Source organism: Rutilus rutilus, assembly GCF_951802725.1.
Source record: "Rutilus rutilus genome assembly, chromosome: 15".
Taxonomy (NCBI): Eukaryota; Metazoa; Chordata; class Actinopteri; order Cypriniformes; family Leuciscidae; genus Rutilus; species Rutilus rutilus.
This window is the reverse complement of record NC_140220.1, coordinates 7,232,390-7,436,287: the sequence shown is the minus strand read 5'-3', so window position 1 is coordinate 7,436,287 and position 203,898 is coordinate 7,232,390. Positions and strand designations below refer to the sequence as shown.

The 203,898-nt window shown below is 38.0% G+C and overlaps 4 protein-coding genes across 14 annotated transcripts; 1 reads left to right on the top strand and 3 right to left on the bottom strand.

Annotated features, from left to right (window-relative positions):
* Positions 1-18,869: 18,869 nt before the first annotated feature.
* Positions 18,870-138,304, top strand: afdna (afadin, adherens junction formation factor a). Of its 11 annotated transcripts, none has more exons than XM_084433021.1 (35): positions 18,870-19,247; positions 73,636-73,831; positions 74,529-74,641; positions 76,399-76,559; positions 76,796-76,953; positions 78,645-78,802; positions 80,855-80,948; positions 81,163-81,297; positions 82,028-82,069; positions 84,259-84,353; positions 84,453-84,706; positions 88,539-88,608; positions 88,696-88,802; positions 90,283-90,338; positions 91,341-91,546; positions 93,597-93,617; positions 94,436-94,581; positions 95,079-95,173; positions 99,120-99,385; positions 101,959-102,102; positions 102,494-102,692; positions 103,002-103,105; positions 104,628-104,708; positions 115,049-115,114; positions 115,348-115,421; positions 116,798-116,916; positions 117,670-117,861; positions 117,944-118,032; positions 120,522-120,707; positions 121,785-122,924; positions 125,282-125,317; positions 128,051-128,185; positions 130,580-130,649; positions 136,026-136,107; positions 137,579-138,304. In XM_084433021.1, exons 1-35 carry the CDS (start codon positions 19,146-19,148, stop codon positions 137,736-137,738), a joined length of 5,352 nt encoding a protein of 1,783 aa, XP_084289147.1. In that variant the 5' UTR covers positions 18,870-19,145; the 3' UTR covers positions 137,739-138,304. The 11 variants fall into 11 exon arrangements, with proteins under 11 accessions (XP_084289147.1, XP_084289145.1, XP_084289138.1 ...); XM_084433019.1 differs by having other exon boundaries at positions 130,580-130,892; XM_084433012.1 differs by having other exon boundaries at positions 130,580-131,123.
* Positions 138,305-138,452: 148 nt separating this feature from the next.
* Positions 138,453-142,621, bottom strand: dusp23a (dual specificity phosphatase 23a). Its single transcript, XM_084433024.1, has 2 exons — positions 142,108-142,621; positions 138,453-140,268 (listed from the first exon to the last, which is right to left on the bottom strand). The coding sequence occupies exons 1-2, from the start codon at positions 142,381-142,383 to the stop codon at positions 140,065-140,067; spliced, it is 480 nt and encodes a 159-aa protein (XP_084289150.1). The 5' UTR covers positions 142,384-142,621; the 3' UTR covers positions 138,453-140,064.
* A 705-nt stretch (positions 142,622-143,326) lies between these two features.
* On the bottom strand, positions 143,327-151,752 carry LOC311305282 (DBH-like monooxygenase protein 2 homolog). Its single transcript, XM_084432886.1, has 13 exons — positions 151,404-151,752; positions 150,727-150,873; positions 149,421-149,573; positions 148,685-148,768; positions 148,443-148,598; positions 146,879-146,981; positions 146,616-146,782; positions 146,439-146,527; positions 145,557-145,653; positions 144,680-144,739; positions 144,446-144,576; positions 144,244-144,352; positions 143,327-144,158 (listed from the first exon to the last, which is right to left on the bottom strand). The coding sequence occupies exons 1-13, from the start codon at positions 151,668-151,670 to the stop codon at positions 144,024-144,026; spliced, it is 1,698 nt and encodes a 565-aa protein (XP_084289012.1). The 5' UTR covers positions 151,671-151,752; the 3' UTR covers positions 143,327-144,023.
* Positions 151,753-158,929: 7,177 nt separating this feature from the next.
* Positions 158,930-162,551, bottom strand: LOC311304371 (uncharacterized protein; the record flags this gene model as incomplete). Its single annotated transcript, XM_084431329.1, has 13 exons — positions 162,493-162,551; positions 162,256-162,366; positions 162,088-162,176; positions 161,502-161,618; positions 161,090-161,173; positions 160,935-161,000; positions 160,705-160,793; positions 159,933-159,984; positions 159,788-159,823; positions 159,608-159,652; positions 159,453-159,523; positions 159,303-159,364; positions 158,930-159,144 (listed from the first exon to the last, which is right to left on the bottom strand). The coding sequence occupies exons 1-13, from the start codon at positions 162,545-162,547 to the stop codon at positions 158,930-158,932; spliced, it is 1,092 nt and encodes a 363-aa protein (XP_084287455.1). The 5' UTR covers positions 162,548-162,551.
* Between the last annotated feature and the right edge of the window lie 41,347 nt (positions 162,552-203,898).

Genomic DNA, 203,898 nt, shown 5'->3' with positions numbered 1-203,898 from the left:
ACAGTCTTTCACGCTGTTGTCAAATAGAATGTTTTTATGATGTCAGTGCCGATTGCTTTATTGTGCTACATTTCACATGTATTTTGATATGCTTGTAGTCACGTCAGCCAAGACATGTGCAGCAGATTTTACCAGTAATATAATTTAATGACAATTTTTACTGCATAGTTTGTCCTCTCTGAATCTGCAAACATGAGACTGTTTAACAGGAAACGGTTCTCCTTCTGTGGCAGTTAAAAATTCGTTTTTTTAATTTATTTCAATGGAATGATTGTACTATATTTTAGTTTGATGTTTTTTATTTAATATTTAAATAGATTTTATGGTACTAAATTTTATTTATTTATATGCAGTAGCCTAGTTATAATATATTTATTACCTGTTAAAGGGGTCCTATATGCCCTTTTATGAAGCCTTGATTTTGTTTTTGGGGTGTACTAGTAGAATATGTTTTCATGCTTAAATGTAAAAAAAAAACACGCATAATTTTTTCACATATTTTACATTAACACAGCTCCTCTCTCCCCAGTCTGGTTGTTGAACGTGTCGTTTTCGATGAAGCCTCTCTTTCCAAAATACAAAATGTGCTGTGATTGGTTAGCTGGCCCAGTGTGTTGTGATTGGCAGCGCTTAGCGCGTGTTCGAGAAATGTCACGCCCTTTATAACCACGAGCTCTACCCAGATGTAAATATTAACGATGGCGTCAATTTCAAAACATTCCGAGCCTGATTCAGACCCTGACAATGTTAAAGGTATAGCGGAGGATTTTCCCGAATTTTAGAAAAGAACCACCCTCTCCACCTGCTCCCGATAGGGAACGCTTATTAAACGTGTGCACGAGAGAGCATGCACGAGCTAATCATAGCTTACATTAACTTTTACTAGCAGTGATTTTAAACGGATTTCTCCAAATAGCATGCCAAACTTTACCTGTCAAGTAGAAACTTCACGACTGAGGCATCAGTGGGAAGCCCAACCTGTGTTTTGAGCGCACGCCATCGTGTGAATCGTGTGCAAGAGCACGTACGACGGCCTTATGTAAACATATCACCAGAATGATTGACACTTAGGAGGACCAATAGTCTTGATGATCCACCCGGAAAAAGAAAATCCTCCGCTATACCTTTAACAAACAAGAGGATTGTGCTGAATGGATTTCTAGCACAGACTTTGCAAGCACGGATTTCACAGGGTGTTTCAGAGTGGTATGGTTTTTTTTTTTTTTTTTTTTTTTTAGCCTATAGATACGATGTTATCCACCATTTAATCATATTTGTCTGAAAACTATGGTAATACAAACAGTAATTGATCACAAAATCATGGATAATTTTCCTAAGGGGCGGTGAACAGTCTTACAAAAGCAAGGGCTTACAAAAGCTAAAGTAATCACTACATCAATACTGTTATGTTAGTTAGCAGGCTAGCGGAGGCAAAGCTTTGCCCTTCATTTACATCATAGCTATCATAGCAACTACATAAAGCTTATGATTGGAACTGTTAATAGAAAACACAGCTACAAATAATAAGACATACTTAAAAGTCCATAAACAACAAATTGTCCCAACAAAATGGGAATGGCTCCGTCTTTCAGGAGAAGCTTTTGTGCGAGCCTGCATCATCTTTATGATGTTCTCCGTAAAATGTGCAGCACACAGACAAACGTTGAGGTTATAATGTTCAGGAACAGTGTTAAAAATGCATTTTAACCTCTCTAAGTTCGTCAGCCGTTGGACAAACTTTAAAAAACAGCGACACCAACTCTTCCTTTTTTCTAAAGCAGCCCAACATGGCCTTACCCCATTGTGTTCCCGGGGGGCAGGGTTTACTTCAAATTTTAGGGTTTGTGATGTCACCAACCCGGGAAGAAGCTTGTTGTAGACCAGGGCTGGGGAACGTTGATCCTGGAGGGCTCAAGACGCTGTCCTGCAGAGTTTAGCTCCAACCCTGAAAAAAATATCAGAATCAGAATCAGAATCAGAATCAGAAAGAGCTTTATTGCCAAGTATGCTGCGCATACGAGGAATTTGTCTTGGTGACAGTAGCTTCCAGTACACATACAATATAAAGTGACAAGACAAGTAACATAGGTATAAATAAAAAATAGAAAAAATAAAAATAAAATAAAAATAAAAAGATTATAAATTATTTGGCAGCCTGCAACTTCAGTAATCTTGAAGACATTGATTAGCTTCAAGTGTGTTTGATTAGGGTTGGAGCTAAACTCTGCAGGACAATGGCCTTCCAGGATCAACATTCCCCACCCCTGTTGTAGACCCTACCAGCCGTTTCACGAGTCCTTAAAAACGATTTCTGTAAAAGAAAATATCTTCCTTTGTATTGAACTTTGAGCGTAGTAACTTTGCAGATGTTGTTTATGCTCAAACAGCAACATTACACTCTAACTAAAGTTTAAAAAAGTGAAATCATAATCAAGGACCTAAAGGACATAAATCTTGAATGCCTTGGAGCACAGACTTAAGTTTGGTCATAACAATAATAAATGGCACCACTTCCTTATGCACTTGGAAGCTCAGTTACCATGATAACACGATGAAAAACAAAAATAATATAAAACGGAACCATTTTCTTGGTGTGGACTGCTACAGCCTTTAATTGCAGAGTTCACTTCATGTGCACCCTTATGTATTGTGCAATGAAATCCAATTCCTTTATATATGAGGTTGTATTCTTTACCATATAGCTACAAACCTTGAACTTTTGTTGCTATCATAAAAAATTATGTCGGACTATTTACTCTCAGTCACTGAGGCAGTACCTTTCAAAAGGTACATCTTTGTACCTTGTTTACCCCTAAAGGGTGCACATAAGTACCTTAAAGAAACACATTAGCATTTAAATGGTACATATTAGTACCTTTTGAAAAGGTATTGATCCAGTGAAGGCTTTTGTACCATTTTTCTGATAGTGTTGAGGTCACTAGAGGTCATGCTATATTGTGAATGTCGTTAGACACGATACGTGGTGTACGGCTTTATTTTTCTCTACAAAAAAAGGAAAAAAATGTTCAGGGTTCTATATAGAACCATCTTGGCTTAGTTTTAAAGAACCCATTATGCCAAAAAGGTTCTATAATATAAGGGAAATGTCTTAAATGATTGCATATTTTCATGTTTAATTTTCATTTTTGTTCTAGTGTTAAAGTATGTTTACAAGCTGTTTAACTCTTAAAATGTTATTAAAACTGAAAATGAATTAAAACAAAATCAATCAAATGATCCCATGATGGGAACCCCTAAAAGGTTCTATATGAAGCGCCTGACAGAACCCTTTATGGTTCCATATAGAACCTTTTATTCTAAGATTATACAATATAGCACTGCTTCACATGTCTTATTCGTTTTATTCAAGGGTTACTATGTAATAAAATATTAAAGACATTTTATTAAGCTAATTCATTAAGTGTCTTCCTGCTAAAACAAAATGCAGTCCATTTTGTGATAAAAAAAAATATATATATATATATATTTAGAAATACAATGAATTCAACCAGAGCTTCAAACATTTAGCTTACAGTATGTCTAATTTTCCTTCCGCATTGAATTGTATTAAAATCAAAATGCAATGCACACGTATATAAATAATTGTTATTTTGATTACTTAATTTTTATCATGTCCAATTAGAATAAAGGCCATTTACCATGACCTATATTATTACAAATAGAGCAAGTCTGATGCTTTATCAGGAATATATGCCGGATGTGATAATCACTCTATATCTTTATTCAGTTATCTTAGTTATTAATCATCTTTGCACAAGTAGAATATCAAGATGTAATTTGCATGTTTAGAGTTATTAGCAAGAACGTATCATAACCAAACATTAAAGCATCATGAAGCTACATCAAATGTATCCTTTCAGAGTTACTTTTGTAAATTTTCATCATAACAACACATGCTATTCTTAGTTGACACAAGACTTGGTGTAATGATTAGATTTATTGACTCTGATAGCCAGAAGGATTTGTATTATATTTTATTGTGACTTGCCTTTGCAGACTCACCTTTTACAGTCAACACTCTCAGATAATGTTTTACCAGCTGGATTAGGTTTTGTGATGCATATATGTGATAAACAGATGAACTCACTTCTGACAGCTGGGCGGGGACAGTCAGTAATTACACATCTGTGATTCCACCCAGGTTTATCTGTGTGCTTCACTCCTTACCTCACACTTTATTTGAGGCCATATTGTTTACAGTAAGTGTTCACTTTATCTGACGTTACTGGTTACTGTAAGTATGTGTCTTGCTCAGGAGCACAAAGGTTCATTTGCTCACTCTTTGTGAGAATCGAACCAGCAACCTCTTGTTTACCAGCCTTGTTGTTCAATTGGTGTTCAACGCACCACCGTTTCCGTTTAGAAAACGTTTAGCAACATTTTGTCAGGGCTGAACGCAGCCCTGGAATGAGTGAGTGGAGGCAGGGCTAATTTGCACATTGGTAGAACTGCTCATACTAAATGAGAATAAATATATATATAGTTCCCTCAACATACGATGACTTCGAGACCACAACTTGACACCGCGTGGCCACGACATAAGGATGTCGTTAGCTCGAAAAAAATTTCTTGTGGCCACGACTTATCACGTTCCCACGAGTTATGACATTCCCAACTTTGACGTTCCCCACGACAAAACTTAGTGAACCGAACATGTCCCTTCCTGGTCACCGTACCTGCCATCTCTTACATTGCTTTATTAAAATAGCCTGATATAACACAATATGCGTACTATATTCTACAGAATAATAAAAGTAGTAGCCTATGTTAGTATACTACTGTAACATCCAAAGACGTTCTGGATGTTGCGTCTACCGGTTCTACCACTAGAGGTCAGTGTTTAACAAATAATGGCTAGAGGATGTTTTATGGTGTTTTGGGTGATTTTTAGTGGCTGTCCTAAGTCAGTTCTCCTAAGGTTCACACAGGTGCCCTAGCAGAGTAACTACATTTATGACATTAACTACTGTATGAATATGTTCCATTAACAGTTGACACCTAGAAAGTGTCCAAATAATTGTGTCCGTATATGTATTGTTTTATTATTTCATCCCTAATTAAACGGCATTAAACGTTATGTAGGGTAGAGTGGGGGAAAACGCCCCCCTTAAGGAAAATGTGACATTACAGTGAAACAAAACATAAATGTGACTAGAATTGCCATCCCGGTTTTGAGTGACTATGGCAGGAGTTATTCACCAAATATTAAAATTGCTCAGCCTTCATAATTAATTAGTATTTTCACTGAAAATATTTTTGTACAAAGGGGGCGTTTTGCCCCAGCGGTGGGGTAAAACGCCCCCCAAGGTGGGGTAAAATGCCCCCTTTCTTACCAACCAGTTTGCTTCATAGATCAACAGCAAAATTAACAGACAATAGTTTTGAATCTCTAAAGGTAAAAAGCAAGTAATGTATCAACATGTATATATATTAATATTTATTTCAGCAATGTTCAAAATAGGCAAAATTAACTACCTTCCATCAGTGAGCTAACTGTGCTAGCAAGCTAGCTAGTTAATGCTCACTTGAGGTAATTTTTTCATGTTTTGTTCAAATATTTTGATTTTACCACCTAGTTATACTGCATTAAGTGTAAAACAAAGGATTTGATAGACAGAAATATTTTATTATAGTAATTATGATAGAGAAACTATGCCCAGGGGGGGGCGTTTTACCCCTCAGCGTAGGGGGCGTTTTACCCCACAAGCTATGAGTTTTTAAAAAAAAAAAATAATTTTTAAAATATAATTATATTCCTTATAAATAATATATGATCTCAAACTACAGACTTCACTATTCATCTATCATACATCACTGCGATATCCTGCAGAACAATATTCTCTTAAACACTTATTTACTAATATCTGAAAATTATAGCATTTACCCTGTAATCCTCTTCTCTTCAAATGTGTCGCTGGTGTCAGCTTCTCCATAGAGATTTCTATCCCCGTTATCAACGTAGTGCATAGCAACAGTAAAAATGTATCTTGACTACTTTTAGTGGTTATTTTGGGAAAAACAGGTGGGGGGCGTTTTACCCCAGGGGGGCGTTTTCCCCCACTCTACCCTACTTTTTTTTTTTTTTTGCATGTTATCTAATGAAATTACATTTATATATTTAGATAATAATAAAGCCGCTGTCATAGGTATGATTCCAAGGAATTGCATGAACTGGAAAAATGTGTGCAATATTGGATAAAATTGTCTGCCAATGCATAAATGTAAATGTATGCTCAAGTTCTCAGACCAGGTTCAAATACCCGAGGGAGATATTGTCTACACACTCACTAACTTTGCAGTGCCTCTGTGGGAGTTTGTCTAGTTTCCCCCCTTTCTCAAGCCTCCTGTTCTTGTGCAAATCCTTTAAGGAATGCCAGACATTCATGCAGCAGTGTATCCGTCTTATCCTCGGGGCAGTTAAAACACTCTCCATGGGACGACCAACTGAGAGACTTAAATATAAATATATAAATACACTTGCTTACCTGGAGGAATTTTTATTGCTCCCAAGTTGCTCATTCACAGCTCGTCAAACTTAATGGAGTTACAGTCTATTTAATATACGCATCAAGTTATCTCAGATGTTTCTTCCAAAATTCCTTTGGAGAAATAAAAATGGGTACACTATTATTGACAGTATAGAGTTAAAATTATTTTTACTGAGATATCAGACAGCTGAGACAACTTAGATAATAGACAAGTGAGATATTAAAGTCAATGTGCAAATCATTTTACATTTGTAAAGCGATGTATTTCTAGTGAATCAGGATGTTTAATGAGGGGAAAATGTGATTTTATCAATTGTGAATTAAAAACTGGTTTAAAGACATTTTTAAAATTTGGAGAAAACATTCAGGATTCTGTTTTATTCAGAATGAAACATTGCAACCGGAAATTGCAATAAGAATGTACTGTAAATAGACTCATGTTGACTTTAAAAAGATCTTGTACTGATTCAGGAACTTCCTACTGGAGTCATTGTGACTGGAGACATTGAACAGAAAGCATGAACTGTAAATAGACTAGATTGATGAGTGCATGGTGTCTTTTCTAATGCTAGGAGGCGCTGGTGCTTGTTACACTTAGGCATTTGCCACCAGATTTCCATGACCCACACAACCTCATTTGTTTTCTTTGTGATTCAGCAGGCCAGACGGGTTTTTCCTGCTGATAGCTACCGATGACAGGCGTGAGTCATTCGCAGTGCCCATTGTTTGCTGTTTGCTGATGTGGATGTAGATCTGGAGGGCATTTTCTGTTGCTGGTCCCAGCACAATGCACAATGGCACAGAGATGCTGACACCCTACAAAAATGTCTTTATTTAGCAAAATTGAAACGGCTCACGATGACATGTGTGTGCTTCACCACCACCAGTCCTCCCTGTTTCCCCCTAACCTCATCTTCCCAAAAGAGAGAAAGACAGGAAGGGAGAGGATGAGGGTTTTCCATTTGTTGGGCTAAATTGGACTTCAAGCCTCAAAATGATTTTGTTTTGTAAAGTTTTGACGGGGCTAAATTTGTTTCGTCTGTCCACAAGTCAAGCACACACACAAAAAAATACTACTGGTTATATTTAATACTTGTTTCTTATATGATGTAGCATTCGGCATCGCTATAAAGGCACAGTCACATTAGCAAAACTTTTACGAAATTTCGCGGGCAAAGTAGGGTCATTTTTCATAGTGTAGCAATGTTACTTTTAAAAGTAATGAGTTACAAGTTTGCGTTACTCATTGTTTAAATGAATTGTTTTACATGCGAATTCATGCCTGTACAGTAGAGGGCGCATCTTAAACAACCTTTCATCTGTTCTGCCATTCTGTATTGGATGCAGGAGAAGAAAGTTCAACACTGACTGCATCGGGAATCGCATTTACTCTCTTGAGTAGGTACCGCTAAAAAAGTAGGTACTATATAGTATGAGTGTGTGTAGTATGAATGTAATCTAGACGTACTACATCTGCCATGTTGTCATTATCATGTGACCCGCAAAGTGTTTGATTGCATCGCTTCACTGACATTCACAAATCATCTCCCGTGGCCTCATGGGATGGTAAAGTGTCCATCATATACACACTTCAGAATCTCACCGGAAGTAATAGGTCATCCGGGTACTTTTTGCCTGCTCTTTTATACTTCTTCTGTCATATTGCCTACACTGTAAAAAAATTCTAACCTCCCCAACTCAAAATTTTCTAGTGACTGACTGGTCACATCTAAATTTTTCAATTGGCCCAAGTGAAAATCTGTACATTTTATTTTATCATTTACCGAATTTCACTTAGGCCAATTGCAAAATTTAGATGTGACCAGTCACTAGAAAATTTTGAGTTGGGGAGGTTGGAATTTTTTTTTGCCTACTATATAGTAGGGAAGTATGCGATTTTGAATGCAGCCTCTTCAGTCATTTTTCTCAGTATGATTGAATTGGGTCATCGAAGGTACCACCAAAGACACTTGTTAATAAAATGAGATTAAATACATAAAGTAAATTTGTGTAATTTGACATATTGCAGGTTTGCGTTAAATTCTGATTTTGCTTTTTATTTTGAGTAATTCTGAATCTGTTTTTGTGCAAGTGAGTTGAGTAAATGCATGTTCACATTTAGTCTAGAACAACAATATGCATCATGTTCACACAGTGCACACAACGCCTCTGCACTTACAATTTATCTCAACATGGAGATAGGACAGCTGTCAGTCAATACATGGGGGGAAAAATTACCTACATAAGGAGGGTTAATGTGGGCTAACCCTAACCCTTATTTTGAAAAAGTAACTAGATATTTTATTGTTAATTTAAAAGTAATGGGTTACTTTATAGTTCGGCTACTTGAATAAATGAATCGGTTTATGGAACTCGCGTTACTTGTAATGCGTTACTGCCAACAACCACATTTTGATAGCACATTATGCAAATAATGATTAAACGTTTAAACAGAATCTTCCAATTGGTAGTGTCAAACGTGTTCTACAGTGTGTGAGATGGAACAAAATGGACTACAAAAGCTGTCTGTATCCATAGAGACTTATAGGTAAGTTCAAATGTAGGTTTACCCCTACCTTTATTCCTAAAGGAAAATAATGCACTCCAAATAAAATTTCCTCAGAATTTGGAACGTATCAAAAGCTCTCAATCATGAATAAAACACATGTGTAATATAATTCTGATGTAATTCTATAATTCAGTGTAATATAATTCTAATGTAATTCTTTATACCATTTGGTTCTAAATTAAGAATAACATTTTATAAGCATTCATTCAGAATTTTTTTAAAGAGCGAATACCGCTCATCTGCATATATTTCAAACAAAACCCATTGTCTCAAACACCTTATCATAACTGTGATAGATAGTGATGATAAGACAAACTTACAATGGCTTTTTCTGTTCATGTGTGATTCAGAATTGAGTCAGATAGGGGCCTGCGTGAATGACACAGACAGAAGACATATTAGCGATCATGTGTGAGGCGTTAAATACCGGATTTTCTGCTGAATGAGTGGTGTCAAGGTCAGGCTGAAAGAAATAAGACAGAAAAGGAGTTTAACTGTGACAAAAAACTATCATGAATTATTCATTTCCCCCTTTTTCGTACGCTCCTCTTCACAGCACACAGTCTCGACAGCTTTATTTCAGCTCGGTCTAGAGAAAAGAGGTTGGCTTTCTGCACCTTCTTACTTCCCAAAATGGCCTTTTAATTGGTCTGACAAATTACAGTCGACGCTCGCAGCAGCTATTGGGAAAAGGAACTGTGGGAAATTTGTGTTCCTCAAGCTTTCTTTTGTCTGCTGACTGTAAAGAGAAGTAACAGCCAGTGGGAACCTATTATTGAGGCAAAAATTCAAAGCACTACCATTAGCATCTTCTAAAAGTATCAGTCTCTCTTTTACCCTGCATATTTTATCACACACAGAATTTATATTCACAGCGTGTGTAATGTGTTCGTTCTAATCACACAGATAAAAATAATTCAAAATTTGTCCATAAAAGTTGCCTATAGATTACTTCCTTTTGCTTTGTATATCTTTGTCCATGTATGATCATTTTCAGAATTCAGAATTGTTCAGCAGTGCCAGGGCAGCATTTGTGGACCATGAGACCATGAATACAAAATACAAACGCTACATTCCAGGGCAGCACAGTGACAGAGGACTTTAGTTTTTAGAGATTTAGTTAATCTGCCAACCATCGACCTCTAATGGAGAAAATGAAGAGTTGTGAATAATTGCATAGACTTGTCAGTGGGATGCCTCATTACAGTTATAAATATAACACACTTTCTCTTAAAGTGATAGTTCACCCAAAAATGAAAATTCTGTCATTATTGATGTAAGACTCGCATTGACAGAGGAATATCTGATTTGTCCGCTTACATTGCAGACACAAATCCATGTATCCGATTCATATCAGATTTATTTCCACATGAATGAGGCCTGAAACCAATCTGGGAATATCGGAATCCATGTGCTTTTTTCCTGCTTACACGTTCATGGGTCATATGTGATCTGTGCCATGTGGGAGGAAAAAATCTGAATGAATCATGTAATGTAAATGCGGCCTTTGAGAGTTTATGAAAGAAGTAGCAAACTCTGATTTGTGAATGAATCATTTATTTGAATCAAATGAATTGGTTCATCCACAGTTCAAAAAAACAGTCTGAATGATTCATTTATGAATTGGACTCATTTGATGCTTAAGTTCAACTCGCTGATTCAATAATTCAGTTGCTAAATGGTCAGTTAATAATAAAATCTGGTGTGTTCACACAAATCAGTCACATCACATAACTGCATTAGTCATGCTGACCACTTTACTGATATGGTGCTTTTGCATAATTTTTTGAAGCTTGAAAGCATCAATCCCTGGTTTGGCTGAACTCTTTAATCATACATTCTGAATGAGAGATCCCCCAATGTATCTGAACACTGTCTAGACAGCCGTTTCTGCATTATCAGACCTTCAGCGAGAAACTAATTCTTTGATATGCAACACACTGTGACTGCACATTTTCTACTTCAGACAAATCAGCTCAAAATTAGCTTGTCTCAGATGGAAAAGTCTGAAATAGCAATTCAGTGTGCCAAATAAGTGAAACCTTAATGTCTGTGGCTGTTACAGTAAACTAATAAACTGTAAACCCTCTGCGAGTTGGTGGTTTTCTAGATGAATTTCTTTCAGCTCTGCTTGAGTGTGTGCGTGTGGGTGGAAACTCTCTCTTATAGCCTACACCACAGATGCAGAAGTTGCACCGGTTGCTATGGTAAATGCAATTAACAGGTGCAACTTCAAGGCATCTCTTATTCACTTAATGCTCGTGAATCGTCCCCTCATCATGTTTTATGGTTTACACTGGTGGTCCTCTTCAGACCCGTTCAAAAGACATCAGTTGAATGCAAGAGAAAGGAACTTATTGTTTGTCGCATGTAAACTGAATTATATCAGCGTGGAGCAGCCTCTCATAAAAGCGCACTAGCAGGGTTCTCTGTTTTTGTGTAGACGGCTAAGCAGATGCGGAGACGTCTGCCACTTGACAAGCACCGAGGCTCAATGAGGTGAAGCTTTCCCCATTGCCAAGCCATCGCCACGGAAACGGCATTCCGTGCCAGAGCTCATCCTCAGGGACTGGAGGCGACTGCCCACCGCTTCTATCTGCACTGAATAAGTGGGTTGAAAAGGAGCTGTAGAGAGCAGACTCTTCCCCTGAAGACTTCCTCTGGCTCTGTGGGCGCCGAGGCCTCTGCTGTCTCACTGTAAAGCCGCAGTAATATCAAACACAGCTGTGCCGGCAGAACGCTATCTCGCAGGCCAAGAGCTGGCAATCTGTGTCAGTTACTGGAGTGCTGCTCTAATTTGGCGACCATTTGGTTGTTAGCTTAGCAAGTCTGCACAACTGAAGGTTTTTACATTCAATCAGCCTTGAAAATTTGATCGGGTACTACTATGGAACTGACAAATGAGTCCATGGCTTTTAAATCAGCAGCATTTACACAGCATTTTGAGCTTTTATTGACTTAAAGAGTTTATATGTCATGAATATGAGCTTCTTTATTCCAACTTCAAGATTTCAGGTAAAAATGATTTATGTATAAAGAAAAATGTATTTGTTGTGGTGGTCACTAAAGTTTTTCATCATTTTTAATCACATTTTTGCTCCTTTGTTTTATTTAAAAAAAAAAAAAAAAAACATATTCCATGCAATAACATATAATACCTGTTGAATTATATTTGGCCTTAAAATGATTTATAAAAATCCGGTGAACACAAACAAATGGCAGAGTCTTGGAAAGTCACTGGTTCAAAAGGGGTTGGAAAAATGTTGTTTAAACATATCAACCACGCAAAAGTAGAAACCTGTGATCTTACTGTATATGGAAATTAAAAAGCCTATAGTAATAGGTTAGCCTACTGAATTCTGGAAAAAAAACGCCTTAAAATGCATATAATAATAATAATTAAAATTACAAACAACTATGCATTAAATATATATATTCCAGCATTGTGTTATTTGTGATAACCTTATATTTTTTTTATTGAATATTCTCCCATGCTAAATTTGCCTGAAACAGCTTTACAATTAGTTTTAGTTCTTATCATTGTCTTTGTGTTCATGTATTTGGAAAATAAAGAAAATTGAAACATAGAAAATGATCAGTGAACTGCAACATTCTAGCTGTAATTTTTCCCCTCATAATGTATTCCAGACATTAGTGTATTGCTAAAGTTGGATTTGCCCCTAAACAGCACTAAAGGAAGAACTGAAGGCAGTTTCCAGTGCGATGGAAATATTCATCATGATTAGGATGTGTGGGACAGCTGTGCAAACTGCATGTTTTCCCAACAGGCCTTGAGGGCCACTCCTAAAAATGAAGGCGAATTCTGTGTTAGAAACTAAACAGTATTGTGGCGTTGCGGGTTACTCAGAATTCATTGGTCTAAAAGTTTGAAACTGGTTTTTGGTATTTAAAGTTGATTGTAGGTTTATATTTCGCTGTAAATTTGGATGTTGTGTATTTGTGTTCCCCGCTAACAAATATAAGAACAATTTGCTAACACTCCCATTAGGTTATGAAAACGTTATTTCTGAATGTTCTCTGAACATTATGTTACTTTTGAATTCTGTGATCTGATGAGGTTTGGGTTCCTTACCTCTGGTGCCTCTGACATGCTTATTTGGGGACACTTAATAATCACCAATATTACTGATTTGACTGCACTGACACTATTTGGATGAGAATTGAACTGAGCTGGTCAATGACATCACTGTTTTCTGCAGAACTGCTTTCAGAGATCCCGGTTCGAATCCCACCCAGAGCGAGTAGGACCGGTTAAATCTGGTGCCGTGACCCGGATGGGAGTGATGTTTAGGTGGCTGAGTGTGGACATAGGCCAGTAAGAGCTGTGCGTGAACCTAACTCCCCTGGCCTCAAGAGGCGCGCTAGCAACTGATGCTAGCAGCTGCGGTCTTTAGCGTCCTTGTTAGCACGCCCGCATCCCACACCGGAGACCCCGGTTCGAAACAGCTCGAGTAGGACCAGTTACATTGACTTGACTTGACTGTCCTCTTATATTTCCAAAACATTATATAACCATCCAACTAATACGTTTCAAAATAAAACATTTCATGATCTACTATGTATAAGTAACATTTTGAGAACATTTTAAAAACCAGATAACACATAACCAGATAACTTGAACATTAAATGAACACAAAGAATTTGCTCATAACTTTGAGAGAACCTTGTCAGAACGTTCCCTGTTAGCTAGGTTATTATAGTTCAGTTGTATAGTCCAGAAAGTGCATTGTTATTTTCAATCTGACTTTGCATGTGCTGTTGTGTGCTATTGGCTGTATTGTTTGTGCACTTTGGTAACATGATAGCAATCAAATTATCTTGTAAAAATGGGTGGTTTTCATATTGTTATGTTAAGGCATATCACAGTATATGTTAAATGACAAAATGTAGAGCAGTACAAAGCTTAAGTACAATAGCAAAATCATTTGACATAAAACTACACAAATATTGCACTCTGCCAACTAAAGCCGGATGAACATATAATTAAAGTTCTGCAGAATATGCTGACTATGTCAAATTCTTTTTACACATTCCTCCATACTGTTAAATACAACATAAGCTTAGACTCCACTGCATTGACACCAAGTATGAATTAAGTTTCCTTTCAGATCTGTCTTTTTTTAGGCCTCGAAATAGAGCTTGATTTCTGTCACTTTAAGATTCAGCCTTGGTTTCTCTCAGTGAAAATGTGATGTACGTGCAAGATGGTGGGTAATTGGTCTCATTGGGTTTGAGTTCAATGACTTACAGATGGGCTGGGTGGATCAGTGAGACAAAGCAGAGATGTTTCTTATTGTGTTGTCCATTTAGACATTTTTGGCTCTGGGTAAGGCATGTATATCTTGAAGCACCTGGAGGTAAAATACAAATGTCTGGTGTTATTGTAAATGAGTCATTATGATTTAAAAATCTAATTTTTCTCACAGGATAGTCTGTTTCCCTCATAAATATGTCACATTATGGATGTAAAATTGATTGACAACATTTCACATTGACTGTATTAATGGCCATGTGCATGTCCTGTGTTCTTTAGCATGGGCTGTTCTGTGCAAATGTCAGAACTTCCACATGCAGTTCATCTCCTATGATATGAAGAAAGTGGCAATCTGGCCATATGGGCTATACAGTATGACATGTCAGTGGAAACAGACTGTTCTATGTCAATACAGATTTTGCTGAGCAACACAAGTTGAGGTGGTGCTCAGCAAAGACAGTTCAAGGTTTGATGATTATCAGATCAACTTTTGAGTGTTCAAATGCCTATTAACCTTAATAATGATCTGGAACACTTCTGCGAACTACTTCTACTACACAGTTTTATCTTTAAGATTTCTGTTTTGCACAATACAAAAGCATAAAATTACAAGGGATTTTTTTTAAAGCAGATGAATGCATTTATGCTTGTACTATTTTTACTTGAAATGCACAATATGTTTATCTGGTTCCATGAAATATTTAATGTGGAAGTGATGCATTACCGTTGTGTGCAAGCGCGGATATAAAAAGAGTTTATTAAATCATGGATGATACTCCAGAGAAGCTCAGGGTGTGTCATTTTTAGTTGCAGCTGCTTCATTTTTTTTGTCCCTAAAGAGTAACTTTTCTCAAGACGCTGAGTTCCTAACTTCATATTCACCACTTTGTATTTTGCCTGGATTTACAAGTAAGAAAAGCACCACACATTTGCAGTAATATCAACATGTAACAGCATTCACAACCAGTTTTACTTCCAGTGAAATATTCAGTAAGATTTCTTTTTTAGAGAAAATTTCCATTGAGCAAAACTCTTTTACTGTTTATAAATATAGTATATTAAAGTTTTGGAATAGTTTTGCTCAATATATAAATTGTAATATATACAGCAGTGGCCAAAAGTGATGTCCAAGAGAGGAGACACTGTATAAAAAAAGTTGCTGCCTTACATTTTTTAGTACAATCAACTTAGATATTTAAGTATTTTCTACTTAAATTACATTAAACTGACTCAAATGATTTAAATATTGTATAACTTATTAAAAGAGTTACAGCAATTTAAAAACATGTTGTTTGTTATAACTTATTGCTCATACAATACAAGTTCGATTAAAAAATCTAATATTATATATTATATATAAATATTTATATATTTCCTTATATATTTATATGTATATAGGAAAAACAAAACATTAAACTTGGTTAAGATATTTATTTGACAAAATAATTTTGCAAACTACAACGCAGGTTTTATTTTACAATGTGAAACAAAATGCAAATATAGCATACATTTTGCAAAAAGCATACATTTACTAACATAATCAGTTATTAATATCTCGTTGGTTCTCTCTTGCTTTTGCATGTGAACATAATTTCTTTGTATGATAGCCTGGCCAAAAATGATGTCCGCACAATTTGGCATGTTTCATTGCATTATCACAAAGAACTTTTTTTTTACTCTGACCACAATTACATAATATGATTAACAAATGTTTAATAATATTTTAATAATAAAAAAAAATGTAAAAAAAAAGGGTAAAGATGTTATTTTTCCTAGGCCGGACATCACTTTTGGCCAATATTATATTATATTATATTATATTATATTATATTATATTATATTATATTATATTATATTATATTATATTATATTATATTATATTATTTGTATAAAAAATATATATTACAATTTCTTATCCCTTGTGCAATATATCCTTATGAATATACACACCCCAGACAAAAAAAAAGTCACTGTTTGGATTTAAATATGCAAATACTTATTGGAGTCATTTTTGGTCAAGAACTCCATCAATTAGGGTTAGAAGAACTGTTGCCAATAACATGCTAGAAATATAATAATCACAGCAATAATGATCCAATCATAGACTCGTAAGCGTTTAAATCCAAACAGCGACTTTTTTGTTTAGGCCGGGCAGTGTATAACATCCAATCATAAGACCTGGCATGACAACATGTCTTTCTGATGTCAGTGATGCTTAATTGCCTACATGGATGTAATGAGATAATATATGAGATTCAGCAGGAGGGATCAGGATGCAGGATGTTTCCATGTTGCCCTCGTTGCACCTTCCTTCCCCCTCCACCCTGCAGCGTGAACATTCCGCTGCTTTTACTGCAACTCTCTCAGTGTGCGTTTCTGAACAGTATTATATTCTTATCACAGAAGAAGGTTGCAGATATAAAGATCCTCTAAGTGCTTTCAGATGTCTGTACAAAAACATTTCTAAGGTCAAAGTTCAGTCTTAAACTTCAGCTTTAAAGTGAGTGTGTGTGTATGTAGGGAGAGAAAATGAAAGCGGTGTTAAAAAGAGACCGCTGCAGGAAACTATATTGCTTTGGCTCTCACAAGCTTCCTGTTTCTACCACAGATATTGCAGCTTGAGACACTGTGATTTACTTATTGTTACCCATGACCTCACCACTATATATCACCGCGTGTAAAATAGAGGCAGGGAAATTATTTACAGGTTGTAAGATCATGATAAAGCAACAGAGGAAGTAAAAACAAAAAAATAACTTCTTACGAAATTAATCATTAGTGTAACAGTTGCTTGGGCATATGAATCGTAAATATTACATTATAGATATTTTGCCAAGGCAAATAGTTTTCTGATTAGTTTCTGATTATTTACACAGTCTAGCTGTGATATTAGTCAGGTATATATTTCATGTATGATATTCAAAAGTATCACTTACAGCACTTTAATAAGATCTTTCCATTTGTGCTTTGTCAGTTTCTGCCCCAGGATCTACGTCAATATGAAATAAGATTGAGGTGAAGAAAGCTGACTCATAAAGCACATATCAGTTAGATAGCAAATGATGATTTATTTGCCAATCTATCTTCTCTTTAATTTGCCCTTCAAATGGACAATTGATGTCTGGCTCTCCAGACCACCAAAGTGCAGCGCTAGACAGAATCTTCCAGCGGTGGAAAACTGAGAGCAGACAAAATGTAAATGAGAGATGCTTTTTGTTTTTGTTTTGTCTGCCTTTTTTTTTTTTTTTTTTTTGGGTCATTGTGCTGTGTTAACATGTTCCCCATTTCATTTATTAACCAAAGTATTTCACATTATCTGAAGAATGTGAGTATAGGTAACTCAGATGAGCCACAAAATTTCAGGTCTCATTCATAGTACAAATGGTTCAGGACGAGTTACATAATGTTTAATACTTATTGCCAAGGGGTTTGAAAAACCGAAAGCCCCACTAATTTAAAAAGGTCTTTGCAAACTTCAGAATTGCAGTGCATTGTATTGAAATGAGTACTTTTTGGGTGCACAAAGGAACAGGGCTCTGATGATGTAACAGGCTCATATTGAATTAGTTTTATGGTGGATCATCCTGCTTCATTGAGCTGATTGCTTTGCAGATGTGCACAGCTGGTCATGTCAGGTCTATAATGATGCTGTTTGACTGAGCAGCCTTGTGGCCACCAAATGCATCTCTCTCTCTCTCTGTCTGTCTGTCATTCTATCTATCTATCTATCTATCTATCTATCTATCTATCTATCTATCTATCTATCTATCTATCTATCTATCTATCTATCTATCTATCTATCTATCTATCTATCTATCTATCTATCTCTGTCTGTCTGTCTGTCTGTCTGTCTGACATGCAATCTATCTATGTCTGTCTGTCAATTGTCTGTCTGACATTCTATATCGTCTGTATGACATTCTATCTATCTATCTATCTATCTATCTATCTATCTATCTATCTATCTATCTATCTATCTATCTATCTCTGTCTGTCTGTCTGACATTCAATCTATCTATATCTGTCTGTCTGTCTATTGTCTGTCTGACATTCTATATCGTCTGTCTGACATTCAATCTACCTACCTATCTATCTATCTATCTATCTATCTGTCTATTGTCTGTCTGACATTCTATCTATCTATCTATCTATCTATCTATCTATCTATCTATCTATCTATCTGTCTATCTATCTATCTATCTATCTATCTATCTATCTATCTATCTATCTATCTATCTATCTATCTATCTATCTATCTATCTATCTATCTATCTATCTATCTATCTATTTTTATTTTATCACGTCGGAAAATCTTAAATATGCCTATACAATTTAATCAAACGACATCCGCGAACACAATAAAGTATTTTGAATAAGTGCCTGGCACGTGATGTGTCTTTCATTATTTGTTGCTATGCGCGTATCCGTAAGCGTCCTTCATGAATTTTGTGTGGAGTATAGGGGGCGCGCGCACAGCTCCAGTCAGTCCCACTGCTTTGCCATAGGGAGCGCGCACGGAGCGCGATAAGACAAACGAAACGAGAGCAGGGAACGCGGAAACAGTAGAAGCGGTTGACGATAGAGCTGAGGTGCATTAACCGGCGACTGCGGGAAAGAGCGACACTCACCACAGAAACCGCGTTTGAAAGCCCAGATTCTGGGTGTAACAGATTCACTTTTATTTCAGGTCGTCGGATTAGAAGCCAGTTTGAGTGGATAAAACCGAATCGACGAGGGGAAAAGGCAGATTCTTTCTTTCTCCGGCTTGACTAGAATTAGTCGGGATTTGAGAATGTCGGGGAGCCGAGAGGAGGAGCGGCGGAAACTCGCCGACATCATCAACCACTGGAACGCCAACCGGCTCGACCTGTTCGAGATCAGCCAACCGACTGAGGTGAGTCCCCGGAGCCGCGAGCGAGCACAGGCCGCACGAGCTCCTGGCTGTCCGTGCCGCGAGATTCATTCCCCCAACACGCGAGATTGTTATAGTGAAAAAACGTGCGCTTGATCTGTCATACATTTTTTTTTTTTTTTTCTTTTTTTTCTTTTTTTATCACTAAGTGGCTCTGGAACGACTGAATCTCGACATTAGGTTTATTATTACTTATTTCGTGTATTTCTGACTGAGTCAGTTAATTACAGGTTATGCCTAGTATTATAAAGGTGAAGTAAACACAAATATTTTGGTATGAATGAGATGCGAGCACTTTTAGCTGGGTCCCTGTTGCTGTTTAGCATTGCATTGGCCATTTCGCTGTACGTTAAAACGTTTCTTATCGTGCACGAGCCGGTCATTTACAGGGAAAAAATCGGTGCTTGCAGTTTGTAGCAGAGCTGCATGCAAAACTGTCAGATTAGATCAGACCAGCTGCATAATAGTGCGGGGTGATGATGTTGCATGAGGTTGTAGATGGTACGTTAATGTAATAAACAAAAATGTTTTTTAGGATGTCTGTGGATGTGTCGGTGGCCAACATAGCGACCACAAACTAGATAAATGATGTAACTTGAAATGCACCGATGGTTGTGCATTTATTTGCACGGTGTATGCTTTCAGATATTTAAAACGCAGGCGTCATTGAATGTCATGCATGTTGTCATTCTGGTGCATGAGCATGCATGACTATTTTTGCTTAAATATTAGATCAGCGTGTTTTCGATGCAAACAATCGCGCGATCAATGGGGTGTTTAACAAGCATTGGTTTTCTTGAGTACATGCATGTACTTCGGCACCTGCAGATGCATTGGATTGCAAGCCACTTTTGGTAGGGATTTAGTGTTTTTAGGCGGGCAGTGCATGAATGCTTTGAATGAAGGGGGTTGGGGGTAAAGCATCAGGTCGGGGGTCTCTCCTGCTGATTTACTGGAAACCCCCATAGGCTCTGAGAATATTCTCTGGCCCTTAATAATTCATGCATAAGTGATATTGAGCCCCCGAAGCACCTGCTGATGTGACACAATAAAAGCCTAGATTAGGGTTGTTTTGGTCTTTAGAGGGTGATTAGGAAGAAGTGGACAGTGCATAAGGAGAACCCCTACAAGCACCCCCTTTAGGAGCACAAACTCCTAAGATCAGCGGGAGTGTCGAAGAGCCAGTGATGACGTAATCGTCTAGTCGTCCAACCAATTGTGACAGCCGATTTGCAAGCCTGCTTCTATTGTCACATTTTATTCACTGGCGTACTGTATAGTAACTAGATCACCTAATATTTTTATTGTTTTACATCCATACTTTTTTTTTAAATCACCAATGTGCAGATCCACTATCGAGAATTTCTATTGTAGTCATTAGATTGCAAATCATTTATCTTTTTGTTTTGGGCTGTGGCTTGCTAGGGATGTTAAGTTTAAAATGCTTGGCATTTCTCACTTGATAATGAGTTATGTAAGGAGTAATTTATGTAAACACTAAACAGCTCATTAGATAAGCTGGTTACTTTACCTGTGAAACACTGTTGTTTACAGTAGAATGTGCAGTGGGATAATTGAAGGGTTCTGCTGGTGCTACTGTATATTTTTGGAGACGCAGATGATGTCGTAAATCAGTAGACCAGACGTTAAAATGGACAGATTCTGATTATCAGTCTATCTCTCTTAAACGTCACCTCATTAGCTCATAGATGCATGCATGAAAATATGCATGCATGAAAAGAGAAGAAGCGTAATTGTATGCGTTTGGATTCATGTAAGGATTTGTTTTGTGCCTCTATCCTGAGTAGTAGTGCAAGGATGGACTCTGCTGTTCTTTCATTGTCAGTTTTAATATCACAGTCATTTGGGACTGAGGTGTGTTTACAGTTCAAATTTGGAGATTTTGGGCAGACTTAAAAAGTGCCTTGTTATACATTTAATAAATAAGCAAGTGTGTTTAATTAGCTTAGTCATTTATAACATGCATAATTTATCATCTTGGTTTTCTGGGATTGTAGTAGGGATGGTTTTGCATGTGGCATCTTCCTGTTACATACAACTTTTCATTATGGATAGTGTTTATGAAGTCTTCTTACTTCCTGTAGCTCCCTCTGTTTATTAAACATTGCGATGTTGCTCGTTTGTAATTTGCTTTTTAATGAAGCACCTACTAAGATATTAAATGGAAATGGATAATATGATTAAAACTAAAAAGTTACAAGATAAGATGATTAAAAGATGACATTTTTCACAGTCTTTCAGAAGATTATTTGAGCTTTAAGAGAAGATGCATAAGGCAACTGAATGGTTTAATGTAACACATTTGATTCCGAAATACAAAAACCAAGAGTTTCACCCATCAGCGCAGTGTTTTTAAGAGAATGAAGGAACAAAATGAGGCATGCCATCATTTCCTGTATTTGCATCTGTCATGTCCACCAGAAACAGTTGCATGGCCCTCACTGTCCCCTCCCTACTAAAGCCTTGTGATTCCATTCCCATGTGTCTCACACTGGCTAAGATTGGCTCTGTGACAACCGTTTTGGCAAGTGTTGGATGCCCATTCCATGGCTGAAAAGGCAAAAAACAAAACAAAACAAAAGATTATGGAAATGATTATCTAGCAAAGCAAACGTCTCTGGCTTTAGATTCCAGAATACTTCATTTTCGTCACTAGTATAATACGCTCTCTGCCCGAGTTTTGTAGCTGCACGTATTTTGCGCAATGAATTTGTTTCGCACTAATCAGTTGATCCAAAAGGTGGCAGGCTGTTGTTTCACAGGAGAAAATTAAACTAAAGAGATGGAACAACAACAAAATACCAAAGACTGTGTAACGAAGTTAAAGGATCAGGGGAAAAAGGAGGCGGGAACTGGCGAACATTTGACAACTTTAATCATATAAAATAAAAAGACACACATATAAACAAAACACAACTTAAATAGTCCAGGCCTGGTCCTCTCTCTTCCTTTACTGTCATCGCTCTTCCTTTTATGCTTCCGAAGCTCCTCCGTGAGAAACCCGAGAACGGTGCGGTGCGCAGGTGACGCTCATTTATTAATCACGCGACCGGCTTCGCCCCGTTCTCACGGGCCTCGTCCTCACGGCCCTCGGCCTCGTCCTCGTCCTGCTTCCCGCAGACCTCAAAAACAACAGACGCCCGCATTGACAAGATAGCCGTAAGACACCACTGCCAAATGATATGTATGGTGAAAAGCACCATACAAATAAATGTGAACTAAATTGAAACACTGGACGAAGATGAACATTTCTAAGAGCGCATGTGTCAACCGCCTCCGTTTGCACACACTATCAAGTGGAGTATACTTTGAAAGGTTACATGTTCAACTGTATTGCATAAAAAACAGTATACATGGGCTTTAGTCAGAATCTGCTAAAAACGCAAAATGTTTTGTTTTGTCCAATGCGAGTCGCACGCTAGTAAATCCTTTCATTATAACCAACAAAGTGTAAACATGATGTAAGTAAGAGATTCATTGTACAATTTAGACACCTTTTTTTGTATAACGGGAGTTTTCACAGGATTGCAGAGTTCAATAAGCTTGTGCTTTATTGAGAGGTTCTTCTTTTGCTTTCTGTTTATTAGGCCTTGCCCACACTAGTAGGGGTGTAACAATATATCGTGTCACAATATATCGCAATACAAAACTGCAACAATATGTATCGTGGATGGTGACAATATGTATTGTGTATAGTTCACCCAAAATAAAAAAGTTTTCAGAGTCTTAGTGTCAGTACTACATTAAACCACTATATGTTGAATATAAAGTATAATAATACAATGGGGCAATATTTGTGGCTCCTGATAATGCCAAATGTTACCAGTAAAAAGTGGCCTACATTATTTTAAATGTACTGTATCTAGTCAGTGAAAGAGTGCAAGCATATTTGTCTAAAATAATTGTTTTTTCAGCTTCAGAATCATGAATCATAGAGTCGCCATTGTCCTGTGCATTGGGTTACCAGCACCAAGTCAAAACATATTCAATTCCACCCCAATGTAAAATCAAATTTAGCATTTTAAACAATGGTAAAAAAAATGTGTTAACCTTTTACCATATGTAGAGTATTGCAATAATATCGTATCGTGAGTTCAGTATCGTGATATGTATCGAATCGTGACATGAAGGTATCGTTACACCCCTACACACTAGTATGTTTTTTTTGTTTTGAAAACGCATCTTTTTCTCTCCGTTTTGGCTATCCGACCACACCGAGACAGCGTTTTAACGCGATATTAACGAAAACAAAACTTTTTGAAAACGCTCTCCAAAGTGGATACATTTGAAAACGCATTTTTGTACTGTGACAACCCTAATGAACAGTATTAGTCAAGTAAAGCAGATGATGAATGATTTTAGATATTAGTTGATCTAAAAGCAGAAATTATTATTACATTTCAGTTCTGCAAGTTGTTTATTGGACAGTTAAGCATAAAACAAATCAACATTCCTCAATCTCTAGTGTTTGTGCATCAAAAATGGATGTGTCCTAGAGGGTATACCTTTAAAGATTGTGACACAGATTGTTACACAGTCAGCTTATTTTTTCAGCATATAATGTGTGGCTCAGGGTAAAGGTGACGTGAAAGAGTAATCAAATCAGGTTTTCCCATGGTAGTATCTTCGCATAACCTGATTGTTCCCAGCAGGTGATAGTTCAGTGTCACTTGTGGACGTGGGAAAATATTTGCGTATGCAGACTCGCTCTCTCTTCCTCATGGTTGAAGCATCTAACTGAATGGATTTCATATATAATATTTGGCAACCATTTACACTTGTTGACTTTATATAGAGCTTTAGATCTGATATTATGTTTTTAAGTCTCAATGCATGTTTGCATAATGTGTTTATGATGCACAATTGCTGATAAATAACTGTTAGTGTAGCGTTTGTAGGCAAATAGTGTTCTTGTGTGCAAACCTTCATCTTGTATAATTTAATTTTACACTCAGTGATGTTAGAGAACATTAGATGTGACCTCTTTGCAGAACAAGCTGTGCATTAGGACGATTTCTGGTGGATTATAATCACATACTGCATTAAATGAACTTTAATTCTGATTTCTCAGGGCATCGGAGACTCAAGTCTTTGTGTTCAATGAGGTGCGCGAGCTAAAAGATGTAACTTTTTGGTGGGTATGAAAATGTTGTATTAGAAATGAAGAGGCTTTGTCACCTCAACAGCGTGTGGCTCTCTGGGAAATCATCTCCATGGTGATTTTCATGCCTTTAAATGTGCACAATCTGAGCCTGGATTTCCTTTTTCCTTTTTTTTTTTGTGAGAAATGTACTGCGGTCTGCGCTGTAATTGTGTAGGTATAAAACTCAAGAGGTTTCCCTCAGCAGTAATTTAAAAATCCTAATCCATGGTTCCCTAATCTGAGGGGATTTTAATGCACTTTTGGGTACATCATCAAGAATATCTGTGCTTTATCTGTCTTTTAGTTTTGCCATGGAACTGTCTCTTATCACAAAAACTCCCATAAAATGGTTAGAGCTGATTTTTCCCCTGTGTTGGCGTGTTTCCTGTTAAAACAGGAAAGTAAGGGCGAGATGTTTTTGATTAAAATGGCCAATAGCATTCAGGTTAGCCTAAATTACATCACATTTGACAACTTGTACCGTGAGTGAAAGCAATGAAGACGCTTTCAAAAATCAATTTTCTTTGCAAACAATTGATGAATGGGAATGGACGTAAAGCGTATGGTCCGTATTTGTGGTCCATTTTGCTAGAAGACAATTAATATATACTTGTCTTTTTGTCAACTTCACTAGTATATAGGCTCAAATCTAACAGACATGGACTAAAAGCTATTTCATGAGGTTGTTAAAATATTTATTACTCAGATTTTTTTATAATGAAATCTGGGTTTATAAATCTCTGTGATTCCCTGACGAAACTACAGTAAGTTCTGTGACAGGTTCAGGTTTTGGCTGGGGGTTTTCTCTGAACCTTTAGCCGTTGACTGAGCTCCTGTGCAAAGGCTGCGTGTTGAATCATAACAAGTGGCCTCACGTGGTGCAGAGGGTGGGGTTGCTATCGGAATCATTGTATTCCACTCTCACGCTTTTCCTCCTCGCACAGCGACTGTATTCCACTCGTACACACACATGTGCTTCACCCTCCCTCCTGCAGGAGAGCTTTGAAAACAGCTAATCGGCTCTGTTGTGCAAGTTCAGCGTGAGAGGTTGTCAACAGAGAATCAGAATTGGTACCACTTTTTTTCAGTACAAGTACTTACATTTGGGTACTTGCTGATACCAAGGACCAATATGAGTAGTTATTACAGGTCTTCTAACAATGTTTTATTTTCATCAGATGTTTTTCACTCTGACTGTAACAAAGTAAATAGGCCTATACAACTTGTATAATCAAATTGCTTGTGTTAAAGGAGCTATTTCTCACCCCTCCTCTTGACAATTTAGCAGAGCATAGTTTGCAGTTTACTCTACTTTTATCATCATCGCTTCTCTTAAAATATCTCTAAACGGCTGACATTACTCCTCCACCGACTAGGCTACCTGCTCTACTGACGAGAGGTTAAGCTAATGTCAGGTTGCCATAAGGGGCCGTTCACATATCACGTTTTTTGCGCGCAAATTCGTTATTTCAAATGTAGGCGAGGCTCGTTTTTCCAGGCATGCCTATGTTCATGGTTGCATAGCAACGACAGACGCCACGGGAGCGCAAGCGCTTGTGGAAAGAAGGTGAAACATTTTACGGAAACGGTGCGGCCGCGCTCTCCACGCGTTTTTAGACGCGATATGTGAAACGTTACGTTAAAGTGGTAACGGGTGCAGTTGTATCGGGGGCGCTATAGTACATGAGCACATTATTGGATCGACACCCGAGTACTGGTATCGGTGCATCCCTAAGAATTGGTGTTAACTTTACGAAGTAGGGCTGCAGCTAGTTTGATAATTGATTTATAAATGAGTAATCTTTAGTTTTTCAGTAATCACATTAAAGTTACTGTTTATATAAATACAACTGTACTACTTGCATTGTCTTTAGAATGTTTCAGTTATGGTTAATTTGAATGTGGTGTTCAACAAATTTAGTTTGTAGATCAAAATGATGAATACTGTACATGTATCCTATGTTTTCGAAATGTAATGATTATAGCGAAATTTAACTGCTTTGTTTTTCTTAATGGAAATTTTACATGATAAGAATATGATGGAAAAATATAGCAAAAAGGAATTTGGTTTTACCTATGAAATGCTTTTTAACTAGGCCTACCTTTTTTATATATATATATATATATTTTTTTTATGTTTCTAACACAATGGTATTTGACTTTTTGATTGTATTAGCTGTTTCCATCCAAAATTGCAAATTAGCAAAATTGGGATATTGCATAAGATATTAGCGATTAAAGCACCGGTTCCATCCTATGTGTCCAAGAGAACAAAATCATCACTTCCTGGGAAATTAGCACAAAATATCTGTAATAAAAAGGAAAGTTGCTGAAATCGGGGAAGCCATTGTGGCTCTTTATTCGTACATCATAAATGACTTGTGTTTCAGAGCGTGTAGATGAAACGCAATAAACACTCTCATGTTATCTGGAGTTCAGAAGCAGATGTCTGGTCTTTGGGAACGCAATCGTGTGAGATACTTCTGGGAGGTCATTATACCCAACCATTTTGATGACCGAATTTGGCTCAGGCATTACAGAATGATCAAACCAACATATGGGATGCTGTGCAATGAAATTGATCCGCTGGTTAGTCCAGTTATCTAATCACATTCTTGTGACTTCTCTGTTGAAGTCACATGAGTTGACTTCTCTATTCGGTACATGTGTTTCTGTCCAAAATGATCCGCCTCATTTGAGCGCAAAGGTATTTTCATGGGCATGCACATTTTATGGGAATTTATGCACAATTTGGTGTTTCCACCCAGTGCTTTTTTTTTTTTTTGCCAAATCCCAAAATTCACAGTATGTTGTTTTTATAGTATTTGATGCTTATAATGCATCAACTATCCACATAGTCCAAGATCAAGGCACCTAGATTTCCTTCATCCACCCAGTGACTTTGATCCTGTTATTTTTGTGAGGTGGTTCTGTGGTTTGTGCACACAAACGCCTTATTGTCACAGTGCTGAATGGCTGTCGTTAGACTGGATGGATGTCCTGTGAATGGGAGGTCTGATCCCAGCCCTAGCCTTGGCCTGTCAGTCTCTATTAATCTCCTGGGAGGCCCGATGGTCAGTCAGTGGCCGCTCCAGGGCTGACCTGATTGGCCATCGTTCCCTCCAACAAACACCCATTGTGCGCAGACCCGCTATTCTTGTGTGCGTGTATGTAGTCACACACAGGTGACCTCACAGGATCAGACGGCTTTTCAGAGCTGTTGACTTGTTTGTTTGTTTGTGCCGTTCTTTCCAACATGCTCTCTCATCAATTTACAACCACAGACAGACTCTTTTATTTCAGTTAATTCTCTTTTTACATTCCCCAGACTCATTGAATGATGTATATCCTAAATTTAGGCATGAATATACTTTTTACAATATATCATTTTAGAGTAAATCTCTGATGGTATTGTTTTGAATGCTTAGTGTTGAGAAATCTGACCCATCACACCCTCCTGAAGTCTGTTTCTAAAGTGCAAATGTTCCTCAAATCTTAGCCAAATATTTTGTGGTGTGTTGCACATTTTGGAATGCATCTTTTGTTGTTACACTACGCATGTGTCCTCCCATGAGCGTGAAACTCTCTTTCGGTTGGCGAGCAGGCTGGAACGCCTTGTCCAAGTCCTCTTGACCGCTCATGAGGCCTGTTCTTGTTTACTGCACTGGTTTTTAGTACCATCAGTTACAGAAAGTACTGTGATGGTGCCACTGTTGATACATGGTTGATACAGTAATGTATCAAATGGTAAAACCATGTATATTTTATTATTATCTTTATTTATTTTTTAATTTTATATAAAACAAAACAATAAACTGTTACCAATGTAAGCCAAATCATTCTCAATATTTGATTTAATAACATTGTGCGCTCACTGTGCTGCCATGTCCTTGATGGAGATATTTTTATGCAGATTGGATTAAAATGTAATCCAAATATAATTAAAGTAAAATTGAATGTTGGTGGGATTAGCCGTAATGTCAAATAAGGTTGATGGGAATAAGCCTTTCTTTTTCTCTCATAATTAAGGAAAACTAAGCAAGTAGAAATTCCATGTTTGAGGCACACTTTGGCCCATTTTCATTGTTCTGGAATGTTCCACACTTTCAACTCTTTCAGTGACCAACAGTGACCAGTCTTATTTTCTGTGTGGTCATCAAACTAGGGCTGGAATGAGGCGTCGACATAATTTCCTAAATAGGCCTACATTGCATAAACCTTATATTTTGTCATGAATAGTATCATTAGGTACAAGTTCGTACATAGATTTAGTTATTATTTATTGGTAAATTAACCAAATGATTAATTGGCTATTCAGTAAATAGACAATAGATTAACCAGAAAAAAATGTAATTGTTAGATTATTTGATTAATAAGTTCTAGCCCTAGTTCAAACTCATTAAGTCTAAACGATCTCACTCGGTCGAAATAGGGTGTGGATTCACTACCCATTGTGTTGGTTCATCCACACTCCCCGTACGACCGCCATCGTATATATTATCTGTGAGGTATAGTGTTCCTGTCCTTACTTCAGCACAATAGAGCTTTACATTTGGTTGGACTGAGGAATGTCCATCATAGAATGTGTGGCTATGACATCATTACAGCTCGTTGAAAGGTTCATGGTACGGCGCAGTGCATGCATTATTACTTCAGTGCTTTTGAGTGTGCGAAATGTGGTTTCTCAGAGCACAATCAGGCCGTATCATGCCGGCTGATATCACTGTTGTTGTAATGCGTGCTGCACTGAAAATGGCCATTGTTGTGCAATTTTGATGGCTGATCCTATATAACCTCGTTCAGCAGCAGATGGGTGTATTTACTAGTGATACTAAAACAAAACACTTTTTTGAGTTTTGTGCATGCAAGAATTTTTACATGATTGTATATTCAGTATTTTGTCTTGCATTAAGGATGCTTTTGGCTAAGAATAAGTTTGCTCTGTTTAATGCATTTATTGTATTTAAATCCATTTCACTTTATTCTAAATTAGTGCTGGAAAAGATCTACTGATTCAGTCTAAAAAGCATATGGGTAAAAAAAAAAACCCTGTGCTCGTAATCTCTGCTGAATTATGGGGGCCGAGCTCGGCTGCTGAGAGGGGTTGAGGGAAAATGACCACAGCGTCAGCTCTCTGTTTGTGTTGGACAGAGGAGATAAGCAGAGCCATCCTGTGAGTGTGTGTGCTGGCCTTAAGATAACACTGGAATGAGAGTTCAGCCACAGCAGAAAGGCCTCCTGCTCTCATGGGACGGAGAACGGGGACGGCCCTGTCAGCTACTCGCTGTCTGAAAGTGCTCTGCTAAATCACAGCCCAGGAAATGCCTAATGACTGATGATCCCGACTGGCGTGGAAGAACCACAGGCCTCAGAGAGGATGTTCTGCTTCCCGAATCTATTCGTTTGCCTCTTAAATGCATTTAGGATCTCACTAAGGAAAAATGCTCTAATTTTTTGTTTTTTTTTGTCTAAGTTTTCAGACAAGTAAATGTAGGGCTGGATGATTAATCAAAAGAATGTGTTCTTCTACACTCGAGCAGCTCATGATTTCAGTGTCTCAGAGCGGCTCGGTTCACAGTAAATGCTGCTCCACATGAGCTCATCTCTCCATGTGCTTCGTTTGAGTTTCTTATAGTGTGTATATATGGGAATGCAATATGCACCAACCATCTTCCCAAACTTGTAATGAGAATTAAATATTAGTATTGTAATTATTACATTTACATTTTTATTAGGGCTGTAATCAACCAAAGAAAATCTTGGTCGACTAAAGTCCTGAAATTTTCGACTAAAAATGACGTTAGGTAAAAAAACTAACTTTAAATTAATTAGCTGCGCACTGTGCGCCTTGTTGCCTTGTTGTCCGCCTAAATGAATTATAAATAAACATAAAAAACTAGTAGGCTATTTGCAGTATTAAATCGTTTTTGACGTAATTATTTTGCACTGAAATGAGTCTGACACACGAGTCTGTCGGCTCTGACAGCGTTGCATCACGTGCACCTGCGCAATATCATAGCCTATGATTTCCGAAAATAGTACCATGTTGTCAACTAGTGATATCATGACAAGAACTTTTGAGGAATATGTAACATAATTTAGACAATTGTTTTTGTCATATGTATTATAATAACTGACGGACACTATCATTTCAGCCGCTCTGTGCAGCTCGCGAACATAGGAGCTCAGCTTCGCGGCTGAGACACGAATAGACTATTAACTTAAAGCTTTTACTCTTAAACACAAAAGGCACGTCCACTTTAATAAAAAAAGAATATTTATTAAACAAACCAGATCAAGTAATAATATTCAGCAAACCTTCTAGTGGTCTACTTTCTTCAATCTGTCTCTCTTCTCCAGTGGGTTGGGCTAATCCAAAAGAAGTGAAAACAAGGGGGGTGTTCTGAAGACAGACTGTTACCTGTGAAACAGGGGTGCTCTGAAAACACCCCCATTAGCAATTAGTGCTTTCCACCTGATGAAATGAACGCGGCAAAACCTATTTTTGTATGGTGCGTTCAAGTCATCTCGTATAGATCGTATTTACGAGTTGAACGCACTTGAACGCCACCACAATGTCGTAAATACCAGTGGGGAGTTTGGGATTTTCTCTAAGCTCCGATCTTTACGAGTTGGGGGCGTGTCAGTGATTAACATGGCGGAATACACAATACGTAAAGGTATTTAGCTGTGATATTGTCAGGCTTTTCTATTTACAGCGCAGTTAGCTAATCGCCAACACAGAATATGATAGTATTATAATATAACAATGCAACATGTAACGATGAGTTGGCAGTGGCTTCATAAATTAATTAAAAACATAAAAATACAAAGTACACGTGATGCACATTTCTTTGTTCTTCATTTTCTAGAACAAGAGTTTAAGAACCTTACTGTATTTTTGTGTAATTAATTAAGAGAAAGTACTCCGCCATCTTGCTCCGACGAAAGTGACTTGAACGCACATGCCGTTATAAGCACGACTTCCCACCTCGTACGTACGAACTTCCCAGGAGGACTTGAACGCACCATTACAGTCTATGGGCAAAACTGATGAAATGAACGCGAGAAAACTAATGAAATGAACACGGCAAAAAATCGACCAATCAGAATTTTGGTCGAGCCAGAACGTATCGACCAAATAATCGACTAATCGACTGGGAGATTACAGCCCTAATTTTTATATAATAATAATAATAATATTATTATTATTATTTTATTACCATGTTGATATATAATCACAAACTTTTGGACCAAATTATGCAAACCTACAGACAAGAACAGCAGACCTGAAGCTTTCACAATTTTTATAGAAAAATCACTATTACATTGTTCCTTATATCCTGTAGCCCTAACTAAATGTGATTTTTGATCATTACATTTGAAGTGTTTTGGAGGTCTAAATGTCTGACTAAAAGAGCATTTTAATTTTTTCATGTTTTCATTTAAAGAGCTCTGTCAAATGAAAATCGTTTTGTGGCTTTTAGTTGTTTAGTGTAATTGTTTTAGGCAAGTTTTTAAAAGTATAGCCTACACTTTTAAAAAGTACTTCTCTCCAAAGGTACTTCCAAAACCATCTACAATCGACTGGCAGTAGCAAGTAGCAAATTGTGCTTTTGGCAGGCTGTGATGTAAAGCCTATTATTGGCTAGTTTATAATGAGGACGACAATCCTTTTAATCAGTTCTGCCTTAATTTCCTGCGTTTAGTCCATGCAGACCACCATTAGGCCAATAAACAGTGTTAAGTTGTGTTTTAGTCCATTAACATTTTTTGAATGTTAAATCCAGCCTGAAAAACCAGATCTTTCTGCATTGTAACAGCCATACCTGAGCGGAGCAAGTGCTTTCTTTGGCAGTCGTCCGGGCCTTTCCGTTGTAGCTCTCCACCCCGCCAGGGCCCCGAGCAGGGGGGACGTTACCTACGGAGAGCAATAATATTGCAGCAAGTAGACAATGCGTGTATGGGAGATGACCTCTGCAGGGGAGAGTTTCCAAGTACAGCACCGCCCCTCAGATGGTTATTGAACTAGACTGCGATTTTTGACCCCAGAGAGCGTCTTTCGACATGAAAAGCAGCTCCTCCCTGCACAGATGTCTTCACTTCATCTGTTTCTGTTTATGAAACCTGCTCTGCCCAATTTGAAATCACATGTAAAGATGTTACAAGCATGACGTGAGCATCGTCTCGGGCTGCAGATGCAGGGACAGACGAGGTTTGCGGGCCTTCTGGGTGGTTTTGTAGGTGTGGGGATGCGGTTGGCTCTCAGATGGATCTGTATCTGATGGTCCACTCTATGCTGTCTGGTTCTGATGGGTGGTGTAGTGCTTGGCGTGAACCTTGGGGGAAATCCTGCTTGAAAAAATCACTTCCATATGGAACGAGCAGTCCGGCTGCAGTCTGGCTTCCACAGACAAGCAGGGAAGGAGGTGTTGAAAATGGTTGGGTTTTTGAGATGCATTTATGAACCGAGTTGTTTGTTTATAAACTATTTAAAGTGAACGACCGGCACACCCTCGTTTTGTGGCTTGAATTCCCCTCTTTAGTCATTGCATTCATTGACTGGAGGAGCTCATCGCCCCAGTGTGTGGCCGTAATGAAAGTTTAAACGAGGCTAGAGTTTCACCTCTTTGCAAAGTTTCTCTGTTTAGTCACACACCGAGTGTTAACTTTGCTTAAGCAAGCCTTCGAAAGGATAATTTGGATGCAATCTGAACAATAATCGTTTCCTGATGAGTTGTGAATTAATCGGGCATAATTGGATGCGTCAGCAAACAAAATGTACCTACCGTACAAGTCCGCTCAAGGCAGATGTAATAGGACTGTGCGCTGTTGCATAATTTAGAGGCCTTGGTGTGTGGGTGTTTGTCACTAGTTGAACCCGATACTGATGTGTACACACACACACACACATACACTGTTTTGGATCTGTCAAACCTATGAGTTTGCACATGTCCCATAGGTTTTCCAAAATCCAAAAAATATTTTTGTGTTCTCAAAATCCATCATCATAAATGTTAAAGAAATAGTCAAGTGGAACTCTTTTTCTTCTGTGAAACACAAAATAAGTTTAGGATTAACACAATGTTGTTAATGTTTTTGAACAAAGTTTCTTATGCACACTAAGAGTAAAACAGTAATACAGTAATATTACGGTTTAAAATAACTGTTTTCTATTAGCCTGGGTTTCCCCATGCTGCCTTGTGCAGCGCGATTTTATTCACGCTGCTTGGCAGCCTGGATTCCATGGACCAGATTTTCGCCTCAGCGAGGGGACCAATCACAGAACGGGGAGGGAGCAGCAAGACGATGACGACGTCTATGCGACACACCGAAGCAGTTTGTTTATATCTATGTCTATATCTATATCTATCTTCTTGATTGCCCTGACTCCTGTTCGACTGTCACCCCTAATAACGCTAACCTCTCGGATAAACTCTGTGTTTTTTTCGATTAAAAACATGTCTGTAGAGTGTCCATATAGGCTATACCTTCTACCCTCATGTTTGTCTTGCACAAATGGCAATAGTCGCTGAACGCCATCGTGTACACACAAATCTCTGACCCATCGTCGTCTTCCTCGTCGAATTTCTGTCGCTCTACATACATCTGGTATAATTGAAACGATTGGCTATGATAGGGTTGTGCCGATAGACGATAGTATCGTGTATCGACGATAGTCAGAGATATCGCGGCTGGCAGATGCCTTTGACGATATCAATACGATAATTGGCTCGTTTTCCCATTAATGTATTAAATCATTATTATTATTATTATTATTATTATTATTATGAAGCTAGTATTGTTATTAAATTAATTAGGAACTACAATTAATTTGCCTTGCCTAAATTCATAAGGACATCACCACATAACCACACTTGCGACATCACCGACACGCGCGTATGAGGACTTTAAAACAGACTAAAAAACTACATCCCACAACAAAATTTAATTGCAAGGTGATCCATTCACCAATTGTCAAGAGTGTTTGTTTTAACAGACGCATCATTCTTATACAGAGCCAAGATGAAGACGGCATCGTTGTTCGTCAGTATTTTGTTTCCATAGCACATTAACAAAACATTTAATGACACTAATAACACTAAAAACAATACAATTACAAAATATTAATGATAATAATAATAATATCAATAAAATGATATAGGCCTAGGCCTAATAAAATTTAGTTCACGAACGCAGCACAACTCTGCCACTGTGAAAATCAAAAGCAACTTCAAACACTTGTTTAACAAGTAATATTCTTCCAATTTTTTCAGTCAATAATGCAAGTCCACAAGAGAAATATTAAGCCAGTAAATTAAGATAGTTGCTATACCGTTAGATCCACCGTCGTCTCTGAGAGAACGCGCCGTTAATGCAGCGAAAGCTCAGTCCGTTTCTGCTTTCATTTTCAGGGAATGAGCGCGTTTACATGCACGTTATTAACTCGATTATGCTGAATAAACTGACAATGCATGTGGTCATGTAAACGCATTAACCCATTTTCCTTTATCAGAGTCAAGTCATAAGTTTAAGTATAACCGATCGACTTTTAGATTTTTGCCTCTGATTTCTCCCGGCATTTAAAACACATTAACCCGCGTTCTTTGGGCTTATTGAAGTGCAGTGCGCATATGTGAAGAGAGCACTGGTTGGAGGACATATATCACAAACTCCGACTCTTTCTTGACCCAAGAAATGATTAAAACATGTTCTCATCTCGTGCAGAAGTACAGTCAAAATGCTGCATCTGTAACGGCATGAGAGGATAATGTGTGTCCGTAAATTTCCCGCTGACATGTTGAAATACTCAGATACAAGAATGATTAGGATCTTTTTTTTACCTCAATATACCGGGAAATAACCTGATTTAGCCTATTAATAAACACTCCACCTTTGCTAGCAAAATAGAAAAAGATTCTCATATATAAAACGAAGTAATAAAACAAGCAAATCGATGAGTAAATAAGCAAGTTAATAATCAAATAAGTAAGCCCCGCCCCCCTCACGATAATATCGTGTATCGCCGATCTCACAGGCTCACGATAGGATGATATGAAAATGGAGCATATCGCCCAACACTAGGCTATGAGCTGCGTACAGGCGCATTTGATAGACGGCATTAATAAACTGGGCATTCGCAAACCACGCCTCAAATACGAGAAAATGAACATCTGGTTCCCAGACCACGTCTCAATGAGACGAGGTCTGACGTTAGCCAGGCTAGTTTTCTATTTGAATATATTATAAAATGTAATTTATTCCTGTCTTGTGATGGCAAAGCTGAATTTTCAGCATCATTAATCATTACAGTCTTCAGTGTCACATGATCCTTAATGGCTTGTTCAAATCCCCGTCTCTTAGTATTAAACCTTTCATCATTTAATAAATCTTCAAAAATACTCATAAACTGGTTTAAATCAGTCTGATGAATCCTTCACTGAATCACACTCACTCAGTGAACTGTAAGTTTTCATAACTTTAAGTGATGTCTGTCTCAAAACAAAGCGAGTTTTGTGTATTTAAAGTTAACCTTTAATTATTATGATTACTGACTAGTTGTTCATATGATGACTTGTTGTTTATTTGCAGTTGATGATATTTTTATAAAAGACTCTAAGATAAATTGGATGTGTATATGTGACCTTTCCATTAAAGGTTAGAACCATCTGGACAGCTACACCTTGTTTTATGACTGCGTTTACATGACGTGACGTCCATGATTTCACGTTGACTGTATTCGGGAGTGTGTCATTTTCTTGTCTGATTATCCCTTGTCCTGTCGCACCACAGGTTTATGTTTTTTCAGCTGTAATGACACGGTGTGTCCATGATGAAGGTTTTATAGGAGAGATCCTTGTAACTTCCCATGACTCATGGCTGAATTGCAAGTGTCAAGGGAAAAAAATCTCTCCCACTCTGTGATCGGTAGAGCATTTAAATCTTCTGCCACTTAACCACTGGATTTTATTTAACTGGGGACTATTTCCTCCCCTCAATTTACTGCCAGTCTGAGCTGAAGGGGCAGTTCTCATCAGGCCCAGTGGCCTTGTGGGAAGATTTCAGGAGCGAGGTAAATTACTCCAGCTCAGGAGACAGTAAATTGAGCGACACCCTCGTGATCGCTCCGGTTACAATGCTTCTACTGTAATGCCGTGGCCTAACCTTGGTCCTCTCATTTATTAACGCACCTGTCATCGCAGTTGAGTATTTGCCGAGCATGATTTGTGACATTGCTGTTGTTGGGGTAATAAATTACACCTAGCCGCTCTGTTTCGTATCTGGTAACTCCTTGGACCAATGCAGACTGAAAATGAAAGAGTAAACACTAAGTTTTATGGAATGGCAGATTCATGCTTATGTTTAATGTTCAAATAAATTGAGTTCCGATACTTTTGATTCATGTGTTATTTATAGGTTTGGTTTCTCTTAAGTGTAAAGTGTACTTGCAGGAAGTTTCTGACATAATTGTACACAGTTGTATGTAGTCATGCATTGATCATCCTCAGCAAATATTTACTCGGAAAGGAGACTCCTTCGCTCAGCTGTTCTACTCCTACTGAGCGCTCGGCGATGGGAGGGGTGTGTGTGTGACGAAGGCCATGAATCCACAAGAGATGACAACTTGCATCTGGAATTAATTACCGATACTGATGTGAAGCAGGCCCTTTATCGGAAAGACTGTCATCGGCTTCACAATTGGTGTTGTTTTTACTCTAGAGACACCATGCCAGGTTAAAGTGGGAAAATGCTAACTTTAGCCTGATGGCAGTAAAAGCGTACGTCCAACCCTCCTTGCAAATCGCCGTCCAAAGCCCCGCCTCCTGAAAGCATGAACACGCACAGCCAAGAAGACTGGAGATAACGTTACTGCAATACATCATGTGTCATTCACCGGTGAGAAAACCTTATAGTGCAGTTAGTAACACTACCAAATGTAAACAAATTCTTAAAAACAGAATTAGATGCAGCAAGTTTTCAGTTTGTTTAGCTAGCAAAACCTTTCAGTGTGTAATAATATTTCTTGCATGACAGGGTTTCCACGATGAGAGTCTACTTGGCTTTGATGATATATAGATCTAGATCCTTTGCCAGTGCCACTTGTCGGTTCAGAAGGAAAGTTAGGTTGTACGTGAACGCGCTGATGACTTATTATGGCCTGCAAACACATACTATAGGACCGAACACAACGATTGAACGAACATTTTATGGTCCTATGCCTTCCACAGACGACATTTATAAAAATACATTTAGACCGCTTAACAGAGTGATCCAACCATCCAAGTTTTTTCTTAAAAATCAACATGAAATGTTTTGTTTATTTAATGTCCTTATTTGCACATGATTCATTGTTATAAAGACAAGTTTATACATCAGAATGCATTCATTCGAAACATTTAAATCACCACAATCACATTTAGTTTTAGTAGTTTGGTCATTCAGAGCATTTTAGATGGTTTATTCCTATTTGGATCATACCACATTTATAGCGGGAGAGTATATTTTTATGATTCTTCAACGAATATAAAGTTCAAAAGAACAGTGTTTGTTTGAAATAGAAATCTTTTGTAACATTATAAATGGCTTTGTTTTCAATTTATCAATTTAATCATCCTTCCTGAATAAAAGTAAATAAGAGTTTTAAATAAGAAAAAATGGGAGTGTAGTTTTGTTGACCCTTTCAAATTGGGTAAAATGTTATTTTTCAGTGGATATTAATTTTCATTTGGAAATGTGCCACACGGGAGCCAGACGTGCTGCAGATGTCATTTTATGTTGTCTTTAAGAGGTTGTCTTTGAAAAAGCACAGGGTATTAAAGCACTGAATGAAAAATTTCCAAGACTTTTTTTTCTTTTTTTCTCCTTGTACTTTGTAGTGACTGAGATCAAAGTCTCCTTTGTGCCTTTTGAAATTCACACTTTGCAACCTTGATTTTAAAAACACGGTGCAAAAAGAGCGAGGTGGAGGTCTGTGTCTGCCTGCTAATGCCGTGACAGGAACACAAACACTGATAGCCTGTAAATTGTCCACTTTTTTCCTCAGTGTTTTGATCACCTCAGTGAACACCAATGGCCGCTGGGGAGCTCAGGCAGGTGTGCAGGTCCTCGCAAGCTCTGCTTCGGCTTTAACATGTTGGGCTTTTTTTTCCATAAGATCTGAGCCGGTTTTAACAATACATAATAAAGAGCAGACCTTCATTTCATAACCCTAACATATTCAAAACAAGTCAAGATGAGGAAGAAAAGGTAAAAACACATTGCAGCTTGATTCAGCTTGATGTACATCAAAAGTCTAGGAGTCAGTAAGATTTATTTTTTGTCGAAAGAAATTAATACTTTTATTTGTCATCATGGATGCATTACATTGAGAAAATTCAGCTTTGCCATCACAGGAATAAATGTCATTTTATATATATATATAATATAAAGTTTATTACAGTTATATTAAATTGTAACAGTATATCACAATATTACTGTTTTTACTGTATTCTTGATCAAATAATGCAGCCTTGGTGGGCCTTCTTTCAAACATTTTTTAACGGAGTTCTCATTAAACTACAATCTACACTACTGTTTTATAATATTTAAATTTTTATTTTATTATTTAAAATTATTAAACTCAAAAAAAATTTTTTTTTTGGTTGTGATTTTCCTTTTATTGTGACAGGACAGTAGAGAGATGACGGGAAACGAGGTGGGAGAGAGACGGGGGATAGGATCGGGAAAGGTCCACGAGCCGGGACTTGAACTCGGGCCGCCCGAGCGCAAAGGCGCTACATGTCGGCGCACTGACCACGAGGCCATTGGCGCCGACAAACTCAAACATTTTACATAGCTTTTTTTTGTTGTTAACAAATATAACTGTTGGTTTATAGAATAACTCCGTGTGATATTTGGTTACTCTCTCTAAATTTAAGACTTGCAGTGATGGATGTCTAATGATATCTGATGATCGTAACGCGGACATCTCAAGTGATGTTGTCTGTCTTTTGCTCTTTTTGCCAAATCATCTCAGGGGCAGCGGTCCAGCACAGCTGTGAATCTGTCTTCTATGACCTGGGCGAGGATGTCTCTTTTGTTTAACAAAGCACACTGAGCTAATGGCATTACAAGCTGCTGTGGTTAATGGTATCTCAGCAAATGGGCTGGCTTTTCCTCTAGCGAATGCCTGGCAGACCTGTGCTTCATTTGTCAGGACGTTGAAGGATGATGGGCAGTGCTCTCCCTTGTAGAAGAACCACGTGGATAGACTTCATATGTGTTTTTGTTCTTTAAAAAACCACTGCGGCCCATCAAATGGACCACACCAGCTGTCTAGTTTTGTTAACCACGTCCACCTCAGATGAACCTCGTGAAGTAGGACTAGACATTGTCGTCATGTATTATGAGGATTTTGATGTTTTGATTCTGGAGACCTGTAAATCCAGTTCTGTTGAGAGGCGTCGTTGGAAAAGTCTTGGAGTCTGACAGATTTATCTCTGCTTTATTAGGCCACAGAAATCCATGCTGTTACAGAGAGAACTTCTGGTTAGTGTAGTTCACAAACTGTCTCAGTTCAGTGATAGTGAGTCATGATAGCGGAGCTCTCTGCGAGAGGTGGCAGATGTTATGCTAATCTCTAAATGATAAGCGAAGATCTTTTGGTTGCGCTGGAATTTCTTCAGAGCTGAGATCAGCACCACTTGAAGATAAGACCCTTAAATAGATTGAGAATCTTATCGTGTCTAAATTGGTTTAACTGTCTCATTCAAGATTTCGCCTTAACAGTGTCCTAACCAGCAGTGACCACAACCAAACATTTTGTTGGTCATTTTTGGCCCCTGTTTGACAGTGCAACACTGGGTTGTAGTGAAATTTCATTGGTTCAAAAAGTTATTAAGATGAATTTAAGGATGTCCTCTGCACTACTATTCGTTTCTGATTCACAGATTGTCAGTTTGATTAAATGATTCCTGTTCAATTTGATTTCAATTTTGTTTCCAATTCATTGGGGCATGTTTCAGATATAATGTCTATTTATATGAAAGAAATTCCATTTAAGCTAATGCTATAAATCATACAAGGAACCTTGGCTTCTAGAATGCAAAAAAAAACAACAGGATTTATCCTGGAAGTTATAACTAGAGTCGTTGATTGATTAATCACTCTGACGAATTCAGGGATTGATATATCAAACTGATTAAAATGGTTACTTCGAGTGTTTTTGACTGATTCATTGAAAGTATTGGCTCAGAAGATTTGTTTGTTCTTGATTCAAATGTTGACTTCTGATTTTGTGAGTCCTTTTGAATGATTCATTCAAATGATCGGCTCATAAGAGTCACTTGTTTGTGATTTTAAAAGAAGTTTGAGTCTTTTTGAATAATTCATTGAAAGGAATGTTTCTTAAGAGTCACCAACTGAATTATAAACAAGTGACTTCCATGTTCGTGTGTCTTTCTGAATGATTAATTGAAAGGATTGGCTCTTAAGAATCACTTGTTCTTGATTCAAAAAGTAACTTTTGTGTTCACAAGTCTATTGAATAATTTATTCAAAGGTTCGACTGGTTTGTTTGTGAATGTGACTGCACTGGTTGCACTCTGTTTGTGAATCACTTAAAAGGAACTGGCTACACTTGTTAGTTGTTTGTCTTGGGATTTTAAAAATGTAAATAGATATCATTAAAATTTATATTTATAGTTTTATATTAATTGAAATTTGATATTATGTTGTACTGTACTGTATGTATGTATGTATAGCCCCTTTCACATAGAGATTCCGGAAAATACACGGATAAAGTGACACGGGATTTGACCCGGGTTCGTTTGATTTTGGTTCATTCACACTGCCAGTGATTTTCCGGAATCAGAGAGTGCGTTCACACACAAGACGTAAAAATCCCGTAAAGACACGTGACATACGTGACGTGATGTCTCAGCAGCGTCTTAAGTCTGCTTATGAGCTGTGATTTCTCTCATGAGAAACCACACTTGTGCATTTTTTTGCTCTGATTCGATCATAAACTTGCGCATTTACGTACCGTTTCACAGCTGGCGAACGATCCCGGCTTCAGCGTCATCACTACGACACGGCATTATTACGGCTTTTGTTCACACAGCGCGCGTTCCGGGACTGAACACGGTAATGTTACTAGGTCCCCAACCTGGCATCGATGCCGGCATCATTCCCGGGTCGTGTTTGCGTTCACACAGAAGGCGTTCTGGCAATTTCCCGGGCAATTTGCCGGGATCATCGCGCTGTGTGAAAGGGGCTTATGTATGGTGTTTTCCCCCCCAAATACACAGCCCTATTTCTATCATTCAAATGAGCTGTCAGTTTTCACAATTGTGTAAATGGCCTAAACCAACCCCGACCTTATGGGGGTATGTGGTTGTTGTTTTTTGTCAGCAGAAGCGTGCTCATGTCATCCCCAGAGCTTACCCACGGTCTGCAGACACGTCCTTTCCTTTGCAAGCTCGGGCCCTTGTGGCCTCCATCTTGCCCTTGACCGACCCAGCCTCTGTCTGACTCAGTTCTGCGGAGCATCTGCCTCAGCTAAACCTCTGATGACGTACATGTTATTTCAGCAAGAAAGCTGCAATATATCAGCAGAAAAACCTTGTGAAAGTCCATTAATGTCATTTTCATAGTCGAGTCCCGCCAGTGAAGAACAGCCTCTCGATCCTTCAGTATATCCTTTCATTATTTTTTTCCCCCCTCTTGTCCTGCTGAGCACTTTGGCTTTTCTTTCAGGAATTTCTGAATTAAGGAGTCATTATTTGACCTGGGTTACACAGACATGACAGAAAGAACACGTCCCTGTGGTCTCCTGCTGCCGTCATGGCCCACCCATGATTGATTCAGGGTTTGTGGCCTGGCAGAAGCCGGTCTGCATGGGAAACCCTCTTTATCAGAGATGGTACAATAAACAGTGTTCAGGGTAGTAAACTATTACTTGTACGTAATTATTCACTCAGCTTCTACTTTCTAGGTAACCAAAACAGTGTCATCTAAATAGAAGTGGGGGAAAAATCAGTATGTCATCTCATAATAATGAATGAGTAATGTAGTCAAATTCATTTTTATATTTATAATATTGTAGCCTCAGAGATTGCTACTTTTGCTTTCACATCAGTCTTGTACATTGACTTGATACTTTCGTTCTTGTGCAGATATGAAAATGAATGTAATAATAATAATCTTCAGGGAATAGTCCTGGCATCACAATGCACAGTGATTCACACAAACTAATGCAGCCTCTGGCAAAGACCTCACAGAACTGCTCTAGGGAAAGCAAATGCTACATGGAGAGAGATGGAGAGACCTTGATGTTGTTCCTGTACGCCGCACATATCCTGACCCGACCGAGCCGTCTCATTGCTCTGTGTATTTGTGCAGATGATTAACAAATGAACTCAGTCCCCCTTTTTTTATTAACCAAGGTGGAGAACGAGCACAATTCCATGATTCATCATCTTCTCTGGGTTTTAAATTCTTTGCTCACACCTTTGCATATCAGATTGGACATAAGGGGTTTTTCCACACCGCCTTTTTTATTTAAAGCATTCAAACAAATGAATGTTGAGGTAACCATTCGTCTTCGCCGTGCTTCATAAAACAACCCATTTGGGCATGTTTCATTGATGCTTTTTATTAGCTTCTAGGAATGTGCAGTACTGTAACTTTTAAGAACCGTAAAAATCAGGACATGGACCGACTATCAACTCATTTCACGTACAGGTGTTACTGTAGACTTATTGCCATTTCTCTGCTTAGACATGTAATAGTTGTGTACAGTTATCGAACACTAACTATTGACAGGGTTCTTTCAGTCATGAAAAGCCTGGAGTCATTGAATTTTAAAATGGCAATTTTCACGTCTGGAAAAGTAAGTTTTGGAAAAGTTATAGACATTTGTTTCACAAATAATAATTTTTTTTTTTTTTTTTTTTTTTTTTAAATGACTTAAGCCACATTCATGAAAGGCTTTTTAACCTGATCCTTCTCCTGTTATTTTGACTGAGTGCCTGGGACCTGCTTTTGTTTTCCTTTGGATTTTTTTCCCTACCCCAAGAGCACCTATCTTAAACTCCTCTGACTCTACCTGAGCGCCTGGTTGAACCTCTCACAGAATATATGTTTAATTGATAGTTTTGGTTAAACAAATTACAATACTTAATAAACTGTTCTTGTCCTGCTAATGGCTTAAGCATACACAAAATACATTTAAAAAAAAAATTATTATACGAAAAACACGAGAGTTTTAACAGCATTTCGTGGTGGTTTGTGAAAGTGGTGGTTTGTATTGCTTTTGTAAATAACATACTAGTTTTGCAACAATTTTGTGGTATTATAATAGATTTCATTTTTAAAAGTGTCTTTTGATGCTGTAGTTCAAGTAGGTAAAGTTTTATTAAACTGATATGCTAGTTATTTTTGAGAAACTGTAGTTTGAAATGTTCTTTTGTGACTCATTGATCATTAACCAAACACTAAAGCTCAGAGAGGAGTCTTTCATAGCTGGTAGTTAAACTACAACTTTTTGAGTTGTTGTGATCACCTTGATGGTTTTATTTTTCTGCTTCATGTTAGGTGGATTAATCTTTTAACTGACCATTGCATGGTTTTGATCCCAGCGGGGTCAAAGTAGCAAACTATCGGACTGTTCTTGGATGTCCGGAGTGCCAGTTTGCTTTTAGAGAGCCAGTGTCAGATGATTGCCAATTTGCCTTCATGTTCATCTGATATAATTTGTAAATATTGCCTCCATCAAGCTGGGAGAGCTACGTGCAGTGAAATGCTGAGCTTGCAGTAGATCAGTTTGTAGTTAAATATGACAAGCAGGTGTTAATGGATTGCCTTTTCAGATATGTTATTCTAAATGGTGTTTAGTTTTATTCTTATTTCTGCTGAAACCTGCTTTTGCTGTGATTATGTGCAGATCCTCAATATTATCTTCCTCCTCCACTCATTTTCCCCCATATTTTTCTTTTTTTGTCATGCTGAGTGCCTTTTTTCCCCTCACACATTGGCAGCATTACTTCATCTAATGAGCTGTGTGATACCATAAAGCTGGAAAAGACAAAGTTCAGTCCTAGTAAACCAATAAACAGTCAACCAGATCAGATTCAGGACTGAATAAGTAAGTGTTGTTTGAAAGGCAACCAATCATTATAGGGTGTTTTCACACTTTCTGTTTGACGTCAGAGTTTGGTTCATTTGAAAGCTGTTTGGAAAACAGGCATCTGTCGTATGGTTCATGTGGTCTGCAAATGACATAACAATCCGGCCTAATTTGCGAAAGAGAACTGCAATAAATCTGTTAATCTCATTGACGCCCGTGTTTGAACTGGACTCTCTGGGTCTTTTCCCCCCAGATGGGCTTGTCGGCACTGATAAAACGTGCCTGGCTGGACTCGTGGTGGTCTCAGGTGTCTTGTCTCATGGGTGTCTTCGTCTGCCAGTGTTGCTCCTCTAATTAAAGCCACCAGGGCTCAGAGGATGTTCTCACTGACAATGAAAATTACAGTCACTACAAACTCCTGCTGCGTCCGCATGGAGACTCTGGCATTAATGTCAGCCTGTGAACACGAGCTGCTAGTGGGGAGGAGGATTATTATTTATCATTTATTTATTTAGCCAAGACAAGACTTTTAAAAAAAGACTGACTGGCACTTTACATTTAGAAGGCTGTCAGGGCGCAGCTTCAGAATGTCCTAATTGGTCCCTCTCGACTCAAAGTGAGTTGAATAGACTTTCTTTGTTGTTGAGATGAAGACAGAGAGGATGGTTTATTCATTTGTGTCTATTTTTTCACAGTTGGGGATGAGTCATGATTTTCGAGTATTCATCCAAGAGCTAGGTGTTTGATAAGATTGACTAGTTTACACTATCGTTTGAAACGATTTTTTTTAACGTTTTTGAAAGATTATTACATATTAAAATAAATAAGTTATTTGAAATTGTTTTAGAAATATAATTTATTCCTGTGTGACACATTTTAATTTTCAGCATCATTATTCCGGTCTTCAGTGTCACATGATCTTTCAGAAATCATTCTAATGTGCTGATTTGCTGCTCAAGAAATATTTCGTTGCATCATTTCTTGTGCTGTTTTTGCACATCCCGTTTACACGGATCGAACGCAAGTAGTTTGAAAGCTTGTTTTAGATGCTTTTTGTAACAGTAGGCGCTCAGCATGGGACTGGATTTAAAGAGTTTAGCTCTGACTTCATGGGATTGCTTAATGGTTTTTCCAGCTGGAGATTTGAAAATACTGAGTCTAACGGTTTCTGTTAGCTTTTAAGTCAGCCATTTACGCAAAGCAATCCCTCAATCTCAGGACTTTAAATTGCCCACCTGCCATTGCCAATAACCTCAGTGAGGTGAGATGGGCGGCCTGTGCTGTAAATCAGCTCAGACTCGACACTTCCTTAGTCATGGTGATTGCTCCTCTTGTTCCTTCTGGCCCACTTTTAGCCCTTTTCTTTCAAATTAAGCTGGTGCCCGTTGTGTCTGTTGAGCTCTGTCAGAAACGGCCTGCTGAACGACAAACCGGCTGTTTCGTGATCTATTTTTAAATGTCACTTCCACTTTTTTTTCCATTTTCTTTTCTTTTTTTCTTTTTTCATGGTTAAAATAAATTTTCATGGTTAACAAAAATGTATTAAAAGTTTACTAAAATTATATTTTTAAATGTCAAATTCTCTGTTTTTAAATTCTGTTTTTATGGTTTAATTTTAATAATCAAAGTTACTTGAATTAATTGAAATCACTTTTTTACAATTATAGGGCCCTTTTGAAATGTTTTATTTTTTCTGAAATTCTGTGTTGTCTGTATTAATTTAGCTTATTTTATGTTTAAACTGATTTATCAAAACCCATTGTGAAAATCATAGGGCCCTACTCCTACTTTTAAACACATTTTAACATCCAAAGTAATTTAATTTAGCTGTGTATATGTGTACGGTCAGACATTATAAAGTTTGTATAAGATGTATTAATATCAGACAAACAAGCACCACAAATTAAATGAAATTGCTTTGTAGAACCTTCCTTTTTGCAGACATATTTGTTGATGTAGGCTTATCTATTTTTTTTTACATCAGATTTAAAAGGATAATTCACCCCAAAATTAAAACGATCATAATTTACCTGCCCTCATGTCATTCTAAAACCCGAATTACTTTCTTCTATGGAACACAAATTAAGATCTTTTGAAAATGTTGTGTCCATTTAGTGGGACCCCAACAATGTTCTTCAGATGTGTCGTCTTTTATGTTCTGCAGAAGAAAGTCAAATAGGTTTGGAACGGGGACCACTTGTTTCTTTGGTGGAGATGGCAGAATGGACCCAGATTGTGCTCTTGGACCTCCTAGGTTTTGCTGGGCTTGCTTAAACTGGCTCCATATAGATCTCCAACAATAACGTGTTACCGTAGAGAAGAAATGTCCTATTATGGTGTTTGCTCTCTGATGTTCTACCTGAATCAGGCATGAGCGGTTTGCTTTTTCTGCCCATATGTGGTAACTGGTCAGTTTGGCTCTTTTTTTGGCAGTATCATGTTTTTTCAAGTGCTGGATATGTTTGATCTCTTTAGCTTGGAGATTTAAGGTATTTTGAACCGTGAACCGAAAGCTTTTCGCAAGTATTCTTGTTATCGCACCACTCACCAGGAAAGGTTAGGAATAAGCTGTTAGCTTTAAATGACATGTAATTTTCCACAGTGACACAAGGAAGTGGCCAGTAAGAGAGCGCTCTGAATTCTCAGAAAGAGGCGTAGCCTTTATTTGTTACCATTGCTCGAGTGGTGTCAAATCGCATGGATTGGTCCATCACAATGCAGCAAAACTAGAGAGTTTGCCAACACAGTCTCACTCCCAAACGTCAACAGAAAGAGCCAAGAGTTGATGCAGTGTACTGAAATAATTTCTGCATGATCAAAGTATTTTCCATTGTGCAAATTAACCCTCCCAAATTCCAGAGGGTTTGTCTCATTCGACTTCTCGAGGCGCTGAAGATTTTGGCGGTATCTTCTGTGCTCTCACTGCATGTGGTGGGCTTTTTGTGAAGGCAAAAGTTTGGGTTTCGTCATGTCCTGGTCAGTGCATACCTCAGCGGTCCTGTCTCGGCCTGGTGCGGGGAGGGGATAAGCTCCTCTACTCAGTCATCCTGTGAGGAGATGCAGCAGAAATTACTTGTTAAGTGGAGAAAAAATATCTTTGCTTTTTTGTTGTCATTTCTTTCTCCGTTGTATTACAGCCAGGGAAAACAGTCACTGCACAAATTATACACTCATGAATCTCATTACAAATCATTAAGGGTTAATAATGTTGATAAGTACAAATGCTCGTGTGAAAGAATGTGTGCCATTTTGTTCCTGAAACCAGTTTTTCTTTTTGAAACATTAGATGGTTTCTGGAATGACAAATGTGTCAGGTTTGTGAAGTTCTAGATATCATCTAGATGTGATCTGTGACACTGTGATTGTGAATTTACTTTAAATTCACAGCAGTCACACTGCCATGTCATGAAGAAGAGATGCTATCTGAGCATGCAGAATTCAGAAGAAAGCTCAGCAGATTTATGTGGAATTGAAAGATGCTTTAAAAAAAAAAATCTGCACATTTCCTACTTGTTGTAGTTTTCTTCTTAATAATCAGTGATAGATTGATATATCAGCCAGGCTATTTGAGGATTTTGACCATTCTGAGGCTGTGTATAAAATGATTATTTTTCCTATTCAATAATACTTTTATTTCACTTAAAGGGATGGTTCGGAGTAAAATCCCCCTAGGGTCCTTTGCACCATAACCTCGAGCCAAAAAAGCTTTTTTTCCCCTTGGTTGAACATTATTAAAGTTAGAGCTTATTTCGATATATCAGCCGGATGAGTGCAGGCGCTAACGGATCCTATGATGTATCTCATAAATTACCCCACTAATAATGCCCAGAATGGTACCAAACTAGGTACAAAATAGTACTAAAGTACTAAGTACTAAAGTACAAATAGGTTCTGTACTCATAAAACGAGGCAATGGAAAGTTTGTAAGTACATCAGGAGTTTATTTAAATAACACTTTCCTGATGGCTCATGCTACCGCTAACCCGGACGTCGAGGTCACTTCAGTGGTTTGGGAAAAGCCTGTAAAAGTCCTGGTAGAAAGCGATGCATAAGGATGTAGTGTAACGACGTCCAGTTCCAGGAATGCACTAATATTTTGTTGGTAGTACCAGTTTGCAATAATTATTAGTTAACACTTTGGAAAAAATAATTTGTCGTTACACTACATCCTTATGCATCGCTTTCTGCCAGGACTTTTACAGGCTTTTCCCAAACCACTGAAGTGACCTCGACGTCCGGGTTAGCGGTAGCATGAGCCATCAGGAAAGTGTTATTTAAATAAACTCCTGATGTACTTACAAACTTTCCATTGCCTCGTTTTATGAGTACAGAACCTATTTGTACTACTGTATAAGTTTGGTACCATTCTGGGCATTATTAGTGGGGTAATTTACGAGATACAGCCTTGGATCCATTAGCGCCTGCACTAAGCCATTCGGCTGATATCTCTAAATAAGCTCTAACTTTAATAATGTTCGACCAAGGGAAAAAAAGCTTCTGGGGGGGGTGTTTGGCTCGAGGTCATGGTGCAAAGGACACTAGGTTGATTTTACTTCGAACCATCCCTTTAAGTGTTACGCTCTCAGTTCTGTTTAAATAATTTTACCAAAGATTTTCTCTGCAGTGCTCCTATTTGACTTTTCAGATGCTTCGGCACATCGACCGCTAATGTTTCACCAGTAGTGAACAGAAGGCCATCCAAACTTGTCAAGTCATGTTGATTGTACTCAAAAACAGTATGACCACAGCTGGTGTCGGGTGCCATTTGTCACACCCCTGCTTTAACTTGCCCGGAGGTTCTTGTCCTTCTGCACAGCTGAGTCTTGCTCCTCGTTTCCGACCCCCTCAAGCACCCTATCTAGCATGTTTCACAAAATATAGTTTCTGTTGTTGTTAGAAAGCCATTATTTTTCCTGAGTCTGTGCTGTGAGCTTGCATGCGGAAGCTTTGCTATTTTATCATGGCTGTCTGATTTATTTCCCGATTACTTTGATTGAGGTTAGTGAAGTGATTTTTTCTACCGCTATACCATCACATGACACCGCGACACATTTGAGAGCTTAGTCTCTCTCTCGCTCAACGTGATTTCCCATTTAATTCCCTTCCTCATCTTTAATCTAGCAAAGAAATAATGGATGCCAATTATCAAGTTAATTATGCAGTTATCCAGATGACTTGGTGCTAGTATTGGGAGCGTTTTAGGAAAGGGTCAGGTGTTCGGAGGAAGCACGAGACAGAATAACTTCGCTAGCTGTTTGAGGCTAAGTGTTTTCAGGTATTCAAAGGTGAAGGAGCCAACTCTTGACAGGATAAAAGCGAATGTGATGCTGCTTGAATTCTGAAGTGTCTGCAGACAAGAAAAAGTAAAGTTCCTCTGCGCTTCCTCTTTTATTTAAACGTCGTCCAATATGGTCAATCGAATCAGAATCAGATGAATTGAGTGGGAAGATGTGATGTGACTCATACTCAGAAAACTCATGTGACTCAGGAAAACCTAGAGAGAGGTTTTTTTTATATGCGGAGCATAGCAGTGGAGGAGACGTACAAAGGCAAGCTTTTTCTTTCATGTCAACACAGAGAAAAGGAGAATCTTTTTTTCTTTTTGCTACCTTACTGGCAACGGAGGACACGGACGTTCCCACTGAGTCATTGCGATCTGAAAGTCCTTGTCTTTTTCTTTTTTTTGCAACAACTGACTGGAAGATGGTTTTGACACACTTTTAATAATGCACAAAGTGATGGGCGAATATTAAAACTCTTGATTCATGTCTCTGGCTTGGTTCGGCCCAGCAGAGAGGAAGCTGCAGGGCCTGTTTGTTGGCGAGATGTAGAACGCTGGAGCTCGATGCATTATTCAGAGGCTTGGCTGCTTGTCTCTGCTTATCAGGTGACAGCTGCCAGACGAACAGGTAAATATATCCGATAACAGTGCATGATATAGTGCTGCAGCCTGGAGGAAAAGAAAAGCAAAGGAATTTTGTTAGAGGGAATATGTTCTTGTTTCTGGACCCTGACTGGATGGAATGCGGGTATAGACGCATTTCATGTTTGATAAGCTAGTTATTCGATTAATAGTGTAGTCCAAGTCAAGTATTTCAGTTTGGGCTGATTGATAAACATTCCCTGTTTCTTTCCTCCCTATTGCAGGACGGCCACTGAGGGGCGTATAGCTTAGCCTTCCGACCTTGGGTGTCCTGTCGATATTTTGCACAAATGATCTCGGTTCAGTCATGCCCTTTTTGTAAGATGGATGAATCTTTTCAGGATGCTTAATTATCTTTGTGTGGCCTTCCTCTTCCTGTTACAGGAAAAACAACTGTGTTAACTTGTGACAATTTTTTTTATGCGAAATCACTGCAGTAGCATTTTTAAGTGAAGATGTCAGTCCAGTTGTACAGTGCGCAATTACATAAGTTGCTTGGAATTGGTGCACCAGCTTCCCTGGATGTCCAGACAAATCGTTCTTCCCTTTCCAGGAAATCTGCAATTGAAAATGTCTGTTCTGCAACTTGTGAGTCCATCCAGTGCAGGTGCAGGGTTCCCACAATCATGTAAAACCTTAAATCTTAAAACGTCATGGGAAAAGTAGTGGAAATTCCAATAATAATATAACAATGCTTTTGTTGCCTCCCTTAATTTGTTTTTCAGCAAGATTTTGCTTTTGGGTAAAGTAAAACTCACAAACCTTTGTGATGTCTGATTTGTAAGCTAATCATTCTTTTGAATTGGTTTCAATGAATCTGTCAGTGAATCATTTGGAATGTGAATGGTATGTTTTAATCCTCATCCAGTAATTACAAACTGCTGAAAAAGGTCATGGAAAAGTCATAGAAATTCATTGGTCAAAAGTTGTGGGAATGCTGAAGTGACTTCCCTCCAAGTTAAATAGTTATTTTCCCCGCAAGCCAAGGAAACTAATCGTGTCCATTTCGTAGGGGGTAGGGGGCAAAAGCTGTATGACATTTGTCTTCATGACACCACTGGCTGTTATTCTTCCTGTCTCGAACAGGAAAAGGACAACAAGAGGCTGGTAAACCAGCTGGACCACAATCCTTGTCAGTCTGCCTGTAGGAAACCGCCCGGATCCTCTGGTGGATTCAAAACAAAGCAGTCCACATTTATATGGAATTCTCTGTGCTTAAAAAGTATTATGCAGCAACCATGAGTACGGAAAAATAGCATAAGTCTTAAGGAAGAAGTTTTTTTTTTTTTTTGGTTTGGTTTCAGGTGTAGATGGACATTCCTGTTGTACAAAAAGCTCAAGCCTTTTTTTCTGATCAGAACAGGTTGAACTTTGTCTTAACCTAAAGTACTATTGAACTTTGTTGTTTTTAGGGATGCATGGATAATATACATTTTGTTAATTTCATTTTTTTTCAATTATTATTTTTTGTGTAGAATTTATCATTTGATATTGGATACTTTTTGTGATTTCTTCTACCCCTCCACCCCCCACCCCCCACCCCCCACCCCCCACCCTCCCAATAGCAACTGCAATTAAACAAGTGTTTAGTATAGTGTTTTTTCATATATTTAAGCAAAGTAGTACCAGTACTTTTAAACCAGTCTTGATTAAAGAAGGTGATTGAGAAGAAGATTGAGAAGTTTGGAAAAGTTTAGGAAAGACTGCGGTCACAGTAAAGATTATTTGCACTATCAGAGCTTACTATCTGATAATTAGAACCGTTGAGGCGCTTGCCGGCGATGAGCATCCATCTCCCCCTAGCAAAGTCTGTATTTTATCTTGATTAACACACGTTTGCTGTCTGCTGCTTCCCATGTCTCTGTTGTGCCCGTTTAAGAGAAGTTTGACTCAATGTGAGTGAAAAAACCCTGTAGGTTTTTTTCCCTCTCGTTTCATTAATCCTGTCTCGTTTGTAAGTACTGGATCGTAGTGGCCTGATTTCACATGTCCTTCATGAATATCGCCCTGTTGTTTGCCTGCAAACATTTGACATTGACAGACGGATTAATGTGCCTGCTGATGTGGCGGTATTTAAACAAGAGGTCAACTGGCCTAGCTTCAAATTGGTGGCGATGCTAATGCAAGACTACCGGATTCCAGGCCATAGTTTGCCCTTGAGGAAGAAATGCCTCTGGTTTGGCTTTCTGACAGCTGTGGGACCACATCGACCCCAAAGCACAACGTCCACCAGAGTGCCTCCAGTAACCAGAAATGCGGTCTCCGTGTACCATCACTTGTGGTCCAATGTGTCACCAATGATGAATGAGCTGTACAAAAACTGACTGTCATTGCTGTTTGTTGTTATTGGACTTTTTAGCAGGAATACAAAGAAGGTTCTCCATCATGAGATGATCTTCTGAGCTGTAGATGCTGGATGCTGCTGTAAAGGCCTCAATGCGACTAAACCGATATTAGCTTTGGCTTCTATAGTGGTATTTGAGCCTCAGTTTTGGGTGTAGCTCACTTTTGCCTCAGGACTGCTGTGTCAAAACTTTCCACGTAGAGGAAATTGTGGTTTGCTCTTGGTGATTAAAAGGTCAAGAGTGGGCTTCCTCTTAAGTTGTTTTCCTTCTGCACACCTGTCTGTTTGCAACACAGCATTCCATGGTTTTGATGGAAGCCAATTGGAGTTCGGAGGCCTTCGGCGCTGTAACTTTATCCTGGAGGGGTTGGAAACCATAACAGAGTACATCTACATTAATCCAGATACATTTAAAGACAGCGTTTTTGTTTCAAGACGCTCTCCGTCCACACTAGAATTTTCCAAAAGTTGCTCGTCCACACTAAAATGTTGGAAAAACCCTTACTTCATTTTACTGTGCATGCATAAAATGTAATAAGTTCACTGAGATGACTGAGAGTGCACAGACATAATAAAGTTCTCTATTCTTCTGGTACAATCATTTTATTAGTGAAATATCCCACCACTTACTGATGTGCCTGGGTCGCACTCCAAATTGACATCTCTGAGTGAATTTTCTGTCATCTTTGCAGGAATGTAATATGAAGATTGTACAAATTAGCATTTATTTTTAACAACACTTTGAAAATAAATGACAGGCACAGCAATGCTGGTATAATCATACAATCCTGGTACAATATACGTCACTTGACTAAACATGCGCCATCGTTTTCAAATACCTTTGAGTTTTCACAGTCCACACTACTAGGGCTGGGCGATATATCGCATGACATTGTAAGGGCGCATCTCGTCAGTAAAGCCAGTTCCTTGATTAGTAGTAAATCGCCATCACCTGCTTTCAAATGGAGCGGCATTTACAACACAGGGCCGTAGTTAACTGACAAGCTGAGCCATATCGCATTAATTATTGCGGCCGTGTCGCCTGTTCAAATGCCGCTCCATTTGAAAGCAGGTGATGGCGATTTACTACTAATCAAGGAACCGGCTTTACTGACGAGATGCACCTAACAATGTCATGCGATATATCGCCCAGCCCTACACACTACCATGTTTATATGCCAATTTCAAATTTAGAAATTGAATAAATTGAGAGAGCGTATTCAAAAAGCTGTCTTCGCAGGATAAGAATGATGTCCCTGTGGACGGAAGGCCAAACCGAAGAGGAAAAAGTTGCGTTTTCAAATGTATTAATCTAGATGTAGCCTGAGACTCATTACTGTGTATTAGGGCTGCACGATTTGGGGAAAATGTCATATTGCGATAATAGAGGTCAATATTGCGATATGTGATATAATAAACAAATGGTTTCATGAGTCAATTTGCTTGGTTCTCAAGGAAAGTAAATGCACACACAGATTAGTGATAATCTGCCTAAAGAAAAAAGTTCTTTAGTCAAGAGCAGTGAGTGTTTTTCTCTGTTCCCTTTGTTCTTTGATTAACTTTAGCGACAGATATAATTAGTGGCTACTGTGTACTGTCCCTTTAAGACCAGCTGCTGCTGTCAGAGACGCGGATCTCACACGCCTCATTCTCTCATGAGTCACAACTCTTCACGTTCATCATAAGACTACTCTTATGTTATGAAGATACTCGACAAAAAGACATTTTGGCATAATTGTGTGTGTTATTGTTCGGTCAAGCTCGAAAGAGAACTGTATTCTGGCATGCTGTTTTGTGCGCACGCACGATATTAGCGCGAGTCTTTCTGTGTGTCACAGTCAGGACATTCACAGGCAGCGCATTCATTTTGGCATACATGTGTGTTGTCCGTTCTACCGCGAAAGAGAACTTGATACTGGCGCACGTCTATCTGTGGGTCGTGTGTGTGTGTGTCAGGAGGACATTCACTGACAGCGCGTTCTTTTTTGTCTTATCGCGCATGAATGGTTTAAAAGCATTTGCATGAATAAGAGCGGGATCATGTAACCCTATAGCCAAAGGATGGCAAAAATTAACAGATGCTGCGTTAATTGCGTTAACAGCGCTAATTTGTTTATTTAATATAAAATCGCAGCATTTTGCGTCATATAATCGCGATTGCGATTGCGATACGATTAATCGTGCAGCACTACTGTATATTCAAATTCAGATCGATGTTGTCCACTGCAACATCCTTATTACATATGGGCACTCGCACTCGGCAGGCCAAGGACGGCCAGAGCCCGATCCCTCTTCGCCGTTGAAGGACATGTAGACGTGAGGGATAGTGGCCAGACGCGTGTGTTCCCCTGGGTGAGTGGAGAGCTGACGATGGCGGACCCTTTTTCCCTGGCCTATTCCTGCCTGTGTGGTGATGGAGAGATCCCGAGAGACCTGCCCCACCCCCTTCACCCTCGGCCCTGATGGATGGGCCCTGGAGAGTGATGCTCAGCTTTTACACTTATCCTGTCTGAGACCACTTGCCTGGAGCCGCACAGATGCAGCTTTGCTGGTTTTTTAATTTTTTATTTTGTACCCGCTGATTGAGATATTTTAGTTTGCTGTTCAGGTACAAGAAACATACGGAGACTGAGAGGACCAACAGGTCTACCTTAACATGTCTCTAACCTATCTAGACAACTTTTTTTTAACATCTTAGGGTGTGTTCACATTTGGCAGATTTGGTTAGATTAAAGCGAACTCTGGTACAATTGCTCTGTTACTGAGGTTCACTTTAATAAGTGTGAACGCTATCGTCTGAACCCTGGTGCGCACCAAACAAGCGGACCGAGACTGCTGAAAAGGTGGGTCTCGATCCACTTCCCAATGCACTCTGGTGTAGTTTGACTGAAATATGAACGCAACACAGACCAAGGACATCTAAACTAAAAACAAGACGTATTGTCACTAGATGTGACCCTAAAAAGGACAGAATGCTTAAGCACGATCTGTTTATTTTTTTCTTGTCATAAGAGCTACATTGTTTATTACAGTTCGGTACAGGTGTCGGAAACGCTGTCTCCTTGCAGCAGATCTTCGTTTGTGTGCAATAGGGGAATTCCTATTACTGTGAGTTCGCAGCTGGTAAAAATACCATCATATGTACACGCATGCAATGAGCGCATTTAGGGTCGGTATTAAAAATGACAGTGTGAATGCTAAGCGAACCAGGACTAAATGTATAATTTTCTTTTTCTCGATCCAGATCACACCCTTAGGCACGTTTTTGATGTTTCAAACTGTATGCAGGAAAATGGTGGTTGTATACCTTGTTTTTTGCCAAAATCTGATGCAGTGTTGCATGCACCTTTCATTGATAATGCATTCCCAGACTGCAGTTCGACAAGCTTGGTACAAGTTTCATTCAAGATGACTTGCAGTGCTGTGTATAATTGTTTGTTTGTTGAAAATGATCAACAATCACATCTAGGCTAGTGTGTGTGTGTGTGTGTGTGTGTGTGGTTCTGCTATATTTGTGCAGTTATTTTTAGTTTTTTATGCTAAATAAATGTATACAGTTAATGTATAAATGTTAATGATGATATTAACTATAATATAATTATACAAAATGTAATAACAATAATAATATAAATAAATGATGAACTATTATGTTAGGCATATTAACTTCCAATACAGCCACAGACTGTTTTGGATACGGATGTTGCTGTTGGGCTGTCATGCACTGCTATGGCTGATTGAGAGTCATTTGTAACGCCCTGCAAACATGCAGTGTTGATGCAGTAATCATGAGGACCGGCACTTGATTTTGCATACTGCTGTTTTCTCAAGTTCCTGTTCTGACACGAACATTCCCTAATCAACAGAGGTGTTCAGCTTGTATCAGTTCCTATGGAGACCCAGTGAATTTAGTTGTGCAAATTGTAAAGATGCCTTTGTGGAGTAATTAAGAGATCTCACACCTCATTTTTGTTCCCTTGTCATTCTGTCAAACAATACTGTTCAAAAGTTTGGGGTCGGTATGAATTTAATACTTATATTCACAAGGACACATGACAGTAAAGACATTTATAATACTACAAAAGATTTCTGTATCAAAAAAATCAGCATAATAGAATGATTTCTATAGGATCATGTGACACTGAAGACTGGAGTAATGATGCTGAAAATTTAGCTTTGCCATCACAGGAATATGTTACATTTTAAACCGTTAAAATAGACGTTGAAATATTAGGCCTATTTCATAATTTCCTGTTTTTATGATGATCAACTTAATGCAGCCTTGGTGAGCATAAGAGACTTCTTTCAAAAACATTTAAAAAATCTTACTGACCCCAAACTTTTAAATGTTTATTTTTATTAAAAAAAATGAAATGTAAAAACCGCTAGACCACTAATCAACCAGTTGTTTAGTCACCCTTTTTGACCTGCTTAACCCTCCTTAGCTGTGAGTAGATGCTTTTGTGAGGCCTAGATTTCTGTGTTAAGGGTTTCAAAGTCCTTTTAAGCAACTTTTTGCATCACTGTTGTGCTTGTCTCATGCTTGCAGAATCCTTGCAAAAGCACAGCCCAAATGCATGGATTTACTCATCAGACCCGTAGGGTGGCGCCTTGGCCCTCAGGATGTGGCCATTCTGTGAACTTTCATCCATGTTTCCTGTGCGCTTTGTGTAGTCACACATGAGAAATGAGCTTGGCTTCGTTCTCACATCTCAGTCATGACTCTGTGCCCCTCATTGAATTCAAGCATCGAGCTTGGCCACAGGATCAGTGCCACTCTCTAGTATCCCAGCATGCACCAGGTCTTTTGTTTTTCTCCCCATGCCATTTATCCTGCATGACTGTGCTAACCAGCACATAGCTGAATGCGGTCTCCAAGGAGGAATAGCTCTGCGGATAGGCTTGACTGACTCTCTCGGAGATGTGCTGTCCACATTCCTGTTGGTAAATCAGTGGCCCTGAGATTCTCATTACCCTGCACCCTTAAAAATAAAGGTTCTTTTAGCATTGATGGTTCCATGAATGTCCATGGAATATTTCCCTTGTTCTTTATAGTGGAAAAAGGTTTTAGATAATTAAAATGTTCTTCAGACTAAGAAAAAAAAGAAAGGGTTCTTTTAAGAACTATTCACTGAAAGGTTCTTTGGGGAACCCATGGTTCTTCTATGGCATTTCTGGACCCTGTCTGTCTCGCTCTATTTCCAGTGGTTAAGAGTAACCCTTGACAAACCACTCCCAAACTGTCGACTGTATTGGGAAAGGAATGTGTAAGAGTTGGATTTACAACTATTCCTCCCTCTCTCGATCAGCATCACACGTACGTACCCCGCCCCCTCTCTTTCTTTCCCTCTTTTGAGAGAGACCGAAACCACTTTCTATCTTGTTGAGGATTCGGGGAGGGGTTGACTCATGCGGGGGGGATTTGGCAAGAAAGCAACAAGTGTTCGGCTTGAAAGAACCTCATTGTTCCTCTCCGTGGAGAGACTGTCCCTGGGTCAGCAGCCGTCAGCACTCAGCCCATCACACTGGAACGACTGTAAGCCTACTAGACGGGCTCCAAATCACCCCACTGATAACAGCTGCTGGGTCCCCACTGTAAACCAGGGCCCCGGCTCAGCGACTAATGGTGGTCATGCTCCTCGTGGGCGTATGTATTCAATGTCATCCGCGATCATTGGGTCTTGTTGAATGTTTGAGCTGACAGAGCCTGTTTTTGTGGTCAAACCAAGTTAAGGATGATTCTTGCTAAGCAGAAAAATCAGTGGATGTTTCCTGTCATTTTCTATGAAAGGAGTTGATGGTGATAACAGTGAGAAAAATTAAATGGATGAGTGGATTTTTTATTTATTTTTTACGATATTGGAATAAACTGACATTGGGATATTTCGTTTTTCTGTGATTTATTTCACCAGATGATTTGAATAGCTCTATTTGTAAAGAATTAATCATTCTAGGATGACTCAAGTGATTTTGTAGGAGAGTGCATCTGCATAGAAAGTAATAAACAAATTACAAGCATAGTTAAATGCAATAGAAAAAAGATACAAATGAAATGAGCAGAATGCTGGTGGTGGCTGGCCAAAAAAAAAAAAAAAAAAAAACTCCTGCGGGGGAAGATTTTTATATATTTTTAAAATGCTGTTTATTCTTGTGATGACGAATCATTTTAATATGCTGAGTTTGTGCTCAAGAAACATGTTTTCATGTTTGTGTGGTAATGTCTGATGGGGTTGAATCCAGATCCCACTGAACTGAGTTAATGCTGTGCAAGCACTGTGTTTTTATTGAACATGAGAACACGAGGCCATTATTGGATTCTTGACGTTGGAGGGGAAGGGATGCCCTGTTTCCAAAAATTGATGTCTGGTAGTGAATGTCCACTGATTAAAGATGCATCTCTCATCAAGCACTTCAACTCAAACATCGCACCTTCCTTCTTAGTAAGAATAGACAGCTAATTTAAATGGACACAAAGGAAAACAAGACAGTGAGTGATAGACATACAGTCAAGCATGTCGCAAATGTTATGTAAAGTTCCTTGGTCACAACTAGGGCTGGGATAAACGATTTTTTTTTTTTAAACGATTAATCTATTTTTTTTTTTTTTTTTTTTGATGCATCGATTAATCTAACGATTCATTTTTTCAGTCCGATTCGATTTCGATTATCTCCCCATTAATTGACTAATAGCAATTTATACATGTTGATTTACTTATCTGAATGAAAATAAAAACATGAATTCCTTAACATTGCAATATATGTTTATTGCTCTTGGTATGTCTTTAACAATCATTGATAAGACGCTCTCAGTAAGTATGGCAGCCTCCTGGGGGGTGCAGGGGGTTGTATTTTTCTTGCGAAAGTAATTTTCCACACTATTCTTCTTATCCCTGAAAACATAAAGTACACACACACACACACACACACACACACACACACACACACACACACACACACACACACACACACACATTAAAATAAATTTAATAATAAACCAACAACAAAGAAACACAATATACGATTTTTCTATGTATCCACCTCAGCCTACAGGCTATGCCCATTGATTAAATATCAACAAGTAGGCTAATCAAATCCTATGTGTGTAACATAAACGTCACTTGCGCAGTCACGGCATGACAGTGAACACAGTTACATGTAGGGACTATTACGGGCGTCAATATTCCGTTTAAAACCGGAATAGTCCTGGCATGTAACTGTGCTCACTGACCCATCGACGACAATCAATGAAGACATAACGTTACAACCATTTGTTGACTTAGGTTGATAAAGCGTGTCATTTCACACCTTGAATACACGACTATATTACATACGTAGTTACATAGTAATTAATAAAACAGAAAAAACATACACTGTAGCCTAAAACTTTAGGTGTCGACAACGTATTATAGCCTACTCCAACATCGAGTGCAAAGTGGGGAGTTGAAAAAAAACGTACGGTGCTCTGTCATCTGCAGCTGCTCCCGGGTGGCGCCTCTTCAGGTGCTGGTGCATTGCCGTGGTGCTAGAATGGAAGGCCATCTCCAGAAGACGACATATCACGGAATTGTTTCCTTTTAAATGAAAGAATTCCCATACTATAGAGGAACGAGTGCGTGCCGCCTTCTGAAAGTCTGAGGAGCCACTCATGTTGCTACTACTCTCCGGCGCCGCCAACTTTGTTTTAGGTCTGACGAATCGACACGCATATTTTGCGTCGATTACGTCGTATTTTGTCATCGATTACGTCGACGCGTTGTCCCAGCTCTAGTCACAACAACTCGTATTTACAGCTCATAATTTCCAGATTTCACTGGAAGTTTTCTACTTATTTTTTAAATATTTTTATCGACTGAATGATCGGCACTAAAGTACAGAACACCACAACCTGGTGACCATTCTTCTATCCCTTATTTGCATCAAATTTAAAATGCCGTCTATAGTCTGTTCCCAAACGTTTTTGCCAGTTTGTCCTTGTTGAATGGGTGGATAAGCGCAGCCCTACCTTCATCTCTGATTTTAAATAGACTACCGTGTGGAAATCATGGAGGAAGGGTGTGGTCAACCGTGCATTATTAACGCGGTTAACTCTTTATTCTCGCACGCGTCCTCAAGCTTTTAAACCGAACCGCGAGGAACGCTTGGGCCTAATCCTGCTACACAAACAAGCTGCTAATCAGATTTAACAGGGCTGTGTTTGGCTCCAAGCCACTCCCTTCTCAAACAGCTAGACCTGGATGAGGTGAAGGGAAAAATACCGTCTCCCTATTGGCTGAGCAAGCAAGCAGCTCTGAGATGATTGGCCAAGCTGGCCTGGCCTCATCTGCATGTAGTGGTGTTGTCATACTAGTCATGTGGTTGTTCTAAATCCTTTGTTAATAGAAAACAGCACACACAAGCATGTTATATTCTACGCTGACCCCAGAACGGTGTGTGTGAACGGGTCACATGCATCTAGAAGATTGTGGGGGGGAAAGTCCTAGGCAGTGTGTATGTGCTTGTCCATGTGTTTTCAGAGATTGGAGTGACAGATGGAGACCCAGATGTGTTATTCTGTTGCAAGAAAGTGTGACATTGGTCTTTCTAGCAGCTGAGTTTTTAGCCAAGGCTAACACAAACACACACACATACACACTTACAGTGTTTTAATATACGGAGGAACAGGTGGTCTCTGGTGTGCTGTCAGGACATTGCTATTGAGTCAGGCTGATTTGATAGATTAAGAGATTTGCTTTTTACGGAGATTATCCAAATTAATTGGTTAGTTAGCCCAACGTTTTCATGTCCTGAGGAAACAAAACTAATTACCACTTAGTTGGATTGACCAGTACACAAAACATGCTTTATCTTGCACAAAATTAGATTTTGTCACATGATGCACTGGGATATCAAGAATGCTTTTAGAAATAACATCACTTCCTGTGTAGGATTTTGTTTTCTTTCTCGCATTATTTTCTTATTTTTTTTATTTATTATTATTATTATTATTATTATTATTATATTATTATTATTATTATTATTATTATTAATTGTTGTTACGGATTATCTAAGTCAAGGCACCTTTATTTATATAGCGCTTTATACTAAACGGATTGTTTCAAAGCAGCTTTACAGTGATAACAGAGGAAAATGATGCATTTCGGCTGTTGTTCAGCTGAAGTCAGTTCAGTGTTGATTCAGGTCAGTTGTAAAGATCATCAATTATTAAATTAGTTCATTTCATCTATAAAGCAGTTCTGCAGCAACAGTGGCAAGGAACCCAAACACATCAGGTGACAGAATGAAAAAAAATAAAAAAGAAGCCCTTGGGATAAACCAGGCTCAGTCGGGGTGCCAGTTCTCCTCTGGCCAACAAACGAATAGTGTGTGATTATGATTCAGGCTGCATCACAAGTCAGAATTCAGGTCGCGATCGGTAGCATTCATTCCAATTAAATTATTATTCATTATTATATTATATTGATATTATTATTATTATTATTATTATTATTATTATTATTATTCAATAATAATTTTCTGTGCCATACTACAGAAGTACTAATCCTTTTTGTAATTATATAAAAGTTCAAACCTTTTATAATTATATAAAATAACAAAATAACCCATAAATTTGCCCACTCTTCCAACCCTAAAACCCGTCATTGTTTTGAATGGACCTATTTGTTTGCGTGGATAAACGCAAAAGAACATGAGACCCCATGGAAGACTGGTCAGTGGTCATGTGACTGGTGTGCGTTGGAGCGTGTCAGGGGGACACATACACACTCCTGCTAACAGCAGCTCAGACAGCATCAGGATTAGTCTTTCTTCCCGCCTGAATGCTGGTCCAATCAGCAGGAGTCTGCTCTGCCGCTCTGTTTATGAATTCTTTTCCCACTACTGCTGTGAATGAAATTAGGTGGAAAACACTTCTGTAGTGTTCTTAAAAACCTAATAATCCGCTATATATGACATGGATTTGACATGTACCCAGCATAATTCAGTCTTTTCTTTTTCTTTTCTTTATACATATATATGGGCTGCACGATTATCACAAAAATCATAATGGTCGATTATTCCCTTGAAATTGTAATTGCGATTTATAAATTACGATTATCACAATTTACATGGAATGATGTTTTGAATAGCTTTATGCCATTGTTTGAAGCCACTGCATGCCATATTGTTATATCAAAATAAACAAGCTGAAAACACTCTTCCTCAAAAACTTTTTTGTTTTGTTTTCTATAGCATTAAGCCTCAAATGTCCAAAAAATAATATATATATATATATATATATATATATATATATATATATATATATATATATATATATATATATATATATATATATATATATATATATATATATAAACCCTTAAGGTAAGCTGTAGAAAGAAAAACAACACATCTTAAGCAGACAGAATAATGTAAGTGAACTTTTTTTTTTTTTTTTTTGCGCCTTTAAACGATTACATAATTGTGGCATCCGTAATTGTAATCGCGATTACAAATTCGATTAATTGTGCAGCCCAGGGGCGGTTCTAAGGTCAGTGGATATTCGGGGCTTCAGCCCAAACTAAAATTGGGTATTTTTATTTAAAGGAATTAATTCATTATAAAAGCGATTTAAGGGAATAAAGAAAAAGAAAGGCTTATTGTATTAGTGAAATAATTTTAACTATTTGCAAATAATATTTTATTTTTAATTATACATGCATTCTCTCTAAATGAATCAAGAAAATTATAGCATATTTCCAATTCAAAAAGGCAAAAAAAAAAAAAGTTGAGTAATTTGTGTCACCGGATACTGTCGGTAGTTGAACATTTCTATTGTAAAACAGTCAAATGTTAAATGTTAATCTACTTACATTTTACCAGGCGTTCGTTCACTTCTTTAATCATTTTGACATTGATGAGCTAGACCGCTGAACTTTTAGTCATCCTAACAACAAACAGAGCGGTGCGTAATGGAGTGCATCAGAACAGCATCAAGAATATCTTATTTGCATCTTAAGTTTATTGCCAGTAATAATGACAGGTTTGCGAAAGTATAGAACTCGGTGAGCGCGCAAAACACATCTTCAGCACAGCGACTCATTTAAATGCCTCTGATTGGCCGATGCGTTCAACAGACATGTCTGTGATTGGCTATAATGCTCAACGCTGCAAAAGCACGTCGTAAGTACCTTTTAATGCAAAGGGAAAAATATAAATAAAACTGTAATATGCACTTTTCATGATAAGGTAATTGCGGCTGCTGTAATCTTATTTACATTTTGTTTTTCTGATTAATTGTTTTGCTCTATGAGAAAGACAAGGTAAAAAATATTCGGGGCTTTACTAAAAACATTCGGGGCTTAAGCCCCCTTAGCCCAGCCCTAGCGCCGCCCCTGGTGCAGCCTTATATATGGCTGAGATTGCGTGCGGTCCTAAAGTGAAAATTCACGAAAGTTTTCTAGAGTTCTTTCAGCTTTCTCTCTCAGGGCGGTGATATATGTAAGAGGTGTTGTTATCAGCGGCTCACTGTTCTGTGAGCGTCCCATCCACCGCAGGGGGTTAACAGCATCTTCACCACGAGCTCACGGCCAGACCTGCCAGCTGCCAGCAGGGCAAACCATGAGGATGCTTAAATATGTTTCTATTCTGGGATGCAAGCAGGCTGTTTATAGCTGGACATGGTCTAATTCCATCAGAAATTTACAGTCCTCTCTGGACCGAGTGGATAGTCTCGTTTAGCTCAGCATTTTACTTTAAGATGCTTGGACGCATAAAGAATTGATGGAGCTTGTAAAGTGTGAGGTTTAAAAATCTCAAGAATGGTTGGTGCTTTTACTGCGTCTGTAATTGAAGGTCTAAAACATTGAACGCAGGGTGATTTTTAAACTAGCTACTTGGCTTTGGCGTCATGGCTCATCTATACTGCATCTAACATTGCTTTATTGAATAATCTTGTCATTTTGTTGTGTATAGGGATATTAGTATGGGTTTACGTCTTAATGACTATTCATGTATGGCAAAAAAAGATCTTTATGGTCCTACAACTGCTGTGTCTGCAATAAAGCTTTGTTATCTCTGGCAGAAGCTGAATGGAGAAATGCTTACTAGGGATGCACCAATATTCAACTTTTTACCTATACCGATGTCTGATAATTAGGTTTATTAGGACTGATAACCAATATCATGGCCAATATTTTAAATATGTACACAGACTATTTTTTTTTAATCATTTATCTTGAATTTATGCTTTGATACATGAACACATTTTTAATCAGTTATAGAAAAGACCGAAACAGTTTAATAGCTTTATAAATTGGAATTATAAACTGAATATTGTTCGATTCTGTTGATTCAGACTGACGATAATGATAAAAAAGTAATAATATTGCCTGATGCCAATATAGTCACCTATATATTACAAATTCCCATTACTAACTAGATTGCACCCAAAAGCCTCAAGCCCAAAGTACTTCGGCCCTCCACGTTCTTCGCTCTGTAAGTGGGACGTTATTAGGGCTGCACAATATATCGAAATATCGCGATATGCATATCGCAACAGCTTGCAATAATATGGGTCATGAACAAAAGACAAAGACAAAATCACTCGCTGCTTTTGGCTGAATAACTTTTGTAGCTTTTATAAGAATCAGTATATATTTAATTCATACAGTGAAAACTAAGCAGTGTTTTATTTTTACATTTGATTATTCAGTTTCTGTTGTTTAATAAACCGTGGTTAAAATAACACTTCTTATGTTACAGTAAAACACTGCAATTCACTTTCAGAAGTTGTAGGGATGTTTTCTTGTCCAAAAATAATTTAAGATTTAATTTAAGTTTATTTTACACACTTTAAGCATTATCGTATCACATATCGAATTTCGCATTATTTAATTAGTTATCGCATATCACATTTTTCTTCAATATCGTGCAGCCCTAGACGTTATCTTCGTCATCAGGAGGGTCTGTGGACGTCTGTGCACACTGTCCGCGTGCAGCCCAAGAGTCCACTACGTGCATTAGTAGAAGAAGAGTGTGGCAAGAGCAATACAAAACAACACAATGTGCCAAGAACAGTAAACAAAGAAAGCATATAATTCTCCATTGTTTTTGGTCTGCGCTCATCACCGGTTGACTACACTTTAAAAGCTGTGCAGACACGACTGTGTGCGGGACACAGAAAATTACTTATTCCCTTTAGTTTTACAGGTGGAGTCATCCGTAAAAAGATAATCCCCCTCCAAATGCACACCTTTTTTTTTTTTTTTTTTTTAAACTAGTCGATCATTATCTTTTTGTCTTTAGAATATGGAAGATTCTTTGAGTCTTAGAATGTGGTGTCTTGGTTAGAGCTGTGTGTAAAAAGGGAAGTTCACTCAGAGTTTAGTGTTAATCAGGACAGTCCCACAGGCGCAGGGCTTTGGAGAATGATAACACACAAGTAGTGTCGGTTAAAACATGAAAGTAACAGAAGTCCTCTCACTCTCCATGACCCGACTTCACATACCAACTGTTCCAGCCTCTCTTCTCTACCCTCTGTTCCCATTCTCTGTCCATTTTTAATATATGGCCGCTCTCAAAGCAGCATCTTTCTGTTTCCTGCTCTCAGCTCTCTGTCACATTCGTTTAGGGCTCCTCGGAGAACTGAACAGTGCTGGTTTGATGTCAAATGGAACAGATGTGTCCACTTCGTCGTCCTCATTTTGTGTTGTTAGCCTTTGCATTTGCCTTTGGTTAATGTTTATCATGATTATTAGTTCAGACATTTTGCTAAATGTCTATGTGTGTGTTTGTGTGTGTGTGTGTGTGTATATATATATATATATATATATATATATATATATATATATATATATATATAATATTTTATTTATTAAATTTATTATTATTATTTGGGAAGTTGGAAGCAGCTAATATCAGGACTTTTTATTTTATTTTTCCAAATTAGTCTGTATATACATTTTCTATGCCAGGATACAGGCTGAGCAATTTCAATGACTAATTTTACAAAGTAAAATCTGTATCTCTAAATCTATGCTTCCCTTATAGTTTGTAGGCTCGGGTGATACTGGTTTCTTGCATATTAAGAAAAATAGTAGCTTTACTGGGTTATTTTTCTCTAGAAATGTCCATTTTGATTTACAAAACACTTTTTCGGTCCTCTTGTGCACAGCAGTTATGTTTTAGAAAAGCGCACACACGCTTACTTTTAAACCCGTGATTGTAGATCTGTCGCTTCGGGCTGTGGTCCTGTGGCGTTAATCTTCCTATGATGTCACATGTTTTGCATTTCCACACGCTTACCTCATCCATGGCTCATTGTTTAATCTGACAACTCTTTCACAGACTTGTGAATAAACCCTCACCCGGCCTCTGTGGAGTAAACCGGTTACTACATCCACCACACTGAATGAAGCATTATGGGTGTGTGTGAATCACTATACCAGAAACAGTGTTGTAATAGTTTCATAGATAGAAATGACTAATCGGGAGATGAATGTGGGTGGATATGTCACTGATAAACTAAGCTGAGGCTTCTTTGTCCAAATCACACATTCTGTCTTTGTTTGACTAGAATAAAAAGTAACTTACAGGGGTTGTAATTTTAATTTTTTACTAATAATAATTTATTTTTCATTTAGTTTCTAATTTTTAAATAAAATGTTAAATAAATGTATATGTTAATTATGATGTGAAGTGATGATTTTTAATTTTAAATAATACATTGATTTTTATTATGGACAATATTAAGTCTATACTATTTTGTTAAAAATATCAATAAAATAATGTCAAATCAAATTTGTGATGCTATAGTCTGTTTAGCTATCACAGCATTATAATGTACTGTATGAAATATGGATGTTGATATTATTTAATACTATGCATTTAAGATGATGTAATGAGAAAGTTGAATAGTTGAGATGAAGTAGTTCCTATAATCAGTTGTAGAATTCAGACACCTTTGTTATTAGCAACACCAGTGGCTGTTAAGTGAACTGCAACCAGCAACTTATTGCTCACACTCATGCACACATAACATACAAGAGACTGAACATGATTCAAGGCCCCGATACATTCACGGCAAAGTTCCTTTTCTTAGAAGTAAAAACAAGTTGGAAATACCTTTGCAGCGATATACTTTTAACAAACATCACAATGCCGTCCACGCGCTGAGAGCGATGTGTAAATATGTGCGGCGCGCTTTCCTCTCGATAACAAAATAAACACACAACAAAAATGACGAGAAAGCATCTGATCATAGCGATATGCACGTTTACATGAGCTCTGCAATTCACCGGCTTCATGTTGACAGATTAGGTCATTAAAATGACACTGTTATGATCATTTGAGACTATAGACTATATAGATCTGGCTATGTATGGCTGTAGTTTTAATTAACCCATAAGTCCTTTATGTAAAGATCAGTCTACAGGCTCTCATAGACAACATAGACAGGGAAAGGCTTGTTTTTTATGTTTCGTCACAAGCTGTTCACACATCGGCAATAAAAAAGTTTTTAATACATGAATATTCTTAAATATACCCCTTGAAACGACAGCCATTTTTGAATTGAGATTTGTATATATTATTTTAATGTTAGCCAAGCAATTTCTTTATTTTATTTGAGATCAGATGTATTTTATTTTGCTAAAATTTTTATTTAATATTATTTCGCAATAAAAAAATATATTTATACACTGCTCTGTTGATTTATACAGAAGCATGTTCGTTGTCCATCCTTGCTCCACCCTTCCTGTGACTTGTGTTGCATAGAACAATTGCCAACGCTAAACATGAAACCGCCTTTGCCTGAAATGTCACCTCTCAGATTTTGAAATAAAATGGGGTGTGATATGACATTGGACAGCTCTCTTTCCCTCAGACAGAACTAAAGGAGTCAGAGAAGGAAGAGGACAAACCTGCTCTCTCTCTCTCTCTCTCTCTCTCTCTGCGGTCCTGTTTTTCCTCTTCCTGTTCACTCATATTGGGTTGACATTCTTTAGCTTATCTCACTCTCCATCTCTCTCTGTCATTCCCCTCTCTCTCTCTCTCTCTCTGTACAGTATGTGTGTTTATAAGGCTTTAGAGTGTTGTTTACATAGTGTTTTGCTGCCTGTCTTCTGTAAACTCAGATGTAATTAGATGTTCAACTTCTGCTTTGGTCTTTCCTTATCTGATTAAGGACCGCTAAAGTCTAATTTTCTTTTGTTAAAGAGCAAAAGTTTGAATTTAGTGACCGTGGCGCTCTGTTGCTACGTTATTTCAATAGTTTGTTCTGCAGGCCCAGACGTTTTCTATGGGGGGTAAAATCAGCGAAACGCTCGTCTGGGTTAATGGTGTGGTCTGTCTCTGCGAGCGGGGTGTCCTGCTGACGTGGGGTTAACGCCGCCCCTCTGAACACACCACTGCATTAATCCAGGTCAGAGACCTGTTGAACACATTGATTTCCCCTGGGATCAGCCTCTGTCAGAGGTGAAAGGTGTGTACGCAGGAATGTGCTTTCTCTGCTTAACTGCATTTTTAAAACAACTTAATATGGCCCCCCTGACCTCTCTGGTACTTTACTAGGTTTTAATGATCTGGACATTTAAAGGGGACATATTGTATCCGGTTGTAACATTTTATATTTTTCTTTGAAGTCTACTTATAATGCTAATCAAGGTTTCTTGCACCATAAAGATTGAGATGACTATTTTTGACCCTCGTTCAGAACCTTAGAATTGAACAGCCTGTTTTTGCTACTGTACATTTAATACATATATGTAAGTAAGTGAACTCTGTTATGTTTGGCAGAAATGGATCACACTGTCATTCGTCTGAGCAGGAAAATTTGGCCATCTCATTTGTTAGTTGTTAAGACTTTTACTAAATTATCTAGTTCTTTCTTTGTTAATTTTTTACTACTAATAATTTATTTTTCATTTAGTTTCTAATTTTTAAATAAAATGTTAAATAAATGTATATGTTAATTATGATGTGAAGTGATGATTTTTTATTTTAAATAATACATTGATTTTTATTATGGACAATATTAAGTCTATACTATTTTGTTAAAAATATCAATAAAATAATGTCAAATCAAATTTGTGGTGCTAAAGTCTGTTTAGCTATCACAGCATTATAATGTACTGTATGAAATATGGATGTTGATATTATTTAATACTATGCATTTAAGATGATGTAATGAGAAAGTTGAATAGTTGAGATGAAGTAGTTCCTATAATCAATGAGGGACTGCTTTTCCAGAAATGGTGCTCTTAAAGGGATAAAAGGGACAGTGCAAAATTATGGTATAGTTTTTAGTGCTAAATGACAGCAAAAGTTGTCTAAAATCTGAAAATAGGTTGCATAAGCATGAAGTGATATGGTCCTGATATATTGTGCATCCCTACTTTTGTTTCAAAGGAGCAAGAAAATTATTGTTTTCCATGATTTTAACTCATTGAGGTAGTTCTGGCAGAGCAGACGTTAGGGGGATAGTTCACCCAAAAATGAAAATTCGGTCATAATTTACTCACCCTCAACACTGCTGAACACAAAACAAGATATTTTGAAGAATGTTGGTAACCGGACAGTTGACTTCGGCAATGGGGTCCATTTTGGTTACCAACATTCTTCAAATCAAAATATCATCTTTTGTGTTCAGCAGAAGAAAGAAACTCAACATGAGGGTGAGTAAATGATGACAGAATTTTCATTTTTGGGTGAACCATCCCTTTAAACTGATCACTACAGTAGCCGACCGAGGCCTGCTGGTGTTGCAAGTGATTAGTTTTTGTTTCTCTTTATGGAGATTGATAGGCAGGAGACAAGAACAGAGCAGAGCTGGGCTATTAGTATGCTAATTGCGCTCGAGCAGAGATGAACACTGACCCTGTGGTCTTCAGGGCCATTCTTGTATGTAGACGTCGCAGATGGATGCAGGCTGAAGTTGTTGACTCAGTCCTATCTCAATGGTCAGAACTGTCAGTTTGGGACATGGAAATGTTTAGTCATACACGGTGTGGTGAGCAGATTAGCCTGTTTGCATTCTCCACTTTTGTTTCATACTGAGGACAACCTTTTTTTTTGTAGCATACTGGTGAAGGCAAGCATCACTATTATTTTTGCTTATACAGGCTGATTTGAACAAGGTATTTTAGTGCAGATAAGCAGTGTAGAATTAAACTAACAATGCCAAAAATCATGTTTTTGATTCCTAGGGAATTCATAAAGTGATAAACGATGCCTTGAATGAAGTAGGCCTATCTTTGAATTATAGCATCTGCCACATGTAAATATAACAAGTTAGAAACCACATCATAGAAACCGCATTTTAATGCATATTTTTTAATCTGAAAATACTAAATCTTGTGTCGTTGTCACTAAACGCCACTTTCAGGGAAGATAAATGCTTTTAAAATGCTTTCTGATGTGTCAATTGGGAGGTGGCTGCAGTCCCCATGTGTTTTGAGTTATCCTGGGAGTGATCGTCAGGTCGGGTCGCCACAAGCTTGACCGAAATTCTCCACTGACATGTTTTATTATGCTTTTTCTCCACTTCGAGATAGACCTATGAGCTCATAAGCTTGTTGTTGTTAAACTGCCTGGTGATTTGCATGAAGGCTGTAATAACCTGTCGTCGCCCCCTGCTGGTATAATTTCACCATTTCTTATGTCAGCCACTTCCCTGCAAATGTAATTCTTTTTAAAAAATGTTTTATTGTGCCTGAAAGGATCTTTCAATGCATAGAGCGTTTTTTTTATCAAATGTGCAGTTTCCACCTCTGGAAAAAAGTAATGCGTGAAAAACTGGAGTTTAACCACCACTGAGGGACCCCGCTTCCCTGAATGGATCAGGTATCGTCAAGGTTTTTGGAATTTTTCAAATTCCACCTCTGATATTTTTCCAGTTGCTCCACACGTGTTTTTCCATATGCTGAAAGCGGTGACTGTTGACATATTTATGGTCCTCAGCAGACAAGCCTGATGATAGCCGCCTGGATGGAAGCTTCGACTCGACTTCAGAATTCCTTAAATTCAAATGGATAAGAGATGAAAGGTTGCTACTCGCCCCATAACTGATTTATGAGCTCCACGGCACAGTGCAGGGCTTCAGACTGTGCGTCCCTCTGTACGCATGATGATAAAGCTGGGATGAGTTTTCTCCAGCAGGGTTTAGAGTTCCAAGGTCGAAGGTGGGACGACGGGGGGCAAAGAGTCAGCCGTAGCTCTCATGTGTCTCCTTTTCATCAGCAAACCCTCTTACCATGCTTCAAAGACATTCTTGTGTGAAGCCGAAGAGTGTGTTCTGCTGTCTTCCTCTGTCTGTGTGTGTGCTAGATAATTGAACTCTATGAAGTCTAGCACAATCCAGCATGATTAACTGAACCGTTCTGGTTCTAAATCTGATCGATTTATAAAAAAAAAAAAAGTGATTAAGAAATGAAGTGATGTATAATTGTTATTTTATTTAAACAAAAATCATTTGATTTTATCGTGATTGTGTCTAGCAATGGCCCATAACTGGTAAATTCACTGTAATGCTAGTTGATTATTTCTTTATTAGGCCTTTTGTTACAGATGTAATCAAACCGGCTGAATTTTGGTGTACACACTAGACCTGACAGGAAACAACCCTTTGTGTTTTGAGGAAACACATGGTGACTCTCCTGACATTCATTGTTCTGGTTGCCATGGTGTTTGTTCTCTTGATGTTTGAAGACACACCTCTCGCACACACATTCACGTTTCAGGAATTAGAATCCCAAAATGTTTTCCCTTATCTGTGTTTTGTGTATTTATGAGCCTTTGTTTCCCTCCACTGCATAGGAGTCATTTTTCCTTCTTGCTTATTGAGGGCTTTGAGACATCAAGGCACCTTTTTTCTAAAGCAGCTATTGAAGAATATATAAAAAATAAAATAAAATATATATATATATCATATGTTTAATTAATTTATTATATATATTATATATATTCAAATCTTTATCTATATAAACTATTGGAAAGATCTTGAAAAAGTCAGGGAAATTCATTGGTCAAAAGGTGCTGCAACCTCAAATCCTTATGAATACTATGAAGTTCCTGCTGTTTTAACTAAGAAGTGTGTCATATTATAGGATTTCAATGCATTGCAACGGCTATTTCATGCCATTTTTATCTACTTTTCCTTTATGGTATAGAATAGATGCATTTGATTGTATGGCCTCATTATAGTTCAAATTTGACTGGGGCGTGTCTGTTCACACAAGTGTAATAGCATTCATTTCTGTGCTGGACAATTTGAATACATAGTTTTTTGTGGTTGTTGTTGCTAAATATAACTTCATGACCATGACCCTGAGGGTCCAGAAATCTCATCTGTAAGACACTGTGGCACACAAGCAGGCGTGTGTTCGGGTGTGTCCAGAAACGACAGCGTACAATGTGATTGAGTTGTGTATCCGGTGTGGTGTTGTTGCAGCTCATCGAGATGAGTGTAAAACACTCTTGATGCTCATATTGCTGTGGTATAATCAGACAATATTAGTGTAAGCTGATAGCCTGCTCCTCTATTATACAGACACAAAGGCTTCTTCAAGTACGTCTTCACTGTTGTCCTAAGGCTGCTGTCCTCTTGTCCCAGATACATCCTGCTCGGCCAGCTCAAATATCAGCCTCCGCTGCAGGTTACGAGTTTAATGTTGCCACACAGAGCTGCTCGTTTTTTCACACAACAGAGATGGTACAGATGTAGCCTACTGCTAGATTTAACCGCAGATGGGCAAGAGGTGATCTTTTGCGGCAGGCTGAATGTGAATCTGAATGGTGAAGGTGCTCTTTGAATGAGCGTTGAAACCGCACGAACTGATTGTTGTGTTCTTTTTCTTCTTTCAGGACTTGGAGTTCCATGGCGTGATGCGCTTTTACTTCCAGGACCGCGTGGCGGGGAACTTCGCCACAAAGTGTATCCGAGTGTCCAGCACGGCCACCACGCAGGATGTGATCGAGACGCTGGCAGAGAAGTTCAGACCCGACATGAGGATGCTGTCTTCTCCTAAATACTCCCTCTATGAGGTCCACGTCAGTGGCGGTGAGTCATGGGAACTTTTGTGGGAATTGTGACTTTTTACAATTAATAATTGTATTAATAATTTTTTTTAATGTTTTTGAAAGAATACTTGGCAAATGAAATCTCGATTTCATGTTGTTGTCACAATGTAGTTCATAAAACATTGCATGTAGTTGCATACTTTAAATTTTAGTTAATCTGGTTGCATTTGATGGCACATTTCATATTTGCTCTTCCTTTTATTTTTAGAAAACACTATAATATTGTTTTTGCGTATACGATATGTCAGGAAGACCTTTTTCACTGATTGGTGACTAAAAACTAAGTATTGTTGTTCTGTATAGCACTTTGGTCAGCCTTGGTTGTTTTAAAAATGTGCTTTATATATAAATATTGAATTGTAATATTGCATTGAATCCGATGTACTAGGTTCCGAGTTCTAGTCCATTCAATACATGTAACTATCTTCAAGTTTGCAGTAGATAAAATTATCTGTAATTCACAAAATATCTGTAAATAACACAACTTTAGGTTATTCACAAAACATGAGCAGAGCAAATTTCTGTAAACACTTTTAATCTTTTTTTATATATTTTTTTTATATCACATTCAATTAAATGCAATAATTAAGAAAAGAATGAGACCCATTTGGACTAGCCTAATTTTAAAGTCTATAGAGAGGTGAATTTCTGACTGGCATAATCTGTCTCTGTGACAGAAGAGAGGAAACTGGACTTGGACGAGAAACCACTGGTCGTGCAGCTGAACTGGAACAAAGACGACAGAGAGGGCCGCTTCGTTCTCAAGAACGAGAACGACATCATGCCCAAGGTGAGGAAACGTGGATGAGAGAGAGACCAGGCTGACTCCCTTTCACAGAGCTTGTTTCTTTGGTTTGTTCTGCTTGATCGCAGGAGCTGCAGATTTGTAATGATTCACTAAGGGTGTCTGTTTGTTCCTGTTGAGTTTTCTGCTCTTGGTTATGTTGGAACAGCTTTTTTAGTCCCCTGCTGTTCAGACGGCCCCTAAAACCATCTTCTCCGCAAGCCGGCCCATTGCACGTCAGTTAAAAACCCTCTCAGGACATACAAACGCACAGGCATCAGCAGACACTTCATTTCCTCGCTTAACTGGAGCAGATCAATTTTTTTTTTTTTTTGCTTTTACTCCGTCTGTCTCTCTCTCTCTTCACTTCAGTGGCTCTTAGTGTTGTGTGCAGCAATACTCCCCAAAGAGACATAAACTCAGAGCTAGGACTGTCTGAGTCTGCAAGACTGTGTGTGTTTAGGTGTGTGGGCGGTAGATCCCAACAATTTTCTGCGTTTTAGGCTGTTTTCACACTTGGTTTGATTGCTCAGTCCGAACTGAAGTTGGATTCCCCCCTCCAAAACGTGGTACTGTATGTTTGTAAGTCATCATCATAAGTGCTTGTGGCAACTGTTTACCACTAAAACTTGGTAACATCTCAGGATGAGAAGATGCCAGTGTCATGGTTTTATTATGCATTTAGCTATCTGCCTTATTTTTAACATAAGAGTGGATATGGTTTATGATAACTTGAATGTACGCGGCTTCCGGTGTCATTTGCTCATAGTTATTTTAGCTGTACAAAAACAGCCTGTTAGGCTGCTTAATATTGCAGACTGGTATATATTTTTTTTTATTATTATCTTAATCATAAACACACTGGTTTGTTACTCAAATAGCTTTACTGTTTACGGCACTTTGTTATTCTTGTGGTTAATCTATAACAGCTAATGACTCAAAAATCTCACACATCCACAGAAAATAACTAATTTGCACGTCGCAAAACAAGACGAGTAAGTGTAACCAGGAGCGTGAAATAGTGGTTCATGTCAGTAATTGATGACGAATTGCTTTTATATCAACTGTGAACTCAATTCGTTCATAAAATGAGCTATTCAGTTGCTCTCAGCTCAACCATTTGATGATGTAGAGCTGAAGAGGTGTTGTGACATCTGTCTGGCCGCTCTCTTGTAGAGTAACTTGTTCAGGATGCTTGAATATGAACTCTGCAATCCTTGCTTTGGCCTTTTATTATTCATTCATAATGCAATATTTTGAAATCCCTATGTAACAAATTCTGGAGTGTTTAGAACTGAAATCAATAGAAACTCATTGTTCCACATAATTCAGCATTAGTCTTTCACCACCTTTTAACTAATAATAAAAGTTAATAATGCAAAAGATTATTTAAAAATCATTTAAATATTAAATAAAAAAAATTTAAATGAATAATATTAAGTATTAACTGCTAGTACTATAATAAAAGTTAACATATAAATATTTTAAAGGTACTTCTCTAATTGGAAACTAAAAGCAATATAAAATCGAAAGTTAATATTCAAATTGTACAGTTTAATTTTAAATGTTTATTCAGAATGCAGTTCCAATAAGGGAGGAACAATTAAACATGAAAGAGGATGCTAAGAATTTTCTGGATTAATTCTACTATTCCTAATAGAATCCATGTGGGTCTAGCCATAACCTACTCTACTTAATATCTCACTGCAGTTTTTCTCAACATCTCTCTTTCTCTTTATTTTTCCTCTTGATCTCTCCACCAGAGAGCACTGACAAATGGCCCTGAGAAGGAGAAGGAGGGGGTGATCCAGAACTTCAAAAGAACACTGTCCAAGAAGGAGAAGAAGAAAGAGAAGAAGAGGGAGAAGGAGGCCTTTTCTAGAATTCCAGATGGAGACGATCACACGTTGAACCGTGAGGATGGGTGAGGACTATGATTTGCCTTGTATGATAGATGGGCACATAAAGGCTACAGTCGTTTTACAGGAATTTTAGTAAGACTCAGTTTGTGGGTAAATCGTATAAGAGCATCTTAAAAACCAAATCCACTCAGCTTCTTTTGTTTCACTTGTCCTAAGCAGTCGTGAAAGAACATTTTAGGTTTCTCTTTCTGTGGTGTTGTGCTGGATAGCTAATTTCTGCTAACTTTCTTCCTGATAGAGACTCCAGGTTGGCTGCTGAGGTATATAAAGACATGCCAGAGACCAGTTTTACACGGACTATTTCTAACCCCGAGGTGGTGATGAAGAGGAGACGACAGCAGAAGCTAGAGAAGAGGATGCAGGAATTCCGCAGCGGAGATGGTCGACCGGACTCAGGTTTGTACGGCACTACTACGTAAACATTTTCTACAGTGACACATCACCACTTGTATTTACATAGCAGATTATTCAGTAGAATCCACTGTTAATCATTTTGTATGCGAAGAGGCTAGCCAGTCATGATAGTGCTTATTTGCATATGGAAGTCTTACGACCAATTATTGAAACTACAAGCTACAAAAGCCGTTACACATACATCACTCCTACTAGCCGTTTTTGCGGGTTGAATTTTATGATATATACATTTTTCAATTGTAGTCTTTTAAAAAGGCTTCTGAAATAATAAACAGTGCAATGTAGTGTTGTAAAAATATAGATTTTTCGATACATTTTGATACTGAAATATCGCTAATGTTCGACAGAATAGATACACTGTACCAGCTTCGCTTTCTTGTTCTCTCATGACCTCTCCGACACTACACGCAGTTGAATTTGTGCATAATTTTACTTATTCCCACAGATTTTGTGCTCCCACCGAATGTGCGCGCACATAAAGCCACCTCTCAGTACTAAACTGAGTTTGTTTTCGCTGCTTTATGAACAAACCGCTAGTTTTAAAATCTTTCCGGTCTACTGACATTTGTTATTACATCCGCTTCAAATATTACAATGCTCATGATAACTTTTGTTAACTCTGCAATAAATAAATCCTCTTCATCAGCTAATTAGTCTTCGACATCGATGCCATAGAAATATACAGAGCTACCGCAAAAACAGAAGTTTTAAGACAAAATTCGAAGATGGCTGCACGCTCGTTTCTCTTGCGCATAAGGTCTATATGTGGATCTAGAAATCATTTGGTCCAAAAAAAAAAAGACCTTTCTGTTTGTTTTTAATGCAAAATGGGCTATGATGTCAGCAGTATGTCTCCATGGGATACCGTCAACTGTAATTTTATAATGAGAGCACCAAACCAGAACCCTGCCAGGTCCATTACACTTGTTGGGACCTTTTGCCAAAGAACCACCTACTTTCAATTTGGAAACCGTTTCAGGCCTCAACATAAAACTTTATATTCTAGCTCTGTTTACACCGACACCAAAAATAGCCTTTCTGTTCTGGGCAGACATGAATATTTAGATTTTCCAAGCTTATGTAATCAGGATAATAACGTATGTCTGCTACCAAGGGTTTAGACCAGAGGCAAATCCTCAATGTGACACACATAAAAAGTCTCCCAGTTAGTCATCACATTCACCCCGTCCGACAAGAGTTAAGCAGTGTGTGAAATGGTTAGAGGCACGTGGTGGGATTTAGATCCCAGTGTTGGGGATGTTTGAGTTCTCACACTGTGTCTGCTGCGAAACTAATAAAATCCTACTACCTGCATTGGACACAACCAAAGTGATTATTCAGAATATAGGAGGGTGTTTTAGGAGCAAAATTTCAGCTAATTCTGTTAGTGTAAATCGGCATTAAATCGTACATTGACTATGCTGTCAGCAGGTTTTTAAACTGATGCAAATGCCGAGTATTGGCCAAGTAATTGGCCATGCCAATATATCGGTCTGCCTTTGGAGCTGACTCAAGGTAGATAGAAAAGTTAATATGCATGATTATCAGCCAATTCTGATAATCTGGAAAAGCCAAGTATGATCTGATTAATTGGCCTCGCCAATGTATCAGTCTACTGCTAATCTCTGCACTATTAGCTCTTAATTCTTTTTGACATTATCTCTCTCATTTAGGAGGGACTCTGAGGATCTACGCCGATAGTCTGAAGCCCAACATTCCCTACAAGACCATTCTGCTCTCAACTACTGATATGGCTGACTTTGCTGTGGCCGAGGCTCTGGAGAAATATGGTCTGGAGAAGGAAAACCCTAGAGATTACTGCATCGCCCAGGTGAGGTTTAACACAGTGTTCGCTTTCCCCCTTTTTCAAGGGGATGCTTTCAGAGAGTTGTACTTCCCTATGAATAATTTGATGGTGCAGCATCGTTAAATATTGTAGAATGGACGGATGCACAATATATTGGTATTTTATTGTTATCCTGCCGATATTATAAATTTAACGATTTAATCAGTATCAATCAGAGTCTATGTTGGATTTTAAATTATGTGTGCTCCTTTCTCCCTGTTTTTACATTTAGATTACCTTTGCTGTCATCTAGTGCTCACTTAGTTAATCTTTAAAAACACTAATAAAAGAATCTGCTAAATGTATGAATGTAAATAACACTGTTAAATGTAATCTTTAACAAATCTCAAAATGTATATCCATTTTTCATATTATACTGTTATAATGTTGTGATGCCTAAATTCACTTGTATTTATGTGTTTATTTATTTACATGGTCCCTACAGGTCCTTAAAAAGTCTTTTTCAGTCAAGTCTTAAATATCTTAAATGGTGCAACAAAAGTCTTAATTATAGTTATAAGAGGGCTTAAAATCCGAGGATGGGAAAACAAGAACCACAATACGGCCTAATGTGATTATTAAACTTAAAAAGGCTATGATTCACTTAAATAAATGTGAGCGCTGAAGGTTTCAAAGTAAAAATATGTTTAGAATTAATAATAAAATAATAAAAAAAATCCCTATTTTAATAAATTAATTCAATTAATAAATTAACTATTTATTAATACATTTTTCATAAATAAATAAAAATTCCCTAATAAAACAGCTGAGAGTTAAGCCAAAATATGCAGTTAAATGAACACGTAAGGCACATGCAGAATTGTATTAATGATGGACCTTTTGTTGAAATCTTTGGAACTTTCTTCATAATTCTGTGGTTGCACACACCATGTGAGTCTGAGTTATTAATCATATTCAACGTCCCTTCCGTGTCCGTCTCTCTCTCGGTGGATCCCCTCCTCTTCCAGTGATCAAATCCAGCATATTTCATCAGGCCACCGCATGATTTATCTTCCAGATTAAAGCCATGAGCTGGCATCTGCTTCACCTCTTCAGCTGAGAGTAATTGAATTGTGCAGTTCTGAAGTGCCCCGCCTGCGCATGTTTAGCGCTGTATGCTGCGAGAGATATATACGTGGGGATGAGGAGGAAGTGTAGAGGAGGAGAGCAGAAAGAGCTTGAAGTGGCCGGTCTAATCTCTGCTGTCAACACATGACAAACATCGCTGATACAAAAGTGTCAACCTTGGGCTGTCTGCGCCCTTGGTCACAGCTCTTTTCAGCCGCCATCTCAGCCAATCACATTGAGAGTTTCTGAGAGAAGTGTGCCATCGTGACATCTTATCCCATCACTCTGGCCAATTTTAATTACATACACGACTTGTCCATAAAGCTGCCGTTAAATCGTGGCAGGGAGTGTGTATCTGTCACTAAAACAGGTGTTTACTGCCTGCCTGGAGTGCAAACTGAAATATTACTGTGCTTTGCCAAATAAGTCAAACTTTATTAGTTCTCTGGGCAACAGAATTGTATTTTTAAACTCTTAGGGCCAGATTTGCAAACAGCATGCACCGGTGCAAACCCCCTTTTGGTATTAAAAAACTATAGTCAGGATTTACTAAAGAGACACAGTGAAAAATTAGCGCTGAAAAGGCGTGGACAGGGTTATTTTTGTGGCTGACCTTATTGCATATGCATTTGTAGGAGTTTCAGATGCAAAATTTATGGGAGGAGAGTATTTAAATGAATCGTGCAAGGTGATATGCGCCAGTCGTTTTACGAGTATTTGCACCATTATTTACCACCCTAAAAAAGCATGTCTTAAACCAGATGCTAATTTGCGCTGCTCTTGGTAGATTACGTTGGTCATTATGGAAATTATCCGGATGCGTCTGTGTTCTTTAATTTGTGTGGCGTCAGTAGATCACGCGCAGAACTTTCCACTCCCATCTGTGCTTTAATGGGATTGCGCTCTCATGCTAATTTGCCCGTTTAGTAAATTTGGCCTTTAAAGTGTGTGCATGTTCACTTTGTGCAGGTGATTCATGTAAATGATAAACAAGTGAAGGAGACCATCCTAGATGACACCGATTGCCCTCTGCAGATCCTCAGAGACTGGACCAGTGATAAAGGTCAGCAAAACATACCATTTCTTATTCTGCTGTCATTTTCTGACACATTTTGGAATGTAGACACTCTTTATGCCAGTTATGCATTCTTGCATGCTTAAATTGCTAAAATTGCATTTAAAGGAGTTAGATTATAAAAAGGCTCTCAGTTACACCAGCGTATACCACCCCCTGTTGACTGTAATGTGCTATTACATCAAAATTGTCCATTTTACAGAGGCCTTAGTATTCCAGCTGAAAAAGCGTCCTCCGGACTACGTTCCAAGGAAAGGACGTAAGCCTGACACCAGGATGGGGCAGCAGGGATCCATTCCTCCTGAGAAACTGCCCTACCTGGTTGAACTGAGCCCAGGTGACATACACGCAAACATACACAATGACATCACATCCACTTACAAGGAAAATTAGAGCAGAAACAGAGGCTTTTATATCATAGAATGGTAGCAGAGCTGTTCGTAGATCAGTCATGCTGATTTAAGCCTGCGCTAGAGTTTCAGTTGCACTGATGTGACAGATATGAAGAGTGGCCCACCAATTGCCCACTGACATTCACGCATGAGTAGAGCTGTGACCAACAATTGAGTTCAGTCTCTGGACCGCTGTATAGTCAGCTAGTGAGAACCCTTAAATACACCTTAGTTTCAGTTGAGTTGATGGTTTTTTAGAGGTGGAAATTCGCATCATCTAGACCTAAACCTCACTAACGCTGTCTCTCAGTCTAACTGCTGCTTGCATACTGTTCCCCGCTGCTATGGCCCACAACTAACCCTCTCACTGAGTTTATAACCAATGCTTTTTAACTGCAAAGAGTTGACCAGAAACTCTCCTGATGTGTAATGACACCTTCTCTACGCTGGAAGCGACTGATTGATCGGAAATTGGAAATTGATTGACATATTTACTCATCTCTTGAGTTTGTGTCAGCAGACAGACTGACCACTTGCTTATGGCGCTTTTTCTCTTTCTTGCTGCGTTTGGTACTCCTTGGCTTTTCCTCTCTCTGTCTCTCTCTTTGGCGCGTTGTTGGCGTGCGTCCCGCCGTTCTGTCTGCTCCTGGCTCCTGTGCATGTGTCCCATCCTAGGGCGAGGGAGTCACTATGCCTACTACTACCGCCATCATGAAGGTAACACAAACCTGCCTGCACCTCCACCCCTCCCCTAGCTCTACCTCTTTCTCTCACACACTCTGAAAGAGAAATGTGTGCAGTTATGTGGTCTGATTGTTGACACTAGAGAAGATGGATGTGGTATTTTCTGGTAAAGTATTTAGTTTTACAAGCACATTGTTCCTTGTATTGGTAAAAAGTTCCCAGCTTTGCTCACTCAGACTCTTACATAATTGCTAAGGATATGTCAACATTAATCCGGATACATTTGAAAACGGCATTTTTGTTACAAAACTCTCTCCGTCCACACTAGCATTTTCAAGCGTTTTCCAAAAGTGTCTCAGCCACACCTAGTGCGCATGCGTAAAACCTCATAAAAGCTCACTGAGATGATACAGACGGAGTAGACATGATAAAGTTCTCATGTTATTCTTCTGGCAGGATCATTTTATTTAGCTAAATATCTCACCATTCACTAATGCATCCATTTCGCACTCAGTCACCATTATATGTTTGGTCTAAAACACAACTGCTCTCATGTTTTGCCGCAGGACAGCAATTGTGGGTGCATTTTCTGGCATCTTTGCAGTACTGTGATTATGAAGAGTTTACAAAGTATCATATCTTTAGCAACAGTGTGAAAGTGAATAGAACATAACAGGCATACATACTTATCGGTTCAATGTACATCACATGACTAAAAATGCGTCTTCGTTTTCAAATACCTCTGTTTTCAGAGTTGCGAAAACACCATTTTCAAATGTATTCACTTGTATAAGCATTTTCAAAAAGCTAAATTTTCGCAGGACAGAAACGCTGTATCAGTGTGGATGGAAGGCCAAAACGGAGAGAAAAAGATGCGTTTTCAAACGAAAAAGTATTAGTGTGTACAGGGCCTAAATATCTATTTTTACCATGTATTCATGGTTAGAGATCCTTACCTAAAAGCCAACATGACCCGGTTACATGGTCTTTTTTACAAAAATGTCTCTAAAATTACTCTAAAGACTTTTCACCTTATGTCACCTACATTATTATACACATTATTATACGTCACCTACATTATTATACGCTGTGTCGGGCTATTGGCTATTAAAAAACCCCACAAAACATACAAAACACATGATGTTTTTAAATCTTATTTCCTTCTTTTACTGTTTGTGCTTTGCATTTTGCTTATAACTCCTAATTGCCAATCATCTCACTAATCTTTGATTTAAAATATAACCATAACCATCCCATCATCATTTATAACACTGGATTTCCTGAAAAAGTACTTTGTTTCTTAGCAAAAATAAAAAAATCGTGATCAGGTTCCAATTTCAGGTAAATAAAAAAGTACTTGTTTTTGCATAGTATTCATAAATGTACTTGACAATTATTAGTAAGGATGTGTCATGAGGGTTGACTAGTCAATCAAGAAACAACTAGTTGATGAGTGAGGTCAGCATTTACAGTATATACAGTACCATTAAAAAAAAAAAAATTCCATGTCTTTAGAAGTCTCTTCTGCTCACCAAGGCTACATTTATTTGATCAAAAATACAGTAAAAACAATAGTATTGTGAAATATTTTTACATTAACTGGTTTCTATTTTAATATACTTTAAAATGTAATTTATTCCTGTAATGCAAAGCTGAATTTTTTTGCATTACTCCAGTCTTCAATGTCACATGATCCTTCAGAAATCATTCTAATGTGCTGATTTGTTGCTCAAACATTTCTTACTACTATTAATGTTGAAAACAGTTGTCCGGCTTAATATTTTTGTGGAAACTGACAAAAAAAAAAAACAGACAGAATAGACAACGTTTTTTTGTAACAGTAAATACATTTATAATTTACAGTCACGTTTTATCCATTTAATGTGTTCTTGCTGAATAAAAGTATTCTTTTTTTTTTTTAATCATAGTGTCCTCAAACTTTTGTGCAGTAGTGTATTTTTAGAGGCAGTGCTTTAATTAGCATACTGTACAACCCCGGAACACCCTCTCGGGGGAGTTGCATCTTTACATTCAGGGGTGAAAACAGCCTAATTATACAGTAGACGAATTTGGAAACATGTAGTTTTGCATATCTTTTACATGGCCTTAAGCACAGAAGTGACTAATGGGTTGTGCCAACGTGCACATGCTTGTGTTTTCAATTGAGTAAAATGTAGAAAACACAAATGTGTGTGTCTCACTGCTCTGTGGCTGCTCTTTAGATGGGTCAGACTCCAGGGATAAACCCAAACTCTACCGACTACAGCACAGCGTCACTGAAGTCGGATCTGATCGGAGTGAAGAGGGAAACATCCAGGTAAGGAAAACTCTTGGCAACTTTGGAGCAGGCGTAGTACAATGAAACGGGGAGAAACGTTTAAAGACCTAAAACTTCCCTGATTTTCCCACACTGCAGCTGGCTGGGCCTGGGATTCTGCCTCACCACTGCGACCTGATGCATGCAGACGGCTTGGTGACCGTGACCCCTGTCAGTTTGGACGCTGAGACGTTTGTAGATGGACAGCGGATCTCGGACACTACGGTTCTGCGCAGCGGTGACACTGTCCAGTTCGGGGCCACTCACGTTTTCAAATTCGTAGACCCCAGCTACGACCACAGCATGTCCAAGAGAGACCCAGGGCTCATGATGAAGGGAAGACACAAATCAGGGTGAGAGATTTTCATTTTATCAGAAGTCACGTAGAGCTTATTTATTACATATTTATTTATGTAGTGCTTTTCAGAATACACATCATTTCAAAGCAGCTTTAAAAACAAAAACAAAACAAACATGATGTTCATGTTTATATCTTAATATCTTAATATCTTCATGACTTAATTACATTTAGCAGATTAGAGCTGAGTGATAATATAGTTCAGATTTTGTCTTTGAGATATGCTATAGAGAGAGAGAGAGAGAGAGTGAGAGTATACTGTATGCATGCAGTATGCATGTACTATATATCCATCTTTTAATATATTACTAGGCTTTAATATAGTTTAAATGTTTTGACGATAGACGATAGATCTTTTCTTGACCAGCTGTGGCTGTATTGCACAATGAACCATCTGTTGTTCTGTGTAACATTAGACACAGCGCTGGGGAAGCTTCTTTTGTTGCTTGCCCAGCTACTTATTGAAAGTAGTTAAACTTACAGACAAGCTATTCGTTAAAAAATAAAAGAGCCACAAAATAGAGTTAGGAAAAACAGGGAATGTTTTTCTTTATATAATGATAGCACCTATACATTATGACTGTTTTTGTTAAAGTTGACTTCAAAATGCTACAGATGCGAACTAGTATGTCACTGTTCTTCATGAGATGGTTTGCACTTGTGGAGCCATTAGATGGCAGTATTTAGATGGTTAAGTGTCTTACTTGCATATTCTCGTTTGTTTGTTCTCTGTTTATGACGTTTATATCTGTGACTGCCGTCACTCTGAATGACCAGTGCGCGTTGTGTTATGGGATGCTCTGCTCCTTGGCAACAGGAGTTTCATGGTGTCTTCTGCAGTGACTGTCCTCTCAGATTTCGAGTCTTAAATGCAGCCTTTACTGTGAGAAATGTTGGAAAAGAGGCTGGAGGAGTGACAGGGAGAGGGTGAGCAGAAGGTTATGTCGGCCACAGGCGGAGAGAGACTCTATAATCTGATCAGCGTGGGTTGGAGAGGGGTGTGTCCCAGTGTCATTTCAGAGAGAAATGCTGGCGAAGTGTGTTTGAGACAGGGCGGAGAGTAGTGACGCTCACACACACACACACACACACACTTCACTGTAAAACATATCAGACAGGGAAGAGAGGAGTCGAGAGCTGTCCTGGTGAGTACATCCATGCTTTACACGAGTTGTACACTTGAGTGATCAGGTGACCATGAAGATTTGTTGTATTGTTTATTACTCTCAAACTTTGATTTAATTATAAGCAGCCTTTATTTATTTATTTGAGTTTTTGTTAGTTTTTTTTTTTACAGTTTTGGTATTATCTAATAACAAATGTGATTAAAATATTAGCGCTCTTTTAACTCTTACACTCAAAAGTTTCTTTTGAAACTATTTTTAGTGGTTAGTTGACATATATATATATATATATATATATACTTGTATATTAGTTAAATAAAAGTGATGTCCCGAGGGGATATTTGTTTTTAATGATCCTACAAGTTAAACCATCAAAATATGAGGAACATATTTTATTATTATTATTTTTAAATATGAGGAAAGAACAAAACATTTTTATATGACAAAATTATTTGGCAAAAAAAAGGCAAACTACAGCAAAAAATGCATAGAAAACCAAAAATCTCACAAGACAAAAGCAGACCTCAACTACAACATATTTAGTTATATTCAAAAGTTATACCATTCAAAAGTTTGGGTATGTTATACCTGTATGTAATTATTAGTCCTGTCAAATCGATTAATCACATCTAACACAAGTTTTTGTTTACATAATATATATGTGTGTATATATATATTATATAACTGTCTGTGTATATACGGTTTAAACACACACATATTTATACATATACTGCACAGATACCTATAAATGTGTATACGTATATATACAGACACGCAGACAAAAACACACACACGTATGTAATATATATAAATTAAAAAATATATATACACACATATATTATATATATATAACTCATGTTAGATGTGATTAACCGTGATTAATCGATTTGACAGCACTAATAATTATATATGAATTCTTGTGAATTCAAATGTAGCCTCAAGAAATGCATAAAACATTATACATATACATTAATTGCATAACACACCAATTTTCCCAGCCCACCTCATTAGTAATAGTTTTATTATTAGATTATGACTGTCTGTTAGAACGTGTGAGCTATGCCCCGTGTTGTAATTCCTGTTTCTTATGTTGACTTTTTTGAGTCAACTGAGTTTTTTTCCCTGCAACTCTGCAAATGATTTAGTGTTTTGAGCTGTTTGTGTGAGCATGTAGATTCCATGCAAGTATGTGTATGCGCTGTAATGAAATCTGTGGTCATTTCAGGTCATTCGTTCATAATGTCTAGGTTCAATTAGGTTCATTTCCTGCATTGATTTGATGTGAAAACATGTCATCTCTTAGCAAACGTGTTTGTGGCAGTAAGCAGAAATCTCTAATCTGATGTCCTGATGTTCCGCTGGATTACAGCGGTGCTCATTCCAGGACAGGGAAGCTTGCTGATGGGAAGGATCAGACATGGGCTCAGTCCTTGTAGTATCTGATTTTTCTGATTATGTGCTGTAACACATATGTACAAAAATTTACTTATACTGCAGGTTAATGCAAAGAAATTTTGGGGGATGGTAAGATTTTTTTCTAATGTTTTTGATGGAAGTCTCCTATGCTCACCAGTTCTGTATTTAACTGACCAAAAATACAGTAAAAACAGCATTCCTCTAGTCTTCAGTGTCACATGATCCTTCAGAACTCATTCTAATATGCTTAGCAATGTTGAAAACAGTTGCATTTTTCAAAAGAAGAGCATTTATTTGAAAAAAAAAAATCTTTTGTGACATCATACATTTCTTTACTGTCACTTTTGATCAATTGAATGCATCCTTGCTGATTAAAAGTATTAATTTCTTTAAAAAAAAAAATCTCTTTTTGTAAATCTGCTTCATGTTGTGTATTGTAAACAGCATTGCACATTGCAACTTTAGGTTGTCTTTGAACATTTTTGCTTTACTATTAATACAGCAGTAGATCAATTTCTGATCAAAATCAGTTCTGCTCTCAGCTATCAGAGATTTGAATAAGAATTAACCATTTTTTAAATATTACTTGTACTGTTTGGAGTTACATAATGTGGAGCTGTTTTCGCACTGATGCCAGGCTTAATATATTATCAGAATAATCATATCTTTTGGTTTGCATCCATCAAGTTCCAAAAAAAGGACTGTACCTTTAATTTGTAAAATATTGAATTCTCTGGATTATCAAAAATGGACATCACCACTTGGTTATTTAATATATAAAGCAGCTTTTTGAAGTGCCCACACCCAAGCTGCAGTATAGATGATACCTGGATATACTATGTCTATCTGAAAGCTGAGAGCTGGATACAGCTGTTTGACAGCTGTTGAACACGGTAGCAGTTTGCTGCCTTGTAATCTTGTTTTTACGGTACTTTTCGTTTGTATCATTTTCGTTCAAACACTGTGTGGGTGTATCGTTAGTCTGTAGGATTCCTGCTCATTCATTTAGCCTGGTAAGAATGTTGGCGTGTTATTGATTGCCTTCAGAGCTCACACACACACATACGCACACACTCTCATGTATCCGGGTGTTCGTGAGGCTGTGTGCCGCTGCTGTTGTTTGACTTTCCATTCAGCTCAGGTTTAATGTAATTGTGTGTTTTAGAGCGTGTGCAGGTCTGTTTGTTTGGCCACGGGCAGTGTTTACTTTCATGACATCTGCTGAAATTATTGCTTTTTTCCTTTTAACCCCCCCCTTCTTTTTGTGTCTGTCTTTCTCTATCCCAGAAGTGTCGCAGAGACGACCTTTGACCTTCACGGGGACATTCATAGTGGCTCTGCTCTCCCTACAAGCAAGGTGTCACATCTGCCTGCTTCATTTTGATCTCTGCATGTATTTGTGTGTGGTGTGATGGATCTCTTATGGGATGTTTGGTTGTTTCAGAGTTCAGGGAAGCTGGAGATGGAACGTCCAGGAAACAACAGTGAAAGAGGCCTGGTGAAGCCCATGATCAGAGGAGAACAGCAGGACTTTAACAAGCTTGACGGAAGGTAAGGACTTGGCCGCAAAATAATCTGAAAAATGAAAAGGTCTCACAAAAAATTAATTCTTATCATCTAATTGAACCATCCCTAATGTAAATTTAAGTTGCAATGCATTATTTTCAAGATGATACAGATGTCGCGCACGTTATGTCAGTGAGTGGTCTGTGTGAAACAAAGCGAAAGCGAACATTTTCCACCTGCTGTCTCTCATTAAAGGACAGGGCTAAGCGATTAAGAAACATGGATGAATGAACAATATAAAAAGTATGATATGCTTAATGGTACTAAAAAGAGTCTTTGTTTTGCTGTGGGTTGCTTATAAGATTTTGGTCATATCACTCAAAGTGGTCATGTTATTAAAGCTTAATTAGTACACCACTAGCCTAGCTTAGCTAGTTATCTAATAGCCTAACAATTTAGAAAAATATATTATTATTATTATTATTAATATTATTATTTCAGATTTGTGAAGACTGGGTAAGGCTGTGCACCACACTCAATAATCCCCCTTTTCTAAGTCTGAACAAAAAATTGTCCATAGGTTGTTTTAAAAGTTAAAATGGATCAGAATTTGGTAACAGACCAAAATAAATAAAAAAATTATTCTTAAAATTACTACCACGTCCTTATGATCACTTACACACAAGTATTTTTTTCTGAAACATTTAGATGAAAATAATATCATCTTGTTGTGTAAGCCCATAATGTTCCATAAGAGAGAGGAAATAATTCAAATAATTTTGCAAATAACTATGAATTATACAAAATAAGTCCAGGGACATTTATTCAGAAAGTAATAATATTTATAATAACCATTATTATTTTATTAATAGTAAAATTAATCAAATTAAAATATTGTTTTATTAATGCACATTATTTTGTTATTATAATTATTTTAATAAATGTTGCAAGCCTTTTTTTGTTGTTGCATAATTCATTATTATTCTAATGTTAAATTATGCAAAATAAGGCCATTGCCATTTTTTGGGGGTGATTTTGATGTGATGTTGCTTTAAATACATTCAGAATTCTGCTGATTTACCTCTGCAGTTGCGCAGAAAATATGATAAAATCTGATTTAGTGTATGACAGAAAACCATGTCATGTCAGTTGCCTTCTCTGTTCAGTAACAGCAAGTTTTGTGCATGTCAGCTATCAGTCAGTGAGGGTCTCTATGGAGTCGGTGCCGGGTACAGGTCTCTATATGTAACCTAACCCTGTCTCTCTGTCTGAACCTGAGACACCTAAGCCCGCCGCTCACCTGGCTTCAGTCTCATCATCAATAATCCAATGGAGATGAGAACACGCATTCACTCACACACACACACACACACACACACACACGCACAGCACAGTTTGACATCTGTGACAGGATGTTGTACGGCAGGACAGGAGCGGGGTCTCTTGAGCGGTGGGCGTCTGTAGACAGTGGTGTCAATCTGTCCTATCTTAACTGGTTCATCGAGCAACAGTTCTTTCCCTGCAGGTCCCAGGACGGCCCAGAGCTCACACTGCCGGCCAGCATTGAGTTCAGGGAAAACTGTGAGTACCACATCCACCTACAAAGCAAAACCGATTGATTTGTGCTGTTTTCCTTTCTGTTTGTGCCTTCTGACCTTAACTGGGTCATGGATCGTGTGTTTTGTCTGGTGTATGGCGGCTTTTTGTTTCTGTACATGTTTTGCCATTAGCTTTTCCTGGGTGTTGCAGACACAGTATAGCTGTGCTTTCATTGGCTGTGCTGATTACAAATCAGAAAGCTAATTATAGAAATCATTTATGGTTAGCTGCATCATAGATCAATGGATGGAAAGTATTGATGACTGCTAAAAAACCCGTTCTATCAGTGTTCAGTCAGTTCAAGATCATTTATATTTTAATATATCAATTTTTCTGTGGAAAAATCATTCTGTCCATAAAAAATACTTTATACTTTACTTTACTTTATACATAAGTTTACTACTAGGTGGCAGGAGTGAGTGTTATGCTAGGAGACAGAGATGTTCTTCTACTATGCACAAAAAAATAATAATAATAGTAAAAGTAAATAATCACCCACTATATGTTTTGTTTGCATTCATACATTCCAATTTGCATATTTATTTAGTTGAAAGCATCTGTTGCATGTGTTGTGAGTTATGGTTAAGTGTTGTCATGTTATGTTATATGTGTTATATGTAATGTGTTATTATTTGTTATATGTATGTTATGTGTTATCATAAGTTATGTTATGGGCTAACTAAAAGCAGGATCCTTATAACATAATTTGCAAGCAACATAGACTTGAATGAAATGTCACAAAATGAAATGTATTATAAAATATTACAGTTGATTTTTCCACATGCTTTTCACTGCAAGTTATAATAGCCTAATCAGTAACATGGCATTTCCGGCTCAGGTGACTGGCTAAAAAAAAAAAAAAAATCACCACACACCAGCCATGCAACTGCCATTTAAATGAATGAGCATGCTAAAATCTAGCTCTCTCCTTCTTGGTCCATCCCATTTAATGTTTCCTTTATACCATCATTACCCCCCCCATAGCCGAAGATGCCTTCTTGTCCGCCATCATTAACTACACCAACAGCTCAACGGTGCACTTCAAGCTGTCTCCCACTTACGTGCTGTACATGACCTGCCGTTACGTCATGTCCAGCCAATACCGGCCCGACATCAGCCCGTCCGAGCGCACGCACAAGGTCATCGCCATTGTCAACAAGATGGTGAGCATGATGGAAGGAGTTATCCAGGTGGGTGTCTGCAATTTTTACTAGAATTATCTTCTGATACCTTATTTTTTACAATGGGAGTCGTGTGTAACTTTATTATATTATTACTTTAATATTAATACTTGGACATGTCGCTGTAGCTCCGATGTAGAGATCTGTCTGTGGAGTTACATTATACATGCTTTTGTAGTTTTAGCGTTAAAGCTTGTTTCACTCTGCTTTCATCGATTCAGGTCATTGCCTCAGCAAACAGTGCTTAAACTACTGCACTCAGTGTTTCCCCTGTGTTTGTTTGTATGTGAATGTCTGTGTGTGTGTGTTTATATCTGTGCCTCGTTTTACCTGATTCATGAGCCATATTTACAGCAGCGAGAAACATTTCTTATTATTCTCAATGTTGAAAACCGTTGTGCTGCTCAATATTTTTGTGGAAACAGATTTTTTTTTTCAGGATTCTTTGATAAATAGAAAGTTAATAGAACAGCATCTATTTGATTTTTTTTTTGGTAACATTTACTGTCACTTAATCAATTTGATGCATCCTTGCTGAATAAAAATATTAAATTAATTAAAAAGAAAATCTTACAGACTCCAAACTTTTGAACAGTGGTGCATCTATCAGCAGTGCGTAATGCGTATCATGAACAAGACTGAATGAGCCAATTCTACAGAACAGTGAAATCATTCACAGTAACATCAAGAAGTCGTTGTTGCTCATTTGCATAAAGTTAAACTTTTCTCGGCTGCACATGCACTCATTGCATTGCCAACGTTCACTTTCATCATTTAGTCACCACAAATGACTGTGAACGCCTCTTTACAATTCAGAAATGAGGTCCACATGCTCTCTGTTTATGTTCTTTTTCTGGTCAGTGCCTGCAGTTTTTTTGAGTGGCCCACCCAGGTGTTCAAACTATATATCTCATAGGCTTACTGCAATATTCAAATGCATATAGTTGTTTAATAAATATTCCATTCCCTTACTCCTTATAACCAGACCTTATTTGGGGTTCAGCATCTAAAATGAGAGACAGACTGTCATTTATATGAACGGATTCAGTCTGTCTCTTTAAAAAACAGCATTAGTGTCATAAATCATTTAAAGGTTGATATTCTTTTTCTGTATTTTCGGGAAATCCAAAATTTTTAACCTTAGAAGATGACAAACATAATGTCAGAAAAAGAGAATGAATTCATTTTTAAGACCTGGTTTTAAAGCTGTGCTCCGTTTTTAAAATAGAAAGATGTTAGAATTAGAATGTTCCTAATTTGAATGTTTTTATTTGGAGTAACTTTTCTAGGCAATTGGTGCTGCATGATTTTAATACTCCAAAAGATTACAAAAAGACCAGTTTTAGGTCGATGCAGACAGCAGAGAGTAAACTGGACACATGACTGTTACATACATTTTCTAAAATACATTTTTTCACAGAGTTCTTTTTCTTATTAATAATGTTAAAAACAGCTGTGCTGCTTGATATATTTGTAGAAACTGTGATACATTTTTTTTTTAATAGAAAGTTCAAAAGAAAAGCATTATACATGTATTTAATGTCATTTTGATCAGTTTAATGAATCCTTGCTGAATAAAAGTATTCAATTCTTTAAAAATATATGTTAGTACAGTAGTGTGAATGACCTCATGCAACTTTAAAAAAAAACACTTTCCCCTGTATCTACATAAGCATTTCTGCAACCTTCCTGAGATCTTTTATCTATGCCGTCCAGCTAGTGTTATCCTTGGCATCAACTCAAGTCAAGCCGTTGCACGGGCAGGCGTCCTTACAGTGCAACAGTAATTATAAAAGCGAGTAAAATTGCTCTAGATAATTGGTTCCTAACGCTGTGACGGATCCCACCACATAGAGTCAAGCCTTATGTGGTAGAACGTCCCGTACGGCAGTGGGTGCAAGATGATGATGTGACCTGTTCTGTGTGAGCGCGTGTATGTCTATGTGTTTACATGCCTGTGAATTCTGTCCATGCCATGGCTGTTGTTGACAGTCTCTCTCTCTGTCCTGTCGGATGTCTGTCTCCCCCTCCTCCCCCCCAACACCTACTATCTCTACAGGAGATTGCTGAAGGTGATCAGGTAGGAGTTTGCACTGCTAGGGAGGCGTCTCATTCTTCCTCTCTCTCTGTCTCTCTGTCTATCTGTCTATCTGTTCTATTTGGCAGCTTCGCTCCGTCTTCCATGCCTCTTTTATCCCCCCATAACAGAAAGCAAACAACCCAAGCCGACTAAGTAATCCCTCCTCCTACAGCTGGACGCAATCGTTTATAACCCCTCATTATGACTCAACCTGGACCATGTGATACTAAAAAACAAACTCTGAACATTTTAATTGCGGCATCTTCCATTTTTGACCTCTGCTTACTGCACTTCAGTGTGGATGAGAGACTACCCCATGTTCTTTTGCTTTGTTTGAAAACTTTTAATTTCCTTTTCATTTGACTTCATGTCTGTGGTTAACGTCATTGTTCTTATGGATGCGTCCTGTGGCCAGTATGACGTAGGGTCATGGTGGGGCGGGTGGGGGGTGTTTCTGTCGTCGTCATTATGTGGGATAGACGTGTGCGGGTATACGCAGGGGTCCGGTTGGATCCGGGCCGTGTGTATCCCCTCTCTGTGTTGCAGGGATGTGGGATCCAGAACAACCAGTCATCGCCGCTTCCCATTCAGTCCTGCCTAGCTTGAGCTAACTCTAACACATGAATGATTTCTACTCTGTCTGGACGCGGTGACTGGTTGTTGGAGGCCGGGAGGGTTGGACAGAGGCACATGTCTATCCTGGGAGTGCTACTCAGTGCTTCTCATGGCTGTAACTCTTTTCTTTTTTGTTTGTTTGTTTGTTGGATTGGTTCATTTTTAGCTGTGTGTAATCTCTGTGTTTATCTGTCGTTGCACAGAAACAGAAGAACATCGCCGGGGCTCTGGCCTTCTGGATGGCTAACGCCTCGGAGCTGTTGAACTTCATCAAGCAGGACAAGGATCTGAGTCGCATCACGCTAGACGCACAGGATGTTCTCGCTCACCTGGTTCAGATGGCTTTCAAGTTAGTGCTTGCACACACATGCAAATTCATGCTTAAAAATATATTAGCTCTGTCAAAAAACCTATTGAGCTGCCAACTTATTAAATTCTAATTTATATATACATAAATTTCAGCACTATTTCTATGTCATATCAAAACAATAATCCATAATTTAATTGGTCAATGGTCAATTACAAACCATTGTGTTCCTGTAACCATTATCAGGTGGCAGGAAGTGCTGAATGTAAGGAATTGTCTGGGTCTGGCTTGTATTGGCTGAGCTGTAGTTTGGGTTTATGAGAGAGAGTTACGGTCCTGGGGCCGGTTTTCAGCAAAAACAATGCGGTCAGAGGGCCTCCGTTTCATTTAAGCACTGGAATGACCAGCTGAAACAACTGTGCTTTTGTGCGGTTTGTGAAGCGGCCAGGTCTCAGATTTACTGTGGGATTCTACAGGAAGTTCCTTTAGGCCCTTGCTGGTGGATATATGTGGACAATAAATAATGTATGTTCTTGCAGGTACCTGGTGCACTGCCTGCAGTCGGATCTGAATAACTACATGCCAGCTTTCCTGGAAGATCCCGATGAACAGAACCCTCAGAGGCCCAAGATAGGTGAGCAGAGACCCAATCTCACCTTTTCAGATGCACAACAGTTGCTTTTTTTTGTCAGGGATGTATGAAAATGAGCAGATAGGTAGGTCTTAACCTGTGTTTAAAGGACACAAATATTTTGTCTTAGTTGGGAGTGAGAATTGAAATAGTTGTGGGACCACCTAGTGGTGGTTTTGAAACTAAACAGCAGAAGTACTCTTCCCAAAACGGTGATATTTCAGTTCATTTACAGGAGTTTACTGCGTCTTAATCTCTGTTATCTTGGTCAAGTAGTTTTTTTTTGTTTTTTTTTACTAGTGGATCTATTTCACCAAAATGTCTTTGACTAATAGACAAACATGCCCACTTGACTAGAACAATGTCAACATCTTAAGCAACACAGTAACACTTCCAGTTCTCTAGAAAACTGTTTCCCAACCCTTTTCACAAGGGACGGTCATTTTAAGGGGCGACCCCAAAAAAAAAACATTCATTCAAAGGAAATACTTAAAAAAACACAAAAAATGCATTTAATAAATATTTGTCCCAGCTAATAGCGATAGTTCCTTAACCCTCTGAGGTCGGCAAACGCGCCCCCGCGTTTTGCTGGATTTTTTTCACATAGCAGCAACATAAACTTAAAAAAGTCCGTCATTTACGGTCATATTAATAAAATAAATACATGATTATAAACTATAGAGGGTCTTCTTTTTTTTGTGTACACTCACATTAACATCAAAACCTTGTTTTTATTTTTAAATAAATAAAATAAACAGGGTGCGCTTTCAGCTCACTCTGTCTCCGCAAAAATCTTTTTGAAACAAGTCTGGAAAATGAACTGAAACTCAGCTAATACTTATCACACAACCATGAAACATGCGTCTAAAGAAAGCTTTAAATTTCTACTTTTAAATAAAACAATTCACATTCAAAACAAATATTCTCCTGCAATGTAATCTGTAAGAAACTAAAGAGAAGTACAGTTTCTCCCGTCTCACCTAATTATCGGTAATGAGTTCACACCCACTCGCAGAGCGCGCTATTCATAAGATAATGAGCTGAGGTGATCTATGCAAAATAAGGTAAACGCCCCCTGAAATGCCTTAAAACCAGCAAGTTTCATTTATTCACTTTCCTGCGCTGTTGGAAGATGACACGAGTTCAAATTTTGCTCAGAAGAAGAGCAGGACTCTGACGACGAACGTTTGTATTTTGAGCGACGAACGTTGAGCGACTTGATCCAGCCGTGGATAATATTTCGGGTAAGTCTTTTTAAATTTACTTGCATTAGTTGACACATGTTCGCATTTATGAGGAAAAAACAATATTACGTGACAGTTCTCCATTATGGACGCAAGCGCTCTGAAGCAGCACTAAAAGACTTTCAAACTTTCACAGAGACTTTCAAAACAGAAAGCACAAATCCATTCTTTAAAACGAATTTCGTTTTGTTTTAATTGTATCTTAATTTTAATATTATTTTCATTAACAAATTTCCTGGTTTTAATACATAAAAAGTAAATAGGCTAGCAATCACAACATAAGGTGCTTGAACTGGAGAAAAATAATTCATACTATCATTTTATATCATTATATCATTTTACAAAACGGTTTTGCGCATGTGCTTCTGCGCGCACTATTTCGAATTTACGTAACGTTTTTGACGACACGGGACCATGGGCTGGGCCACTCGGAGGTTGCTTCCGGGAATAGGCTACTGCCCTACAGTATTAAAAGTCGCATATAATTTATAACATATTATTGTTTATAAGGTTATAGTGTGCGTTATTTGTTTTCTCTTTAACTTCTTTCAGCTCTTTTCATGTTTGGGGGGTCGGATTGTACAAGTTACTTTTGTTTATCGCTCACAATTGCTTTGTTTATAACAGACTGATTATTTTTTTTATTTTGGTCACATTTGATTTGCTTAGAGCAAATTTAGAACATTATGTTCTCCGGTAAAGACGGTCTTCAGATGATCCTGGACAGCGAGGAATAACTCACCTTGGCTTTTCCTCAGAGGAAGATTGTAACTCAGACGAACGGCAGCATGTTCAAGAGCGAATTGATCACGCCGAGTAAACACCGAGTTTTCACATGAGTAAATACGTGAATTCAAGTGGTCTAGTGGTAGAACATTTGCCTAGCGTGTCAGAGGTTCTGAGTTCGAATCTGCACTCATAGTTTTTTTTTTTTTTTTGTCAAATCAGATTATGTTTATCAGTGGTTGTATATCAGGCAGAGACATGTGTGTGTGTGTATTTTGTTTTGTAATTTCACTGGAACGAAAAGAGAGTCTCCACAACGGATTGAAGCGCGCGTCCGAGTGAAGACTGCGCGAGCCTAAAACAAACACAGTATCCGCGTCTGACTCGCGGGAATCCACGGCGCAAACCTGTGAGGGGCTGTGTTTTCTCGAGCCCCATATCAGCTCAAGAAAACACAAGTTTATTCAGATCATTACTTGTTTACACCGTCTCGCAGCGCTGTGAGGAATAATAATAATAAGGGAAAATGTCCCTCAAAAGGTAGATGTAAACAAACTATTAAAAGGTAAATATAATTTTTTTTTCTTTAAATAATTTTTATTGTGTTTTATTAGTAACAAATTTGGGGAGAGGATAAATATTCCAAAACTGAAAATACAGTATGAGAATTTACTGCACAATTACTAGACATGTTTACCTTGGATATTATACAATTTACAAGCACAATTTGTGGAAAAAAAAAATGTATATAAAAAATATAAATAAAATTTATTTTTGTGTATAAATATATACACATGTATATGTGTGTGTGTGTATGCACATATATATATTTGTATAAGCAACGTATTAAACTGCAAATTAGCATTTATATTCCTTATAATAAAAATGAAAGACCTATGTTACAGACATATGAAAGACAACATTTCGTTGATTAGTTTTGGATAGATTATACATTTTTACTGTAAAATATCTGCCACCTCAAATAAGCTTTTATTTGCCAATTTTTTTGTCAAAAATAATCAAATAATCAATCAAATCCTTAACTTTGAAATATGTATGATAAAATGTATACTTTAGTTTGTACAAAGAAAGATTACACTTGAATTGTTGTTTATTTAAATATTTACAAGGTAGATGTAAACAAACTATTAAAAGGTAAATATAAGCCTTTTCTTTAAATAATTTTTATTGTGTTTTATTAGTGACAAATTTGGGGAGAGGATAAATATTCCAAAACTGAAAATACAGTATGAGAATTAACGGCACAATTACATGTTTTCCTTGGCTATTATAGGCCAAATTGCAAGCACAATATGTGGAAAAATAAAAAAGAATTGAGATGCTTCCAACTGTTGCTCTTGCATTCTTGTGGCTCAGTGACTCACCTGAATGAATGGCTCATTAAGTATGCGGTCCTCAGGTGTGAACCACTACATATGCATGATCTGTGACGCCCACTCCGCATATGGCCTTTCCAAACAGAAAGTGCCTTGCAAAATTCAAATCAATGTATTGTGTTATGTGAAGGATTAGGCAGGGTGATTTTCACATAATTTTGAAGAAAAAACACTAGGCGATGACATCCATTAGACAAAAGTCTTATTGGCACATATTTAGTGTGTGTTTTGTGGTCTTATTTCAGAAACTTTAGTTTTTAGTTTTTTCAATAACCACGCATAAACATTATTCTCTCAAAAATGCAGACATGTACATTCTTGTTGCTCACATATTATGGTAGCCCTGTTTGTGCTAAATAGTGTGTAATTTTTTTTTGCCATTACTATGTTTATAAGCAACTGAAAAAAGCACAAATGTCAGGGCATGTCAGAACATCTCAAGGACCCCAAAAACACCTCAGACCCCAGAGGGTTAACATTGCACCATTTAAATTGCACATAAAATAAATACAAGAATGATGGTACCTTTTCTGTTTATGCTGCATACAGTAAAAAGCCCCTGACTTTCCTCTTTTGAAACAGACGATGTTTTGCACACGCTGACGGGCGCCATGTCCCTTCTGCGGCGGTGCCGAGTCAACGCGGCCCTCACCATCCAGCTGTTCTCGCAGCTCTTTCACTTCATCAATATGTGGCTCTTTAACAAGCTGGTGACGGAGGCCGACTCGGGCCTGTGCTCGCACTACTGGGGCGCCATCTTACGCCAGCAGCTCAGCCATATCGAGGCATGGGCTGAGAAACAGGGACTGGAACTGGCTGCAGACTGTCACCTCAGCCGCATAGTCCAGGTAACACACACAAATATATATGTATATATTGTTATACTTACACTTATCAAAACCTTCTGTAGAGTTGCATTTTTATTTATGCATTTATTTTTTTATTTCTATTTTTAATTAAGCTATTATAAACTAGTTATGTTTACTACACCCATACCTAAACCATTACAGACACGTTTTGTCTTTATCTGGTCCAAATATTTCCATTTTTATTAGTGATTTTTCATAAACATTTTCATAAATTGTATTTCTGTAGACCGGTGGTTCCCAAACTTTGTAGAGTTGTGTACCCCCCCTTTTCCACTTAGACTGCAGTCGCACCTTTTCTATTAAGAGACAATATTTGCGCCCTTAAATTGATTTTCAGGTGCAAGTTTTTATAAAGACAATTTTTTTCTTACCCTATTAAATGTATGTGCCATGTTTTGTCAAATTTTGAAAATACCATTTATTTATTTATTAATATAGTAAATAAAGCAATACATTAAACTAAATCAATAATTTAATTAAATGAATTCAGTATCAACTAAAGCTATCTTTGCACTGCAGTGGCACAAGCTGCATCTAGATGTATTTATACAGTTTAATGCCGCTCAGAGATGGCATGAATGCAATTACAATGTCATTTTTAAATAAAAATGTTCAATAGAGAAATATGAAATGATGATAAAAACAAAGTGATACTTAACAAATTAAACTAACAATCACTGTCTTAATGAGTGAGTCATTGAGTCATTCATTCATTCAGTAATGAAGCAAGTGGCTGACTGTATTTATGAACTGTACTGTATTCATTCTGTATTTATTCAGTGGCTGAATTGGGAGAGTCAATGAATACAGTATTCATTGACTCTCCCATTTTTTTCAAAGCCGCAGTTTCGTTCAATGACGATGAATAATGTTATATTCATAAATAATGTGGATGGCATTGGAGATACACAACAGTTCTGCTGTGGCTTTCGTTGGAACTATCGTTTTGTTGCAAAATAGAGCAAAAAATACATTGACAATACTGTTTAAAATGTACATCACTTAGTATTACCTTTTCGTTGGTTGAACTGTTGTATAAAATCAATGTCACATTTGCAGTTGTGTGGATATTCGGGAATTGCATTCGTATAATATATGATCAACATTAAAAACAAGAACTCACGCAGGGTGTATTTCTGTATGGAAGAGAGTTTGAGTCTTGAATCGATCTCTATGCATTTTCTGTGTCTATATTTGTTCTTCATGCTAGTACGTGCTAATTGTCGAGAAGGGCAGTAATGTAACGTGATTTGCTTAGACAGCATACTCAGCACACAACCTATCATATGCACGGTGCTTGTGTGGATGCAGTCAGCTTTTTGACCGCAAAAGATGAGGTAATTTGATTGGATGTTATGTATTCGACCTTATACGGCACTACAATCTTCCGTTTTACACTAGATTCTGCATTTTGCCTGTTTGAAATACATGCTCAGTTTTAATGTTATTTTGAGGTAGGGTAAAATTAAATGAACGGCTAACTCGTCATTTTGTTTGTGTACCCCCTCTGTCACATCTCATACCCCAGTTTGGGAACAACTGCTAAACCCAATCCTAAAACCCAATCGAAACATGATTTTGCCCCATTTATTAACCTTTTTTTCTTGTGGGCTCATCCACATAAAGAGCTCTTTCTATTCTTTTGGAAACATTTACCCCCACAACGTCAGCAAAACATGCATGTACATGCACAACAGGATTATAATCCCTTGAGCTGCTTTCTTATGGCTTAGTCTGTTGTGTGTATATAATGATTGTTTTTATAAGATGGAGGAACATAATGTGTAATTTTTCAAAATGTGACCTTAGGTTGTGTTGCCTGTTCATGCTTTCACTAATATTTTGTGTTCCAGTATTGGGGTAGTTGATAATTAACTTTGGCAACTTCCCAACGTCAAGATTTTAGATGTATAAGAATGTATAAGAGAAAGTGTAGATTGTATGTATTATGTTTTTGACAGTTTTTCGTCGCCAGATTTTGAAAGTTCACTTGAATTCTCTTACAGTGTGACAGTGGATTTTTTTTTTTTACAAGTACAAATATTTTAATTCAATCATGATATCATAAAAATACTGTTTTTAATGTGACATTGCTGTCAAGTGACAAATAGTGTTTTTTTTTGCAAATTTAGTGCAAACTTATAAATATGATTGTATTGCCCTCAATGTTTTTTAAACTGTAGTTAACGTACCACCAGTGGTATGCAGAGACAATTTACAATACTAAAAATACAGATTATTATTATTATTATTTATTTTTTATTTAAATATCTTCTAATGTTTTTATTTAAATTTTATATATATATATATATATATATATATATATATATATATATATATATATATATATATATATATATATATATATAAAATTATATATATAGATATTATATATATATATATATATATATATATACATACAGTATATATATATATATATATATATATATATATATAAAATTGTATTTCTTTTTTATAGAAAAAAGTACTTTTATTTTAAAGTTTTAAAAGTCCTAATAAACTTGATCATAACTGACCTTCTTTCTCTCAAGGCAACGACCCTCCTCACCATGGACAAGTACTCCATGCAAGACGTGCAGAACATCAACAACACCTGCTTCAAGCTCAACTCTTTGCAACTCAACGCTCTGCTGAGCAACTACCACTGCGCTCCCGATGAACCCTACATTCCTCCTGTAAGTGAACTGTCTCATTTGGGCTGTGTAGTCCTGCTCTGATGACATGTGTCCTTTTTTGAGATTAATCGAAACAGGTGTGCTGCACTTTCTCTGCTCATTTCCTTCATCCTCAAAGTTTCTCATAAAATTACCTTTTTGTTTGATTTGAAATATCACACTCATGTCACACTCATACTCTAAAAAGCAATATCACACTCATACTGTAAAATGTGCTGTAATTGATTTGAGCCATTCTGGAACTTCTCCCAGACCAAATTAAACGCACCGTATTTTTCCAGAACTCTACAAAGATAGACATTGTTGGATGGCGGAGAACAGCAGCACGTCAAGTTTCGCTAGAGTTCTTCATGATCTAACATCCTGATCATTGACCCCTTCATGCCCACAGGAGCTGATCGATCATGTGGTGGCTGTGGCCGAGAACACGGCAGACGAACTGGCCCGAAGTGATGGGCGGGAAGTACAGCTGGAAGAGGACCCTGACCTCCAGCTGCCTTTCCTACTGCCTGAGGACGGCTACTCATGCGATGTGGTGCGGAACATTCCCAATGGATTCCAAGAGTTCCTAGATCCACTTTGCCAGAGAGGTACAGATTATACACAGACTGCTGCGCCTCTAAATGAGTTTCAAACTGTTTGATGTCAATTGTGGTGTGCACAATTAGTATCAGGTGGATGATGAATCAGAGTTTGTTGCGGTTATTTGTTTAAGGCTGACGCAATGTCAGTGGAATGTGGTTTGTTAAGGTCTTGTTTGCTACCATTCCTATCAGTATTTGTTTTTTCGAGAGAGTGCGTGTGTGTTTTTACAGGTGTCTGACGAAGACAGTGAGAGACCAGTGGATTTTAAGTTTTACATTTGTGGGATATGTTCTGATCCGCTTGTTCTCCTCCAGGTTTCTGTAGATTGACCCCTCATCCACGCTCTCCGGGAACTTGGACCATTTATTTTGAAGGAGCCGATTGCGACAGTCATTTCTCAGCTGACACGTCAGAACTGGTAAGTTATAATGCCATTTGGATAGATAGATAGATAGATAGATAGATAGATAGATAGATAGATAGATAGATAGATAGATAGATAGATAGATAGATAGATAGATAGATAGATAGATAGATAGATAGATAGATAGATAGATAGATAGATTTATGGATGGGTGGTAGGTACATACAGATAGATAGAAAAAGAGATAGATAGATAGATAGATAGATAGATAGATAGATAGATAGATAGATAGATAGATAGATAGATAGATAGATAGATAGATAGATAGATAGATAGATATTGGTTGCTAGTGTGTGTTCTGTCAGACTAACACTTTCTTAGATTCCAGCCAATACCAGTTACACCACAGAGGGCAATATTTGACCATAGTCCCAAGGACTGACTGTAAATAATATCCTTCTCCTCACCCTGAACACGCAAAGCTCTTAATTGCTGCTCTTCCCATGTAATTAGTCTGCTTTTACTGTCTTTCGTGTTTTTACGTAAGTGGATTTCTTTTCTTTTTTTTTACATGTCATAATGTCATCATTATTATTAATTTTTGTTTACATAATGTTGGTCCGCCCCACAGCAGACCGAACTGGGGCTCGGAGCACGTTTAAATACCACACAGAAATCTTATGAACGCAGCTTGGTTGTGTGCCAGACCAACCCACCCACTCCCACATCCCTTTCTTACAGCCGTCCCAGGGCCGATGCTTACCGTAAAACTCACACATTGTACATGTGAAATCAAAATTGACCTTGTTTGCCATTCCTGGTCTTATTGTGCATGATTCAGCACACATTATTTTAAAGATAAAAGATTGTTTATAATTATGACATTATCTTTTCCCAGGCTAAATGTTCACCAATAGCAAAATAGGTGTTCAGACACTGGTTTAGGCGACTGTTGACTTACAAATACTTGTAAATGACTTACAAATACACTTTTTTTCGAGACATTTTGAAAACATGCTGTCCCAGAAAATCTTTTTGAAGAGAGCATGCTTTAGCAAAGCTATTTGCCCTCTTGCCTTTTGCTTGCAGAGGTTTTTCTTTTTTACCCAACCAATTAAACCAATTCTGCCCCCACCCCACAAGCTGTTCTCAAAAATGTGGATGGGCAACATAGCTGAAGTTCCCTTCTCAATAAGTGCGTGCCATGTGCAGCATTTACACAGTGGGGCTCGCTAAAGGAGAGTCTGTGGCACCGTTCCTCTATGGGAATCTGGTCTCTTTCTCCCAGGCCCGGCCTGTGCATATGCGAGCCCACTGAGGCCTGATGCACTCTGGAGCCGACGCATGTGGCTTTCATTCTTGACTCGTCTCCAGAGCCCGCCGTTTCGCTCTGCGGTCGGCTGTGCTCTGAGAACCAGCAGTGGCAGAACCTCCCTAATTCTCCCTCCTCCTCCTCATCTTAGCTCAGTTTGTTCTAGGAACAGCCACCAGACGCAGCTCCCAGAAGCAGTTTGGACCTAAAGCTGAAGATACAGTACTTTTCACAAGTAAACTCACCTGTCTTCTCTCTCCACAGCCAATGCGGAAGGAACCGGAAATTGTGACTGTGACTTTGAAGAAACACAATGGGATGGGTCTCAGTATTGTGGCAGCCAAGGTCAGAGACAATTTTTCTTTTTCTTTTTGGGGTATATAATATTGACCCACTTTCAGTTTCTGTGCGCTTCTTGCAGGGGTCTGAGTGCTGTAGCAGTCCTTGAGGAGGACATTTGGTTTTGGCATAGATCTCGATCCAATAGCACGTTGATGCAGTTAAAGTGAACAGTTTTAACTTTTAACTTTTTTTAAGTTTCTGAGGAACCATTTTGGTCTCTGCTGTTGGTAGCTGCTATAATCTGAGTGGGCAGTAATGGTCATAGCTGTCAACATTGAACATTGAAAATAAGGGAGATTTCCCGGAATCCATCCCCAAAATAAGGGATTTTTTTTTTTACACGATTCTTACCCAAAAACTTTTTAAAAAAAGCACTAATCATTAACAGTCTAAAGAGTTTATAACTACACAATATATATTACAGACCAATGGATATGTTTAAAGAGCTTTATTTATTAACAAAGTAAACATTCAGGGTTTCTGCAGGTTTCAGTAAGTCAAATTTAAGACATTTTAAGACCATAAAGATTCAAATTTAAGACCCTACACGTGACGACGCATTATCCAAGTTAGATAGATAGCTACCTCGGGATCATTATGTATCTATCTATCTATCTTTCTATCTATCTAGGATTATCTGATGTGTGTGTGTGAGACAGAGGGAGAGGTAGATATTTTTTTAATAGAAAATTGTACTTTTGCATATTATACTGTAAAAACACAGTTATTGTTGATTGTTGTTTTAGTTGATCATAACTAGAGGAAATTATAAGATGATTAAAATGACCAAAATGATCACGGTTATCACAGAATCCTGTTCAAAAAGTACTAATACTACAGAATGAAGTCAATTCAACAAGTTTTATGTCGAAAAACAGCAAAAAACAAATTGATTAGCATCAATATGCACTTTTTGTTTACGTAAACATTAAAATACCATTAAAAAGGATGGCCAGATTTTAGAAGAGTGTCTTGCAACATGTTATCTACTAACATGTACAAATTCAAATAAAGTTTTGACAAAAAAGGTTTTATTCAAAGATAAACCTCATATTTCAGCCTTTAAATATTTTTTTATAAAAAGTCAAAAAAGATAAATTACTGACATTTACACATTATAGCTTATATTTATTAGTAGTGTTTGGGTGCACCCCCATCCTTCATGTTGACTGTGCTTTCAATGTTGTTATGGAAAGGGGTGATTGGTTGGTTCCTGTCACATGACCTGCGGTGCGTTTGCGGCATTCTGAAAAGTGTAGATTTTTTTCATCTTGTTGCGCCTGGTAAAAAAATTTGCGCGTCGCTTCAATTATGAGCGTGCTTGCCGCGCGCCTACATTTGAACAAACTTGAGCGCGCAAAAGACGCGATATGTGAACGGCCTCTGGCGAGCTAGCTCATATCAAGCCGCGAGCGACTGGTAGCACGCGAGCGACGAGTTGGAGACCCCTGATCTAGCGCTCCGCTTTGTAGGCTACAACTCCATACTTTTTGCTACTTTGTAACAACTTTCTGCGGCCAGCGTTTCTGGAAATGAACGAGGGTAAACACTTTTTTAGATCTGTCACCTGACTAAATGAAATTTAAGACCTAGGATGAAAATCTGGCCGTTTTTAAGACTTTTAAAAATACGGGATATTTTACGGGAAAATACTAAAACGGGAAGACAGCGGGAAAAGAGTTAAAATACGTGAGAAACCCGGAAAAAACGGGAGGGTTGACAGCTATGGTAATGGTATGGCATAGTTTACCAAGCTCAGGTCATAACAGACATCCAAACAGGCATGTGCTTTTGAGAGGATACACTTGGTTTGTTTCAGTCACAAACTGGTTTGTGTGCTTGTGAAACATTCAAATTTAAAAAAGTCATAAGCAAATCATTCTTTTTCCGTGTCGAACAGAGCGCTGTTCTAGTCTGCTGTTTTCAGGAAATGCCTTTTGGGTCTTCACACCTTTCACAAAATGCAATCGTTTATGTTAGAGTTTATGGCACAGTTAAAGTGCAAAAATATTCAATGTTTTGGCATGTTTCCTCCAGTTACTCTCGTCAGCATAGAAAGGTTAGTTTCGATGTCAACATTGCATGTTGGGTTTTGTTTATACTCCCAACTCTTACTAGTAATGGCTGATGTATGCAGTTAGAAAATGAACCAGTTACTGCGCAAGTAAACGTTCTGTTTCAGATTTGGATTATTCTTGGTGGGTTTAATGGAACAGACAGTTGCAGTTCAGTAGCCTGTGTTTCACCACTTTGCTGGACAGAAGAACCTTTTTTCCCCACCAGATGTGCGTCAGGTTCAGGGGAGTTGTAGAGGCAGGAGAAGGGGGCTCTCAGGAACTGTTTATTTTCATAGCAAAACCTCCCCATTACTGCTTCTATTTTCATCTCTTAGTGTCTCTGAGGAAGCATGAAGTTTGGTAGAGGTAGAATGGAGGAAAAGAAGGGAGGGAAGGAGTGAAAAATGGGAGGAGAAGGAAAGGAGGAGTGAATAATAAGGGGTGTAAGGCACGCTCGGGGACAAAGGGGGTGGATCTAAAGAGGAGAGACGGTTTGTCCCGGTGTGAAGCTTGCTGGGACGCAGCTGGAAGCAGCGTTAACTTCACCTAACTGTTAGTGAGTTGTGGGAGTTTCTCTTGCATAACAGTCTGGATGTGGTATTTCCTACTCTGGCTTCAGATATTTGCATATGGTTTTTAACATGTAGCCCAGGAGTCGCTCCTCAGTAGTCCTGTCTTCTTTGAAAGAGTTGGATAAGTTTTCCTGGACTGCTATTAGTTGATTCCTCATTTTAGTCTCGACCCCGAAGAGGAGCGCAGTACCATGTGGTTCTCTGTGGTCGGGAGGAAGGAGCCGGTAAGAAACCACTTGACATAGAGCGTGTGTCTTTTTCTTTTTCTTTTTATGTGGTAGAGTAAGCAAGTAAACGCTAAGAGATTAATAGTGTGCTAAAAAGACATCACAGTGAATTTAGTTTGTTTATAGTTTGCTGTCAGGGTGGAATTTAACATTAACCAAGATTAATAAATGGTGTTATTTTTATAATTTCATACTAGCTATTGCTAATGTCATTGCATAGCACCTTATTATAAAACATTAAAGCTATCTGATTATTGTAAAATTGAGATCTGTTGATGTCTTGAATCAGTTATATAAATGCCTGACAAGGACATGCACACTTGCACACATCAATTCCGGCGACTGTTATCAAGTGTAAGAAAGCAATGTTTTGCCAATGTAAACAGAGTCATGCGACCAGACTGCACAACAAACATGCACATGAACGTTGTAGTACAGGTGGTCCATTTTCTCTATTGGCGCTCTCCACACATTTAAAACTATATTAGTTTAGGTACAAAAACAAATGTAAGCACGAATTTACAGATAAAGTTTAGCAAAACGCATATCTCAATTTCATTCTGTGTTCGTTTGAGATAACTTTGTACTGTACTGTACATTTTCTACCTTAGATGTGCTTGGTTGTGCACATAGCGGTATCTTGTAATCAAGGTCATAGGGGTAATGTTTGCAAGCTCTGAACATTGAGTTCCCCAATATATATCCCGGTATTAGTGACTCATCATCATTTGTTGCAAACAATCCGCTGGGGTTGGTCCAGCTGGATGGCCGCGTTACGTCACAGGGCTCGATTTTCTTAGGCTGCAGATGTTTGTGCGATAACAGCTCTTTTGGGATGGTGTTGAGTTTCAGGGGAAAGAACAAGGGAAATCCTGACCTCCGTACTTTACACTGTTGAGTGCCTACCTGACATTTTCTTACTTTCACATGATTTCTGCTTCGGCGCCAAAATAAGTTGTTGCTACAAGAATCAAAGCCGGGATCGGCCTTCTGTTTTATTGCAGAACCCAACTTCTCAAAGCAACAATATTTTTGTTTGTTTGTTTGTGTACTTGATTGTAGCACATTAGCTCACTGACTTCTTTCTCGCTGGGCTTCTTGATCTCATGTATGACAACAATGGAAGGATGTGCGACTCCCTACCTGACATTTTCCCAATTTCCCATAAATTCTGCTATAGCGCCAACATAATTTTTTTCCACAAGAATCAATGCCTCCAGGATAGTTTTGTTCTGTTTTATTGCAGAACCAAACTTCTAAAAGCGAAACTCAATTTTCGCTTTGTTTGTGTACTTGATTTGTAGCACAATAGCTCACTGACTTCCTTCTCTGTGGGCTTCTTGATCTCATGAATGACAACAATGGAAGGATGTGTGACTCCCATACGTGAGCCTGGATTTCCTGAGGACTCTGAGAGTGGAGAACAGAATGTGAGCCCAACATGGAGTTTTCTCGAATGTTATGTCTCCTAATCTTTTACTAATCTGAACTGATATGAAGTGAAACCAATGTGACTACCCACTCCGGAAATGTACGAAAATTACACTTTGTTTTGGATCCCAGATTCAAAAGAAGACACGACCATGAAAACACTCTTTGACTATGTCTTCTAGGGATTTAGGATCGTGTGCACTTTCTAGTGGCTAGGGGTGGGATCTTTTGAAAGGTGTGGGTGCAGACCACACCTCAAGAACTAGTTTGCTTAAGTCCTTGGGCAAAATAAAACCTGAAACCCCTAGAATTGTCCAACTAGAGATGCTTCAATCTGTCAGTTTGCGTTCATCAAGATAATCACGTTTGTAACATTTCGAAAAGCAGAAGGAAAGAGTAGGGAATTGTGTCCCATTGGAAGACTATCTTCCATTTAAAAGTTTACAGATGTGTTGTCCAGGAAGGAACTATTTCAGTACATGAGAGGACAAAATCCAAGTTGTTAGTTAGTAAAACTTCAGGACATTCTTATGTTTGAAGAAAAGGATGTCAAGCTTGCACGTAAAAAACCGAACCCTCTATTAAGCTATGACTCATGTCTTGGACATAATTCTGTCCCTTTTACAGCAAAATATTGGGAGGAGAGATGTTTCCTTTGTGTCCAAAAACGGAGCTGTCTTCTAAACGCACCACCAGAGAACTATGAAGGAAGACAGACTTCTTTGTTTGGTCTTTCTTAACTGAAGCAAGTAGCCCAAGAGTCTGCAGATCATTAGAGCCACTCAGACGTGATGAAGACCGTCGGCTGAAAGCAGCTCATTATTGAAAGCCTCTTGAGTTAGTCATGATATTTTGCACCCACCATTAGCCGTCAGTCTCAGCAGTCCATCTGTCTAGACGTGGCAATAAGGGCCGGCTACGTTCAGGAGCGAACTACTGTCCCGGCTGCTTCCCCCCCCCCAGAGTGTTGTGTTTGTTGTGGGTGATTAATTGGGGCAGGAAATGATGGTGACGGGTCAAGTTTCAGTGAATAGATGTATTTTCTGTTTTTCTAGTGCACCGTGGACTCCGCCATCTCTGTCAGAGGTCAGGCACTGCCTTGACTCCCTGGGGCTGTTAACAAATTACACTCGGCCATTTATGTCTACACGTGTAGCTCCCTAAGGACTTCGATTTGCCAATCACATCCACAACCGTAAACCTTGAACAGGAAGCTGTGTGTTTGGGGTACGGTGGCTAGATAGTACGCCACGAGTGTTTTGAAATGGATAAGGGGGGCGCGAGTACTGAGTACTGAAGTTCAGTTCTACTTCTGTTACAAATGTATTTGCAAAGGCAGGTTTGGGAAGCTTTTCCGTAGACAGGAAGCGTCAGGGTGGGACCAAGAAGCTGTAGACTTTGTTTGCTTGTTGCATGTGGTTTTAGGACCATCAAAGGAAGCTGGAATTCTGTGGTTTGAGCATCTGCTCCAAGTACTGTTATCAGTGAACAACTTCAGACTTCAACACTTTCCTGTTAATGTCTAATGTCTGCACTGAAGATGCAAGCATAATTCTGCATGCCGACTACGGGGTAAATATGTGCTTGAACAGTCTTTTTGTGGTATATCGTTGTGTGTGAAGTTCTTGTTGCCAATGCTGGGCCCCAAGCAAACAGACTCAGTTCATCCCCAAGTTTACTGACCTTTACCTTCTGACACACTAAAAAAACAAATAACCTGCTGCTGTGAATAACAGTTTCTGTTTTTGCTTACAAGGGATTTAGCACCTGTAAAATATTCTTCACAACATGAGATCATGCTCACATTTGGATATGCTGAGATGTCTACTAGCTGCACAGACATTATCATTTTCTTTGAGCTGAAATATGAGCGCATAAACAACCACGCCTAGATTACAACCTCACACCACACGCTCGGCAACTTACACACTTATGCAAGGGTGTTGAACTGGCCTGGTTCTGTGTTGCTGTGAGTAACAGCTAACCTCTTAATTCTGATCGGACAGTGATCAAAAGTCATTCTTTGTACCTATCTATCGTTATATTATTCCGTCATGCTATCATTATTCTATCATTAATAGAAGGCCAAGGCCTAAACCTTATAAGGCCTGTAAACCTTCAGCATTCAAAGTTTGTCTTGAGAGTTATATGAATTTCAGTTAATTTCATTTCTACTTCCTTTCATTAAATTTAACTAACCTTAATGAGTCATTTAAATGTAATTAACCTTAATGAGAAAGTGCCCATGAAAGACATCTTATGCTAGCGCCACCTTGCGACAACACTGAATTGCTGAACACATGTTAAATTAGATTTTGTACTTGTGTACTTGCATAGAGTATGTTTTGAGTGCTCTGCTAATGACTTTTTGTTGTTGTCACAAGAGCAAAACTTCGGAAGAGAGCTCAGTAAATTAGTTGACGACTATTCTCCATAAAAACATTTCAAACACGCTCTTCTGTTGCTGAGGTTTACAGTCTAGAAGAACAGAGCCCCATCCTAAGTTGAATTGACTTGTTTTAGCCTTCTATCAAACAGTAATGAACTCTGTGCCAGTATCTCCTCACCCCTTGTTTTAAAAACAGTAGCTATTAGTTCTCTTGTTAACATGCATCTGTTTTTTATCAGTGGCTTTTATAGACCGTACTCCATTTCATGTTCTGCGTGCCAGGTTTTCCAGCTTTGATCAAAGCAAGTTTAACGCAAGTTTCCTGAGGAAAGGTCAGCTCAGTTTCTCTCCCGCTGGGCCTGCACGAGACTCCAGCATCAGTCGTGTTCAGACTGCGTGGAAACCGCCTCCGCCTCAGAACTCAACCTTAGGGCTTCTCATGTGTCTCTCACCGCAGGTTCCCTCTTTAATGTGGAGAGACTGGTTTTTGAACGGTTGTTTCTCATCACAGCGTAATACGTACTTTCAAAGTCTAATCAGAAAGCTTTGCCAGCTGACATTTATCTCTCTCAGGACTCAGACAAGTTGGGACCTTACAGCAGATGAGAAGCTGCTCACATGCACAACATTGGCATATCTGTATTTCAGCTTCCTTACTTGTTGATAATATACACACAGTTTCTAATGTGTTGCAGGCTTTGATGCCCCTTGTGAAACGGCATATGCAGAATTTCATAGTTTAATTGTTGCGTTACCATTAAATTGCCTCCTTAGCATTCTTTGCCTCCTAGCAATGTAGTTTGCTAATTTGTTGCCCTAATCATCAGTATGTTGTAGCTTGTGTATACTACAGTTTCAAGTAGTTTTCCAAAACTTGGTTTGTATTCCCTCTGATGCTTTGGAAAACCCCCATCCTGTTGTTGTGTGTACTCCCTATGAGGAGGAGCCATTGTCCAGGATCATATCATATCCACTCACCCCCACAACATACAGGAACGAAGTTACTTGTGCTATACTAAGGCAGAGCACATAGCGGTAGGTTGTTTTTATTCATCTTCACCATAAGATGATTTATGACATCTGATTGCGTATTTTCTCCATTACTGTTTCCATAATTTCATCAATTGATCTCACAGCAGACCGGGTTTTGTAGCTATTTGATGGTGTTATTGGCAGTGTTATTTTATTATAATTGAGATACTATTGAGGTTTTATTAATATTTTGAACATTTTTATTTGTATTTTTTTATAAGGTTTTAGTCATTTAGTTTTTTGTCTTTTTTTTTTTTTGTCAGTTTTCATTTATTTTTATTTCTGTTTTTTTATGCATCAATTTAAACTAAATGAATGTTCCCTTGGCAACTAGCTGACATAAAATAAGTTCAAGTTTTTTTATATATTGTTTTATATATATTATTTTATTTCAGAAATGTTTATTAAGTTTTAGTTATATTATTATAATCCCTCATTTCTGTGTTGTTATTCTGTTTTACTGATGTGATTTACATGCAAATTACTCATCAATCTGTATTCAATTACACATTCTTGATTTAATGCTGCAGATTTTTCTTTGGAAGTTTGTGGTTTTTCACTTTTTCGGACTGTACAAAAAATATTTTCATTGCTAAAATTCTCTTTGGCCGACTGCTTTATAACTGGCATGACCTCAGTCATTTTTTGGGCCTGTTAGCACACAGTGCATGACATGTTGATTCATATTTTTCTTATATTTGTGGTTAAGTCATGAATGTTCTGGGTGATATTTGTGTGGTATTCATGTTCCGGGTGTAGAATTGTAGGGTGTGTTTATGCCAGTGTAATGTGAGTGGGTTATGGGGGTCTGTGGCTAACATTGGCTTTATTTCAGAGGGCAGAATAAAAGACGTCGCTGTTTCCCAGGCAGATTTTGTTACTGGGTTTCCCGATCCATTGCTTTTGGTCAGCTTTGTTTAGGTTTTTAGTGCTTATGAGCAATGTGGTGCACATACCAATCTAATCAAGTGATAACCAAAACCTCTGAAAATGAGGAAACCAATCTGGTAGGTTGTAGATTTGAAGGAAGGAGTATATCATGTTTATCTAATGAAACTATTTGAAGATATCTTTCAGTTTTAACACCTAGTAGCTGTAGCTTCACCAGTATGGACCCAATACACATCTCAATCCATTGGACAGCCACAACAGGCCCAGGTTAAGTGTTCCTGCATAAGGTAGATTGTGATTTTAATGTGACATTTGTGGGGTCTGAATCTTTTCAAAGAGGCTAAAAGCAACATACTGTACAACAGCATGATTGTATGGTAAATGTAGACGTTGCACTCATGACTCGTGGCAGTCCTGTATTGATCAGCATGGGTTTTTCATATATCGTGCTGAAACCATGGAGAAAAGCAGAGTCGGTGTGCTCAGCCAGCATGGAGGGAATGTTGTAGACTTGGGTGGTGTGGCATTTAGAAAAGGGTTTATGACCATGAAAGCATCTTTTGGAGTATGGCATGGACACTGGAGGAGGTCTGGCCCTGGAATTTAGATCTAAATATTGTACTTTTGAAAGAGTTCATATCAGGCTGCTAAAGCAGAAACATTGTTGATATAAAGCAAGTTTTATTTTTTATTTTTTTAAGGAGCAGTTCTTTCCTTTTTACACTTAACAGAAGCAGCACAGCTATTTTAGCACAATGTTTAACCTGCAATTTATTCCTATGATGTCAAAGCTGAATTTTCAGCATCATTACTCCAGATCTCAGTGTCACATGATCCTTCAGAAATCATTCTAATATGCTGATTTGCTGCTCAAGAATCATTTAATGTTGAAAACGGTTGTGCTGTGGAATATTCTTGTAGACAATTTGCTGTGGTCAGACTTTTCTGTTATTAGTTTGTCAGGTGGGTTTCTGTATGAGAAAACAGCTGTGAGAGCTAGGAATTTAATACAGACATCTTATTTTTTTGTAGTTAAATTTTAGCATGATCTCCCTTAAATAGAACCGCTGGCAGCAGCCTGGGGATTTTGGGTACTTTCTTGCTCAAATAGCAAATCCAGCCATCGGGAAAAAAACAAATGTTGCTAACTTGAAACCGCAGTCCTTAAGCCAAACCCCTTTAAAGCTCATATCACTGGTGCTCTGTCAGCTTAAAGCCTTGAAAAGACCATTTAACTCCAGTTATGGAGCATTACGTGATAGAAATGTTATGACTGAGTGTTAAAGCTTGTGTGGTGTTACCATTTCAAGAGTACAGGAAGTGCTTCAATGAATGCATTGTTTTATCCTGAAGTTAATTACTAGGTTTTATTTTGAGCATTATTTCTGTAGCATGCATTGGCATCTAGGGTCGAGCTGATATCTCAATGGTTGCACAGTCCAGCAGCCAGATGGCCCCTGTCAGATGATGACTTCTGACCCCGGATATTGGGTGAAGTACTCAGAGAGGGTTAAACATGGCTAGTTTGAACAAAACCTAGCCCAGATCTGGTCTGAATTCATGAATGAGTTTATTTATGTGAATGTCTTCACTGCTGGCTCCAGATTTATAGTCTTTCGTGAATGAACGCCTGGTTTCTTCGTCCAGCGGTTTCTGCAGTGGAACTTCTGGAGCCTGTTAATGACATTTAGATATTTTTCATAGTGCTAATAAAAAGTTTTGCTCTTTGTTTTGTGTTTTTTAGGGTGCCGGGCAAGACAAACTTGGTATTTACATCAAGTCTGTTGTCAAAGGAGGTGCGGCAGACATGGTGAGTTTATTTAGATTTTTATATTTTAATGTTCTTTATGGGCAAAAGCAGATGCTGTGACCTAATTTCTTCTGAAACCACTAGCAGCTAGCATTGCTAGTGTTATTTCTCGCAATTAGTGTCATTAATATTACACTACTATTATAATTAATAGCACTATTAAGTATTAAACTGTAAAATCTGTAAAAATCAACCTTTGCTTGACTGTCTTGTTTTTGAATGTTTTTCTTCAGGATGGGCGTCTGACTGCCGGAGATCAGTTGCTCAGCGTGGATGGACGAAGTCTGGTCGGTCTCTCTCAGGAGAGGTAATTCTGGAGCTTTCAGACCATTAATAATGATGTCTGTAGAATGGGATTTAAAAAATTTGAAATGGACTTACAGGTAAAGCATGTAATATCCGGCTACATCGGAGAAGATGAGCTTCTCAGTGAAATAAACAGGAGGATTGCATGCTAAAACCATTTTATTACATCACATCTCAAGCAAAGACTGTGTCTTTATACACACAATTAAGTGATGGAAGAATAATATATGATGTTTCGTGTTTTTAGAGCAATTGATGGGGTGCTCAGGCAAAAATGCCCTTGAAATTTAACAGTTCAACAAGGTCCTATGTTTTTTTTGTTGATTTAACTTTATCTGAAAGAGGAAAGTCTCATTATTAGGATGATTTAATGACTTTGCATGAAGAATGTCATTTTTATGTGTTTACACAAATATGCACTCATTAAAATAAAAAGGAATATTGGGTAGGGTGACCATACGTCCTGTTTTACCCGGACATATCTGGCCAGGATTTCGAGATCGCCCAAAATGCTCGGGATTCGTCTTTTGCTTTCTACAGTCACCATTCATTATGTTTACATTATTACGTTATTTGACACTGACACGTACGTGCCAGCTTTGCAGGTCATGCATTCTGATTCACACGGATCCCGATCGAGACGAAAACACAGGAATTTTCTTAGCAATGCTTACACGCACATCAACCGATCACTTGTTTAGCGTTCATGTAAACACTACATTCAGATTAACCAATCGGAATTAATTCAGTACTACTGAATCAAAAGGTGTACATGTAAACAAAATGAATGGCGACGAGAAAGCAAAAGCCGAATCGCGGATATTTTGGGCGATCTCGAAATCCCGGCCGGACATGACCTGGAATATGGTCACCCTAATATTGGGCCTTAATGAGAAGTTAATTTCTGACACTGAGGTTTGTCATGTAATTATCCTGGATTTAACTTGAACTTAGTTCAACATTTAAAGCCATTAAGTTGTGCAGTACAAAGCACCTTTTGTGTTTGCAAAGTCAAAATGGCATACATTTTTTGTTTTTGTCCAAAAAATTGTGTTTGTGTCTTGCATGTAGTTTTGAGATGCGGTGGAATTGATGAAACTCTTAAATCTGCGGATTTGAGTTAAATGAGAAGCATATGGCTCAAAACAGTTGTGAATGGACACAACTTGAGTTGCCTTTGGTATTCGTTCCAGTGTCCATCTCTTTGAGGCATTTGCTTATAGTTAGCCGACGACAAATCCAAACACATTCTAAGAGATTAGTCTCTTGAAATAAACTCTCATGAGATTGTGGGATTGCACATGAATGCTTTAGTCATGAAATTCACATAGTCTGCTGTTTTATGTGTTTTACTCATAAGATGTCTCTGTCTTGTAGGGCGGCGGAATTGATGACACGAACCGGCTCGGTTGTAACGCTTGAGGTTGCCAAACAGGGAGCCATTTACCACGGGCTGGCCACGCTCCTCAGCCAGCCGTCCCCCATGATGTCCCGCGGTGAGCACACACGGCACAACTGCGGCGTGAATATTTATTTAAAGAGGACCTATTATGCTTTTTACATTTTCAACTTTCTTTAGTGTGTAATGTTGATGTTTGAGCATGAAAAAGGTCTGCAAAGTTACATTCTACAGGGAGTTATTCTCTATATCAGTAAGCGCTGTTTCTGAACTCCCTGAAACGCCTCGATTTTAGTGAGTTTTCTTTTGGGAACTTGCATGTGACTTGCATAATTCCCGCCCAAAGGCATGTGCTGTTATGGGAAGGGGCATGACAATTCATAGAGACCGGAATTTAACAGAGTGACAGACCGGGTCAGGTCCTGCAACAGTGTAAAATATGAAAAAAATAACCCCATTTTAACCCCTTACCCATTCAAGCATGAAAACCTATTCTTGTAGATCCCCAAAACAAACTTCTACAACAGCATAATATGGCCTCTTTAAAGCGGTGTAAAGGCTTGTGTGTGGGAGCTTCAGTATCCTGCTTAAAAATATCAGCAGCTGCCGCCCAGCGTGCATGTGACTAATTCCTTAAAGAGGTGGAAATGTGGTGGATCTGGCACCCGCAGCGTTCCCAGTCACACACAAAATGGTTCAAGTGATGCATTAAATCTAAATGCTTTCGACACATGTCTGGTAGTGTTTCTGATTTGGTGTGTTGTGGGTGAATTCCCCCGTTATACAAAGAGATGGGCACATTCTCAGTGCTGAGTTTTGTCTCATTCAAACCTCTCTTTCATCTCTGCAGCATCAGACCGTGGACGTGGAGACAAGGGAAAGCTAAGACCAAAGAGTGAGGGCTTTGAGCTCTATAACAACTCTGTGCAGAATGGCTCTCCTGAGAGCCCCCAGGGCACGTGGGACACCTATCCTGAACCAAAGAAGGAGGACAGGTTGTTGAAGAATCGTGCAGACCACCGCTCCAGTCCAAATGTGGCTAGTAAGTGTGTCACTTCAAAGACTTGTCATATGTGCTTATTTTAAGTGCTGACATTATATTTATGTCTTTTTACCTCCTGAAGACCAGGCTCAGAGTCCAGGTGGGAAGCCTGTTTACCCAGGAGCCCCAGGAAAGATCACGTCAGTCTCAACGGGAAACCTCTGCCCCGATGTGAGTAGACACAATCATCGGCACCTCTAAGATGAATGTTGCACGTGTGTGCCATGAGCTCTTTTCCCCAGTGAATCAAGAGTGTTTGCAACACTGCTGTTGGCTGTGTGAACTGTGTTGTCCAACTGATTCCCGGACGAATGAGTCTTATGAGGTGGTTCTTTTTAGCGAATCAAAAACATACAGCATGAACAGTGAAGTTTAACCAATTCCCAAACAATGAGTTCACATCTCTTATGAACTGCTTTTTTTTTTTTTTTTTTTTTGTGAATCAAAAAGATACAGCATGACCAGTGTAGTTTAACCAATTCATAAGCAAATGACTGTTATAAGCTGGTTAGTGAATCAAACACACACACATTAAAGATACATTAGGAGTCAATATTAAATTCCATACAATTCCTATCCCTAGTAAGTCATTTACTAACTTGCTAAGTAAAAGTGGCTACTTCAATCACATTTAAGCTGTTTAATGGGACAATACAGCAACTTTGTATATCTGAATACATTTTTTAAATGAAAACTGTTAAAAATAGCAGTGTTTGACTAAAAGGTTTGCTACAAAAATTATGTAAATTTGCTACACTGGACATCTGGGAACATTTTTGAGTGACTATTTGCATTTAACTTTTTGGACCAACCTGAAAATGAATCCTAGAGTTTTGTCACACTACACAGTTAATTGGAAAAATGACTCATTATTACTAGAGAAACTAAACTATTATGAAAGCAGCTGAGCTAATGACATGCCACTAAAATATGTAGTTAGTGCCACCTTTTGTAGGTAGCTCCCTTATATTCAGAAGCACATCATAATAGTTCATGCGGAAATGTGTTGTAATGCGGGTGTGTCGTTTTCATGTGAAGTCTCTGGTTTTAATTGAATAACCAGAAACTTGTCTCTGAAACCACAGGCTAATAGAAGCCTAATAGAAACATGATTCATGGCTGATTGTTGTGTTGCTCTTGTAATTAATCCTAATCATGTCTGTAACCACCATCTGATTGGCCAATCACTCTTTCATTCACATTCCTCTGATTTATACACATACATGCTTACTCTCACATAGTGTTGTCACGATACCAAAATAATTGTTTCGATACCGATACCAAGTCAAGTATTGCGATTTCGATACTTTTTCGATACTTTTCCTGAAATGGGAGAAACACTCTCAAATATCATTGCTGTGCTTTATTTTAAAAACTGGACAACATTCTAATCATATAACACACTAATAAATGATATATTAAACATTTGAACAAAATATGAAATATAAAAATATAAAAAATAAATTAGAGCAATGACATTCAAGGTAAAAAAAAAAAAAAAATTTAGCAGCATTATCTCATTCATCATAAGAAACATAAGAGTTACCAGTAATAACTTTATCTTGATTCTGAACTTTGAATAAAAATATGAACAGCGATTATATTAAACAATGTTTAATATTGGTAACATACGATAAGCCTCATTGGTGATATATGTGACATATGGGGAGAGAGTTGTGGAAGGCCTATACTTCATGTTAAACATAAATATATAGCAGCAAAGACAACGTCGGCAGTGTTGACGGCAAAATAGGCTACAGAATATTTCGTTCTGTATTGAGAGGTGCAGTATTTGAAAATCGATAATATTTTTTTTAATTACATTTAGCCTATATTGTATTTATGTCAAAAACTAGAGACTTCCAAACATCAAAATGTCACTTATTAATATGTATTCGTAGAAATACATAGAAACATCTTTCCCTATTCTATTTTGCCTGGAAACGCTTCCAACACGCTTGCGTGTCGCGTGAAAAATAGGCGTCGGTTCTATTCTAGCATGCGCGCGTTTTCCGCGCGTCTCGAGCTGTGCCTGAGACTCGTGTGTCACGCAGGCAGTTAACATGGGAGCCGAAATAAAAACAGACACGCCACGTAGCCAGTGTGTCGCCGGCCTTACAAATCTGGAACGCGGTCATTCTTAGAAGTATCGATACTAATAAATGTAGGAATCGTGATGTTTTTAATTTCCGATTTACTTTTGAAGTATCGGTGCACTGTGCAACAGAGCAAGGTAGGCAAAGTACTTCAGTTCCATATGTCACTCCTCGCGTCATCTTTTTCTACGATGTGGACCACTTGTGCTCTCACATGCAGCCATCTCACTGTAGTGTTTTGTCACATGACACTGACAGCGGCAGCTTCTTTGCTGCCTGCGTCAGGAAAAAAAAAAACAAAGACGTCTATAGGGAGGCGTTTTTTTTTTTTTTTTTTTTTTTTTTTTTTTTAAGTATCGATACTGATACATTTAGGTATCGTGACGTTTTTAATTTCCGAGTATCGCGATACTTTTGAAGTATCGGTACACCGTGCAACACTACTCTCACACTAGTTTCCATTTTAGATGAATTATAACCAATAATGCTGCATTAAAAAGTTATGGAAAGGGAGTTTACACTGTCACAGCTGTCTAATCTGTCTTTAACCTGTATGTCCAACAGGAGGAGCCCTCTCCACCCCGTCCAGAGGCTTATCCGATCCCCACTCAGACGTACCCAAGGGAGTATTTCACCTTCCCAGCCTCCAAATCTCAGGACAGGATGGGCCCTGGCCAGCCCTGGCAAAACAACGAACCGGAGCCCCTTCCCCCTATGGATAACCACTCCAACAACAGCATGGCTATGCAGGTTAGCCTTTTTAGGAAGAGAATGCATAATAGTTCTGCATGGTGTCCTGGTGACACAGTAATATCACGACACTGGCAGTGTCACAGTATTTTTCAAACAGTACTGTACATTAGATACAACTATTTGTATGGGAGCTACTATTATTTTGGCATTCTGCAGTAAAATGTTATGTATGTTTTGTGTCCATTTATGTTTTTTTTTTGTTTTTTTTTTTTTTTTTGCTTTTTTTTTTATTGTTATAATGTTTTGATACCATTCAAAAGTTTGACTTCAGAAATTAGTACTTTTATTCAGCAAGAATGCAATAATTGATCAAAAGTGAGTGTAAAGACATTTATATATTATAAAAGTTTTCTAATAAAAAAAAAAAAGCTATTTAACAAAGAATCCTGAAAAAAGATTGTCTGATGACAGCAAATTGTCCACAAAAATATAAAGCATAACAATTGTTTTCAGCATTGATAAGAAGACTTGTTTGGATCATGTGACACTGAAGACTGGAGTAATGATCCTGACATTTCAGCTTTACCATCCCAGGAATAAATTACATTAAAAAAAATTACAACAGAAAAGTTATTTTAAATTGTAATATTTCACAATATTGCTGTTTTTACCATATCTTTATTTATCAAATAAATGCTGCCTTGCTGAGCATAAGAGACAAAAGCATTTAAAACCATTTAAAAATCAAATCACAAGCTTTTGAATATTGCTTTAGATTTAATTTAATTTTCATTCATTTAAATGTTATATGCATTATCTTACAAATTAAATAAAGTTAATTACATTACCAAGGACTTAATACTTTAAACTGTATTTTTAATGTGTTTTCACACAAATTTGCCTGTTTTTTGTTTTGTTATTTTCCCCCCAGAGATTCAAAAATCTTTTAAAAACATATTAAATATCATAATTATTTTGTAATTTGCTAGTTTGGTTTGGTTGAGCTTATCCATTAAATAAAAGTTCATACGTAACTCCTGTCTAGTCACAATTTACATTTGTCTGCAACATCTGTGACATTTTCACACAAAAATAAGAAATTAATCTCACTGCTGTGTCGTTGTGTCCTGCTAGCGGGTGGCGCGCTCTCAGGAGGAGCTGTGTGACGTTCCGGGCGGATACCCAGGTGAACGTCTGCGTCAGGAAGACCTGATGCTCCTGCAGCAGCAGCAGCGTGAGGCTGAGTACCAGCGAGGTGGAGGCGAGCACTGGAACCACCAGGTGTCCTCTTCGGTGGAGTCCAGTACCTCCAGCCAAGAACACCTCAACTTTTCCTCATCCTCTGGCTCTAGGTCCCAGGGCAACCACAAGAGCGGCCCTGGCCGCTGGAAAACCCCAATAGTTCCCAATTCCGGCCCAGTGGGCGTCTCCCAACCCTCCCGTTCTGACCTTCCCCCTCCTCCTCCTCCTCCACCCGCACACTACGACTATGAGCCGCAAACAGACATGCCGCTTCCTCCACCACCGTCTGTTTCACAGCAACAGGCGGCGGCCGCGGCCGATCGCAAGAAACGCGAAGAGCAACAGCGCTGGTATGAGAAGGAAAAGGCCCGGCTCGAAGAGGAGCGAGAGAGGAAGAGAAGAGACCAGGAGAGGAAATTGGTACAGATTCGCAACCCTGCCGTCCCTGGCCCTGCCATGCACAACAACCAGCACGGCCCGCTGCCACCTGCCCCTCAGCACCAACAGATGCCCCATCCACAGCCCCCCATGCCAGTGCAGGTGCCCCAACCGTACCTTCCCCCGGTCCAGCTGACACAACCGCCGCCGCCACAACCGACCCGGCCCGATAAACTATCCAGCCTTCCTCGCCAACCACCACAGGACACGGTAATCCGTGACCTCCTGCCTCAGCAGCAGCCACGCACCATCGAGAGGCGCGACCTGCAATACATCACCATCAGCAAAGAGGAACTGTCCGCCAGCGACAGCCTGTCGCCCGACCCCTGGAAGAGGGATGCCCGCGAGAAACTGGAGAAACAGCAGCAGCTTCACATCGTGGACCTCCTGGACAAGGAGATCCAGGAGCTTCAGGCCAAGCCCGAGCGCACCGCCGAGGAGAGCGACCGCATGCGCAAACTCATGCTGGAGTGGCAGTTCCAGAAGAGACTGCAGGAGTCCAAGCAGAACGAGGAGGATGAGGAGGAGGAGGATGACGAAGATGTAGACACCACGCTAATTATGCAGAGACTGGAGGCGGAGAAGAGAGCACGGGTGAGCAGACACAGGGAAATTGATAGCTGTAGTTTGCTATGTGGATATAAATGGTTGAAGTCAACATGAAATCAAAACTGACCTCGCTTACTTTCGTAATGCGCATTCCTGGTCTTATTGTGAGCGAATTATCAGGGCACGTCAATTCAAAGAAGTCTTTGTAATCTTTCATCCAAATGTAATAACTTGTTCCACCTCTGAAAGGTGTGGATATGAGCCATGTGGGCAGGGAAAATAATATTAGCCAATAGACAACCCAGTGAACCTACAATTGGTGTACTAGTTGTCACTACATATTAAACGATAGGAAAACGTATTTTAATGTTTAAACAATTGCGATCAATTCTCGCCAATTTTGTATTTATTATTTATTTCAATAATGTAGGTCATTCTGAAATTCAACGCATCACAAAAGTAAAATAGCTTGTGATTCTTTTCATGTTGACTTTAAGTACTTAAAATGTTACTATATCTTGATAAATGGTTTTGTGATCCTCACGCTTGTATAGAGCATTAACATTGTTTTTCAGCTGCTTTGGAACGACTCAGAGTCAGGAAGTTTTTAAAAGAGCTAGGTCTACTTGAGTACACTTGCACATGTGTTTTTCCCATTGCTGCGCAGATTGAATCGTCTAAGGTCGTCGCAAACCTCTGCAGTATTGTTCGAAGTTGAGTGCCGGTCTCTTTGTATGTCCGTATAAACTTTTGCGTTATGCTTGAAACCGCAGTCAGAAGCAGGACAGACTGGTGATGGAATCGCTAATCACTAACCTGGGAATCCTTGCGTGAATGTTTTTTTTAATTTTTTTTTATTAAGCCTCCGCTGTTATAATGAATGTTTTGCCATGTGCTCCTGCAACATGCCTATGTCATTGCTTTTCCATGCTGCACTGCTGATATACGCTGCGCTGACGGAGGGCTGAAGCCAGGGCTTTACGATGCCAAGCACTGGACACGTTTCCACTGCTTGCCCCAGCATCAGCCTGCCTCGTCCAGATCAGTACATCTCTCCTGATCTCATCTGTCATTTAAAATCTGATATTCATTTAACTTCTAAAAACAGATCAGTGGCGGAACCATTTCTGACCTTTAGCTACTGGCTAACCAACCATTTACAGTAGGATCAGAATCAGTATTATTTGAAATGTGCTAACAACAATATGCAAGGACTTTTCAGGCACATATTAAGCCTCGTCTCTGACCAGGGTGGAGAATCAAAACCATTGATTCTGTTAGTAACTAGGGCTGGGTGATTAAAATCAATAAAAATAATTAAATATTAAATCTATCAATGTGTGTGTATATATTTATATATGCACCGATAGATTTAACATTTAATTATTTTTATGCACCAATATAATTATACATAATAATATTCAGCAATATATATATATTTTCTAAATTTACCCATTAATATATGTATTTATTTATACTATATTTACATATATTTTGTTTTAAATTAATACTTTTTTTTTTTTAATTATATATATTTTAACAATTTTTAGAGATGACTAACAAATCATGTTTGCGAATCATTTCAAATGAATCGATTTGCCATTAAGATATTTCGTAACCATTAGCATATATATTGGCTAAATAAAATGTTTAATATTCAAATTGGCAAATTCGATTTTATATATCCATAAAATTGCCGAATGTATGGTAAATATTAGATATAAATCTCCCAGCCCTATTAGTAACTAATGGCTTAATCTGTGCTCAGGAAACAGCCTGTGATGAGCATAGCCTTTAATGTCGAAACATTTGAGTTCAGTTCAGTTGAATTCAGGCTCTTGACTTCTTGGTGGGCTGGTTTGTGTGTGTTATTTCCAAATGGCTTTTTTTGTGCTTTCCAAGTCTCTGAGACATTCAGTGCTAGCACAAACTTCAGCCCCCTGAAGTCCACTAACGTTTTCCAACACCTGCCGTAGCGTAGCGTTCACCTAAGTTTCTGCTGTGTGCAGCACAGTGCTCAAAGCTAACTTTGATATCGCTCCATCTCTGAGGAGTTGGCAGGTCGAGCCGTCTAAGGGAAGGTCAACACAATCCTGTGTGTTTGAAGGAAAATATTGCCAGTGCTTCAGTGGGGGGGGACGTGGAATGATGGGGAAATTCCTCACCAGCTCAAGTGTTTGTGGAGAGAAGTGGACCGCTGGCACTAATCAGACCCAAACTGCCCTGGAATGTTCCTGGCAGAACATCACTGCGTCCCGGCCCACTGCGCCAATGTTTTTTCTTTTATTTGCTTTGTTACTTTTATCTTCTCTAAAACCCCTCCTTTTCTTTATTTCTTACTACTTTATTTATTCTCTCTCCCACCCCTTTGGTTGCTCTGTATGTTTTTGTTTCTCTTGCAGCAGACTGCTGTTCCAGCAATCTCTGTACTAGACTTGGTATGTTCTTTACGCTCTTTACTTGTCTTCCTGTTTCGGCTCCACCTGTGTCTCCTCTTGTTCACTACCTACCTCCCTCCCTTCATTCGGCCGTGGTGGCTCCTTTACCCATGGGTATTATTTTGAGAGAGATGTACCACTTTTTCAAGCAGGGGACAACATCATGGGGACTCCATCTCGGGATGTTCATTGTGCTTCACTGGGAAACTGCTGCTTTGCAACAATATCTAAAAATGAGCCGAATGAATCCTTAAGGAAAGACATCATAGAAAATACATTTTTAAAGCTAAAGTTAGTCATTTCTAAGCCAGTGTCACCATATGGACTAAGTATTATTGTAGTTATTATATTCAAAACTAGTTTTCATCTTCCATTGGTTGGGGAAACGGTCTCACCTCCAAACTCACTCCAGATCAACCTACGAATGCCTAATTTTGATTTAATAAAATGATGCAAATAATTCTTTTTTTAATTATTAATCAAATGAATTAAATAATAAGATAATAAAAATCGTTTTGACCCAGTATTTTTTTTCTTACAAATTTTTTTCTTACAATTCAAAAATGATTGAATCATCCCTCGTTTTCTTAAAAAAACGCAAGGCACTTACAGTAGAAGTTAATGAGGCCATGTTTTGAAGGCCTCAGAAATATTAAGCTTAACATTTTTATAAAAAGCACTTACAATAATTCTTGTTAAAACTTGTGAATTATTTGAGCTGTAAAAGTGGTTCTTCATTTTATCGTCATTTTAAGGTTTATGATGTTGTCATGTCAACAAAATTGGATATAACTTAATATAAACTTCTTTTTTTTACGTTGTTGTGACTATACTGTTGAAACCGTGAGTATTTTGACGCTCCATTCACTTCCATTGTAAGTGCTTCACTGTAACCCTGGGTTTTTTTATTTTGTTTTTTTTTTTAAGAAAAAGAGGGAGAAGTTGAAATCATTTTTTAATGGCAATCTACAGTAATGCCACAAATGCTGTCGATTGAGTTTATCCTGTATTAAATATTCCTTTAACTAAAAAAAAAATCACACTCTTCAGCTTTAAATGTGCTCAGGATAGCAACCTTATGTCTGGAAGTGTGCGCACGGCTTAGACATGAACATTTGCATCTAGAAAAACCACAAAATTCATTCCAAAGAAAGCTTTGAAAGTTCTTTTTCCTTCTTGGAGAACATGATGAAGCTCTGCTGGTTTCGGCAGCCGTTGTTTCAATGCAGTGTCATCATGAGGGGTGGGCTGGTGCATGTTTTCTTCCAGCCCAGTCTCTCCGGCCCTGAGCTTGCTTGCATGAGGGCCTCATCACCATGCCGTGATCTCCATTCCGGTTTCTTCCTCCACTCCACTCATCACTGCTCTCTGTGTCTGTGTTTGACCCTGGCGCTTTGCCGCTCCTTTATTCTGCGTTTCTCCATGGTTTTTGGTGCTGGGTTTCTTCTTCCCCTATCCTGACTACTGGACATGTCTCTGTTTATGTCCTCTTCCTTCTGATTTCCGATGGAAACGTTGTATGGCCATGATTTGTATTTCCCTACCCTGTTGAGCATTGTATATGTATTGTGTATGAAGTTTGATCAAGGTGTTTGGATTACCTTTCGAATGACTTTCTGTAGATGTGAAGAAGCGTTTTTGTCAGTAAGTTGTTTTGCATGCAGCGGTGTACGTGCATGTCATTCTCTTTTAACGTGTGATTTGTGTTTGATGCACGATACCTCTCGTCACAGTGATCACATCAACAAACTTACTGGTGATAATTCAACAGGATGCTTTTTATACAAATCACCACAGCAGGCTAGTCTATAAATGAGCTATTAATAAATAAAACAACTACACATTTGATCTAAATGACTGTTAAAACTGTAAAAATTTATATTTTTAAATGTAGTATTTGGTTTAATGTTATGTGTAAATATAGATTTATACGTTTAAATTGAAGTTCAAATGTTTGGGCTCAATGAGATTGTTTTGAAAGAAGTCTCTTACTGTATGTTCACAAAGTCTGCATTTATTTGATCAATACAGTAAAATCGGTGATACTGTGAAATATTATTACCATTTAAAATACATATTTTGTATTTAGTATTTTAAAATGTATTCCTATGATGGCAAAGCTGAATTTTTTCAGCATCATTACTCCAGACTTCAGTCACATGATCTTTCAGAAATCATTCTAATATGCTGATTTGTATTTAAGAAAGATTTCTTCTTCTTATTAAAGTTGAACACAGTTGTGCTGCATAATATTTTTGTGAAAACTGAGATACATTTTTTCTGAATAGAAGGTAAAAAAAAAAAAAAAAACATTTATATGAAAATAGAAAACTTTTGAAGCATTATAAATGTCTTTAAAAGTATTCATTTAAGAAAAAAATCTTATAGACCCCAAACTTTTGAACGGTAGTGGACGTTTGTTAAAATCACAAAATAATTGTGATAAACTAATAAAGCAAAAAAATTGTTTATTATTATATATCAGTAGTTTTAGGATTGACATGACATTAAATTGACATGAAATTTAGTCATTAACCAATAAAACAGGCGCAAGCACCTATTTTTTTCTAGATATCTAGGTTGTCATCAGTTAAATTTAGGAACAATTTAGGTTTACGTCAGTCATTTAGGTTTAGCACCAGGATTTAAAATGGCAAACTCAATCAGTCCAATCCATCCTCTCTGTGGTCCAGTGTTTTTCCTCTAAACCTGATTATGTATTGTGCACCTCAGCTACAGGACGAGGAGCGACGACGGAAACAGCAGTTGGAGGAAATCCGTAAGCGTGAAGCAGAAGAACGAGCCAAACAGGAGGAGGAGAGACGCTGGAGAGAGGAGGAGAGAGCCAGACGAGAGACTGAGGAGAAGGTATTGAGATCGAAACGGACCAGCGACAACTAGGAACTTTCTATATGTAGTTAAAAGCATTTATTTAAGATGTTTCTAATGAGAAAGGACTCATAGACAGAAAATGCAGCATGCATATGTGAAGTTTTTTTTGTGTAATGTGCAATTGCAGGCATGTTTTAGCACACTTCATATGGAATGCAGATTATCTTTGTCTTTTTTTCCCCTCCTCAAACAGGCCTTAAACTCAAGTCACGACTACAGCAGATAGATTTCACTGTCTCAGACCTGTAATCTTGCTATTATTAGTCAGGTTAATTATAGTGAGATGTTCTCCCAAAACGTTCTCTGCACCTTTATGAATCAGTCTTTTGACATATTTATCTGAAGGAGACATGTGATCAGCCATGTGTATTTATGCTAATACAAAGCTTTTTCAAGGTTTTCGCCTGATTTCCATGTGGATGGTTCCTCACGATCTTGTAAGTGGGTGTGATTAGAGACAGCAGCTGATGTTTAATACGTCAGGCTGTACAATATCACAGTCCCTTGTATGATTTAAAATAATGTGTATCTATGTATATGTATATGTATATACATACTATATTTGCTGATGATAATAATAAGGTTTACTGCAGTCCTGGAGTTAGTAATGAACCGTTAACTGATAAAGGCTAAATTGAGTTTGTTTAACTCCCATGTGTTACACTTCTGGAATGCCTCAGCAGGTCATTGACTTACCAGTGGTCTGAATTTACATTCTCCATCTAAAATGTGAGCAGTATCGTCCCACTATGTGACCATCCAGTTTTATTTGTGCCTGTGTGCGTCATTTTCAGACCACTGGTAATTTTAGAGGCCAGTTGTGATGTCCAACTGCATGTCTTCACAACATCTCCACTCCTGTGTTTGTGATGTATCCCCATCCCCTTCAAAGAAACGCATGAGAATCACATGTCAGATCTTTGCACAACAATCCAGCATTTTGTTGGGCGGCCATTGCCATTCCATACAACATTGCTTGGAAGTGCTGTTGGAAATGGGCCCACCTTGGTTTTCATGGAGGCCGTCCCAGATTGAACTAGCTCATGTGTGTTTTGCCTCCACACGCACTCATAAGAGACATTCCCACCGCATACTAACCCAGGGGATCCATGCACAGAGACCAGAGCAGAGCCAGCCACTGGCTGTTTTTCTCCAGAGTTAAACCGCCAAATGCCAGCCAGACATGGAGCTTGTAACAGTATCATATGCTCCAGTCTTTCCATTACAGTTACTCAGTTACTCCATTACTCAGAAGACGCATCTGTCAGCTGTAGTGACTTGTTTCTCTTTGGTGCCATCTGGTGTGCTTACAATCAAATGCAAGTCTTTTACAACGTCTTCACTGCAAGCAAGCGACACAATGCAGCTAAACTAAACTAGATTGTGTTTATACAATTAGCGTTTTTGAGTTAGATTAAGGGGCTGTTTTCATGACACCGTTTTCAACTAGAAACGGAAAACTTTTTATGCGATAATGATAACGGTGTTTTGGGGGCCTAAAAACGCACACTTTTGAAAACTGGTTTTCAAAGTACAAGTTTTTAAAACAATACCGCTTTTGTTTCCGTGTAAAGTACAAAAACGTGAATCTGTGAAAAAGGTGATGGCATGCACATGCGTATTATGTGTTTAGTCTATAGGCAGGCGAGTGTCCTGTAAAAGAATGCAAATGTGCACAGGCGCATAGTCTTTCTTTACAAAGTGACATCACCTACTACTGGCCTGGCATGCATAATACAGCGGGGTTTTTTGTCGTTTTCGCAGATCCGTGTGAATGGGGATCCTTTTGATAACGTCATCTGTACAAAGAAAAAACGTTTCCATTTTAAATACATTGTTGTCATGTAAACGTACCCTTAAGTGAAATCTTTGAAACACTTGTATGTGTGTATATGTAAGTGATTGGTCCCTTTTCATGTCAATCAGCCTGACATTTCCTGTCCAAATGGGTGGTTCTCGGCCAGATTAAGCTGCAACGTGCACTGAACTTGCAAAACTACGCGCATTACAAATAACAAGGCTCTCTATGCAACAAGCGACAATGCGAGCTAGCAGTATTGTTGCTTTATGTCTAGTTTGTGCCTTGGCTTGCTTGCTTGCAGTGTTGACTGTATTTGTTAAAGCCACTGGCCCACTTTCCCCAAACATGCAGGAGTAAGTTTTAGCAACTTGATTCACTCAGAAACACATTACATCACATCAGCAAACACATTTCTTCTACTACAATGTAGCTTTACTACATTGGTGCATCCATTAGCCAGAGTACCGTTAGCTTTGACCCAGGCCTCGCCGGTGCCCCTGGTGGTCAATGTGAGCGGCGCAGGCTAGCGAAGGCAGCTCTAACCAGCTCTTCCCATGTTCCCCATTCAGAGGAGACAGGAGGAAGAGTACTACACCCGCCTGGAGGCAGGGCGGCGCCGGCAGCACGAGGAAGCCGAGCGTAAGCTGCTAACGCCAGACGAGCCTGGTCTGTACAGACCTCCCCTTCCCCGGGACTACCAGCCCCCTTCACCCGCAAGCACCCCCACCACTAACATCAACAACAGCGCCCCTCCGCCCCCGCCTCAGAGAAACACCTCCTACCTCAAAACCCAGGTCGCCTCCCCCGACACCATATACACTGCCAAGTTTGTTTCGTACAATGACGAGGAGGAGGAGGATGAGGAGGACGCGGGCCTAACAGGTCAGGTTAAGCTCTCGGCCACCCGGAAGTCCTACGGTGACCTTCCGCCCGCCCAAAAGCCCCAGCCGCCGCCAACCGCGCGCAAGCCCCGTCCCGTCTCAGATGGCATCTTTCTGTCCAGCTCATTCCAGCTGCCCACAGCGGCCAATGCCAACAGTACTGCTCTCAAGGCAGGGCAGCCCCCTCTCCCTCCCACCAAACCCAGCTTCATCCCGTCAGCCAACTCGAAAGGTAGAGACGCCGAGGAGAGAGAAGGGCCCGACCTCAGCCCACTCGTCCTCCGTTTGTTATTGGGTTATTCGTTTTCATGTTTTGTTTTTTTCTTTTGGTGTTCGTTTGTTCCTTTTCCTGTTTTCCAACGGAGACTCAGCGCTCTACATTTTCCATATTCCCTCTACCTTTCTATCTGTAAATTTACGTAGTATCATAGCCAATCAATCGAATCATATGTCCTGGTTTTGTTTTCTTTCTTTATTTTTCTTTTTTTGCAGGAATCTTCTGGGTTCAGTACAAGTTGAGCTCAGTTGACAGCATTTGTCCATTATCATAGAAAACAATATCGACTCGTTTCTTTTTAAACTACGACTCAAAAGTTTGGGGTCAGTAAGAATGGTTTTATTTTCAAATAAATAAATTCTGTTATTCAGCAAGGATGCATTAGCGATCAAAAGTGACAGTAAAGTTATTTATAATGCTTTTCTTTTGATCTTTATATCAAAAAAATTATCGGTTTTCAACATGTATAATAATCAGAAAGGGAGGAGGGGGGAATATAACTTTACACGTTGTCAATGTAAAGTTGTATCTAAACTTTGTTGTCATGATGACATAACTACTGTAAAAAGCCTGCAAACTGTTCACACAAGAATACCAGAAAGGTTGGTGTAATTTTACACGAGTCGTTCAGGACCGTCGCCTTGAATCAGCAGAACAACATTTTAACCATAACTTGGATGCAATTTATTGGTACAATTACTCTTATTTTTATTCTTTTTTTTTTTTCTTTTTTTTTTACTAAGTTATCAAACTTATGTTACGCAACAAATGCTATCAAGTGAGCTCAGCTTGTATTAAACCCATAATGTTCCTTTTAAATAGTAATTAGTTTTTTGTTTGTTTGTTTTCCGATCACCTATTCTCCCCGATTCCTCTTCCTCGAATCATCCTAGCGCCGTACAAGCAGTCAGTAGACCTCGTGATTCGCTGTGCGGTCCAAAATCAGTCCAAGTACTGTTGGTGTTGCCAGCCGTTTCATGTGTGTGTGATGTGCTTTTGGGGTAGGCCCAGGCCTCAGCGGCCAGACCCCATGCTCGAACATAATCAGCTCAGGGAACGAGACACTGGCTTCTTGTCACCTCTCCTCAGTCCTGTTTACACTTGGCAACGGGGAAAAGATCTGTTGGATGAGGCGCTTTTCTTGTGCCTGACTGTTTAAAATCCATCTGAATTTGTTTTACTTGTATCTTTAGCAATCTTGGTGCGTACAGTCCTGCTAGAATTGAACGTTTTTTTTAGGGTTTGGCTCCCTCAAGTGTTAAGCGTTTAAATCAGTGCATGTAGTTCTGCCGAGTCAAACCTGTTTGAAAAAAAAAAAAAAATTGTAGTACAACTCTAGTTTTAACACACAAAATAATATTTTTATCAGTTTTATACTACCTTTGGAAAATGATGCAAAAAATATGTATTTATTATTATAATTTAATTATAATTATTATATTTTATAACAATTATATTTATTTTAAATATGAATACATATGAGTACTATTTTAAATAAATGTTTTATTATATTATATTCATATTTTATATTATATTTTATTCATATTTTGATAAAATGACAAAGTCGTTGTTTTACTTTTTCAAACTTTTTCAAACAAATACATTTTGCAATTGTCTGTACGTACTTATTTTGAGTGACTTTGCAACAGATGTGAAACTTTTAAACAGTCATGTGCAAAAAAAGCTGTTCAACCCTATTGCACAAAGATGCCCAGTGTATCTGACCTTGCATGTAATCTGCACAAAGCTTCCCTCCACCTAATGTCATTGGGGCCTGTTGTGATCAGAATTGCATTTACGCTTACCGAGGAACTAACTTTGCATTACTCAGCCAATAAAAAGCACGGGACTTCTCCCTGCTCAGACTGAATGAAGCTTTTTTTTTAAGCCATGAATCAATTGCTGCTGCTTTGCTTAATGCGTCTCTTACCATATTAATGTCATTATTTGTGTCTGCAACACTGCTGAAGCCTCATGGACCCAAAACCATTGTTTTATACACACCCTTTGGTTGTTATCTTTAAGTTTGCTCTCAGTTCCTAAACCTAGTAAGCTGCCTATTTAGACAAAAGCCAATGCAGGTACACGTTGTCCTCTAAATTTTGTCTTTCCACTTTCCAGAATGCATTGCAATGAGATAAAAAAAAAAAAAAAAAAGAAGGTAAATCTAAGATGATGGACGAGTCTATAGATGTGTTAAATATAGTAATAATAATAATAAACAATAAATAAATGCATGTATAATAATTATTATTATTATTATTATTATAAATATTTGATAAAGTAAATGTTTGATTTAACATTTATTTTAAATGTTAATAATTATAATAAATATTATAATATTTCTTTCATTGCTCAAAATTTTTTTTACAAATGTAATTTAGATAATAATTATAATATGTATAATAATAAATGCATTTAATAAAAAATATATAAATTTCATTGATTACTGAAAAAATATAATAATTTACTTGAACCGTTTTAACCAATATTAATGTGTAACATAAATTGTGTATTAGATTACATTAAGATGCCATGTTTGTGGCGATACCTTAGAAGGCAGCTCACTGCGCTGATGCAATATTGATTTCGCTTGGTTTCAGCTGTGTTGTAGTTCTCACTCTGTCTGCTGTCTTGCTGTCCAGTTTGTCTTTATCTGGATGTGTCTTTGCCATAATCATTTGCTTGGCTCCACCCACCCTCCCCTGCTTCCTCTCACATCGGGCTGCATGGAATCATGGGATTCCACCACAGCCCCTCCCATCACCTTCTCTGAGAAGGTGCGCCGACCTGCTGGAACAACCAAGTCTCCGAGCAAAAAAGGGATCACTATCTGTGGACTTTAAGCCTTTAATGTTGAATTTCTGCTTTATTGTTAAAGAAGTTCATTATCAAAAGCAGAAAATTTAGTTAAAAAGTTCTGTTTTTGGCTTTGTTGGGATTTGATGAAAGGAAAAGCATTGCCCCACAGCCATATACTACTGTAGAGTTGTTCAGACATGATGTCAGTTTGTAGGCTAATTCATCATGCGTTTCCTTGGGGATCTTTAATGGGTTTTTAGAAAGCATTTTTTTGATTTGAGTGAAAAGGTGTTTGGTCAACATTACTTCAAAAGTTTCACTTCTACAATATTATTTACACACAGCCGTACCTAACATAAACACATACACTGAATTTTTTGGGGCAAAATTTTTACCTTTATGGGTACAGAAGCTTGTCACTGGGGCAGTTATTTATGTACCCTTAAAAAGTTCATAATAATACATTAAGTGTGGTGTTTTTATTTAATTATGATAATTAAAATATAATGCATTTATATATATATATATGCATCTTTTTCGAAGATATAATTATTTTTACCGAGGAAAAAACTGAGTGCAGAAATTAGCATCTACATGAATTTGAATTTGATATAGAAATATTGCTAAAATGTTTGACTAGAACTTTTACATTTTAAAACTACTTTCAAAATATCTAACATTGCTTCAAACAAGCTTTTGTACTTCTAAAGGTAAAATATTTGACAGTGTACAAGCACATAAGGACTATAACTACTACCAAAATGTGAGTTTACATGCTTGATGAATTGTTGTAGTCCTTACGTCACAACTTGCATTTCTAAAGCACGTAATGGTTTCAAAATATCTGACTCGGTAATTCATGTTACACAACAAAACAAAACAAAAAAGCCTCAAAGTAATGTGAACCACAGATCTTACCTTGCTCATAAATCAAAAACCAACTTTTAAAAAACCCTTAAATGTTCCTGAAGGGAATCAAGGCTCATTCTCTTCCAGGTTTTATGAATACAAACTGAACAGCTCTGTGCAAACATACAAACAATTACAGATTCCATTCAAAACCACAATATAAAACACATTTGGCCTCAGAAACAAAACCTTTCAACTCTGAAAGCCTTTATTCTGGCTATGTGCTTGTTTTTACTTTTCGAGCCACTTGTTTTAGGCTAAACCACCAGCTGCCCTGTTTTGCTCTTGAATACTTGGTTGTCCCCAGTGGAGAAGGTGTTTTTTTTTGGTTCACAAGTCAATGTGTTTGTCTTTCTCCCTCCGGCCCAAACTCATTCCATTATCAGTCAATCAGTGAAACCGTCAACATGCATTTGGATTGCGGTGGTGCTCTTGCACATCATTGCTTAGAAGCAAACTGGCGTTCCCCGGGTCAATCCGGACCGCCCCTTCACCCCGACAGACACAAGGACACGTGAGCCTTATAGACGACGCCTACGGTAGGTCAGCGGTGGGGGTCGCAGTGAAGGCCAGCCGCGCGGAGCTGGGGAGCGTCTTGCTGACAGAGACGTTCCTCAACACCAGACAAGTTTAGAAGCAGCTGGCGCTTGACCTCCACCTTTGACCTGTGATCCACAGACCTTGTGTCAGGTGTGCTTTGGAATGCTTTAACACTAACTAAACAAGCTTTCCTCTCGCTGTTCAGCTTCTGGTCTGTGGAGTCGTTTGGAGAACAGAAGTTGCTGGGCTAGTGTACGGTTGAGCTGAACGATCTTCATATTAAACAGATTTAAGGGTCTGTGATGGGGTCTATATATTTTAATTGTTTGTATGTATATGTGTGTGTGTGTATATGTGTATATATATATATATATATATATACACACACATACACATATACACACACACACACACACATTTACAAACTTATGTTAGATGTGATTAATTAATTTGACAGCACTAAAATATATATAATTCACACACAGTTCACCACCATTAAGAGCCCAGCAGCTTTTGCAATTATCTTGCTAATCGCTCTTGAAATGATATTCTTGATGTTTCATGTGAATTTCACATTGTTTTTACCATTTGACCAAATTAAAACAGGATTTAATTCGTACACTGGAAGCACAACAGGACTAGGATCAGGAGAAGTTTACAATGACCCGAGAGAGAAGTGGACGAAAGGGTGAGTAGCACAATCATGCACTTGTTAAAGGGATACTCCACTTTAAAAAGAAAATTCTGTCATCATATACTCGCCCTCATGTTGTTTCAAACCTGTATGAGTTTCTTTCTTCTGCTGAACAGAAAGGAAGATATTTAGAAGAATATCAGTAACCAGACAGTTTTTGGGTCCCATTGACTTCCATAGTAGGAAAAAAATATACTATGGAAGTCAATGAGACCAGAAACTGTCTGGTTACTGACATTCTTCTAAATATCTTCCTTTCTGTTCAGCAGAAGAAAGAAATGCATACAGGTTTGAAACAACATGAGGGCGAGTATATGATGACAGAATTTTCATTTTAAAGTGGAGTATCCCTTTAAGAATGATTCTTAAAACCCCGAACGTTTGTATGAAGCATATAAACCAATGGTGTCATGCTTGGGTTGGACCATAAGCTGTGGTATTTCTGTAAGCCTCTACAAACATCATTACCCCTTCTAACTCTGAGCTCACAGCACTGGGTGTGGTAGAACCACCACACAAACACGTCTACTTAGGACATTTATCAATGCTTTAAATGACGTTTTTGATTGCAAAACAATCTTGGACCTGTTTGCAGACAAAGTTAAAGGGTTAGTTTACCCAAAATGAAAAGTCAGTCATCATTTACTCACCCTCATGCCATTCCAAACCCATATAACTTCATCCTTTGTGTTCCTTAGTAGAAAGATTATGTTTAGCACAATCAATGTGTATATGTTATATATATTATAAACCTGGCATGATACTATGGAAGCTTGTTTCAGCCACGGGATAAAACATAAATAAAGGTAATTGCAATTTATCTCACAATTCTTGCAGTTATGAGTTTATATCTCGTAATTCTGACTTTTTTTCTCTCAGAATTGCAAGATATAAACTCATAACTGCAAGTAAAAAGTCAGAACTGTGAGATGAAAAGTTATAAACTTGGAATTGCGATATAAAAACTGACTTTTTTCTCTTGTGGGGGAAAAAGTAATTCTAAATACTATTTTGTATTTTAGTATTTAATATTAATATTTCAAAAGTAAAAGTAATATATATATATATATATATATATATATATATATTCTCTTGTGAGAAAAAAGTATTGTAAAAAGTTGCAGTTGCCTTTTTTTAAATGCTAGTTTATCTTCTCTTGCAATTGTGAGTCAAATGTGACTATTTATTACTATTTATTTAGTTTATAACGTGTAATTCTGAGTCAGAATTGTGATATAAACTCGCAATTGTTAGAAAAAGTACGAATCGAGGAAAAAGTCGCAGTCACCTTTTTTAATTGCATCCTGAATTGCAATTGCGACAAAATAAAAGCTTTCATACAATTTGGAAAATGGATGAAATTTGTATTCTATCCTTTTGTGTTCCACGTGAGGGCGAGTAATAATAGCGGGTGAATAATTTCTTTCAGCCTGCATTGCTCACGTATGATTGTGTTTGATTGCAGCGGCGGCCCCGATCAGGAGAACACAATAGGCGGAGCTCCAGAAACGATGACATTTAAGGAGCGCCAGAGACTCTTCTCACAGGGAAAGGAAGTGTCGAATAAAGTGAAAGCGTCCCGGAAGCTCATGGAACTGGAGAACGAACTGAACATAAAGCAGTAGCGAAGAGCCCTAGCCGGACTAATTGCCAATACGTGATCCATCCCTGGAAGAAGAAAACAAAACACATCCAGCTTTGGCTTCCCAGTCATTTCCAAACATACTTTTTTGGTTTTATTGAATAACTGGACGATTAAGTATCATTTAGCTGCAATAAGAGATGATATTCCATAAATTCCCTTGAAAGATATATTATAATAAAGCACTGTAAATTGTTTTAATTATATTAGTAAGAAAATTGAAATGACATGAAGGGGGGTATATTTTTGTTTGTGAAATGTTATTGAAAAATGACGCATTTTTTGCTCATTTTTATTTTTTTTAATAGGCAGTAAAGTGGGATATTTTATGGTGTTATTTTATTCTCTTTCTACATCTTTCCTCTGTTTTTTTTTTTCTTTTCTTTTGAAAGTAAGTGCCGATATTATAGCCCAATGTTAACAGCTCTCTGTACAGATCAGGGTCCGTGTCGGTCCCGGTGTATTATTGAACAGCTCAACGGAAACTTATATAGGAGGCTCACGTTTTTCTTGTCGCACTGTTTATTTGATTAGATTTTTTCCAGCTGGTTCTTCCGCGTTCATGGATACACAGGCACCTCTCCGCCACGTCTCGTGTCTGCATTCAACTGATCTAGCTCAGAAATGAGCTCTCGTAACCTTGTTAGCACCATTTGTGAAATTCAGTTTTTCCTTTTGAGAATGTAGTCGTTTTCTCTTCTTTTTTTTTCTTGAATATTTTTGCTGCATCATCTGCAAGTCTGTCATTCCGCATAAGAGCGCTGAGGTTTAGGCTACCACTTTTATAAAATGTTTAGAATTTTCCAATTGCCAGATTTTTCCTTTTTTGTGTTTACCTGATCCGGACGATGTGTAAGTCCACAGTTCTGACGTTGACGAAACAAAGTTTGATGGTAGCGTAATATTAAAAAGAGATGATTTAAATAAAGAGGTTTGTGGAAATGAGATGCAGGAGCCTTTTGATTGGCAGGTATTTATTTCAACCTATTGATATAGTGACAGATTTGTTTGCATTTATAAGTCCGCAGGTTAAATTTGACGGATGAGCGACAAACGTGAGAATTAAACGCGTCTTTTGACACAGCGAGTCATGGTGCATTAAACGGCTTCCCCTCCGCTCAGTATTGCAGATGTTTATTTGAATCAAGGATCTGGTCTTCTTGTCTCTTCAGTTTTTAAGCACCTGTGTCTTCATTCGTAGTTTAGACCTGTTGGCGCCTGTGTAAATAATTTTCCAGAGAACACAGACTTTGTACATTCAAATGATGCATAAGGGTAATGTCAATATCCTTTCTTTTTTGCCACTTTGAGAAACATAAACTGACACACACGCACACACATTTTAGGTTAAAGATGAATTTATTTGATTCATTTTAATGGTTGTTACATAGGCTTTTGTAAATCATAAATAAATACGGATTTTACAAAAAAAAGCTGGAAAAGTGTCTCTTTTGTAAGAATCATTGATCATATATAAATATAGGCCTATATTTATATTTTGTAATGGAAAATTGATTATGCTTGCACAATAGTTGATTTATTTATTTTAATTATATATTTTATGCAATTTCAGCCAATATTTAAAAAAAAAAAATCAATATTTAAAATATATATTTCAGTTTTATTTTGGAAAAAGTTTTATGTTTGTTATTTTACAAAAAAGCAGCAAATGTTTTTATATTTTATATATTAAGAAACTAATTGAATTATGCTGACATATGTAAGGGTTTAATCATATGATTTTATATTTAATTTATAATTTCAGCCTTTTAATGAGACTTTTTCATTGTAATATCAGGAAAGTTACACCCATTTTTCTACTTTGCCCCACAAACATCACTATAGATTTTAATTCAGAAAAGGTGAAATCAAGCTGTTGTGAATATGCTAGATTTTATAGCTATATGCTATAAAAATATTTTTTAATCAATCATTAGATTTGAATACAAACAAAAGCATCATTGACCCAATTAACACTGCATTCAAGATTAACTGGACTGTTAAATAGAAATAAACAGACTTCATGTAACATGATGTAGCTGTATCTGTGGCATCCTAATCTGCGTTGTGTATTAATATCAGGGTTATTTTATAAAGCAGTTGTTTCACAGCTGAACAAGTTCATGTTTTCTGTATTAACCCATATATCATCGGTTACATAAAGAGTAGGTTAGGTTACACAAAGCAGTTGTTCTTTTGTGTGTGTGTGTGTGTGTGTGTGTGTGTGAGAGAGAGAGAGAGACTTAACACCTGGTGAAGAACATGGATAACAGACACCTGTCGATGTGGATATAAACGTGAGTGTGGATTTAATATTTTCGAGAACAGTTTTGAATGTATTTGTGAAACTCGATCACTGCTTTCTCCTGGTCTTCTGTCTCAATGGACCCTTTTCGAAGTCGGCGGATTTCTTTGATGGCTTCCAGACCAGAGATGTTCCTTGTTTTCACCAGATAGCAGGCTAGCATCGTCCCTGCCCTGCCATGACCATGCATACAGTGAACCGCAACAGCCTGAGGATGAGAAAGGGCCAAAATCAGGTTTCATCTGGCTGATGAAAACACTCAACATTTTGTTGACCCTTAGCTATGATATTTTAACATAGGGCATTACAACATACAGTACAGGTCAAAAGTTTGGAAACATTACTATTTTTTATGTTTTTGAAAGAAGTTTCTTCTGCTCATCAAGCCTGTATTTATTTGATCAAAAATACAGAAAAATTAAATGTAATATTGTGATATATTATTACAATTTAAAATAATTGGTTTTCAATTTATTATACTTTAAATGATCATTTTTTTCAGTGATGCAAAGCTGAATTTTCAGGATCATTACTCCAGTCTGTCACATGATCCTTTAGAAATCATTCTAATATGATGATTCATTATCAAAGTTGGAAACAGTTCTGCTGCTTAATATTTTTTCATAACCTGTGATACTTTTTTAGGATACTTTGATGAGTAAAAAGTAAAAAAAAGAAGCAATTTTTTTAAAAATAGAAATCTTTTGTAACAACAATATACACTACTGGTCAGTCATTTGGGGTCGGTAATTTTTTTTTCTTTCTTTTTTTGAAATAAATCAATACTTTTATTCAGCAAGGATGTGTTAAATTGATAAAAAGTGATAGTAAAGAAGATTTATATTATTAGAAAATATTTGTTTATTTTGAATAAATGCAGTTCTTTTTAACCTTTTATTCACCAAATATATTAGGCAGCAGAACTGTTTCCAACACTCATAATAAATCAGAATATTAGAATGATTTCTAAAGGATCATGTGATAGACTGGATGTCACATGTGACACTGAAGACTGGAGTAATGATGCTGAAAATTCAGCTTTGCATCACAGGAATAAATTATTTTTTAAAGTATATTCAAATAGAAAACTAATATTTTTTAAGTTGTAATATTATTTCACAATATTACTGATCAAATAAACGCAGCCTTGATAAGCATTAGAGACTTCTTTCAAAAATATAAAAATGTTTCCAAACTTTTGACCGGTACTGTAAGTAGTAGTCTACTTATTACATTATAATAAATCTGTTTTTTATAACATAACTGTTTAATGAACTGGCCCGAATTCACACCAAGAGCGATAACTATATTTGCGTCCACACCAACTCATGATAATGTTCTGTTTAATATCTGTCTTCTTCTGCTTTAAAAGCTCGAGCTCTTTAAAGCAGGATTAATTCTGATTAGCTGTCAATATTTTTATCGGTCATCAGCTGGAAAAATCGTTCTGAAACAAGTTATTCCAATGATATAATTTCCCGGTGCCGTTATCGACACGTGACGTTATAGTTGTGGTGTGAACTGCTATTGTTTTATATTTAGAACTATCTTTATCGTTATCTTTAGTTATCGTTCTTGGTGTGAACGGAACGGGCCTTTAAGCATTTTAATTTTCTAAAATTGATTTTGACGATGTTAATTGCACATATTTTTTTTACACATGTTTAGGCTATATCATAAAACGGAAATACATTTGTTGTATTAAATGTATACTATGTATTTGTATATACATGTCAGTTCGATTTCAGATTGTGTATTACAAATTTACCATTTAAGGTAGCGCAACACGACAACTAAGATATAGTGAAGTATTAGTTTTCTCTGCTGGAGTAGCTCATGCACTCAGCGGTGTCACGTGTCACTCGTTTCTTTTCTCTGCGCTTGACTCATCGACCAATTACATTCATTTACGATTATTGAACTTAATTTTTTTTTTTGCTTTGTACGACTATACTTTAGTCGTAGTCTTAAAAAACGTGAAACTTACGCTTGTGGCTTTTAATCCGATCATGGATCTATTAAGTATAAAAGTGTTTTCCACCCTCACCTCCCCTTTAGCGTTGGCTTCCTCCACGATGCTCAGGAATCGCAGTATTTGAGCCAGACTCGGTGGCGTGAAGTCCACTATGCTGATGTGATGCAGGATGAGAGCTGGACAGATCTCATATTTCGGTGGGATTGATTCTAACAAGCACACCAGGTGTTTGATGCCGTTCTCCACCAGGAACTTGAAATGCAGAGTTTCTGAAGGACAGGCCAGTCCGGCGAGTTTCTGAGGTTGAACCCACGAGAAGTTCGGTGGAGTGGCGGAAGCGCGCGACATGTCTAGATGAAGTTCTGCTCTGCTGCTGTAACTAATGCCCTTTGATTCTTCACGCCAGCTTTATAAAGCCACTAACCTGGAGAATGCATCGGGCTGCAAGGGCGCGTCCGCTGTGACTGTCAAACAAGCATTGCATAACAGGATAGATACTAGCCTACTACATCATTCATTCATGTACACGAACAAAAATTGACATGGTACCTATCCACCTTATTCCTACACTCCATGACGCTTTGCGCGAATTATGGGTGTAACTTCCGTTAAGCTGTAAACAATCAGTGAATGAACGCAATACGTTAAAAAAGTGTCAATGAGATGACATTAATCTACTTCAACCATCGAACATTAAAAGGAAATTTAAAAGTGTGAAAGTATCAACAAGGTACTTTCAATTACCAAAAGCGCGTAATATGTAGTAGTAATATATATCTGTATTATGTAACTTGCCTTTAAAATCAAAAATGTTCATTAATTTCAGCATTACGTGAAACTATTTCAAACCTGGAAAGAGACGTGAGGATTTGAGGAGAATAACGAGAGATTCTTCGTACATTCCAGTGAATTATTAATATATCGTAAATTAAATTCGGAAGAACAGACCACAAATGTGCAGTATATGTTGTCCTTTTTCATACTTTTACCTATTGCAAAAAAAAAAAAAAAATCATGAGGAAAAGAAAGCAGCGATTGAAAAGAGCTCTTGCCATAGATATTCTTGTTACTACATGTCACGCTAAAATGCCAAGTATAACGTTATTTTCATGATGTCTGAAAATATATCATGAAGGAAAATGGACGGTTCAGCTTTATTTGTAGTAAGGCAACCTTATGATTTGAAATTATTCGTTTCAGCTTTTTTGAATGGAAGTTCCCCAAACCGGAAGTGCCACCCATATAATTCAAAACGCAGTAAGGTCGTCAGGAATAAAGATACGGAGACCATGCAGGGCTAGTTGTCACACTTTTTGCTCCAGTGAAAATGTATCGGCTACTACTGTACAAAGTTTTTGCTACAAAAAAAACAGTTGTACATCATATTGATATTGAACAACATTTCAATAAAAATCCTTTTTTCTTTTTTTGAGCCTTTAAATGATATTTTTTATTAAATTATCACAACAGTTATACCCAATATACTACTTTGCCCCATAAAAATCACAATGAATTTTAATTCTGAAATTGAAAACATGTTATAAAAGGTATAACCAAGCCATTGAGTTCTCTTTTTAAAACATTTTGGATTAATCAATACTCAGCAAAAAATGCAAACATGACAAATTTTATGAAAAAAAAAAAAATCTGTATGTCAGCATGAATGCATGTTATTTTTTATGTCAGTGTAGTTTTATTGTGTTTGCTTGTTTATTTAACATGCAATGAAAAGGATATATTAGAAAAATTCATATTGAATATAGAATTTTCCATGACCCTTTAAGATTTTATTAATTATGTTTATTCTAGGCCTAGAAATCACACCTTTGACATTCCCTGATATGAAACATTCATTTTGTAGGATTTCCCTCTGGTTGTTATTGAGGGTGGAGCTGCCTTGAGCTCCTGATCTAGATTGATTGACTTTTAATCACAGACAATAAAAACATCAGGTTACATCAGGTTTAGTATTTTGCATGAGCATTTCATTAAGCCCAATGCACTGCCAAACTGAGGAGCAGCGATATTAAAGCAAGACTTTTGATGGCACAAGCGCTCATGCAGGGTGCAGACGGGATGACTTTGAGATCAGGAATCATCCCTGGGTTGCGTGATATGTTTTTCTGGAAATACACATTCACAACACTGTTAGGCGGCAACTTATAAAAATGAGAGATTGATGCATGTTGTAGAGGTGTGGACACTTACAAATGAATCCGCAATTATGACAAGCTGATCAATTTTCTTCAGTGTTTGTTGGTATTTATTGATAGACGTGTCATTCCAAGTCATGTTGTTCATCATGTTGAGCCATGCACTACAATTATCAAATAAAAGCCAAGGTCATTATTGGGGCTAAATGCATTCATTGATCACATTTAGATGACACTAGTGTTTACAAGTGAATTACTTTTGACTTGGTGTTCCCATCTCAGATCTTAAAGTGGTTACATTAGGGAAGCTCATACAGCCGCTCAGATTCATAGCTGGATAGTAGAAGAGGAAAGCCAAACACATCTCTTCTGAAGTCGAGAGCCCCCCCTGTGGACACACACACACACACACACACACAAAAGACATTTCAATGTAAAGAAGCAGTTGAAATGTGAAGCTGCATGAAGAAAAGTTAGATAGTTGTACCAACCCATGTGAGTGTGGTGCGGTTTTCAGTATTATAAGTACACTCCACCAGCAATTTGTCACCCTAAAAGAGAAAAGGGATGTTTTATTTTGCTTAATACTAATAATGCATTAATAACTAAACCTCCTTCAGACAAGACAACACCATCGTTTTTTGGCTTGATTAACATATAAGCATGATGTATGGCATTGTATATATACAATATATTGTACATGACATTGTATATATTTGATGCAGTATTGAAATCCCTGTAAAGTGAGCAGCATGTTAAAGGGATAGTTCTCCCAAAAATGACGTCTTTCCAAACCCGTAAGACTTTCGTTCATCTTCAGAACACAAATTATACAAATTAAAACACATTTTTGATGAAACTGCGTTTGATGAAACGTTATTACCACTTTCAAGGCCTAGAAAGGTAGTAAAGACAGTGGTTCTGTGGTTCAACTTTAATGTTATGAAGCGATGAGAATACGTTTTGTTCAGGGTGAAAAAAACACACAAAAAAACCCACTATATTCAACAATTTCTTCTCTTCCGTGTCAGTCTCTGGCGCTGTTCACGCTATAAACACAGTGCAGCGTTTCTGGGTTCTACGTCAGAACGCCGGCTCCTGCGTCAGCATAACACACATGCGTCATGGTGTTCACATATTTTTAACGATGTCTTTACTACCTTTCTGGGCCTTGAAAGTGGTAATTGTGTTGCCGTCCATGTGTGATCAGAAAGCTCTCGGATTTCATAAAAAATATCTTCATTTGTGTTCCGAAAAGGTCTCACGGGTTTGGAACGACATGAGGGTGAGTAATTAATAACAGAAATGTCTTTTTTTGGTGAACTAACCTTTTAAGTTGGTCAACGATTCAAATCATTCCACACTCACCAACTTCACTGTCTTAGTTTGGCCCAAGTTTGTCACTTCCTGGTATTCAAAATCATAGTTTTCATCCGCAGCTAAGAAATCGATCTGTTTTCCTCCTCTGAAATAGACAACATACTTAACATGTTTTGTTTTGTTTTTCCTATAGACATTTTGAGCAGTGAAAGATAATAATAATAAGTTTATTTTATGTAGTGCCTTTCTGCAAACTCAAGGTCAATACATTATTATATTATAGCAAGTAAACACGACAGCAGGCAAAGAGACAGTACAGATAGGGCAGAAAACAACATGTATAACATGAAACAGATCATAAAGTTAGTAGTTTTAAAGAAAAATGTCTGAGGATTTCGTCGGTTCAGAGGTCACCCTTCTGCCGGATCTCGACTCTCTCATGAACGCGCGTACGGTCGTCGCAGGAATCTAGTGATTATAGTTTATAAAATATTAAATATGGATTTTTTTCTTACGAAAACCCATTGCTTTGCTTCAGAAGGCCTTTATTAACCCACTGGAGTCGTATGGATTACTTTTATGATGGATGGATGCGCTGTTTGGAGCTTCAAAAACTATTCAATGCCATTACAAAGCTGGGAAGTTATTTTATATAACTCTCCAATTGTGTTTGGCTGAAAGAAGAAAGTCAAATACACCTAAGAAACTTTTTTTAGTTTTTTTTGTCATTAACATAAAAAACACCCAAATAAAAGTTATTATTATTAAATGGAACAAAGCAGCATGAACATTCAGCTTAACATCTCCTCCTGTCTTCCACAGAAGAAAGAAAAGCACACAGGTTTGGAATGACATGAGTGTGAGTGAATAATCTTTTTATTTTGATATTCCAGTGAGCTTTAATTCAGTTATTGATCAGAAGACATTTACCTGAAGTGTCCGACTCGCACCTTCCGTCCAGCCAAGTGTGTGTGCATCATCACAGAAAACACCTGAAGATCATGTGACGTCTCCAGAACCTGTAGATCACAGAACACAACAGATCATCCAGTCATCTGATGAGTCTGCCTTTGACTGTGAGAATGTGAGTAGCTAATTCATACATACCTTTGGAATATAGGCAGTGTCACACAGGCCGTACGTGAGGAAGGATTTGGCTTTGGGTGGGATGGCGTACCCAGGGGCCACTACAAGCCCTGTTCCTAAAACAGCTGCATCATGCTGACGGAGTTCAGATGTGTAATAGAATCGCAGACCTGAGTTATCAACTCGACCTGTGTACAGAAGAAAGTATTATTTTAATCATGTCAAAATACCTTAAATATTCATCACAGTGTGATATTTTACATTGTAAACCACTACTGACTGACCTGCACTTTTATGTGGGTTGTTGTAATGCACTTCAAGCCTGTAGAAAAAATCTCCAACATTTCCTCCAATTGGAAGTCCTGCCATCTCAGGGAGTTCAAAATCCTGAAAGAAAGGGATATAAAAAAACAAAATATTTTGATCACTCATACACCCCACAAATGTTCAATATTAGCAGTAGCGTTGTTAATGTGGTCGATTTTTCCCTAAACCTAACTAAGTACCTGGGTCTCGTCTACAATCAACGTCCCCTAACGTCTACAGTCAACGTTTAGTCTATCTGGGTCTCGTCTAAAATCGACGTCCCCTAATGTCTACAGTCGACGTTTAGTATATTTATACTCTAGCGTGTCTACAGTCGACGTTGGCTGAGTCACCTAACCCTAACTTGTTCCCCTGACTGACTTGCTGCGCAACAATAATCGACAAACAGACTTCAGCAAATGTCCTTTAAATGCTTTAATCACGGCCGGGGGATCTTAGTGCAGTTCTCCTGAGAATCTCCCAAAAAGAAGCAAGGCCGGAGGATCTCAGACAAATTCCATTGAGAATCCCACCAGCAAACACAAATACAACATTTTTTATTGAATAGGAGAATGGCCGAAAGTAGGCACGTTTCCATTACAGATTTGTGCAAAACTCTTGCAATTTTTTTCTCTTCTAAATGTCGACAAAAAACTATTGCGAAATGACAGCGTTTCCATTAACCGATGTTATGCGACAAAAACTTTTTTCCTCTCGCGATAAGCCATTCCAAAAATCATAGCAACGGACGTCGGTAGGTTTATGTATCTCAGCCACCGCATTGGCCATTATTATTAATCGAAGGAGACATATGTGTGTTATCCAATCATTAATGGCAAGGAAAGACCCTTACACTTGAGAGCGGCACATATGAGGTGTTTCTGGGTGTTTCTCCCTCATATCTGCTTCGAGGTCTTGATTGTGGCATTTCTTTGAGGTTTAGAATCCAGTATTCCTGTAATTCTTCTGTCTATTATGAATTTAATGAAGAACTCTGTCTCGTATTCTGTCCAAACATACCACCTCATCTATGTCAGGTGACTTGTAAATGTGCAAAAACTGTTTCCATTGAATTTGCGTGTTGTAAATCCGACAACTCTGATTCTCTGCGCTGAAGAGCAAACTATTCACCCGTTATCATCTGACATGATCATTATAAAAGTGTTTAAAAGACTAAATAAAATCACTAAAACATATCTGAGACTCGGAATATCAGATAGCCATATTTCAAAATAAGAAGACAATTGTTCAAGCTAAAACCAAGAGGTTTATTTTCTCATAGCTAAATGGACTCATTTTGAATATTGAAGACAATGGACAAAATGAAGACTCTTGATGAATCCAAAGGTTTATATCTTAAAGCTTAAGGGAGCAAGTACCAAAGTACTTCTCAATCTCACTTAATTCTCTTCAATATTTCTTTACTTGGGGCCCCCAAAATGGTGAACCCGCCGCTGCATATTAGTCATTTAAAAATGAGAAAATATAACCAAGAGGTGAAAATGAGCCAAGAGAATGTTTGATTTCTAAACAGATACTGACCCCTCCGCCAACTCCCCACACTGCAATAGTCTCCATACACTCATTGATGCTCAATTTTGTGTAACATTGCGCTTCAAATGGCTCCGTTACAGTCGGCGGGCAGCGGTACAGCAGCAGATGATGCACGAGGTCGAAGTTTGTGATGAACGGCTCAATCTGGACATGAGGAAAGTAAGTCAGAGATGAAGATGATCGACAGATCGGTGGATAGATCATGTGTGTTAATTCATAGACTCACTTACACGATAAATGTGCTGTTTGCGATCAAAAGTCGGGGCTCTCATGATCTTGCAGTGATAGTAGGTTTGACTGGCTGGTACAGAGAACTGAAATGATTTAATCAACATGTAAAGTGAAAGTTCCAACATTAGACATTATGGGGGAATTCACTAAGAATGAACCACTGATAGATAGTGTCTGTAGATCAAACATTAGAGCAAGCGCTAGTAATGACAAAGATCATGGGTTCGATTCCCAGGGAATGCTTGAACTGATCAAATGTACCTTAAAGAGGTCATGAACTGGATTGTTTTATTATTTCACACATTCTTTTTTAGTGAATTAGCCCTAAATCACTCTTGTGACTTCAGCCGAACAATGACACTTTTTTCTAATTGGAAATGTACTTAACAGTGATTTATTTTCCTGTTGATCACTTTTAAATAATCTGTATTGTATAACGCTCTCTAAAAAATAAAGGTGACTTGACTTGTCTAGTCTAGTCTAAATGTTATGGCATCATTTTTTCTCAATAACCATGTTTAATGTGCACCTGGACCAATCACCTTAACCCTAACCCTAACCCTTTAACCTGGAATATTGCTTGTCTCTTTGTCTTTGTGCATTTTGAAGGAACAAAAACTTGTTCTTGATTATCAAAAGCTCAAATAACGAATTGGCAAATATTTAAAAACAAAAATCTGCTTAATGACACTGACCAAAATAAATAAGGCAAAAGAAAAAGTAAAAATCTCTTACATTGACCATAGTCATGTCGAAATACTTGCTGTTTGGAGGAGTGACACGAGGCATGTACTTCAACAGGTTCACCTCCTTCGTTCCCCTTCGGTTATTATGGTACACGACGTCATCACTCTGTCCGTACGCATAGATCAACTTCATGGGAAGATTCTGATCATGCAATGAAACAAAACAGACATCTGATCCACAGATACCAGCTGAAAAATCTGAGCTGAAAAATGAGAAACTCTTTAGCTAGTAGTTTCGGATCGAGACTTTCAGGGTTTCTGAGTTCAGTCAGACAGTCCATCACATCAGCAGCTTTAGATTAAGTAGCCAAATTGACAGTCCCTAAACAAACAGAATCAGTAGAAACTTCCTGGTCCCAGTGTGGATTTCCAGTATGAGAGTGAAAAGACTCTGAAAGGGGACACCCACACCACTCTTTAGATCTTACAATTCAGGGTTTTATCAATGCCGTAGGTCTTACGTTCACATTGTTTTCTGGGTAAAACTTCTGAGTAATACATAATAAAAGAGGAGAGTGAAACTGATTGTCTTGTAAGTACTTTTTTTTTGTAGTCGCATCACATTTCGTAAATTGCAAACATGCCTTGGGGTGATTTAGCAGAAAATGGGATATCAAATTCAGTAAGTAGGTGTTCTGTTTATCATTAGACCAGTTCCAGGAACAAACTGTATATTTATCCTTATTGCTCACTCAAGTAGGACATCATTTGTTGCTGGATATTTGTTCAACTACCCAAACTTTAAACTTAAACATTTTAATCTCTAAAAATGGTAGTTTGAAAGGTTGATTCTATTGTTAAGGTCCATAATCCTCACATTTTTAAAGGTAGACTTTTTTAAATGATAATATTTTGATGTTTTTGAAAGAAGTCTCTTCTGCTCACCCATGCTGCATTTGTCACAAAAATACAATAAAAACAGTAATATTGTGAAATATTATTGCAATGTTAAATAACTGTTTTCTATTTTTTGATATATATTTTCAAATGTGATTTATTCATGTTATTCATTACTCCAGTCTTCAGTGTCACATAATTCTTCAGAAATCATTCTAATATGCTAAACATATTTTATTATTGTTGAAAACAGTTGTGCTGCTTAATATTGTTATGGAAACTGTGATACATTTTCTTTGATGAATAAAAAGTCCAAGCATTTACTTGAAATATAAATCTTTTGTAACATTATAAATGTCTTTACTGTCACTTTTGATCAATTTAATGAGTCCTTGCTGAATAAAAGTATCAATGTCTTTCAAAACATGGTAGTATGGGAATGTTGTTCCAGGACTCACAGTGATGGATAAATCGTTTTCATCACAAGACTCAATGGATCTCTGAAACTTCATGACAGTTTTCCCATCAGACTCGGTTAGAGACAGGAGTTTGTAGTTCTGTTGCTGGTCAACCACAGGTATTGAATTCCCCCCAGCATGACGGTCCTGAACAACAGGAAAAATCGTGTATATGTTTGAAGGAAGAGTTTTCTATTGCTAGTAAATTTCACGCTTAATTACAAAGCAACAACAAGTAGCCTAACACATAGAATTAAACATGAAATTTTGAAGTTGAAACAGTATTTTATTGTAAAAGGTACTCCAATAATTCTTGTTTTATTTACAACTTGGAAAAATACATTTTTTTAAATAATTCCTAGAAACACTTTCTCAGACTACATAAAGTTTCTCAGACTACTTAAACTAAATATGAAATGCTTATTTGGATACTAAGAGTATCCAAATAAGCAAATAAACATAACAGAATAAAGAATATAAAATTTGTTGTAACTCCACAGCTGTAAGTGATTTATTGACAGTTATCAGTCTCAGTCTTTGATAATGTGAAACATTAAGAAATGTATATTATATATAAACTAAATATGAAATACATATAAGAATCAGAATCAAATTATATAAAAGTATCTACTAAGTGACTTTGACAGTTATGAGTGTCAGTCATTTTTTTACTTTACCGTGAAGTAACTGCCTTTCAGTCCAACTCCTCCAATGACGATATCGGCTCCAGTCATTCCTCCTTTAGGGCTGAAGCCAAACCCGACCCAGCCGCTGGTGTTGACGGTGAGCTCGAACAAGATGGTGCCCTGGATCTCATCAAAGCCCCACTTCAGCCGCACATTGTGCTCGGGGTCCAGGTGTTCAGAGAAAGGCAGAAGAGGGTCTTCCTGAGCGCAGGACCACTGGGCTGAAAGCAAGAGCAGGACAAGAGATAATGGGCCCATGTTACCTTTTCAAGTCTTTGTGTAAGATGTTTGAGAAGACAGTGTACATGAAACTGCTCAGTAGTGCACTTCAACAGCACTCTTTGTGAGCGGTCTGTAACCCCCCCCCCGCCTCACCTGAGTCACAGTCCTCCTCCTCACTCTGGTCTGGTTAATCAGGTTCCACATCACCTGATGCTACTTTATTATTGTAAAACACTGAGCATAAATATTATTAAAAAGGAATATTGAGATGAACAACAAAAAAAAGCTCAAATGTGATTCATGTGATATATTTGAATTGTAAATGTTCAAAGCCACAGCTAAAACTACTAGCTTAACTGATATAAATTTGAAACTTTATTAAAGACAAGTAACAGTAGTTTTCAGGTAGAGACATTGAATAAAGTAATCAAATGTAAAACACTGGATAGTCTTCACTGTATAAATTGAACATTAATTAATCCTTATTAAATGTACAAAAGTCATTCAGTCAAGAGCAGTGAATATTTTTTTGTCTTTTGTTGTTTGATTAACATTAAAAACAGACAGCAGCAGAAATATAAGGTTGCTGTCACTTTAAAGGTGACATATTATATGGCCCCAAGATGAAATATAAATCTATTGTGTGCCCAATTTTCAATGTGTCTGTGAAATTTCAGCTCAAAATACCCCTCAGTTCATTTATTATAGCTTGTCAAATTTGCCCTTTTTTGGGTGTGAGCAAAAATGCTCAGTTTTTGTGTGTGTCTCTTTAAATGCAAATGAGCTGCTGCTCCCCGCCCCGTTCAGAAGAGGACCGATCCTTTACACCAGAGCCATATAGCACCCTAAGCACTCGTGGTCTTCCTACGAGTCCGCATTTTAGTGACGAAATGCCGCTTTGACTGTCGGGAAGAAGTCTACTGCGGAGCCCGCATCAGTGCACATCGAGGGCGCATATCGACCGCATAGCGAGCGAGCACCCTTCTGAGGCCTAAAATGACAAATGGGACATCCTACGGTCTCACGGACTTAACGGACAAGCGCACGCGGCAGCCATTGTAAGTCCACAAGACCGAAGGTGCATATGAATGAAGTGTGCCATTTGGGACAGGGCCATAGAGATAGGCTGGATCCCAAATGGCACACTTCATGTGGACTCGCGGTCTCGTAATTGCGTGTGCTCGCCAAGTGTACAAGTCATTAGGGTTGTCCCATTCGGCATTTCAGCGCTCAAAAGTGTGCTCGTGAGCGCTGCCTTTTGTGCCCTCGATGCGGACTTCGGCGTGGACTCGAGGCCAGCTCCCCCCTAGGTCTGCACTTCCTGACGTCACCAAGTGTGAACTCGAAGGAGGTCCACAAGGCCGGATTGTGCCATTTGGGATTCAGCCAAAGAGTTGCGACAACGGAAGTTCAAAATGCTTGGTCGTCACATGATTCGCGTAGACCTTAGATAGTTTCAGGAAGTGCTTTGGCGCCAATTCAAATCAAGGGGGTAATCCAGCACCCGGAAAGCGTACCTTCCATGGGGGCAGCTATTGGCTAGCAAGCCATCACCTGCTGTTAGCATTCCATTGACTCCCAATCATTTTGGAGTCACTTTGACAGCGAATAACTTCACATCTGAAGCGTTTAAAGATTCCATTTGTCCATTGTTTATTTCTAAAGAAACACGACAAAGTATAAAAGGCTCCATTACCTTGTATCTTACGCTATGGCCCTGTAGAAGACGTTTTTGTAAAAATAGGTTAACGATTGCCAAACGACTCTCTGTCGCACAGTAGAGAAATTACCGTATAGACAGGAGGAGAAGCTCGAAGGCAATCGGGGGGATGTGGAGGCATAAAGACCGATAAAGTCAAGGGAGAAGCCCATAAATAGTCATAAAGTTGCTCCTGCTCCTAGCTCATCGACAGCTCCTACTCAAGCTCTCCATCTCTGCAAGATTCGGAAGGGAATGATTCAGATTTCTCTTGGCACAGCTACTAGAAGACTTACAACTGTCAGACAGGTTGCACACGTCACATCTACGTCGCCAAGCTCAGTTTGAGGCTGCGCAGTACGCTCAGCCATCAGGAAGTAAGTGCTTCTAATTGACTTTTCTCCGTTGAACTCTATGGGGTTGCTGTGTCCATTTCTTATACTGTATATGATTCAAATCAATGGAGTTAGGCTGGAACCCATAATCAGAAACAGAATGCCTAAAAAACTCCACCCATGTGTTTTTCCTTACTCAAATATGCAATCTAAAATAAGGATTTTTTTCCCCGTTATTGCACATAAGGAATGAAACGGATATTAATTTTACCACTTCCACCCATCACTATCACACTCCCCAATGTTATATTTAACCCCTGTTTAGAAGCATTTCCCTCTAATTACACAAAAAAAGGATAAAACTGCATTTATAAAATGGGTTTAACCATTAATAGGCTGTTCATGGTTTGTTATGCGTTACTAACTTTATACAATGACCTATCTTTTATCTGATAACGCCCCCTAAAATTACAAATTTAGAGAGCAATAATCAACTAGTATCCTTAAATACACAAGTTAATTTGATTCAGATGTACTGATAATATACAATCTTATTCTTTAAACGTCTTACCTTTTAAAAGTGCATCACAAACTTTACTGGGCTTATTTTTTGACATGCTTGCAGAGAAAGACTCACCAAAACAAAGTTACTGGGTTGTGACTTTTCACGTTTTCTGGGTTGGTAGATGCACCGGGGACCCAATTATAGCACTTAAACATGAAAAAAAGTTCGATTTTATAATAGTCCCCTTTAAAACGAATGCATGTATCCAATACACTGATAGTGGTACATCTTTCTCAACTGTTTACGTTCACTTAAGCCATAACCGGCGATGTTTACTAGAATACTCACCGAGACGGGTATGTTGGCACTTTTTTTTTTTTTTTTTTGGCCGTTCAAGTGCAAGAAGACGTGAAAGAGAGCTCAATTCAGTTTTTGTGCACTGTCGGAGACGCACTTTCTGTGCACGCACTTCATGTCTAAACTTCTCACACAGCGCGTAATTAACAAATTGAGTTCTCTTTCGTGTCTTGAATATTAAAATTCTCCAGACTTAAACTCTTGTGATGATGCAGTGCTGGCCTGTTAACTGGCCCGAGAATCCTTCATGTTTGCTTGCTGAAAGTCTGATTGTCATGTTGTAAATAAGACAACATCTGTATAGAGGGTATGCGTGTGATGTCTCCGTCGGCCAGAGTGACTGCAGTTACGCCCACTGAGTGGCAAAAAGACTGCATGGCACACCTAAACACACCAAAAATGGGCTGCATGTCAGTATCCATGAATCACTGGATCTTTGGTTAGAAGGAACACTATCGAGTCAAACCTTTAGTTTAAACTGATAATTGTTTTCGCAGTTTCCCTTATTAAATCCAGCAGGCTCTTTTGCCACTCAGTCTGGCTGAGGGGGCGTATTCCGGCGGGAAAGTGACGTCAATGCATATCCTCTTGTTTTTGGATTTGAAGATTTGAATCCCCATCACTCAGGAGATCACTTAAGTTTTATAATCAATCAAAGCAATCAATCTCTCTATTTAGCCTTTGTATGTGTAGCATACTGCATATCGAGAACTCCACAATGCAATCGTGTTGCATTGTGGTAAATGGAGCTGCCTGAAGTGTACATATGAAGTAGACTCGCTCCCTCTGTCAAAATCGAGGGAACGAGGGTCTGTCCATATAAACTTCCCTCTTCCACTTCAGGATGTGGAACACACTTCAAAATGGCGGCAGGGATTCCTGGCCAGGGGAAGTGCTTAGCAGGGGGGTTTCATAAAATATTGAAGCTTCCCCGGGCGCCGCCATTGATTAGCGGACCATCACCTGCTGTTAGCATTCTGACACAAAAGCAAGATTATTTATTCTGTGAATAGCAAATACCTGCTTCACTCGCACCAAGAGCTAGAGTTGTTCATCTGTCTCTCATTTGCAATCACACCCTGCTCCATACCACAGTCATGTTAAAAAACATGAATGTTTCTCTCATCCATAAACATTATTAGGTCCATCAGCATGATGGCAAGTTCCATGATTCCGCTTATCACTGCGTCATCAATCTATGCCTTTGTTATTGTAAGAGGTTAGCGAGCGGCGACAAAAACATATAAGTACCAGAGCCCGTCTACGGAGAGCCTGCCCACCACTCCCTATTAAGTCCTATTGTACCGAATTTTGGTTGTAGTTCCACCAGAGTTCCACTGGGGGCGATCGCCCATGAGTGCAAAATGAATGGGAGTCTATGGGGCTAGACAGCTAAATGTGTCTCTTTCACCCGATTGCCGTTGAGAAATCTCAGATTTGATTGTAGGTTTTGCAAGTTCAACATGGGTTATAGGTCGAAAGTTGAATGAACGAGTACTTATGTCCTTTCGATTTCTTAAAAGTTGAGTTGTTGTTGCCCATAACACGCTAGCATTCTGCTAATGAACGCTGATTGGTCAGTGAAGGACTGATTACGACCAGAGATACCGCTTGATGGCATCGTGGCATCCGAAGCGGGACCAGAGCCCGTCTACGGAGAGCCTGCCCACTCCCTATTAAGCTCTATTGTACCGAATTTTAGTTGTAGTACCACCAGAGTTCCACTGGGGGCGCTCGCCATGAGTGCAAAATGAATGGGAGTCAATGGGGCTAGACAGCTAAATTTGTCTCTTTCACCCGATTGCCATTGAGAAATCTCAGATCTGATTGTAGATTTTGCAAGTTCAACATGGGTTTTAGGTCGAAAGTTGAATGAACGAGTACTTATGTCCTTTTGATTTCTTACAGGTTGAGTTGTTGTTGCCCATAACACGCTAGCATTCTGCTAATGAACGCTGATTGGTCAGTGAAGGACTGATTACGACCAGAGATACCGCTTGATGGCATCGTGTCCATCCGCAGCGGGACCAGAAACAAACAAAACAAAAACTCTTCTAGCACGTGTGTTTACCTGTGTCAGCTGTGTTGTCGATGCCTCGAGTGAAAAGAAAGTGCAGAGCGCGAACGCACCAGAGTGAGTGAAGGATTGCCGTTAAGCAGTATCTCTGGTCGTACATGTGTATGACGTCATTGACACTTTAAAAGACTTTTTAAAGCAAATAAGTGACTCAAAAAATCTAACACTCAGCAATGTGTAATTTATTTGCATCTCCTTTCGAATACAACATTCAAATTACTAGACAAAAAATTATATCCTGAGAAAAGTGGATTTTTATTGGTATAGCGCCATAGACCCCCATTCATTCTGCACTCGTCCTGTGAGCGCCCTCATATGGAATCAGAGAGGAACTGCAACCAGTTCAGAAGCCGGAAGTGTACTGAGAGTGAAACTTCTCGCCATATTAGACATTCTCTGGCGGGACCAGAAACAAACAAAACAAAAACTCGTCTAGCACGTGTATTTACCTGTGTCAGCTGTGTTGTCGATGCCTCGAGTGAAAAGAAAGTGCAGAGCGCGAACGCACCAGAGTGAGTGAAGGATTGCCGTTAAGCAGTATCTCTGGTCGTACGATGTGTATGACGTCATTGACGATTTAAAAGACTTTTTAAAGCAAATAAGTGACTCTAAAAAAATCTAACACCCGCAATGTGTAATTCCTTTGCATCTCCTTTCAAATACAACATTCAAATTACTAGACAAAAAATTATATCCTGAGAAAATTCTGCACTCGTCCTGTGAGCGCCCTCATATGGAGCCAGAGTGGAACTGCAACCTGTTCAGAAGCCGGAAGTTTACTGAGGGGAAACTTCTCCCTTTATTAGACATTCTCTGTAAGTACACAAAAGTGGATACAGGCGACACGCGCAACGTGTCATATTACTCTGAGAACTACGCCCACTGGAGGGGAACACAGTCGGCGACAGTTATAGCTTAGTTTACAGAAATATAATATATAAAACTGACATTTGGATAATACCTTATGTAGCCCCGCCCCTTTTCAGCGCTGCGCTCGTTGTCTTTTGTCTTCCGGTTTGTATTTTCACAGTGATCTTGCTCGTTTTAAAATCTTCCCGGTCTACTGACATTTGTTAAGACATCTGCTCTAAACATTACAATCCTCATGATAACTTTTGTTAACTTTACAATAAGTAAATCCACTTTATCAGCCATTGAAATAAACGGAAGTTCAAAGACAATATTCCCTAAAGATGACTGCGCGCTTGTTTCTGGCGCATAAGGTCTATGCAGATTTTTAACGACACAAGGATGAATAAATGATGACTTAATTTTTTATTTTTTAGTAATTTTTTACCTTACTATATGGTCAATAGACCATAGGTCTAAGACAGTAGAGCCCATCAACTGTTTGGTTACCCATATTCTTCAAAATATAAACTTTTGTGTTCAGCAGAAGAAAGAAATTTCATCCAGGTTTGGAACTTGAGGGCGAGTAAATGATGACAGAATTTTCAATTTTGGGTGAACGATCCCTTTAAACAAGAAGACTGTGTCTATTCTTCTCACTAGATGGCGCTATAAGCACACGTCTACCATTTTATACAATAGTATCCAGCTGCAGACCCGCAGCACCACCAGTTTCAGAACCCCAGCGACAGAACCGGAATGAGGGCGGAGTTTACCGCCGAGTAGCGCCACTTAAGGTTTTGGAGCATAATTAGCTTTTATTACACACGAAACGTCATTCTTTATACGTTTTATAATGATACATTAAGGTACAGTTACAGTAAAATAATCATTTTAAAACATTAATCTTGTGTAGTATAATTGTATAGTTTCCCGTTTAATTGTATTATGAAAGTTACTTCCTGATCATGATGTTGAAAAATAATGCTTGAAACTTATGGGCAATTTACATAAAATATCCATTATTTCACAAGAACATGTGACACTTTGTTGTGATGAGGCAAAGACAGTGGCATCCATTTGCAGCTTTATTAGAGAGTAGTCAAGACAGGCAGGGTCAAACACAGCAGACAGGGCAAAGCAGGCTAGGCAGAGACAAACCAGGTGAACAGGCAAGGGTCGAGGCAGGCAGCAGAGAATCAGAAACGATAAACAATCCAAGGTCAAGAACAGAAATCAAACACGGGAATAAATGCTCAGAAATGATGGCCGGGGCAGAATCAAGACTTCATGTTGGATGTGTGTGTGGAAGTGGTTTATATGAGTGTGTGTAAATGAGATGCAGGTGTGTAACGCAATCAGTCCTTGTAAGCAGTATTATGGGAAGTGGAGTTCAATGGGTAAAGTTAATATTCCGGGAAGGTTCCCTCCGGTGGTGAAGAGGATTAAAAGAAACAAAAATGTAAATAAACTTCAAAATCTATCAAATGAGGAATTCACTCTGAGGCCCATTTTGTCCTTACATTCCTGCAAAAACCCCTCCATGTCATCCCTGAGCACAAAACGAAATACAAAGGGCTCTCTGGAAGCTTCTGACTGTTCCCGGAGATTGTTGAGGGCCTTTTCCTTATCTTCTTCATCCATTCGAATGAAAAGAGGCTCCTCCACTGGACCCTTGAGCAGATTGGCTGTTGGAATGGAGCCATTCCACAGCTTCTTTCATATGCCAGATTATTGGGAGCTCCTTCATTACAGAATATTAAAGGAAAATGTGACTTTAATATTTCTTATAAATGTATGTTAAGATATATTATAATAATAAATATAATTATATAAACATATATACACACTGCCTCACTGCTGCTAAGCATAGCTTGTTCTCGTTCGACTCTTGTAGGGGTTTCTGCACTGGAATATACATATCTTGGTTAATTTAAAATTGATCAGAAGAGGGTAAAAATGTAACAGTGGGCTGGAGTAAATGTCCAGTATCTACCTTTCAGAGAAAACCCCAACATTTTCCAGAAGAATAAGAGCCCACCATCTCCGTATGTTTGGAAAGTCGCACTGGAAGACAAAAATAGAGAAATCTTGATATTTCAACTGCTACAACATCATAACGGTCAGTTACTTGACCTGGTAATTACTTACAGATGTAAAATCAAAGGGTGCTCCCGTGACAAGATGTAGAGCGTACTGGAAAACAGGAAAAGTTAAGGAACATTATCATTATATTATATATTTTTTTTCATGTTCCTTATTTAACAACTTAAAATAAATTTAAAAAAAACACACCAATCATTGATTTATATCAAAACATAATTATCTCACCATCAACATGAAGACTCCACAGTCTACACCACCAATCTGTTGTGGGATATCCAAAAAAAAAAAAAGAAAAAAAAAAAAGAAAGCATGAGGTTATTAAGGGTTTGAAACTTCAGTCCCAACTTTAGCCGACTTCTTTATAACCAACCTTGTTTTTCAGGAGCACCCATTTGCCAGGTGAAATTTTGGCTGTCAGTTTACTGCAACAAAAATACACAAATAATAAAACAGATTTGTTAATATGAAGTTACATTGTGCAGCAAATACAGTTTGAAGCTCTGAATATATTTTTTGGAAAAAACTGTCACAGCATACAGAATCAGAACATCATGCAAGTAACCATTAAGCAAGTTTATTACATGGCTTGGTTGAATTCTAATGTAGAATGTGGTCTGTTATTTCTTGATAACAGACCGCTGCGAAGTATAACACACCGTTGCCATGCAAAGCAGAGAGTTGCTATGGACGCAGGATTCTAACTGTAGAGACGGAACAGACTGTTTTCCTTAGCGGAAGCAATACAATCGTTTTTAAATCAATAAACTTCTTTTAAAATCAACATTTTGTGTCAAATTATTGATTTATTTTGGTAGGTAGCCATGTAATAAGAATGATAACGTAGAGCGAGGCGGTTGTTATAGCGAAAACAACCCCTTCAGGCTGATTCAAGATCCCTCCGCTTCGCGTTGGGATCCTGATCAGCCTGTCGGGGTTGTATTCGCTATAACAACCGCCTCGCACTACGTTATCCCTTACTTAATAAACTCTTGAACGGGACACTCTGAATGGCAAAACTTTGAACGCACACATTGAACTTGGAACACACATATTGAACTTGGAACACACATATTGAACAGTGAACCTTAAAAAGTAAATCTGAACTGAGAACCTTGAACATTTTCAATATTTATTTTTGTAACCTGAAAACTTTCACATATCTCTCATCACCCAACCCATATGGATTGGTTGAATCTAGGAAGTACATGTGCCTATCTTTTGGCTTCATGACCTGCAAAAAAAAAAATAGTGTTAGTACTTCTGATTCATGAAATGGTATTCCTGAATTGTTATGAGACAAAAGCAGGCAATTTTCAGACAACACTGCAAAGTTACATTAAATAGCCACTTAGCCAGATTACAAATAACTTACACACAACATCCAGTGTGCTGGCTTCCAAGCAGGGAAGACAATGCAGTCTTTCAGTGCAATGCAATCCTATAGATGATTAAAAAAAAAAATCCATTCAGTTGGTTTAAAATAAAATTGGTCACTGCTGTGAATGTTATGTAACTTTGTGGCCTCACTGGAAATGACAAAGATGGGTCCAAATTATTTGGAGGCAACCAGGTCACCACAACATATGCGTTGGCTGTCCACACATCCATTCCCTACAACATAACATACCAATTAAAGACTGACACAAGCTATGTCTCTGACTTAGGGCTGGGCGATATATATCGTGACATTGTTATGCGCATCTCGTCAGTAAAGCCAGTTCCTTGATTAGTAGTAAATCGCCATCACCTGCTTTCAGATGGAGCGGCATTTACTACACAGAGCCGTAGTTCACTGACAAGCTGAGCCATATCGCATTAATTATCATGGACGTATTGCCTGTGATAATTAATGCGATATGGCTCAGCTTGTCAGTGAACTACGGCTTAACGGTCACAAACATTTCTTATTGTTATTGTATGTTATTGTATGTCAACTCACTGTTGCCTCCAACAGCTCATTGAGACCTAGAGTACAGAAATCTTTCCTTTTCAGAACCAAGTTTCCAACTTTGGCAATTGTCTCATTTGGGTTGTCTGTCCCCAAAGCCCATTCAAGCTTAAACACAAATGAGAGAAGAAATTGCATAGTATATTGTTGAGGCAAAAACAAATAACTAACAAAACAGCATCAGGCATAAGAGACATCAATGATTCAAATTGTCCTTAAAAGATATTTATTCTTGCAAGAATGTTCCCAGTCCATCCACAGTCCAGCTGCAGGCGGAGTGAGACCCAGAGCAGAGGTTGGCCAGCATTTTTATAGTGTTATCTCGTCACCCACCACAACACAAGGAACAAAAGGGACCCCCCTTGACCCTGGGAATCCTCTCACCTCTGAAATCCCACACACACACACCCTGCAGTTGTACTAACATCATAAAAGAAACTCAAAATACAGACAAATGAATGTATGGCATTCATTTGTTAAATCATTGAAAATTAAATATAGAGAAAAGATCCATTTTTCCATAACATATATATTAAAAGATTCTGCATTTCTGCACTGAAAACTGTCATTCACATACCATTGCTGATTGCCTATGACTTGGCAGACAATCCCAACACACTCTACTGGCAGACAGGTGTTTGATGTTACACACAATTTCATTTTCTGCTGTAATAGTGAAAGTGTATAATTACATACAACTTGCATCAGGATATATTAAGACAATACAAGATATATTAACACTTACTACTGGTTGGGACCATCACTGAGGTCGAGATTGTGTCCTCCATCTCAGTGTCTATGTCCTCCATCTCACTGTCTATGGGGACTGGCTCCTCAGTGGAGATGTCAGAATTTTCTATAACAATACAAACAGCCAACAAGAGCTATTTCCTTTAAACACACACACTGAATGGTGGCCTATGCATTTCCACTAATTCATTCATACATACATACATATATAGATAAAGATATTTTAATTTACCCAACACAGCCTGTCCAAGCATATTCTTCACCAACTTTGATCCAAAAGTCTTCATTAATCTAGTTATAATATATTGGGTGTACATATGTTAAACAAATAACTCAAGATATTCATACCTCCACAGACAACTGCCTTGTTGAAGTGGATTTGAACATGACTTTTTAATTTGACTAGTTTGGCTGGCTTAAATACACTGGCCAAACAAAAAGGGCAGTGGTAATGGCTGCAGCACTTGTTGCACTGCCGCAGCTCAGGTAATGAGTCACCTCTCTGAATCGTTACATGTCTCTACAAGAGATGAAAACAACACACAATTATCTCAACATTGACAAATGGGGTTTAATAAATAAAACTCAACTATAAGGTAACAATAACTCACAAACAATACATATAACAGAGGAACGTGGAACAAACACTTTAACACCTTCACAAGATAAACTACTTTAACCCTTGTGTGGTGTTCATATTTTTGATATTCAGCCAGTGTTTTTAACTCAGTCAACACAATCAAAAAAATTATTTTAAAATACTATACTATATAATGTTTACTTCATCCCAATTACAAGCAATATAAACAGCATATATGGTTAATATTTTCTCTTTACCTTTGTTAGTTCACATTTAAGAATTGCAAGTTGCAACTTTGTGCGGGAACGGCAGGGGTAGAAACACTTAACTCACTCTTGCACTCATACTCTCACACGCACGCGCGCACACACACACACAGACACACACACACCGTTTAGTATGTTTTTTTAAAGCCGTTTGGTTTATGAGGACACAGATGTCCTCATAAACCATCTTTACGTTGTAACGTAATACCGATGTGATTATACACATTTGTGTCCTCATAAACCATATACATGAACACAAACACAAAACATCCTGTGTGTAATGTAAATGTGAAGGGCGTGGTCATTGAAAATGTGTGTTTTTTTTCTTCTTTTTTTTTTATTATGCTTATAAAACAATACAGAGATGACAAACATGGTATACAATTTTGTATCAGAATTACAAAAATGTCAATACAAAATATAATAAAATGTACAATGTCATCTGAACAAAATATCAGTGCATAACGAAAACAAATATAAAGAGAAATGAAGAAGAGGAAAAAAATAAAAATAAAAAAAAGAATCACGAGGGTAAGACATCTTATACATCATTTAGTGTACACAAATTAAAGACATTACAATTTGAAATAGTTTTAATAGCTTTCTTATTTACTGAGGATGAAATAGTGTTAAGGTACATTTTAAATTCTTTAAAAAAAAACAATAAAAATTGGTTTGTTATTGGTGAATTTACATTTATGAATGTAAAATTTGCCAATAAAATAAAATAAATTAATAACAAAGCAGGCTTCTTTTTTTTTTATTGGGGTCAGACTCAAAGTATCCAAAAATAATGTCTTTAAAGGTTACTGATATATCTTGCTGGATATTATCATTAATAAATATTTCAATATTTTTCCATAGTTGTTCAGTATAGAAACATGACCAAAATAAATGATAAACAGTTTCTGTGTGAACTTGGCAAAATGAGCATCTTGTGTCAATATTACTTTTATATTTAATCATAAAATATTTAACAGGGTAGAATTTATTTATTATTTTAAAGGACACTTCTTTTACTTTATTAGTTAGAAAATATTTTTGTTGTAAGGACCAAATCTTTTTCCAATTTAAATTTTGAAATAAATTACTCCAATAAGAGATTGCAGGAGAAACAGAAATTATATTTTCAAGAAAAAGGGATCTAACTTTATTATTTCTTTCTTTTTTTCCTGAAAAACATATTTTACCTATTGGAGTTTCAGTTGGCTCAGGAAAAGTAGTAATTATAGCAGGAGAGTGAATGCAGTTTTTAAAGAGGACACAGATTCCTGCTGGAATTGCTCCCATGACTATGGCAAACTCTTTGGGGGTAACTGGCATATTGTATTCAGAAAGAAATTCTGTGTAAGTCATTAAAAAACCTTGGTTGTTAAATAGTTGACCTACTAAAAGCAAGCCGTTATTAAACCATTTATCAAAAAATAAAGATCTATTTTTGTATAAAATATTTTGATTATTCCAAATAAAAAATGTATGGGGGGTGAAATTGTGTTTATATATTAAAGCCCATGCCAAAAGTACCTGTTGGTGGAAATTTGAAAGTTTGATGGGAATTTTAGATATGTTGTAATTGCACATTAATAAAAATCTTATACCCCCAATATATGAAAGCTTGTTGTGGGAAGATATTCCAGATGGAGTCTTGATATTTCAAATACCGGCGAAGCCAGTTTATTTTAAAGGTATAATTTAAAGAGCTAAAATCAATCAAATTTAAACCACCTTTGTTATAATTGTTTAGAATAACCGATTTCTTCATATAGTGGTTCTTATTTTTCCAGACAAAATTTGTCAGATCTCTATCAATCAGTTTACATGTGGACTTATCAACATAAAGAGATTGGGCCGCATAAGAGAGACGTGAAAGTCCCTCGGCCTTTGTGAGCAAAACTCTTCCTTTAATAGATAGATCCCTTTGAAGCCAACAATTAAGTTTTTTCTTTGTTTTAGCAATAATCGGATTAAAGTTTGTTGCACATCTATTTTTATCTTTAGTTATTTCTATGCCAAGATATTTTACAGTACTTTTAACAGCTATGCCACATATTGAAGAAACATTAAAAATTTTAATGGTCAATAATTCACATTTATCATTATTCAGACTTAGACCAGAAGCTCTAGAGAATGATTGAAGGATATTTAAGGCTACGGGGATTTGAGAGGAGTCTTCTAAAAACAACGCTGTGTCATCAGCTAATTGACTTATGATAATTTTTTTAGTTCCTACAGTGATGCCTTTTAGGTTGCTCCTTGTAATATGCAAATTAAGAAATTGCACTGCAATTAAAAATAAATAAGGGGACACTGGACAACCCTGTCGAACACCACGATTAAGGAAAAATCTGGGAGAGGTACCGTTTTTTTAGTTTAATAGAACTATTTCCATTTACATATAACATTTTAACCATCTTACAGAAAAAAAAAAAACAAAAAAAAAACACCAAATCCTATCTTTTTAAGAACTTGAAATAAAAAGCTGTGTTCTAAAGTATCAAAAGCTTTGTAATAATCTAAGAAAAAAATTAAGCTGTCATTATTAATTATATCAGAATAATCTAAAATATCTAATATTAATCTTATATTGTTAGATATGTGTCTATTTTGCATGAAGCCAGACTGTGCTTCATCAATAATAGAATGTAATACTCCTTTTAATCTTTTGGCTAATACTAAAGCAATTATTTTATAATCATTGTTTAGTAACGTTGTAGGACGCCAATTATCTATTAAATAGGGATGCACGATATTGCATTTTGGCCGATATTCGATATGCCGATATTTTCAAACTAATTTTGTCCGATGCCGATACCGATACCGATATATACACATTTTCCCCCTGATATATTTACACTTTAATTTTACTGAAGAGAAATCCAAGTCTCTCTCCTGTACTACCTTTACTGTATTACACTCATGTGTTGTAGATATGGCAATTTACAAGACAAACAAAACAACATTTGATTCTACCATAAATGTATAATTTTACAAATGTAGACAGACATTCACCCCTGAAAAATAGGTAAATTATTTATGCCATTGCCACAGTTTATTTTTAAGTTCAGACATTAAACTTCAGTCCTTAGAAGTAAAATAAATAGAAAAAAAAATTCAAATAATTTTTTTTTCCTCTTCTCCTACTTAAACAGGCTAGGTCTACCAAATGCTCCCCTGTTTTCGGTGCTGATGCGGTGGTGACCCGTTCATGTACTGTAACATGTAAGGGTGGCGCTGCCAATAAAGCAGTGTTGGGAAAGTTCACTTTCTAACGTACATGAACTAGTTCAAAGTTCAGTTCACAAATTTTAAAATGAACTAGTTCAGTTCATAGTTCATATACTCAAAATTTTGAACTAAGTTCACAGTTCCAAAAAAGAACTAGTTGGTTCTTTTTTTCCATGTTGTTGCGAGATATTATTTTTCAAAATGATTACCACAGCCCCCACAGACAATTATTTTATCAGTTTTAACACTGAAGATATGCGTCAGATTTTTTCCCATCTTCACCGACCTTATCATAAAACTCGTTTAAATGATCATACGACGCCTCCTTGCTGCTTTTTGTTTTGATTTGTAACGTAAGTGATGAGTCGTTCATGAAAGACTCGAGGTGAAGTAATTATTTATGTTCCCTGTAAACGATTTTTGACTGCATTATAATGATTTCTTAATTCAGAATATGATCAAGATTGCGTAGGTGGATGTGTTCGGGGAATTTGCCAGTTAATAGTAACATTTAAAGCCCCTTAAATGAACGAAATGACTCGAAAAAAGATTTGTTCATTTTGATGAACGAGATCGAACAAGAGGTCGAACACGGGTGGCTGGTGTTGCCAGATTGGGTGTTTTTTCCGCTACATATTAAGGGCGGTTTACGGTGGGTTTTAGCCTGGAAGGCTTTATAGAAATCTGGCATCCTACTGAACGAAGTTAAACTGAGAGAGCGTGCCGTTCACAGACACCAGAATGAACGAGTTCACAGTAACGTTCATCAGGCAGTAATGCGGTACGTTCAGTTCACGTTCGCCCAAAATATGAACGAGTTCATGAACTATCGTTCAATGAACGCGTTCAGGCACAACACTGCAATAAAGCAACTAAAAGTTGTCACAGAGAAGCGCAAAAGTAATGATTATGAATATGTCAAATATAGCAAGGAGACATTTTAATTGTTTATTAATAAACAAGTGTTTTCTGTGTCGGCTGCAAAGATGAAGTTGACTGACTCGCGATCTTCGGAGTAGGCTCGCGAGTCAGTCAACTTCATCTTTGCAGCCGACACAGTGAACGCGCCAGGGAGAAATGCACATTTCGGATTACATAGTTTTCTTTCGTTTTGAATTGTTATGTTTAAAAAATATGATTTCAAACGTTCTGTAGATAATAGATATATTTATCAGGTCTGTGAGGCAAGTAAGCTATATGCTGAGTTTCGTTTCATTTATGAGACGAACTCCAGTTCACGCGCGCGCCTCTGTGTCGTGATATCTATTATCTGGTTTACTTATTATTTATTAGGCTAAATCCTTTTAGAAACATTTTTTAAAATTAAGATACAATTAATACAAAACGAAATTCACTTAGAAAGGCTTTGTGCTTTCTGTTTGAGGTCTCTGTGGAAGTTTTAAAGCAGTCTCTATCAGTGCCGCTTTCAGAGCGTTCACGTCTGTAACCGAGAACTGTCACTGTTTTTCCTCATAAATGCCAACACGAAAAATAAAATAAAATGAATATTTTATGCTCTGTGGAGAGCATAGTAGCTTGGAGAGTTTACATTAGTAAGCTACAGGACATCGTCTTTCGAAACATGACCTGCACGAAAGAAAAAAAAAATACTGCGGCATTCTACCCGCACTTGCGAATGCGTCTCTGTCCCCAGCACATCTCAAACCAAACTGATGCTCATGCTAGAAATGCCTCCACATGTTGGAAGTTTAAGTTGCTGGCACTCATGCTATGTTCACGGTCGTCACGTGCACATAGGAAACACGCCACCCTATCGGCAAGGCTCATCGGCAGAAATATTCATATCGGCCGATGCCGATGATGGTCATTTAAAGCTTTTATCGGCCGATACCGATGTTGTGCCGATATCATCGTGCATCCCTACTATTAAATTAGTATTTTTATTTGGTTTGGGAATTAAAGTGATCAGCCCTTGGCATAATGTAGGAGGGAGAGACGATTTGTTTATGCTTTCCTTAAAGACATTTAATAAGAAAGGAGCTATATTTTCACTGAATATGTGATAGAATTCTGACGTTAGACCGTCTGTACCAGGAGATTTGTTTATTTTTAAAGATTTAATTGCTTCATCAATTTCTTTTAAAGTAATGGGAGAATCGCAGAAGGCTTGATCAGCATTATCTAATTGATTAATGGAAAATAACGAATCAAAAAAAAATATGGGCATGTTGCTTGCTAAATTTAGATGTATATAAATCATGATAGAATTTGGCACAAAAATTAGCAATGACTCTTTGGTCTTTACAGAGAGTTCCATCAATCATAAGCTTTTCAATCTGATTTTTTTCCATTTGTTGTCTTTCCAATCTAAAGAAATAAGAGTTTTGCTCACCTTCCTCAATCCATCTTTTTCGTGATCTAATAAATGCCCCCTCAGCTTTTTGCTTATAAACCTCATCCAACGCATTTTGATGATGAGCAAGCTCAACCTTTTCAACATCAGATAGAACCATTTTAGATAGAAGATTTGAAATTTTACATATTATAATACTCTCATCGTGGTTTTTCTTTTTAGCCAATTTGCTACCAAAAGAACGTATGTATTTACATTTCATATTTCACTAATTCCCAATTACTGCAAAAATTGTTTTCCTTATTTGCTTTTTCCCAATAACTAGTGATTATATCATTGAAAATGTGTTCTGATAATACATAGTTCCCACATGACGTCACAACATACGGGCATTTGCCGACCCGGCGCCATTTCTGAGGGCAGAACACAACAACATTCTTACAATGCAGACCATGAGAAGAAGAAGCTGAAACGGAAATTTTGTGATTAAAAAGTGAAAATGGTCATCTCCTGCTGGGTCAATGGATGTTCCAATCGTGCCGGAGGTTCAGTTAAATTTAGTTGTTTAGCATTTGCCGACCCGGCGCCATTTCTGTGGGCAGAACAATAGTAGAAGAAGCTGAAGCGAGTTAATTTCGTGATAAAAAGTGAAAATGGTGATCTCCTGCTGGGTCAATGGATGTTTAAATCGTGTCGGAGGTTCAGTTAAATTTGGATTTTACAGTATACCCGTCATTAGACTTCGTGAATGTGAGAAGACTAAGCTTTTGTCAGAACAACGACGGAGGTTATGGCTGGCGAGGATAAACAGGAAAGAAACTCCCTCAAAACACGCAAGAATTTGTTGTTTTTTATTGCGAGTGTACACAAATATAAGTGAACACTTTGCAGTTTGAATTATGTCCTGTATGAACAAAATGACGAGATATTAAAAACATACAAAAACAACATTGTTTCCACTGTTCGATCGCGCCCGCGACTCTCTCACTCACACACACACACACACACACACACACATTCCAGCACGGCAATCTCAGATTATGTCCCTAAAGAACCCGCGTATAAAGTAGTTCCGCATTACATTAATTAATTTGCACGCGAGTTTTATTTATTTTCATACCGTGTATATTCATATTCATGCACATATTTCCAGGCTCGGAATTGCTCACATGTATTAAAACTCCTAGCCAATACCAGATAATGAAACACATGATAATACTGTATCTGAGGCAAAGCTGCATAATCAGTGTACCTCTCTCTGTCTTGTGTTAATAGAGTCTCTTTATAATCTCTGTCACTTTGTCTCTTCATGATTTTCGTAACATTATAAATGGAAAGAAATATTCGAAATTTGCTTGTAAAACTCATAGACAGTATGGTAAAACATTGTAAACACAGCAGCTTTTGCCCTCAAAGATGGCGTCTCCGGGGAGGTCACGTGACATTAATTGGCCTGTGGGAACTACCGGTATGTATATTCTTCACAGAAAATAAGCCAAGGCCAATGAGTCTGTGTATGAAAAAATAATTAATCGTATAATGTTTCTTTTGATAAAAAATGAAAACACCATACAAGGGTTAAAACGTCACCGCAAAGCCCGCCATTTACAACACGCAAAAATTAATCGAACCATCCGTAGAAAAGAAGTTTAATACAATAAAACATTAGACAACTCCTCACCGTGCTTTCAGCGCCATGCTTGTGTCGTCGTTGTCAATTATAACTCCGCCCTCACTTCCGGTTCTCTGGCTGGGGTTCTGAACATAGACAGTTCAAGTCCTCCTGGGAATTTCATACGTACGAGGTGGGAAGTCGTGTTGACGACGTGAGGTGCGTTCAAGTCAGTTTCGTCGGAGCAAGATGGTGGTGTACCTTCTTTTAATGAATAACACGAAAATATAGCAAGTTTTGTTAACTCTGCTTATAGAAAATGAAGAACAAAGAATGCGCATCGGGTGTGTTTTTCTTTTTATGTTTTTAATTAACTTATGAGGCCAATGTAAATTAACTGTATCATTATATAATTAGTATATATATAATTGTTATATTACAAGTAGGCTATCATATTTTGTGCAGAGAGCTTACTTTGTTATAAATGAAAAAGCCTTACAATGTCACTGCTATACCTGTAAGTACTGTGATATATTTTACTATCACTTTGCTCAACTACAGACGTTGCATTCATTGATTCCGCCATGTTTCTCACTGACACGCCCCCAACTCGTACAGATCGGGGCTTAAAGAAAATCCCGAGCTCCCCACTGGTATTTACGACATTGTGGTGGCGTTCATGTGCATTCAACTCGTAAATACGATCTATACGAGATGACTTGAACGCACCATCAAAGAAACTGGTGGTGCTGCGGGTCTGCAGCTGGATACGTCTCATATCCGCCTGCACAGGTGGCGTTGGGTAATCATGCACACGTTTTACTGCTAAAGCGTCTTCCATATGTTGCGATGAGGAAATAAATTTTATGACGACACCGAATTGTTATAACCGATGGAAAGAGCAGTCACTTCTCAAATAGCATACAGGTTAATTTCCAAGAAAGTGCGAATAGGAAACACCCATCATCTTCAAGAAAAATCCCGTAGGGTTGTTAACTTTGTAATATTTAGTACCGATTTTATTCACATGAGGAAAGGTTGGGTCAAGAATTGCACATAAACGCTTAAGGGCAACTAACAACACGACTCACACAGGCGCCATCTTGGCCCCGCCAAAAGGGGCCATTTAATTAATGTATATGACGTCCGAGTTATTCTCCCTTGTGCCTTTTTGCGCACATTTCCACGGGTTTTAATAATAAAACTGGTCTGAAAGAATGAATATCATATTAAAGAAAACGTCGACATTAAGTTTGTAATTATTTAATAAATCAGAGTCGATGCGTGATTTGAATTGCTATGAAGGACTGCATATATATTTACATTTGAACCGATCGCTGTCTGTACGTGCATAGTTTTTTAAAATCTTAGATGCTGTGACGTCAGCGACGGCGTGCATGCTGTGATTCGTTGCCATAGCGACTTGTGTTATGAATTCTGCAGAGACCAGGCGAAAACAAACTTTTGTAGCGAATTTTCTGTGCGAAACTTGAGACTTTCAAGCTGATTTCTGAGAGGAGACTTATTGTAGAAGGACATAGGAGGATATCTCCTTTACATAGAGTTACATTTTTGAAAGCGTCATAATTTCTGAGAATACTTTTATATTTTTTTATAGTATTTCTGAGGAGATTTGTATTGTATTGTATTGTATTGTGTTGTATTTTGTACTGATTTTATTGCAGTTTGGAGGTGGATGTCGATCATGTATCACAATCACATGATGGGTGAAACTGAAAGAGGAAGTGAGTGCTTTAATTTTTCAGTAAGGTACAGATACTCTAAAAGTGTACTTAAGTACAGTAAGTTACTCAAATAAATGTACTTTGCTACTGTCCACCTCTGCCGCTGCCAGACCCGACCCAGACACAGAGCCAGGATCGTCCTGGATATTTAACATCTCTGTCTTCTGAGTTTTCTGTTTCTGTGTCCACAGCTAAGGCTCACAGGATGAGGGTGAAGCAGAACCCAGATGATGGACGTCCGTCCACTTCATCTAAACACTCTCGCAGAGGTCAGAATAGGCTTTTACGTAATAAAGAAGTAATGGCTTAGTTTTCTATTTCTATTTTCAATGGCTGATTTGTCAACTAAACCAACTAAAGTAACGGTAAAACTTCATTTTGATGGTCCCTTTTGAACATTCTGTCGACTATAAGTAACTTTGCAACTACATGTCGACTAACTCTCATTAGAGTATCAGTAACGTTAGACTCTCTCCTTAATATCTGCAAACTCTTTATTGTGATGCTCCAACAACAGACACTCTACTGACAATAAGTAACTTTTCAACTACATGTCAACTTTACAATTCTAACCCTAACGGTCTACTAACTTACTCTAATGAGAGTTAGTCGACATGTGATAGGTGCAATGTTACTTATAGACAACTGAATGTCTGTTGGAGGAGCATCACAATAAAGAGTTTGCAGATATTAAGCAGAGACTGTTACACTATTAAGATTTTAATAGTAAAGTCAAAGTCAACTTTATTGTCGATTCTTCACATGTTCCAGACATACAAAGCAATCGAAATTACGTTTCCCTCCATCCCACGGTGAAGACAAAAACATGTAGTTAAAACTAGACTAGAGTTAAAAAACTAGACATAGCTAAAAACTATGTAACTATCACTATATATATAGGCATCAATAAAATAGACATTTAAATTAAGTCTGCAAGTGACATGATAGTGCAAAGACAGTTTCGGTCATAGCAAACATCAGAAGTGTGCAAATGGCACTGTAGTGCAAAGACAGTTCAGTCATAGCAGCATCAAAAGTGTGCAAAATTGCCGTTTTTTCAATTGCCGTAAGTGGGGTTAATGTCAATTAACTGTAAGGATGAAATACTACAACTATGGTAAACAGAATAGAACATTTTATAAGGCCAGAAAATAGAATAACAAGTTAAAAATAGAGACGATAACAATATAACCTGTATTTCATATTGTAGGCCTAGACGTCGGTGGGCGACAAGCCTATTCCCCGGGGAGCAGTGCGATTAAATAAAAAACACACACAAAAAAAAACCCACAAAAAAAAATGTAATACCAAAAATAACAAACAAAAGTAAATTATGTGCAATGAAGCTGATTATTTGTACTATTCTATTGAGGAATGAGACGAATGAAGAGCGCTTCTCGCTCGTGTGAGCGAACACACATTGGAACGTTTGGGCATTTCGTAACGACTAAAGTCATGTGACGCGCAGTTCCTGGAGACAGAGACGACAGACAAACTCTTTGTTTTAAGTCAGTCTCAAACTCATATCCTGTGGGGGGTTTGGAGAAGGCATAGTTGCTTTATCGTGGGGGTGCAGGACCAACCCGAATAGGTGTTAAAGGGATACTCCACCGTTTTTTCATATTAAACTATGTTATTCCCTTAACTAAGACGAGTTGATACATACCTCTCTCGTCTCAGTGCGTGCACTAAATCGCTCTGTCTTGCGGCGAAACTTTGTTAGCACTTAGCTTAGCCCAGTTCATTCAATATGGGCCAAGCAGAGAAGCTACCAAACACCTCCACGTTTTCCCTATTTAAATACAGTTACTCGCGTAGTGTAACTCGACCTTGGACGGTGACACAAAACAAAACGTTGCGCTTTTCTAAGCGTGTAAAATGGATAACTATATTGTATGGCTGAATACCATAGCAAGTGCTTGTGAGCACTTCGACTTGGCGCAGTAATATCCATATGTAGGCCCTATATCTTAGTAAATTATAAATATTGTAGTTTTATTGATTGTATTTAAAGGTTTTCCACACACAATTCCAATTTAGCAGATACAGACCTCGCGATCAACCTCGTTTTATTGTAAGGTGAATTCAGCAAGGCATGCTGTACCTATCTTTGAAGCAACAAAGGCTATTTGTTACAGTTTTTTCTTTCGTGATTTGTGTGGATGACACGCAGCGACATATACAGTATTATCAGCTGTATGGTGTGTTTTTACCCTGAAATGTTTAATTTCGAGACAGACCCGGCGCGCGCAGTGAGGGAGACAAAAGAAACGTACTAAAAAAAGATCCAGCGCGAGAGCGAGGCAAAGAAAAACGCCTGTTCTTAATTTATGTTGCTTTGAACTATTTTCGTTTTGTACCGTTTTCAATTTTAAACTTAGCTGCAATTTCTTTGACAATAGAAATTTAAAATGTTGCAAGAATAAGATTCTGTGTTTCTTACTTTGCATCGCAAAGGGAATAAACTCTATCGATGCAACCCTGTTTTAAATAAATAAACTGTCCCGACACTTTATTTATACCTTGAAATGTGCGATGGGTTTTCAAACTTAATTAATTGTATTTTTCTTTTACATTTTCATTGTTTATTTTTTTAATTGAAAGCAATACTGTATTGAAAGTATTTTTCCGATTTGTTCGATCTGTTTTGAAAAATGTCTTCCGTTGCTTTGGCCGGGTATCACTGTCAGTCATCTCAATTTCGTGAATGATTCACAAAAAAATTATTTAGCAGATTAAAGACGAGCTTCATCATCTTCATTTTCTGGTGCGATCGGCTGACAGTCTTCCTTCATCAGATGTGTCGTCTTTGCAGCGGCTCAACCGGAATGTTGCAAATTTATGTTGTAATGTACAATTGATAATTAAACAGATACATATTTAAGCATCAAGAACGGAAAAACATAAACACTGTCGGCTACACTGAGATTTGATCTCAAATCGTTTGAAGCGATGAGAAGCTCATGTTGATGCGTTGACCACAGAGCTATCGTCTGAATACTGTTAAACGCATGTCTTATGCTCTTACAAAGCCTCATTGATGTGGCCTAATATTTTTCTATTGCAATGTTTTATGTTGAATTTTTTTTTCATTATTCAATTTATTCAATTTAATTTCAGTATTGTGATTATGAATTCGTTCAATGTTTCATTTGAATTGATTTGCTACCAGCTTTCAATCGCTCTCAATGAGCCGCGGCGCGGCGGCAGATTACGCAATCGAGAGAATAAACTGACACTTTGCAAAGTCTGTGATTGTAGCGCCTCTTAGCAGTAAGAGGCTGCAAATACACACCCGCAATTTACCGCCGCGGGAACGGTGGCGGTAAAAGTATTATTCTGGTTGAGTACCATCTGTAGTTGTTTTCATTTGTTTTTTCTTCATTTCAGAAAAAGCTCCAGGACGTATAAAGAAACCTGGTTTTTCTCTCAAGACCTGGGTGACTAAGAAGTTCTCTTCCAGTAGTGCTGTGAATGTTGTGGAGCCTTTTATTCCTCCAGCAGATCCTGTTCCTGAACCATCATCACCACCTGCTCCAGATCACTCCGGCGTCAAGCCATATAATGGTAAATCATTATTTCTCCATTATTTTAAACAGTATTATCTTGATATACACTCAAAATAAGGCTTGTTTTTACAGAATATTCAAATTATTTCCCCCATTATAATATGTTCCCGACCAGAGCTGACATTAGATGAGTCTAATGGGTCTAATACAGATGGTAACTAACCAGAATGCCTATTACCGCGGCAAAAATAAACCAGTCGCATTTCAAAGTCATTCGCGAAATGACCGCCAGGTGGCGCAAAGGGATATTGTGCAAAACAGCAGCAATTGCTGCATTTTTTTCAATTGCCGTAATAATGTCAATTAACAGTAAGGATGAAATACTACAACTATGGTAAACAGAATAGAACATTTTACAAGGCCAGAAAAATAGAATAACAAGTTAAAAATAGAGACGATAACAATATAACCTGTATTTCATATTGTAGGCCTAGACGTCGGGCGACAAGCCTATTCCCCGGGGAGCAGTGCGCTTAAATAAAAAACACACAAACACAAAAAAAACACAAAATCAAATTTAATACCAAAAATAACAAACAAAAGTAAATGATGTGCAATGAAGCTGATTATTTGTACTATTCTATTGAGGAATGAGACGAATGAAGAGCGCTTCTCGCTCGTGTGAGCGAACACACATTGGAACGTTTGGGCATTTCGTAACGAGTAAAGTCATGTGACGCGCAGTTCCTGGAGACAGAGACGACAGACAAACTTTTGTCGTTAGCCTAATGTGAATAAAAGTTTACAGTTTTGAACGATGTAGGCTACTCTACTCTTATCTGTATGACCGAAAAACTACAGAGTAGCCTATTAAGTTATTTTAGCTTGCAAACTCTTTGTTTTAAGTCAGTCTCAAACTCATATCCTGTGGGGGGTTTGGAGAAGGCATAGTTGCTTTATCGTGGGGGTGCAGGACCAACCCGAATAGGTGTTAATGTTCCGTCTTTCATATGGAGAGTGTCGGACAGCCAGCCTGATGAGCAGGCAAAATTCTTTTAAGGATAAATCTCAAAATCTCCAAAAGTCCATATGTAGGCCCTATATCTTAGTAAATTATTAACATTGCAGTTTTATTGATTGTATTTAAAGGTTTTCCACACACAATTTCAATTTAGCAGATACAGACCTCGCGATCAACCTCGTTTTATTGTAAGGTGAATTCAGCAAGGCATGCTGTACCTATCTTTGAAGCAACAAAGGCTATTTGTTACAGTTTTTTCTTTCGTGATTTGTGTGGATGACACGCAGCGACATATACAGTATTATCAGCTGTATGGTGTGTTTTTACCCTGAAATGTTTAATTTCGAGACAGACCCGGCGCGCGCAGTGAGGGAGACAAAAGAAACGTACTAAAAAAAGATCCAGCGCGAGAGCGAGGCAAAGAAAAACGCCTGTTCTTAATTTATGTTGCTTTGAACTATTTTCGTTTTGTACCGTTTTCAATTTTAAACTTAGCTGCAATTTCTTTGACAATAGAAATTTAAAATGTTGCAAGAATAAGATTCTGTGTTTCTTACTTTGCATCGCAAAGGGAATAAACTCTATCGATGCAACCCTGTTTTAAATAAATAAACTGTCCCGACACTTTATTTATACCTTGAAATGTGCGATGGGTTTTCAAACTTAATTAATTGTATTTTTCTTTTACATTTTCATTGTTTATTTTTTTAATTGAAAGCAATACTGTATTGAAAGTATTTTTCCGATTTGTTCGATCTGTTTTGAAAAATGTCTTCCGTTGCTTTGGCCGGGTATCACTGTCAGTCATCTCAATTTCGTGAATGATTCACAAAAAAATTATTTAGCAGATTAAAGACGAGCTTCATCATCTTCATTTTCTGGTGCGATCGGCTGACAGTCTTCCTTCATCAGATGTGTCGTCTTTGCAGCGGCTCAACCGGAATGTTGCAAATTTATGTTGTAATGTACAATTGATAATTAAACAGATACATATTTAAGCATCAAGAACGGAAAAACATAAACACTGTCGGCTACACTGAGATTTGATCTCAAATCGTTTGAAGCGATGAGAAGCTCATGTTGATGCGTTGACCACAGAGCTATCGTCTGAATACTGTTAAACGCAGTGTTGTGCCTGAACGCGTTCATTGAACGATAGTTCATGAACTCGTTCATATTTTGGGCGAACGTGAACTGAACTGCCTGATGAACGTTACTGTGAACTCGTTCATTCTGGTGTCTGTGAACGCCACGCTCTCTCAGTTTAACTTCGTTCAGTAGGATGCCAGATTTCTATAAAGCCTTCCAGGCGAAAACCCACCTAAAACACACCGTAAACCGCCCTTAATATGTAGCGGAAAAAACACCCAATCTGGCAACACCAGCCACCAGTGTTCGACCTCTTGTTCGATCTCGTTCATCAAAATGAACAAATCTTTTTTCGAGTCATTTCGTTCATTTAAGGGGCTTTAAATGTTACTATTAACTGGCAAATTCCCCGAACACATCCACCTACGCAATCTTGATCATATTCTGAATTAAGAAATCATTATAATGCAGTCAAAAATCGTTTACAGGGAACATAAATAATTACTGCACCTCGAGTCTTTCATGAACGACTCATCACTTACGTTACAAATCAAAACAAAAAGCAGCAAGGACAAGGAGGCGTCGTATGATCATTTAAACGAGTTTTATGATAAGGTCGGTGAAGATGGGAAAAAATCTGACGCATATCTTCAGTGTTAAAACTGATAAAATAATTGTCTGTGGTAATATGGGCTGTGGTAATCATTTTGAAAAATAATATCTCGCAGCAACATGGAAAAAAAGAACTATGAACTAGTTCATTTTTGGAACTGTGAACTTAGTTCAAAATTTTGAGTATATGAACTATGAACTGAACTAGTTCATTTTAAAATTTGTGAACTGAACTTTGAACTAGTTCATGTAGAAAGTGAACTTTCCCAACACTGGTTAAACGCATGTCTTATGCTCTTACAAAGCCTCATTGATGTGGCCTGATATTTTTCTATGGCAATGTTTTATGTACAATTTTTTTTTCATTATTCAATTTATTCAATTTAATTTCAGTATTGTGATTATGAATTCGTTCAATGTTTCATTTGAATTGATTTGCTACCAGCTTTCAATCGCTCTCAATGAGCCGCGGCGCGGCGGCAGATTACGCAATCGAGAGAATAAACTGACACTTTGCAAAGTCTGTGATTGTAGCACCTCTGAGCAGTAAGAGGCTGCAAATACACACCCGCAATTTACCGCTGCGGGAACGGTGGCGGTAAAAGTATTATTCTGGTTGAGTACCATCTGTAGTTGTTTTCATTTGTTTTTTCTTCATTTCAGAAAAAGCTCCAGGACGTATAAAGAAACCTGATTTTTCTCTCAAGACCTGGGTGACTAAGAAGTTCTCTTCCAGTAGTGCTGTGAATGTTGTGGAGCCTTTTATTCCTCCAGCAGATCCTGTTCCTGAACCATCATCACCACCTGCTCCAGATCACTCCGGCGTCAAGCCAAATAATGGTAAATCATTATTTCTCCATTATTTTAAACAGTATTATCTTGATATAGCCTACACTCAAAATAAGGCTTGTTTTTACAGAATATTCAAATTATTTCCCCCATTATAATATGTTCTCGACCAGAGCTGACATTAGATGAGTCTAATGGGTCTAATACAGATGGTAACTAACCAGAATGCCTATTACCGCGGCAAAAATAAACCAGTCGCATTTCAAAGTCATTCGCGAAATGACCGCCAGGTGGCGCAAAGGGATATTGTGCAAAACAGCAGCAATTGCTGCATTTTTTTCAATTGCTGTAAGTGGGGTTAATGTCAATTAACAGTAAGGATGAAATACTACAACTATGGTAAACAGAATAGAACATTTTATAAGGCCAGAAAAATAGAATAACAAGTTAAAAATAGAGACGATAACAATATAACCTGTATTTCATATTGTAGGCCTAGACGTCGGGCGACAAGCCTATTCCCCGGGGAGCAGTGCGATTAAAAAAAACACACACACACAAAAAAAACCACAAAAACAAATTTAATACCAAAAATAACAAACAAAAGTAAATGATGTGCAATGAAGCTGATTATTTGTACTATTCTATTGAGGAATGAGACGAATGAAGAGCGCTTCTCGCTCGTGTGAGCGAACAGACATTGGAACGTTTGGGCATTTCGTAACGAGTAAAGTCATGTGACGCGCAGTTCCTGGAGACAGAGACGACAGACAAACTTTTGTCGTTAGCCTAATGTGAATAAAAGTTTACAGTTTTGAACGATGTAAGCTACTCTACTCTTATCTGTATGACCGAAAAACTACAGAGTAGCCTATTAAAGGTAGGGTAGGTAATCATTTTTCTAAAAAAAACCATTCCAAATTTGTTTAAACTGTCTTTATATACCAATACATAATTAAAATGTAAGTACTCTGAAAAAGAAAATATAAAAATCGAGTGACTGTAGACCTTTTAATCTGCAATAAACACAGCTCATTATTTCCATTCACTCCCACCCCCTCACTTCTGAGCTCCTTCCAAAGCCACGCCCCCAAAACACATGAACGCGCGACGCCAAACGCTCAGGCTGGAACAAGACGCATTTATTACCTGAGACGAGTGGAGAGGAAGGAGCGCAGTACATACAGTGACATCATGTCAGAATCACATGTAATAAAATACCTAACTTTATCACTATGAATATAAACAAATAAGATTTCTTTTAGTACTCACTATCAAGCTAGTATATCGATAATGGTAAAGTTTCATTCGGTAACGAGCTATATTTATAAGGCAAAACTAAAAACAGGTTGCATTGATACACGTTTTTCCATTACCATCAGTTACACTGTGATGAAGGTGAATTTCGTGTAAGATTCATAACATATACGGTGTTTTGCATGTAAGAGTTTCCATGATGAAAACATTGTTGACTCTAATGAAGACTAACGTACACTCCGAGTCCGGAGACAAGTACCGCATCGTCGGTTCGAGGACAGGTCCGGGGTTGAGGGCGAAGCAGAGGAGGTCGTTCAAGAGTGCGGGCAGGGTCCGAGGAAGTAGTTTTTGCCTTGTTTGCCTTCGCTGACTGCATATGCAGGTGCTTTGAGCTGAATATTTCCGGGAACGGTGACATGTGATGAGTGCACGCAGGGCAGCGCGCGCAGTGGGGCTCGGGGCGGGCACGAGACATGAAGGCATCTGATTGGTTCTTTACATTCGCACCGAATGGCAGTGATTGGTCAGAGTTTTTACTGTCCTGCAGCTGCTACAGAGGTCTGATTTTTTTCATTCCTTTTTCTAAACACATAATGTATTGACTACTATCAGGATGGAAGGACCATTTCACCCAGTATAAAAAAAGTGTTTCTGAACAGGAACACCTACCCTACCTTTAAGTTATTTTAGCTTGCAAACTCTTTGTTTTAAGTCAGTCTCAAACTCATATCCTGTGGGGGGTTTGGAGAAGGCATAGTTGCTTTATCGTGGGGGTGCAGGACCAACCCGAATAGGTGTTAATGTTCCGTCTTTCATATGGAGAGTGTCGGACAGCCAGCCTGATGAGCAGGCTAAATTCTTTTAAGGATAAATCTCAAAATCTCCAAAAGTCCATATGTAGGCCCTATATCTTAGTAAATTATTAACATTGCAGTTTTATTGATTGTATTTAAAGGTTTTCCACACACAATTTCAATTTAGCAGATACAGACCTCGCAATCAACCTCGTTTTATTGTAAGGTGAATTCAGCAAGGCATGCTGTACCTATCTTTGAAGCAACAAAGGCTATTTGTTACAGTTTTTTCTTTCGTGATTTGTGTGGATGACACGCAGCGACATATACAGTATTATCAGCTGTATGGTGTGTTTTTACCCTGAAATGTTTAATTTCGAGACAGACCCGGCGCGCGCAGTGAGGGAGACAAAAGAAACGTACTAAAAAAAGATCCAGCGCGAGAGCGAGGCAAAGAAAAACGCCTGTTCTTAATTTATGTTGCTTTGAACTATTTTCGTTTTGTACCGTTTTCAATTTTAAACTTAGCTGCAATTTCTTTGACAATAGAAATTTAAAATGTTGCAAGAATAAGATTCTGTGTTTCTTACTTTGCATCGCAAAGGGAATAAACTCTATCGATGCAACCCTGTTTTAAATAAATAAACTGTCCCGACACTTTATTTATACCTTGAAATGTGCGATGGGTTTTCAAACTTAATTAATTGTATTTTTCTTTTACATTTTCATTGTTTATTTTTTTAATTGAAAGCAATACTGTATTTAAAGTATTTTTCCGATTTGTTCGATCTGTTTTGAAAAATGTCTTCCGTTGATTTGGCCGGGTATCACTGTCAGTCATCTCAATTTCGTGAATGATTCACAAAAAAATAATTTAGCAGATTATTGACGAGCTTCATCATCTTCATTTTCTGGTGCGATCGGCTGACAGTCTTCCTTCATCAGATGTGTCGTCTTTGCAGCGGCTCAACCGGAATGTTGCAAATTTATGTTGTAATGTACAATTGATAATTAAACAGATACATATTTAAGCATCAAGAACGGAAAAACATAAACACTGTCGGCTACACTGAGATTTGATCTCATATCGCTTGAAGCGATGAGAAGCTCATGTTGATGCGCTGACCACAGAGCTATCGTCTGAATACTGTTAAACGCATGTCTTATGCTCTTACAAAGCCTCATTGATGTGGCCTAATATTTTTCTATTGCAATGTTTTATGTTGAATTTTTTTTTCATTATTCAATTTATTCAATTTAATTTCAGTATTGTGATTATGAATTCGTTCAATGTTTCATTTGAATTGATTTGCTACCAGCTTTCAATCGCTCTCAATGAGCCGCGGCGCGGCGGCAGATTACGCAATCGAGAGAATAAACTGACACTTTGCAAAGTCTGTGATTGTAGCGCCTCTTAGCAGTAAGAGGCTGCAAATACACACCCGCAATTTACCGCCGCGGGAACGGTGGCGGTAAAAGTATTATTCTGGTTGAGTACCATCTGTAGTTGTTTTCATTTGTTTTTTCTTCATTTCAGAAAAAGCTCCAGGACGTATAAAGAAACCTGGTTTTTCTCTCAAGACCTGGGTGACTAAGAAGTTCTCTTCCAGTAGTGCTGTGAATGTTGTGGAGCCTTTTATTCCTCCAGCAGATCCTGTTCCTGAACCATCATCACCACCTGCTCCAGATCACTCCGGCGTCAAGCCAAATAATGGTAAATCATTATTTCTCCATTATTTTAAACAGTATTTATCTTGATATACACTCAAAATAAGGCTTGTTTTTACAGAATATTCAAATTATTTCCCCCATTATAATATGTTCTCGACCAGAGCTGACATTAGATGAGTCTAATGGGTCTAATACAGATGGTAACTAACCAGAATGCCTATTACCGCGGCAAAAATAAACCAGTCGCATTTCAAAGTCATTCGCGAAATGACCGCCAGGTGGCGCAAAGGGATATTGTGCAAAACAGCAGCAATTGCTGCATTTTTTTCAATTGCCGTAAGTGGGGTTAATGTCAATTAACAGTAAGGATGAAATACTACAACTATGGTAAACAGAATAGAACATTTTATAAGGCCAGAAAAATAGAATAACAAGTTAAAAATAGAGACGATAACAATATAACCTGTATTTCATATTGTAGGCCTAGACGTTGGGCGACAAGCCTATTCCCCGGGGAGCAGTGCGATTAAAAAAAACACACACACACAAAAAAAACCAGAAAAACAAATTTAATACCAAAAATAACAAACAAAAGTAAATGATGTGCAATGAAGCTGATTATTTGTACTATTCTATTGAGGAATGAGACGAATGAAGAGCGCTTCTCGCTCGTGTGAGCGAACAGACATTGGAACGTTTGGGCATTTCGTAACGAGTAAAGTCATGTGACGCGCAGTTCCTGGAGACAGAGACGACAGACAAACTTTTGTCGTTAGCCTAATGTGAATAAAAGTTTACAGTTTTGAACGATGTAGGCTACTCTACTCTTATCTGTATGACCGAAAAACTACAGAGTAGCCTATTAAGTTATTTTAGCTTGCAAACTCTTTGTTTTAAGTCAGTCTCAAACTCATATCCTGTGGGGGGTTTGGAGAAGGCATAGTTGCTTTATCGTGGGGGTGCAGGACCAACCCGAATAGGTGTTAATGTTCCGTCTTTCATATGGAGAGTGTCGGACAGCCAGCCTGATGAGCAGGCAAAATTCTTTTAAGGATAAATCTCAAAATCTCCAAAAGTCCATATGTAGGCCCTATATCTTAGTAAATTATTAACATTGCAGTTTTATTGATTGTATTTAAAGGTTTTCCACACACAATTTCAATTTAGCAGATACAGACCTCGCAATCAACCTCGTTTTATTGTAAGGTGAATTCAGCAAGGCATGCTGTACCTATCTTTGAAGCAACAAAGGCTATTTGTTACAGTTTTTTCTTTCGTGATTTGTGTGGATGACACGCAGCGACATATACAGTATTATCAGCTGTATGGTGTGTTTTTACCCTGAAATGTTTAATTTCGAGACAGACCCGGCGCGCGCAGTGAGGGAGACAAAAGAAACGTACTAAAAAAAGATCCAGCGCGAGAGCGAGGCAAAGAAAAACGCCTGTTCTTAATTTATGTTGCTTTGAACTATTTTCGTTTTGTACCGTTTTCAATTTTAAACTTAGCTGCAATTTCTTTGACAATAGAAATTTAAAATGTTGCAAGAATAAGATTCTGTGTTTCTTACTTTGCATCGCAAAGGGAATAAACTCTATCGACGCAACCCTGTTTTAAATAAATAAACTGTCCCGACACTTTATTTATACCTTGAAATGTGCGATGGGTTTTCAAACTTAATTAATTGTATTTTTCTTTTACATTTTCATTGTTTATTTTTTTAATTGAAAGCAATACTGTATTGAAAGTATTTTTCCGATTTGTTCGATCTGTTTTGAAAAATGTCTTCCGTTGATTTGGCCGGGTATCACTGTCAGTCATCTCAATTTCGTGAATGATTCACAAAAAAATTATTTAGCAGATTAAAGACGAGCTTCATCATCTTCATTTTCTGGTGCGATCGGCTGACAGTCTTCCTTCATCAGATGTGTCGTCTTTGCAGCGGCTCAACCGGAATGTTGCAAATTTATGTTGTAATGTACAATTGATAATTAAACAGATACATATTTAAGCATCAAGAACGGAAAAACATAAACACTGTCGGCTACACTGAGATTCGATCTCATATCGCTTGAAGCGATGAGAAACTCATGTTGATGCGTTGACCACAGAGCTATCGTCTGAATACTGTTAAACGCATGTCTTATGCTCTTACAAAGCCTCATTGATGTGGCCTAATATTTTTCTATTGCAATGTTTTATGTTGAATTTTTTTTTCATTATTCAATTTATTCAATTTAATTTCAGTATTGTGATTATGAATTCGTTCAATGTTTCATTTGAATTGATTTGCTACCAGCTTTCAATCGCTCTCAATGAGCCGCGGCGCGGCGGCAGATTACGCAATCGAGAGAATAAACTGACACTTTGCAAAGTCTGTGATTGTAGCACCTCTGAGCAGTAAGAGGCTGCAAATACACACCCGCAATTTACCGCCGCGGGAACGGTGGCGGTAAAAGTATTATTCTGGTTGAGTACCATCTGTAGTTGTTTTCATTTGTTTTTTCTTCATTTCAGAAAAAGCTCCAGGACGTATAAAGAAACCTGGTTTTTCTCTCAAGACCTGGGTGACTGAGAAGTTCTCTTCCAGTAGTGCTGTGAATGTTGTGGAGCCTTTTATTCCTCCAGCAGATCCTGTTCCTGAACCATCATCACCACCTGCTCCAGATCACTCCGGCGTCAAGCCAAATAATGGTAAATCATTATTTCTCCATTATTTTAAACAGTATTTATCTTGATATACACTCAAAATAAGGCTTGTTTTTACAGAATATTCAAATTATTTCCCCCATTATAATATGTTCTCGACCAGAGCTGACATTAGATGAGTCTAATGGGTCTAATACAGATGGTAACTAACCAGAATGCCTATTACCGCGGCAAAAATAAACCAGTCGCATTTCAAAGTCATTCGCAAAATGACCGCCAGGTGGCGCAAAGGGATATTGTGCAAAACAGCAGCAATTGCTGCATTTTTTTCAATTGCCGTAAGTGGGGTTAATGTCAATTAACAGTAAGGATGAAATACTACAACTATGGTAAACAGAATAGAACATTTTATAAGGCCAGAAAAATAGAATAACAAGTTAAAAATAGAGACGATAACAATATAACCTGTATTTCATATTGTAGGCCTAGACGTTGGGCGACAAGCCTATTCCCCGGGGAGCAGTGCGATTAAAAAAAACACACACACACAAAAAAAAACACAAAAACAAATTTAATACCAAAAATAACAAACAAAAGTAAATGATGTGCAATGAAGCTGATTATTTGTACTATTCTATTGAGGAATGAGACGAATGAAGAGCGCTTCTCGCTCGTGTGAGCGAACACACATTGGAACGTTTGGGCATTTCGTAACGAGTAAAGTCATGTGACGCGCAGTTCCTGGAGACAGAGACGACAGACAAACTTTTGTCGTTAGCCTAATGTGAATAAAAGTTTACAGTTTTGAACGATGTAGGCTACTCTGCATCGCAAAGGGAATAAACTCTATCGATGCAACCCTGTTTTAAATAAATAAACTGTCCCGACACTTTATTTATACCTTGAAATGTGCGATGGGTTTTCAAACTTAATTAATTGTATTTTTCTTTTACATTTTCATTGTTTATTTTTTTAATTGAAAGCAATACTGTATTGAAAGTATTTTTCCGATTTGTTCGATCTGTTTTGAAAAATGTCTTCCGTTGATTTGGCCGGGTATCACTGTCAGTCATCTCAATTTCGTGAATGATTCACAAAAAAATAATTTAGCAGATTATTGACAAACTTCATCATCTTCATTTTCTGGTGCGATCGGCTGACAGTCTTCCTTCATCAGATGTGTCGTCTTTGCAGCGGCTCAACCGGAATGTTGCAAATTTATGTTGTAATGTACAATTGATAATCAAACAGATACATATTTAAGCATCAAGGACGGAAAAACATAAACACTGTCGGCTACACTGAGATTTGATCTCAAATCGCTTGAAGCGATGAGAAACTCATGTTGATGCGTTGACCACAGAGCTATCGTCTGAATACTGTTAAACGCAGTGTTGTGCCTGAACGCGTTCATTGAACGATAGTTCATGAACTCGTTCATATTTTGGGCGAACGTGAACTGAACTGCCTGATGAACGTTACTGTGAACTCGTTCATTCTGGTGTCTGTGAACACCACGCTCTCTCAGTTTAACTTCGTTCAGTAGGATGCCAGATTTCTATAAAGCCTTCCAGGCGAAAACCCACCTAAAACCCACCGTAAACCGCCCTTAATATGTAGCGGAAAAAACACCCAATCTGGCAACACCAGCCACCAGTGTTCGACCTCTTGTTCGATCTCGTTCATCAAAATGAACAAATCTTTTTTCGAGTCATTTCGTTCATTTAAGGGGCTTTAAATGTTACTATTAACTGGCAAATTCCCCGAACACATCCACCTACGCAATCTTGATCATATTCTGAATTAAGAAATCATTATAATGCAGTCAAAAATCGTTTACAGGGAACATAAATAATTACTGCACCTCGAGTCTTTCATGAACGACTCATCACTTACGTTACAAATCAAAACAAAAAGCAGCAAGGACAAGGAGGCGTCGTATGATCATTTAAACGAGTTTTATGATAAGGTCGGTGAAGATGGGAAAAAATCTGACGCATATCTTCAGTGTTAAAACTGATAAAATAATTGTCTGTGGTAATATGGGCTGTGGTAATCATTTTGAAAAATAATATCTCGCAGCAACATGGAAAAAAAGAACTATGAACTAGTTCATTTTTGGAACTGTGAACTTAGTTCAAAATTTTGAGTATATGAACTATGAACTGAACTAGTTCATTTTAAAATTTGTGAACTGAACTTTGAACTAGTTCATGTAGAAAGTGAACTTTCCCAACACTGGTTAAACGCATGTCTTATGCTCTTACAAAGCCTCATTGATGTGGCCTGATATTTTTCTATGGCAATGTTTTATGTAGAATTTTTTTTTCATTATTCAATTTAATTTCAGTATTGTGATTATGAATTCGTTCAATGTTTCATTTGAATTGATTTGCTACCAGCTTTCAATCGCTCTCAATGAGCCGCGGCGCGGCGGCAGATTACGCAATCGAGAGAATAAACTGACACTTTGCAAAGTCTGTGATTGTAGCACCTCTTAGCAGTAAGAGGCTGCAAATACACACCCGCAATTTACCGCTGCGGGAACGGTGGCGGTAAAAGTATTATTCTGGTTGAGTACCATCTGTAGTTGTTTTCATTTGTTTTTTCTTCATTTCAGAAAAAGCTCCAGGACGTATAAAGAAACCTGATTTTTCTCTCAAGACCTGGGTGACTGAGAAGTGCTCTTCCAGTAGTGCTGTGACTGTTGTGGAGCCTTTTATTCCTCCAGCAGATCCTGTTCCTGAACCATCATCACCACCTGCTCCAGATCACTCTGGCGTCAAGCCAAATAATGGTAAATCATTATTTCTCCATTATTTTAAACAGTATTATCTTGATATACACTCAAAATAAGGCTTGTTTTTACAGAATATTCAAATTATTTCCCCCATTATAATATGTTCTCGACCAGAGCTGACATTAGATGAGTCTAATGGGTCTAATACAGATGGTAACTAACCAGAATGCCTATTACCGCGGCAAAAATAAACCAGTCGCATTTCAAAGTCATTCGCGAAATGACCGCCAGGTGGCGCAAAGGGATATTGTGCAAAACAGCAGCAATTGCTGCATTTTTTTCAATTGCCGTAAGTGGGGTTAATGTCAATTAACAGTAAGGATGAAATACTACAACTATGGTAAACAGAATAGAACATTTTATAAGGCCAGAAAAATAGAATAACAAGTTAAAAATAGAGACGATAACAATATAACCTGTATTTCATATTGTAGGCCTAGACGTCGGGCGACAAGCCTATTCCCCGGGGAGCAGTGCGATTAAAAAAAAACACACACACACAAAAAAAACCACAAAAACAAATTTAATACCAAAAATAACAAACAAAAGTAAATGATGTGCAATGAAGCTGATTATTTGTACTATTCTATTGAGGAATGAGACGAATGAAGAGCGCTTCTCGCTCGTGTGAGCGAACAGACATTGGAATGTTTGGGCATTTTGTAACGAGTAAAGTCATGTGACGCGCAGTTCCTGGAGACAGAGACGACAGACAAACTTTTGTCGTTAGCCTAATGTGAATAAAAGTTTACAGTTTTGAACGATGTAGGCTACTCTACTCTTATCTGTATGACCGAAAAACTACAGAGTAGCCTATTAAGTTATTTTAGCTTGCAAACTCTTTGTTTTAAGTCAGTCTCAAACTCATATCCTGTGGGGGGTTTAGAGAAGGCATAGTTGCTTTATCGTGGGGGTGCAGGACCAACCCGAATAGGTGTTAATGTTCCGTCTTTCATATGGAGAGTGTCGGACAGCCAGCCTGATGAGCAGGCTAAATTCTTTTAAGGATAAATCTCAAAATCTCCAAAAGTCCATATGTAGGCCCTATATCTTAGTAAATTATTAACATTGCAGTTTTATTGATTGTATTTAAAGGTTTTCCACACACAATTTCAATTTAGCAGATACAGACCTCGCGATCAACCTCGTTTTATTGTAAGGTGAATTCAGCAAGGCATGCTGTACCTATCTTTGAAGCAACAAAGGCTATTTGTTACAGTTTTTTCTTTCGTGATTTGTGTGGATGACACGCAGCGACATATACAGTATTATCAGCTGTATGGTGTGTTTTTACCTTGAAATGTTTAATTTCGAGACAGACCCGGCGCGCGCAGTGAGGGAGACAAAAGAAACGTACTAAAAAAAGATCCAGCGCGAGAGCGAGGCAAAGAAAAACGCCTGTTCTTAATTTATGTTGCTTTGAACTATTTTCGTTTTGTACCGTTTTCAATTTTAAACTTAGCTGCAATTTCTTTGACAATAGAAATTTAAAATGTTGCAAGAATAAGATTCTGTGTTTCTTACTTTGCATCGCAAAGGGAATAAACTCTATCGATGCAACCCTGTTTTAAATAAATAAACTGTCCCGACACTTTATTTATACCTTGAAATGTGCGATGGGTTTTCAAACTTAATTAATTGTATTTTTCTTTTACATTTTCATTGTTTATTTTTTTAATTGAAAGCAATACTGTATTGAAAGTATTTTTCCGATTTGTTCGATCTGTTTTGAAAAATGTCTTCCGTTGATTTGGCCGGGTATCACTGTCAGTCATCTCAATTTCGTGAATGATTCACAAAAAAATAATTTAGCAGATTATTGACAAACTTCATCATCTTCATTTTCTGGTGCGATCGGCTGACAGTCTTCCTTCATCAGATGTGTCGTCTTTGCAGCGGCTCAACCGGAATGTTGCAAATTTATGTTGTAATGTACAATTGATAATTAAACAGATACATATTTAAGCATCAAGAACGGAAAAACATAAACACTGTCGGCTACACTGATATTTGATCTCAAATCGCTTGAAGCGATGAGAAACTCATGTTGATGCGTTGACCACAGAGCTATCGTCTGAATACTGTTAAACGCAGTGTTGTGCCTGAACGCGTTCATTGAACGATAGTTCATGAACTCGTTCATATTTTGGGCGAACGTGAACTGAACTGCCTGATGAACGTTACTGTGAACTCGTTCATTCTGGTGTCTGTGAACGCCACGCTCTCTCAGTTTAACTTCGTTCAGTAGGATGCCAGATTTCTATAAAGCCTTCCAGGCGAAAACCCACCTAAAACACACCGTAAACCGCCCTTAATATGTAGCGGAAAAAACACCCAATCTGGCAACACCAGCCACCAGTGTTCGACCTCTTGTTCGATCTCGTTCATCAAAATGAACAAATCTTTTTTCGAGTCATTTCGTTCATTTAAGGGGCTTTAAATGTTACTATTAACTGGCAAATTCCCCGAACACATCCACCTACGCAATCTTGATCATATTCTGAATTAAGAAATCATTATAATGCAGTCAAAAATCGTTTACAGGGAACATAAATAATTACTGCACCTCGAGTCTTTCATGAACGACTCATCACTTACGTTACAAATCAAAACAAAAAGCAGCAAGGACAAGGAGGCGTCGTATGATCATTTAAACGAGTTTTATGATAAGGTCGGTGAAGATGGGAAAAAATCTGACGCATATCTTCAGTGTTAAAACTGATAAAATAATTGTCTGTGGTAATATGGGCTGTGGTAATCATTTTGAAAAATAATATCTCGCAGCAACATGGAAAAAAAGAACTATGAACTAGTTCATTTTTGGAACTGTGAACTTAGTTCAAAATTTTGAGTATATGAACTATGAACTGAACTAGTTCATTTTAAAATTTGTGAACTGAACTTTGAACTAGTTCATGTAGAAAGTGAACTTTCCCAACACTGGTTAAACGCATGTCTTATGCTCTTACAAAGCCTCATTGATGTGGCCTGATATTTTTCTATGGCAATGTTTTATGTAGAATTTTTTTTTCATTATTCAATTTAATTTCAGTATTGTGATTATGAATTCGTTCAATGTTTCATTTGAATTGATTTGCTACCAGCTTTCAATTGCTCTCAATGAGCCGCGGCGCGGCGGCAGATTACGCAATCGAGAGAATAAACTGACACTTTGCAAAGTCTGTGATTGTAGCACCTCTTAGCAGTAAGAGGCTGCAAATACACACCCGCAATTTACCGCCGCGGGAACGGTGGCGGTAAAAGTATTATTCTGGTTGAGTACCATCTGTAGTTGTTTTCATTTGTTTTTTCTTCATTTCAGAAAAAGCTCCAGGACGTATAAAGAAACCTGATTTTTCTCTCAAGACCTGGGTGACTGAGAAGTGCTCTTCCAGTAGTGCTGTGACTGTTGTGGAGCCTTTTATTCCTCCAGCAGATCCTGTTCCTGAACCATCATCACCACCTGCTCCAGATCACTCTGGCGTCAAGCCAAATAATGGTAAATCATTATTTCTCCATTATTTTAAACAGTATTATCTTGATATACACTCAAAATAAGGCTTGTTTTTACAGAATATTCAAATTATTTCCCCCATTATAATATGTTCTCGACCAGAGCTGACATTAGATGAGTCTAATGGGTCTAATACAGATGGTAACTAACCAGAATGCCTATTACCGCGGCAAAAATAAACCAGTCGCATTTCAAAGTCATTCGCGAAATGACCGCCAGGTGGCGCAAAGGGATATTGTGCAAAACAGCAGCAATTGCTGCATTTTTTTCAATTGCCGTAAGTGGGGTTAATGTCAATTAACAGTAAGGATGAAATACTACAACTATGGTAAACAGAATAGAACATTTTATAAGGCCAGAAAAATAGAATAACAAGTTAAAAATAGAGACGATAACAATATAACCTGTATTTCATATTGTAGGCCTAGACGTTGGGCGACAAGCCTATTCCCCGAGGAGCAGTGCGATTAAAAAAAAACACACACACACAAAAAAAACCACAAAAACAAATTTAATACCAAAAATAACAAACAAAAGTAAATGATGTGCAATGAAGCTGATTATTTGTACTATTCTATTGAGGAATGAGACGAATGAAGAGCACTTCTCGCTCGTGTGAGCGAACAGACATTGGAACGTTTGGGCATTTCGTAACGAGTAAAGTCATGTGACGCGCAGTTCCTGGAGACAGAGACGACAGACAAACTTTTGTCGTTAGCCTAATGTGAATAAAAGTTTACAGTTTTGAACGATGTAGGCTACTCTACTCTTATCTGTATGACCGAAAAACTACAGAGTAGCCTATTAAGTTATTTTAGCTTGCAAACTCTTTGTTTTAAGTCAGTCTCAAACTCATATCCTGTGGGGGGTTTAGAGAAGGCATAGTTGCTTTATCGTGGGGGTGCAGGACCAACCCGAATAGGTGTTAATGTTCCGTCTTTCATATGGAGAGTGTCGGACAGCCAGCCTGATGAGCAGGCTAAATTCTTTTAAGGATAAATCTCAAAATCTCCAAAAGTCCATATGTAGGCCCTATATCTTAGTAAATTATTAACATTGCAGTTTTATTGATTGTATTTAAAGGTTTTCCACACACAATTTCAATTTAGCAGATACAGACCTCGCAATCAACCTCGTTTTATTGTAAGGTGAATTCAGCAAGGCATGCTGTACCTATCTTTGAAGCAACAAAGGCTATTTGTTACAGTTTTTTCTTTCGTGATTTGTGTGGATGACACGCAGCGACATATACAGTATTATCAGCTGTATGGTGTGTTTTTACCCTGAAATGTTTAATTTCGAGACAGACCCGGCGCGCGCAGTGAGGGAGACAAAAGAAACGTACTAAAAAAAGATCCAGCGCGAGAGCGAGGCAAAGAAAAACGCCTGTTCTTAATTTATGTTGCTTTGAACTATTTTCGTTTTGTACCGTTTTCAATTTTAAACTTAGCTGCAATTTCTTTGACAATAGAAATTTAAAATGTTGCAAGAATAAGATTCTGTGTTTCTTACTTTGCATCGCAAAGGGAATAAACTCTATCGACGCAACCCTGTTTTAAATAAATAAACTGTCCCGACACTTTATTTATACCTTGAAATGTGCGATGGGTTTTCAAACTTAATTAATTGTATTTTTCTTTTACATTTTCATTGTTTATTTTTTTAATTGAAAGCAATACTGTATTGAAAGTATTTTTCCGATTTGTTCGATCTGTTTTGAAAAATGTCTTCCGTTGATTTGGCCGGGTATCACTGTCAGTCATCTCAATTTCGTGAATGATTCACAAAAAAATTATTTAGCAGATTATTGACAAACTTCATCATCTTCATTTTCTGGTGCGATCGGCTGACAGTCTTCCTTTATCAGATGTGTCGTCTTTGCAGCGGCTCAACCGGAATGTTGCAAATTTATGTTGTAATGTACAATTGATAATTAAACAGATACATATTTAAGCATCAAGAACGGAAAAACATAAACACTGTCGGCTACACTGAGATTCGATCTCATATCGCTTGAAGCGATGAGAAGCTCATGTTGATGCGCTGACCACAGAGCTATCGTCTGAATACTGTTAAACGCATGTCTTATGCTCCTACAAAGCCTCATTGATGTGGCCTAATATTTGTCTATTGCAATGTTTTATGTTGAATTTTTTTTTATTATTCAATTTAATTTCAGTATTGTGATTATGAATTCGTTCAATGTTTCATTTGAATTGATTTGCTAACAGCTTTCAATCGCTCTTAATGAGCCGCGGTGCGGCTGCAGATTACGCAATCGAGAGAATAAACTGACACTTTGCAAAGTCTGTGATTGTAGCACCTCTTAGCAGTAAGAGGCTGCAAATACACACCCGCAATTTACCGCTGCGAGAACATAGTGCCATATGTTTTTGAAACAAAAAAAGCCTGTTCAGTGTTGAATTGCACTGCTTGAAAAAAATAGGCATTGCATTAACCATGCTTGCATTTTAATGCATTGTATTTTTAGGGCTTGCATTTTTATGGGCTGAAATTCAACATGGTTGAATATTTAAGCTGTGAATATTTCAATTAAAAACATTTCAAACACATTTTCATTATTAAAAATTCAATAATCCATATTCACCTTTCATATTTCACTTCCAAAATATTCAAACTGTTTAAAAATACAACCTATAATATTCAACAGGCATTTTTCAGTCTATTTTATTTCGCTTTGCAAATTCGCTTCCACAAATTCAGTGGTTCAAATTCGACATTGACATCCAGGAACTGCAGGAAAAGCAGTAGATTACCGAGCATACTCTCCATCTGCTGTTAGTCAATCTCACCAGCAGGTGGTGCAAAAGCGCATGCTGTTGACGAAGACCAGCAACAGTTAGAAAAAGCCATTCATTCATAAAATGAAAATGATTATCTGTGTCAGTATATATGCGGAAAAGATGATAAAGACACAAAAGCTGTGTTTGTTTCATTCAATAACTTCATTGTTACTTTCCCTGTGTAGCCTACACCCCTTCCGTCAGGACAAAACGCTTAACGTAGCTTAATGGACTAATACAGTGAAATAAGACCAAACTCACACCTTATTGGGGATGTAGGCTGTAGGCTTCTATATAGGCTACAGGCAAGCAGATGGACTAAGAATATGAACTTAACGTGCAAAGTTTCATGCTCAGCGTTTCCCAGTGATATACTGGCATAAAATCAACACTTGATCAATTAATACTAACACTTTCTCTTCTCTTCTCTTCTCTTCTCTTCTCTTCTCTTCTCTTCTCTTCTCTTCTCTTCTCTTCTCTTCTCTTCTCTTCTCTTCTCTTCTCTTCTCTTCTCTTCTCTTCTCTTCTCTCTCTCTATATGTATATATTAGTAAAGGGATCTAAAGCAAAAATCTAAAGGGTGCGCATTATGCCTGACACTACATGAACACTTTACAGTTGGTTTTATGACTGTAAGTCGTTCTATTCAAATGCTATTTAAGTTAGAAACGTGTATACCAATGTCGTATACACTTTAGAGACGGCCCCTAAATGTGCGACTGTCCAACGTCAAGCCAACTTTATGCCAGTCTATCACTGGGAAACGCTCAGCATTAAGCTTTGCGCGTTATTCTGAGTCCATCTGCTTGCCTGCGAGTTTGGTCTTTTTAAATCACTGTCCATTAAGCTACGTTAAGCGTTTTATATGTCCAGCAGGGGAATCCTAGCCTGGTAATACCAAACTCTGCTACTTCGCTTTGCTTCGTAGACAGAGTCTGGCATGGCATAATTGAAAAGCGTTTTCTTTCTCGCGGGGAGGCGCTTGTCTGAAGTTTAAAATCATTGGTTCCCGTAAGCCAATCACATAACGTTTGGTTATGGTGTGTGTTATGCACATGCTCAGCCGCATCTAACTTCCACTGTAAACACATGTAGTATGATGCGAAACATCGAGCGAAATACCGGAGTGAACATGGCTGTGAACGACTTTTGTAGATTATGTGAAGTAAATCTACGCATCCACGGTCCAATCAGTGTCTACGTCACGGCTCTCAGCCCGCCCTCTGTTCCTTGATTGGCCGGCTGTTTTCAGGCCGGAGCAAAACGGAAAGCTATTACGCTGTCTCAGACTGAGTACAGAAGCGAAATGAAATTGAGAGGAAGTAAGAAGTCTGACGTAGTCAGGCTAGGGGAATCCTGAAGTATTGAGGGAAACCCTAATAGCCTGCATGCAGCACATTGCCGCAATATAAAGTTAAGGCAACTAAACAACCAAGAGAAATATATGTCAACCTCAAAAATGTAACATTGGATCTGTATATCCTAATCGGGGAATAACATTATAATCTCGTTCACGGTAGAGAAAGATGCATGTAGGCTACACAGGAAAAGTAACCGTGAAGACACTGAATTTAACACAAAACAGCCGTCATAATAATCACAAATACACTTACATTGCTGTAAATGAGTTTTATGAATGAATGGCTTGCTCTAACTGTTGGTGGTCTTCGTCAACAACACGCGCTTTTGCACCACCTGCTGGTGAGATTGACTAACAGCAGATGGAGAGTATGCTCGGTAATCTACTGATTTTCCTGCAGTTCCTGGATGTCAACATAGTATTTTCTGTCGAATTTGAACCACTGAATTTGTGGAAGCGGATTTGCAAAGCGAAATAAAATGGACCGGAAATTGCCTGTTGAATATTTTAGGTTGTATTTTTAAACATTTTTAATATTTTGGAAGTGAAATATGAAAGGTAAATATGGATTATTGAATTTTTAATCATGAAAATGTGTTTGAAATGTTTTGAATTGAAATATTCACAGCTTAAATATTCAACCATGCTGAATTTCAGCCCATAAAAATGCAAGCCCTAAAAATACAATGCATTATGCTTGCATGGTTAATGCAATGCATATTTTTACAAGTAGTGCAATTCAACAGGCTTTTTCGTTTCAAGAACATTTGGCATTATTTTACTTCCATACTTGTAGAATGTCTTAAAGGGACCAAAATAAAGTGAAACCAAAGTAACAATGTGATGTGACCGCTGACATTGATAATTAATATTATAAAAAAATTAAATGTCTGATGTCTGAACTGTTCCATCCTCAGGCCAACAGGGTTTGTTCAGGTTCGACAGCCTCGAAGGGTTTCTGTGTCTTCCGCTGCCGGGTCAAGTTCCTGTCGAGCCAACAGAGACATCAACTGGCCGAACTGCTCAGGGTGACGTGGAGGCTTCTCCCGTGAACAAGAGCTCAACAGGTGAGACTGAAATAAGGCTGGGCGGTGCAAAGTCTACAGATAGAGATTTTGCTATTTCATGCATAACTGAGTCAAGTTTTTAACATGTCTGGTCACATTTACTGTTGCTCGACCAGTACTGATATTTTTTTAAATAAAACAATGGATCTAGCAAGCTAATAATTGTGTCATATTTTTCTGTTTGTTTTTCAGAGTCCTTTGAGTCTCTCTATAACGTGGAAAAGTTAATTGGATCCGGAGGATTTGGCAGTGTGTTCCTGGGAACACGCAAATTTGATGGCAAAAAGGTAAATCTTACTGAATTGTACAAACATTTTGCTCTTGCATGCATCAAAACACATTTAAAACAATTTACAGATGGTTTAATACTTAGTACAAGGCCAGGTGCTTTAATACTGTTACTGTTATTGAAACTGTTTTTTTTTTTTTTGTGCAGGTTGCCATCAAGCAGATATGCAAGACTGACGATGATTGTTATCTTAATATTGTAAGTTGGCCAAAACCTGAATGTGTATCGAGTTGTTTAAGTGCAGATTACTGTAGTTAATACACCCGTAGGAAGCATTAGGTATAAATGTGATCAACAAATAAGCCTAGAGGCACCAAATAACTTTGAGCTGAAAAGGCTCTTTTGAACGCATCTAAAAAGATCAAAGAATAGTACATTTCAAAATTATGTTTTCTTCAGATTTTTACCTAGCTAACATTCTGTCTGCTTCTTCTCTCTAGCCTGGGAATCCCAAACCTCTCTTTACAGAAGTGGCGCTGCTGCTGATGATGAAGCAAGAACCCATAAGCCCCTTCGTCATACAACTGTGCGAGTGGTTTGAACATCCTAGAGAATTCACTCTGGTTATGGAGTATCCGGAGCCCTGCGAGACCTTGCATGACACAATCACTGGTCAACCTTGGAGTGACTCTTTCTCATGGGTCATCATGAGACAGGCTGTGCGGGCAGTGCAACACTGCATCCAACGTGGTGTTTTCCATGGTGACATTCATATGGGGAATATCCTGATTAATAAAAACACGCTAAAGCTCAAGCTGATAGATTTTGGCTGCGGTCAGCTATTTAGTAGTGAAGGCTACGCGAGCGACACATACTTGGGTGAGCATTAGGAGTGTGGAAACCTGAAGGTAGTGACTTACTAATTATTTGATGATGCTTTAAAAAAAAAAGCTCAACAATGTGCAAATGTCTTTCTTACAGGATGTATGGATTACACCCCACCTGAAGTCTTTACAGAACCTCGATTCCACGCCGTCCCAGCAAATGTCTGGTCTCTTGGAGTGTTGCTATACGAGTTGTCAAACGAATGTCCTCCTTTTGATGGTGTAAAGGAAATCACACAAGCCAAAGTTTCATTTCTAAACCCCAACTTACCCAATAGTAAGTGAATATTGATGATAACATTGATAAACACACACATAAAGCAAACAATTTGTACAGAAAGTTAAAGGTTGTAGTGTGTCAGAATTTTCATATATAGCTCAACATACAGCGAGAGCATCGCTGTTTTCAAAAATGCCAGGTCATAAGGTCATGACTAACCAGCTCTCTCCTTATTAAAATGTGTACAGACTGCATGGATCTGATTAGAAAGTGTCTAGTCCGGGATCCAACTAAACGCCCCAGCTTAGAAGAGATGTTACAACATCCATGGTTTGAAGAAAACAACATATTTATGATGGTGAGGAGATTCGAATCAGTGAGGAAAGATAACATTCAAGGTAGGATTATTATCTTTTGTCTTAAATTCTGGATTATTTGTAGTGAGATTTTCAAATTTGTGTTCAATGATTCCAGAAAAAATTATACTCAAGTAAAGTACAGATACTCAAAAAGTGTACTTAAGTACACTACTCAAATAAAAGTACTTTGCTACTGTCCACCTCTGCCGCTGCCAGACCCGGCCCAGTCACAGAGCCAGGATCGTCCTGGGCTGAGTTTCCCGATAACGATGTATCGTAGCTCTTAAGAGCGCTCTCTACGTGCAAGATTACGAACGCTCGCCGCAATTCCACGTGCGTTTCCCAAAAATGCACTTAACATGAACGCGCAAGAACGCATTCTACGTGCTACTTAAGAGTCGCTGTCCATTTGCGAAGTGCTGAAATATAACCTTATATGGAATCGTATTCTGAACGTTTAACCTAATAATTGTCATCTGTTGTGGATTAGCAATCAAGACAAGTCTATACAAATCTCCTACCTACAGGCAGAGGCACTGACAAAATGGCTGAACAAAAAAAAATAAAAAAAAGAAAAGATACCTTTCAAAAAGATGAAATTAATTTCCTTTTAGAGGAGATCGAGGGAAACAAAGATGTAATTTTTAACAGATTTAAAGGATTTATTTTTTTGTTCATTCATTTAATTTGTATTAAAATTATTTCAACTTTTTTGTTTTGTTTTCTGACCTTTTTAATTATTTTATTTATACATTAATTTAACCAAAAATAATAATAATTAAAGCTGCAAGCAGCATTTATCGGGGTTCAAGCTATTAAGGCCTTTAAGGGTTTTTAAGCACAAAAGCATCAAAAGTTATTATGTTTTATTTAGCAAGCATTTAACCACTGACATAATAGATGGAAAACACCATTTACAGCCAATACAGGCAATGTACCATAGGAAATATATAGTTCTAAAGCTTTTTAACAGTTATAGCGCCACCTTTGGTCCGATCTCCATAAAATTTGGCATGCTTGTTAATGATGTTATGTCACATATGCTCACCAATTTTTGTGAAGTTCTGAGTTTTCATTTAGGATTTATAGGCTTTTTAGTGTATCTTGCCACGCCCATTTTATAAATGACCCTATTACAGCCATCCAAATGCTAAAGTTCAACTTCTTTTTGATAATTATTGATCTAGAGAGTCCAGAGAATTGTCCTAGACTTGTCTGGTTCCGATCGGGCAAAAAACCTAGGACTAGTTCGCAAAAGTAGGTTTTGAACATATTCGCGAATTTTTAATGAACGGTTTGATTGACAGCAATGGTTCTTCAGGCAAAGTTGTTCAGCATGAGCAGATCTATCAAATGATATGATTTTGTGTGGATGAGTGTAACACCACGTGATTACAGAGCCATAAAACTCGTTAGCGCCAACTAGTGGCCGATTTCTTTCAAAATTCTTACAGACCTCTAGGGCCATGAGATGAACATGCCCATCGAGTTTCGTTCCGATCGGCCTCCGTTAACCTTGTCTAATAGGTGCTCAACTTCATTGGCCAATGGCGGCCATGTTTTTTGAGATACACCAATATCCTCATAGATATATATGGCACCTTGGACCAAGACACTGCATACCAATTTTCAAGTCAATCGGACTAACGGTCAGGTGGTTATAGCCCTTTTCATGTTTTTTTTATGTTATAGCGCCACCTAGTGTTCAATTGTCGCAATTTTTTTACTGTGACCCCAGACTGAACCCATACACATGTGTACCGAGTTTGGTGAAGATATCTCATTTACTTCTCGAGTTATAGCCATTTTAGTAAAATAGGCTCCTCCCACAACGTTTATTTTGCACCCCCTAGCGACCATGAATCAAAATTTAAAAAAAAATTCGATAATTATTGATGTTCAGACTCTAAAGAACATTTCTGCACTGGTTTGGTTCCGATCGGTCGAAAAACCACGGACTAGTTCGCAAAAGTAGGTTTTTGACAAAATTCAAAATGGCGGAAAAATTTGCATACCGGAAATGAAATCGGAGATATACGTTTTGTCCATCTTGAGCCAATGATTACAGTGATATAAGACACTTGAGTCTACGACAAACCGTCTAGGAGTTATTAGCGATTTCATACTTTTGCTTACTATAGCGCCACCTATTGGCCAATCGGGGTCATAATTTGATAACCTCTCCTCGATTTTTGTACTACCATCTGGCAAAGTTTCAAGTCTCCAGCACTTACGGTTTGGGCTGCACGATGCGTTTTACGGCAGAAGAATAATAATAAAAATCAGGGCAATTACAATAGGGTTTCAGCACTTCGTGCTTGAACCCCTAATAAAGTAATAGTGTACAAAAAAGTAAAATCAAAACCTTATATTAGAATCACACTGCATTTGAATAAAGTTAAAGGTGTAATCTGCCGGTTGTCCTGCAGGTGACCTCATAACTCTGTTACAACGCACTTAGGGATTTACAATTACTCCAGAGCACTCGTAGATCTACGATGATTTTCAAGTGCTACTTGAGTTACGATGTTTTTGGGAAACAGACCGTAATATTAAGATCAGTCGTACGATCGTTTTTACGATCTACTTAGGCTTACGATGCTTTTGGGAAACGCAGCCCTGGATATTTAACATCTGTCTTCTGAGTTTTCTGAGTTTTCTGTTTCTGTGTCCACAGCTAAGGCTGACAGGATGAGGGTGAAGCAGAACCCAGATGATGGACGTCCGTCCACTTCATCTAAACACTCTCACAGAGGTCAGAATAGGCTTTTACGTAATAAAGAAGTAATGGCTCAGTTTCTATTTCCATTTTCAATGGCTGATTTGTCAACTAAACCAACTAAAGTAACGTTAACACTTTATTTTGATGGTCCCTTTTGAACATTCTGTCGACTATAAGTAACTTTGCAACTACATGTCGACTAACTCTCATTAGAGTATCAGTAACGTTAGACTCTCTCCTTAATATCTGCAAACTCTTTATTGTGATGCTCCACCAACAGACACTCTACTGACAATAAGTAACTTTTCAACTACATGTCAACTTATTCTAACCCTAACGGTCTACTAATACTCTACTAATACTCTAATGAGAGTTAGTCGACATGTACTAGGTGCAGTGTTACTTATAGACAACTGAATGTCTGTTGGAGGAGCATCACAATAAAGAGTTTGCAGATATTAAGCAGAGTCTCTGTTACACTATTAAGATTTTAATAGTAAAATGTAAGTTATGTCATTATATCATTGCTTAATTTGACGTCAGAGATGGGTCTAATAGTTGTTTTCATTTGTTTTTTCTTCATTTCAGAAAAAGCTCCAGAACGTATGAAGAAACCTGGAAATGTTCCATCCTCAGGCAGCTCCAGATCCGGGAAAACTGTTTACACAGATTCTTCTCCGGGCATCACGTCATCCTCAGCGTGTTCCCTCTCTGAGGCTCATGTCGAGAGGGGATGTAGAGAGTCGTTGAGTCTGTGCAGCCGAGGCTCGTGCAGCGTCGAGGGGAAGTGGAGTGGCGATGCATCAGAGAACCCATACCAACACGGTTTGTTCAGGTCCAACAGCCTTGAAGCGTTTCTGTTTCCTCCTCTGCTGGGTCAAGTTCCTGTTGAGCCAACAGAGACATCAACTGGCCGAACTGCTCCCGTGAACAAGAGCTCAACAGGTGAGACTGAAATAAGGCTGGGCAGTGCAAAGTCTACAGATAGAGATTTTGCTATTTCATGCATAACTGAGTCAAGTTTTTAACACGTCCGATCACATTTACTGTTGCTCGACCAGCTGTGATATTTTTAAAATAAAACAATGGATCTAGCAAGCTAATAATTGTCTGTTTGTTTTTCAGAGTCCTTTGAGTCTCTCTATAACATGGAAAAGTTAATTGGATCCGGAGGATTTGGCAGTGTGTTCCTGGGAACACGCAAATTTGATGGCAAAACGGTAAATCTTACTGAATTGTACAAACATTTTGCTCTTGCATGCATTAAAACACATTTAAAACAATTTACAAATGGTTTAATACTTAATACAAGGCCAGGTGCTTGAATACTGTTACTGTTATTGAAACTGGTTTTTTTTTTTTTTTTTTGCAGGTTGCCATCAAGCGGATACGCAAGATTAACAACAATCGTTATCTTAATATTGTAAGTTGGCCAAAACCTGAATGTGTATCGAGTTGTTTAAGTGCAGATTACTGTAGTTAATACACCCGTAGGAAGCATTAGGTATAAATGTGATCAACAAATAAGCCTAGTGGCACCAAATAACTTTGAGCTGAAAAGGCTCTTTTGAACGCATCTAAAAAGATCAAAGAATAGTACATTTCAAAATGATGTTTTCTTCAGATTTTTACCCAGCTAACATTCTGTCTGCTTCTTCTCTCTAGCCTGGGAATCCTGAACCTCTCGTTACAGAAGTGGCGCTGCTGCTGCTGATGAAGCAAGAACCCATTAGCCCCTTCGTCATACAACTGTGCGAGTGGTTTGAACATCCTAGAGAATTCACTCTGGTTATGGAGTATCCGGAGCCCTGCGAGACCTTGTATAACACAATCACTCGTCGACCTTGGAATGACTCTTTCTCATGGGTCATCATGAGACAGGCTGTGCGGGCAGTGCAACACTGCATCCAACGTGGTGTTTTCCATAGTGACATTCATACGAAGAATTTCCTGATTAATAAAAACACGCTAGATCTCAAGCTGATAGATTTTGGCTGCGGTCAGCTATTTAGTAGTGAAGGCTACGAGAGCGCCACATACAGGGGTGAGCATTGGGAGTGTGGAAACCTGAAGGTAGTGACTTACTAATTATTTGATGATGCTTTAAAAAAAAAAGCTCAACAATGTGCAAATGTCTTTCTTACAGGAATGATGTATTACACCCCACCTGAAGTCTTTACAGAACCTCGATTCCACGCCGTCCCAGCAAATGTCTGGTCTCTTGGAGTGTTGCTTTACGAGTTGTCAAACGAATGTCCTCCTTTTGTTGATGTAAAGGAAATCACACAAGCCGAAGTTTCATTTCTAAACCCCAACTTATCCAATAGTGAGTGAATATTGATGATAACATTGATAAACACACACATAAAGCAAACAATTTGTACAGAAAGTTAAAGGTTGTAGTAGTGTTGCACGGTGCACTGATACTTCAAAAGTATCGCGATTCTCGGAAATTAAAAACGTCACGATTCCTAAATTTATTAGTATCGATACTTCTAAGAATGACCGCGTTCCAAGCCGGCGACACACTGGATGCGTGGCGTGAG

Bases quoted from the DNA above. Each gene is read 5' to 3' on its own strand.
- LOC311305282 (XM_084432886.1), bottom strand. From the start codon at position 151,670: ATGGGCCCATTATCTCTTGTCCTGCTCTTGCTTTCAGCCCAGTGGTCC. The intron at 149,574-150,726 runs GTGAGTCCTGGA...TTGCATGATCAG, and splicing joins AAAACGATTTATCCATCACT to AATCTTCCCATGAAGTTGAT. The intron at 148,599-148,684 runs GTAAGTGAGTCT...CCTCATGTCCAG, and splicing joins GCAAACAGCACATTTATCGT to ATTGAGCCGTTCATCACAAA.
- dusp23a (XM_084433024.1), bottom strand. From the start codon at position 142,383: ATGTCGCGCGCTTCCGCCACTCCACCGAACTTCTCGTGGGTTCAACCT. The intron at 140,269-142,107 runs GTGAGGGTGGAA...TCTCATCCTCAG, and splicing joins AAGCCAACGCTAAAGGGGAG to GCTGTTGCGGTTCACTGTAT.
- afdna (XM_084433012.1), top strand. From the start codon at position 19,146: ATGTCGGGGAGCCGAGAGGAGGAGCGGCGGAAACTCGCCGACATCATC. The intron at 93,618-94,435 runs GTAGGAGTTTGC...GTCGTTGCACAG, and splicing joins AGATTGCTGAAGGTGATCAG to AAACAGAAGAACATCGCCGG. The intron at 103,106-104,627 runs GTAAGTTATAAT...CTCTCTCCACAG, and splicing joins CAGCTGACACGTCAGAACTG to CCAATGCGGAAGGAACCGGA.